This window comes from Thunnus maccoyii, chromosome 11 (genome assembly GCF_910596095.1).
Source record: "Thunnus maccoyii chromosome 11, fThuMac1.1, whole genome shotgun sequence".
NCBI classification, from domain to species: domain Eukaryota; kingdom Metazoa; phylum Chordata; class Actinopteri; order Scombriformes; family Scombridae; genus Thunnus; species Thunnus maccoyii.
This window is the reverse complement of record NC_056543.1, coordinates 25,840,303-26,080,637: the sequence shown is the minus strand read 5'-3', so window position 1 is coordinate 26,080,637 and position 240,335 is coordinate 25,840,303. Positions and strand designations below refer to the sequence as shown.

Sequence of the window (240,335 nt, the reverse complement as noted above, 5' to 3'; positions counted from 1 at the left end):
GTCCCACAGTAGGGCAGAGGTTAGAGAGAGGGTAACAATGCTTTCGTTGGGTACAGAGTATGTGATGATAACCCGACCTGCACTACCAACTAAGACCAGGGTCCAAATAGATGTGATCACTTCAGTAAAAAGGGCACAAAGCAGAGATTAATACCTAAACTCTAAAAGGAAATTTGGCTAATACAACAGCACCACATACTGTATTTTGTAAGAATAAATGGCAGGCGCAGGTTAGACACTGTCACTGGAATCATGTTTTTAAGTTTCAGTCACATGTTTTGTATAAAGAGGATGTGTAAGAGAATGTGAAAAATGACTGCAGACAGATGTACTAAACGTACTGTATATTATCAGGAATACACGCACCGTTCAAAAGGTGCTGAGCTTTTATTTTTCTCTATTTCTCTATAAGGGATGTTGTCTGTTTTTATTTCTTCTGAATGTTACATACACTATGCTCCCGTCATTATTATGGGAGCGATGCTGGACAAAAGAGTAGCTAAATTATACAGCGGAGTTTTCTTAAGTGTGCAATATCAGCAGTATAAGTGTTATTTTTAAATGCAGCTAAGCAAGTAACTATACCCACCATCAATATAAGGGCCCAGCTGGCTCGGCAGAGGACAGGTCACACACCTTGACCCTGTCCTGTCAGTCAGGATGCTGTTTCAGCGAGGTATCTGCCACCCTGAAACCATCACAATTCCAACTGTCAAAGCCACAACACTCACACAGTGCCTCTCTGCCAACTGGCTACATATTTATCATTATTTTTAAGCATTATACTCATTTTATCATATTTATTACTTAGTTTAAGAACAAGTGTAAATATCACACAAGAAAGACCTATCTATATACGTCGCTTTTAAAGAAATGAAAATGTGTTTGTATGTTTGATGGGATGGGGGAAAGTTTGTTTGTTTTTTTGTGTAAATGTTTGTGTTGAATAATTTCAGAAAAGATGTACTGACTGCATGATTTATAAACTATTTTTTCAAAAAAATAAAAAAAAGCCTTTTTTGTTTTATTCATTAACGCTGGTTCATGGCCCCTTGGCTGGACAGAAATATGGTCATCATGTGAGCGGTAAGAATAGATCTGCTGGTATGAAGCATGGCTGCATTTGAACAGGCAGTCATGAGGTCTAGAAATGTTACTGGTGGCAAAGGGCAAAGTTTAATTTGAACTCTTAAGGTTTTTCTTGTTGAAGAAAAGTCAAATATAATAATAGTTTGGGGGATGTCCACAGAGAAATGGGTCACTGGGGCATTTCTAAAATAACATGGTATTAATAGTAAATTTTGTGTTAAATCATATTTGACCTGTCATGCAAACACATAAGAGCCATCTTTAATAGATTTCCAGATGTTGTGAAAGACGACATGTCCAGAAGATGTACAGAAACCATGAATGAAGCAGGACAGGTGTAACTGTCAGTCAGCTGAACATACAGCACAAGCTCTTGGCCTTCATTACACCTATTGAATAGTTGAGCAACCAATCACACCACAAGGTCCATTTAGTAGTTTTTCAGGAGCTGACATAATCTTCATCAGCAGTTGGAGTGTACATTTTTCACTTGCTCATGAGGATTATGTGATGTGATTAAAAGCTCCAGTGAGATTTTTTTTTCAACCAGTTTCCAAGTTCAAGAATGAACTTTGAACCTGAAGCTTTTATGCCAACATGGAAAATGGAAAAGTGGAAATTTGAACATCTGCAATTCCCCTGACAGCTCATGTGAAGATCATGTGATATGAAAGCCCCAGAGCAGCTAGTAAACGGCCTTAATGAACTTTGAACCTCAGCTAATGAAAAATGTTTGGAAAAAAACATCCACTCCTGTACTATTTCAATGGTTATGTGACAGACTGATGATCACATACTAATACTCACTGAGCAACACAGTGGAAAAAAGTTGTTTACAAAGAACTCGAGTAACCAACACAGAACAATTTGTTTATTAAATAAAAGAAATCACAATTAATCAATGTCTACATTGTACAAAACAGAAGTCGAATGATCACTGCTATGTTATTTTGCAAAGGAATAATATATTGAAAACAAAACACCACCTGCGTTTTATGTATGTAGTTTTTTTTGTACTTGCTTACTTAAAGCAGAGCGTATGGAGACGTGTAAGCTGCGTCACACAAGGTCAATGTTTAACTGCACAAGGGCACCATGTTGTCATATTTAGACTTCGTAACTGCTCTGTAACTTGAGTCCCATCTTGCTCCCCTGTCAGACTGCCCCCCCCTCTCACACTATACTGTGAAATCAGTGTTCAGCTGATCCTATGACCATCATTACTGTGAAGGATGACAGTCAATCAGATGAAAAACTCAAAATGCTGCATACATTATAGTCTCCCAGTACCAGAGCAGCAGACATCAGTAAACATTATTTAAAAATTTCACATTGTTTTCACCAGGCCCCTGGTGACACTTTAGGCACTCTTCATCCAATCATGGTCAGGTACAAGGTAGGAGAAGTAACAGGGAACTCAAAGGGATCTTTTTTTCACCCATCACCAGGTAAATATAATCAAACGTCACTTCAGAGACAAAGTCACAGAAAATGCTCAAGTTCTGTAAGAAAATTGTTTTAATTAAATCAAATGACAGGCTTTAACCCACTATATTAGCTGGGCAAAACCAAGACAGATATATAAAAAACCAAAACATGAATTAACAAAATACTACAACAAAAATAAAGGACAGTGACACATTCCTGCCTAGGCATCTTCTCTCGTTCAAGGTCTGCTCTCTTTGCAGTAATATAGATTATAATCATGTCTACTATGTTAGTTTCTGTGAAGTTTCTTCATTGACCATTTTTAATCACTTAACTACCTCTTACAGAGATCAAAATGGCATCACCTGTATAAGCACTTTTCTTTCTGTTGAGCACTTTTTACATTATGAACTATGAGCTTTGTGCGCATGTCAATGTTTCATTGAACAGAGTCATGGGAGTAAAATAGAGCTGTGTAGAGGGTTCTCATGTAGTAACTGGGCTTGTTTGGGCTCACATCCCCAGTTTCTGGGCAGACTGGATGAATGGGACAGAAGCACAGAGTCAGGTGATGCTGGCTCCTCCGGGACAATGAAGCAGGAGGCAGAATCATGTGAAGTAGTGGGGCTCCAACATACTCATGGTCAGTCAGTCAGTGTGGGCAGATTTTTGGTGGAAGTGGGTGCAGGTTCTTGGAGGGTTCTTTTGTTCCACAGCCACCCCCAGCACCACTCTGCTGATTAGTCTGTACAGCAAGTCAGGAAGCTTGGCTTAGAAACCCATGCCGCCTCCCATGCCACCCATACCGCCCATGCCTCCCATGCCTCCCATGCCGCCTCCTGGCATATCCTTCTCCTCCTTGGGTATCTCTGTGACGACAGCCTCGGCAGTGGAGAGCAGGGAGGCTACTCCTGCTGCGTCCAGCAGTGCTGTCCTCACCACCTGGAGAAGCAACAGGAGGTTACAACATATCCATGTTCTGCATGGCGACTCACTCAACACAATACCATGTGACTATACTATGTTTAGTAAATGGTATGTCATTCTAAGTGTGCCTCATCTGACTCAGATCATCTTGCACTGATTGTGGTGACTAATTAAAGCATATGCTCAGAGCAACACTTACACACACACACACACACACACACACACACACTTGCACATGTAGTCAGGCTGCAGTCAGGTTTGCATATGATTAGGGCTGCAAGTGATATATTGTCCTCATCAATTAATTTTTTTTTTTTTAGATCAAATAAATTCATCTTTTGGTCTGTAAAATAGTGAAACATAACCAACACAAGTTCTCAGAGCCCAAGGTGACATGTTCATATTGTTTGTTTTGTCTGACCAGAAGTCCAAAACTGAAAGATATTCAATTTACAGTTATATGAAGTCACATCTGAAAAGCTGCTACCAGTGATTGACAATCAAATGAATTAACTCACCGTTTTGGTTTTACATATGTACCTACACTGCATGACCAAATCCATGCAGATTTGAATAAAATTGAAATAATCTATTTTCTTTTATATATACACACACATATATTAATATATTGTGTTCTTTCTTTAACAGCATAATCCTCAGCGCTACATTGTCTAATACTATTTGAACATGATTTCCTCTTCCTAATAATATCACAGGCCAACTGCCAGTTATTCTTTAATTGTTGCAAGTACATATTTGCATGTATTGTCCCTAATCGAAAAATGATGTATGCTACAATGGAAAGAAAACTAATATTACTTTCCATGTTAAAATCATTTTTCACCACAGAGTGGCAGTATTGACCGGGTTCAGGTTTTTAAATTAAGATGCATATTAAGAATCAGTATGCCAGTGGACAGTCTGTAGAATACAGGTAACACTTTCTAAGTCTGCCTCTTATGTCTTCTGTGTCTTTCTTATGTCTTGTGAAGCCATGTGGTTTACCGTATGAATAATCAAGGTTTTGTTCAGCAACACTACACATTGACAATGAATGAGCACTGTACCTTGGTGGGGTCAATGATGCCCCTCTCCACCATGTTGACGTACTCTCCCTGCATGGCATCGTAGCCGACCTCGGCTGGTCCCTGCAGGATCTTCTCCACTACTAGCGAACCTTCCACACCTGCGTTCTTAGCGATGGTCATGGAGGGGATACGGAGTGCCCGTCTGATGATTTCCACACCTGTTGGGAGCGAGGAGGAGATGAGAGGAAATTAGATGTACAATAATGAATCTGTTCCTCTCTACACAAATCCTGAAATGTCACAAATATGGCTGCTTGTTTAAATCTGTAAAAACACAGTCAGCCATCAGTTGTGGTGGCTTAATGCTTTTCATTGTGTGAAAAAGGTCAAACATGGAGTGAGATAAGTTGTTTCAAATGCACTGGCTGGTTCAAAGAGACTACTGCTAATGCAACAAGTCTTTTTGCCATTTTGCAGGTGCAAGCTGACAAACCAGTCAACATTTCTCTATAGTTGGATCTTCAGCCACAGTAAACTATTCAGGTCTTGTGTGTCAGAGATGTTTTTAAAAAGGTAAAACTATCATTAAGTAATACAGTTTCAGTACATCTGAGCCTTTTTGTTTTACTAACCCATCTTCTGGTCGGCATTGGCAGGTTTGATGGTATCCAAGGAGGGGATGCAGCGCAGCAGAGCACAGCCTCCACCGGGTACGATGCCCTCCTCCACAGCTGCCCGTGTGGCATTCAGAGCATCTGTCACACGGTCCTTCTTCTCGTTCACCTCCACATCACTTGTTCCTCCAATCTGAAACAGAGCATGGGTGTAAAATTTTATTTTTCTGGAGGAAAACTGTAACTTATCAGTACTGTCTTCAAAACAGATATGTCTGCGCTTGTATTTGAGACACACACCTTGAGCACAGCCACTCCGTCAGACAGCTTGGCCAGCCTCTCGTTGAGTTTCTCTTTCTCATAGTCACTGGTGGTGTTCTCCAGCTGCTCGACAATCTCTGCTGCCCGTTTCTCCAGGTCAGCTGGGTTGCCGCCTCCTTTCAGCAGCAAGGTGTCATCTTTAGTTATCTGTGCCTCACCAACCTTGCCGAAGTCGTGTGCCTGGATGTCTTCAAGAGCAATGCCCAAAGCCTCATCTCCAAACACCTGGAAAACAGAAAAAGAAAAAGAGTCTGCATGTCTTCTTTTATATTCAAACTTAGTGGTTCATACAATTTAGCATAGCAACTGTCAGCTACTTGAGAATGAAGAGTGAACTTACAGTGCCTCCGGTGGCGATGGCCATATCCTTCAGCTGATTCTTCCTGTTGTCTCCAAAGCCTGGAGCTTTGACTGCTACCACCTGCAGTCCAACCTTGAGCCTGTGAATGAAGTCATTGAATATTCACAACCTTTCAACTCATTCAAGTACATTTTCCTATGTAAACAATTCACTCATTTGGTTAATCTTTTCAGACTAACAGCTATTTGTTTAGAGCTAACAACAAACAAACAAAGTACCTGTTGAGAACCAAGGTGCTGAGGGCCTCTCCATCCACATCCTCAGCCACAATGACCAGTGGTTTGCGGTGCTGGTTGGCAATCTCCAGGGCTGGCACAATGCTCTGCACACTGGAGATCTTCTTCTCACTCAGTAGCAGGTAGGCATCCTGGAATTCACATTTCTGGCCTAGTAGAAACAAAGATAACGGAGAGAATACATTTATACAGTATTTCTTTGTAGTCAAGAATGAGGAGGGCAGGGGGTGTTGAATAGACACGCTCAACTTCATCTCTAGTGTAGCAAATTGTAAAGCACAGCTTAAGTTACCCAAGAGGCCAATATGACTCTTACCCTTGGCGGTGTTGATGAAGTATGGGGAGATGTAACCACGGTCAAACTTCATACCCTCAATGATCTCCAGCTCATCGTGCAGAGTCTTTCCGTCCTGAAACAAAAAGCATGACAAATTACGTCACATTACAGAACAACATATTTACAGGTTTTACCTGATTAAGCAATCATTAGAGCAGTGCAGATGTCTTTTTATACATGAATGAAACGTTGAAACTAACCTTGACAGTGATGACTCCCTTGCGACCAACTTTCTTCATGGCATTGGAAATGATGTTACCAATCTCCTCATCTCCATTGGCTGAGATTGTAGCAACCTGAAATATAAACCACACTATTAAAGTCTTGCTTTTTGTTTATATACATTACAGATTTAAGATGTTACACAACTACGTATCATTTTTAAGAATGTTTACCTGTGCGATTTCCTCAGGGGTTGTGACTGGCTTGGAGAGCTTTTTCAGCTCATTGATAACAGTTTCTACGGCCATCATGACACCACGGCGGATCTCCACAGGATTAGCACCTTTACTGATGGTGTCAAAGCCCTCCTTGGCGATGGCACGAGCCAGCACCGTGGCAGTGGTGGTGCCGTCACCAGCCTCCTCGTTGGTGTTGTTGGCCACATCCTGCACCAGCTTGGCCCCGATGTTCTTGTACTTGTCCTTCAGGTCGATGCTCTTGGCCACCGTCACGCCGTCCTTGGTGACCTTAGGGCTTCCCCAGCTCTGCTCGATGATAACAGTGCGACCCTGGAATAGAGATAGACATTGTTGAGATAAAGGGGTTTATATCAGTGTGGCCACTGAGGTCCAAATTACATATTTGATAAACCCCAAATAAGAAACTATGAGTAAAAATCCAGCCAGAGGATTCACAACAAACCCTCTCATTACCTTTGGGCCCATGGTGACAGCCACAGTGTCAGCCAGCAGATCCACTCCCTGCAGCATGAGGGCACGAGCATCAGGTCCAAACTTCACATCTTTAGCGTAGGCTCGTGTGAGGTGAGGAGCCAGTGCCCTGCAAACAGGCCTCACCTGCTTCATGACTGTTGGTAAACGAAACATCTCTACAGGAGGAAAAGACAAAGGGTGTAATTAAGGCAACATATCTGAGACCACATCCCACCCTATTAATGATCACTGAGATGTACCGGAGCTCTTTGAAAGGGCTGGAAGTTCATGTCACATGATATTTATGTGCACTGAAAATAGATGTGTTTGACATGCGATGAATGCAACCAAAGTACACCTGAATAATTATTCTCCATGTCCATTCATCACCCCACACCACCCCAGGAGGACAGATGATGTGTTACAAAGGTTAACTCTGCCCCTAGTGGTCACTGGTGGTATGCAGCACCACCAGTCAATGAATGAACTACTTATCAGCTAGTAAAACATTCTCAGGATTATCTGACTGACATACACCAACATAAAAAAAGTGCTCTTAAACCGGGAAAACATGTCACAGCAGACCTTCAATTTGCATCTGATTCAAGGGATAGATATGCTTCCAAACCACCATAATAGATTAATATTAATATATAACTTAACTTTGGTTTTGAATGCTACTTTCTAATTTGGTTGACCACAACTATCCAAGTATATTCAATCCCATTGGGCCAGCAACTACCTTCTTTATGTATTTGTCCATCATCTTTTCAATCATAGGATTAATTCTGATCAATAAATTGTCAGAAAATGCCCATCATAATTTATTAGAACCGAAGGAGACATCTTCAAACTGCTTGTTTTGTCCATTCGACAGTTCAAACACAAAGACAATGATGTAAAAACAGAGAAAATCAGCAGATTCTTGCATTTGAGAGGCTGCAACTAGTAAATGTTTTTGTTGGCATTTTTGCTTAATAAATGTCTTAAAATGTTTAATTGATCATAGAAATTGTTTGAGTAATCGCTCCAGCAATTACTTCCACATATTGATATTAAACGTTTGAATGCCTGTGTCCATGTCCCAATTAACCCCCTGAAGAAAAACGACCACTGCGTCTAGCTACCCGCCCACTGTTCTATTCATTGAATTCATAATGAAGAACCAGATTCATATTTACATTAAAATTGATCGTGACTGGGTTATAAAATATATCTCAAAAGCTGTTCCTGTTAAACCCACGTGTCCTCTTCAGGTCGTGCGTCACAAGGTCAAATTGTGAAAAGCATGTGCAGGAACTGCCTCCCCATCACACTGTGAGCCACCCTCTGACCAAGAACTGCTCGACACTAGTGTAATTTAAGGCGCACCGTGATTAATAAAGACTCTTCCTGAATCATCATTTAAGTTGTTCGCAGCACTCCAGTAGAACAGGACTTCAATATAGAAATTTAAGATTTCACCAGTCAGACCCGAGACACGACACCCCTGAATGAATAAAATTCAGTGTCCGTCTAAATTAAGAACATTTAGGCCGCTGCAAAGATAGTTGGCCAGCTAATTAAAGTCCGTTGTAACATTTCAGCATGCATGCCCTTGCAGTTGAGAAGTACAATCACGCTAGAAGCACTTTGAAGCTAGCGTTCCCTGAAAAATGTCACCTCTTGGCTAACACACCGTTACACGTAAAAAGGCCAGCGTTGGTCAAAAGTATACAGCCTGTAATATTTGCTACGTAGCTTTAAACACATTAGAAATTGTCAGCACTTACTTGTGAGGTAAGAGGGCTTGTAGTTTCTACAAGGTGCACGTCTGCGAGACGGAATGATATAACGACTGGAGGAGAGGACAGCAGTATGGTGCAATTGAGCAGAAGAGAGGGGACTGCACATGGCCAATCACATCCGGGTAATTTACCGGCACGCCCCGGACTATGAATAACGTTAAAACTAGTGTAGATAATGGGTTTTATATTCATATTTTTAATGAAAACAACTCATGTGTTACTCAGAATTATAATTATTAATATAACAGAGTGGTACAGTGAGTGTACAAGTCATCGTGTTTGAGACATTTATTCATAAAATGAGTCGACGCTCGTTCCCGGGCTGACGATTCCAGAATTTTCGCCTGTGCCATTGGAGGAAAAAAATAAAGGTCAAAGTTGACGTTGTGCAATATTGCTCTATGTGGAAATGTTTCTAAAATGAGACAAACCACTAAATTAAAATTAGAATTCTGAAAAAACACAAAGTAGTGTTTTTGCTCTTCGCGTCGGGCGTTCTAGAACGTTCTATTAGTTAAAAGAATCGCCCAGCAAGTTTTGGGACATGTAATGCGCATGCGCACTTGCGCAAGAGGGTTCTGGATATTTCCTCACGTGGAGAGATTCCCCTTCAAGTGTGTCACATCCACGCTCACGAAGAAACCGGGGTGCAGCTCCAAGCCGTCTCTCAGACCTCCTCACACATTACGAAATGGTAAGAGACTTTGTCCCAAAAAAAGGCATTTGTAGAGAAAATGATGGAGGATCTTCCGAATGATTTATCAAGCTACATATGGCTGGTTAGCATCTGACCTGGCTAAGTTATCGGTAGCAGCTAATGTAATGTTAGCTGCCTTTACATTCACAAGGTCACACAGTTTAGAGGCCAGGTGAGAAGGAAACATTTAGGCATATTTATCTAGACAAATGAATGATGAGTGTAGTGATTAATGAGCTTTAGCAGCATTAACGTTAACCCTGCAGGTGCAGTTACGAACCCACTGTCAGCTCACAGATGTATGTCTGGCTTCTACTAATGAATGAGTATAAATTGTTTTTTTCTATTCTGAAACGGACATCAGAGATCCGTCAGATCAACTGAGAATCAGCTAACCGATCCTGACATTCATCACTGCAGCTGCAGCGTGTGCATGACTGAAGTCAGGCATCTCATAGGCAGACTCGTGATCCCGTGTTACAGTTTTAAATGTTACCTGTTGGTCAGATTCATCTGCTATATTGCACTAGTCACGCCCTTGGTCAATGGAAAAAGATGAATTACTTGTTCGTTTTAGTCATTTGCGGCTTCCGTAACGTAGACTCTGACCTTATGACCTATCCATGCTATCCATGCCCAGCATGTCAGGTCAGAGCAAAACTCATTTTACATAGCAGCAGAAGTGCAGTCTTTTGTGCCAGTTATCTATACTATGACTCTATGTTCGTTCATTCATTCATTCATTCATTCATTCATTCATTCACAGTGATACTACTAGAAGTACTACTAGAATACAGAGAGTATTAATTACACCCCAGAGTGGCCAATTTATTAGGTTACACTTAGTAAAACTACCGCACATGTTCAGTTTTTGTTGAAACTGATTTAACTTTATGGTCATTCTGGAGGCTGTTGAGCTGTATTGCATCATACTGAGAGGTGTTAACCTTCATTGATCTGAATGGGGTGGACAAAATATTAGAAACACTGCAGTATAACGTTAACAGTTCATTCATATGACATTGTTACATGGTCTGAACAGTCATTAAAGGTGAGGTTAATCATAACCATCTTATGCAGCTTCTCCTACCACCTCATAAAGTAGTAACCAGTCAGAGACCCCTCTGGAACACTGGACAAACTGGCTGGAATGTTATCTTGTAACGTTTCATCGCCAGTCAAAGCTGTTATCACAGCATAGTGTTTGTTTGTGATCAGATTTTGCAACTCTGACTGAAATTCCCTCAAATTCCAAGATGCCTTTATGTTATCATCAATGTATTTTATCAGTGAGGTGTCCTTCCCAGCCTCAAGGTAAACAGTCACAATGAAAAAGTGCAGTAACCCCACCTCCTCTGGCCAGTTAACAAACTGGGATCTATCCTTCTCCCCGCCCTCCTTCCACTTCCACCACCTCTTTCCCAGACAACCTTCACTCAAGGTCACTTGAATCATCTGCCGTTATCAGACTGTCAGCAGCTGGTGTTTGAAATCTTACAAAGCTACTTCATTCATGTGCAGTTTGTAACTTAAGACATTTCCTGAAATTTTGGACATAATTAAGAAAAGTTGACTTTCATTACACTCAGCAGAGCAATAATTGACTTCACAAAGGCCGTCTCTGTGAAGGAGCTGCTCATTTATTCTTTGGACGCTGTCTCTACTTAAGCCAAATGTAGCCTTGCCTCCCTCCTATTCCTGTGTGCTCTCCTCCTCCTCTCCCTGCAGAGCAGCACAAGTGTCAATTAATCATTCCTGTATTTTAACCAGAAGATTTTTAAATTTAATGACATTTTAACTAAACCCTGAGCTCATGCATTTTTAACTGTAGTTGAACAAGATAAGAGTTTACTTGGTGATATCGTGCTGCACCAAGTTATATAGAGATTATTTGGTATCAGTGTGTGATTGCAGATGTTGCAAAACCTACAATAAAGTCAGTGGGGGTTGGGGTCTTTACTTTTTGTGTAACACATGCTCTATCTATGACTTGAGACAGCCCCCTAGTGGCCATGAAGGGGGCTGTTATAGCAAATATCAAGGCTTTATTCAGTTGTGTTTCACAAGTCAAATGTTATTTGATAGTGATGTTATGGGCTCATTTTCTCTCTTTGTGGTCACTCACAGGCCTTCAGAAAATTCCTGCCACTGTTTGACCGGGTGCTGGTGGAGCGCCTTACAGCAGAGACGGTAACGAAAGGTGGCATCATGCTGCCAGAGAAGTCTCAAGGCAAGGTGCTGCAGGCCACAGTAGTGGCAGTAGGACCTGGCTCTGTCAATCAGGTAATTACCCAACTGTGAGGGCGGAGATACCACAAGGAATGTGGTGTTTTTATAGTTGCAATTTGGCTCTCAGGGTGGTTGAGTAACTCTTTGCCTGACGTTTTTTTTTTTTTCCCAGAAAGGAAATGTACAGCCACTCAGTGTGAAGGTTGGAGAGAAGGTCCTCTTACCAGAGTACGGTGGAACTAAAGTCATTCTGGACGATAAGGTGCGGTACAGTGTAATTTTTAAAGGGATCTTTCAAGGATGTTTCCTGTCATACTGGGTCAATTTCATGTTTTCTTATTCTGTCCTCCAGGACTATTTCCTGTTCCGTGACGGAGATATCCTTGGAAAATACGTCGAATGAGCCGTCTTTCTTTGTTGTTATAAAACTGAAGTCCTTGTCATACCCAGAGAGAAGAAATTAAGTTGCGTCATTCATGTCTGTTTTTCTTTTTTCTATGTTGTTGCAATTGTAAATAATTCTAATCACATTTTGTTATAATAATAAAGGCGAGCTGTTGACTTTATGTCTCATGAAATACTGTCCTTGAAAGCAGTTAACTTTTTTTCTGTTAAAGTACACTAAAATCAAGGTTCACTTACCAGATTTTTCCAGAGCTTTCGTCCTTATCTTAGGTTGCTAAGCAGGGGAGTTGGACATTTCGGTTTCTTGGTGTCTTGAGTTCTGGACAGTGGCCTGCTTTGCCCCATTGTTAATCCAGCCTTGGCTATTAGTAGTAGTTTAATATAAAATACCTTATCATGTTTTATAATTTTATGAATTATGTTTTGTTCATAAAGCTTTTATCTGCCATTTGACCAGTAACTATAATTATACAGTATGTTGTGGAGTAAAAAGTACAAATATTTCTCTGTACTGACCAAAATCAATTAAGTCAGATGAGTTGAAAAACTATAATTACATCAATAAATAACACAATTACTTATGTGTATAGTAGCTTTAAAGGATAGGTTCATAATTTTTCAAGTATGTCTTAAAACAATATTCAGTTGCCCAAACAGGTGAACATTGTAACAGTTCCTTAAATATGCTTATAAAGTGATGGAGGACAAAATCCAAAGCCCTCAAAATGTGCAAAAATTTATTCAAGTTTATTTTATGTTAATATGAAGCTTCAGCCATCCAAAATAGTTAATTTAAGTCAATATCTTTCAAAGTTAGTCTTTTTAATGCCAAAGTCCCTCTTTTGGCAACACAAAGAGGGAATGTGATGCTAAAAAGACTGTAAATGTGGCAGATATCCACTTGATATGACTAACTCAGACTGCTGAAGCCTCATATAAGCTTTACAACTTTAAAATGCATTTTTGCTACTATGTGGACACATTGTGGATTTTGTCCCCCATCACTTACATTGAAAACACATTTGATGGGGATCTTTTATTAGCCAGTACGAACGGGAAGAATGATTACAGTGAGAAAAACTGTTTCAGTGTTCATTCGGGCACCTGACTGTTGTTTTGAGACAGACTTGAATTTTGAAAAATTGTGAACCCGTCCTCCAATGTAAATACCAAAGTAAAGTACAAGTAACTCAAAATGTTTAAATACAGTACTTGAGTGAATGTACTTAGTTACCTGTATGTAACTAATGGAACAACAATCAGATACTGTGTTTAAGTACAATTTGGAGGTACTTGTAATTTTTTACATGAATATTTACATTTTCTGCTACTTTATTCTACTGCAGTGCATTTCAAGGGCAAATATCGTACTTTTTACTCCACATCTGACAGATTAATATTTTGCATACAATATTTTTATATGATATATTTAGGCAGTGGTGGAAGAAGTATTCAAGTCCCTTTACTTAAGTAAAAGTACCAGTTCAGCAATGTAAAAATACTCCATTACAAGTAAAAGTCTTGCATGAAAAATTCTACTCAAGTAAAAGTACATAAGTATTAGCAGCAAAATGTACGTAAAATATTAAAGTAAAAGTAGTGGTTTGATCACTGTGACCGATATTATATTATATATGTGACATCATTAGAAAGCACTCTGCTGTCTGGAACATTACATATACAATCACCCATTTATTAATGACTGATGAGATATATGTGGATGCAAAATACATTTGTGGTTCAAAATTTGGTAAAGGGACTAACTACAAAGGGATATTGAGCCCGGTCATACTGCGGAGGGTCGTATGAACAGTATGTAAAGGTTAAACTTTGTTTGACGTTACGGATAAAAACAGAGGTAATTGAGTTTATGGCTTTATTTCGATCGTCCTCATTCAACTTAAGTGAGACTTTGAATGCAGTAGTTTTACATTGTGGTATACTTTTACTCAAGTACGTGATTTGAATAGGCAGCGCCTACGGATCATATCCGAGTCCGCTGCTACGTCACAGCTGCTGACGAACATCCGGGCATTCTGTCGCGATGGTCATGGCGGAGGGTACTGCAGTTCTCAGGAGGAATCGGCCTGGAACCAAGGCAAAGGTGGGTTTCCACCCGGCGGGAGTAGAACAATGTTATTGGAAATGAACACCCACGACTTCGCGACGCTGTTTCATTTGACCCATGTCGTTTTACTGCACGTCTTTTGATGATTAACTTGGCCGCAGACAACATATAGGAAGGGCCTGACCTGGAAATAGCCAGCTAGCTAAACGTTAGCTGCCGCCCCGTCTAGTTCCTGGAGTAGCGTTAACTTAAACGACCCCCAAGGGGTGTTGCTTCACGTCTCGGAACTTCGTGTGACAATAATTACTCCCCAAGTAATCTTATATAGACTATCTGGTGAATGGAGTTTGCATACGATTCTCAAACAAACAACCGTTGAATGTGTTGCAGGAAGCAGTCGCATCCCGTCTGACGTTATCTAACTAGCGAGTTTAGCTTCGAGGATTGAATAAGTTAATGTAACGTTAGACAGATAAAGAGTCGGAGGCACCAAATATCAAACCAAACTTCAGTTAGCAAACATTTAACAGTTATATAATGTTCCTCCATTCAAGTTAGTCATGAGTCGTATCATGGCTTGATTGATTCGTGTTAGTTGACGTCAGATGACAGCTATGCAACATTTGTCAAGTTATGTTACTGTGGCAGCTTTGTGGACTAAATGTGTCCTTCCTCCATGTGTAGGATTTCTACAACTGGCCGGATGAATCGTTTGAGGAGATGGACAGCACCCTGGCTGTCCAACAGGTGTGTTGTCATGGTCTGTGTGTGTGTGTGTATGTCAGTCAGTCAGTGTTCCCCACCCCTTTCAGCTGGTCAGAAGTGGCATGGTGGTGGAAACTGAACCGGGTTACTACTAACTGCATGCATCTCTGCGGGGAGTTAGAGTTGGGCAACATGGATGAAATGACATTGAATGAACAAATGAATGAACATTGAAATAGGTTTTAAACTATGGTCTTACGAAATCTTTTGTAATTTTTTCCAGATTCTGTTTTATTTTTTCCAAATTCTGTGTTTTCTGTTTTAATTTTCCTGAATTGTATTATACAATTTAAGTAGCCTACATTTTGTCACTAGTAAGAGTGTCCTAATCATGTGGTAGATTAATAAAATTTCAACAATTCAATAAGGAAGTGTTCAAAATTTAATCATACATTGAATGAAATGAATATATATCAATGAATTTGCAACACATTGTGCTATTTTTAATCAAAGAAAGTGCTTCAATACACATTACACTCAGACATCAGCATGAAGAAGTGAATGGCCTTAAATAATCTTTCACATTGAGTGATTGCACTGAGCCATAAAAAATAATAATCACAAAACAACATTGGTAAAATGAGGCTTATAGTTTGGTATTGCTCTGCTTTAATTTAGCTGTTAGCGTCGATTTCCTCAGTTTTTTGGATGACTTAGCCGTATCAGACGGCCTTACCGACATGACTGTGTGTGTGTTGTAGCGGGTTTGACACTAAATGAAGAGGGTTGTCAGTCAGCGTCACGTCTGACAAATAATAATTAAAAAATAGAGAGAAAATAGCTCTGTCATACATTTTTGCACTACATGACTGTGTGGACACACTGTGGATTTTGGCCCCCATCACTTACATTGAAAGTCATTTGAAGGGGATCTTTTAATAGCCAGTATGAACAGGAGGAATGATTACAGCGAGGGAAACCTCTTTCACTGTTCATATGGGCACCTGACTGTTGTTTTAAGACACACTTGAAAAACTGTGAACCCGTCCCTTAATCTAACAGAGTGGTTGTGGGTGATATGATGGAGTTACATTCAGACTATGCCGCAGTATTACAGTTTCACATTCAAAATCTCAGACATAGTGTCATAACACAGATCATAAAAACAACTCGTGCTGGTAGTGTGGCCCACATGCAATGGTGTTTTGAAACTTGATCTTTGCTGGTATCCTTATTTTAATGTCCCACACACAGTAGAAACTGTAAACTAGAATCAGTTACAGTTAATCATGGCCACATTAAGGTAATGGAGATGGTGTTGCTGTGGCTGTGTGAGCGCCTACTAAAAGTGCATGTGTGATGCTCTGTTACAGTACATACAGCAGAACATTCGGTCAGATTGCTCCAACATCGACAAAATCCTGGAACCTCCAGAGGGTCAGGATGAGGGGGTGTGGAAGTATGAGCACCTCAGGTATGTGTTAAAAAAAATAAATGTTTGATCATCTGGTTGCTCAAGTACAAATCATGGTTGAATCTGCCAAGATTACTCACTCATGCTCATGTCTTTTTTTTTAATTCTGACTGTGCTCCTGTTCTGTCTTATTTGTAGGCAATTCTGCCTGGAGCTCAATGGACTAGCAGTCAAACTGCAGGTAAGTGTGCTCTGCTCACAGACATACAGATCAAAAATGTTTTAAAACTTTGGATTTGATGTTGCTTTGATACAAGGACACAGTCTCAATCTCGTGTCTGTACCAAATGCAAAGATCTGGGATGGGCAGTTTCTAATATATCTAATGTTAGAGTCTAATGTTAGTTCAATGACAGAATTAAATTTCCTATTCAAGATATAGTCGTCAGATCTTTATTTCAAAACCAGATGAGCCAGCTATTATTGCTGCAGCTTCAAAATGATAATAGTTGTTCTGTTGTCTCATTCTGTAAATGGATTTTCATCTGGATCTTATGTAGCCACACATCAAAAGTTGTCCTAGATCCTGATGTTTCCTCCAGCTGTTTATAGCAAACAGGCTCCTTTAGTAGCACAGACAGCAGACGTAGATCTTGTCAGAACGTCACCACTAACGGATACTGTTTGAAGAGACAGATGTACAGATGGATCTGTCCTTGTTAGGAATGTTTACTTTGTATCAGCAATACTGATGCTGGTCTTTCTTCCCCCAGAGTGAGTGCCATCCAGACACTTGCACCCAGATGACAGCCACAGAGCAGTGGATCTTTTTATGTGCTGCCCACAAGACACCCAAAGAGGTGAGTCAAGACTGGTTTTCACAGTATTGATTATTACCTGTATGGACAACTTTCATATATATGAATCCCTGAGCTTCATGCGAGGCAAAACATAATTCTAATCTATGTGTCTTCTTTGTTTATCTTTTGTTGCTGCTTCATCTGTAGTGCCCTGCCATTGATTATACCAGGCACACGCTGGACGGAGCTGCCTGTCTTCTCAATAGCAACAAATACTTCCCCAGCAGGTCAGTCATCAGCCACTGGGCATTTAAACAACTTTGGCTTTACATTGAATAGGAATGGTCTAGCAGCAGGATCTAACGGTGTCTGATTTCTGTTTCCAGGGTGAGCATCAAGGAGTCATCAGTGGCCAAACTGGGTTCTGTCTGTCGTCGCATCTATAGGATATTCTCTCATGCCTACTTCCATCACCGCCAGATATTTGATAAGTATGAGGTGGGTGTCTGTGGAAAAACGCAGAATAGAGACCTAAAATCCTACAATTTCACCTCCAAATACAAAACTTATCAAGTTTATTACTTTACCAACTATAATATATATGCTTATGAACAATAGTCCCACATAACTTCTACAGCCAGTGTTAGTAATGACTTGTGAGTTACATTTTCTTGTGAGTTTTTCACCTCAGTGACAATGAAATAACGGCAAAGTTTGACACACTGAGTGCTGTTAAAAAAGTAATGACAGGACTGCAGAATGGTGAAGAAACAGGATGCAGATTTTCATTGTTTTGGTCATGTCGTGTGTGTATGTACAGAATGAAACGTTCCTGTGTCACCGATTCACACGCTTCGTAATGAAGTACAACCTGATGTCCAAGGACAACCTGATCGTGCCCATTCTGGAGGAGGAAGTGCAGAACACCTCATCAGCCGGAGAGAGCGAGGCCTAAGATGCAGCTGCTGCCATAAGGGAGACACGCGTGAACACACAATTTACACATTACAGAGGAGACGCATTCACACACCTGCACATACAAGACATTCAAACATACACACGCACACACACACACACACTACTGTACAGTGTATTAAGGCTCCTGTCTAGTAACACTGTCCATGTCCCTCCTCCCTTGTCACCTGTGTCTATCTGAAAGGAAGTAAGGGTAAAGATTACTGAGAGCAGAGTTCAGCCATGCCTGCAGGACAAAGATGACATTTTCTATCCTATTTACATCCTCTCTGTCCGTTCAGATTCACACAGCCTCAGAAGTGTGTTTCTGGACACAGCCGTGCTCTCACACTACTCCTTTAGGGAACCTTTTTTCTTTTATCTTTGGAGCAGCTGGATTTGCAAAAACCCCTATGTACTCATGGTGACCTGTATTGTTGACAAAGGCACACACTGACAGCCACCCCCCCCCCCCTCTGTAAATAACCCCCACTCCCCACCCCCCCCTCTCTCTATCTCTCTTTTAATTCACTATCATGTTCTCTGATGGTGCTTCACTTTTTTTGTGTCTGCTTCTGTTCTCTATTTGCTTGTGTTGCCTACCAGTCTGTTTTTTGGGGGGTGTCCCATGATATGGATCACTAAATTAGCCTGCTGACTTAATAATGCTATTAAAACACAATGTAGGTGTGGCTTGTGTGGTAGTGAACAAAGAAAAACTTAATCTCTAGCTTTAGTGTACTCGCAGTCAGATATTCTTTCTCTTCGGCCTCTGAAATGATGTCTCAGAGTATTTAGGAAGGCTTGTTGGCTAACTCTGATCCTGCTTTGTGACATGCCCCCATTTTAATACTGTGTAAAATGTGTCCGATATTCCACTTCCTTGACATTATAGTAACTAAAAAGCATGATTTAATGGGCAGAAACTGCGTTGCTGAAAGCCAGATTTTACTGCTTTAATCATTCGGTGAGTAAATTAGGCACAGAAAGATGGAATATTGGTTACATTTACTTATCGGAGCACAACCTCCCTCCTTTTACCCTCTCCCTCATTAAGTTATTATGTGGGAGGAGTCTTGTCAATCCAACCCACTTTTTTTTTTTTTAAATGGACTAAAAAATTTTGTTACTGTTGACATTTTCATGATGTCTGTTAATAAAAAAGACCTATTATTCAGGTGCTCGTGTGTTCATATTAGTGATGTGGCAGCATTTCACACAAACACTTGCAATGAGTCATACCGGTAACGAACTCTGTAGAAGACACTGTTAATGACTCAGAAACCGATGGGAAATAAGTGTTTAATACGATAAAAAACACCAATGAGAAAGGAATCCAATTGTACAACTCTCCAAAAAGGAAAGATTGGAATATTAATACTGACATTTAGTAAACCCTGATGGGGGCGTCTGTGGAGCTAAATACATACATTTAAAACATGTAGGACTCAGAAACACTGGAATACCTAAATTATATTTGCGGTACATTCGATTTTCCCCCAAAAGCAGAATGTTTACATGCATAACAAATAGTTGAAACCCAGCTTTACAATTCCAAATACTACCATCTAAAAACAAACAGCACTGTTTCCCTTTCTTTGCATTATAAAATACTGTCGTCATCTTTTCAATAAAACAATGTATCCATCACAGGCGGGTTGCCAGTACCATATAAGCAATGAAACACTGAGCAGCAATTTTGCAGTTTTGACATGTACACTCATACAATGACTGATCAAATATTAAATACTGTCAAACATGTGCATGATAAGCCATAATCATTTCCAGAATGATCACCATATGGCGCCAATCAGACTAAATATTAGGAGGCTTGAACTCAGTTGCATTAATATGTTTTAAAACGATAAATGAAAATGACACATCTTCAGTTTACAGCACCGTGCTGCGATTCCAGAGAACTCTAAAACATCCTCCACACAGAGGATTAACGTATCTGTACAAATGTACTCTTCAGGGCAGCCAGCACCTTCACTCAGGCCAGCGGGGTTAACACACTGTATCAGATGTCAACCTGCGTATTGTCAGTACCAATGTACACAGGATAACGGTGACAGTCTCCCTGATAAATATTCACGTCCTACCTCGGTCTACAGACGAGAGGAAGATCTGCGAGGACAAAGCACCGACTGAAGGTGATCAAAAATGTGTAGGAACATCTTTGAGGGTCAAAGAAAAGGCTTGAGATATGAGGGTAACTTTTCTTATGACAAAAAAAAGAAATGTGTAAAGCTGTGAGTAAATCTAAATTTTAGCATGGGTGATTCAAATATAATTATATCACCAGTGTTGTTCCCATAATGTGCAGAAATGTGTGCTTGTGCTTTATATTGCTGTAACAATTTCCCATTAGCACCTGTACTGATGAAAAGTTGGCAATCACCTAAAAATGGATTTAAATATGTGTAAAGTGTCCGCCGTGGACTTGTTTCTCTCCCCAACACATCTATATAAAAGTTTGAACACATATCTGCTTGTAAATAATACCTCATTCTCGTTATGGCTTCATTAAAAACATGAAAAAGTGCTGAGTTCTTCTACATTAAAGTCTCTGTTAAAAAAAAAGAAAGAGGTCGTGAACATGATGGCGAATGATAAAGTCTGCGGTCCCGCTGAGACGAGTGACACACGGGGCAGCGATACTCTCCCCAGTATTCTAACAATGTTTACATCCTGAACTTCAGTCCTGAGAGAAAGCTGCATCCGTCCGTATTCCTGCTTACATACAGGTGACCTCAGCCTTCCCCTCTTCCTGCTCGAAGCCACCTTCTTCCAGGTGGGACAGGGCGCTGGGGTACCCCCCTCCGAACACTGGGAAGCCTCCGATGCCTCCGGCAGCGGGAGAGAGCTCCTCTGGAGGGACGGGGCTGCTGACCGCACGACTTACAGAGCGACTGGATACGTCACTGTGCACAGACAGAGCCTAGAGACGAGGAGGGATACAGGAGTGAGATCCAAATCACATCACGACTGCAGTAAAGGCTTTTATTTATCCCAAACAGGATCAGACCTTGAAATAGGTTTCCATGGTTCCAGTGATGTTTTTTTATGTTTTCTTTTTTGCGTTTACATTGAGAGTGAAGTGCAGTTTCAACTTTGTACACCAGGGTGCAGCATAGACACATCAAATACTGTAAACAGCTTTTCCCTGACTAAATCTGAGGTATAACTGCTCTCCTGTATAAAACATCAGTCTGTTACCCACATCTCATCTCATCTCACCTGGTTCCTCGGTTGAGCCGCTGCCTGACCTCTGACAGGCCTCTGGAGAAACACAACCTGCTTGGTGGCCAGGTTACCATCACTACTCACACAAAAACACACACACACACACACACACACACACACACACATAGAAGGTTGGTTAGGTCATAGATTGTACATAAAAACCAGCCACATAAATGTTTGCATCATGTATACGGAGTGTGTGGTGCCCACCTGTCGTGTCGGATGATGGGCGTGGGCAGCACACACGTGAGCAGCCATCCAAACTCAGCCAGAGTGTGAAGGAGGGGCCCGTAGTCTGTTTTTACATTGGAGCCCTGGATATACACACATTATATGCAAAGACATACATAAGAGTCACAAAAAACATGACTAGTTATAAATCTAGATGAAGTAAATCAATTGCAGTTTTTTGAACTATCCTGCCTAGATTTTTTTTATATAAAAGTTTTGGTGTCTGGCCTGTATTTTAGGGGTTAGTTCTCCCAAAACAAGCACCAAAACTGTTTCCCTCAGTTACCTCTGCAGGTATCAAGTCAAGCAGTTGGAGGTTTTTAGATTTTCACAGAGAAGACTTCTGTCTGCAGTGAAAGTTGATATTGGTGCAGCATGGGTCTTGAAATGTCTTCACATAAAACTTAAACTACGGTACTTGCACGACTGCGTGGCTATATACACTATTAAGGGTAATAAAGATGTTTCTATGTTTGGGTGATCTGACCCTTTAAGTAAAGAAAGGATTTATCATTTCCAGAAAACTGGAGCTGTCAAGTCCTCCAGCTATGGAAAAACATATGTCTCCATTTCTACTTTCCCTTTGTAAAGAAAAAAAGTCATCTCCAAATGACAAAAACACACTCTCACTTATCCCTTGAGATGTCAGAGCATCAAACCAAAATATCTGCACCTATGGATAAGTGAAAACACACATTATTCTTTTGGTAATTTGACTGAACTAGCCCTTTACTGTACAACAAGACATCCCTGCGCAAATCATCCTGCCTGCTCAATTAGGCACTTTTATTTTGGTAAGAATGAGGTCATGCGCGACCGCTGTGAGGGAGAATCTCCGACTGACCTCGATGACGGTCCACTGCTCTACCACGATGGTGTCGTTGGCAGGAGGAGAGGTGCTTCTCTCTTCATACACAAACAATCCCTCCAGCGACCTGGGCACCGGCTCGCCTGAAACACACAAAGACAAAGTCACTGTAGCATGTGTGAAATCATATTTTCATCATTATATAGTTCACAGAAAGGAATAGAGAATAATTACTCACACTGAGGTAGTAACTGAGGAATCTTTATAAGGGGCATGTGAATGAGCTAATGGCCTAGTTATTAGAAATAGGTTAGGCTCTGCATGTGTGTGTGTGTGTGTGTTCATTTTATTTCCAGGCCTCAGAGGTCTACAGATGATCTAGCAGAGGAACAGGAAGTGAGGTCGCCAAGGTCAGGAAGACAGTTCCAAATATAGACACAGTGGAAGAGAGGAGGGAGGGGCCGCAGCCAAAACAGGAAGCAACTGATTTTTTTTTATGTGTGAATCACTGTTTTATGATAAAAGATAAAAATAATGCAAAGAGTAAAAGAGGAAGGATGATGAATAACATCAGTTGCCCTTAAAACTCAGATTTCTTACAAACACTCTCTGAAGCCGGGCTCAGATTACAAGATATTCTAGATAATTGACCTCTGATGTGCAAGATCCTCCAGACAGGATCGGAGCCACTTTGATAATTTCAAAGCTGCTGGATATTTTGTGAGAATCTGCGTTGAACATCGCAACCGTACGAGCTGAGCAGAGCGGATTCCCAGATAAGAAATAATTCATAACAAATCAAAGGAACAAGATGTTAGAACTGCAAGTTTAGTGTAGCCTGTGGGTTTGAAGGAGAGCTGAAAGGGAAAGACTGGTGGCCAATGAGAGAGAGAGTATGTATGTGAATGAGAGAAAGAGTGAGAGACAGGTGAATTGTAATAATCCTGTAGTCTGTAATGTACTGCTATAATCTAATCTTGACGTTTGAGAGTGTGTTCTCGATGAAATTAGATTTTAAAATTGTTCAGTAGTCTGAGTTATACGCTTCTTACATCCACACTGATAACTGCTGTCAGACACTCAGTCCTATAACAAACCAACCTCTAGGAGTGTCCCAGTACACAAAGGAGTCCACCAGCGACCAGCCTTTGCGGTAGTAGGCGGCAGTCAGCTCCAGCCAGTCGGCCTCCAGGGCACTGACCACCTGACCCTTCCTGGAGACACGCATGGAGAGCGCCCCCTGATGGTACTGACAGGCCAACGAGTCCAGAGGAGCGCAGCCCGGAGCCCAGGAGTGGAAGAAGACCAGCAACCTCAGGTCTGCATGGAGGGAGAGAGAGGTTTGACAGACAGGGTCTACATTACATTATGAAGTGGTAAAGTGCAAGGGCATGAATTCAACTTAGTTTGCACCAAATTGCCTGTCAGAGAAGGCTTTTAATCTCAGGGTAGAAAATGGAATATTTTTGATAAAAAATTAATCCTTTGTGAGCAGGTTAAGTGACAGCAGGCTGACTGCAGCCTAAAATCTGAGGTATTAACACAAAATTCAGCATGAAGTTTCTCCTCATCAGAACCAAAGGTCAAAAGATAGATGGTGTTGTATGTATTACAGATTGTAAAGTGCTTTAAGTGATATACAGATGAATAAAATTGACTTGACTACCACAGAACATGGACTTGATACAGCATAGAAGCAAATGAGAAGGAAAAAATGCTTCTTCTCAGATTTTCCCACAACATTTAACTGTGTGGCACATGATGTAAAACGCAGTGGTTGCTAACCTTTATGGCAAATGTTTGTTTACTGTAATTACACTAACATCTCATGATCAAAATGGCAATGACTCACTGCTGGTTAAAAGTAGTGTGTCATGCACTAACAAACCAAAGAGTTGTTTTTTTTTATAGAAAGTTTGACATCTTCTGGTTTGCTCAGAATCCGGATGTCAGAAAATAAACAAGATGATGTCAAACTCAACCCAGGTTTCATTTGTGAGATATCACTTTATCAAGACATTGACAGTGGAATGTTTTCCTGCTGTGCCCCTCCCTCTGTCATTACACAACACAAAATAGAACTGAAATATGCTAGAAGTCACTGGAGAGTTCAAATTAAAAGGGTGTGATGAGAAAGGCAGAGAGTTTTTCTCACCGGGGCTGTAGGTGTTCTCCTCCAGCTCTCTGTCTCCAGGTGGGGTGCGGGGAGGGGTTTGTGGAGGGGAGCGACAGCCCCTCTTCGGACTGTGCACCCTGCCATTGGTGATCCCACTCACCTGCTGGAGGACCGAGCCAACGAATCGAACGCCCCCACGGGCGCTGCTGTTCACCTGCCAGACACACAAAACCCACAGTCAGCCACACTGTGACCGTCTACTGTAGCTCAGCATCACAAAACAAACATGCTCAAGACGTTAGTACTTTTTAACTTCCACTACGTTTGTGTTTGTTATGCACAAGAAACACTTTGATGAAAGTAGAAAAAGTGTGAAATTCTGTGTTTCCAGTCAAAGTTTCAGTCAAAGAGACACACTTCTCCATTTCTCAGAGAACAAAGATCATCTCCAGCTGCAGTGAATATGCTGGTTTATGTGTTTAACAATATTCCACCACACAGGTGGGATTTATATAAGATTAATTAACTAAAAAACATCACAGATATCAGCTTTAAAACTATGTAATACATAAAGTCACCATGTTTGGAGTGCCCTGGTGGTCGCCAACCATGAACCACAATGTCCCCAGTCTGAATACTGCTGAGGACCTTAGCTGCATGTCACTCCCCATCTCTATCTGTTTTCAGTTTTTGTATTAAGTTGCTGAATGTTATTATGTTCCAATACAATAAATTGCTCAATAATTAACAGTTGTATCATTTCCTTTCTTGGAAATTATGAAAAAACTACTGGACCTGTAAAATAAAGTATTACCAAACTTTCATTTTATGGCTGTAAATGTCATCCCTTTACCAAACTACTGTCAGACTTACAGTAATACTCTTGGAAGCAGTTTAGAAGTTTCTGTTCAGTTTTAATAGGCTGTAAACATCTGATAGCATTTTGTCACTAACACTTTGAACTAGAGAAACATTTTAGGATTCATTCATTCATGTATTTGTTGGGCTGCTTCTGTAGGTTGCAGTAAATGTGTGTGTGTGTGTGTGACTGACCCTGTCGATGAGCGCTCTGACAGTGTCACCAGTCAGTGACTCTCCAGGTAACGGCCACTCCTCCACCCTCAACATCGGCACACTGTGACACATGGACGCCGTCTGCTTACTGAAAACACACACACACACACACAAAAACATCTATTAAACGTGAAGACCAGCAAGATCTGTTTAACAGTAACAGTGTTTTTTTTTTTTTTTAGGCTCCTCTGTTCAGATCGGTGGGGAGTTTTTGGGTGAGTGGCACCAAACCTATTGACCTTGTCCAGCTGCAGGGTTCATAGTTCACTATTAATTGTCACAGAGCTGCAGACACAAACACATAAATCATTCATAGGCTCAGCAGGAGATGGCTACCAGCAACTGTCGAAGCAATTAAAAAAAGGGTAAACAGCAATTTAGGCAGTTTAAATGAAGACAGATCACATCATCATGCTGCCAGCCTTTTCAATATGAAAGTATGAAGAGTTTTTTCAAAAGAGCGCCATCAGGAATGTGTAAATAAAATCATTAACGTTACTAAATCACCTCTACTGCTGCTACATTTATCTTATAAATTAAAAAAAATACTATCATAGTTATTGTATCCCACCTTATTAAACCTTAGAGATGAGAGATACTTCATCTCCATTGGCTGCTGGAGGACCCCTGTTGTCGGGTGGATTTCTAGCCAATAGAAATCCTGGTATTACCCTTAGACACAAGGACCGAATGAAACCAAAACACAGTCTACAAGAGTCAGCCGCCCCCTCCTCCTCCTACTCCTCCTCCTCCTCCTACAGGCACGCCAGTCTGACCTCACTACCAGAGCTTTGCATTAAATATGCAGCTGACTTCATCCATCATTCATCTATTTACTAGACAGTATGATGGTGAACGTGTGGTCGCAGTGGGAATGCATGTGTGGCAGAGACAGGGAAGCCCCAGACAGCTTGTATATACATAATACACATCATTTTAAAAGAGGATTAGGATTCATTTACCTGGGTCTGGGACGGGCCAGGATGGCGCGGTAGAGCAGGCTGAAGGGCAGTGAGCGGGTTCGTCCCACAGAGAGGATGATGGGATGCAGGGCTGCCAGGACGTAGCCTTGTGTGTAGTAGGGCTGCAGGGCTTGGGGCAGCTCGGACAGTGAAGCCACATACTGCACTGTGGGACGGCTACCTGCATGGAGGGATGATAGTGAATGAAGTGTCATCTAGCAGTTGTTGTAAACGTTAAAGCCACATGTGTTTTAGCCCATGTGCACCCCCTTTCCCAATGTGGATGAGTTTGAACGTGCCCTCATGTTTAAGTTTCACATCATTTTCTAAAAGCAACCCCCCGTCCACACTGACACACCACAATGCTACATATCTTCTTTTACATCTTAAAAGATCCCCTCCAGACACGTTCTTTAGATGTGTAAAAATACTGCTTGGAATAATAATTTGTGTCTGGTATGGTTTTTCCACAAAAAAGTCCAAAATTTTCCATTTTAGTGAGCAGTTTCAGCAGATGAATGTGAGAACAGCCTTCTAGTGTCAAACTGCACATACATCATTCTGCACAGTGAAACTCCAACATCCAACTGAAGGAACAAGAAGAGAAACATATTTTTGAGTGGAAGGGGACTTTAAGGTTGGAACAAACCACACTGCCATCATCTGATGAGTGCAGTTGTTGTTATAGACATATTAATTACATGAAAACAGAGGCAGTGCTTACTTCTTCCATTTATTTACTTTTAATCAAATAATCATTTTAACGTGTCATCTGTCTGAAGATAAGCGTACGATTCAACATATATGAAGAATAGAGTTTCCAATAATAATTTGTGAATGAATTAATATTTACTTGGGTTTATAAATGAAGCAGTTTGTTCAAGAAAAGTCATAATTCCTGTAAAATTTGCATCAAGAATCTCAGATACTGTGAGTGCAGTTGAATGAGGACCCTAATGAAAATCTACAGGCTCTTGTTGATAGAAAATCATGCACACAGTCTGGGAAAGTTTCCTTTTCCTTCCTGTATAATGACTTTAACATCACCGTGTGTGTGTGTGTGTGTGTGTGTCAGAAATGCACAGGGTCAGCCAGATAGGAATGCTGATGATGATGACGGAACGTACCAATTATTTTACTTTCAGCTGGGAAAATGTCATTACAGCGTCAGAGAAAGTGCTATTTTTAGAGAAACGTCACTTAAGGAACTATTTATTTGAAACACCCACACACTTCCACACGCATTGTATGGTCATTACGAATCCATTGGTGTGTGAAATTGACATGTCGCCACCGACTCCATGACATCAAGCCTCTTACAATATGAATGTCCGAGTCACTTTAACTGTACCGCTCATCTGGAGACTGAAATTCCCTGCTGCTTAGTCTGAGTTTGCTAATTTCTCGTGTCCAACTGTGTTTCCGAAGCCTCGTCTGATGGCCTCAAATGCTGATGTAAGGTCTGTCTGTGCTGTGTAAGCCATAAAAACAACCACCAACCCAGGCATGTTGAGGGAAACACCACATCACCACACTCTTACGTAAAGGTTATATATACACACACACAAACTATATGTGTATTTTTACTGCTGCTCCTCCAGCTGCGGTGTGTGATGTGGTGAGATCGCTACTCTGCTTTGCGAAAGGTGCAGCACTGAGACTGGCATCGTTTTCATTATGGATTCATCTTTTTGATCAATAGTTAAGTCTACAAAATGTCAGAAAATGGTGAAAAATGCCTGCAGTTTCCCGGAGTGACGTCTTCAAATGACTTGTTTTGTCTGATTCAACAGTTCAAAACCCCAAAACATTTAATTTAGTGTCATAAAACAGAGAAAAGAAACACGTTTTTTGGTATTTTTGCTTTATAATTGAGTCGAACAATTAATCAATTATCAAAAAGGTTTCAAATAAATTTCTGTCTATTGACTATTTGATTAATCGTAATTATTTCCGCTGCCAAGGAGACTATTTGCTAGTTAGCATGACATCTTTTTGGCAGTGGGCTAAAGCATGAATAAGTGCCACCATGTTGTCATTTCTAACTTCTCATAATCCTGGACCGTGAGGCATACGAGCATATAAACAAAAGTCACATTTTTATCTGGAATTCTGAAGTTTAACACAAATCTGTCAAAGACATCTAGATTTTCCGCCGTGTAGTAGACAGTTTTGTCAACACTCAACATATACATATTTAATCCAATCTCCACCATATAGTGCAATTGCAACCACATTTAGATGACATATGCTTATGTTAACTCCAAGTGCTAAATTAAAATGGCCATAACTTGGTAATCGTGAGTGTGACTCACTTGAAATTATGCACAATTCATTACAGCTTTTGGACAAAGTTGTGATATTTTTTGATGGGATTTAGGTATTCTCAAAAAACTGTGCATCACTAAGGCTGCAACTAATGATTAGTGTCATTATAATTAACTAGTGCAGTGCCTGTTCAAAATGTGCCTGTTCAGAATGGGCCGATTGCCTGTTATTTCTTGAGAACCGCATATATATGTATCAACTGACAAAAGTATCAATAAAAACTATACGGAATTGATAAATTAAATGGTTTTAATGCAGACAGAAACTTCACCAGTGATACTACACTGAGGTTGGGTTCTCAGCAATAAATGTGCTGAGTGTGAAGTTGATCGGATGAACTGTTGTCGAGATATGCGAAGGACACACATACATACAGACAGACAGACAGACAGACAGACAGATAGAGATTCCTTCCATCCCAAGTTAATGTCTTTAAATTGTCATGTGTTATAGAGGAACAAAAAAAACTTCACATGTAAGTAAAATTATTGTATTTTTGCTTGAGAAATTGCTTAAACAATGAATTGAGTATTAAACAATCACCTTTAGAGGACTTTGCAGGCTTGAAGGAAATATACATTCTCCAGTGCTTTCTTGTGAGTTGAAAATTGTAGTGATCTTGTTTCTGTTTACATGCAGTGTGTTGGTGAGTTAACTTTTACACCAGTTAAGGAGTTGCTTGTGTGCTGGAGTCTTGTGCTGTTTTTCTAATAACCCTGGCTGGAAATCCCTGTGACCATCACCATACTTCCTGTGTCCACAAAGAGTGGCTGTTCACAGAGGGGCCTGGCTACACACACACACACACACACACACACGCATACACAGTACATTTGACGCATTTCAAGTTTTAAACACACTAAATTGTGCACTTTGGATGCAGCACTATTAACAGAAAGAAAATTGGGAGCGAGACAGGGAAAGAGAGAAAGTGTGTGAGTGTGTGTGTGTGTGTGTGTGTGAGAGAGAGAGAGCATTCCTTCTACAACCCCCCATATTCTCACGGACAAACACCCCAGCCATCAGGGAGACCAGTACACAGCTGAGATCACTGCAGCCTGTGAATGGACTGTCTGGCTGGCTCCATTATCAGACTAAAGACCACCAGAAACCACTAAAGCAGGGGCCGGGCAAACACAACTACAGTTTACTGGCATTCCTGCTGGCCTGAACCCCACTCACTTGAGGTGAATTTAAATTTAACACCGGCTTACATGTTGGGCGTAAAAAAAAAAACCCAAAAAACAAAAAAAACCCAGCAAAGTTGATGCTCACCATGGTGGAAACAGAAACAGCTCTCTCTCTACAGCCTATGTGCAACTTTAAAGATGACTCCCCTTCCATTAGAGCACAAAACGGGGCCAGTCAGGTTAAACGTGGATCACTAGCAGTGTCACACCACAAAAACAGGCAACCATGCTGCAGCTAATGGCTCCCAGGAGGACCATGATGTCATACACACACACACACACCCACACACACACACACACACACACCTCTAACCCAGGCTTTTGTTGCAGCCTTTTTGCTCTTCTCCTTCCCTGCTTTCAGTCCTCACACCCCCTCCCATCCTGCTGCCACTCGCCTCGTCAACCAGCACACTGAGGCCTCTGTTCAGTGCTGTGTGGGAGAAAAAAAAGAGGAGGAGGAGGAGGAGAGGAAGAAGGGAGGACTAGCAAAGGGGATAAAAAAAAGGAGGGAAAAGAAGTAGAGGAGTATCAAGAGGTGGGAACTGGCAGGGTGAGGGGGGGGGGGGGGGTGGTTTGGGGGATCAAGAGGGGGTTGAGCAACAACTGAGGGCACAGAGAGGGGCGACAGAGCTGAGAAACTGGGAGGCGAGGGAGGGAGGAGGTGGGTTTAGAGCCAAACAAGGGTTACGAGATGGATTTTATGAGCCCATATGTGAATGGTAGAGCTTGAGAAGGTGTGAAAAAGGAGAAAGCTGCCCAGCAACAAGGAGTAAAAGGAAACAAGAGTGACAGTAAAAGGAAAAAAAAACAACGCGACGCTATGATTCATTTTTCTAACATACCACTCCAAATACACAACACCAGCTAATGGCTAATTTAAGCTATTTAAATGATGTGACTACAAGGCCAGCAGTAGTGGTGACCATGTGTGAACACTCCCAAGTAGGAATAACAGGAGGTGTTCCCGTTCTTCCCATTCTGTCGACATTTTGTGAATTATATTTGTACCAAATATCATGGAAATCCATCCGAATTTTCCCTAAAATCCCAAAAATGCCACCCTCATAGTGACACTAGAGGAAAAGTCGGGGGATCACCAACGTCAATAGGATTCATCCCAAAATCTGTACAAAATTGTTCAGAAATCTTCAAATTTTCATTCAAACGTTGAGATATTTCAGTCTGAACCAAAGCGATGGACTGACCAACAATCCCATCCGTAGAGTAATGACTCTAGTATGGCTTTAGAAAAAGATGGAATGAAGCTTGAGGTGATAGAAAATAAAGCTACAAAAATGCCTGAAAAGAAACACAAAGTCAAACAGAACAAGAAGAAAAACTAATCCTAATATGATTAGTGCAGGCGTTTAACCCACTAATGTGGCCATCTCAAATCATTATATTACATTAGACACATTATGCCAATCAAGACTCCTCTGAAGTCAGACACTGACCGAGATCAGCTCCAAGGAAACTGATAACTGAGTGTGAGTCGCCAGGTCTGCACTGTCCTTCTCCCCTCTCTCTCTCCTCCAAATTTAATAATCAAAATACTGACTTTAATCTGAAATAATCCAGCATGGGCCATTAGATTCCCAGATTAGATAGAGATTACAGAAAATTGCACTCATCCCTGGAAATAAAAAGAGTACAGACAGACGGATAGATATCCTTTTACAATTGGAACAGAGGTCTTGTTAGGTCAAACAATCTTAGAACAAATCAATCACCATCTCTTAGTGGATTGGGAGATGGTTGCAATTCATCCCACTATTTCTTCAACTGATGTTTCATTCGTTCCCCCCTCAGTTCATCCAACCAGTGTTGAATACACGTCACTTCAGGTTAAGCCTTCTCTCCACCCGCAAATCCCTTTGTATCCGCCCATCTATTCATCTAGTCATGACCTGCCATCACTGTGCACCCTGCACATCATCATTTCATCCGTGATTCCCGTCATAGGCCACTTCCAGGCTTTGACTGACACTGAAATACAGGTCAAGGCAATTTTTTCTGTCAGGATGACCTCTCGCATTAGACTAGGTTAATACAGAAAGTCTTTGTCTTGTGCTATATTTTCATCAGGGAAACTTCACTTGTATGCAATAAAATGCTGAACAATTGGAAAACAACTGGACTGGATGATGACGCTCATCATCGGGACAAAATTTCAACTTTCCCAATACTTTGGTTTATGACCAAATACCTAAAAAACTACACAAATTCCCATCAGCCTCAGCTGTACTTTGGGTTTAGTGCAATTGGCAAATGTTGAACATTATACCTGCTAAACATCACCATGTCAGCTTTATCTCTGTGAGTATGTTAGCATAACATCTGCATTTGGTTTAAAGCACCACTGTGTCAAAGTTCAGTCTCACAAAGCCTCTGACAGCCGGAGACTCGTAGAGCCTTGTTCAGTTAATGTTGTCAGGCAACTACATGAGTGGGTCAGAGAAAATTGTGTGCTGCTTAGCCTGAGACCAAATCACTATTTTATGATCTCAAAGTTATCTGACAACAAATAAAAAAACGGAATAGTGTGGATGTACTACAACAAATACAGTGGCTGTTTACTGGAGTGAGCTTTAAAAATAAGGAACACAATGAGCAGTTTGCAATTAAAAGATCAATACCAATTTAGAGTCTGCATGCTTTCTCACTCTGACAGAAATACACACACACACACACTCATATATACACATACACAGCTAGCAGTAATCAGCTCGGGGGAAGTATTAGCCAATAGGTACTTTGATGTGCTTGCTTTCCTTGGCTCCAGGCTCCAAGTCCAGTTTCCTCTCAGTCGGAGCAAAACGAGGCCAAGCTGACAGGGAGCATTGCTGCTGCTACTGGGCACAGCGCTGGGAAAAGCAGGGGGGCCGGGGTGTGTGTTTCCACATTCAAGTGAATGAGAGGAAGAAGAGAGGCGGATGAAAGTGAGAGTGAAGTAAGTGACAGTCACTCTGTGTGTCCTAGAAATGCTACATTTCAAGGAGATGCAAGGCCAGATCAGGGTGGAGTGGGGTTGGGTGGGGATGATCTCTCAGATCAGTGTTAGGGCTCATTATTTTCTTTTTCTTTTAACTGCTATGATTAGTGTCCTTGCAGTGATATAAAATCTGTGCCAAAATCAGCTCCTTTGAATAAATTTGGGCTCCAAGTTTGACAATTACCAGATTGTCATTGGTAATCTCCAACGACAATCTGTTAAAAACCAAAAATGATAACCTTTATCTGCAGTATCATGCAATAGTGACATTATCTATAGTAATCCACCTGATCCAAATCAGTGTGCATTGACAAGAAGAAGCCAAACCAACTAAATCAACAAATTATACTAACTGGTCTACTGTCCAAAGTTAGACAAATTTTCACCAACAATTTTCATTTATCAACCTGAGGGGTCTAAAATACCACTAATGTAACATACATCCTTAAGAACCACTCACTCTTGTTTTTTTATAATGGGCTGCTCAAGTGGCCCACAGAGTGAACGGCCCACCTGTATTTCTCCCAGTGCTCCCAATGGCCAGTCTGACTCTGCTTACAACTACATTCACACGAGTTGTAGAAATTGTGTACTAGAGAAAACGAGACACATTCTGTATCTGCAATTTAGGAGCTGATAGCAAATTCTCCAGTGTAACGTTAATGTGTGAACTCGGCAGCATCAACACACAACACTCTCTCAAGCAGTTAACGTCGCCATGACAACAATATCAACGATAGGGAAATAAGCCAAATTAAAACCACATTCATCTGGGCACAGGATCGCTATGGATGATCTCCAGTTACACTGTTTATTCAACGTCACTAAAAATTTATTGATCAATAAAAAATTTATTTCAAAACAGAAAACGTTCATAACATACTGTATTCATACCACAACGTATGAGCTGGGTCTGGGACAAAAAGACCTGAGGATCACCAATGTTATTACAAATCATACAGAGGACAAGAATGTGTGTGCAAAATTTCCTGGCAAACCATCCAATATTGGTAGAGACATTTCACTCTGAACTTAAAATGTCAACTTGATGGTGGCGCTGCCGTAAAAGTCAAGCTGTCACCAAAAGTCAGTAGGACTCATCCTCTGGGGACCATGAATGAATGAAGGCAATTGAGCCAGTAGTTGTTGAGATATTTCAGTCTGGACCAAAGAGGTGGATGGATCAACTAACAGACAGACATTACCAACCCTAGAGCAATGGCATCAGCATAGTTAAATATAGCTCATTTAAGCTTGATTTTCATTTATTGGGTTTGACTACCAGGCTAAAAGTGAGGGTCACTATCTTGTGTGAACGCTCTCAAGTCAGAATAATGTAGGGTTTTCAGCCCTGCTCTACCAACAATGGCATAAATGTAGTAGAGCTGCAACCATTAGTCGATTCAAGAAAATTAATCAGCAACTGTTTTGATAATTTCATAATTGTTTTGGTCCCTTTTTAAGGAAAAATGCCAAAAATCTGCTGGTTGCAACTTCACAAGTTTTTTTGTGTTATACATACATAAACTGAATGATCTTTGGATTTGGGACTGTTGATTGGACTAAACAAAACATCTGAAGATGTCAACTTGGGCTCTGAGAAATTATAAGACTCTATTTTCTGACATTTTATAGACAAAGCGATTGATCAAGAAAAAAAAAGGTCAGATTAATTGATAATGAAAATAATTGTTAGTTACAGCCTTGAAATGTAGCATGAGAAGTATTGAGTGAGTTTGTAGAACAAAGATGTGTGCAGGTGGTGGAACTTGCCTAAACCAAACCACAGCAGACAGTTCAACAAAGTATGCAACAAGATATACAGACGTCTCTGAACTGTAAGGCATCTGCCGGCCAGGTGCTTGTCAGGAATGCAATATATGTCGTGTACTGACGCATGTGGTTATTAACACTCAAAAACATACAAGCCCTAAATCTGACGACTACTGACTCCTTGCTCATCCTCCTCCTTTAACAGACTGGATCCGCCAATCAGGAAGGCATCACAGCGAATGTCTTTAATAAAGATTAAACAGATGCCACGGTAATTAAGACATACCGGTCCAGTCATGCCTAGAAATTTCATCACACTTTTCACTTGAGGCAAGCGTTTTAAAAAATCCTGCAAGGAAAACTACCAGTACTTGCTTTTTAATGTGTTTTGCTTAGATTTCTTTACTATTAAATCAATTCCAGGAAACTTCAGCACCTTTCTTGTTTGGTTCACCCTTGTGTACGATCACTTCGGGGCTTTTATTTCCTCAGCCAGGCTCTGTCTGGGAGGTGAGCAAACCTTGAGTGAATTTGGGAGCACATCAAATATCCTCTTCATCATGGAAGTGGTTTCAAACTGGAAAGAAACCCTGTAGAGTCTCTTTTGAAATGAGAATACAGTCTGGCTTAAATCTGATTAACAGCCAAGGAAACACATTTAGTGGCACAGATTGGCTTTTTGTGAGAGTTTATCTTCCATTTAGACTGTCTAAACCTGTACATAGATTCCAACTACTTCTTGACCAAATTATAAAATGAGGTGATTGATTAACGCAGGCCTCACTGAAGTAAACAAGTTATAGTCTTGTAAAATAAAAACAGAAACGCTTCTGAGAATGCCAGCCATCACCAGACTGCACATGACTACTAGAGATTGGAATCACTGCGGTTGTGTGTCTTAAGCTGTGCCAACCATTATTCACACTTAAGAGACTTGCACATTTGCACACTCAAAGTCAGTGACGATCACACAAATCCAAGAAGACAGAAAGGCTGCACGTTAAACCAGCATTTTTACCGTCCAACTCACATAGTAAAAATGAATTTACTGTGTTGGATTTCTCTTCTCCTTAAAATGTCTGATCCAATCACACATGTACAAATGTATACTGAGAATGTATCAGTGTCTTATGGCTCTAGCAACATCTGGAGTTGGTCAAAGATGCAAGTGATCAAATTTAGGCCAGTGAATGCTGTTTTTTGGTTATTTGCAGGTGAAAAGTCTCAAATTTGTAGTGCATGTCTAGCACAAAGGACAAATCTCCCAAACACAGCTGGACACAGACAATCTGCCAAACAATTTGTGTATAGTGTATAATAGTGTATAATCTTCTTCCTCAGCTGTTCAGCAGCACTCACAGTTTCCCACAGATAAAAATCTAGCATGACCATGAAAGCAACACAAGTAGAGGCATTTGAGATATATAGTGATTACTAGTGCTAACCACAGTTTGTGTAAGGTGGATCCAGACACAATCTAGACACTGGGTCTGAGCAGGGACTATGACTCAAATACACCCTGTTTGAAGTACTATATTTATAAGCCTGTCTGAGAGCAGAACCCATGACTCCCTGCTGATGACAGGCGCAAGAATCAGAGCACTTCAGACAAACTTTCCAGTATAAAACCGCATGCTGCAGAGAAGCATTACTGTCGTGGGTCATGAACTTGTTGCTGGTAGGAGACAGAGAAATCTGCTGTCATTCATAAAGAAAGCTTTCTGTGTTGACAGTAAACGCGCAAAATTCAAGCCCAATGTGTCACATCCCGTGTGTCAAACTCACTGTTGTTCACTGATGTGCACTCTAACAGGGTTCACAGGACAGGTTTGATAACCGATTTTATTAAATGGATTGGGCTAGATGTGATTAATCCACATTACATACAGTTTCTTTGTCAATTTCATTATAAAATTCAGAGTTTGGGCTGTCAATTACATCCATTTATTCATGACGGGCAGTCAATTCAGTTTTTAGTGGTGCAGCAATTTCTGGCCTCATGTTACATAAAAATTATATTAGTATTTAGATCTTAACTTTGCAGAAAAGAGAGCACCAGGATGAGGTATCGGGGACAGAAACAGTCAGATCAGTGCATCTCTAGAGTGGACTGGACAGAGCAGCATGCTGGGAAATACCTGCACATTTATCATGACAGAAGGTGGAGTACATTTTGTTGGCAGAGACAGTAAAAGAGACAACAAACAGCTGAGCTGAACAGCTCCTCTATTCAGAAAAAAGTCTGACAGTTTCACAAGATGTTTTTGGTGATTTTTTGCCAAGATAGCTGTATTACACAGTCCTCTTAAAGACACATGCCTATGTGTTTCAAAACAAAACTCCAAGGAACTGGTAAGATTACCTCATCTCTGAGGGCAAATTTCATATGCAGGATGGGAAATCGGGCAAAAAAATGTTCGGTTCTGGTGACCGTTCATTACACAATCTGAGAACACATAATCTGTTCCCAAGTGTAAAGAATGAACCACCATTGCTGAACATTCAAAACTTCATTATGATATTTTATCATTTTCCATGACTATTTTGTCAGTTTCCTGGACAGTTGTATTTAAGGTATTACATTTTTTCCATGGTTCACACAGTACACAAAGGGACCCAGTTAAAGTGTTTTGCTTAAATTGTATTCTTATGGTCATACTGTAGAATATTATGGGATACCAGCCGGCTTGTAAATATGATTCCTATTTTTCAGACAGAGGACATGTCACAGTAATCAGACTGACAATGGGGTTAAAGAGATACTGTGCATCAAGCATATGAAATAGACATCCTGTATCTCCATCACAGGCAAACTAACCTCATTGTCTACGTGATGGGACTGGGTACAGGACTGGCTTCATGCTGTAAGCTGGACGGTCCTAAAGTCATTAGGAGGCGGGATCTGTACTTTACTTCCCTTACCCTCCTAATTTGGAAAGCAGCACTTTCCCTCCATGATTCATTATTGTGTAGGCCTGCTGTTTACATGCTGGGCTCTCATTCAGAACTTAATCACCATTTCCTTCCAAATAGGTCACAGTCAAAACAGCCAGTCGGAGGACCAGATGAAGGGATTATCCTTGAAAAATGGCAACCCTCGGCCATCTGAGATTATCACACATGTTCAAATTAGATTCTATAACACAGCAGGTGGGTTTCTCTCTGGAAGCGTACTGCATTTTGCTGCATGCCTCTCACATGGGAAGGTGTGTGTGTGTATGCGTGTGTGTGTGTCCATGTGTGTGCCAAGGGTAGAAAGGCTACTAGCGGAGACAGGAAAAAAAAACCTTCTGTGACCTATTTCTAGATAGGCTGAAAGAACGACCCTGTTGCTAGGAAAAGTCTGGAGGTAGATGCTGTAATGTCACACACATGTAGTGAGTAACAATCTGAAAGAGCAATTTAACTGAATTTAAATACACATTACCATTAACAGTGTGATGTGGATACTACTGTAACTGCACCCTGTCTGGCAACACGGTCGGTTTTATTGCACTTTACAAGCATCACAGGAAGATACAGCCCCTGTGAGAATAATAAAGGGATACAAGGTGGAAATAAAAACTACCATAAACAGGGTGTTTGCTATTTAGGACTGTTTTAAAGCTAAATATAAAGAAATTTCAGACAGCTTTTAAGGAAGGTTTACAGGAAGGTTTTAGTCAACAGAAGGACACAAAAGGATTCTTTACAGTGGAAAGCAGCAAATATAATATTTGTTGAGAGGAGTCAACCAAATGGCTAACAGCTTTATTAGCATTTTACTCATTTTGCTCCATAAAGATTAGCCTATATATGTGACCAGAGCTGCAATGATTAGTCGAGCAACAGAAAATTAATTAAAATTCCTGGTTCAAGCTTCTTAAATGTGAGTGTTTTCTGGTTTCTTTACTCTTCTATGATAGTAAACTGAATATCTTTGGGTTGTGGACTCTTGGACAGGATAAAACAAGACATTTAAGGTTGCATCTTGGGGTTTGGAAATCAGTGATCGACATTTTTCACCATTTTCTCACATTTTATAGACCAAACGACTAATCGATTGAAGAAGAAAATAATCATCATTTGCAGCCATATTAGTGACAGTAGTTTCCTTTAAGACAAATGGCAAGGTAAGTGATAGAGTGATGAATGCAAACCAGTTCTGCGACTAATAACTATAATCATTATTAATCGTTTGATCTATAACATGCCAGAAAATAGGGGGAACAAGTTCCCAGAGCCAAAGGTGACATCTGTGAAGTGCAACTGACAAATCATCAATCAATTAATCATTTTGCCAAATGTAGGAGATTAGTGAAAATGCCTATAGTAATTTCACACAGCCCCAAAGACTTATGTTATCCAACCAACAGTCTAAAACCCAAAGATATTAAATAAAAACATCACATTTAAGAACCTGGAACCAGAAAATGGCATTTCTCCTTCAAAATTAAACGATTGATTAGTTATCAAAGTTTCCAATTAATTGTCGATTGCTCCACTAATCGACTGTTCAGCGCTGCTTTAAATGTACTTTTTTTACCTGGTCTGCGGGTCCATTCTGGGATTGGTTTGGTAAATATAATAAGTATAAGTATAAAGGGAGTTAATAACTAGGCTATATTACAGTTAATATTGGTAGCACAGTGTCATCACAGCCTACCTTCCAAACTGAAGTCGAGCAGCACATACTCGTACACAGTTTCTGTTTTGGTCTCCACTTGTGGTCTCTTCAAGGTGGAGTAGATCTTCCCGGGGCTGCTATCCTCCGGGTCTTCCAGTTTCCGCAAGCCGCAGCCCATGGCCTCAGAGGCGGGGACAGCCGCTCGCTCAGCGCGGTAAGAGCACCGGAGGAGCCGCTCTGCCCGCAGACAGACAGACAGACAGACACACTCAGCTTGTCGTAATTTCAACTTTAACGGGACGGCTCCATCCCTCCTCTGTCCACGCTGTTAATCCTCCTGAGTGCTCCCAGATAATCAGCCCAAAGCTGGAACAACGAGAGCCGAACTCTTAGTGAAGAAAAAGTGAGGCGGAGGATTAGTTCATGAGGCGGCTGCTTCTTGAAAAAGTATCCCGCCGGAGAGGCTGCAGGTCTGCAGCGTGGAGAGGAGGAGCGCTCTCTGGAGAAAAGTTTCCCCACAGTGAAGCTAGACGGAATAATTCAGCTTCCTGTCCACGTTTCTCAATAAAATGCTGAAATACAATCTGAGTACCACCCATTTTACCGCCGAATACTCACCCTATATTTAAAGAAATTATCAAACTGCTTTGTATAGTTTTAAAATGTTTTGATGTTTTAATTTATTTTCACAGCCTCAGTATTGATCTCATCAGCACTGTCTGTGACCTGAAGTCTGTCTGGGTTAATGGGGGCAATTGAGTTGATCTAATCAGACAGAAAATTGAACTGATAACTGAAAGCCTAATCCACTGGTTCTCTTAACGTCAAGGACCTAAACGGACACAAATTAGACCACAGACCCCCATTTGATAAGATTTTTGCTTTTAGATGTTTTATGACAGAAAGTGTAAAATAAACAGTCATACACAAAATAGTCATACACTCTGTCATTGTATTACTTATGGATGAAATTAAAGTGAAAATAAATTATTTCCCTTTTAGCTGGGGACTCCCTGGAACCCCCGTAAGGACCCTTGGGGGTCCCAGACCCCACTTTGAGAGCCGTTGGCCTGATTGATTAGATTTACGTTGATGTCTTTTTTTTAAAAAAAAAAAAAAAAAAAAAAAAGGCAAACATTTTAAGGGATCCAGCTGTGAATTTGTTGCTTTTCTTAGTGTTCTAAGCAAATTGAGTATCTTTTTATTGTGGACTGTTGGTCAGACAAAACTCATTACAATATGTCAGCTTGGGTTTTAGGAGATTATAAATTTTGAATTTCACTATTTTCTGATATTTTATAGACCAAGCCATTTAACAATCAATTGAGAAAATAATTATCTGGTTAATCAGTAATGAAAAAAATAAAAAATCCTCAGACTGGGAAACTGGACCAGCTCATGTTGGGTATTTTCACTTGATGAATGACTTAAACGATTAATCAGGTAGGAAGGTTACACCCGCTGATTAACACACTAATCTTAACAGCTGTACTTCACACCGCTCACTCTAATCTTTCTCTATTGAGTTACATTTTTGTTTTAAATCACATATGTGAGTAACAGATACTTGATGTTGTGAAGTTTAGGAAAAGAAATGCTAAAGGAGACAATACAGTTGTTGAACTCCTAATGTTATGGTATTTTCTAATACAGTGGTTCTCAAAGTGGGGTCTAGGGACCCTCAGGGGTCTTTGAGGGGCTTCCAGGGGGTCCCTAGAAAAATGGGGAATATATTTATTTCATTGACTAGAAATTAGCCCAATGAGAGAATGTATAAGTATGACTATTCTGTTCATAGGTTTCACACTTTTCACTCTTATCTGCCACCTACAGTGTAACACATTTACAACAGTAATTAAACTTAAACTAAAAAAACAACTTTACCTGCAGAATTTAAAATCTGGCGAAAACATGTGGGTCAGGCAGGTGATGGCAGGAGGAGGAACATCAACATGGTCATTTGAAAGCCTGCTGCTGCATAACTCTGTGATGTAATATTAATTCGATCATTTTTTAAGTGACTATTGAGTCTTTGGTATTGACAACTGACCGAACATTTGATTTAGCTCTGGAGTTTAAATTGGTGTTATTTGCTCAAATCATTTTTTACAGAGAACCACTGATAACCATTTCAAAAGCATAAGCTATCATTTTTTTATCTACAGTTTAAGATTCAGGTGATTTAAATGACACAGTTAGGTCTATTGTCGCTTCTGACAACAGGCTGTGCCACACAATGTGAGTTAAAACCAGTCAAACTTCACAGTATGTGTCCAGTACTGCATGCAAGGATGGATTAACACCACAAATGAGCTTTGGGCAGCTACTAACCCCTGGTTCATCCCGCTCTCTGTGCGTTGTTGTCTTTTAAACATCCATCAGACACAGTGTACACTGCACACTACACATAGCAGCTTTGTTATATATCGCCCAGAGGCCCAGACCCCAACCTACCCCGTAATATTATCCTGCCTCAGGATTGTGTGTCCGTTTGTGGTAACTTGATTAAACATAAATGTGATTAAGATATATGTATCATGTGCTAATATCAACTGAAATAATGAAGGCTTTAAACTGAGATTTTACCACATTGCCCCTCTACAAGACAGGGCTTCAAGATTGGATAAAAATGTAGTCTGAACACTCACTGAGGACAAAGTGATGAACTTCAGTCTCAGAATAGGCCTTTACTCTTCTCCATGCCCTCTCCCCTGTTTTGCTATCAGCCATCTGCCCCCTCTGTGCTCCACTGACATAATTACCAGCAAGTAATTCAATCAGTGACCATTCATCAGGGTGGACATGCCAGACCGTAAGGATTTACTTTCTTGATTTGTGTTTTTTGTAACTCAAACTCTTAACTGCTGGCTCTTAATGTTCTCATGTTATCTAATGAACCTGTAACAACACCCGGAGCAGTGCTGAGGGGTAACAGAACATGTGGCATCAAACAGTGAGGTTGGGCCTGCGACCCTGCACATGCACCTTCATACTATTGACCTCTGACCTCTGTCACTCACTGACTTCTACCTGAGACCATTAAGAGTTGAACACAGCAGGCTGCCGAGTACATGCTCCATCTGTAGTCCTTCATTAGTGATGGAAAGATGTACATAAAATTGTTCTGCTCATTAAATTTTTGCTTCCCTTTGATGTGTTTGACAGCTAAAGACAGATCACAAGTCTTTCCCGCCAGAAATTTCTCTCTGGTGTCACACCAGGTTTTGTTTTCATCAACACAGGAACTTGTTACTGAATCCTACAAGTTAGCGTAGAGTTACTGACATGTTAGTTGTGGTAAAAATGACAAATTATAAACCCAAAAAGTTTTAAGTCAGATTTATTGTATTTTTATTTGACCCAAAATCACAAATTGGTCTCAAAGGGTTTTACAATCTGAACAACATATGACACCATCCAGACCTTTAATTCAGATTATAAAAAAATCCACATAACAGGACAGACAGATATATAATAGACTGTGTATCAAATTTGAAAATTGAAATTATTGATTGAACAGTTAAAAAGATGTGAAAGATGAAAACTAACGTCTGTTTCTGCAATTAAATGTTTGCAGTGTTACAAAACCTTCTAATAAGTCATCAAGTCTGCAGTTATAAATGTTAGTCAGTCATTAATTAAAGGTAGATGGTTTCTCAATTTGTAATAAGGCATCAAGAAAAACTAAACTAGAGTTAAAAGAGTTAAAAAGATGGAACAATCTCACTAGAGGAGGATTCACTGCAGCCCAATGGACGTTTATAGTCTTCCAAGGTTTCCTATGATGCCTTATTATGGATCTGTACAACATGAATCATTCATGTTAATAAATCAGCTATGAGATAATAAACTACAAATTATTAGTGATATTAAAAAGGCTAAAATACTTACCAGTACTGATTTGTACTTATTGGCAGTGGAGAGTAGGAAATTCTAACTTTCCCTCTATTTTGAACTGAAATCCTGTTGCCAATAATGTATTCTAGACTTGAACAAAGTTTCTGCAGGCAGTTTTATTTATGCAGCACATTCAATTACAGGTGAACTCTTTAAATTCAAGTGAATACAGCAGCCAGTGACATGAGATTATATAGTATAAAAAACATGAACATGCAAGATTGGCAGCATCCCTCCATAACACACCACACAACTACCCAAACACATGTTTGTCTTTCTATACTTGTGAGGACTCTTGTTGACATAATGCATTTCCTAGCACTTATCCTTACCTACAACTAAATGTCTAACCTTTACCCCAATTCTAACCTTACAGCTAAAACTAAGTCTTAACCTCCAAACTGCCCTTTGACGTAGTGATGAGACTCACGGTCCTCACAGAGACAGCAAAACAAGCACTCACACACACACACACACACAAATAAAAAAAGTGGTACAGGAACCAAAGTCAGAGTGGCAGCTGAAGCTCTTAGCCAGTAACACCAGCTGCATATCCTCATGCAAAAACCACTGCCAGGTGCTGCCTGTCACACACACGCACACACACACAAAATTGGATCCATTTCAGCTCTCCACTAACTGCTCATCTGATCTCATTGTTGAGGCCTTCAGGAAGATAATTGGTCTTGAACCGTTACTTTCACTGTTTCAGAGAACGTGACACAGACCCGAACACCACATGATGTTATTTTTATGTCCAGGACATTAATTCATGTAGATATGCATAATGATAAAATTAGATTGGAAGGCTTAATAACAAATAAACCTATCACCCCTATGGCATTATTCAGTTGTGATTGATTTCAGTCACACATCATACATTGGGATTGCGGTGCGTGTTTTTCTGTCTGCTGGTGTGCAGGCCGTTATCAGCCATTTTAACCAGTCTTTTGTCTTAACAAATAAAAGGAAGGAGAGGAAGGAAGGATGCAGCTGGCTGGATGAGGGGCATTATTAGTGCAAAGGAAGAAAGCAGTGGAAATCCCTAAAAATATTTATATCTCTTTGTTGCATATACTATGTCCACCCACTGCAGCCAGCTGTTCACTATAAACACCTGTAGCTCTTTTATACTGTATTTTGACATCTGCAATTAAAAATCAAAACAACAAATAACTTACAAATGGCTCCATCTTCATGTACAATAACACACAGTGAGAAGTTGAGGAACTGAATATCAGTTTCTGCACCAGACAGACAGCCAGCATGCAGCCTGAAATACATCCAGCACAGACAGACACATGCTGGCCATGCACACAGCGCTTGCTTGAGATGAAAGAATGCTTCAAAAATAACTTGAAATGGTTTAACTTGACTGAGCCTCCAACAGGAAACCACTATCATTCAGGAGCTCCACCCGGCTAAGACGCGCTGGGAAGGAAACCCGGGGCCCTCCTTCACTGTACACAGACCAGTATGGGAAGGAACTGAACAGTTTATACAGCAGTACATTAAACACTCATGATGAGCTCTAACTATGAAATGTGTTCCTCTCAGCCTGAATTAATTATATCAAGACTTGATCAGATTAGATTCTCAGTGTTTTTTCATTTCTTTTTATTGTGTTCACGTATTGCATTTAATTTATGATATATTTATGTTAATTTTGTAAATTATTTTATAAATATCTATATTTTAATCATATAGTGTTCATCAGTGGTAGGCAAATAGTGGCCAATCGGCCAAATTTGACCCTCCAGCAAAAATATTTGACCACCTGATGAAAGTTTGACTTTCATAATTTACATCAAAACTTTTACTTAGTTTTTCATAAATCTACTGTAGATAACAAAGTAAATACAAGGCTTATGTAAATTCCAATGAATATAACCATGTTACATCTAATACAGTACTGCCCCCACAGGAGAGACATTAAAACCATGAAAAAGCATAATAAAACTGGCCCATGGTTGAACTTAATGGCAGAACCCTGCATTTTTGTATTTAAAAAGCTAGTAAGTGGACCATGAGTGAAAACTTCATGTCAAATTACTGCTGCACAAGTCAATAATGAACTTTCACAATCATCTTATATTGTCATGATTATTGCATTAATCTTTAGCACTACTTAATGGGCTTTGTTTGTTTTTGATTGTTTCTCATCAGTAGCTCTGATTAACTCTCTAAAGTGTAGGTTATTAAATATAATACAGCTATACTTTATATATACATCATACATGCCTGAGTTGGCTGTGTTGATTTGTTTGTTGATGGCGCCATCTAGTGTTGACTAATATTATTGTTGAGTAAGGAGGAAGTCATGGCTGAACAGGCGTGAGACTGACTTTGCTCAGTTTTACAGTGGGTCTGTTTGTGCTGTGTTGTTGTGTTCTACAGGTGTTAACATATGTTTATATTGACACATCAGTGGTGGAATGTGCATGTACACAAATACTGTAGTCACATAGAAAATGTAGGTACTTGTACTTCATTTGAGTATTTCCATTTCTCGTTACTTTATACTTCTCTTTACACCGCTACATTTATTTGACAGCTATAGTTACCTGTTAATTTACCAAGAATTTTCATACAAAACATGACTATAACTATAAGGTAATTAAAGTTAGCTCCATTACAACAGCAAATTGCTATTTTACACATGAATGCATCATCAATAAAGATTGAATAATATATAATAGTATAACATGTATGGTGGCTATTTTCTGTATTTAGTAGCCCTACTTTTAGTTTTAATATTTTAAACACATTTAGCTGATAATACTTCCCTCTTCTTCAGTGTCATTTTCAATGTGGGGATTTACTTTGGGATATGTATACAATCACTTTGTATAAGTACTTGTATTTTCTCTGACCTTGTATATTTTTATTGTTATGCACCACAACACTAAGACAAATTTCTTGAATGTGCAAACCTACTTGCCAATAAACCTGTTCTGATTCTGTAATGAGGTATTTTTACAGTGTGTTATCTCTACTTTTACCAAGTAAAGAATCTGAATACTTCATCCACCACTGAGACACATTTCAATTAACTTAATATAAACTAAATTCAAATACAATTGACATCTAAATGATAAATGCTCTGTGGATGTTCTTTGGTCTTTAAACCTTTGACATTGATGTGTTACGCTGGTAGTTTGCATTGACTTTGAGGTCCTTTTATCTCTTATCATATATAATGGTACGCAATGGATCCTGTTATCATGTATATTAAAATATAAATTGATGGAAGCCATCAGTACGCCTTTGGGTGAGTGACACGTCACCTCTGCATTGATTGTAATCAGCTTGCTGCATTATACAATCTGATTCTGATATTTTTCTTCGAAGTAAAGCAAAATGCATACAACATGTTAGATATATCAACATGTCTGTAAGAATTTGGTGTCATCACAACCTTAAAATCAACAGGAAATATCATTAGCCCTGGACAAAACAATGAAGGATTTGTGTTTCATTCTTTGTGTTGTTGAAAAGACCAGTCTAGTGAACAAGGAGTGCTTTAGAGTGCAGGTGTGAGATGCTGCTGTCACTTTGACCCAAGAGGGAGGGAGATTTACAAAACACTTTGGGATATGTATACGATCGGCGCACAACGCCTCTTTTTTACATGCAAATATTCCCCATGGACCATACTGTTGACACATAGAGTAGCTAGTCCTACATACACCTGGCACATGCAGTACACACGGTATGCATGCATATACACACACACACAGCCATATTGTGTGTGTGGGGGGAGTGTGATGATCCGCGTAAAGACATCTGTAAACACTGAGGAAAATAACCCAATCTGGAGAGACATTTGCTGCAAACTTCAGATGAAACCGACACAAGGATTTGCGCTGAAGAAACAAAAGTGTTAACATTGTTGACAATCACTAGCATGCTGATTTATAACCATAACAATGTAATGATTGCTTGGCTTATCGTTCACTTAACTTGTGCAAATGTATGTGAAACAAAGGAATAAAAGTTGATTGGCCACCCAGGTAGTGGATTACTGAAACCTGTTTTACAACTTAATGTTTTTATACCTGTCAACATGAGTAATGGAAGAGTAAACAAAGGGAAAGTAGCTAACCTAAATGTGTTTAATATAGTCCAATAAAAGTACAAAAGTAAACTGAAGTGCAGGGAGGATATAAATGTATCTTTAGACAATGTTTACATGAAGCAGAGAAAGAGTTTGCAGAATAGGATGACCTGTTCTTGTGCATTAGGGTCTTTTTTTTCTCAAGGTCCTGAGGAGACTAGCAGACGAACCCAACTGAGAACAGCATGCACCTGTCTACTGACCACACTGAACATTTTACACATTTGCACACAAACACACACACACTATTGGACCTCCAAAAGGCCTTTGCTCTGACTTTCTCACACCATGGTGGCAGCGTAGCATGAAGGCACGAGTTTCAGCAGAGGGACATTTGGAAACTGAGTCACATTCCTTTTTCACCCTTTGCTGACTTTTAGCCAGAGATAAAAACGCCATTCAAATTTTTTTGTCCAAGCTCTTTTGTTTAACTGTCACCTCATCACGAAACCTTTTGTCATTTCGCAGCAAGGCCAAGTCACCTGGCATTTAAATGTCAATTAAACAAGGAATAAATCTCACATTCTTTAAGAAATGAACTGGGGAGGCTGAATGAATCTCCATCATGAATTAATGTTAAGATTTTTTTATTATCATTTCTCAGCGCTCAAACATTGAAATGAAATTTATCCTCTGCCTCAGGATTTGACCCATCCTTTACAATAGGAGCAGCGGGCAGCTGCACTGCAGCGCCTGGGGACCAACTCCAGTTATTTCTGGCCATGCCAAAGTAGTATTAATCCTAACATACATGTCTTTGAATCGTCTTTGAACTGGACAAACTACTGTATACTATCTGTGTAATGCATAAGTGGTAAAAAACTGTTCTGTTCTTGGTTTTTCAATCATTATGAGAAAAGACAAACAATTTTTTTCATTTCGCGAATGTACGCTGGTTCCACAAATACTAACATTGAGGTGCGACTGGTGAGCTTCATGCGCTAATAGGCCTCACCAGCTGACCACATTCCACAGCTGTGTGGCTCAAGGTCCAACACACACACACACACACACACACACACATACACACACACACACACACACACACACACACACACACACACACACACACACACACACACACGCATGCACACACACACACACACACACACACACACACACACACACACACACACACACACACACACACTCATATCTGCTCAGTCTGGAACACCTTCAGAAAATAATTCAGGGGATTCAGGGCAGTCTGTGAGCTAAAGCCGAGTCTCAACTACCTTCAAAGTAATTCTCCTGTATGAATAGGGTGCTCAAAGTTCATCTGGATTCAGGTCATTATGCATTTTTGGACATGTGCTTGCCTTCATCCTGGCCTTGTAGCATAAAAGTCTATTATTTCAAATGGGGAATAAGTATGAAGAAGTTCAGTCTTTCTGTAGGACTGTGATGTTACATCACGGTATGTGCTCAGATGTTTTGCATGATGGGGCATTAGAGCAGTGGTGACCAACCTTATCTCCACAGCCCTGTCAGATGAGCTCAACCACTTCATTTCAATTTTGGTTTTAAACTGTCTGTTACTTATTAATTCAACTTTTTAGTATTTGTGATGGCAATGTTGGTCAGTCCACCACTTTGGTCCAGACTGACAAACTGTATCTCTACAACTATTAGATGGATTGCCTTGACATTTGGTTCTCAACTACTACTGGGTACTGGACCCCCTGCATATTTTGAGTGGTCCTGAGCCCCCCCCCTCCCAAAACAATTTGATAGAAACAGAAATTACAATAGGCTAATTGAAAACCTAAGTTGCTTTATTGTAATACAACTGCATAAAACAGCATATGTATGCACACTCAACATGAACATGATGTAATCTTCTTTATATTGCCTCTTTGCTCTCTGTCTTGGTTTTCTTCTCCTGTGGACCTGAATCTGAATCTGAAAAGGACGGTTGTTTGTTTAGTTTTAGCCATTTCTCTATATTGCTAAAACAGTTCTTCTTCTTTTTGTTTTTTTCCAAACTCTTTTTATTGGTGTTTCCCCACATTGTAAACCGTAGTTTCACAAATTGTTTCAACATGTTTTTTTCAACATTCATACAAAAATAATGGTGTATAAACATTATGTGTATGGAAAAACAGCAATTACAAAACTAACAAGCACAGAACAGTCTTCATGGTAAATTGCAAAATAATCACTGTTAGTGCAGTACAGATTAGTATTGAGTAATCAAAGGAGCAAGATTAAAAGGGAAAATAATAAAAAACAACCCACAGCCAGCTTTACAAAGGAACCCTCTGGAACTGCAATGTCTCTATGTGGTCAAAGAGGGGTTGCCATATTTTGAAAAATGTAACCATGGACCCACGCAGTGTGAATATAATCTTTTACTAATTTACTAAAATGAAGACCATCTCTGATCCAAGCCTCATGGGATGGAGGAGAGGATGACTAACAACAAAGTAATGTCAGTTGCTAGCCAATAGGGTCAAGAAGGCCACAGGGTCTGCTTTAATTTTTGGCAGGACCAGTGTATCCAGTATTACCCCACCGAGTGCCATTAATACAACTGGGTCAAAGGGCGCCTGAAGTACCCCTGGTAGTGTTTCAAAGATATTGGATCAATAATTATGAAGAGATGGGCAAGACTAAAACATACAGTATTAATCAGTGAGGCAGGAGCTTGTCGAGGCCTTCTTCCTCTTCTTTGTGTTTGTGTGTTTGTTTGTTTGTAGCTACATTTCATGTGCCATATGTCAAACCTTGCAGGTCAATGGGTTTTCCACATGTCCCTGCAAATGTTTCACAATAAACGCCTTGTTAGGAAATGAAGGGTTTTTGTCCACTGAAATGCCGAAGGGCTTTTAATTTGAAACAGATGCAGGAAGTGTTGAGTTGGGATTGCAGATCAGAACAAGGTTTCTTACTAAAATATGACCAATTATACTTATCCAACAGAGGGAATTAGAAGTGAAGGCCTGTCTCTAATAAGGCCTGGTACCTTCTGTAGTCAAGGTAAATAAAGGCCCTACTCACTGTTAGAGGAAATATGGTATGTCTATATAGGCCGTAGGGTGTTTTTAAAACATATATGTATTTAATATTTCATGGACCCCTTGCCTATACACTATGTACCCCTAGGGGTCTGTGGACCCCCGGTTGAGAAACAATGCCCTAGGGGATGAATCCTAATGACTTCAGTGATCTTCTGACATTTCTGCTAGCACCACCATGAGGTTGACATTTGTGGTTCTCAGTGAAATATCTCAACATTCTTTACCATTAGGATGAATTGTAATAACTTTGGTTATTACTTAATTTTTCATCTAGGTCAAAATTTTAATTTGTCAAGACCAAATGCCTTCAAAACAAATGATATTCAGCCTCAGCTGTGCTTTGTGTTTAGTGCTAATTAGCAAACATTAGCATGCTAACAAGCGAAACTAAGATGATAAACTTTATCATGTTTGCATGTTAATGTTAGCATATAGCTCAAACCACTGCTGGGCTAAAGTACAGTCTCACAAAGCTTCTAGCATGGCTGTAGACTCTTGGTTTTCTTAAAACATTGACAACGTTTAGGCTTAATCTTGTTTTTCTTTTTTTTTTCAGTAGGTTTGATTATGTTGGCGTTCCTATGACTAAAAGTGGACATTTCTACAATTTTCTTATTATCTTTAGCTTCTTTTTAGCTTTTTTATTTCACTGCTCATGCGCTAACTTGTTTTTTTAAACTCTCAGTTGATAACCCTAGATTTGCAAAACGCTTGTGAGATTTGAATATTTTGTTCCTTCCTTGTGCGTGCTGTTTGTCACTGTACAAAATAATGATGTTTTATGATGTGAAAGTGCTGTGGTTGAGGTTTGGTTAGGTTTAGGCACAAAAAACACTTGGTTAGGGTTAGGAACAGATCATGGTTTGGGTTAAAATGATCCCTCTTGTGAGATCTTTTACAAATCCAGGGTTACCATCTAGACAATGACCCCCAATTGCAGCAAGGACTGTTGGTTGTTACACTTGACTCTGAGGCATGTCCTTTGTAGATAAACTAATAAATCACCATTGTAGCTGGTTATTGCTGGATATGTTTAACTAAAATATAATTTCTATATTTTTAAATTTAGTTAAGCTGGAAACTACGGAAGCACTCCCTGAGGTACAAGTGTCCCTGACTGGGAGTCACTGTATTAGAAAGCCTGTACATTATCCAGACAACAACATGTGTGTGTAAGAATCCATCCTGCTGATGTGTCCTTGAGCAAGACACTAAATCCCCACCAGCTTCAGGGGTGCTGCTGTCTCCCTGACCCTGATCTCTGACCTCCCTGGAAGGGGCCCAAGAGAGAAATGGCAATTTTGCCACAGCAATGAATAATATATCACACTTTTATTATACCTCTACACAGCCTACCAATCTTTACTGGTCGGCCTGCACTGTGAACCAGCTCCAACTGGACAATAATTACAGGTCAGGGGTCAGGTGTGCACCTCAGACATCTGAATTCACATGGATCCTATGGATATAAAGACAGTCTTTTGACTTTGTGGTATATCTTTAAGGCCACATGTTTCAGATATGTGTTTGAAAAGTTTGATGCTTATGGTAACTCTCAAAATCTTTGCATTTTGAATGAATTGCAAATAAAAGTTGCTTAAAGTGACAAAATGGAGAAAAAATAGTTCCTGTGTTGAATTTATTCAGGAAAACATGTATGGTGTTTTGTTTGTTTACTCATGAGATATGGTTTTAAAGTAACTAAAAAAATTCTACACATCTAAATGTATTTTTCCCTTATTTGCTTTGTTCCAGTCTTTTGACAGTAGAGTGTTTTATTGATTAGTTTTTTAAGGAGAAAATGCTGTGTTTATCTAATCACCTGGATATCGTTGTATGTGTTTTCTCAAGTATCATCAGTGAACAAGACAATGTGGAGAGTTTTGTCACTTTAATTTCAAATATGGCCTTTACACACAGGCCTATGCTATGCTTGGCTATTTTGCCTCATACCATCTAATTAGGCTAATGATAAAACAGAAAAAAAACCTGTTGTGTATCTGCCCTTCACCACCCTCAGCCCTCAATGCCTGGTTTGTGGTTCTTAAAAAGTCCTAATGAGCCTGTGTCGCTCCCTGGGACTCGCCTCTCCACCAATCAGGAGCTCTGACTGCTTCCAAATCTCCGAATCGGCAGCTCATTGGCCGCTCGGCGCGTCACTCATGATGTGGGCCAGCCTGTAGGAGGAGCTGTGTGAAGGGATGAAGGGAGGGGTGGCGCGACTGTCAATTGTGTTCCCTATTCTCGTCAAAAGTCGTCTGTTGTTGCCCTGAGTACAAGCAAGACGACCGCAGCGGCTGTGTTCAGTACGAGCTATGCGCCCCGCAGCGCCAGATGAGCGCTCCTTCTCTCCAGCTGACGCCAACTGCAGCGCAAGTTCGCTCCTCTTTGCACTTTGACATCGATGTGTTTTGGGGAGAAAGGAGTAGGTTTCGGTCAGCCTGGTAGCCAACGCTGGATTGTTTTCTAACCTTTTTCTTACTAACACCACCTCGTTTTCATCATTTCTCGTCATGCACTGAGGCTTTAAACGTTTTTCTTTTGATGCACAAACTGTGTCTTGAAGCTCTCGAAGAAAAACAAGACTGTGGAGGGTGAAGACTTGTTGCGCGTCTCCGGGGAGCACACCAGTCCAGCTTTTTATCCAAGTCTGTGCTGTACCTGCGTGTGATGCTTTGATTTCCACAGTGAGGCGTTTCAGTGACTCGGGGAATGGACTGTGTAGACCAGCTCAGACAAACAGCCTGAAGTCAACACGGCTTGGTTCACTGACTCTGAGCATTTGTTCATAATTTAGGAAATTGGGGGGATTAGTTTTTCCTCCAGAGACCGCCGGTGAAGTGCTGAGCGGCTGAAGCGCGAATCCATTTCTCCTTTTAAATGGCATCCATGCACAGCCAAGTCAAACTTTATTCGGGTCAGATACGACGAGTTGATTAATTTTCCTTCACCTGTGTTTCAAAATCGACCCTTGATCTTTCTCATCGACATGTCTGAGCGTGATGGATTTGGAGACGGGCTGTGCAGCGACGGAGCGCCGGACTTCATCCCGCCGAGAGCGTCCCGCGGCCGGCGGAGCGGTGTCATCCTCCCCGGCGGCGGTGGCGGCGGCCAGGACACCGACACCATCCTCCTGGAGTCGGTGAAAGCAGCACCTCGCCGGAGCAGCATCATTAAGGTAAATGATTGTGATCACTGTGATGTTTTGACCGGATGTTCTGGCCTCATTTGACCTGTGAATTCTTCCACTAAGGGAAGCATGTAGTGAAAATAGCAAAACATTGGACCTATTATTTGTTCAATAAGTAATTGTGTAAAATCATACACAAGGAGCTGTGAGACCAAGTGCAAAAGACATAATATGCCTGGTAATGGAATAAAATGCTTCAACAAGTGAAAAAATGTCTTGAAGAAATGAGCACTGGAATAAACAAATTGAGATATATCTAGAAATGTCCACTTGTCTGCACTGAAAAGTAACAGGTTTCATTTTCAAAGCCAGTCTACAACCTCTCCTGCGTCCTCAGGGGCTAGACGGGTTTTGATGCGCACATGACAGGCGGAGAGGATCTTGTGGCACACGTCTACTGGCGCGTCAAACGTTTCAACTTCCACAATCTCCGTCTTTGACCTTTTAAACTGGCTTTCAAAGTAGCCATACCACATTCTCAGATGATAGGATAGCTGCTGAAGGTGAAAACAACATTTGACTTCTGAGTCATTGCCTCTGTGTTACACTGAAATTCGTAGCAATCAAAAGCTTCTTAAGGATTAGTTTACCTTCATAAGAATGCGCCTTACTTACCTTGTAATATAGTTTTTGAGGATTAAATACCATGGAAAGAAAGGAGTACTACGGTGAGTCTACTGCAGAGAAGCACACACACACTGTAGGGGAAGTTCATTATCATTGGTTTATAGGCCAATGTGACCCCTCACCTATGAACCCACCAATGTCATGGTGACATCATGCTTTTCCACCCTCACCTGTGCTCAGGTTGCAGGTCACCGGACCTCACGAAAGAGCGGGGGCGGAGAGGTGAGGATCATGTTTGGGCATCATCATCTTTCATGTCTAACATGTCCACTCAATAGAAGCCTGAGGTGATGCATCACCTGTCTGTGTGAGATCATTTAGCCCCGAACAAAAATAAGGCACGAGGAGGATTTCAAGCTCCATATTTCATGTCAGCGGTCGGTCAGTCATGGATGGGTGGGGTGGAGGTGGAGGGGTGGGGGGGTGATGATTCTGGCCAGGCTCTTGTGCTTACAGTTTATGGGCCGTCCTTGCATATGAGCCCCAGCGAGCCCCATCTGGAAGATCCAGCTGAACAGAGCGTTCTTTGACTGCTGCTGGGGGAGGAAGGAGATGAAAGGATGGGCAGATGACAGGAGTGATGTCAGTGACAGGCACGGTCAGCTGTGACAGCAAGGGCCTGTCATTGAACCTTTCATTATCCACTGAAAGGTGTTAGAATATCACTTAACTGTCAACAAAAGTCTTTCTCAGTCTCAGGTATTAAAGTAAGTTGATGTATACTGGATGGGAGGATGAGGAGGAGCAAGGATTTAGACAATTTATCTGACTTTATACAACTTTTTTTTAATTTTCCACATATGCAATTACACTCCCCAAGACCTGTAAACAGACTTTGATGTGTAAAATCAGTGGAGTTCCCCTTTAAGGGAAATCTATTGAGGAGAGCAGTTGAAACGGAGGGAAAGGGCGAGGCTGGCTTCGCATTACTACCACAACACATACTCACATGTGTGTCTGAGATGCCCACACATACCATGTTACCTTCTATAGACATGCACGCACACACCCCTGTTTGTTCAGCTCTCCTTCATCAAAACACACACACATGCAGGCAATTAAGGCAGTGCTTGTTCAGTCCGCGAGCTCAAAACTGTTACATGGATGCAGTAATTGCATGTTCAGCTAAAGAGCCTGTATGTAGCTAATGGTTTAGATAATTCTCCTCATCATCATCATCATCATCAGCCGCAGATGCAGCAGACTCGTGCTTGTTCTGGTTTGTGCCATTTAACATTTAGTTTTCCCTTTTTTGTTTCACCCGAAGTAACTTTGAAGTTGTTAAAATCATCTTATTCTGTTCTGTATCATCATGTTTCAGACATTCATGGTCATCCTAACAGTATCATATATATTCTGTATCAGCTTGTTCCAGTTTCACAGTGAAGCTATATGATGTTTACACCCCATGAAGTATTCAAACCCAAGATTTTCATGTTTTTTATTGCTGCATCATTCAATCAAGTGGAGATATTCTGGATGTCTGGTGCACAATTTTAAATACATTTCCCCCAAATTGCTCCTGACATATTCTGTATCTTTGGAAATGCTGTTTCTGTGGGTTTGAACAATGTTTGCCTCGTGAGGCACTTACGAAATTGGATGTGGAACAGTTTCAACATTTATCGATGATGTGGTCAAATAGCTAAAGTTCATAAATCAATGCACTCGAGATCCTGTGTCAGCACGCGCATGCATATACAGAGCTAGACATACACACACTAGAAGATGTGTCATTGTCAGTGTGTTCCCATCATGTTTAAAGCAGTGTGTGAATGTGGAAAGTACCCGTTGGCTCAACTGTGTGAAGTGGATGAAACTGCTGGTTCCAGATGTGTTTTCCCTGACTGTAAATGAGCATTTGAGAGTTTTTTTTTTCAACGTCACTATCCAATGAAAACCATGCATGTCCAAAGTTGGTGATTTTTAATATTTCAGTGGGATTGAAGGATCAAGCGTTTCTACTCCTTTTGAGGCTAAATAAATCATTAAAAAAACCCAGTTGGATTATCTGAAAAAAAAAAAGGCTGTTTTTCTTTGCTCATGGAAAATTGATGTTTTGGAGATACATGGTTTTCACGGGACATTTTTCCTGAACACAGGAGTCTCCTGGATGTTTTAACAATACTGTCGAGTTATGTCGTGTTGATAAAATATAAATATGTCACCTCTGGTTTCGGAGAGTTGATGCTTTTTCTGTCAGTTTGATATGGTGAATAAACACTCCAGTACCCATGGAGCAGAGTGGCAACTGCTGCGGGGAAGAAGCCAGTCAGAGGGGAGAATGTGAGTTGTAGCTAAAGCTTTGTTGATGCAGGAACAAAACCCTGCAACATGGTTACTAAATTCATTCAAAACTGACGCCGGATCTGACCTGATTTGCACTGCTGAATATATTAACACGTCTTTTAAGCGTAGTGATTGGGTGTTTCTTACCACCACGCTCCTTGACAGTTGTGATTGGCTTCATTGTATCTTTTGACTATTGGATTTTTTCAAATGCAGTTGCTCTTTTTTTTTTTTTTTTTTACACGGATGATTCATCCGTGAGAGCTTCAAATCCATTCAAGCCCTAGAGGTGCTCCAACAACAAGTCACCTCTTGACCCTTGATGCCAGAAATAACTCTTCCCACTTCTCTACTTTAATAAGAAAATAATTACGTGCTTAAAGCCCTCTGTGACTCCTTAAGGATGTAGGACTACATGGAGGAGTTGAGTAAGTCTGGGGTAAAGCAGAATGGTGCACATTGAAATGCAAGGACCGTCTTATCATATGTTTCTGTTCAAACTTTCATTTCCTCTGTAGCTAATTACAAATGAAGCTGTGAAACCCAGATGGTCGTTCTAATAGAGTGGTGTAGATGCTGTTGTATTCATATGAGTGTGTTTGACAGCGAGACAGAAAGACTAAGGGCCCTGATCAGTCAGAGCACTTTTTTAGCAGCCTGGGGCGGTTTTTTGTAATTGTTTTCGATGAGAGTAAAGCTTTTTGCTCTCTGCTTTTACATCGCTGAGTCCCTCGTGTTTTCGCAAAAAGCACCCTGAACGCCTTGAGTTGAAAAAAACTTCAACTCAGAGTGGAAAAGTGCCTCATGTCATTTGCGTTTTTTCCTATCGTCCAATCGGATGAGTAGAGCGGTGAGCTTTTCATGGTGGTGACAACAACAAGTGGAGATAACAATCACGGAGGACAAACTAGTGGTGGCTGTTGCTGGATACCTGGAGCTATATGACCTCACCAGCTGTAGTTACCATGATCTGAACAGAAAATGGCTCTTTTTTTAACTGTAGGCTTCAACAAAAAAGGCAGTGCGGTGCTCCTCATGTTTTGCAACCTGCAAAAAGAGGCCTTAGACAGTCTTTCCATTTTAATGCAATAACATTTCACCCAGAATTACCCCATAACTAAATTAAAAATCTAACTAAATTGACTGTCCCTCCCTCATCACTCAAGCTCATCTTCACTTATTCATGCATTGTTATTCAGCCCATAGTCATCCCCCGTAAGGATGAGCTGGAACGGCTGCCAGAGCGCTGCTTTATCACATATTAAGAGTGAGTTAAAGGGACGTTAATCTCAATCAAGTTAAACACATTAGGCTCAGGCTGTTATATCAATTTTCTCCAGCAAACCATCAGTAATTAGCTTACAGCATTACTGTGTAACAGGCCAGAAGGCAAACACAGCGCGTGGTGGTAGACATGCCAGTCAGGCCTGGGAGAGTTGTGTGGGATTAACAGTCGAGCTGCATGCACACAAGTGAATGAAACACACACACACATACACAAACACACACATGCAGGTTTTCCAGGATGCGGCTCGGGGGAAGGCATGGTTGGATGTCTCCCTGACAGGCTGGTGTGTTGCCTGACTGCTCGCTGTTACAGTGCTGAAGGACACTGTCTCTCACCATCTCTCTTGTGCTTTTGTTTGCAGTGTAGAGCCTTAATGTCTCAGAGTTTGACCGCCAGACTGTGCTTAGTATTACAGCAGGGTTTCCAGTGGTCATTTTGTTTGTTGAATATGGATTATGGATTTTTGAGAAGTGAAATGGGAATCAATACGTTATCTTGGGATATCTAAATCCTTGTTATTAGTCACTTGATAGGAATATAGTAACAAGACGAAGACTGCGTTCAGACCCGCTTCAGCCTTGCGTGAAAAAACACAGTCCATCGTGGGTGCTAACTTACGGAGCTCCAGCAAAAGAACGCAGGGTCGTCCGGCAAAAAATTTAATCAGGCGCGACTTTTGCTGTCGTGATGTCACCTTACAAGGCCAAGAACATTCCTGGAATACAGCTTTCACTTTGTAAAGTGAAAGCAGTTGTAAAATCCTGTCCTGTGAGTATTATTAACCGTTGTTTGGTGTTTTACCGTCAAATGAGCCTTTAAATACATAAATCTGTAACTCCAACTTGACTTCCTGGATTGCATTTCATTGTCTCACTGGTACCTGAAACAACACGCCCCCACCAACATGGCTCCCTGCTGTGTTTTAACACAGGGCTGTTTTCAAGTTAAGAGTCCACTGCCACATTAGTGGCTATGAGAGGCTGTACTTATGGCTAATAGCTTCTGTGTCTGCATAGCGCATGGATCTGTGTGACGTAATGTCCGTGAGGGTCTGTGTGGACCCCTATACGAACATCAACATGCAGGCCTGTGGACTGTCTGCACTATGGGTGCCCCAACCACGCATGTGCTAGAAAAACAAACCCGAGGCTTGTTTCATGCAATGTATGTATGTTGTATGTACTGTATTTTCCATTATTCGTTCTTTTCTCATTAAATGTTCACACATGCCATTTGTTGCAAGAGGAAAGTTCAGGGAATCACCAAAGTCAGTATGCTTCATCCTTTGAGGACAATGAATATCTATACAAAATTACATGGCAATCCATCTAAATGTTGTTGAGATATTTCAGTCTGGATCAACTGACAGGACATAACTGTGGCTAAAAAGTATTTTGGAGCTGTCAGTGGTTTTCTTGTTGTATTGTAAAGCAGGCCCTTTATAAGTTGTCTGAGCTGAGAAACAACCATAAATGACAAAATGTAAGCGCACAGATGTGCCTCCATTCCATAAGGGAAAGTCATGGAAAAGTCATGGAATTTCATATCAAGGCCACAGTGGGAGCTCTGCTCATGTTTGATATGAGTAGCTGAGTTTATTTTTGTCCCTTCTCAGACAAAGTACCATGTGCGCTTCTTATCCCACTCTCCCTCCTTCTCCTCTCCCGTCTGCACTTCCCTTTCCCTGTCTGAAACTCTTCATTCTGTCTTCATGTGTCTCTCTCTTTTCCAATCTCAGTCCTTCCTCACATTTTCATTCAGCATCACTTGAATTGTTTTCTGTTGTCTTTCTTGGCATAATTATTCTCACTGTGGTCCATTCGCTCTAATTTTCTGTTCCCCTCCTGCTGTGCGGAGAAGTGAACAATGATTTGTTTACAACGTGCCCCTGGAAACCGATCAAGAGTAATGACAATGTATCCCCTGTGATTTTGTGTGTGTGTGTGTGTGTGCGCGTGTGTGTGCGTTTGTGTGTGTGTGTGTGCATGCAAAGCAAGTAGGGTCACTGAGGACCTTCTGTCTCCCAGTATCATTCTGCTACTGGTGCCACATCTCTCCGGGAACACACACCACCTCATCACAGCTGCTGGTCAGGAGTTTGTGGGTGTGAGAGCATGAGAGTCAAAGCATGTGTTGCTCTGCACAAACACACACACACTTGTTGGTTTTTTTTTGTTTTTTTTTTTACCATTTTTCAACATGTTAGTCACTTGTCCTTGAATAGCTCCACAAACGAAAGACAAGTAAAATGATACAAAATTAAACTCTTCGCTACATAACAATCCAGGACAAAAAGAGCAGAAAAACGCCGCCTCAACACATTGACACCTTTGAACTCTGTCTCAACCACATTACAACACAGGGAGCTTTACAAGGGCAGCATTCATTTAGAGCTGTGTATCGGATCGCGGCAGATGTAATGTTTGCCTGCTGCCTCCCCTTTAGTGTCAGCAGCACACAAAGTAAGACCCTTTCAGAGGAGAACGTCATTACATAAATGTGTTGGCAATTTCTCATGTCAGTGTCATGTTTGAGTCATTTTTCCGTCCAAGCTGCCATCAAGGCGATCTGGCTGCTTTAGACTCAGTATCACTTCTGTAACTTCTTCTTGTAGCATCCTAAACTTGGTAAAGAGTGTAAACCTTGAGATGACACATTTCTTATCCTGCCCCTGGCTCAAAGCAAGAAAGGGTTTATAAATCAACTTCCCCTTCTACAAAATAATGTAACACAGTCAGAAAAACTGTGTGACTTTACTCTGTGCCTGCCAGCAACCAACTACCTTGTGATTGTGATTTTAACGTATTTCTGAGCACACAAAATGTAATTGTAATCAAAATAATATTTGAAGGAAAGATGCTAATATGATGAAATATTATAAATATATAAATATAATAAATAATAACGAATATTCATCAGTAAAATAGGGATGTGGAAGTTTGAATAGAGCCATAACAGATTGCAGAATAGGTAAGAGAGAACTGTTGTTAGTTTGAATGCCAAAAAGCCTTTACAATAACAGATACAGAAAAAGACTGCAGACGGAGTCATGCTAGAGTCATGTTAGGTCCTTATAAGGGAAAACAGAGGCCTTTCATTTTGTCATATTGCCATTATATTAATGGGTATGTCGGAGTGTGTTAAAACACAGACAGATGATGCATTTACTGTTGTCTGAGCTGTTGCGTTGAGATGTTTATGGGTTTACTGGGTCACAAGCATCCTGTTTGATGATGATGATAACAAGATGATACTTTGATGTTCATCTCACTTGGATGATTTATGGTGTTTTCGCTGCAGAACAATGAGGTGAAACAACTTCATGAAAGCATCGCTGCAATTTTGAGTTTTGTCGTAATTCGGCTGAAGATTTGGGCATCCTCCAGCAGAAATGTTTTCAAAATGATACACGTTCATCATTAGAGTTAAGGTTCATTAAAAACCAAGAAAATGTCCAAACAGGCACAAGTGCAAAAACAACTGGCGTTCGCCTGATGGGAAATTATGTAAGTGTTTCAGCCTCTGCTGGCTGTGCACCTGCACGAAAACAGAGCCCAACGTGTGAAACGTTTGTGCGCTTTGATTGACTGATTACACATATCAGCTGGCTTTCATGTTCAAGAACAAATCAAGCGCTGTAAGAAAGCTTATCATCACCTCATTATTTATTGATTCTGGCTGGACTTCACATGAGGAAAAAAGAACTGTGTTGAACTTTGAGGCAGATTTCTCTGATCTGCACACAGAATTCATGATACCAGTAATTTTGTGTAATTATTATTATTTTTTTTCAAGGTTACCATGGATGTACAATGGACGTTGCGGTTATGTGGTGTGTGTCTTAACCGTTAGACCACCAGAGTGCCTCGACTTAGTGTAAATTTGACCAATTTCCGAATAAAGCCACACATTGGATTTGTAATAGGCCTATTTCGAGCACCATTTCTCATTTTCTCACTTCTGAGCTAATAACGCCCGCCAACATGCAGTTGGCAGTTGGTGGTGTGAATATTAGTGTTAGCACGGAGCACTGGAGCAAAGATTTGTCAAGAAATGCAGCAAATGCTCCAGCAAAGGCAGTGAAGAAGAAGACTGTAAGCTAGTAAACATGGGTGTAAACAATGCAGGATTTTCAAATATTTTTTAAAATCTGCTTTGCAAATGTTCTATTGGGAAGAAAAAGCATTCAACACATTTGTTAGACCTCAAGGATACAGGAGTTTGTGAGTAACAGTCAATGCAAACATAACTTTTATCTGTTTATAATGAAACTCAACAGGGTCACCCCTTTTTTGCCATAAAAAATGTTTTGGTTTTTTTTTTTGAAAGGAAGGAAAAAAACACACTTGGAGATGTGTTACATCAGAACTTCTCTTTGTACGTGTGTGATTGAAAGGTGTTTGTTTGCAGTGCTTTTGAAGAATAGAGACCACACCACTAAGCATCTGAACTGACCAATGTTAACCTCTGCAGCTTGGTTTCTAAGGTGTTCAATGTGCACAGATAAAAGGTTATGAAACCTAGAAAATAACATAAATTTCACCCTTTTCAGTACTGTTTTTTTTGTCTCTCAGAGGAGTAAAGGGTATTTAATTTCAAAAGCAGGCCTGAGGGTTGTGGTGGAACAATAAAAGTAAACATTTTTAAACGATTTAATTTTAGGTGGACTTAAACAGCTTTACCAGATGGCAAACAGGCCATCTGTATTACTGGGAGTGTGTATGTGGGAAATAAGGATGAGTGATAGAATGAGAGAGAGACACTCGCTTAATACGTGTGAGAGAATGTTCATGTCTGTTATTAGAGTTAATGCGAATTATGTGGGATTTTATAAAACGACCTTCATTCCACACTGCAAGGTTTCCAGTGCTTAAAAAACCGAAGCGTAAAGAGGATTTTGAATAACTGAAAACACAAACTAGTTTAAAGTTGAGGGACTGCCAGAGTGACTGTGGCAAGGACAGAAGAGAGAGAGAGAGAGAGAGAGACTGAGAGAGAGGAGTGCAAGCCGTTTATATCTACAAGTCACTTCCTGTTAAAACCCCTCTCCCTCCCTCCCTCTCGCTTTGCGTACACAACCATAAACACATCTCTCAGTCGCACAGCTGGCTTTCTTTTTTGCTAATATCAGTCTTTCAAAGTTTTCACTTTTTGGAAGCAGGGAGGGGACATCTCCAGTACTGAGTATGTGTAGAAAATGAAAAGAACAGGTCTAAATGTGAGAGGAAATATTGAAAAAGGAGGAGAGGGGAAAGAAAAAAGGGAGTTTACAGGGAGGCACATGCAGTTTGCTGTGTGTGTGTGTGTGTGTGTGTGTGTATGTGTGTGTGTGTGAGGGTGTGTGTGTAGTGTGTGTAGCGTTAACCTCAGGGTGGATAGATCGGAAAAAACTCTAGAGACTGCATGTCAGGTTGTTTTGCTGTTTTGGGCTTCAGCCTAGAGGGCAACACACACACACACACACACACACACAGATCCTGGGTGATGTAACAGAGGCTGGTTTCTGGCTGGGTTTGCTAGTTTGAATCCCCCATTACAGCGAAAGTCTCCTTTCATGTCTTTACTAATGTTAGTAATGAAACCACGTTGGTGTCCGTACACCGCAGTCACCAACTCACAACAGAAAGTGACACGGTGAAGTTTAACCACGTGGCCTTGTGACAACCAGGCAATTATATGGGATTAAATTTGCGTCATAATAACTGAACAAAATCTCTCTCTTGAAAAAAAATGTGGCCACACATAAAAGAGAAATCCTGATCAGTGTTCAAATGTTTCACTCTTTTATAGTTTTATTGTGAGTATTTTGCCTTTGAGGTCATTTTTTTGTTTCAGTGTGTTTTCATTCACCTTCTATTTAATATTTTTTGTTTGGTTCTTTGGCAGATTAAATTATTATGACACAAATTTAATCCCATACAATACGAGAGTTTGACGATGTAAGTCTAGTTGGTGAGCTACTATAGCTCTTTCAGTATCGTATGTCTTTTCATTCAATAAAGGTTTATTTATTTCATTAATAAGGTTTAACTCGGTACTGTATCATGCTAACTGTCAGTTAGGAAGCTCGTTAGTTTGGTCATTGAACAGGACAAAAAGCTCATGCTGTTTTTTTCAAAAGATGTATTTGTACCATGGAATCTTTGTCGTTTCTCTAATGTGGAGCAGTTTATACGTTTAACAGAGGATGTTAAATACATGTGGATGGTGCAACACGGCTAATAACCTATAATAGCATCCTCTGGTTTGGCTCTTCAAAGGTCAGCACTGTCAAGATGGTTAACGGCGTTCACCGAGGTTGAACTCGACATTAAAGATTCGCGCAAACCTCCCTGGCCCGACCGAATCCAGTGGATGCGGCGATTCTATTGAAACGAACCGATTTTGAAGCTGAATTTTGCCATTTTCAGCCAATGCTGGTGTGACTTGTTTTTTTTTTTACATGGGTGCGGCCAGGTGAGCACAGCCACCTGCATGGGCCATGAAGAAACCCCCCCAAAAAACTCTCCAAAAAACGGTGTCGTCTATGATCCCATTGGAGAGAAAATGTTGTGTAGTATCAGCGAGGTATTTTATCTCTCTTGTTTTCTTTTGCCAGCAGTGCAGGAATGTCACTCATGATGTTATCATGATGTGCAGGCATGAATTTTCTTCCCATCAACCACAGCTCAACTGGAACTGATCTCAGACCAGCCCGATCAGGTGGACTCGTTTAAGGTTGCTTGGAAAAAAAACGTTCAAATGAGCAAACTTTTAGGTAAACCACAGACCAAGCCTCCAGTTTGAATCAGCTTTAGTTGCTCTTAAAGCTTCTCTCTGCTCTTCTCTAACATTTTCTGCGGCAGTGCTACATCATCACACTGTTATGAGTGTGTCCACTTCAGCTGACTTGTGGGTTTTAAAGCCAATGGGTGTGTCCTGATTTACCAGAAAGTTGAGCTGAGCAATGTGTGTTTGTGTGAGTGTGTGTGTGTGTGTGTGTGTGTGTGTGTCTGTGTTCATGTACTTGATGAATGTTTGTTGTTAGCTATTGAAATTAAACAAACTTAAGGTAGTTTTAAACTTGTGTGTGTGTTTGAGTTTGAGTGGGTTTCTTCGTGGTCAGTGAGTCATTAAACATGTGCATGCGTGTTTCTGAGTGTGTGTGTGTGTGTGTGGAGGGCTTGTTTCAGCTTTTTTAGAGTAGAGGAATGCTGTGTGGCTGCCAGAGTCTGCTGCTGTGACATCACTGGGACCAGCGGAGATCCCTGGCACCACACTCACCTGCTGCCATGGCAACTACAGGACCCATGACAAAAACCCATAATCCCAACACAACTCCCTCCCTTCCACACCCCAAAACTGTTTGTGTGTGTGTGTGTGTATGTCTGTGTGCTTGAACATCCCTCTGTACCTTTTTGAACTGCTTGTCAAATTTGTGCATTGGTGACTTTAAAGATCCTGAACATATTATTCCCATGTGATTGTGTGTGTGTGTGTGTGTGTGTGTGTGTGTGTGTGTGTGTGTGCTAGCATGTGTGTGTGTCTACAAGTTCCAGTGTAAATCCAGAGGAGTGTGTCGTCTATTCAGGACTGTAACTAATGTTCAGTATGTGATATTTTTTCCATCATTTCTGGTTCTTAAACCTGCATTAATTGATTTCTCAGCCACCTGGGGGCAGCACAAACAAACTGTAAACACAACACTGACATATTATCAACTCTTGAGTTAATATGGAGAACATATTATTGAACAGTTGTGTATTTACACGTCTGACAGATGTGTCAGCATTTATGTAGCTGGGCATAGAGGTTGACCTAAAGTGTCTCTCCTTCAAAAATCTAATTTATCCTCCTGTGTCTGTCGTGCCCTTTCGCCCGCCTATTGCTACAGCTAAAGAGTATGTTACACTTCATCATCTCAAGACTTTAAAATATGCCACAGGCTTGGACTGTTACATTTAAACATCAGAGGCCTGCTCCCAAAAATGGACTACATCCACTTCTTGATAAATGAAACCTCCCCTGATGTCCTTGATCTGACTAAAACATGGCTTTCCCCTAAGATCCCAAATAATGACATTACTATAGATGGATACAACATTTTTAGATGAGATCGAAGATGTAAGGGAGGAGGAGTCCTGATCTATGTAAAAGACTGCCTCACTGTCCACGAAATCCCCTTGTGCTCAGAGCTCAAGAAATATGAATGTATTGTGTTGGACCTCTGTTTTGGTAGGGACATGCACGTGACCATTGTTGGTATGTACTGCCCCCTGCCAGCACATTTTGAAGCTTTGGAGGACATTGCAAAACTCTGGTCACTGTATGTGTCCTCTGAGTTAATAATAATGGGGGAGCTTAACCCGGACTAGCTCTCTGACAGCTCTAACAAATTAAAAGAACAGTGCCTGGAACTCTGGAACTTAATCTTTTTCATCGCATAGACAAACCCACCAGAACAAATTTCAAAAAACCGCTTAAAGGGAAACTTCAGTATTTTTCAACCTGGAACCTATTTTCTCATCTTTTTGTGTCTAAGTGATTAATGGGGACACCGATTTTTAAAATTGGTCCAGTATTGAGCAAGAGCATTTCAGCTGGCAGCCGCTAAACGGGCTGCAATGTAATCCTATGGAGCAATGGTGTCCGGGCAATGTACGTCCACTAAAAGTGCTTGTTTTTACCACTGACAAGCTCAGATTGTTATTATAAGTGTATGACAACATTATGGAAAGGACCATACAGAGAAATAAAATGATTTTCTTTACCTTTCGCTTGATCCGGTGTGTTTGTTAATGTGTCTAACCAAATCTTGCTCAAGGAGAAGTATCGTTCTGAAATCTCACGAGAGTTGTTGTTGTTGAAATCAGCTAAATATTTAGCCAGTGCAGATGTTCACAAAGCTCTGCTTAGGTTAAAAGCATGCAAAAACACTGGTGCAGATAATCTTGACCCATATCATCTTTATCTAAGTGCCGTAAGCCCCCTTAATCTGTCCACATTTAGCACATATTTTTAACCAAACCTTTTTAACAGGCATGATTCCAGCTTTGTGGAAAAGCACCTTAGTAGCACCCTTACACAAAAGTGGTGATGTCTCCGATCTCAACAACTACCGTCCAATATCTAAAGTTCCTTTCTTAGCAAAAATCCTAGAATCACTGGTCACTTTACAACTATGCACCTTTATTGATCCACTAAACTTACTACAGCCACAAGAGTCTGGTTTTCGCCCGAGTCACAGTAAAATTACAGCTGCAGTTTCAGTCATTGATAACATCGTCTCCTCCCTGGATAAAAAACTGTTTTGTGCCGCTTTCTTCATTGACCTCTCAAAAGCATTTGATACCGTTGATCATAAAATCCTACTCTACAAACTACAGTCCATAGGTTTAGATGAAATCACGCTTAATTGGTTCCACTCTTACCTTACTGGGAGAACTTAGACTGTTGTTGCTGTCAAGCCAGTCAAGCCATCTTACCATCAGAAATGGGGTTCCACAGGGGTCTATCCTTGGTCCACTGCTGGTTACTTTGTACATAAATAACATAATTCTTCCTAATCAACACCTCAATGTCCTTTTCTTTTTTCCGATGATACAATTTTATATGCCCCGGGCTGCACCCCAGCACAAGCTCTGACTCATCTTCAGTCTGTCTTTAATGCATCCCAATTATCACTCCTAAATCACAGACTAGTTTTAAATGGAGAAAAGACCAAGTTCATGGTACTCTCCACCTCCACCAGTGACTCTGAATATCCTGCCATTAAAACTTTAAATGGCTTGCTGAGTCATACTAATACTTAGGAATTTGGCTTGCCAGCAGACTATTATTCAAGATTCATATTCAACATTTGACTCAAAGATTAAAAATCAGCTAGACTTCTTGTATAGAATCAAAGGACGTCTGTCTTCCTTCAACTGAAAACTATTGTGCAGTCAACCTTCATGTCTCTCCTTCACTATGGAGATATTCCGTATTGTCATTATTGTCTGTAATTGCATTATGCTTTATCACAAATGACAAATTTCATATTCATCATTGTTCTCTCCATCACAAGGTTGGATGGACTTCCTTACAGTCAAGAAGAAATTAGCCATCTCATGTTATTCATCAATAAAGCTCTACTGCTGAAGCTTCCAATCTACCTCACATCTCTCATTTAAATTGCACACGACCAGTAACTTCTTAACCTTAGATATCCCTCATTTTCACACTAATGTTGGTAGAACTGGTTTCAAGTAATCTGCACCTTTTAAATGGAATGAACAACAAACTACCCTCAGACTTGAGTCTTACATTCCTCCTGGAGATTTTAAAGCTTTATTATCTGATGTTTTTTATGACTTTTGTAACTATTTTTATTAATTCTTTTTTTTATTAAATCTTTTATTAGTTCTTGTGTTATGACTGTTTTTTGTTCTCAGGTCTCTCTTGGAAAAGAGATCTTAATCTCAATGAGACTGCCTGATTTAATAAAGATTACATAAAAAATAAATATACAAGTTTAACAATTTTAACATGACTGCTCTCACCAAATGTAATCATTAGAAACATGCAAGTAAAATGGCTAAAAAGTGACTGTTCCAGTGTAAATTAACTGTTTGCAATATAATTATTTGAGTCAACCCTATCAGCCTGAGGCTTCATGCTTAATAAACACTGGGTGTGTTGAAATTCAAAGGCTGTAATTTGATGTTTGAAGATATCTTCTTAATAAAGAACTTCCAAAATACAGTTCATAGGACATGAGGACAACACACATGTTTTAACCTCTTTTCACTTTCTGATTTATGAAAGGAAAATCTCCACTTTCAAGTACCGATGCACACATGTGTTACCATGGTTACCAAGTGATCACACATCATTATATAGACTGCTTGAGAGATTGCCTCCTTGACAGCAGCACAATCAGCACATGATTGTGGAAATTTAATAGTAGTAGTGGTACTAGCAGTAGTAGTACTAGTAATAGCTACTGAAATCACATATCTGCTATTAGACAATCCTGCATTTGGTCCAGTTTGTGTTTGCACGTCCTTTGTTTGCCAAACAATGAGAGTCTCCATAAGATCTGACGTCCCAATTAATCTCGTATCCAGAAAAGTAAAAATGAAAGTCATGACCACAGGAATCTACATCATGAACATTTTCACTACATACACACACACGCGCACACACACAGAGAGCGAGGTGAGAAGTGTGAGCTTTGGTTGTTGTTCTTGGAAGCAGTAATCAGTGGTCGCTAACAGGATTACTGCACTAATCATCTCTCTCTTTGTCCATAAGGGGCAAACCACTTTTAGATCCATCCAACATCTGCTTCTCTTCTGTGTGTTTTTGTCTCTTAGACACAGGGATGTTGGCTGGACTGTTAACCATCAGGGCCTGAGCCCAGATTCTTCTCCATCAAAAAACTTTTAAAAACGTACTTGTTAATAGACTGTTTCCATGCATTTTTTTTGCATGTGAGGGCTACACATTGCTTAAAAAATGTGAAAATTGGAGAAGGAAGGAACAGTTTGGATTTGATTTACCATATAATCTGCACATGAATATTCCAGCGACTTGAATGATCATCATATCAGATACCTAAAACCATTATTACTAGGCCTACATGATGGAAAATCCTCAAAACCCATAATACAGTGGCAATTTCATGAAAGAGGGTTGAAAATGACTAACTACTTAGAGTGAGTGAGTAAACTTTCATAATTTGGTTGCAAAATCATTGCTGATGGACCTACTTGATATGATTCACAATTCCCACCTCAGTGGTACAGGTAGTAAAACATGAGGAAATATCGTTACCGGTGGAAAAATGAAGACAACGACTGAATTCGGTCGTTTCCGTCTTAAAATTATATTGTGTGCTTAAATTTTGCCTACTTCAGTATTGTTACGACCCAACTTGTCCAGGCTGCAATATAAGAAGGGAAACAGACATAAGGTTAAGATTAAATGAAATGACTGAATTTGCAATTAGAAAGAAAGGAAGAAATAGAGCTGTGTTCTCTGAAGCTAATAAACAGTGCTTACAAGGAAATGAGAAGAACAGTCTTTAAATCTATGAATGATTAATATTACTTAGTAAGTTTGCCAGTGAAACAAACACATTTTTATAATTATAATCACTACAGAATGTTTTATAGTCACGTCAAAGACCCTTTAAATGCCCATTATCAAACTTACTGCCAACCATTTCTTTTCCATCAAGCTTTGGTTCAACTAAGCCTTTATGGCCTTGACTTTACATTCCATTTGTGTTGACAATCACTTCTCACAAAAAGCTCCTGAGCATTATCAGTATACATTTACACAATAGACTGTGACATGAATAAGTCAAAACTAAAAAAACTGGTTTCAATTAAGAAGAAAAAAAATTTCAGGAAACACTTCAGAATGACAAAGGTGCTCTCTACCAAAAAAAAAAATTACAAAAAATATTTTCTGACTCATTCTGACATAGGTTGGTTTTCTCTGAGTGTAAACATAGACTAGTTCAAAGGGTGTAAATGTACTCACCAAGTAGTTTGACTTCCGTCTTGTCAATCTTTGGGTGTAACTCTACGTGTGTGGGCATGAGGGAGAAAGGAAGGAAGGGTTATGACATTATGAAACTGAATCTTTGAATCTCTTTACTGTCTGCACTTCTCTACCAGACTGATAAAATATAAAACTTTTTGGCTATCTAACACAAGACTAGGCTAGTTTGGTGTCGCTAGACAAGGGGAGGCTGGCTTCAGTGCAATGCAAAGTACGTTAGCTGTATATGACTTATGCTCTGCTCATATCATGTTCACATAACTAAAAACTCATCCAATATTTACACGGCTTGTTTTGCTGACCCTTCGTATATCCATTTTTTCCTCGTTCTGACTAACTGTGAGCTAGCGTTTGGCATAGTAACTCCATCAACTGAAGAACTGAGACCTGTCAGCCAATAAGAAATGAGTATTTCCAAGTATATATAGGTATATAGCCTATCATCAAGTAGTTACTCCTAAAACAACTGTAGGACTTATAAATACATTTTTACAGAAGACATTTTTAATTGTCACATTAGCAAAAGAACAGGTGTAAATAATAAACTTAATGATGGCTAAATTCCAGCCATCATTAAGTTTCAGGGTCCTGGTATTATACATGGCTCATTGTCTCAGGCTCACTGGGACACTTGTTATTAGTAACAGCTATACTTTTTTGACTATGACAAGTCAAAATCTGCTGTCTGCTGTGAAAAAGGCCTATTATGCTAAACTAGAAACAGTACATGAAGACCAAATTCATTTTTTTGCTCATAATGATAAGGCTTCCACGTTCCCCTTGTCTTAAAATAAATGGGTTTTTTTTTTTTCTAGATTAAGGTGGCTCTGTCCTCGAGAGAACACCGTGAAATCATGCTGTAACTGCATCTCTTCTCATTTCCCACTTGCAATCAAATTTTAACATTCATATGCAATTTTTCCAAAAATAATCTTATACAGCTTTTTTCGGTTCTTAAGTATTTTATAGGAATCATATATACAGTAAGTGCACTCTGAAGATTACATTTAATAATTAATCCAAGAATGTCAGTGTTTTAAAGATGACGCACAAATAGTCCCTTTGCTTTGACGTAACACTTATGGCTACTTACAGCATATTAAAATACCTTGTTTAGTTTAAAAAAATTGCAATTACTCAAATTTAGCCACATCCCAATGAAGAAAGAAAACCACAGTGCCACCTAAATACATACTGAGATATTTCATGTTCATTCATGTCCATGACAGGTTTAATATGAGCTTCACAGCTCATAGTAAACCTGAATAAACATTGCAAGTAAGATGTTTTTCTACTAATTTTCTGCTTACATCCAACATTAGTCATTTCATTATTCGGATAGCCCTGTGGAAGAAATCTTCTCTGAAATTATTACATTTATAACATGAGTGCTCTCTCTCTCTCTCTCCATTTTATCCTTGCGGCTAGTCTCTCCTTCACCAGCTTTATTCATCCTTGCAGAACGAATTGTGGGAGAGCGAGAGAAGAGAGGGAAATGATAATGACATGGAGGGTGGTGGATTCAGTGTGTTTGAGGCACAAGTGGAGAAGGACAGTCGGCTGCTTTTGAACGCACACATTTCTGTGAGTCATCATGTGGAGGTTGCAAATTTAAAAAAAAAAGGCAAGAGCGGAAGAGAAAGACAGAAAAGGTAGACTGGAAATAGACTAACAGAAGAAGCCATTCAGGACCTGTGCACCCTCCCACAGCAATATTGACACTATATTGCAATATTCCAATATAATATTCTTCTCATGTTGAAAGGCTGGTGTTGAAGGGCTTCTCTCTCTCTCTCTCTCTCTCTACCCTCCACTATATAAACTTCTCGTCCCTCTGTGATATTCTGGTTTCAAGCTGCTTGCAAAATCATTCTGTTTGCTACCTGGCACACCATATTTACTTTCCACCATTTTATGTGTCCAATTTCTCAGTGTGAAATCGAGGCACTATGAACTGTCCTCAAAAACAGCAGACAAAACAGTTATGTGACCATACACCTGTAAGCAGCAGACAATTATCATGATTAATGTTGGAAATCTCATCTCACTGCTCGCTATAGCGTAAACTATTGAGTGTTTATTATGTAGAAAATAGTGGATGAAAGAAAGACGGAGAGAACACAACATCAGTTGGACTGCGCTCAGTCTCTTAAAGGATAATACTGGAAATATTCTATATTTTTTTTATTGTCAACAAAGCCATTAAAAGATGAAAACTAACAGTGAATTTATCCTCCAACAAGTAGCCGAAACCTGTTACAGCTTATTCCTCTGTGCTGTAAACCTCCAGTGTTGTTCAAATAATATTGCGAACACATCAATCAGACTCACTGTTGCACTGAGCGACATGTTCCTTTATTACCATGAACACTGGCACTGTAGTTTATTTTCAGTCAGTCCACCACAAGTGTATTAATCTGCAGCTGCAAATGCACTGTTTACTCTTGTTTGATGGAAAGTGTGTTTCAATATTGCAACAGCATGAACAGATTTTAGATGACATATATAGAATAATAAAGTATTTTGCATGCATTTGATCCAGTTTGTTGTAGATTTAATAGATAATATGTGATAAAAGTAATGATGTGAACTGGAGTCTTCAGCCAGATTAGGCAGTGTACAAGAATTCCCCATTTCCACCCAAGTTTATGTTGCATGATTTATCATTTCTATATCAAGGAAAAACCTCAACTGAATTGCTTATAAAACCTTTCCGCATGGTATGCAGCAGGGTGACATTATATGCAGTATGTGGAAAGTTCACACGCAGCCGAGCTCTGCTTTCTTGTGTGAATAAGACAAGCAGAGCGCGCTACAAAGAGAGTTGCAACAGGGAGGTGGCAGCGTGAGTGTGAAGAGGTTACAGGAGCTGCTGCATGCACTTCACAAACAAGACCAAAACCCTTTTTACACATTCGGTTTTTACCCAGAATGCTTCTGAGTTGGGGGTCGTGTGAACAGAAGCAGTGCCGTACTCGCTGTTTTGGCAAAGTTGATCTGAGGTTTCTCCCCTCATGACCTAATGAAATTCCTGAGAGTCTTCCTTTGTGAGAGTATAAACAAAATCAGTAAGAGTTAGCTGACCAAACAGTCACACACTGCGGAGGACCAATTCATTTAGCAACTGAGTTATAGCAACCGTGCATATAGAATGAGACAGATGAATGTTGGAAAAGGGAAGGTAATGGATGTTTTCTTTTTGTTATTACTCACTGAGGAGTGAGTGAGCAGGACTGAGGAGAAAAGCGAGCAAATGTCCATCCCGCTGAAGGATGAGATGAATGAATATGTTAAAAATAGTTGAGAAAACACAACCTCACCTGCTTCATGTCTTAAACAACAACATTATGTGCCATAAATTCTACATTAGATACCGCATCAGCTATGTAGGAGCATGATTTTGGATCAGTGTTAACAATGAGAGCTGGGTCAGAGGTCCTTTAAATCAATCAGTTGTGAGGTTATTCACATTGGTGTCTATTTATAGATAGATAGATAGATATACTTTATTGATCAGGTGAAGGAAATTATTGCGTTACAGCAGCGTAGTCAACTATAGTCAAGAAAAAATGATAACATATGACAACAACTGACAATAAATTAAAAGGCAGTATTGAGTAGTTACAGTATGTGTAATATTTACATCAAAAACAGTAATAGTTAATAGTTATTTACTTTATAAAGCAAAATTAATAAATGAAGCAGTTTGAGTGCTTAATGTTCATTTACACTTTAAAAGGAAGGCAAGTTAAGTTTATTTATATAGTATAGCATCATTCATACACTTGCTTAACATCTATTTTAAAAAAACAAAACAAAAACTTGAATCCAAAGGAGAGTATATAAGAAAGTATAACCATATGTACAAAATGAAAGTTAATTATGGAGAAGATAAAGGCAATAAATGCAACATTAGAAGGCAGCAGATAGTAAAAAGGTGTTAAGGAATTGACAGAAAACTTCAAACGAGTGAATAAAAAAACAACATGCACGTGTACAAATTCAGAAACAATCCTGACATTAAAAAAAAAAGATGTGAAAACCAAATAGAAGCAACCTTAAAGGCAGCAGAGAATAATGGGGTTTTAAGCCTGCTTTTAAAGGTCAGAGTTTGGGCACGCTCTGCCTTACAGATATATATTTCTCCTTCTAATGTTTTGAGTTATCTGCGCCCTCAGCTACTACCTCAGTTGACAGCAATGTCCCGGTTACTCGGGACAATCCACCAACCTCGCTTTGAAGACTTTTAATTGGCTCTACCTCTTTGGTAGAAAATAGTTTTAATGATTATGATCCACAGTGAGGTAACCAGGAGATTGTTTGTGAAAAGGGAACTTTGCTGTTTTCATTCTTTGAGCCTCAGAAGCCACACATTTCCAAAGACCTTTGTTAAACTGCAACTAACTAATATTTTCTGGATTCATTGATTTAATTGTCCACGAAATTAAAAACAAGTTCAAAACGTCCATCCCTGTTTCTCAGAGTCCAAGGTGACGTCAATGTCTCAGATATTCAGTTTATAATGATATAAAACAGAGAATAACAGCGAATAATCACACTGGAGAAGCCAGAAGAAGTAAAAGTTTGACATTTTCGATTGATAAATTACTATTAATCTATCATCTAAATAATTGCTGATTAATTTTTTGTCAATAATCGTCAGCTCTAGATATTCGCTGCAGGCGGCAGATGATTCAGTGACAGATATCACAAATTCTCAGCACATAAAATGGGAAGTGCACATAAGATGCAACAAGGGATTAGGTGTGTTTTTTGTGAATTGATCATTTACGGCTGAGTCGAGTCTGACCTAGATCTAGACGAGGTTTAAAAAGACACATTAGGGTGCTTTGTCTGAACAGTATGACTAGTTCAGTTCAGTTCCAGCGTATGAGCCACTTTACTCACTGCTGTACTTATTGTCCTGGGAATTTAGATGGTGAGATCATTGTGCTCCCAGACATGCCGAGTGGCCTGGACACATCTCGCATAAACCATAAAAACCTCTTCATTAAGGCCATTCAGACACTCCTCTTTGTGTCTGTCACACTCTGTTGTATCACTTGAGCTTAAATGGTAAAGTCCAATCTCTCTCCATCAGCTTCTCTCTTCTCTAGCAGCCATTCCCTGTACGTCACCCGTGACCTATAACCTTGAATGAGGACATCTTTGGTTGGTTTCCTTGGCTACCAAGAGGGGAAAAAATACTGGCTTCTCCATCTGGCGCTCTTTTTCATACACACACACACACCCTTTTTTTTTTCTCTCAGCAGATTTTTTGGAGGGCCTCAGCTGTGTATACAGCTCTTGAAGTTGAAACTGTTGGATGGGAGGAGGCTGAGAGTTGCGATGGGGACAGTACAAGCCAAAACTGATGATCCATAACTACAAAGAGGAGCTCATGGCTCCTGTTATTCTCCAGATATTATTTTCTTACCTTTTATCGCTGGGATTTGCTTGTGGCATTTTTGCAGTGATGGACAGAGAAGCTGATAAGCTGGCATGTTTGTTAATGAGCAGGTAGGGAGATAGGGAGCCCGGCTGGTACACAGACAGCCAGGCGTAAACAGAAATTTGCAAAGCAGTGATTCCACTTGAGGATTGTAAGACACATGGGGCACATCCATAGCTGGCACACACTGATAGGCATATACACACACACACACACACACACACACACACACACACACATACACACAAATTTGAGGAGCCCATGTCTGTGCTGCAAACCACAGCTTTGGGCTTCTATTCAGATTTAAACAAGGGCTAATTAAAATAATTACCTCTTTTCTAGCATGAAGATATGTTCTCTCCCCTCTTTTCCCCCCTCTGCTTTTTTTGTTTTTGTAGCAGGCATCATTAGGAGTCTATTCGCTCCCAGAATAGTCTTCTCCTCTCTGTATGAACATGTCTTCCCTCTCTCTCTCTCTTTCTCTCTCTTGCTACTCTCACAGCTTTTCATGTCTCCCATTCAGTCATAATTGCTAACAGTGCCTTTGTGGTCATTTCTTTTGTCATACAAATTGTCTGTCATTATTTTTGAGGTGTCAAAACTAAAATTAAAGACTTGATTTTTTTTTGTTCTTGAGGTGGTCATTGAGCTCAACAAAAAGCTTCATTTAAATAAATTACATTAGTCATGTAACCACATTGACAACCTGAATCATCACAGCTCTGTCAACTACATTTCTGATGTTGCAGAAACAAATTGTTTTGAAAGGGAAATGGTCTGTGTGTAATGTTAGCCTCTTGACCAGTTAGCCTTGACCTGTCTTTGGAGAGATAAACTTTAATTGAGGATGTCTACGGACAATTCTTGCTGCTCTGTGAATTCACTCAGCCAGTTGAGCTGAATGCTAACATCTGCTAACATTTGTACAATGACGTGTCGCTAAGGTGGCTAATAGAAATAACCTTCAGATTAATTGATAAGGAAAATAATTGCTAATTACAACCCTATTTAAGTTTTTCTTCTCAAAAACACAGCTATTTAATAAGATAAGGGCTCATGTGACTTTATCAGTGAACTCATAAAGTGCCTCAGACTGAGAACATTTCATTTTACATTATATTATATGTGACAGCGTGGCCACCACAGTCCAGGACCGCTTGTGGTTGTCTCACACACAAACACACACACACACACACATACACACACACACACACACACACACACACACACACACACACACACCTGCAGCTTCCAGGCTTCATACCAGGCAGCAGATCCAGGATGTTTGACAGTGTACAGAATGTATTTCCTGTGTATGTTGTTCATATCAGCTGGTTATTGATGACTGTGAGATGTCACCTGGAGCGACAATGCTCAAAAAGATGGAACACCTCTTTTGTCGCTCTTTTGTGGTGTGTGTGTATGTGTGTGTGTGTGTGTGTGTGTGTGTGTGTGTGTGTGTATGCTGCTGTGACAGATTGATAGACATAAGCATGTATCCACCATCCTACATTAAACCAGACAGAATTGGAGATATTGCTTTGAGAATCTGGGAACATGAGAACATGAAAAGATTTCAGATGCAAATAGGTACACACTGCTTCATTGTAAGAGGCTCTGTCATAAGTCCTTCTATATTAGTGAACAGTCCTACTATGTTGGTCTTTCTGTTTGACAGTAAGCTCAACAAAGCAGCAGTCTGGGACTTTTCAATCCTCTTAGTCTCCTTTCCCCTATTGAAACTTTGACCTCAGGAGTAGTAAGCACATTATTGATGATTTGTCATGCTATTGCTGCTGCTGCTAACTTTGACAGGATTATTGGAGACAGGGTTAAGTCGTCCGTTCATTCAATTTGTATACCTGATTATTCAGGGAGTCATTCCTGTTCTGGAAATGCATGCCTGGGGAAAGAGGTCCCTAGTCTATCAGGCAGCTGACACATGCTTGTCATTTTTAGATTGGGACTGTTTACAGAATAATATCCAGATTTTTCAAAAAGCAAGATAAAGTGTAGATTTTTAACATGCAAACGTTTCTGCTGCAAGGTCAATGCAGGTTAGAGGTCACAAGCACAGCTCCTAAAATGCTTCTGGTAATAGAAAGTGAAGAGATAAATGGAGAGAAACCGCCAAATAAGCTGTTGATGAGTCCTTCAAAGTAATTGAGTATTTGACTGAAGACAACCCACATCTACAGTACAATTGGTTTCCCAGTTAAGGTTGCTCAAAGTACGGTATGGTACAGCATGGTCCTTTTGCCTTTCTGCTCTTACCTTCTTTTGATTCTTTGATAACTTGCTATATTGACTGATTGGGAACATTAATAATAATAATGAATACATTTAATTTGTATCGCATTTTTCATTCATAGTGAAACTCAAAGTGCTACAGTATTAATAACATAGAACACACAACACAAAGAAAATAGTAATAAGAGCTAAGATGAAAAAGCTTTCCTGGATAGAAAGGTTTTTAGGTCCTTTTTTTAAAAGAGTCTGTGCTGCCCTCAGAAGGCTGGTCCACAAGCGTGGTGCAGCAGAGCAGAAGGCTCTGTTCCCCATGTGTGGAGCTTAGTACTGGGTGCCGGGAGGGGCAAGCTGCTGGCAGATCTGAGAGTACGGGTGGAAGTGTGTGGTATGATCAGTTCCTGTAGGTAGGGAGGCGCATGTCCGTTGATGGATTTGTATGTGAGTAGCAGGACTTTCTAGTCAATCCTGACGGAGACAGGGAGCCAGTGCAATGAAAACAGAATTGGTGTTATATATTTGTGTTTTCACACTCTCATCAGGATCCTGGCAACGCTGCTCTGAATGTACTGGAGCTTCTTGATGCTCCTGCCAGGGATCCCTGTGAAGAGTGCATTGCAGTAGTCCAGTCTTGAGGAGATAAAGGCATGGTCAAGTTTCTCTGCATCTGACAGGGTTGGAGAGGGGCGGACTTAAGAGATATTTTTGAGATGGTAGAAAGAGGTTTTGCATAGATATCTTATATAGTCATCAAAAGTCAGCTGAGGGTCAAACCTTAAACCCAGATTAGTGACTAAGGAGGAAAGGGTGATATCCTGACCGTCAAAATGAAATTGAGGTCAGGGGTTGACTGAATCTGGTGTTGAGTGCGTTCAGTTTTGCTGCTGTTTAACTGGAGAAAATTTGTGCTCATCCAGTCCTTTATCTACTCAAGACAGGTGCTGAGGTGTGACATGGCTGCAGGAGGGCTTGGGGCAGTTTTGACGAACAGTTGAATATCATCAGCAAAGCAATGAAAAGACATCCCATATCTACTGATGACACATCCAAAGGGGAGCATGTAGAGGGTAAACGGGATAGGGCCGAGAAGCGATCCTTGCGGAATACCACAGGTGACTGGGAGCAATATAGACTTGCATCCTTCCAGTGAGACATACTTTGAAACCACTTGAGTGTAGAGTCTGACAGTCCAATGGTGGTGTGTAGAGGCACTCTAAGAGGATAGTGTGATCCGCAGTGTCATATGCAGCGCTCAGGTCAAGGAGAATCATTAGACAATAACTGAGATAAATTTAAACAGGGATGACACACAGAGTAAGTAAGGTCACTAGGCAAAGATTAAACACAACTGTTTGTGGCATACTGTCATCTATTAGTAGTAATTAGCTGGCTCGTGTGTTATAGTTCCACCTTCACACTTGAGGGCAACACATTCATGCTGCATCACATTATGTCATTGACACTCATATAGTTGCATACACCCGACACCATACAGACAGAAGAAGTGGTCAAGATATGGTAGATGGGATTAGCCAATCGTAGGAGTGGATGTTAACATGCTTTACTGGAGTGCAGGTGTGTCAACGTGTCAATACATCCATGGTCAATGCTGGGAAATAAGGGCAAAATGGCTACTCATTAAGCCCTGCCTCCTATAGTCACTATAGCTATGCCTGTCGAGTTTTTCATAATTCAATTCATGGTAATTTTTCAAACAATGGGTCCTTGAAATTAGACAGAGGTAGACAAAAGCAGGCTTCTCTCTTCTAGCTGGCAACCTTTGATTTCACCAGCTGAAATGACTGTCACTGGCAGATTTGATCAGCTAACGCTAACTAGATGATTAAGCTAACATTGGCTGTATGAGGTGGTTGCAAACGCTGTCTCTAACTGACTCCGACTCATTTCAAAATTAGAACCTGGTAAGAGTGGCCTTTAATTTGCACTTGATATATGATATAATGTTAAAAGACTGACGCTAAAGCTGCATGTCTCAGGCAAAAAGTCAGCATCCTCACCGGCTGATGATCCATGTAGAGGGCTAGAAGTCATGGAAATAAAGAAACAGTATTGTTCTTATTGCAGTGTAGAACTATAGTCTGATCTTACATTTTTCCTCATAACAGTTATAATACTTCAACTATTATTTAATTATAACATATCTAGCTGCTTAGCTTACATACTTGTTCATGTTTTCGGACAATACGTTTCTTTTAATGTTACAAGAGAAAAGACTTTTAGATTGAGGATTAATCAGTGTGTTTGCCAAATGTAACGTTACCTTGAGCAACATTGTGGTTGCTGGAGTGTAAATGTCCACAAATCCAATACAGAGCAGGACAGAGCCGCTAACGTTACCTTAAAATCTGATAGCACCCAGGACCAGCTTCCACGCAGTGGGGAAATACTTCACAGTGGATATGCTCAAGTTGAATAAAGCTCTTTTAATATAATTTGTAACCCCTCAAACTAATGAAATGCTCCTTGGTCTTGGAAGTAACGCTCTTTTAGGTATTAAACTAGTTAGCTGGACATGCTAATGATAACAGCTTATGCTAGAACAAATAAACACACAGTTTAATCAATTCCTTACACTTGTACACTTGTGTTCTTGGTTTTAAGGCTAAAATAAATGGCTTTCAGTGCCAAGTATGGCTGATATCACAGGTTGACATTTTAACGCTGCCAGTGTGTGGGTTTACAGTTTATGAAAAATAATAGGTGTGGGTGATTTAACTAGTGCCTTTTAGTCACACAAGCACTTAACTGAGACTGCTGCACCTATTTAAGATCCACCTACACCCTATTCTTTTTCTTATTCTTTCTCTCTGTCTGTCTCTCAGATGACAGGCAGGCGGGCTTCCCCTCGCTCTCTCCCTCTATCTCTCTCTTGCCCCGTCTGTCTCTCCATTATGCTGGTGTATCGTAAACATTTCAGTCACACTTAGTTGCAGCGCTGGCTGATTTATTTAGCGCTGCTCCATGTCTGCCTGTGCACAAAGCTGTCCTCTCCATCTCTGTCTCCGCCTGTCACTTCTGCTCGTTTAAAGCGCCTTCCACCAGCACACATGTACATGCACACACATACACACACACACACACACACACACACACACACACATATACACACACTTCCCTGTCTGTTCCCTTCCATCTTCACTTCATCTCTCTTCCTGTTACCATTGTGTCCCACCTCCCTCTTATAGCCACAGTCCTTTATCTTATCAGTGGCCTCTGTTTAATTCCACCTCTCTTTCTTTCTCCTGTGTTCCTCTGTCCATCATACTTTCTTCTCAGCTATTAAATCCCAGAATGATGGATGGTTTGCTCTTTCCAGTGTATTTGATATTCACATGTTGATATCAAGAACTGGTTCTGAATTCAAACTGGTTCCAAATTTATGAGAAATGAGGATTAGTCAAGAAAGTTTTGAGCTGCTTTTTGATTCTTGAAAGTGAAATTTGAACCTACAATTTACTTCTACCCTGCAAATTATTTTTCAGTAGTGTTTGCAACAGAGTAATAAAGTGAGATCAGTGTCAGCACCATTACTTTTCTTTGAAGGCTTGGATTTGGCATGAAACTCTACCAGTTGAGTACAGAAGATAACCAACTGCATCAGATAATATCTGGTTCTTTGATTAAAAAAAACAAAACAACTCAACAGTACAAGCTTAAAAAATATTACAGTTCTGTTACTTTTACCACTAATGGTGAGCAGAAGCTACTACGCTATGCAAAGCTATTACACTTTGCAGAAAACGGATAAAACATTCAGCAGTTTTGTTACTTTAGGACTCATTCTGGACAAATTCAGACATTATGGCGTGGCATTTTGTTCCTATTTGCAGCTGCAAAGGATTCTGAATTTAGTACAGTTTTAATTTGCATTTCTGGCATCTTCTTCACAGAAATGTTGGCTGACACCTTGTCAAGCTGTTATTGTAGTTATACACATAATCAAAAGAAAATAGACTTTACTGGAAAAAAAACAGCATAAACTCATTAAAATCATGGCTTTCCATACGGCAGAATTGATAAAAACTGTTGCTTACCTCGGTGACATGAAGGTTTGATGTTGCTAACACTGCAATAAGTTCATCCCACCTGGTCCTCTTTGTCTAACAAGCTCAGAGTGGCTGCTACTATTATAACCTGCAATAGCACTACATGTTAGCAGTCATAAATGCTGGTGAGAAATAAGCTGCAGCTGCTTCACAATGAAAACTTTATAATGGTTGTGAAGCCGTGACAGGGTTTGTTATGTTTGTATCCGTAGATTCAAGCAGATTTATGTAGAATTAATGAAAAAATTGTGAGTATTGTACTTGTCGTAATGTCGCCTGATTGTTCATGAAGGTCAATAGCAAGGGAGACATTGAAGAATCACATAATCACAATAAACGAACAAGAATCGCACAATGTCTCATCAAATGATTGTTTCCGTGAACAATGTTCTTCTAATGATAAAGATGGTGTTTGCTTTTAACATATTTTGTATATTGGATTTTTTTCACATAAATAATATGCAAAGATTTGAGCACAAACATAGGTAAGAATGAGGAGGAATCATAATCACAGCTAATAAAGTCTAAGCAATACTTAACCCTCTCTTCCTTATTGCTCTGTTCTCCTGTTTAACACTGTCCCTGCTCACTCCTGTCTCACTGCCTCCATATTTCCTCCCTTTCTTGCTTGAGGATGTCTTGTCTAGACGTCTTATTAAAGTGAATAACATGGAGCGACCAGGAGAGACCGTCCAACAGAGATGGCTTGAGGTGACTTCTCCCCCTTTTACATCACTGCGCCTTGTGTCTGTGTGCATGCAAATGTATGAATATGTGAGCTGTCGTGTAGTTATGCATTTATTTATGAAGAAGTGTGTGCCTGAATACGTGTGTAATTTGTTTTGAGAAATTACCTTCTATTGAGAGAAGTCAGGTCTTATCGGAGTGTTGTATTTGAGAGCTGCTTTTGTCAGTGAAGCATGAAACTGGGGTGAACACACTTATTGCACACCTGAGAGCCACATGAGGCAGATAGAGTGTGTCAGCCGATGTACAGTAATTGAAATTCGGAACGGCATGACCCACAACATTGTCGTACTAAACCATTAGCTGTGCAGTAGCGTGCATCAGCCTCATTTTCTCTTCCCTGACTGCAGACTGCCAAATAGAAATTTCAACTTTCAATAAACTGCAACAACAGGTCTTTCTGTCCATCTTTTTCCATTTCTTCTCCTCAAAATTAGCTCTCACCCCCAGTCTTCATACCTGTTGAACCTCTCACAGGTAATTTCAGGGTCACTTTTCCAATTGACAGGTCCTTTGAACCATTGTCTGCTGTCGTAGAGTATGTATATGGTTACAGCAGATCGGTATTTTTGTTCTGTCCCATCCCCCAGCCCTGGATTTTTGGGTTCCTTGGTCTCAGCAAGGTCACGTTTGCCTGAAGAAGCCATAGATGTTTTTACATCTCTCTTAGTCTGGAAGTTGTGGACATATTCCGAGCACATCCAACTGGGAGGAGATCCTGGGGCAGGCCCAGAACATATCGGAGGGATTATAAATCCCATCTGGCCCAGGAATACCTCGGGATCCCCCAGGAGGAGCTAGAGGGTGTGGCCAGGGAGAACAACATCTGGGCTACCTAACTCAGCTTGCTGCTGCCGTAACCTTAAGTGTTGGACAGTGAATGAGTGGATGGATCATATCCTTCATGTTGAAAGTGGGATAGCAATATTAATTGTTCTGCCTCTGTTTCTGTTGTTTATTCCATGCAGCTGATAGAGTTTGATGATCAATAGCCACTGAGTGAGCTAGTAGGGTAGTGGCTCAGTGGTGTTTGCTGTTGCCATATTCAATCTTGTTGTTTCCTTAATTTCTTTCTCTGGTTTTTCATCGGTCTAACTAGGGCTGCATCTTATGATTATTTTCATCATCAATTAATCTGCAGATTACTTATTCGATTAATCGTTTGGTCTACAAAACATCTGAAAACAGTGTGAAAATGGCCATCACATTATCCTAGAGCACAAGGTGATGTCATTAAATGTCTTGTTTTGTCTGACCAAAAGTCCAAAACCTCCAAATATGAAATTTACTACAATGTAAGACCAAAAAGAAAAAAAAAGAAACAAACTCTCATATTGGACTTATTATTGATTATCAAAATAGTTGCTGACTAATTGATTAACCAACTAATCCTTGCAGCTCTAATATTAGGTATGTCACACCATTAAATTTTACCAGAGTAAGATGCTCTTGAAGAGACATGGTTTGCTGTCATTTGTGTGGCAGGAGCAGATGGTACAAATATGTCTCTTGGGTAAACTGTGGTAAATTGTTTGGTGAGCCACCTTGCTAAGTTATGAGAGCTCACCAGTAGTTTGCAAACTAGGTCTACTTCCATCATAAAAATCACACAAATTAATTTTTCTTTGCCATTTTATTGTGTTACCATGTATTTTGCCTTACTGTATGTATCCTGTAGCCCACTTGTCAGTGTGTGAGCTGTGTTGTACACTACTATACTGGATTATGCTATATATAATGTGTTATTTTTACATATAGAACTTAAGTGCTTGTCATCTTGTACATGATGTGTATGTTTTTGTCACTCAATCATATCTGCGTGTTGGTTGGAAGGTATTGTTTGCCATTTAGTCTCCACTCCCCAGAGCTGCTGCTGTGGAGTAGTGTGGCAACAAACTGTAAAGTAAAGTGGAGTAAAAATCTTTCAGAATGAATGCATTTGGTGTCTGAGGAGTCGAGAGCACCACATCCGTGTGTGTCTCTGTGACACCATAGTGGTACTTATTTCCATGGTTACAGTGATCCAGGATGGCCTCTGAAAGCGTGCCTCCTGCAGACATCGTTGCGTGCTCTCATTACTGCCCTGTATGTGTCCTATCCAGCTGTGAGAAGGGGGAAAAGAGGGACAGAGAGAGTGAGCCTACAATGCGGAGCTTGTGGGAGAAAAGATGCATGTACAGGAGTAAAAATACAGCGAAAAGTGGAGCACAAGGGAATGAATAAATGGAAAGCAGTTGGTAGACTGCTCAAGGGCCTCCCATGAGAGACACTCAACAAGACAACGGAGCCACACCGATGAAACGGCAGCAGAGGAGCAGATTGATGCTGAGAGATGAAGGAAGGCAAATAACAGAAGACCGCTTAGCTGTGATAGGGAGAGTAGATATGGGAATAGACGCAGAACATGCAAGACAATACTAAATAGATTTTTTTTAAATGTGGGTTTTAAGCGCATTAAAGCATTTGATTTTATTCATTTATTTTTTTAAATTTTACATTTCATATGATAAAATGTTACCATTTGTGTCAGGAATGCGTTGCTGTCTTTGTAACAAAACACCTGCACGTTTCTCTGCTTAATCTGGGAGTGTTTCAGTCAAACAGTGACTTTGATCAATACCACTTACAGTAGCTTAACTGCTACTTGTTTCATATTGCAGTGCACTAAAAACAGGACTAAATCCTCCCTGTTGTCACTGCTCAGCACACTGTAGTAACAGCTTGAAAATAACGCTACTAAAAGCTGTTCCTGTCAAGCTCCCAGGAGATTATTTAATCCTAAATGAACCCAGACCATTGCTTTCATTGAATATCGGTCTGGTTGAATAAATTTTTCCTCTTTAGTGTCATCAAAATTAGCAGCCGCACATGCCTGCACTGTGTGCTTATGGCTCAGAGTCCTGTTTTTTTGTTCCTCGTCATGATTTATTCAGGGAGGATAAACCAAAACTATTTGAGATTTTTGTGAATTTGCTGGATTGATTCAGATTTGTATAAATAGATATTTTTAATATTTTTCAAATATGTTTTTCCCTCTTAGGCAGTCTATTGGTAGGTGAAGCAACAGGTCTCGGGTTGAAGAGTCTTGTAATTTTAAAATGATTACTTTCCAGGAATATATTACTCTTTCTGTGTCCTGTCCTCAGGATTTCTCACCAGGAATAAAGTTTGATTTTGAAAACCAAACTGTATATGATTAATCATAAAATGATGTTTATCCGCTTTTTTTTTTTTGAGATAACCACGCAGAAACTATTTGTATGGATCTTCTGTTGTTCAGCAACCTCTCAGCAGTTGAATGTCAGAGTGATTATACAGAACAGGAATGTATGACCACCTTCATAGAGGTTGTGATTTCCATTTCATGCAGCCATCTCAGGAAGTTATGTCAGTGTTTATAGGAGCTAAATCATTGTTTCGGATATTTAGTTGTATCATTAAAACAATCTTCTGTACTCACTGCTCCACCTGTTGAATGCCGTGCTGCAACTGGCCCTACTGCTCTGATAAATCACTCGTTGAACCATTTACATATTTAACATGTAGGCCTACAGATTTGTTCACTTAATGTAAAAAATACTGCTGCAGGTGACAGTTTGGTGGAAGTGTTAGTTTGAATAATGCATCTTACAATATTCTTCAATATTCTTCAATACCTACATACAATATTCTTCAGTATGCAAACACACTGGCACACTCAGACACACAAGCACATGCATGCTAAAAATCCTGGGATCCCACGGATATTCATTTGGGAACTGGAACAGATTTTGCAGTCAATTCTTGGGAAATGGAAATACCGGTACCTCAAATCCCAAACAGATTGATTGATTGATAAAACAAGTCAGTAAAAACAATTACATTCAGTCAAAAATACTGACTCCGGAGTCATTACGTCGATACAAAACTGTCAAATAGAGACTCGTGGTCTCCATGGAGACTGTTATGTGAACACTTCCGTCCCCCTGATAGACTCACTGTACGCTTAGAGATGCATGCTGTTAGATAATGACACCTGGCAGTGATGCTGGGCTACGATCCTGACATTAAATCAGCTTATTATGGAGGCCATTTATCTAAATCATGTTTGTGTGTGTGTGTGTGTGTGTGTGTGTGTGTGTGTGTGTGTGTATACAAACCTAATTTCAACACAATATGAGTGTGTGGGAGACGGAGGGAGATGGAGAGGGCCATATAGGACTTCCTGTGAGACTGGGCTTTGTTAAGACATTGTGGTCTATGTATAGCATTATGATCTATATATAGCATTATCTGTGCGGGGGTGCATACATGTGTGTATGTTCTGTATGTGAGAGATAGCCGATGCGAATGTCAGTACATAAATAAACAAAGTATGTGTTGGATATGGATAGAAATGTATGTGTGTGTGTGTGTGTGTGTGTGAGGAAAAAAAATGCATCATATGCAGCTAATGAGTTTAAGGCTGTTAGGAGGTCGTCGTAGTGACAAATAGCACTGATGTGTGAGCGGCTCATATGTAGGACACTGTGAAAAGTGGTCTGCTTCTTAGACTAATGTCAAGTTCCTGGATGTGTGCGTGTGTAGCTGCATGTTTGTGTTGTGTTACTGAACTATTATCAGCTGTAATAGCACCATGGGTTGTGAGAACAGGAAGCTTTAACTTGTCTCAGAGTTTAGATTGTGTTGCCTCTATCTGTGTGTAGAGCGGTATTGTGGTGTTTTTGTTTGTGTGAGTTTTTTTTGGTTTTTCTGTGCAAGCTGATCGGAAATGGTTAAACGCTGCAAGGTGTGAATTAAGATTTGGGTGGTGACATTTGTGGTTTTAACAGTTCCTGAAGGATGGTGTCACTAGATTCGAGCAATCGTCAGGGCTCTCTTCGCCTGCTGTTAACAGAATTGTAAGTTCTGTGTATTTGGCGGTTTGTATCCCTTTCACACGAACTGGAACTAACTCAAATGGATTTGACGCATGATCCTTTTACTTCCCAGTGTGGTCATTTGGCTTTCTCATTTGTTTGTTGGCATGATTGTAAAATGGAGAGCCAAAGCCAAAGTTTATTTAACCCTGTGGGTTTTCTCAATGAGTGTTTCTTTTATTAGAAAAGCTGAAACGCCTTCCAATGACTGACAGTAAAGTTTGAGCACCACATTTATCACATATAAAACAATTATTAGAATTATTTTTTAAAAAAACCTTGGTTTTGGAAAATGCAAAATAGAGTAGATGTTTTGTCATAAACAATATGGTTTAGTGGACTTTTAGTAAAGACGTAATTTTGGCTCATTGCATATAATTGAAGTGCTTTTTTTGTATGTTTGGTTGTTTGTGGTTTGGGGTGGGAGGAATGATGAAATGTGTGGACTGCATTGCTTATATTATCTACAGTTTGATAAAATATAAAAAATATATTTTAAAAAACCCTGGTTAAAATAAAAAGGTGTAGCTGTGTCCATTTAGCTTCGAATACTGACAGAACATCATTTCTTGCAGCGGTATGTCCTTATAATAATAACTGAACACATTGTATTTATTGGGACAATGTACAGTTTTAAACATAAATGTTAACATTTGATGCACTGCACCAGAGTTAGCTTTAAAGCTAATTTTCATCTGCTGTCCCTTACAAATAAAACATACAACAGCACAATAACAAACAGTACAAAGCAAAAAACACACAGGACACATTATACAAAATACAAAGCTACACACAACAGCACACTAGCTACTTAACTACATCCATGAAAAATGGTGTCAGAAAAATGGCAACAAGTGTTTTTGTAAGTAGACTTACTTTCTAAAACCAACCAACCAAGTAGTACACTTACGCCAACAACTTGACTGGTGTTGCGCAATATACTGTGGTGAATTGTGGGATACACTTGGTTCTGAATATCACTTTGAAGCAGTATTAGGAGAAGTCTGCGTCCAGTGTGGGTTAAGTGTAGTGTGTGTTGGCATTTTTCAGATGTAGGACACACTTGCCTACTAACCTGGGTTAGGTGTAGGGTTACCTCACAGGGGGCAACAGTGAACTGATTCCAGCTTTGTGCACCAGAGTGAGGCAAAGAAGAAGCTGTGCTAGAACACATACTTGGACAAGCCACACAACAGTGAGATTTATGCTTTATTGATCTGAAACTGTGTTTTCCAACAGCATGTTTCACTTTTACCATAGAAAAGAGTTCAAAGATCAATAATAACTGACTAGTTTAGTGAGTGTATTCCGGGTTAAACTCTCCACTTCCAATGAGGAGCAGTGCACAGTCACTTCCCGAAGCTTTCGTGACTGTCTTCCATGCAGTGGATAAGACCGTCCCAAAGGGACTTAGTGGACCAGAGGCTAGATAGAGGTGTGGTTGTGATTTTGGCTCTTTATACTGTAAATATGATGCTTTTGATGTACCCTCTAACAAACTGCAAATTGCACTGAACATGTCAAGATTTACTCTCAAAAAGTGTTTCATATTTCTGAATCTGGTGATGATTAGTTGATTGATTACTTTTATGCTCACAGAATTAATTAACTCCCACAGTTTTTGTGTGGGAATTAGACTAACTAAACAACGTTCCCATGTTGCTGTCCAAAGCACACACACACAGACATCCGGTAGGGTCACAGCACTGTGTGTGCGTGCAGGCCTGTTGCTTATTGTGTAAATTACATAAATGAATGAATAAAGTCAATGTTTAGAAAGCACATTTGTGCTGCACATAACAGAGCAGCTGTTTATTTTTAATGCTCCTGATTTTTGCTCCGTATTTACGTGTTAGTGTGTTTGTGTGTATACATCTGTTTTACATGGAACTGACCTTTGTATCCTGCATTTGTCTCTCGTGTGTATTTTGCCTTAGCAATTGCGCGTCTGTGTGTGTGAGCGTACGTGTAGTGACTTCTGTTTGTTACATAAGGAGATTATATTATGTAACGTTTTGTTTTTTCAAGGAGACCAAACAAACAGTAGTGTTTTATAGTGTGTTGGTGAATGTGTCTATGTGCATATATGAGTGTAATGCGTGTGTGTGTTTGTTAGCATAGCATTAGCATAGACTCTGTAGCTGGCAACCCGCGGCATCCACCCACAATCCCTGGGTGTTTTCCTTTGCCTCTGTATCCCAGTTTACACCCAAGTGCACACAGTCATACCTACACACACACACATACACACACCAGCCTGGAGTTGGCACATGCTGGGAGCAGGGTGAGGCACTCGCAGCTGGAAACTACTTCTGTCTTTTTCTGCTCTTTCCACTCTTAAGTTCTCTCTATTTTTATCACACACACACACACATCCACACACACACACTTTGAATCCCAATCAGCATGCATAGTTCCTCTTTTCGATCATATTTGCATCACTGCTCAATCAAGGTGAAACAGCCACAGATGGGCTGGTATGTTCTTTCAGTCAGTAGCGTAGGCAGAAATCACAGTGTGTGTGGGCAGAGAAAATCAGGTGGGTCTAGCCTGTCCAAGACCAATCATACTTAATAGGTTCTAAAACGCATATTTTAACCAAAATAGGCCATTACAACTATACTTGCCTGAATGCACCACAGTTTAATCATACAAGCCTTATACATCATCAGAGGCAATGTTACAGGCACCGAGATGAACATTTAGACGAACATTAACAGCATTGGATCGCCCGCATCGCATCGCATAGTCGATATGTGGCACAGCGGCCACGTATTGACACACACACAGCTGACAGATGCAGCAGCATCATTAATCAAGCCTATGGATAGAGGTACACCGGCACCAACATGCTCAATAACGTTAAAAATGATACCTGAATATAGCCTGGCATGGCAACCACACACACACACACACACACACACAGATGGCAGACACAGCAACATTAGCATAAAATCCAATTGTACACCCAACAGAAACTATACCCAATAAACAATAATATTGAAATGGGCGATAGGCTGCTGCAGTCCAAAATGTTAAATTAGCTTACTTTTGATGATTACAGCAGGAGACAACGGGGCTTATTGGTGTTGAACACAGAAATTATTTCATTATAGTCCAATGATTCAGTCCATTCTCTTTCAAAGGAGAGCAGGGACAAAGAGTTCGGTCTATATGTCATCACTGATGCCCTGATGCCAGTTTTTATCCGACTGACAGTTGAAAAGACTCTTTCAACAGTACAGCTGGTTGCTTCTGAATTAACACGTACGTGTTGTTACTACTTGGCACTTGTTGAGGAGAAACTGGTGCAGGAGGAGGTGTCTGGGTTGAGAATGATGGCTGAACTTGAGCTGAATTCTCTTCATCCTGCTGTTCATGACGTCTTTTTGTGACTGCTTTGTTTCGCCATGGTCGTCATCATCATCATCATCATCATCATCATATGGTAAACAAGAAGCAAGAATTGTTTTATTTTTATTGGTTGCGTAGTCAGATAATTGAAACAGTATTCATTGACTTCTATTCACTTGATGATCCAGCAGAAAAGGAAGCCTTCTGATTGGGTGGGCCTGAGTGCCAAGTGGGTGGGCCCAGGCCCACCTGTCCCATCCACAGCTACACGCCTGCTTTCAGTGAGCAGATAGTCTTCGTTAAGATGGAACAAGTCAATTTTTTCTTTCAACAAACTTTTGATCAGTGGTTTATAGATCCAGTTTCACCGATTTTAAATCAGCCAGAATGATGCACATGCATTCAACGCTGCAAGCACAAACACATTAACAAACATATAACTTCACTCTGCAGCTTCACCTGCCTGAAATTACTGTCTTTAAATAAAGATTATTTACATGTATGCCCTGACACTCATAGTGATTGCACTGAAGATGATAATATTAGTGCTGCAATTTAATGATAACTGCATTTATTTATTGCTTATGTTTTAAATAAAAAAACAAAAATGACAAATGTCCCTTATGCTTGTGAGCATATTTAAAATGTGTCTCTCCAGCTCTCAAAAGCTATTAGTTAAAAAAAATCAAGAAAAACAGCAAATCATCACAGTTTTGAAGCTGTAATTAGTGAGCATTTTGTATTTTTAATCAGTTATCAGTTAATTAAAATTGCCATTGTTAGTGCTGGTGTTGTTTTTTAATTTAAATGAACAACACAGCTTGCTGCAACACTGTTGCTTCATGTAAAAAAGATTGAGTTTCTTTGGTTATATGTTTGGCTTGAAGATTAGACAGTCATATTTTTCTCCACTGGTCGAGCTGGAAAATGTTTTAGTATTGGACAGAAAAACCTGACTCCTTTTCATTTGGAACAAACTCAGAATATATTAGCATTTTATTAAACCAAGTCACCCCAGACTTCTACTTCAGTTTTAGTCGACTGGATACAATCTGAATCTGTGCACCTTATATTAATCCTCATATTACATGGTTTTAGCTGTTAGTATAAAAGAAACAAATGACCGTTTTCTAATGACAAGAAAGATAAGATGTGCACAAAAGGATGTCAGTGACTTTGGAAAGCCACTGCTTTCAGAGGAAAAACAAAGTGAAAGCTAAAACTTTGTACAAATATTTTATCATTTCCATTTTCCAAGATATTTATGGAGTCTTTTCACCCACGCTCAAAACTACATTTATTTTTTCCAGCTGTGAGTAGCTCCTCAGTTTCCTGCTCTCACTGTGTTGTGGTGCAATAGTGTCCATCTAAAACACACACACACAAAAAAAATCAAGCTAATTAAGTAGGCATCCTTCAGGAAACATGATTTCGTCAGTTTCCCAGTGTGAAGTCATTACATACTCAAAACCCTGTTAGAATTAGTATGGGTGAAGAGTTGTGACTGCTATCTAATACGAGAGGAGATGAACTAGATCTTTTATAAAGCTCCAACACGTATTCAAAGGTTACAAACACATATAAATTCATCATCTGTAACAAAAAAAGCCACCAGACATACAAGAATATTATCTAATGGAATGTGTAATGTAACATAAATGTCTGAAAATACTCTCGAGCATACCAGACGGCCTGTTTAACTTCTTACAGCCAATTTAAGATGATTATATTTTACATCGCAATTTTTGTTAACTCTAATTTAGTGATGATGAAAAAACTCCTGACACGGAGCGAGCAGATTATAAAGCTTTCCAATGTTCTCAGTGGAGGCTGCTTTGTTTTCTGTAATAACCTGTCAAAATTGATGTAATATAGTATGTAGTTATGAGTCGTTGACATAAAAATCCTTCGTGTAGCCTCTACAGCAGAGCAGTAATGAAGCCATTTTGTGCGAGCCAGCAGACAACCTGCTGAGGCGACACAACATGCTGTGACCACCGCTGACCAGGCTGTCTGTGTCACTCAGGGACCACAGCAGTGTGTGTTTGTGTGTCTCTGTGTTTGCCGAGTGTGTCTTTCAGTATTTAATGACACACTTCTGAACTTAGCACTCTACTAACCTCCAGCCCACTGCCTCTCCTCGTAGTCTTTCTCTCTCTGTCTCGCCCTCCTCCTCCTCCTCCTCCTCCCTCCTTTGCTGTCCTAAATTCTATTCAGGCAATAATAGAATGACATTTATCATAATCTGTTTGTTGCTCGCTGCACCGCTCCCTCCCGCTCTCTCGTCTCCGTCTAGCCACCCATCTATTCTCCGCCGTCATTTTGTCCATCGCCACCTTCTCCCTCGCCTCCCCTCTCCTCCTTTCTCATCACTCCATCCATCACTCCATCACTGGATCCATCCCTCCACGCGGCATTTTGACTCTTCACTTGTCAGACGTTGCGGTAGATTGAGGTGAAGATCCCTGCGGCTTTCATCCAGGGAGATTAACTGAAAAGATGATTAACTTAGATCTGCTTGATTAGCATTGCCTCTCTTTAATGAAATCCAGTCTAGCACAAATTGCACTGTCATGCTCCAAATCCTGAATGGAAAGGCCTACATAACTTAAAACAAACCAAAACTTCCTGGACCACTTATCAATTAACACCACAGTTTTACGTGTTATTGCCATTTGAGACAGCTCCTGTCCCAGTAACCACAGGTGGAAAACTAATTTCCTCAAGTACTTAAGTATTTAAGACTTCTACTCTTACTTGAGTACATTTCCAGAGTTTCTCCCTGGAAATTGTTTAGCTGAGGTTGGCAACCCAGATCTTGACGGTTGTCTCATTTAGCCAGTAAAAGATGGCCTAAACAATCCACACTCATTAGATATATGGCATTTCTTGTGTGATATACCGCCTCTGCTCTTTTCTTTGTTTCTAAGATTTATTATATAAGTGTATTAATGTTTATGATTAGTGAAGGCAGTGTTGTGGCTCAACTCTGGAGCTAAGGTACCTGTCAGTTTGTACTGTCCCCTAGTGGACAAAATAATTTGCTCTAATATACAGCTTGACATAACACAATTTAACTTTAATAAATATGTTTTATTTTAATGTTTTAAGTTTAACCTAAGTAATATTTTTTTTTTTTACTTAAACCAGCTATAATTGGTATTAATATGTCAAATGACAATGTGTAATGTAAGAGATGTCACTCTTAGTGATGTACCTACAGAGAATTATTACCCGACTCTACATCTCTGCTCGGCTTTACAGCAGGTTTCAGCTCATTGTTTAGCTGTCTGGCTGCAACGTTACTGTTTTGGTTGACTCTCAGTGCTCTCATAGCGTCGTTTTTGGCCGCAGCAGGCAGCTTTTTCCAGAGAAAAACCTCTGCTGTACACCACCAAAGAGCTAACAGACACAGTTAGCAACTAGCATGTGAACACAGTGGAGCATTTAGTAGCTAAAGAGCCAGATATTTCCCACAAGAGTTGGTGGAGACCAAAAGAGAGCTAATAGAGAGTGAATATTGGACTTACATTCACCAAGTGGACAGAAACACAACTCAAAATGAATGATAATGTTGTTCCGTAACTGCTGGATGTGGAAATAAGCAACTGTTTGCTAACAAGGAGAGAGCTAACAAAGATTTCAGTACTTTTCCCACTATTTCTTGTAACTTTAGCTTTAGATTTACTTGCCTGTTGTGTTTGTGTGGGGAAGGTTTAATGTTTCTTTCTCTGCTAGTCGTACTGGTGAAAACCTCTAATACAAGTGAATATGAACATTGGTCCAAGCAGCAATTTTTCCTGTGGTTCATTATGTTCTGTTGGCTTTCCAAGCACGACACAGTATTATTAGATATCAGCATCTGCCTTCTTGTACCCATAAAAAGGGTCATGTCCTTTAGTTAGTTGGTTTGGATTACATTCTTTCTTGCCATTAGCCTCAGCACACTTTTCTTTCTACAAGACCAACATCACAGTTCTACAGGCATCTCTGTGTGGTTATAAGGTGCCACCTGGCAATGACCTCTCCTCTGCAACATGAATCAAATTAATGGAGAAAATGGTGGGTTCTGTGAGTTCCAGTAAACTGCTGCAAACATGCTTAGTGTCAGGGTGCTCTTACGGTTCATCAACAGAAAAACCCAAGCAGAAAGATGTCTCAGCCAATGCACCGTTTGATCTGAGGTTAATGGAATGGAAAAAACACAGCACACAAGGACAGCTTTGTATAGATATGTATGAAATCAAAAGGAAGACTTTTAATCTGTGTGTTATGTCCTTTTAAAAACGACCATAGTCCCTTTTATTCTGTGCTTGTGTTGCTTCTTCTTGGAATTGACAATATTATTTTAGAAACTGGGTTTCTTTGTGAACTTATATATATTATATATTTCTTTGAGCCAGGTGCTAAAAGTGTAGGCGTGTGAATGGCAGCAGGAGTGTGATTTTCAGATTCATGATAGCTTTTGTTGACAGCTGGTACATGACTGAATAAATTAATATCAAATTAAAGTGTCATTTCAAATGTTGTAAGAGCTTAAGGGCCTCTTACTATAAGGTTTAGACAGACGCAGTGTCCCATAAAAAGAGTAAAAGTACTGGTACTGTCTGGGGTATCAGCTCTCACTTTCAAACTTTGATGTTACTTTGTGTCCTCCTCCGGCCTTAATCCCAGTCTTACTCTTATTATACTCTTGTTTATCAGTCCAGCTGCTCCCTGTTTCTCCTTCTTTTTTTCCCTTGTTATCTCTGCTATCTCTCTACTATCCCTCCTCCCTTATTATGCTCATTTCCAGCTCTATATTTTTATTGTGGCTCCACTAGAGTAGCTTTGCATGATTCACAGTTAAAAAAAAAAAAATCCTTATTTATCTTATATGCAACCCCTCAGTTCAGCCTCTGTCTCACCCTCCTGCACCTTTTCTGTTCATGGTCTTTTGATATGTAAACTCTGTTATGTTCCTAGAAACTGGGCTTTGGGAATGTTTCAATAATAATAATAATTTAAAAATGTATCTTCTCTGTCTGTCTTCTCCTTACAGTTGGTTTGATATATGGCTGTATAAGACAGTGTTTATACAGTGCCGCTACCCTTTATTTCTGGTGACTCTTAATGTCTCAAATGTTTTTAAATCCTCTCTCTCTCCATCTGTCACACTTGACTCCCATATTCTTTGTTTTAAACCATTTGATATAAAGAATAAAAACAGTACAGCGACTATTTCACCATTGTTTCTTCTTCAAAAACGTGACACTCTGGATGTATGAAGACTTACCTGATGATCAATCCTTAAATGAATTTGTAAACATTGTTTATCTTGTCAGTATATTTAAAAGAATCAAAAGAACTGTTATTGTTGAGACAGTTTTAGTTGGTTTACATCAGATACTGAAGGATGAAACTGCATCTGTTCAGAGGGCAGCTGGCTTGGTGTTTGACCTTGTGTTTTTTTTTTTTTTTTTTTCACTGGTTTCACGTGACCATAAATCCCTGAGCTGTTTGTGTCAGTGCCCTGGTGAACTGCACACTGCACACCTGGCACCATGATTATTATAGCTCTGCTTTTTAAATTAGATGTTGTTTGGTTCAATTCAGATTTTCAGACAGTTGTTTTTCTGTTTCCCCCCAGAAGCGTTTCACATTTAGTATTTAAAGTAGAACTATTTGCATCACTAAACATGGATCTTATACAGAGATAAGTTGTTGCTAAGTGTTTACACCTACTCACCGCTAGGCGTAGCTGTTTTTTTAGGTTAGACTACATCTACATAAGTTTTGGGGCAAAAATGACAGCTCATTTCTATTTCAGCTCATTTCTGCGAATACCTCTGTTCACATTTAAACGGCAAAACGGGCAATTCTCCTCCTTCTGATATGGGCACATGTTATGACATTCTAATGTTAGCATGACTGGATAGTGCAAATTAAAAGTAGTAACCCACATTATTTGTACAAAACTAATGTAACTCACCCTCTATTTTGGAAAACTTGTAAATGTGCACTCAGAGCATTGGCTGAGACGGTCACGGAGCTCGCCAAAGTGTGCACTGCTACGTCCTGCAAAACCACGCCCATCTGGGTGAAATACCATGTTTTTAGGGTGAAAACCAGCGAAGAAGAAATGGTATACTATTTCTGTTTCCGCTGCAGCTTCCTGACATTTAGTGTATTATAAGCAAATTACAACAATTTCAGCAAGAGAAAGGTGGTAGATAGCTAAGTTTAACTCTAAACAAGCTATCAAAATAGATAATAAAGAGAACAATGCTTGCATGAACCTCTCCGCCATTGTAATTGTCGTTGTGTTTCTTCTTCCTCTTCCAATGAAAAACAATGAAATGCTGCACTACTGCCACCATCTGTTTTGTCAGTGATATGACAGCATTTCTACAAAGCTGTTTTCCCTGCACACTCTACAACACCAAGACAGTGTTTTCAGAATTACATACTCTAGAGGCCGTTTTGGAAATGCATTTATGAATTTAGCCAGCTTAGTGTGGTCTTAGCTAACAGGCAATGCTAACGTTAGCTTGTGAATAAATGACTCGTTTAGAGTGAAAGAAATATAGAATATCGTTGACATATCTGACCTGACACTTAGCTAGGAAGATTATAAATCATATTTCAAAAAAATAACATACCTCAAATTATGGTGAATAATGTGCTGGTAATGTTGAGATAAATTACGTAATAACGTCTGTTATGTTAGCATAATCAGATCTTTCACACTCATTCAACTGCATGAATACTACTACTAAAACATGTAATTCTCCATGTTTGCAGATATAAATAAAACAAAGTAATACCTACATTTACAAAGGATAAGTAGTGAAGTTTAATATATTGTTTGCTCTCCTATAACTGTAGTTTTTGGAAATTATGCAATAGCTTGAAGCTATAGTTATTTCCTGTTTACATGGTTGATTCTTTTGATTAGACAGTGCTACAGATGTTTCCTATCAACTAATTTTCACATTACTTAAGGTTTAACTAGCTAATATAGTTTTATTGGTGCCAGTTTGAAACTAGCAAGTATATATTAGAACTTGTGAAATCCAGTTAAGAAATGTAATTCACCAATATTGTTTTTGAAAAACTATGTTAGAAGTATATAGTATAACACAGTGAACAAGTGTAATTTGTTTCTAGATAGCAAGTCTGAAACCATAACTGAATATTTGCATTTAACAGCCTGCGGCAATGTATATGCTTTATTTTAACATTTTTCAATCCATTTCTGTTTTACCTTCAGTCAGTGTGCTAATTGCATGTACTGTGTATTGACATTGCTTGTAGGAACACATAGCTGAGCTCTAATGCAATGTACTTGTGTCCAAAGCCCCACACACATTTCATACAAAAATCCAAACTAGACACATTTAATGTTCAGGAATGAACAGGACAGGTTTACAATGTGCAATGATTTCTACAGAGTTTAATAGCTCAAGGGAATATTTAATCAGATCATCTATTTCTTTTAAATGAAATGCACACACAGCTGCATGAAGATATAACATTCCAACTCTGGGAATCCATTTAAGGACGACGCAAAAAAAAAGATCAGACAGAGCAGTTGTGAAGAAGAGATCGGGTGTTAAGTAGCTATATAGAGTGATTGTACAGTAACTATCATTTCAATATCAAAGTACTGATTACTTTTGCACAAATTAGCAGAGTTCAAATACACATGTTTGTTTGCGGAAATCATTTCAGTCTCAGGCGCTCACACAGGAAATGGGTGTGACGCTGGATGGTACAGTTGAGAAATACAAACACATGCACACACTCAGAGTTACGCACACATGCACACACACACACACAAACTCTCGTGCCACATAATTAAGTTCTCTTGTTCTGTCTCTCCTCTCCTCTCCTCTCCTCTCCTCTCCTCCTTTGTTTTTCCAGGGTTAAAAAAAACAAAGATTGAGACTATTACATTTTCATTATCCCATCTAGTGTCCTTCACCTGGAGTTGCTAGGCAGCGCCTGAAATCATATTGAAAATGGGAGTGTAAAAGCAACAATATGCAAATAGAGTGATTGCCTGTGTGTGTGTATGCACGTTTTTGTAACCTGACTGGGACCTTTCTGGTATAAACACCGACCTTGTCGGGACCAGTAATCCTCTTGGGGAACAAAGCCTGATCCTAATGAGGCAAAACATAATTTCCAAGGTCCTGGTTATGGTAAGGGGTAAGGTGTGATTTAAGGTTAGGTTAAGGTTAGGGTTAGGCATGAATTGGTTTAGGTAAGGGTTCCAGTTTGGGTTAGGCTGTCCACGATGAATGGAAGTCAGTGCAATGTCCTAACAAGGATAGCTGCAAAAACTTGTGTGTGTGTGTGTGTGTGTGCGTGTTTGTGTGCACAGGCCACACACTGCTCTGACATGTCTCTGTGGGTACGTTGGTTTTTGGAGGGGGGGTTATGTAACTGCTGTCTTGGCCAATACTGGGCTTGTCTGACAGGCCCACCGTTTGACAGGCTGCTCCAGAGCCACTCACACAGCTACACGTTTCTCCATTCATCATACGTGGCCTACATGCACACATGTATTGTTCAAATTTCTTATGTATCAGGATAAACCACCTGAGTACTATCTCAGCTCAATTGCCTTATAGTCAATTATTCAGAATGATCTCTTTCCTCTCCTCCTCCTCCTCCTCCTCCTCGTTCTCATCCTGTTCTTCATTCTTCTCCTCCTACTCCTGCTGCTTTCTTTCTCTTCCCCCCTCTCTCTCTCTCCTTCCACTTCTCTGAAAGATTCATCAAGCCATTTACTAAACATCTCCTTTTCAGAAGCGTACAGGGCTGCCATCCAACTGTCTCCTCTCCTCTCCCCTCCTCTCCCTCCCTCTCCTCATCTTTGTTTTCATGTCTCCTTCCCACAGTGAGAGCAGGAATAGCACTCAAATGTCAGCCTGCTCTTTTTTTTTTCCTTGTGGAAGCTGATTGGTTCACTGTGTTTTTGAGATACCTACCTGACCTCCTCTCTACTCTTGCTCATCTCCCTCCTTCTTTTTCTTTCACTTTTCTTCCCCCCATTCATTTATTTTTCCCCTATAAGGCTCAACTCAGGCTTCTCCTCCAATTTTCTTTACCAGCTTTCTTTCTTTATTGCTCTTCACTCATCTCTCCCCTTCTCCTCTCCCACCATCTTTCCTCTTTTCCTCATATATCGCTGCCTTCTCCCTTCTTAATCTGTCACTTTGTCCCCCTCCCCTTTTCTTTTTCCTTCTGTCACTTCTCTCGCTTTCTCTCCCCTTGATCTCAGTTCCAGCTTAATCTTCTCTCCCTCCTCTCTCTCTCTCTCTCTCTCTCTCTCTCTCTCTTTTCTTCCATGAGTGTGTGTTTGTCTGTTTGTGTTTATCCGCGCGCGTGTGCACATTTGTAGATATCAGCCGAGTCAGAGGCCCACCAGAGAAGTCGGGAAGCTTTAAGCTGTTACATAACAAATGTCCTCTTGACTTGGAAGTGTGTCATTGCTTTGGATAAGGGCCCCTTGTGGCCACTGCCTAAAGACCCCTCAAGGCCTCCCTTGATAGAACTAATGCTCTGATGGAGGGATGGAGGAAGAGAAAAGGAGGGAGGAGATAAAGGGCAAGGAAAAGAGAGGGATAGGAGAAAGGGAAAAGGGCAATGAAGAGGGACAGAGAGGGAAAAAAAAGAGAGGTGATCAACAGGGAGAGGCAGATAAGTCAGACAAGAGGCAGAAGAAGGGAGGTGCACCATTTACTGTAGAGGGTCAGGGGGGACAATCACTGGTGGGACTCAGGAGGACTGGATGGAGCAATGCAATGGAGTAACATAGACAGAAAGAGAGAAAAGGCAGACGCAGAATAAGGTAGATAAAGAGATGAAACTGGGAAATTGTCTAGACATGAATGAAGGTTGCTGTCCTGTCTGCCTGGCTATGTTTGGTATGTCCTCTGGCATCACAATAGGTTTAATCTATGTGCAGTATGTTACAGATGGCAGTGGGCATTACTGGCTGCCATAGAGACGGCAAAATGTGTCGGCACAGGCTACAGGATTGTTGGGGAAACAGTTATGCATATACATGTGTTCATGCTCAGACTAATTTCAGGCATCCGAGAATCTCGCATCTTATTGTAACCATTGTTTTTTAGTTGTGTGTGTGTGTGTGTGTGTATAAGAGCTTGTTTGTATGTGTACAGGGAATTAGCCAAGGTGAAGCAGAAAGCCTCGTCAAAATCCATCAGAGATTCTCTTCATTATATGAGGACAGATGGGCAGAGAGCCAGAGCCTGAGCCTGTAAACTGTGTGTGTGTGTGTATGTGTGTGTATGTGCACGTGCAAGCCTGTAGTGCAAAGGGCTTTGATTGAAAAGTCCCCAACAACTCTGCTGTCCTTCACAATCATCTACACAGTGTGAGGCCAAAGCTTCACCGGTACTCAAGACACACAAGAATACAGTTTGCTGTAATCAGATTTCTCCCCTAGCCCATGAATTTATGTTTTTGCACAGGTGAAAAGATGCTGGTACAGTCACAAAATAATCTCTACTCATAAGGTCCACATCCGAGCCCTTTTGGGGCTTTCAACCGTGCAGTATCTCCTGGCGTGTGAGATGTGGTTGAAAAGCTCCAAAAAAGCTGGTAAGTGGGCCTCGAGTTCAGAATATTTTGTCGTACTGCTGGATGATATTTTCATAGCTTCAGCCATTGTTTCTGTCAGTTATGATAACATTATACTCACCAAAACAATTGCTGAGGTCTCTGAATGGCTATTATTGTGCATGAACACAAGAGAAACATGGAAATCCCAAAGACACTGTGACCCCCCCCCCCCCCCACCCAGTGTTCCCCCAGGTCACTGCAGAGATGTGAAGCTTTTGCCTCACAGTTTTGGTTTATTGTACTTGTTTTGATTCTAATTGGATTGAGATAATTGTAGAGCATTTATAATGATTAGAATTGAGCTGACTGTGTTGTTAACAGCGGTTTGCTCTCCAGTACAGATCCCACACTGCGCAGGAAGCAACAACAATACCTCACAGAGGTGCTATAGGGATCAGAGTTATTAATGGCACTTTTTATTGGATGACTCACCCAAATACAATTAGTAGGCATGTACTGAAATATCTGCACACATACAGCCACCCACAGACTCATACAATGACATTTCTGGTCACGAATATCAATTAATCATTCTGGTTTTGCACAACTCCCTCAATGTGTTTATCAGATTTTTATCCTCCACCAATCTTTCTGCTCCCTCACACTGACTCCATTTGTTCCTCAGCACACTCTGCCCATCTCATCTCTCAATAAGCTCCATCAGTGCACAGTGTCTGTGTGTAATTTGGCATAAGAAAAGGCAAATCAAGCTTAAAGAGCCATACTGTATGAGCTTAGGGCAAAAGGGCTGCAGCATCTTCCAACTGTTTTGACAGGCTCACTTTTTTCAGCTCTGACACTGAAGTCACTGTTGTTGGTCTCTTTTCATCTTCATCCTTAAATATAGAATAAATCCATGACAACACCTGTGTTGTATTTGATCAACTATATTAAAGTATATATTGAGTAATCACAGAGAGTTGTGGGCAGTAGAAAGGTAACTTCTTAACTTTTCTGCTACTTATTACCGAGCAGCAACTGTACAGCTTGAGGCTGTGTGGAAGTACCTGAAAGTGCAATGCCACCGACGGCTGCTAGATGCTGGCTCTAAAAAATCTCTGGCTCCAATTGACTCCCATTCAAAAAGTGTCAACTTCTCTCTAGAAATACTAAGTCAATTAATTTTTCAATGAGTCATTATGGTCTCAATCGCTAAATTTTGGGCCCTCTGATAAATGTGCTGGTGGTCATTTTATAAATTATTGCTCCGTTAATAAGATTTGAAGATGTATAGGAGCTTTGATGTCTGCTGTGTGGGAGTTGATTGACAGCTGTGATTGACAGTTCGCACACCTGCTGCTCTTCCCGAGTTCGAGTTGGACTATTGTCACAATTTTTTGGTAAGTTTAATGTTACTTGATTAGGATATCTGCCTGCACTCATGTTCTGAGTAAGCTAGCATTCGCTCTGGTCTGAGGTAGTGGGGTGTGTTTCCAGAGCAATGATCATGATTCATCATTGAAGGAAATGTACAATCCTGATGAAATGGCAGGGTGGAATAAACGGCACAGCACAGAGAAAATAGATAGACGTTGGGATAGCTATTGTGACCAGTTAACTAACAGGTTAGCTGTTAACTTGCCAGCTACAGTAGGCCACTAACTGGCCCTGCGGGGAGTCACTATGTCACCAAGCCTCTAGCATCATCTATTTTGCAAAGACACACGCATAAATTTTATTATTTTAATTTCTGGTGTGACAGGGCCATAACAAGATTGGGACTTAAGAAATTCTCAAGAGAGGGATTTGCAGAATCAGATGGACTCCTCGTGGCCTGGTAGTAAATGTTCTGAGGCCCAGTACTGGTTCGTGGCCCGAGAGTTGGGAATCCCTGTACTAGAGGAAAAGCCAAGGGATCATCAGAGTCATTAAGATTCTTGTTTTCTGTATTCATGTCTGTACAAAATTCCATGACAATCCATTCATTAGTTGTTGAGATATTTCAGTCTGCACAAACAGACTGACCATGCCATCCCTAGAGCCATGGCACTAGCATGGCTAAAAATGGCTGTATTCCATTTAGCTGTGCCATTTCCAGGGCACTGGTTATGTTTATGTTGGCTCACAGGCATGGCTTATGGGACCCTTTGATGCAACAGAACCATTGTTAATGTTATTATTTCCACCTGTGCTTTTCATTTTCGCTACAGCACGACAAAAGCAAAAATATCTGGTGTGAAAAAAGTATTTTCCATTTCAACCTTCTGCGGCCTTTCTGCCATTAGTATGTAACAACCCCAGATCGCTTCTGTTTGTGTGTGTGTGTGTGTGTGTGTGTGTGTGTGTGTGTGTGTGTGTGTGTGTGTGTGTGTGTGTGGTCTGCCCAGTTCTAGGACTGTGATGCACACTGGCCCGTCCTTTGCTGTGGATTAGTGGCTGTAAGGCTGTAGATGCCTGCAGCAGGACAGTAATCTATTGTGGTAATCTACTGCCAATGTGCTGAGGGATCATTAGCCAGATCATGAGATCAGATTGGAACTGGATTTATGCAACTGCCAGGTGTTGGGCGGGGGTGTCAGCAATGTGTGTTTGTGTGTGTGCGTGTGTGTGTGTGAATTATGCACAAGGTTAACAAGTTGGGTCAATGGATGGAAATATTTTGGCACGGTACAGCCACAGTATAGAGGTTGATGAATGACCATGTGTGTGTGTACAGTACATGCGTGTGAGCTTTGTCACAGTTGTAAAATGGATTTTCACATTAATGTTCCATTGCCTCTTTCAGTTTATTTAATTAACGTGTGTCTGGTGAAGGTTACTGTGTTGGACGGGGTGATAGAATACAAGTTGCTGTCTGTTTTATTCGTTTGTAGCTCTTATAGCTTATGCTCACATGAAAGTGATGACCTGCAGGGACAAACTGCTCAGTTTACTCACTGCTCACTGATATCCTCAGGAAGTATTGTGGGATTAGTTGGCCAGTAAGTAGTTGAAAACTGCATCATTTTTTGTGGTGGGCACCATACAGATGCCCATGACCATTTTACATTGGTGCACTTTTGGTCGCAGCCGCTTTTCATGCTTTGGTCCTTGGGCTCCAATTAGGGGACATCCTAATGCTACAGCATAAAATGATATTTTAGACACCAGTGTGCTTCCAACTTTGTGGCCACAGCTTGGGGAAGTACCTTTCCTGTTTCAGCATGACAATACTGAGTGCAGCCCAGTGCACAAAGCCAGGTTCATAAAAAAATAGTTTTCCCAGTTGGGCTTTTGGAAGAACTTGACTGGCCTGCGCAGAGGCCTGACCTCAAACCCGCCCAACACCCTTGGGATGAACTGTAATGCTGTAACTGTAACCAGCATCAGTGGTTGATCTTGTGGCTGAATTGGAGCTAATTCCTGCAGCAGGGTCCAAAACCTTGTGGAAAGCCTTCCAGATGAGTGGAGGCTGTTATAGCTGCATATTAATGTCCATAGTGGAATGCCATGTTGAAATTATTCATATCAAGCCTGAAGTGCTTCATGAAGGCTTAATCAAGCCTTAATCAAGGCTCTTAGGTTTGTTTTCAAGTCCAAGGCCACCAAGTTCGACCAGAGACAACAGAGGGAAATAGAGATAAAGTCTGCCTAGTTATAGGCCTACATCCACATTTTAATAATGCTATTTATTACCTGTGCTTAGATTAAGCCTATTACAGAAGACAGTCCGGGAAATTTCTTTCTATCTCTTCTCAGTTGTTGAATTGTTTGCCATCTAAAAAGTCAACTTCCATAGCCTTTTCAAATGCCTCCCACACCTGGGCTTTTGTTTTTCCAACTCAAACAGCTGCAGTCTGTTGAGCCTAAGACGGCTGAGTCTGAAGTTGTGTTGTGACAACCAGTCTCTGAACCACCACTTCTTCTTCAGCTTGACAGCCCCCGTTACTGCTGGTGTTTGTGGGCTCCTGGGTTGCTATGATGACCAGCACTGACTAAATGTCTGCCCACAAAATCTCTTCGACCATAAAGGTTTTGAAAAGGGTGTTGGTAGATGACTCTGCTATGATGCCTCACTGCTCTTGTGGGTCTAGTTTAACCATGTTTTTTTAATACTCTGTCTTTCTCTGTGGTTATATATGACAATGATATTCAGCTGTATAGCGTGGCTCTGTTTAGGTCTGTGTGACATGTGGAATGGTTTGTACCGAGCGAAGAGCCGGCTGCTGTAACCTCTTCATCTGCTGTCCATGCCTGTTCAATAATTAAGATTAAGAGATTAAGAGATTAAGATCCTCTTTATTGTCATTTCTCAGCACTGACATACATGGAAACAAAACTTATCTACATTGACCCATCCTATACACTAGGAGCAGTAGGCAGCTGCGGTGCAGTGTCCAGGGACCAACTCCAGTTATTTTTGCCAGTGGTCAGGGGTCAGTGACAGGAGTATTAACCCTAACATACATGTCTTTGATGGTGAGAGGAAACCAGACCAGCTGGCGGAAAACCACGCAAACATGGAAAGAACATGCAAACTCCGCACAGAAATGACAAGGGACGACTAGGGTTTGAACCAGGGTTTGAACCTCTTGCTGTGAGGCAACAGTGCTAACCACTGAGCCACCCCACCATGCCACAGAACAATGACCTATTGTTCTCTATCCATTTATTCTACCTCTGCTCCTTTCTCCTCTCTTGTCTCTGTGTGCCCACTTGTTGCATCTGCAACCTCTTTTCATCTCCCTCATTCTTTTATTCAATTTGCTCCTCCTCATTGTTTTTTTTTCTGTCTCTGTGTGCGCAATTGTCAAGCCATTTGCTCTGGTTTGTTCTCTTCCCTTTCTCTTTCCCCCTCCTAACAATTTTCTTCCATCTCCACTTAAGGACATCCTTTCATTTTAACCCATTCTCTTAATTTGTCTTGTCTGATCTTTCTTTCTTTTCCCTGCAGCTTTTGGTCCCATTTCTCTTCACCATTTCTCCATCTGTGCTGAGATTTTTCCCCTGGCAGCAAATCAGTGACGGAGAGAATGATCAAATCTGAGCTAAAAAGAGCATAGAAGTAAAACAAACTGGAGAGAGGGAGATGGAGCTTAATGCAGGCTGTGGATTATAACCGATAGATGCCCTTTTAGGCCAAACAGAGCGCTGCATTAAAGGCTTTACGAGGACGTGGCCATAGTTTCCTGGACGGCACAGAGTGTCATGCACCGAGATGTCAAAGTGACAGTGGAAACATGCACATACGTAACACACGCATGCACATACTGGATTAGTAACAACTGCCACAACGTCAATGATCTCAAACGTCCATGCCCCAAAGCATCACATTGAGAGAGACACATGAGTCTATGGCTGCCCTCGTCCTGCTCTGTCCACCTAAATACCCGCTGACCTGCTTTCACTAAGCTCGTCTGTCCAGCTTCCTCACTGACCAACTTAATAAAAAAGACATTTTGTGGGATGGTTGCATGAATAAAGACAAACAAGCAAACAGCCTTTATTGGAAACTCTGACCTCGCCGTCTCTCTGTGTCTATCTGTGTGCTGGGAGGTGTGGGAATATTGGAATTGGAAATCAATACGTGTTTGTGTAGTGAATGGGACAAGGCAATGATTTCAGCTTTCTGTCCCCCCCACCCCACCTCCGTCCCTCGGAGGTAATCACTATTGTGACTGTCCTGTTTTCATCCGTGTGTTGTGTATTTTTGGTTTTCACAGTGTCTTTTCAAAAAAGATAAAGTGAAAAAAAACCACTTATTTTCACCTGCTTGACATGAGGTCCAACTTGTTTGTTTTCTGAAGCTTCTCAACCACATCCCGTGGTCTTCCTCAGTAGATGACTTCCAAGGTCAAGAATTAACTTCCAATCAACTTCCTCCAGCTCATTTTCTGGATTTTAATGTCTCCACACAACCAAAATTTTTTGTGTTTTTTGCTTCAAGTAACACTATTCATTAAATAGCTACTAAATTGACCTCTTGATGAGACTGTGTTTGAAACTGGTGGCCGTGAATGGTGGCTCACCTCCACCTGCTTCCCTGTACCTGCAGAGCCCACCCAAATGCGGCTGCTGTCCTCTTTTTCCGCTCCATTGAAGCGGACGACCCCCCCCACACACCCACCCCATTTATCCTGAACCAGAGCTCATTCAGATGCTCCACACGCAATCTGTTTGGAGGAAGTAATCTAGGAGTCTGAATGAGACTTTGTATCTGTGTCGACCCTCTGCGGTTTCCTCCGCAGTGGATGACTGCCTAAGGTGCCTGATGAACTTCTTCCACTCTGCTCATGTGTAACAGTAAGAGCTCTGTGGGAGATGTGCGTGCTGCATTGTTGTTCTAACACATTTCATGCATGTGTGTTTCTGGTGGTTATTTAAGCATTTTGTTTAGAGTCTCCCTCCACTCAAATATGAGTTTTGCTTATTGTTACTCCAGTTGGTAGAGTGATGTATGTGCAGAGTTTTACACTAGAAGGCTGTTTTCACGTTCATCTGCTAAAGGAGGGAAGTTTCTCTGTGTTCACTGAAAATCTGAGTTTAAAACGTGTACTGTACCTACGAGCACACCGAGAATGGACTTTTCAGTGAAACCTGTGAAATGAAAAATACTTGAATAACCATGGATTCTGGATTTTTCAATGAGGAAGAAGGGGGAAATGTAATTTTAAGGATTTGAATGAAGTAATTGTACTTTTTTTGTGGAAAAATGGTCCAATTGCTGCAATATACTTCATTTAAGCCCAGTTTCAATTAATAACAGTTTTCTTTTTTATATGCCCAAGTTGGTTTTTCGGTCTGATCTGGAGTGAAATATCTCAACTATTTTATGTAAACTATTTGACAGATTCTCATAAAATTGGCTTAGGGTTTAAGTCTTGACCATGATCCGCAACATCCTTTGTTCAAATCCGGCTAAGGACCTTTGTTGCATCACTCCCTCCCTCGTTTCCCGTCATCTCTCTACTAAAGCTGTCTAATCAAGGCATTAAACGCCCCAAAAAATGTTTCCAATTTATTGGAGCTGTCAACTGACAGCTCCACTTTTTGCTATCACAGTTCAGCAGATCCCTGCACTGTCAACTTTTAACAAAACCCAGGGATATCTTTTTTAGTAATGTCAATCCATACCCTCGATTTTTCTTTGCAAAGGAAAAAGTAAACACTCTTGAAGAGATCATTCCTGCTTCACTTCATATCTGTGTCCGCTGAATATATTTCTCCTGCGTCTCCAAACCTACCAGAGCCTCCTGGAGTGTATTAGCTGCCCCTGCCTGTTCCTCAAAGTCTCACCTACAACCAGATCCTGCTCCCCTCCAGCCTGATCTGTTGGAGCCCGGGAGGCAGGAAGCAGAACGCAGGCCTGTGAGGGCTCACACCCACTCTGCATGTTTAAGGCACTTTGTGACGACATTCCAGGCCTGAAATTCAGCTCCCTCATGATCAGTTAATCATTGGACCTTATGTCACAACAACGCAAATTGCAGCAGAAACACTGTACGCCATGGTTCAGGAGAGTTTTTAAAGGAGGGGAAAAAGAGTCACGAATAACATGCATGTGCAGGCCCACAGGATGTGCAACAGGTTGGATGTTGTTTTATGAGTGAACTACATTTCTGTGAATTACTAAACGTGTGTGGGTGTGTATGAAGTTGTCAGGTTTATGCGCAGCACGGCGTGCACTTTGTTTATTCATATTCTGTGGACAATAGATCAGCTGTAAGCAACAGGGGGTTTTCACACAGATTTTCTAGGAGCCAGCAGCCTGCCACAGCTTGTTAAACTATAAATCAGTGGTGTGTTTGCCTGAGTCATAAAAATGATATCAACAGTAGATTAAATGTGAGATGAATGACTACAGTTTGCTGGTTTTGAAGCCGAATGAGGCACTGAGACAGATGCTCCGGGAGTCTGTAAACCAGGTTTTCCAGCCCAAGTTCAGTTTGCCCTCGATGGCTTCATGTTCACTATTGATGATGACGATGATGTCAGGTTACTGGAATGTCTGTTTGTGACACAGCTCTTCACACACTCAAAAGATTCAGTCACACAAACATGCAATATTTAGTTTCACATGAGCTCACGCATTCTCTCCCCGATTTGACTGCAATTTGTATCTTTTGGACCAGTTTTGTTGCCAACAGAAGAAATAGTTTACAGTCAGATTTTCAACAGCCTCTGTTTACTGAAGGCGTATAGTATAATCGAGGTATAGGAGAAGCATGTCAGTTTACATAAATGAGCACAATATGAGATTAAAACGAGTGCTGTGTTTTGAGCGTTTTACCGTCATTCAAAAATGACGTGTTTTTTTCTTTTTTTTTTTTTTTTTTTTACTATGCTCCACCATAAAGTGTTCTGGGTATTAGGACACAAAGCTGAAAAAACACATGTTCAAAAATCTGGACTCATTTTCATCACATCTGTGATTGGTAGTGGAGATTTAGCACGGGTTGATCCTCTGTGTACTTCAGAGGACGTGGATGGCTCTGAAAGCTATTAACACAGGCTAGCGGGAGAAGAATAGAATAAAATAGAATAGAATGGAGTTGAATTTCTGTATTTTTTCACCTTCATCAAATGTGCAAGACCAGTTTGTGGCAAAAAGAAGGGTTTTTTAATAAGGTCAGAAGGGATGAAGAGAAATATTTGAAGGAAAGTTAGTTGATTTTGCAATTATTGGTGTTATTTTAAACATACAGCATTGTGATCTGTGTGACTCCAAACAATGAGGAAGTAAAGCCAATGTCAACAAAACACGAGGACTGAATTAGCAGATTAGAAAGAGCAGAGGATTAACATTCTGTTTTATTCCAGCACTCATAACACATATGAAAAGAAAAGAAACTGTTTGGATTTCTGTGGTTGGTTGGTATGCTGTGTTATTTAGATGTTTTGGGTTTTTTTTTCACCCCCGCAAGCATCCCAGTTTATCTCCAGTGTTTTTTCTTTCACGTTCAAGGTCATTTAGCCATTTCAGATATCGAAGGAAAACAGCCATTGCCGCAAATGCACCTATGTCTATCAGTACAGTATATCTGTGTAAACCAAGGACTGCTGGCTAATCTAAGTAGAGGGGGGAAAGGAGTGTTCACAGTTGGCTCTCTGCTCTCAGCAGCACATGTAATTACCGCTGTCATTTCTTCTAAGAGCGTTTGCAGCTCATTATGAATCAGTACAGAGCTACTATCGGGGCCGTCAGTGAAAATTCCATGCTGGAGCGCTAATGAAATTTAGCTTAACATTGACATTTGCTCACCGATTAGAGATGAAGCTGCCAATCAGTCTTGGTAGAGATAACCAGAGGCGGGAAAACCTTAGGAGATCTTAGCAGCGTTGCTCAATAGTTGTATGTGTGTGCACTGTAAGGAAGGACCAGCCTTTACAGAGAAAGAACAGCGCTGATTTTCTGTACAAAACAGCTTAAATGACCCGTGTTTATGTCCAAAAGTGAAGAGATGTGTAATGGTCTTTTAGCTCACTGAAAAATTATAAGAAGGTCAGGGTTGATGGACCTTTGACCTTTGACACTGACCATGGTTTGTGTCCCGTCTCCTACCAACAGTCAGTGTTCATCTCTTTTTAACATGAAGGCAGTCTTTCCTAGTCTAACCAGAGAGATAATCCAAAAGGGATATTACCAGTAATTCTTTAAAATATTCTGTAAGATAAAGAGAGAAGAGATTTACAGCCTATTTTTATATAAAGATGAGTTATTGCAAGAGTGTGACAGCGCTGCAGACATAGGGACTAAAATCATTCATATGTTTTCATGAAAGGTTGACACTCGTTTCCTCTTTTAATGTGTGATTAACATTTCATAACATTCTTAAGTACTGAAATTTGCAGGCCTTAGCTTCACACTGTGCAGTTTTGGGAAAGTAAAAATTCTTTATCAACATGTCACCAAAAAAGTTCCTGGCCTCCGTTCTGCTTAAGCCTCCTCTTCAAGCTACGGATATATAAACACAGACCTCCCAGCTCACCGGGCTAAATAAGGATGTGATGACCAGGAAGACTTAGAAAAAATAAAAGAGATTTTGCCCAAATTTAGAGAAGGGGATACACAGTAGACTGGCTCCTCTGTGCAGAAACCAAATTGAAAAAAACCGCTGTGAAACACCTGCAAGCTCCAAATATATATATATTGATGGGGCTCTTTCACAGTGTAATTAATGATTTTATATTCCAGCAGTTTGATTGGTCTTAAACAACATGATCATACACCCATAGGCACCTGGTTATGTTTTAAAATGGGGGACCAAACTTGGAAAGATATATAATTGTCAGGGGGGTCTGGGCTTCCTCCCCAGTAATTTAAAACAAATTTCCTGCATTTCTAGAGTCAAGAAACAGCCACCTGCACTAGTCTAGATTAGTTAGATTGAGAGTGCTATGAAAACCAAGAATGCATCAAGAACAGTATCTCACATTATGAATTTGTTTTTCATTGGTTGAGAAAATGGACGTGTGGTGTGACAGCATGTGAAAAGTGTCAATTACGTGACTCTGATTTGGCCCATCTCCACAGCCGAATCCTGTCTGATCAACAAGCTAACGTTAGGTGGGCGGGCTGGCAAAGTTAGCTAATGTTGACTCGCAAATCGGTTTGGCGTTTCGCTGACAGTACAATCCTTCTTTTAGCTAATTTAAAGTTTGTCTGGAGTCAGTGGGCCAAACAGGTTCATTCAACATACGCTAGCCTATCTTTTCCTGTGTTCTATTTTCAGTCAATGATCGCAGTTAAGCTAAATGGCATATTTCTCACCTTTGTTAACAGTCAGACTCTTATGTGGATTGACAGATTGTGATTGACAGCCAAAGCATGCTGTGGCAAACGATCAGCGACAGGTTTGACTGAACTAATTTAAAGGGTGGTCCAAAAATGTGTGATTTTTTTTTGCTGAAAATAGTAAAGTAATCATTGATATAGGCTGCTTAAATATAATCACCTGATTGTGGAGACTGTATGGTATAAGTTTATTTTTAAAAAGACAAAAAGTGGGGTAGCAAAACCATAACTTTGCTCCCCCTAATTGAATAAAAGGATGCATTTGCTCCACTTGCTCCATTGCTCAGGCTCATGCATACACCAAACTCCAAAATACCAATATTTTCCTACATGGTTACAAATTAACTATGCCTGCATCTCTGCCTTTTTAAATATGGAAATATTTAGACTACAAGTTTCCTTAGAGCTTGCACAATACCTACAGTGATCAAGAGCTGCTGAGTAACATTTGTAGATTTAGATCTGATTTTATTGCGGTTCCTCCTATCACGTAGAAACACTTCTTCTTATTTTAACCTTCTGGCCATCTGTCTTTTCACAGGATCCCTCAGTGCAGAAGGTGGGCGGAGGCAGAAAGAAGACTGTGTCCTTCAGCAGCATGCCCTCAGAAAAGAAGGTAGATTAGTGTATCTTGGAAATAAAACTTTGTTATACTTTCACAATTGCACATAAAGATGATAAAGTTCCTATTGATTTTCTACTCCAGGTAAGCAGTGCAGCAGACTGCTTGGCATTCATGCAAGGCGGATGTGAACTGAAGAAGATCCGGCCCAACTCCAGGGTCTACTGTCGTTTCTATACCCTGGAGCATGACCTGAGCTGCTTACGCTGGGAGCCGTCTAAGAAGGATGGGGACCGGGCTCGACTGGATGTGTCCAGCATTCGGGAGGTCCGCACTGGGAAGAGCACAGAGACCTTCCTCCATAACGGCCCCCTCTCTGAACACTTGGCCGAGGAGGCAGCCTTCTCTATCATACACGGGGATGACTACCAGGTAAGAAGGGAAAAGAAGAAATGAATGGATTTAATAAAGTTACATTTATAGATGATTGTAAAAAAAATCACTACTCCCAATCCAGTAATCTTTACGGTCTATCCCACCCTACAGACTCTGGACTTGGTTGCCTTGTCGGCAGACGTGGCCAACATTTGGGTGACAGGCCTTCGATACCTGCTGGCTCACCCCTCAGTCATTGGAGGGGCTGGGGGAGGTTGTGGGGGAGGAGGAGGGCCTGGTGAAGGAGGGGGTGTGTCGGTAGAGGGCAGCCTGGGAAGTAAGATGAGGAGTGAGTGGCTGGCAGCGGAGTTCGCCCAGGTGGATGAAGACGGCTACGGCATTGTGTCAGAGGATGTGGCAGTCGCCACCATCTGTAAACTGTGCCCCGGCATCAAGGAAGCCAAGGTGAGGGGGAGCAGGCCTGGATTATCTGAATAAGTATAAGATAATTTAAAATCTTACACTTACATTCATATGCTTAATGCAGACATGAATGCTGCACATGGGCAAAATTATGGAGTTATGATGGTGGTTGCATTTGAGTATCATGCTGGTGGTTGAGTATTACCAATTGGGCAATGATTTGCCAGTTTTCCATGATATATTTACCTTTAAAGATATCTAAAAGGCATTAAAAGGCAACATCATGTAAATGTAAGATGGCAAAATGTAATGGATCGGTAAATACAAAATACAAGCGTCAAATCAAAACAAAATGACATGGTGAAAAATCTCTTCTCACTTGGTTTGAAAGTTTTAATGCTGCGTATGTCCTCACACAATGAGCATTTGACATATTTAAGGCCCATTATTTATTGGTTTTACCAATTTTTACATTTTCATCTTGATATTATTCCTCAATGGACACAAAAATTGAAGGGATTCTTGCTGCAACAAAACATTGACCACTGTAGTTTATAGTAGATGAAGCCTTCCTCTAACCTGACGTGCCAGATGGTTTGTTACACAGAGCCATCTGAGAAGTCGTCCTTGGAAAATGTTTTGAAAAGGGCAGGCACTTTCAAAAAAAATACTTGGCAGGTGATTGGATGAACTATCTGTTCATCACCGTCGTACCTTGCAAGGCAGCTGGATGTGTGAAATCGCGAGATCACAAGATCACGCGAGAATCCTCATAGGTCGCTGATCGGTCCGAACCACCGGCGGTTTAGACACAAGTGCATATCTTGAAGATGGATGGAAGGTGGACAAGATGGATTCTCATGTGATCTCATGATGTCATGATCTCGCTGCCTTTCAAGGTAACCCTCCTCTGACACAGCCCAGAAATGTTTCTAGCCATAGGACGTGAAGAGAAAATGTAAAATGTAATGAGCTGCCTATTTTGAACAATAATCCTTGAAAGGAAGTTACACTAAAGTGTTTTTGCTGTCCATGGTATTTTTTCTATGGTATTAGAACATTTAATCCATCATGACAAGGGATTTTTCTTCATTTGTTGGTTTTCATTATTAGTTTGTAGTCACACATAGGTAGGTTACTTCTCCCACTAGAATATCCTATATCATCTGCTGTCTGAATAGCAGACAGACCTAAGGAGACAGAATTACCCTGAAAACAAGGAGAGCACAGAAAACTCTATTGCTTCAGACAGGTGAGATGACTGCTGACAACTGGCAAGAACTCAGACACATTTGACCAAGATGATATCAGAGAGAGGAACTTTTTTCAAACGTGGGATGATGACAGAATAGATAAAATGTTAGAGAGAAGTGGAAGCTGACCAAAAGAAATAGATGAAATAAAGAGAAGGAGAGAAGACGGAGAATGAATAAGAGGGAATACATTATCGCTATATTGTGCTGTATGATGTGGGTCACTTTAATATCCTCATTGAAACAAGATAACCAAAGTTTAATCAATTTTGCCAGCTTCCCTTAATGAACAAGGTACAATGTTGGCTAGCTAATTACTTACTTCATTTCATCTCTTGCTTGGAAAACTGTCCACCTTTCTTCCGACCTAACTCTCTTCTCTTCAATTCAATTTCTCTTTCAACAGGTACGTCTGCGTTTCAAGGAGATTCAGCGCAGCAAGGAGAAGCTGACCTCCCATGTGACATGTGAAGAGTTCCAGGAGGCGTACTGTGAGCTTTGCACCCGGCCTGATGTGTACTTCTTATTGGTACAACTGTCGAAGGACCGGGAGTGTCTAGACCCTCAGGACCTTCGTCTCTTCTTGGAGACAGAGCAGGGTTTGTCTCTGGCTACAACTGAGGGCTGCTGGGAGCTCCTGAGGCGCTATGAGCCCTCGGCCCATGGCAGGGAGAGGGGGCTGCTGGGTCTGGATGGATTTGCCCGTTACCTGCAGTCCCCTGAGTGCCAGCTACTCGACCCTGAGCACCTGGGGGTTTGCCAGGACATGAACATGCCTCTGTCCCACTATTACATCAGGTGCGTTTGGCATCACAGTCTAACTGATGATTCACTATGTGTCTCCCCTGAGTCTAACATGGGACTGGGTGGTTTTAACATTTTTGTCTTGCATGAGATGTACCTTTAATTGTTGTCATTAGACAGTTGTTTATCATTACATGTTTGGAATCAGTTGTAATTTTTGGCCTCTTACCCGACATTCTGTGAAAGATAAATAGAATAAAGATCATTTAGAGGACGGACATTTTTTGTTGTACTGAATCTTATAAATCTACTACTAGATGAATCTAATGTAGTGTGAATCTACTATGAATCTAATGAATCTTATCTCCTCAGCACCTCGTACCGGTCCTACTTGCTGGATGACCAGGTCCATGGCAGAGCAGACATAGGAGGGCTGATCAAGGCCCTGCAGTCCGGCTGCCGATGCCTTGAGCTGGGAGTGACTGATGGCCCAGAAGGGGAGCCTCTCCTTGGGGTCGACTATGGTCCAGACATCCCTCGCCACCATCATCACCACCACCACCACCATCATGCACCTGTCACTATCCGCTCTGCTTTGGAGGTGGTCAATAAGTATGCCTTCCTGACCTCTCAGTACCCACTCTTGGTGTACTTATGCCAGCGTTGCTCCCCTGCCCAGCAGCACACTATGGCACAACACCTAAAGAAGGTTTTTGGCTCCCGTCTTTACACTCCAGAAGCCCTACCTGTCAGCTTGGGAGGGCGAGCCACAACCTTACCCTCCCCTGAGCAGCTGAAGGGACGCGTCCTAATAGTGGGGAAGAAGCTCCCTCCAGAGGTAGAAGACTCTGATGGGGAGGTATCTGAGGAAGATGAGGAAATTGGAGGAGGAGGGCCTTTGGCAGGTCGACGAATGACCATCCCTGGTGAGGAGGAACTGGGTGTGGTCTTGGTGGTGCCTCCACCCTCCCAACCCAGGAAGCTCCGCCTCCACAAAGAGCTGTCAGACCTGGTGGCAATTGCTCGGACGGGCAGCCGCAGCTTCTATGCCCAAAGAGCGAGTCACAAACAGGCTCAGCAGCAGTCACCACCCAGCAGTCCCTCCTCTCCCAGCACGCCCATGCCTCCCGAGCTGCCCTATTGGACACTGTGCTCTCTGGGTGAGGGAGAAGCTGGGCGGCTGACAAGTGAGAGCCCAGAGGACCTTGTTATGTTCACCAAGCGCACCCTAACCAGGGTGCGGCCCAGCTCAGTGCGCCTGGACTCCAGTAACCCCAACCCACAAGGTTACTGGAAAGGAGGGGTCCAGCTCGTGGCCTTAAACCAGCAGACCCCTGGTGCCATGCTGGACCTTCACAGAGGTCGCTTCTCACAGAATGGAGGGTGTGGTTATGTTCTCCGACCTGCTGTTATGAGGGATGAGGTGTCATATTTCAGTGCCCACACACAGGGTTGCGTGCCAGGTGTGCCACCTCAGACTCTACGGATTAAGGTTGGTTCAGTTTTCAGTCTTTTATTTAGGTTAACCGGAATTTCCCTGCAATGTGAGGAGAGAAGTTCTGATTTTTGATTGAAATATCAAATAACACCTGTTTGTTCAACTGTACAGGTTATCAGTGCCCATAACCTGCCCAAGCCTCAGGGATCGGGGGCTAAGGGAGAGGTCATTGACCCATATGTGGTTCTGGAGCTGCATGGTGTACCAGCTGACTGTGCTGAGCAGCGGACGCGCACTGCTGCACAAAATCAAGATGACCCACTGTTCGATGAGACCTTCGAGTTTCAAGTAAGGCATTTTAACACCGTATACACTTGAGTTCCTGTTCAGTGGAATGTGTGGCGGAATGTATAGAACAAATATACAGCTCCTCCAAATTTTAATATATACTACATAACAAAAAATATGAGAGTATAGCACTCCAAATGAACTTATAAGAGCAGATAATGCCCTCTTTTAACTAAGTTAATATTTTGTAAAACACTGAATTCCTTTTTTCCATAAAATCAAATCTTTGCAGGTAGGTCAAGTGTTTAAAAGGTTGCATTCAGTTATATTTGGGTATGTTTACATGTGCACAATAATGTCCATAGAGCAACCACTGAGAAAACAAATAGCCTGTTTAAGCCATTTACATAACTGCATGACAGCTCCTTATAATAATCCTGTTTGCATGACAGAAAAATATTTTAATTTTCTGAAGGAAATTGTTTGTTTGGCATTTTCCTTTAAAAAAAAAAAAAAGAAAACAAGACCCAAGAGCTTTGATGAAGCTCAGGATGCCTTCTTAGATCTTCGCCAATACCTCTGATTTCACTAAAAAAGAGTAGTAGCAGTTAATGCAGTTTGCTACAGCTTGGTGACGTCTTTGAAGCTTATTGTGGATGACGTTATTGTTAAGAATCATCCATTAATCTAACCCAGTGCAGATTCTGCCTTTATTGCAACATTTATATGAGCGTGAAAGAGGAAAATGTCAACTACATAAAAGAGGTTTTTGTGATTTTTGGAAAGTACTAAAATAAAGGGGGGTTAAGACCATCAAGATTTGAATTAGGTGCTCCCGTGAATACACTTATATAGGCAGCGAATTCATTATATGAGACGGGATTTGATGACTGCAGTGCTGATTTGGCTTTTTTATCCCTCACTGACAGAGTCCTGTATTAGTGTAGCTGAGCTATAATGACAAGCTGTCACAACTGATATGGCATGTACTCTGTGGCCGTGTCGTGTGTGTGTGTGTGTTCAGCGTCTTGCTTTTGAGCAGACATAATGTACCTCCACAAACACTGCAAAGGGCATGCGTAATACCAGCAATTCAAAAGAATATGACTGCAATTACTTTAGCTCTTTGACAGGAGACAGACATAAAGTACAGCTGGAGTGCATGTAATCACAAGTCCATTTAAGTATTCAATTTAAACAGCTTGTTGTGTTCACGCCTGTATTTTAATCCTACTTGTCCAGACCAAAGAAGAAAAGTGAACCAGTACAAGTACTAATCCATTTTAGGTTCACTCTGACATACAAACAGCTGACTTTAACAAAGCAAGATTCAAGATTCAGTTTGTCATTGTCTTGTGTACTTACATAAACAAAAAAAGTAAATGCTGTTCGTCCCAACCCACAGAAGTGCAACAACAACAAAAAGGATAAAGATATATATCTGTAAATTCCTTTAAACAATGATAAAACCATAGAAATCCCAAGAGAGAAAAAAAAGAACAAACAGATAGCAACACAGTGCATTAAAGTCAATTTAGAGAGGAAGTGCATGTCTCAGTTCCATGTTGACAGCTGGTGCATGTTGACGAGTCACCAGCACTAATGGTCACCCGTATGTAAATCCTAAGAGAAAAATGACAAACAAAACATAAACATAACACGCAAAGTCAAACATAAAGTTACATGGACTGTCAGGTAACTCATTCATTGGACACTTTCACTGAATTGTCATCGGTACACGTACTTCGACATGTGGGGGAAAATCCGAGCAAAGTTCATTCTGTTGACTGACAGGATATCATTCACCCACTACTCCTAATGGCTTTATTTATCATCAGTGGTGCTCACAAAGACCTTATGAATAAATAGTTGGTATGCCAAGATTTATCAAGGCTGCTGCTTGACCTCATCTGTCATAAACATTGACAGACAGCCAAACAGAGGACATAAACAAGGGATTCTACCGTATATGATGGAGAAAACGTTACAGTGAAATAGCCATAGAAAATATAAAAAATTACATAAAAAAACATTCAGGTTGCAGCTTCTTGTTTTGTCTTATAAAGTTTGTCAGTTATCTGGTTAATGTGCTCTGTGCAGCTGGTGTCTGTATTCAGCCAAATATTGAAGTGGACTGTGTGTTTTTGTAGTTCAACAGGGACCAACAGAGCGTCAACTCTTCTCTAGAGTAATGATCTAAGCTAGTTTATCACGTCACGTCACTTGAAGAATATCCCAGTTAAACTTTGATTCATATCAGCATCTTAATCTGATCAGCTTCGTAGTTGCGAATCAGGACCTTCAGTGTTTGATGCAAGTAGCTCCTGACGTACAGCAGGCTACAGCTGTTAATTAAATGTATCTGATACATTTAATTAACATTTCGTTATCCTGCTCATCTCATTTTCACCTTGTAGGTACAGGTTATGAGCATTAATTAGGCTGCCACCATAAATATAACATTTTAGTGATTATAAATGTTGAAATGTAAACCTGATAAGTTTTGATAAGGGGTTTGGATTTGATAAAGTGCTGTTGAACTCCATCCCTACTTTTGATTAAGGAACTGCCAAAATACACAGAGCGAATGCAGCACAAAATATTTTTGATTGAACCCTTCTTTACTTGATCTGTATCGGGGAAGATTACCAGCAATCATGTACTGACATACTTATGTGTCACCATGGTTACCAATTGATTATAGATAACTAGAGACTGCTGAGAGTTTCTATGCACAGAAGTGTCACATCCATTATCGCATAGTTCTGAGATCAGTCTGCTTAGCATCAAATATCACAATCAAACTGCCCCAGAGTTTACTTGGAGATGGACTGACTCATCCTCTGAAGTGGTCTAAGTGTGGTTGTTTGGATCACACCAGCCTGGACAAACCAAACCAAATGTAACAGTTAAACACAAGGTTTGCTCAAAATAAACCAGACTGGCTTGGTGTGAAAGCACCTTTATGAACAAGCTGGACTAGTGTGATGATGATAACCTCTTTTGAATAAAACCTTCTTGCATTATGTTTTATTTGAGGATGAAGCAGAGGAATATGAGGAGGAGAAGCAGGAGAGCTCTGCTTGTATCAATAGCCTTCTGGATTGTAACCCAAGGCCGGATGGGGGACTGGAGGGCAGCGCGCCATGACTCATACACACGTAACACAGACAAGAAAAGACACACACAAACAAACGTATTAACACACATTCGAGGTCTTGCAACCTTGTAACAGCCTCTTGAAGCTCGCTCTCTTATATATCTTCATCCTTTGTCCTGCAGGCTCTGACACCGTGCAGCCACATAAGCACACACTTCCGTAACGTAACACTTAGACACACTCACAGTGCAAACTAACACCAGTTATTTTCCTAAGCCCCATTGAGAAACAGTGTGTCAGCTATCTGCACTCATAAGACACATATTACGTCTACACGGTATGGGTGTGACAGTGTATTATGGTGCAGTATTTTGTGATATGAAACTGTGATGAAATGCATCATGGAAGTGAATTGTTATGGGTGAACTATTTCTTATCAATTATGTCTCCCAATGAGCAACACTTGTTTTGGTTTATACATAGTGCATTTAATGAGAGGTGCACTGAAATTACAATACATTAACATTTTGAACTTAAAAATTGGGTTCTGTGGCCAACTGAGGTGAAATGAAACCTAGTTCAGACATTTGCTCTTCATCTTAATTTGGACATTCTCATCTAGATGTTTGCTCCTCAAGCTTATATTATGTAAATAAGGATCCACTTGCAAAAAGCTGTTTTTTTTCCATTTAAGAGACTTTTCTATTTGCATTTGCATAAAACTCTACTAGGAAAAACTATTTGGTTAAGTTTGAAAACATAGTTTTAGGATGAGGAGGATTTCAATAAGGAAATGTCCACAGCCATTTTGTGAGTAAATGAAATTGAGTACACTCCAGACAACCAACAACTCCAGATGTAAGGATAAAGTAAGAATAGAGATTCAGCCTGAGATACTGTCTAGCGTCTCAGATTGTCTGTCCTTACAGAAGAGCATTTGGTTATTGAATAGCATTTGGTGATTGAATTAACTGTCACAGAGCTTCTCTGCTCAGCCATGGGCTTGTTGCTGAAAAATTGAAAACGAGAGAAGAGAACAGGATTGGAGTCATCTTTGGGTACACACACACACACACACACACACACACACACACACACACACACACACACACACAGAGGGTGTATATTCTTTACAACAGTGCAGTCAAAGCCTAAGGGGCAGCCCGGTCCTCGTTCAGTCAGTGTGACATGTTTTCTGCTCCTCCATCCATCACCAGCCTCTCCCTCTTACTACAAGAGACTCAGACATTTGTGAAACATGTCAAACGTTAACACGGCCCTACATGTCAGTTTATGTGTGTATGTGAGTGTATGTCAAAGTTTCACATTATTCTAGATTTTTTAAATTTATTTTTATTACAAAATCATGTGAGAAGACATTGGGTTAGTTTGTCTCTTACTCTCTGACGTCTCTACCCTGTTTGTGGCATTGAGCCCCCGAGCCCATTCATTCCTATTGCAGGTGTCAATCGAATATGTAGTTTCATTACTAAAACAGTTTTTAGTAAATGTTACTCAAAGAGGAGTGAATAGTGCATTTGTTGGGGACAACTTTCAGCTGTGCATTAATACACATTTGGTGCACTTAGTATGAATACATACGGCAGCAGTGACAGTGTATGTGGGAACCATTCAGAATACACTAGTGCCCATGTTCATGGAAGTGCAATGTGTGTGGCTCATATGTGTTTCTAACAGTTTTTGTATAACAATGGAGCTCTATGGCCCAGATGAATAAGATGTATCAGGCTTTTGCCACACAGACAGTACTTGTTAATAGGACTGATATATTGTTGTTTTTGGTGTTTTCATGGGATTTGTCATAAGAAAAATATTAAATAACACCAGATTTATGCTTTGATGCATCTGTACAGTATGATGGTAGTGCATGTGGACAGGGTTGGGTACATTTCTGTGTCTGTGTGATTTTGTTTCCTTTTCATGAAATGACATATACTGTACCTGAGTGTCTGTCCCTCTGTCCCTCTGGCTGTGTCCCAGTTCAGGAGCTGCCTCCTTTGAAGTTTGCGTTTCAAGACCAAATACATTATTATAGTTTGACAAGGCCTGTCCAACAACGTTTTCCCAAAATACATAGAGTCATCGGTCTGGATTTCTGATGATGCATCCAGTGTATCCAGTTTGCAGTGCTGGTCATTCGTTAAGTGGTGCATTCAAGTGTTCCTTTTCATCACCTTAAATCAAGAAATGTGACCATGTCGTATTTAGCATGTGTTTGCTTTTAGGTTGTCATTGGTTACTAGTAAACACATGACAAACTGGACCAATAAAAAAGGACACAGGAGGGCAGAGCTGTTTTTAAGTCTTTTGGTCCAAATCCAAGTCAAGTATCAAGTCTCCAGTTCTGCTGGTGGGTGTAAATAATAGAAGCCAAGGATAAACTCTACTGTTTTTTCTTGTTAGCAGCTATTTCAGTTATATTCAGTCTAATCTGATCTGGAAAGGCTCCCTTTGCATCACAGCGAGTCTCGAGGCAACACCTTTGAAGGCCGCTTCTCTCGTAGGTGGTGGCCCCTGAATGAAGTGACAGCCACTCAGGTTCAGGGATATAAATATTTAACCAAATGAATAACTGTTCAATTTTTGTTTTGGGGTTCAACAAGTGAGTTTTTATCAAAGAGCAGAACAAATGGAGTGTTTTTACTGCTGCACTCGTCTTGTGGCCTCCAGAACATTTATAACATCATAACATAAATTTAAACAGATTTGACAGAACATACACACAGACACAATGTCAGACACATGCAAACTCATCTCAATATTTGTGAAGGAATCAGTGTCTCAACTGTGCTGCCTGAGTTCATTTCCTTCTAAGCCTGAAGACTTCATATGGTTTTATTGTTGTGGATGCAATGCACACACACACACACATACACACACACACACACACACACACACACACACACACACACACACACACACTCTAGCTTGGGGCAAGTTCATCTTCATTCTCTGTAGGAAATGATAGATTGATGTTGCTTTCTGCTATAAACATCCGGTTTGTGTGTGTGTGTGTGAGATTGTATCAGGTTTTGTAAAGAGAAAAACAGAGACATTAGCTGATAACGTTTTATTGTGAAATTTGTTCACGCTCTGTTCCTCCACACGAATTAATATGCAGAGACACACTCCCAGCATCATTTGTCCTCCCACTAACACTAGCGTGTGTGTGACTGTCTGTGCTTACATGTGCGGGTGTTCGTAGCCTTATTTGCCGCGAGGAAGGTAAAGTCCTCTGAAGATGTGAACTGAAATGTAATATTTCAACCAGTATTCCCACTGCAGTACGGCAGGATGCTCCTTTTATTGTACCGTGTAATTAACATTAACACTGTGCCTCAACAGCTTCATGAGTGACACTTCATAACAGGATATGGTGTTTGAACTTCTCTGCTGAATACTGTGACTAATTGATCACCCTTCACTGCTGTAAACATTTAATGAAGTGCGTCTTTTTGCTCTTAATAAGAGCGGACTTGATGATCCTAAATCAAAGACAGATGAATAATGTACAGATACATTTAAATGTTGTGTACGTGTCTGCACCTTCTCAGATGACAGACATTAAACTTTTAAAAGCCTAGATGATCAAACAAATGAGGTTGCTCATCGTAGAGAATGCAATTTAGCACTGTGCAATCTGAGATGTAAATAACAGGTTTGATTTTTCCTAGTACTTAGTAATTAGGAAGGAAAGCAGGTTGTTTCAGTAGCACTGAATCTTTCCAGCTCTTAAATGTATTGTGCTGCTGAGCTGCAAACAGATGCATTTATTTTTGTACAGTGTTGAACTGATAAAAAAGAAAGAATTTAAAGCTGCACTAATCAATTTTTTATATAAGAAATGGAAAAAATGACTGTGAATGGTCCACGCCTTTACTGTTTACTGGTTTGACTCATTCTAACAGCTCTGATGCACCCTGTTTCCAGCAACAGCAGGCAGCTGTTTTCTGTGGAAAAACTCTGATAAATGACTTTACACTACCTGCCTACCACCAGACAAGTGCCAGACAAGGAAATAGTGGCAAATGTAGTGGAACATTTAACGTCTAAAGAGCCAGAAATTTACCACAGGAGTTGGTGCAATAAAACAGTAAAAGGGAGACTGAATAGTGGACTTAAATTTGTCAGGTGGACAGAAACTTGACTTCAAGTGAATACCAAAGCTAAGGTTGTATGTGTAAGTAGGCAACTTTTTGCTAACACATTTGCTAGAACAACTTTCAATATGTCAGTGTTGTGTTTACAGCTTGTTACACTGCCACCAAGTGGCCAAAAATTAATTAATGTAGACTTTAAGTCGAGACCTTGATTTAAAGGTGCATGTGCTTGTTAGATGTTTGGGTATCAGGAACCTGTTTAAATTTATAAGAAACTACTTTTTGATTCCGCCTATTGATTCCTGAAAGTGAAGGTTGAACGTTTTTGTTGGTTTTGTTTCCTGTTTTGTCTCTTAACCTCCAGTTGCTATTACTGGCTATAGTTAAATAAAAAGTTGTGGTCCTGATTGGTTCACATAGCATGCTATTCATTTCTCAAAGATGGGAACACTTGTGCACATTTCTCATATGATTTGACACAACCACGGATATCAGATTAAAAAGACGATCTGTAGCACAAAGTTATGTTCCGCATTACTACTAGCTCAAGTACTGTAGCTTACTTTGTTTTGCAGCAGTAGCTTGATGTTTCTGTGGTCAAAATTTCAAGAGCTTTGAACTTGTCAGTATGATGATGCAGGTTATTAAGTTATTAACATTATTTACATTCTTCAAAAATGACTGACAGACAGATTTTATTGTCCAGGGAAACACAGATATCCACATAGCCACACAAACGATCACTCAACCAGTCATTAAGATTATTATAACAGTAATATGAGCAGCTGATCTCGCCGCTGTGCAGGAAAACTCATCTAATTAGCACTGCTATGTAAATAAAAGTTGACATTTGTCAGACAGCTGTAGAGTAAAGTCTCTCATTTTCTTCCAGCTATGTCAGTCCTTCACACTCTACGCTCTATTGTGAAACTGGTGAGATATTTGCTTAAATGCAGGCACAAGGTGATCACAAGCAGCAAGAGTCAATCTACATAATGCAATACATTCCCTCTCCAGGAAGTTAAAAGACAAAACAACAGAGACTGAGATTCTCCTTGATGCTGAAACACATATGGTCCACTATTGTGGTTAATGGGAGCTGGTGCTCAAAAGTGCAGCCAAGCTTTACTAATGACAGTAGTGATACAGCAAAAAAAAATATATAAATGTGCAATAATAAGTTCATACAGGGGAGGGGAGTATTTACATCGGAGTGGTACAAGAATACTATGTGTTTGATGTGGTTCAAAGTTTATTCTTGACTTTGGTTGGCAAAACAATCTCAACTGGGAAATCTCACTCACTCTTCTGGGGCTTTTGATCATATAACATAGTCTTCATCAGTGAATAGTTTGCCCAGCTTTCTTTGAATTGTAAATGAGGTTCAAAATCTCAACTTTTAACATGAATGAGAAGTGCTCAGAAAAATCTGCAAGTCCATGACAACAAGGCAAACTCCATCCTCTGATGATCTGAAGATCTTGTGATATGATTGAAAGCTCCAAAACAGCTGCTAAATGGACTTTGAGGTCAGATTGTTTTGTGAAATATATACATGTTTGTATATTTTATTTTACCTTCAAATAAAAAAGTACCTCAGATTTTATGGCAACATAAATCTTCTGAAAAACACATTTTGGTTTCTTTTCTTACTCAGATGATATGACCAAAGCAAGAACCAGGTTTCAATAAGAACCACAAAGTTATTCAAAGTTTTCATACAATTTTCAATGAAAAGGTTTCAGAATGCAAAAGTGTATTCTTCAGAAGCAGCCGAGGTAGGCAGTGACAGTCTAGGTCAGAACATTGAAATTATGTTTTGTTGACCATGGTTTTATTTTTATACTGAGCACAGCAGCATGAATGGATTTCAACTTCTTTATCCATTTCTTGTCTCCAGGTGAACATGCCGGAGCTGGCCTTGCTGCGCTTTGTGGTATTGGATGATGATTACATCGGAGATGATTTCATTGGCCAGTACAGCGTGGCCTTTGAGTGCCTTCAGCCTGGCTACCGCAATGTTCCCCTGCTGGGCATGGCAGGAGACCCCTTACCCCACACCAGCCTGTTTGTCCACGTGGCGATCACCAACCGGCGAGGTGGCGGGAAGGCCCAGCGTCGAGGTCTGTCGGTGAGGAGGGTGGGGCGGCGGGGGAGAGAGTATGTCACGCTGAGGAACACAGGCATCAAAGTGGTGGACGAGACTTTCAAACAGGCTAGTGCCCCGCTCAAGGAGGTGACGGACCTGCGGGAGGAAGCTCAGGTGAGAAAATGGGTTGGAACTATGAAGACAATGATAAAGACAATGTTTACTCACTACTCACCTTTTGTGGTATTTTGCCATGCAGATAGTTTTGGTTTTATGTGTGGAGGTTTCAAGATATTCACCTTTAAATCTTATGCCGCCAACCTGATAAATTTGAGGTGAAAGGAATTTTGTCCGTATGGTTTTTCCTCTGAATCAAACAATTTCATTTGAATAACTCAGCAGTAGTGTCAAATAACGTCCCGTCTGTGCTGGATCATCCACAGACCACCCTATAACAGTTTTCATTTGGACTGTTGGTAAATATTAAATGAAAATGAAATTAAATGGATTATGCAGAGTAATCAGGACACTGGTTGCTGCTGAGTTTTTCAATGCTGTTTGCACCAACAAAATCAAATTTTTGCGATGAAAACCTGGGCACATGTGACAAAATCTATCTGTATTTTGGTTAACTGACCCTTAAAGAGTTAACAAAGCAAAAACAAACACTTTTTCTGGCACTTTGTGGTTTTTTGGCTTATGTGGCAAACACCAGCCAGGCAGGTTAAAGGAAATGCAAACAGCTGAGTCACCACAGATCAGGTGTCACTCAGCTTTGTATTTTTAGGCTCTGTTCATAAGATGTCTGGTTATGAGTGTGAACTGGAGAAGCTTATATGACTGTGCTGAAATCAGACCCTACCTGAGACTTCTCTGTAGGGTGAATAAGAGGGAGAGAGAGGAGGAGGAGGAGAGCTAGTGACAAAAGAAGAGCCAGTAAGAAGAGTGGAGGAGGATTATGAAGCATTTATAAATAACAGTAAAAATAGAACCTGGTCGCACAACACTTGGTACTTGGCCTGCACAGAGCCCTGACCTCCACCCAATTCAACCCCTTTTGGATGAATCGGAACGCCCACTGCGAGCCAGACCTCATCACCCCACATCAGTGGTCGACCTCACTAATGCTGTTGTGGCTGAATGGGAGCAAAATCCTGCAGCCAGATTGGAAAATTGAAGAGTACTCCTTTCCACTTCCTTGCTGAAAGTTAGATGAGAAGATCCTATATCTGTGTGTTAAGTATTGAGCTTGAGTCAGGACCTGGTAAGCTTAGCTTAGCATAAAGACTGGAAGCAGGGGGAAACAGCTAGCCTGACTTTTTCTGGTTCAAGTTCAAAAGTACACCAACCAGCACCTTTGAAGCTCACTAATTAACATGTCATATCTCATATCTCTTTGAACAGTTTGTGGTTTCCTGCCATAACAGTTTCTTGACAAACAGTTTATCCATCTACCCAGGATATCTGTTTAGTATCTCTGCTGGTGGCCTGGAAACCTCATGCTTTCGGTTGTTGTTCGTCAAGAAATAGTCAACTGCACGTAACATCAAAAGGAATATTTTTTCTATTTGTGTATTCATTAAACAAACAAGATATAACAAGTTAAGTAGTAGATCTTTAGAGGTGTTGTTAGGCATATTTTTGCATTTTCCCAGTGCTGCCAGTTTTTATGCTAAGCTAAGCTAATCAGCTACTGGCTCTAGCTCTATACTTACTTGTATTGGTCATCTAACCTGTGTCAAGAGTAAATAAAAGTATTTCCCTAAATGTCAAACTATTCCTTTAATACTAATGGTTTTGTAATAAGATGTTCAGCAATTATAGTAGTTGCAATGTTCAGGTGTCCACGTATTTTTGCCCATGTTGTATAAATTTATGGATCAAATAACCAAAATGAAACGTCATTATTGGTTCATTTAGTTACCTGAACAATCAAAGTAATTCAACACATCAATGGAAAAATCCTGTAAATCCAATATTGCCATAAAGCAGTCCTGCTCATTGATTTGCAATATTGAACACAATCACTAAATAGCTTCCTCAGTGTAAATGGTATAATCAAACCAATACCTAGATAAATCCCTATGGTCTCACATATCACCCAACCCTAAAACAATAGCCTGGCCAGTCAGTTGGACACCCTCCCACTCAAACCCCGCTTATGCACACACACACACACACACACACACACACACACACACACACACACACACACACACACACACACACACACTCAGTCTTACACAGAAACACAATTTGTTCATTCACAAACAGCTTTTAATCTGCCTGTTTCAGTATCACTGTCCTTACCCTATGACATGAACTCTCCTTCCCTCTGTCTCTTTCTCCCTGCCATGAGTACAGCTGTGGGCTCATCTGCCACAGTCTGTTATTATTCATCATGCCTCTATCGCTCTATGTCTGTCACAGCAGTCATGCTCACACTCCCACACAGGTGGGGCGTGATAATCGCTAGTCCAGTTGGGGCTCTGCCAGGTGGCAAATGGTGTTGACGTAGACAGCAGAGGTTCCTATTCTAGTTCTTGCATGTTCAAAAATAAATCTTTTGCCTTCATTATGAAGTGACCCATAATGGAATTTCAACAGATAAGCATATGACGGTTATTTTTTTGTCCCCGTCAGATCTGGTAACTGACCCAGTTTTGCACCCTGACACACCTACAGCAGTTGAAAAACACTCAAAATGCTATGATTTTCTGTTCCACATTTATGCCATATTGTCTTCTCTATTGCCAAATGCGCTTAAGCTAAGGCTGATTTCAGTGGATTAAAAGGGGCAATGACTGCCATATTGATTTAATTCACAAGAGAGACAGCAGATGACAGGGGAAAGGAGGGGAAGTGTGTCACCCTTTCTGACCTTTCCCTGCTTAGTTTTACAGCCGGAACTGTACATCTGATCTAATACTATTTTCCCTCTCCTCTTCTTCCTGCTCGTCTCTCTCTTGTCTTTTGCTCTCACACTGTTTCCAGAGCACCACCGCCAGTTTCAAAGAGCAGTGTGGGCTCCCCACGGTGGCCAAACTGAAGCAGTGCATCCAGAGCCTTGCCACAAGGCTGCAGAGCCCTGAGGGCACCATGGGTGCCACCATGGTGCTGAAGGAGGGCTACCCATGTCTGGAGCCCCTGGTCAACCTTTCAGAGCTGACACGCAAACTGCTTGCTGCCTACGACACGGTAAGGAAGGGGAAGGAGGACAATGAATTCACAGTGTGCAGAGTAGTGGAGGGTAAACCTACTACAGCTTCTGCTTTCACAACTTTTTATTTGCATGACCTGTCCACCTATTTAAGGTGGTAATTTAAATAAAGTGCCTTGCTGTGTTAAGAAAATACATAATCATTTTAAACATTAAGCTTTATATTTGTAACCCATTTTTGAGACAAGATTCATGTCTTCATAAGGAACAAATGAGCTTGGCGTTGAAAGCCACAGACAGAGTAGGAAGGTTGTGAGGCATCGAAAGACGGACTAATGTATTGTTGGTTTTGGTCTTTTCATGAGGTTAATTGACAAGACTTAAAGGGGATAAAAATGCTTTTTGTAATTTTCTGTCATTTATTTGTATACCGTAAATATAATGTCGGATGTCTATGTTGTGTCAAAAATTCAAAACTTGAAGTGAACGTATGTAAAAATGCCACCTTCAGGTCAAAAGCCCAGGCTTCAGCTTTGTTTGTCAAGTTACTTCTCCTTCCCATTGAAATGACGTCAGATTGTTCGCACATGCCTACAAACGGCCGTCTGTTCCATAGTCTTTGTTGCTGAGGTTGTTCCATGGGTTGTTTACATTGTCCACTTGCATATTTCGGATCTGATTTGGGCTCGAATGTGTATGGATGCATTAGAGAAGTTTACATTTCTAGTAAAGAACAATAGAAAGAAGCGGAATCCAGCTTTCAGAGCTGGATAAAAATATAGACCTGGAAATGTGCATGACATGACCCCTTTGAGAGCATACAGCTAGTGGTTTTGTGAAGCTGTGTGCAGTGGGTTGTGGACTGTTGGTCGGACAAAAAATGACATTTTAGGTTGCATCTTGGGGTTTTGAGAAACAGTGATTGACATTTTTCACCATTTTCTGACATTCAATAGACCAAACAACTAATCGCTTAATCCAGAAAATAATTGACAGATTAATCAATAATGAAAATAATTGTTAGTTGCAACCCTAGTTTGAAATTGGCCAACATGTATTCAGTCAGAAAGTTTTAGTCAGAAAGAAGTTTAAAAATGTGTTTTCTGATACCTAACACTGCATCACTGAGTGCACACTCACAACACATACCCACATGCAATTACACAGTCCTGTGGCATTAAATATGCAGAAAGACACTCTGAGGTGACATGCATGAAACAGTCATCCACACTCCTCCACAAGTACACACACACATACACACACACACAACTTGACTGCCAGCTGCGTCTCCTCCCACTCTATCTCCTCTTGCATTAGATCAGGACGAATATCTCCCACCTGTTTCAGCACTCGGCTATTACACCTACACACACACACACACACACACACACCTTAGTGCAGAGAAGGTGCTTTTCTTCTAACCGTCACGTTGTGTTTATGCATGTCAGCGGAGTTGATGATCTTTGAGCGAACCCAGCAAATGTGAGCCCAGCAGGTCAGCATCATGAAGCCGCAGTTGGTGCGCTCTCCAGTCGAACATCACACCTCTTCAGCCTTCCTGGGCAAACACACAAACACTCAAGGCTTAGTCATCACGCGTTCATCCTCCTCTCTCCCTCTCTCTCTATCTCTCTCTCTCTCACTGCTAGCCTGAAGCCAGTCTTCCGTCCTTTGATTCTTTCCCTTCATCTCTTTCTACAGACTCTTTTACTTAAAACAAAAACTGAGTATATCACTTTCAACTCAGAGTGGTCAAATCAATCCCGCTTGTCCTCTTGCATTTGACTTCAAGGATTATTCTGGTTTGGTACTACTTGGCTTTATTATTTAGATTTGACCATCACTCGAATGGGTAATGATGACATTGTACTCACCCAGTTAATTGCTGAAACCTGACAATGTGTATAACACTCAGAAACGTATAATTCTTATGGTGAGTAAACTTATCAGAAGGAACATGCCATGTATTTTATGGATGCACTGCTACATCAAAAAGTAATCATAAATACATTTCCCTAAAATTAAGCCTTATATATTTGTTATATTAACACCTTCAAGTGCCTGACTGCCCGACATTGAGTTCACAATGAGCTGAAAAGGTTAAACTCAAACTTTTCTTCCAGATGATTGCTGCCCAGAAACAGCTGATTGAGAACGCCGATGCTGTTCAGGAGAGGATCGCGCAGGTGCAGAGAGAAGGTAAAAATCACAGACCGGTGAGACATGTGATAAATGGCTGCTCAGGCTGAAATGAGGTGATAATGAACTGAGTGAAAATAGTTTTGATGAGTGCTCACAAATAAAACGATTGCAGTACAAGATATTCGCAAATCCTAAAAATTCACCAAATGAGCAAGTCTGACTTGAACATCAAACAGCTGAACTTAATGAGGGCAACTCCTCAGAGAACGAGTCTGTCAGTAAACAACACTACAAGTGGAAATAAAGCACATGTGGTGATTTTGATACTCCCAAAAGTTTGTCAGTATGGACTTCTAATTAAGAAATAAAACAGTGGCCATCTCATCTGCACTTTTTGAAATGAGGATCCGTGGAAACACATATTTTCAAGACAATTCTCCAGCAAGTATCTGTGCTTGAAATGCTGTTTACAATAAATCTGCACATGAAAGCACTTGTCCTACATTAATCTTTTGGATTTTCTCAGGTGTACCGCACCAGTATGACAGCAGTGCAGTGAGCATTTCCAGTGAAAAGATAGTACACAGTCAAACCAGTATATTTTTAGATCCTCTCACAGCATTAGATAACTCCTGACCTTTAACTGCCAATGTAAATGTCATGAGGGATGGCACTTTGCTTTTGCGTAAATATGTAAATCCGGTATCTGACATCAAACCTATCAAATCAGGTTGTTGACACTTTCCCCTTGACATTTTATATTAGTCACAAAGATAAACTGAGCAAATCACCTCACACTTACATCTCACCTGAATTTGAATTGTTGATGTCCACCCACGCCTCTGTGATGATGCAGAGCTCCTGTTCTTTTACTCTTGTGTTTTGCAGGCATGGACTTCCATGAGGAGCTTCCTCGGCTTGGGGAGAAGGAGGGACTGAAAGGACGCAAGTTAAGCAAAGCCGTCGAGAGTTTCACCTGGAACATCACTGTGTTGAAGGTACTGGAAAACAAAAAAAAAATGTATATCAAAACTCTGGACCCCTTTTCATATGGTACAAGTACTGCTTTTTTGTTTTTCATCCTTTTCATTTTTAATTACCACATGTCTGAGACTGATTTGCGATGATGAAGCTGAAATGTTCAGTCACTCGCAGATTTCCTCACTCTACTGTAGCTGTCCATACAAAGTTGAATGCAATAAAGAGGAACTCACTTCATTCAAGGCCACAAAGCACTCAATGGTTCAGCCAACCCCAACCGCAGTCAGTCATGGTGAATACAAAATGATTAGTTATTGTAATTCCTCATCACTGCAATAAAACGCCCCACTAACTTTTAAACTGACCACTTCAGTTTGACCCTACAGACCTCTGTATGTATGACCATGTCAGCTTTGGCTGAGGTGGATTTTCTGCATTGAATCAAAACTGTAGGATTGTTCCCTCATTAACAGCATTACAGTCAAAATGGAGCTGTGGATCTGATATAAAGAAAAGGACAGATGAGTGTGCAACCAGTGTACTTATTGAGGGTTAAATTCTCTCAGCACTGAAAAAATTTGGATCTGTTATATGACTCATGATATGAGCATTTTAGAATACTGCACAAGCTGATAAGGCAACTTAGAGAGACAACTTATTCAACTTTGTACAAAACGTTAAATCTGCTATAGGCAATGTTTTAATGTTAACAATGGATGAAATGACTTTGTGTAATGTGTGTAAAACCACAGAGAATTATCACCCGACACTGCAGTTCCCCTCAGCTCTCTGACTTTCGTAGCCTCTTTTAGCTATTTGTTTTGGTTTTCTGGCTGACAAACTCTGCTCTCATCAACCGAGTCTCCAGCCGGCTGTTTTTAGTACTGTGAACTGCCTGCCCAGCACCAAATGGCAGGAAGACAAAGTTAGTGACCAGCTGTTGAACATAGTTGAGTATTTACCAGCTACAAATCTGGATATTTCCCTTAGGAGTTGGTGGAATCCAAAAGAGAGCCAAAGGAGAGTGAATTTTAGACTTGTGTTTGTCAGTGAGCCCCCTAGTGGCAAAAAAAAAATCCATCAATGCAGCTTTAAATCAATTTCTAATGACTTCTGCAGCTGTTAAGCTTAGTTACATGCCAATCACATTGCAGGGGCACCTCAGCTAACAACAGCCTGTAAAAGTCAATAAACACTGGATTCACAGTCATTAAGTCAAAGCATTAAATTTCCACCTTCTTCTTCACTTGGAGTTTGTTGTAATGCGTCTGTGAATCTGACTCATGTGTCTGCCTCTGTGCTGCAGGGTCAGAGTGATCTGTTGCGAGGAGCCAAGATGGATTCCCTGGATGCTCTGAGGCAGCTAGCTCTGGCCTGTGAAGCCTCTGGACTTACTTCCCCCTCCTCTTCCTCCAACTCCTCATCCTCCATCTTCTCCACGGCCGAGCTGCACTACTCCTCCCACCCTCTGGCTGCCCGCCGAAGCAGCACACATGGCAACGGACGCATCTGACAGCCCCCTGGGTCCACCACGCTGCAAAAGATTAAAAGGGAGTGGACAGAGTAATTACAGAGGATAACAGAGACGAGGAGATATGAGAGCGAGAAAGACAGAAAAAAAAGGAAAAAAGCTGGGCTGGGTGTAAAAAGCCCCAGAGGAGACAGAGGATTTTCTTTCTGGCAGAGTGTATCCCTTTATTCAGTGCAGTAAGCGTCTAGACTAGCCTAGACCAGAGCAGTATATCTGTTAAAGCCTTACAGTGAGTTCATCAATTTGTCACTGAAGGTCCAGCCTGCAGAGAGGCTTTTCGTGAATGTCGTAACTCCGTGGTGGGAAGGCAAAGAAAGACGCTCTACACGGGTCCTTGAACTTTTGATGATTTTTCCGAGAGAACATGCGTGACTCAACATTGTAACTCAGTGGGTTTCCCTCATTAGAGAGGAAATCTTTGACACCTGAATAATTTGTGACAACGGGGCTGTCGTGAAGCTGATGTTCACAGCCCGGCTGGAGTTTCCCTTTAGAAGTACAGCAGAATGGAGGGAATGTGTAGAATTGATGGGACAAAGCGGCATTTCAGCTCGTCTCTTGAGAAGGCAACAAGACCGCCTGTGTGCGTGTGTGTGTGTGTTTACAGTGTTGCAAATGGAGAAATAAGAGATTGATTGAAGGATGTTACTCACAAGAAAACACACAGGTGGAGAGTAACTAATACCAGTAGCCTCAAATTTTAGTGTACTACTTTTTTAAAACTCATAAAAGTTTTAAGGTTCTCATACTTTTGTTTTTACATGTAACTGCAGTAGCTTAATGTAGAAAACCCACAGTCCTCCTCCAGCTAAAGGTTTTAATCACCTTATCAAGTGTGGTTTTGGATAGTCAAGGATGACTTCAGACAGACACATAGTAAGCTCTATGGATTACAGTTCTCTCCTTCACTCAGACATCGACATGATCCCCTCACTAGGCTGTCTTTGTCTTTGCTTCTGGTTTTCACACTGGGAAAAAATGGTCACTCTGGTTCTGGTGACGTCAATTTTCTCCAAAACCATCCACCAAAATTAGTTTCTGAATGAATTTTAGGAGAGAAACAGAACTTATCTACAATATCAAAGATTGTTAATGAGGTTTGGGAGTTTGGAGAGGTGGAAAGTCACATTCATCTAAGCATTTCATATCTCCAGACTTCAATCTCATAGCAAAGACTGACCTCTGGATCTCTTTTCTGGCAGTATGAGGCCTGGACCCAGAAATTACTTGACAGATTAGTTGATACATGGTAAAAATAAAAAATCTCGTAAGGACCCATCAGATATAAATTCTTATTCTGAATTTTAACTGGAGTAGTACTGACATTACTTAGATTATACAGATCCCCTTGCAACTCTGAACACACACACATTCTCTCACCCAACTGCTATACTCTTATTCATTGTGTCAAATAACAAGCAGAAGCACGTAACCACAGGTTCTTGTTATCTCCTCCCTGATGGCCTTCGAGGCTGTCATGTTAACTTGGAGAAGGGGACGGCTGAAACACGAGGAATGAGGTGACGAGGACGAGAGACACAGTAATTGGAGAGGTTGTGTGTGATGTTTGTGATACTGTAGGACTACAGGTCTGCTGTAGTACATGTGTGGATCACATAACCTCCTCACTGTACTAACATTTGGGGTAATGGATGCTTAGAATCTGTACATGTGTGTGTTTGTGTGTAGGAAGAGCAACGTTAACCAGTTGATGAAGTACACTGTATTGATGTAGCAATAATAACAATAGTGGTATGTTATAAGAAAGTCCATAAGGCTGTATAACTCAATGTGTGCTGACTGAAGGATTGAAAACAATATAATTAACTTTATAACTCAGTGATGCTTCTAAATGTGTATGAAAACAACTACAAAAATGGTGTACAGCAGGTGCTACTGATCATAGTTTTGCTTACCTGTCAGTGATGGCGTTCTTCTCGGCCTTTGAGTGTAAACGTGTGTTTCTTCTTAACGCAGGAAAACACCTGATACTTGTTCTTTTAAGCTTTTGTACTCGTATTCTTGTATCTTGTAATGCTGCGTCTCAACCAAACTTGACAGAAGTGATGCTACAGTAGCTAACACACAAGATTAAGCTAACTTGATTAGAAATACCTCCTTGAATGTCACACACATCTGAAAACTTTGGATAATGCCAAAAAAATGCATCATCATCCAGCTGAAACAAAGGTATTTTCATAGTTCCCACAAGATAACATTTTGGAGATACAAGGGTTTCATCTGACAAAGTTGACATTGTCATTTAAAATGAACAAGTAAGGCAGGTGTGTTTGAAAAGGTTCACTTGGATTCACCTGCAGAACCTTTTAACATTTCTTTTAAACAGATTTATTCCTACAGAAATCTGCTGCAGCCGACAATGAAAAGTATGCGAGGCTAACAGGCAACTTATTGAAAAGAAGACATTTTGAATGTTTATTTGACGGAGGCAGGAAGGCGGTCCGATGAGAGATGAGGACCACAGCTAAACATTGTAACAGCTCACGCCTGGGTGACATTTTGCAGCAGACAGGGCTGAGCTGAACAAAAAACATAATGAGAAACACTGAAACATGATGATGACAGTGAGGTTTACTAACCTGTTTAGCCCCTCTGTAGTGCTTGTGCAGGACTACTGTACGTTCTGAATGACATCCCATATTGCCGTGCACTGTTTTGTTGCCTTTCATTGATCAACACATTCCTTTTCTTTTTTTAATACCATTAACCTTCACTTTTTTCCATCCTCTTGTCCCTGCTGCCCTTCTGGTGGCTCCAGGTGGGGAGTGACAGAGCTGGTACACTGAGTCACAGCTACAGGAGGAGGTTGACCTAATAACATTTCCATGTGAGTGTGTGTGTGTGTGTCTGAGAGAAGGCATACACCTCTAAAAGTAGAAGACGTATATTGGAGAGAGAGCAAAGGTGAAGGGGTAGAAAGAAAAAGGGACTGATATTGGATTAACTGTTGGTTGCATGTGTGGTTGGTCGGGCACACCTGCAGAGCATCATAATTGGCTGTGAGCAATAGACAGAGTGACAACACCTGCTGTTGTGGTCTATTAATAACACTCACTGGAGGCCTCAGGTGTGTGTATTATATGTTGGTGTGCTTATGACTGTCATGATATCATCGGTGCCCTAATTCTTGGCCTGATGATGCAAACTGGTTCTTCTACATACTCAGTCATTGCCAAACCATTCACCATATTTCCTGTCAAATGCATTGAAGCAGACAGCAGCTTCAGGAACTGTTCAGAGGATCACCACCGACCCTGAGAGGCATGCTCATGTATCTGAAAACTACACATTTTAAAAGATCATAGGAGCGTCCTCTGGCAGAGATCTGCTTACTGTACCTGCGAGGAAGATGCCTCTGCATTAATGATACATCAGCTCCAGTAAAACAAACCACAGTATTAGCTTTCTGTGTTCCGGTTTACATGCCTGCTGACACGGGGAATACAAGTGGGTCAAAGAGTAAGCAGGCAATGGGATTTCCTTTACCTGCGGAGACACGGAAAAGTTGGAGGTCACAGGGTTTGGGGGTTGCTGGGTCGGGTTTCAGTAATCAGGTCTCTTCTGGTTAAGTTAAACCTCATCCTCAGAATAATTCATTAGGTATGTACTTAATTTACAAAGAAGATCTTGACAGTGATGACCGTGCTGCAGCTTACAACAAAGGCAACATGCAATAACAGGAAAATGGCAGCTTGTTATTTCAGTGGAGACAGATCATCGCAGTGTGTCAGGATCATATAACATCTGAGCTGTGTGATCCAAGATGGCCATATCTGTGTTTTTGCATGTTGTAGCCTGCTTACAGTACTTCAAATCATCTACTGTATACAGTACTTGCAATAGCAAAACCCATGCCAGTATTTAAGATTTGTGCTTTTATAGCTTCCAGGCATATATTGATTTCAGTTTTGTCTGTATGATGTGAAAATGAGCTTGCAGAGACTTGCTCAAGGTAAATCCATTTCAGTGAACATCCTGCCTGGGTTTATTTTTGTCAGGAAGTTACAGTATCATATTGTGGTGATGCAAATGAAAATGCATGGATCTGCAACTGAATCTTTGTGATAAACACTGAAAAACAGTTCCCTTTTTATTTAGTGTTTTAATGCCAGAAGCAAACAACTTGACATTATCCCTCTAACAAAGTACAGTTTTGCTTCGTGCTTGTTGAATTTCTGACAACGGAGTTCATTAATGTAAAGCTGTGCAGCAGCCAACTTTTAAGGGTTGGATGTCTGAACTTCTCAGCAGCACATGGTTGCACCACAGCAGCAGATTTTTCAAATTAGATCAATGCTTTCTGTTGCATCAGCTCACCATCATAATGTAAGTTTTACATTAAATGAAACCGAGCGTTACGTTCACTGTGATGCATCACTTATCTCAAGCAAGTTTCAAGTTCCTGCAGGTTGTTTTGCAAGTTTTGGAAAGCAGACAGCAGTAAGGCAAAGCAGACAGGATTTTTTTTGTAAAAATCACACATGAAACTGCATCAACATGATCCTTTAAACATACAGAAGTGTGGATTTACGTACATAGCGTTTTCCTGGCCTCTCCATACCGCTCACACACACTCAACTGCTTCATGTGTCACTGCACTTTGGTTTTTCACAACACTTTACCCGACATGTTCATTTTGCAGTATTGAAAAATGAGTGTTTACCTCTTCAAAAGGCACTGCAGTCAGCCACTCACTACAGTGCTTTACTATGATGTATATTGTATCTCATCTGTAACCCAACGTTGCACCCTGATCCCTGAAGTGTGGCCCTATTATCCTGCGTACCCCTAACAGAGGAACAGGTTTATGTAAAGTTCAGTCTCTCATTGTCATTCGATTTGAGTTTCCAGGATGAGAGTTGCAGACAGATCCAGGAGCAGGGTGCTGCATTGGGGTTGCTCTGTATCTCTGTTACCCATGTGTCTTAACCTACAGCTAGCGCTCTCTGTGCTCTTCAGTGTGTAATGCTATCTATCTTTGCAGATCTGTGGTCAAATAGCGCTTACTAACATTCATTTGAATAATTGGAGAGTTGTTTATACCTGCCATGGTGATGTGGACAAAGTTGTGTAAAACACTTGGAAATATGTGAAGGTATTTTAGGTTCTATGTTACAGCATCTGCAGTGTCTGTGTTGGCCTGTGTCTACTTCGCTGACCTTTAATCCAGTATTGTTCCCTCAACTGTTCTTACAGTCACTGTATGTTTTTTTGTAAAATAGAAAAGAAGACCAAAAGAAGAAAAATATTTATTGAAGTGTGTTTTAAAAACCATAATTAATTAAATGGACATTGCTTTTATTTTGAAAAGCTACTGTGTTTTCTATCTGACAAGTAATCAAATATAACAAGAGTATGTATCCCAGAATAAATAAAGTTATCTTTTCCTGACCAAATCCTCTTGTTGCCTCCACTTTATCGTATACTGGCTCTCTGTCCCAATGCTGCGGGAAAAGTAAAGGTGTTATTAACAACATTAATGATGGCTCCATCTTATTCAAGTGTGACAGCGAAGCAGCATACACAAACCACAGGGCCCTTAAACTGAAGTAGCTAAATAGCATTTAGCCATCATTAAAGGATAGGTTCACAATTTTTCAAGTCTGTCTTAAAACAACAGTCTAGTGCCCATGTGAACACTGAAAGAGGTTTTCCTTGCTGTAATCATCCCTCCTGTTCATACTGGCTATTAAAAGATCTCCTTCAAATGTGCTTTCAATGTAAGTGATGGGGGCCAAAATCCACACTGTGTCCACACAGTCATTTTGTGCAAAAATGCATTTAAAAGTTTATCTGCAGCTTATATGAGGCTTCAGCAGTCTGAGTCATCAAGTGGATATCTGCCGCATTAACAGTCTTAACAGCTGTCTCTAGACAGCTGAAGCTTCATATTAGCTTTCGATAAACTTTTAATAAATTTTTGCACAGAAGGAGGCTTGTGGATTTTGGCCCCCATCACTTACATTGAAAGCACATTTGAAGGGGTATCTTTTAATAGCCAGTATGAACAGGAGGAATGATTACAGCCAGAAAAACCTATTTCATTATACACCTCACTATTGTTTTAAGACAGACTTGTGAAATTGTGAACCTGTCCTTTAACTTTATCATTTACATCTGTGCTTTTCCTGTTGTATGTTCTTCACTGCCAGTGAAAAGTGCACTGACTTACCTGCTAACCAGGAATATAGCACAGGAACAAATCTTTGAGAGTGACAGGTGAATGTGAGTTTTTTTCTTTTTTTTTCTATTCCTCAGTATCATTGTGTGACAAACAATGAAGTGCTTTGTTTCACCATTATATAAACTTGAGGCTAACTAAAAGCAGTGTCACAATCATGAGCTGCTACCACTCAGAAACAAGGTGGTGAACAAGACCCATTCACAATAAATATCCAATGGTCACATAATCTAGAGAACATTTAAAAAGATATTGACTAGTACTGTCTTAGTATGTTAGAAGCTCTGTGATTGGATGGGCCTTGCATGTTAGCCTATAGGTGATATAATCTACTGCCAGTGTCATTTTATCAAAAACCGCAATGGTCAACACCATATGAAAATGAAAAGACTGCTACCTAAATGTTTAGTACATTGTTTTTTTAACTAAGAAAAGTGAGGAGAGATAAAAAGATTCAAGAAAAGATTTGTTAGCATCAGAGATGAACAAATCCAGGTATTTCACTGATGTAATAATGTGGTAGTGACAGCCAAACAACAGTTGGAAGATACAAATTTTAAACAAACACCCAGCTTAGTGGAAGAGTAAACAAGGGCGAATATGGTAAAAATCACTACACAAACTGTCCATTGTAAATGTTCATTATACTTCAATTTACAAGCAGACTTCTTGGTTCAACTTGCCATAGTTGTACACAGAAATAATTTCTTTGTGTAATGAGACACTATAACCAACATTTCAGGTGAACTGTTTTACTTCCACATGAAGTGGTTTAGTTAATCTGGTTAAAACATTGGCTTGTTTACAACCTCTTGGACTTATAGTTTCTTGCCCTGTTTGGGCTCCCACATCAGCAGTTTCTCTGGTGAGTACAGGATTATCATAACTGATAGAAATGCTGGCCAAAACTAGGATAACAGGACCCTAAATTGTATTAAACAACACTTTTCCTTTAAGCAGTCAGTGCTATGCTACTCTTTTGCTCTGCAAGGCTGCACTGGTCATCCAGAGACTCTTCTAAAGCTGCTGCTGCTTCGACGTATACTGCAAAATGTTTCAAATCTGATAAGGAGGATTTTGGTGATTGATCTTGTTTGTACCACCTTCCCTGCTGCTGCTTCTTCCATTATTCTGGTATCTCTGACCTCTGTTGTTTGTCATATCAGCTGTAGGCCTGTGGTTGCAGCTTGGCACAACATGAACCCTTCCTATTGGATTTACTTTCCCCTGAGATGCTGGGGATAACTGTTCTGTAGCCTACATCATTGGGATGTGCAGAGAGCCCAGTATTTGTATTTGTATCTGTAGTTGTTGAGGCAGAAAAATTATTTGTATGTATTTGCATTCAAATAGAAGTGGAAAGAGGCTTAAAAAGCCTGTTTTTGTTTTTCCCACGCTTTTAATGTTAGAAAATTAAAGTGTACAATAAGTGTTCATGAATAAAATACCTTACAAAGGAGGTCACACTGCGTCTTGAACTTGAGTCTCCCAGGTCATAAAGAGCTAGAATTTTACTCATCACCTCATTGCAGACAGACCTCTACCTATTTATACACCCATAACACAGAGACAGAACAGCATTTAACATGTAGCGAAGAACTTAAAAGGTGATTATTGCTTTGCACTTTTCATTTACTGCTTACTTTTTACAACCTAACTTTGTGGAAAGAAGAAGGGGAACAACAGGTCATGGAGAGTCCCTTGGGAGCACTTGGCGTGTGTCAGTAGCTCAGCTTTATCTCTGAGGAAGACCCCCAACTCTGGGAGTGATGTCCAAATAAGGACATGTGCATCATGTAGCAGGTGGATGTGACTCCCCTTGTTGAAACCTGCTAATAGACGTAACAGCGGAGCCGAGGAGAGAGACTTAGATAGTGATGTAACCGACGTGCACGCTGGTATTTGACATGTTTTTTTTTTCTTCCCGAAAACAAATAATTTAAAAAATATATGTACAAAATAAATTTTCGTAAAAAACCCACTATTTGTGCTTTGCTGAAAAATGTATTTGTATTCGGGCAAACACCCCTACTACATCAATCACTTCAGTCAGTGTTTATGTGCTTGGTAATATCAGTTAAGTGTTGTGACAAACCAACGTAGTTGTCTGCTTGTTTATATTTCTGCCTTCTAACTCCAGCTCTTATACTGTTGCCAGCTTCCTACAGTATGTGCTATATTTTTATTGTTATAAATTGTGAATTTCCTTCTTGTGACTGACTGAACTGAACTGATTTTGCACAAATAGGTTGTTTCCATTGTTTTGTGGATTTCCCGTTGACCCACTGTAACCAAGTAGATGGTACTGTTGTACCATCTACTTGCTTTACAGATGTAAACTTGACTGTTATCCTGCACAGCCCATTCAAATAAATATTTTTCTGCAATATTGGCTTCATAGGAAACTTCACATTTTGACTCACATTGAATAGTCACATTCACATTTCCCTTTCATGCATCAAAGTGCTGCAGAAATAATGGGTTTACTTGACTTGACTTTACTTGAGTTTGCTATTGTTCATATCATATTTACAGCCAAACTGAGCTCCTTTTTAACAGTTAATGCTGCATTTACACTCAGCAGCACTCATAATTACCTTTAAAGTATGTCCATGTACTGATGGCCGTGTGCTGCCCATAAATGCTACATCATATTTAATAGATTGCATGCTCCAAGCCTCAAAATATATGACTTTAATATGGCTTAGTAGATATGTGCTGCATATTCATGTCTTAGCACACTGTTGCATATCAGGTGGATTGATGGGTTTAGATTAAGCCATCTCAGATTGCGAGATACTAGAGCTCAAGACGTCAGCTGATATTATCTTATCACAGATACATCAGTATTGGCTTATATGCATGTTGGCAGATAAGTAACAAGAAACGACAGTACAGAAATGCAAAAGAGATGTTTGAAGTAATTGAGAACCGGTGTTGCTATTCCTCACATTACATCATTTTTCCACCAAAGAGCACTGCCAAATTTATTTTTCCAATGTAAAATGTTGAACTCAGTGTATATCTATATATATAACTCCAATAACCAAATGTGAGGGATCCTAATAAAAAATTATGTGTCTCATGGACAATGTATTCTGTAAACTTTGTTTGATATTATCTTCCCTGTGTAAGTCCAAAAGAATGAGTGTACAGGGTCTAAACAACATTCAGAAAAGTTGGACATGAAGTGCATAAATAAAATAATGATACACCACTCAGTAAATGGCTCCATATTTGGCCAGTTTGCAGTGGTTATGATGAGTTGTTCCCACAGCCATGAGACATGACTCCTCTTACATCTGTTTTCAGCTGGCAGGTCTGAGATGGTTCGTTTACAGAACATAATGTTATTCATTTCTGCCAGCAGGTGGAGCCAAACATCAAGTTATTATTAATTTTCTGTTCAGGGTCAATTTCAAGCGCATCTGATAAGGACGAAAGTCAGAGCAAATAATCTATTTGTTTCAAAATGTTTGATGATTTATTCTATAAGAATATATTCTGTATACAGTCTATGTCCATATTACATATTTATTTTTGAAATTACTTCAAAACTTGACCTGAAAAAATGAGAATGCTTTTCCTATGTTTTTTTTTGTTGTTTTCTTTTTTGATATTTAGTTTTAACAATGATGTGTGGTATCATGAATGAATCGCCTCAGTCAAAGTCTTGTTCTTAAGAGGAGGACCACACCAACAGGAAGTTGAATGTCTTGCAGTTTGTTTGATTGCCTGTGAGTTGAAAGCATAAGATTTAGATGGCATGTTGTTTTACAGTCAATCTTCTTCTTCTGAATCTCTAACCTAACCACAGATGTAGAGTATCTGTGCTGGATTATGGGATGTGGACATGTTTGAGGGCTGTCTGCCTGTAGATGGAGATATTCCATTTCAAATGGTTTGTCATGTATGTTTACATGTATCCTGCAGTTCACATGTCATCAAATGAAAGCTTTCCAAGCCTGGTCAGCTATGACATATCTATTAATCTGGTGATGTATTGTCTCTTATCTGGGATGAAGGACAGTAACATTTCTTAGTAGCTGTATCTGCCCTCATCATTCTCTCCCTCAGGAGGTGTTGGGCAGCAGATGGGAGGTGATGGAACTGTGTGGTAGTGTAGGCGGTGACATGACAGGCTGTCAGGCCCTAATGCAGGCTAACATCTGGAGGTTGTTGGCCACGTCACTTCTTGCCTGCCGGCAGGGTCCTCTAGCCTGGGGCCAGAAGCCACCCTGAGGGACATACACCCAGGGCTAAACCTGGGCCCCTGAGACAGGAAGCAGCAGCAGTAATGGTGTATGTACGGCAGGAGTCACTTTACTTTCTGTGGTAAAGTGAAAATAAAAAATCAAGCATAGCGTCCGTGTAGAAACTGGTCACCAGAAACTGTAAAGTGGGTCATCAATGTTCATGCACAGGGCTCAAAACTAGCAGGAAAATGAAATTACTTTGAAAATAACTACATGGCTCTGCAGTTTTGGAAGGCATCATGAACCATCTTTCTCAGTGTATTTATCAAAGTAAACAGCTGTGACAAACTACAAGTAGACAGTCATAAGACATCCTCTGTGAGTGGGTGGTGTAGACAAGACTACATGCACAGCAGGAAAATACAGGGCCAGTTAAAACTGTTAGTGCCATTGAGGCACTGTGCTATTAGCGCTTCATGCTCGCCTTGAGCATCCAAGAAGCAAGTGCCTCTTCTATTTTAATGACAGCCCTCACCCAGAGGTAATTTCACTGTGATTAAGGCAAGAAAAAAAAAACATCTCTTAAAAGTCTCTAAATTGCATCTTATTTATCCACCTTTTAACTAACTACAAAAGACAGACAGACAATGGCACTGCATGTTTCTACCTCTTTTGGTGAACAATTATACTTAAGACATTATCTGGTCCATCGTTACATAGGTATTAAATATGGCACCCAGGAGATGACAGAGGGAAGCTTTGATGGAAAAGTTTAAATGAAAGAAATTAGTTTTCTTCTTTCAATTTATTATTTTTTTTTCACAGACCACCTTTAACCTGCCTGATGCAAGTGGGCCTTTTGGTTGAGTTTTAATGCCTTGTCTCTGGCTGGAGCATTTTCTCAGTTCAAATTTTTGCACATACTTTCTATCAGATGCAGGCCCTTCCGCCATTGTCAGCCTTAAATATGGATTCCTTCCTTTGCTTTCAGCCACGTCAGTTGGTCCACCACTTTGGTGTGAACGGAGATATCTCAACAATTATTGGATGGATCGCCATGAAATTTTGTCCTGGTGTCCTGAGTATACACTAGTAACTAATAAATACATGACATATACAATTATTTGTACAAAAATACACTAAGTCAACATTAACATGCAACAATATTTTATTAGGATAAACAAAACAGAAAAATATGATCATCAAAAACAGATAATAATAGATAATCTAAAAATTTGAATTCTTAACCCTTTAACTCAAGCTGATGCAATTTGCTCCTGTTTCCACTGCGACGCCACAGGATGCTAATACCAATGCTAACTCCAGGATGTCAGTCTTAAATAGAGAAAAATAGAGACTCTAAATCACAGAGCATTTCATTAACAGGAGCCTTAATCGAAGAAACACACTGAGATAAAAGCAAACTCTAGGAGCAAAGTTACCTAAAAATCACAAAAAATCATTTTCATGGACCTGGGACGTGAGGAATGAGGTCCCATCAAGGTGGCTTGTCTCTATCAAATCACACTCTATTGTGTGAAGTGGAGAGAAGTATACGTGGGTAATTACACTCATCAGAATGACTGTTGCACCTTTCTGAGCTCTTGGGTTCCTGTGGGCCTGAGAAGTCCCACCCCCCTACCTGAGCAATCACACACCATCTTCAGACACATTGTATTATAATCACAGTCATTCACAACTTGCTGAAGTTCAAATTTATCCTTCTGAATCATCCACACTACTCTGTCTTTTCATTTATTTTCTCACTTGATTGCACGCTCATGCGCTCAGTGAGTTAGTCACAAAGTCAGTCCGTGAGTCAGACTCACTTAAGGTGCTGAAGACACTGCTTTGCAAATGATTGAAACATTTGTATAGTGAATTGTAGTGCCTCCTCTTTCCACACACACACACACACATACACACACAAAAACACACAGGCACACACACATACCTCCTCTACCTAATGTTGCTGATGTTAATAGCCTGTGCTGCTTTAATTGGTTCCTAAATGCTGTAAGCAGGGTTCCCACTGTGTGTTTAATGAACAGGTAGCACTCCATGATTATAGCAATCTCAACCCACCACCCCGCTGCTACAGACTCCCTTCACACACACATGAGCAGACACCACACACACTGTCCCCAGCCTTGTACGCAAATGGACAAAGGCAATTTGAGAGGCTCCTGCGCACTGCAGGATGCTGGGTAAATTAGAGATGAGGACGAGAGAGAGAGAGGGACCAGGCAAGGGAGACAACAAAAGAAAATGAGGGGAGATGAGCGCAAAAAAAATGATTACTGGTTTATGAAGGGAAGAAGAGGTGGAATCATTTCATAGCACATGGCCGTGTGTGAACAGTAGGTGATTTGCTCCTGTGCGAGCTTGAATGTGTGTGTGTGGAGAAGAAGCTTTGCTGATTATAAAATATGTCTTTGTCTCGTTTTGTTGTAATTGTATTTGGCATCCATAGAACATCCTCGTGTTCTACTTATTATTTTTTTTTAACCGTAAATTTTCACTGTGTTTCATCAGATTATTCAAACAGTTCTCAAGAGTCACTTGAGAGACAAACTTGTCTTGGCCTCCATTCCAATGCTGGCTTCTCCTCTCCTCTTGTGTTCTCTCCTCTCCTTTCCTCTCCTCTCTTCTCCTCCATCTGTTAGTCCTTGTCTATCCTGAGGCACAGAGTCAGAAGCTCCTCTGATGATGATGCGAGCTGACAGCCACCTCTCTCTTTTTTTGACAGACCCGCTCACGCTGAGTGAGTAGAAACAGAGGTGGGTCTCGTTGGAGGCCTGTATATATGTACGGCTGGGTGGCAAACCTCATGTTGTATACATATTTGTTCAAACATGTGCAAGTTGCTCAGTAATCCTCCCCACTCCGTTCCCCCTCCCACACATGTATATAAACAGGCAGGCTTTTGCCCATCTCAGCTACCATGGGGGAGATGCTATGGGTGAGGTTAGTGAGAAGGGGGATGGTGAGGGAAGGGTACATGCGCAGCCTCTGCCAGATGCCCTCTGTAAATAAGCAGGGAGCCCTTAGAGGGGCGCCGTCGGGCGTCTTGACTCACCCGTCCCGACGGACGCAATCAGGGTGTCCCCCCCCCCCCCATCTTGAGTAAAGGGTGAGGCGGAGTGAGGAAAGGAGAGGGTCTGGTCTGTATGTGCCTGGTGCTGACATGGAGGAGCTGTGGGTCTAATTCATTAAACCAGCCTTCTAATATAAACAGCCATTCATTTCACTGCCTGACACCGGGCCGTCTGGACAATGTGAAGAGCCCCAATAGAACTGCCATACACTGCTGTTTGTGTGTGTGTGTGTGTGTGTGTGTGTATGAGAAAGAGAAGGAGAGAGTGGTGGAGCCTGGCTGTTTGTGTGCATGAAGTCTCAGAGACCCTGTTGGTCCCCAGCAGGTACAGTGAAGCTAACCAGAGGCTCTCATGAGTCTCCACACGGTTCAGAGAAACTGAAATGCAAATATGATGTTTTCAAAATTCCAGATAAATGCAAAATGCAGTCAAATAATGTGGTCTGTGCAGATTTTATAATAAAGGGAAGACATTAAAATGTTGCTGAATATGTCAGTTGAACCACTGTGGTGGTGATTTGCAACGGGCAACTCCTGTAATGTGATACGAGTAAATACTTACATGTAAGGACAAACTTCTGAAAATTTAGAGCACAGACAGCCTCACAAAAAGTTAGAAATGGAAGAATGCACATAAAGGATTTGAAAAGAAATTAAACGTGAGTAAATAAAATAAAGACAAGCAAGAGTTTAAATATAAAACCACAGAACAAATCAGAGCAAGAGTGAGCATCAATAAAATACCTTAAAGAAACAGTAGATCTTAAGATATATTTAAAAAGTGTAAGAGAGTTAAGTGATCTAAAGCTCGGTGTCAGTATGCTTTAACAGAGATTACCTTCACAGGTGAAAGAAAAATGATGATGCACTGGCTGCATGTTCAGATTTCATAGATATTGTAATCAAAATGAGCTGATCAGGAGGTGAAAGTAATCAAATTAATTACTGCACTTAAGTAAAAGAAGCAGTTAGGTTGAATTCATAACTTTTAAAACATCCTTTGCAAACTTACGACATAAGACGAAGAAAAAAAGCTTTTTTTTTTCATCATCTATTTTTTTTTTTTATCTCTGGTTAACTTACGAATAAAAATGAATGTATACACACACAAAGCGCTGAGCACACACGCACACACACACACACACACACACACACACACACACACACACACACACACACAGCTTTCCAGTCTCCTGCAGCGCCAAATTGGCCAGATCAGACCCCCCGTTGCATACACTTAGGTCCATGTCTTCTCTTGTGCTTTTCCTATAAAGTGAAGTGTTCTCCTTTGTTAATCTGAGAGAAAAGAATAGTAGAAAAAGACTCAAAAGTCACATAGTGCTGAAAGCAACGAGACGCTCGTCAAAAAACAGGACGGTGGATGATATATTTCAGGGTAATGATGAGTGATCATAAAAAAGAAGGTGCTTTTTCTTCTGGATTTTATAATGTTTGAAAAGTGAGGTAAGTGGTGGGTTTTTGACAGGATTCTGATGCAAAGTATTTCTGAATTTAAAATCACTCAAACCATCACAGTCACACTAAAACGGGGTATGACAGTTTTAAAGGAATAACATTTTGCAAAAGGAAAAAAAAAAACAACCACCAACAGAAAATCAATGTGTGATATAATTTTGACCACATTATGTTTTATCTTTAGGTGGCAGATAGATTTCCACTGACCAAGAGTCTGGTCAGCTGTTATTTAAGGACACGTTGACAGTAGACACTGTCGTCGACAACAGACAGACAGACTGTACACACCCACTGACACTGATACTGAATGTGGAATGTGGGTTTTATGGGCTTACAAATACAAACACACACACAAACACACACACACACACACACACACGCACGCTATGTGTACATGTAAGTGCATGACACAGACACACAGACACACAGACACACACACACATACACATGCATACACGCCCATCCGTCCAAGCATGCAAGCATCCACCCACCCACACATGCAAACACACACAAACACACACGCACCTAGGTATCTGTGACCACTAATTGTGTCTGGCCAGTGCCCGTCAGGACAGGGTAGCCATTGCGGTAGCCTCTTAAACATAGCTTATCCTGAGGCCTGTTATTACCCTGAGAAACTATCATCTTTTTTTCCTCAAAACCGTCCTGCTCAGTCAATTTAATGAAGCAGGCATTCCAGCAGAGGGAAATGAGCAACAACTCCCACAGTCCCACGCAGCACCAGCAATTAATGGTTCTAGACAACAACCTCCGGGAAGGAGACTGGGATTTTCTTACTGCAAATGGCTTCACAATGTTATTATCAGTTTGCTTTGTGTTGTTTGTCTTTGTTCGGACTTTGTTGGCCTTTTCAGTTCATGCTCAGGTAAAAGCTGAATTTTGGCTATGATCTGCACTGACTGACTACGCCGTCAGTTTAAAGCTACAATGAAAAAGATTTTTGCTTTCCTGTAGCACTGCCAGAGGTTGATATGTGACAATGACTTAATGTCTTGGCACTGAGGATCAGTGTCTTGCCTCAAACAATCAGCTTTTTTCTGGTTTTACAAATTACAATTTCACATTTTCTACCGCAAGACATTTAATTGTGAAGGCAAAGCAACCAACAACAGACACGTAACAGTGTGCTGATAAGAGATTTTTTAGGGTGATGCAGATATGAAAGAAAAAAGAACTGATATAGATATATCAGCTAATATTTCTGGCTATGAACTCTCAAATCTGGTTATTAAATGGTTGTGACAAATATATGTACTGAGGCAGGATATTTAGTGGCTGAACAAAACTTTAACAATTGACACTAGCAGCAACTGTAACAGTAAACTTAAGACAAATCTTTAAAACCAAGATACAACAAAAGATTCCCCCCTGAGGATCATATAGGTGATTCATATTGAAATATTTTAACTTATAAAAAAGGGTAAAAATTAGATCAAAGCTGCAGCCTATAAAACACTTACATACAGCAAGTATGTATTTGTATACTGCATGTTGACATTGATTTGTCTGTGGTAAAATCATATAGACCAGTATCGGCCCGCTGATGCAGTGCTCGACACAGCTTTAATACAGCACTATCACAGGTTTCTGTGTCGTGCAATAGTGATACTTTACCAGACTTTGTGAGTCCTGCTCCGGTGTGAAAATGTGTGTGTTCTGCAAGGTTTACAAAACTACCTGTAAATGTACCTGACAATACAGTACACAGGATCCCAACACAGGCAGACTGCTGCTCCTTTAAAAGAAGAATCATGTGACCTTGTTTTTTCTTTAAATAATTATGTGATTCTAGAAATATGGAGAATTCAGAAACTATTAACATACAAACATCAGCAGCCATTCGTCATGCTCCCACAGAAAACGATGGCTTCTCTGGTCCCGTTGTCCTGTTGGAATTAATTTCCTGTTTCACTTTCAGCATGATATCAGTTGTTTAAAGAAGGCAGAGCTGCTAGCTGAGTGACAGGATACCTTTTAACTTTTCTTCTCCTCCCAAGGACTCCCCTTCAACTGTTGAGTTGAATTAGTCTCCTGCTGCCTTTATTAGCAGCAGCGGTGGAATCAGAGAAGGCTGTCTGCGTGAATCGTGGAGGAAGGAAGGAGGAGGGAGGGCGACCGCTAAGTGCTTCACTTCTGATCTCTGATGGGGGTCATGAGGTCGCCGCTCAGCCTCACCCTGATGACTTCTGACACTGCATGAGCAACCAAAACCACACGTGAGCACGCACGCACACGCACACACACACACACACACACACAAACACACAAAGCCACATCCTTAGGGACTGTTGGGGCACTGATACAATTAACTCAAGCACAACTACTCTTACACAAGTATCGCTCAAATATTTATTCACATTCAAATAAAAGAGCAGCGTCTAAACAAAGCGCTTATGTACTGACTTCATGTACTCCCATTAAGAACACAACTCTGAATGCTATATCTACGAGAATGTTTTAAAAAATACAAAATATGAACTGATAACCTATTTTTGAGTAGCTGTTGCAAAACAGTTAATGGGTTGACATCAGACAGATGTTTACGAGAGGGTTGCTCTCTAATCATATCACCAAATTAGCAGTAATTTAAGGTTCTGAATGAGACTAGTCTCATTTTACTCACTAGTTTAGTCTAAACGTACCAGCCTCAGACAAGTTGTAATTAAAAAAGAAATGTAATCATGTATAATACATGCTTTTAACATTACTCCAGACCTTTTGAAAGTGTGATACAAAACATAGTGGCAAGCAAAATAGTTGTTATAACTTCAGGGAATATTGGAAAGATTGAGAAAAGACGCTCAACTCACAATATTAAATGCTTTCAGAAGAGTAGCAATAGAGAACTTTTAGCTGCAAAAACTAAAGTATTTTAAAAGCTTTGAGGCTGAGAAACATTAAAACTGTATCTGCAGCTACAAATCACTACACAACTTAAGATCCAGCTTTCTCTTTTATTTCCCCTTTATAACAAAGGTTAGATTCATCTTATTCCACACTCATGGTATCATATATATATTCTGCTTAGTCCAACTCTTCAGTGAAGCTTAATGTCTTTTATGTTAAATAAAATATTCAAACCGAACTCAGACTAAATCAGACTGCATGTTTTTTATGGCTTCACCAGTCTATCAAATACTGGTGAATAATACTGCAAATATTCTCAATGTCTTGTGCATCATTTTATACTACTTTTCCCAAAATTTAACATGACATTTTTTATATTTGGGATCTCCATTAAAAATAAAACTCTGTGGGTTTGAATAATGTTTGGCTGCTCATGAGTTTGAGCTAATTAATATGTGGTTGTTCACCAAAGATAGGACCAAAAGTCAACCTGGCTGCATCAGCTATAATAAGTGAATTATAATTTTTTTAAGCTGCATTAAGTGATTTTTGGCCACTAGGGGGCAGTGGATCGCGCTGTAAACACCTCACAAAGTTGTTATGGCAGACATGTTAGCAAACAGTTCAGATACAGAGCAACATTATCATCATTCATTTTGAGTCATGTTTCTGGCCATCTGACGAACGTAAATCCAACATTCACTCTCCTTTTAGCGGTGTTTTGGTCTCCACCACCTCCTGAGGGAAATATCTGTCTCTTTGACCACTAAACACTATGTTCACCAGCTAGTCGCTAACTTTGTCTGTCTGTCGTTTGGTGCTGGGCAGGTAGTGTACAGTGGGTTTATCACAGTGGCCTGCCGCTGCTGGAAATAATGAGAGCAGTGGAGGGGCGGGACATAAAACCGAAAGAATGAAAGACGCTAAAATGTTATGTAGAGCTGAGGGGAACGGCAGAGTCCGGTGATTATTCTCTATGGCAACATCACTTTGAGTGACATGAAAACCATTTGAGCCAGTTTAATTAAAAAATAGTGATTAGTGCAGCTTTAAATTCATAAATCATTTTGGCAGGTGATAAAACACACTGAGCCATTTGAATCAATGAGTGTTTATATGTCCATCACCTATTACTCAACATAGACACATTTGTATAAATGATTCGGGGATTTAGGATCTACTTTTTCATCAACAGCAAGCTGAAAACAATCTTCCGAACTCTTAACCTTCACACCTTTTTTCTCTCCTCTCCTCACTACTGCTTATTTATTGCTGGAACAAAGTGGAGGATAAAAGCTCAAATCCCCTCTCTCCTTCCCACCTCCCTTTCTCCTTCCCTCCCTCCTTCTGCCCAGACTGTCTCCTGTGTGTTTATCTTCTCATCAGGGCTCTTTATTGGTAAATAAGGGTGGCCCGCCCAGCCTGGCCCCTTCTTTCTCTCCTTTTTCTCTCACTCCTTATGCTCTTACATCTCTCCTTTACTCCGTCTATCCATCCCTTCTCCCCCTCCTCGGTAGTGCCTCCCTCCTTGTCTCTGTGTGTGGAGTCTAAGTGCTGCTGATATGTGTGTGTGTGTGTGTGAGTGTAACTATAGCGGCCAGTGTTTAGGCTATTAGAGCCGTCTATTTACAATCTGGAGTTTCCTATTGATTATGTCTGCCTTCTCTCTCTGTTTACATGGGGGAAATAAATAACATATGTCGCCGACTCGCTCTGACTCGACATCTTCTTTCTCCTCCAGCTCTGTCTCTCTCCTTCTCTTTCTTTCTTTCTGGACCTCTCTCTCTCTCTCTCTCTCTCTTGTCCTCCCTCCTCTCTTTTCTTTTTTTAAACTGTCAACTGCTTCTTTCTTCCCCTTTGATGGTTTTCTCACAACTTCCCGCTGTTAATGTGGCTTTGAGTTCAAATGCAGATTTTAGTACAGTCTACGCAATTTGTAACTGGAGATACAAAAAAGCAAGTGACACACAAACGGGGGACCTACATTCTTGGACACCCATAGGCTAAAATATATCAATCAAAAAGCCAGAGTCAAGAGACACACACGTTATATATATGTGAATCCACATACGATGCATGCAAGCAGGCACTCACAGTGTCAGCCACAAACCAGAAAGAGACACAGACGAGGACTCCAGTGAAATGACGGAGAGAGACCCCAACGAGAGACGGAACCAGTGTGCGAAATAAATGCTGTCTCAGGGGGTGTGGGGCCCCTTAACTGACAGCTTGGACCCCCTGAAAATCTCAAAATGAAATTTTAGGGGGGTCTCAACAATGGGCCTAAATATTTTCTATTTATCTACACGGTAAGATTTATTTTCATATAAATATTGACATCTTTGATCGTTTTTATAATAACGCATTAAGAATACTGTATGTTGCACTCAAAGTATTGATGGCATTGAAATCCTTTTTTTATCTTCAAGAAAAAACTTACAAGTCCTTGAACAGTCCTTCTGTCACAAAACAAATAAATAAATAGACCAATAAAAAATGCAACCGCACTTGTTCTTGTATAGCCACTTGGATCTAGTGGCTGATGTATGCCTATTCTGTTTTGGAGGTACTGCCCATGGTGCCGGGACCCCCTGATTATCACAGGGTATTTCACACACTGGGGAGAACCCTGCTAACTGTGCAGAGCGAGATCCTTCACAAACCTGCGGCACACGTACATACAAAGGCCGACAACTTGTACTCCCATTTTCCCGCCTGCCAGCACCATTGTGCTTTCTCTTCATGCCTCTCTCATTGGTAACAGGAGCTGGGTGTCTGGGCTTCAGACCAGGCAGTGTGTCATACCTTCCACCCCCGCCTCCCCGCCTCTTCTCCTGGGCACGCAGCGCTCAGATAGCCCCTCTGATAAGACTGGAGCTCCTTATGAACAACAGGCAGGAGTGAAATCACACTCTGGAGTCGACTATGACTGCTGGTGCGAGATGTATACAAATCCTTTTAAACTTACTGTAGGTAAATGTAGAAATATCACTAGAAATATACCACAGTACAGGTGTACTCAAAATTATAAATAAAAGTCATTTATTCAAGTGAGGTAACAGTAAGACACACGTGAATCAAAAGTGAAAGTAGAATGTAGGATGGTGTCTTTCAGGGGTTAAAACTACGATATATTCCATGCTGTCATTGAGATGGAGCTGGTATTAACATTTGGTGGGTAGTTTAATATATAACAGGCATTATATTTGATAAAATAATCATATGTTTTGTGTGTAAAATCTTACTCTGCAAAATAACTAATTATAAGTGGATTGAAGGTTCGGCCCCTTCAACAAGGGCCCTCCACAAATTGTCCTTGGGCCTACTTAGAAAATCATAAAACATATACTCCTTCTTCTTCCTCATTGAAAAATCCAGAATCTGAATCATGAATATGTAAATATTTTTCATTTCAAATGTTTAACTGCTAGTTCATGTACCAGAGACTTCAAGTTTCCACATCACACTTGTGTAAGTTGTATACTGGACCACAATTGGCTCCAAACTAGTTGTGATGTCACAAATCATTCTTGTAAGTAGACGTTGTAAACTCAGATTTTCAGTGAGCACAGAGAAACTTTCCACTCTCAGCAGAACGCGAAAACAGCTTTCTACTGTCAAACTTGGCACATATATCATTCTGCACAGATGTCACAATAAGCAAAACACATTTTTGACTGGAGGGAGACTTTAAGTAAATGTAGCAATACCACAGTATTACTATTTCACAAGTCTTTTAATTACTACATTACAAATCTTTTATTCAGTCATTAAAAAAATGTCTTTTTGACCGAAATGTACTTTAAGTATAAGAAGTAAGAACTCATTCTGCAGAACAGCTCCTGTATGTATTATTTCATATATTGTTGGATTATTATTACTGATGATTTATAAGCAGTGTTTTAATGTTGTGGCTGGTCCACCAGGAGCTAATTTGATCAGCTGTATGTACAGTCTGGCAGTTTAATCTATAACAGTACATCATATTTTATAAACAGATCATATGTGTTGCACGTAAAATCATTAATGGGGAAAAAAACTTGTTATTAAATAAAAATAAAGGTGTAAAAAGGGCAACATTTCCTTCTAAAATGTAGTGTAGTAGCAGTATAAAGTAAATGCTCAAGTGAAGTACAGGTACCTTGAAAGTGTATTTACTGTAAGTACAGTGTGTGAGTATTTACTTGTGTGCGTAGTTGGTTCAAACCACTGACTGTGGTGGGATTGATACGCATGTTGGAAAAAATATCTTTCTTAAATGAAATCTTCGGTTTTCTTTTCTTCAAGCATGTTTATAAAGATGATCTCATTTGTTTCCACTTGGAATCAAATGTCATTTTCCTGATACTGCTGCAAATAATCTGCCTATAATATCTAGATAAAGACTCTTATCCTCATGTTATTTTTTTGTTCTTGTAAAAGAACTGAATTTAACCCAACCCATCACTTTTTTGTAACTTATTTTAAGAAAAAATAGATATTACTTTAAAACTGTGAGACTAAATAGCTTGTTAAAATGCTGTAAACCCACATGAGCACATAGATACACTCACACACATTCATTAAGGGAAAAAAAAACCCTTTATAAATCTTCCTTTGGTCAGCATCTTGTGTACAACGCATGCTTGTGTCCTTATGTCTTCTGCTTATATTTGTACTGGACATGATTGCATGGTTGCGAGTGTATATATTTGTGTACTTCTCCTTACAAACTGACTATCACTGTGTGTGTGAGTGTGTGTGTGTGTGTGTGTGTGTGTGTGTGTGTGTGTGTGTGTGTTGGGGTGGGGTGGTGGTGGTGGGGGGGAATATTCACTCAAGAGCACCTCTCCACAACAATCAGAAGGAGGATGAGATGAAAGAGAGCAAAGCCGGAGAGACGCAGCGTGTTTATGGGAGAGAAGCTTGAATAACAGGTTGCGGCGGTCAGTGGCTGTAACTCTAGCTGCCTGTGTGGATGCATATGGAGTGTTATGCTGTTCTCTGTAATGCAGGAGGGTTACAGGCTTTGTTATCCCATAGTGACACCACATAGTTTGACCAGCAATCAAATAAACTCCTTCTTGGGTTTTTGGGGGTCCTTTGAAGCAAAAGCGCTGCAGGTTTTTGAGTTAAAGGGCATTTGACTTAGCAATACGCATGAGTACTGTACATAAGAGCATAAACACTTAGAAAACCCTCCCAGCCCATACAGAGCGTACACAGAGACGACACGACTGGATGATGTGAGGTGAGAGGTTTCCTCTGTGACCAACAGAGAGCAGTAGAGGCCTGATAAAGCTTGTGGCTCAAACGGCATGAGTCCAGCTGTTCTCCTTCAGTGTTGACCCAGCGCTCCACATAAAACTCTCTTCTCACCTCTACTGGCCTCTACATTTGGCCCCGACTCTCACCCTGCCTACCCAGCAACATCCAATCAGGCTGATGTATGTGTGCGTGTGTGTGTGTGTGTGTGTGTGTGTGTGTGTGTGTTGAGAGAAAGAAAAGGCTGCTGTGAAATTTCTCTCAACAAGACCGCATATACAGCTCCGGATCTGAGCGAACGTGTGTATGTGTGACAGAGAGAGAGTAAGTGAGTGACAGTGAGCATATCTGAAGTTCTGCATGCATGTTGTTTTTCAGTTGTTGTTGTTTTTTTTGTTGTTTTCCATGTGAACTGTATCTGGTGGCCTTGTGGCCGCCGCAGACATCCCTCCAAATGACAGTCTAATCAGAATACATGTCCATGTAAGACGGCACCAGTCATTACTCTGCTAAGTATAGGATCGCCGCTCTCCTCCGCCAAATGTTTTATGATAACCAGTCTATGTTAAAATATGTGTCCTGTGAGAATTTATCTGCTGAGGAGTGAGCGTGAGTGTATGTCACAATGGATGGCTCGGAGTGCCAAAGTTTCAGAGACAATCCTGATTGTTTTTTTTTTTTTTTATTTCAAGTATTTAAAGCTTTTTGTAATAATCATCTATATTAGCAACAGTTTCAATTTACAGCTACATATCAGTGACATATTCCACAATTTCTGTACGCTTGAGATTATTTAATATGATCAATATTCGATGGAATTATATTGTAATGGTTATTTGTGTTGCACCTATTCATTAATCAATCGATTGATTGATATTGATTGACAATAGTTTTGACAACTAATCATTTCAGTCAGTTATCAAGAAAAAATGTGAATTTCTAGTATCTCATTTTCTGTTTTATATCATTGTAAATTAAATATATTTGAATCCGACTGTTTGTCAGACAAAACAAGCGATTTAAGGACCTGTTTCATTTTTTTTTTACATGTTATAGATTAAATTAATAGATGAATGAAAACAATGAAAATAATAATGATCATAATATAGTATTTTATAAAATCTGTTGTTGTTGCTGTATGTTTCCAAGTAAAGTGTCATTAAAAATAACAAATAAAAATAGCTTAAGTTTTTGTTTTTGTTTTGTTTTGAACCTGTGTGAAGAGTTAAGAGTTAATTACACTTATTCCATCACTATTTGTTGTGATTTTGCACATATTTGCCATGTGATGGTGTATATTTACATCAGTTAAATATTCCTATTTCAATCATGTTGCACAGCTCAAGTGTGTGGGTGCAATGATGTTTTCTGACACTGTGTGTGGTGCTGTTGGGATGGGCCGGCTGCCAGTTGAAGTAGGAAGTTTATGCTCCAGAGAAACACTGTCTGTGTACCTTTACGCTGACTGAAAACAAGGTTGACATGCTCATGTCTCACTGCCTTCACCTTTCACTTGTTGTTCTTTACCTGCTAAATAAAAAGTCTACATACTCCAGACGCTTCTCACGCCATCCTGTCCTGCTGGCTGTTACCTCATCATGCTCTCTGTCGACGCAGTGACCAGCTGAGTTTTGTTCCCAAGCTTTAGCCCGACAGGCTCTGGTCACTGTGTCCTGCGGCTGAGGCCAGGCTGGCCTGGGCAGGGCTTGAGGCTGTGGTCAAGACGATGAAGGGGAGGCAGGAACCAGAGCTGACCCACATAGGCGCCTTTACTCCGAGCCAGCCGAGGGCCTTTTCTGGCCCGCTGCAGCCCACGGACTGTAAACACACTGGACAACAGAGAGGGAGAGGGGGGCTAACCGCAGCTCTGCTTGGCATCTGCTCACACCCAGACAGAAACGAGCTGCGAGCTGTCCTACTACTCAAGAACACACGAATCACCAATGTGCCGTGAAAACCTCACATGTCCATCCTTGATCATTTTCATATTTTAACCTCAGCTTTAGCATCATGTGCTCCTCTCTGGCCTGAGAAAAAACTTCCCAACCACTTGGGCTCTCAGATCCGGTAGGAAAAACTCTTAAACACACAGCGGTCACGTTTTATTTTTAGAACCTCAAAAGTTGACACTTACACAGTTTTCACTGGAAGCAATGATGTGTTCAAACACACATAATAATTATTGCTATTATTTAATCACATGACAGTAATTCCTCTTGCTAAATAGCCTTTATAACATTAAAAGTCAGCGCTCACTGTAAGTCCCCTTCGCTGAGACCAAGTCATAAAACTTTATGGGCTCAAACCTACATTTTACAGACATATCAGGTCATTGCTACCACTTCAACCCTGAATATTAAAACACATCTCTGATCTGTGTTAAAGACCTTGGGTTGTCTGGGACTGATGCTTTCGTCACTGTTCTGAGGGTTAAAACAAAACATGCAAACAAGCAGTTTTACGTTTTGATGCACCAAATATCCAAAGCAAACGTCTAGAGGATCTGTAGTTTGCTCCAACCCTAAATTCTTTTAACTTCTGTTTAAAGTTAAGTCAGGTCAGTTATGAAGCTCCGCTGATTTCCATCCATCCATCTCTCATTTCTAATGAATACTGTAACTGTCGATCAGATTTTTTAAAAAAACAGCTAATGATAGACATTCATAATCATCTATTGGTTTTCTACATTTTAAATGAGTATGAATTAAATAATAGTGATTAATGCATTCCCTTTGAATTTGACTTTTGATCGTTGATGCTTGTCATTAATTCATGCAGAGTCAGAGCCACTTATTTATACGGTTATTTAAATACTGTATGTTCTTTGTAAAATATACATACAGGCATTAATAGAGGCATTAGGGGCTCCTTCATTCCTTTGAAATTGCTCGCCCAGCCACTGGAGTTATTGACATGCTCATTTCTCACTGGTACAATAGCAAACATCAAAAGGGAACTCATTTCCAGCAATAGATACCTGTATAATGGACAGTACGGCTCTAATGTGGCAAATACAGTTTGCATGCTGTCCACATTCAGATCAAAGATCTCAGTGAACTTTATCCAAACCCCTGTTTATAAAAATTAATAGATGCCTCAAAAATACCTAAAAACCTGACTTGACAGTATTATTCCATCAAAATTGAAATAGTAGAATCAGTGGGGGATTAATTAAGATATTGATCAAGAGGCCAACAACCAAAGAGACTTGACTTTGCAACGAGTTAAAAGTTTGTCCTCAGTTTCAATCAATGAAACAAATTTAAACTCGGTTTCTGGCCCCCCAGGTTGCATCAGGTCAGGACATAGCGTGAGAATCAGCCCGTTTTTTTTATATCTGTACCCAACGGATTCTCCATAAAGAGGACCCCCATAAAATCTCCATAAAATACCTCTTCATCTCTATCATTACCCACTGCCTGAAAACAATAACGCTGTAAAAGATTTTTATTTTTACTGGAGTTGTAAAAAAGTACCTGCTGAACATGTATTTCATTTTAATGGAGATGCTGCTTTATAGAGGGTGGTCATATGAGAGCCATCAATAGGATGAGACGAGAGTTCACAGGGAATGTATGTGCAAACACACACACACACACGTGCGCGCACACACACACACACACACACACTCTCACACACAACCTGCACATCATTGAGGATTGATGGGGGCCAGTACACACAGAGAACAGACCTCTGTGTTTGGAACATGACCCAATAGATTCGTATTGCCTTGCTTGCTACTTAACCTGCTGCAATTAGCAGACAGGAAAAGGTCTGGTCACTGAAAATGTAATTACGAAATTAGCTGCGTGATACATCAACTGAACATACGTCTATTAAGTTCAGGTTATGGATACAGCATTTGTTCATATCAACGTTGAGGATGGCAGATAATTGGGCACACTAATCCGGTAATGCTTACAAATGGTCAAATTACATTGAGCAACGTTGATTAAGGCACAGTGTCGAACATTATGGGCACAGTGATGCACGCAGTCTGTTATTCATGCATGCTTACACACGCACATACACACACACATACACACACGCATGAGCACACACACACACACAATTTCACATTTAACATTTGTTTGACACCATCAGGGGTCAAAGTGTGGGTTTGGCTGTACACTGCATTGACAAGTGACACCACTCATAAAACAGCGCTGTCATTAACTACAACGTCGTTTGCCAATACATCACACTCAACTGTCATAAAAACATGGAAAACACATTGCTGAAGTGGTTATTATGCACTTTAAACCTTGACCAGCCTATAAAAATGGATGAAATTACAAGAACAGAATCAGCCCAGTAATTGTTTATGAGATTTTTTTTTGCCAGCCTTCACTAATAAAATTGAGAATCTATTCTCTACTAACCACATATTCTGCAAAACATGTCGAGTCAATTATACATTTTATAATCACACATGGACATCTCAAGGATAACTGCTTCACTGTAAAGATCAGAGATAAAGATAGATGAGAAGAGAAAAAATACAAATTGCTTTTAAAAGGCCTGAAAAGGTTCACAATGAAATTATCATTAGATAAATAATGTGATAAAATGAAAGCAAAAAAAAAAAAAAAAAACACATCTCCAAATGCATTTATTGTAAAAATGCCTCTACTACCTGCTGCACTGCATTAACCACACTGTGCTTTTAATAAGTATCCCACACAGCCACTGCAACACACCAATCTAATAAAACATGGCAGATCAATTTATGACTGAATACGAAATGTCTCATGCACATGACCTTATGGCTGCCTATTTAACCTAATATAACTAATATGAGCACCATATATCACTTATTACTGATATGGAATCAATACTGGATTCAATTAGCTAATGATGCTGAAAGGTACTTCCTGGATCCATTCAGATCACGGAGCTTCGTTGGAGGACGCACCTTTGATTGAATGTGGCTTTGAATGTTTTATATTTGAATCCCATTTATTTTTTTTCTTCATCTTATTTACTTTTTCCTGGAGACAGTTTGATGCTGCCTGGCCAAACAAAACTGGAACATTTTTTCCTTTTCAAATAATATTTTCTTTATATGTATGTTAGTGATGATGCACGCGACAGTGTCCCAGTATAAGACAATAATAGAGAACATAACATTTCCTCTACTGCACACTAGAACGGTGGTTGAACTGAAGATCATAACTATATCTGAGATGTTCCGATATATGAATTGAATGAAGTATAAGACTGTATTCTATAATTTTGTTATTGTCAGCAAATCTCATGAATAGATGAAAACCAGCAATGTGTGTGTCTGTCTCTTGATACTTCTTGACTTTCCTTCCCTGTCTGTGGCATTCAACCCCAAACCGATTTGTCACTACTCAAGATGCAAATCTTGAATTGAAAAAACGGATCACAAATATCTACCTGGTCATTTAGAGGTCAATTAACACTAGACTAGTATCCACTGTAGCACACAGCACAGCTAATTTACATGGTGTTTGCAGAGCTGAGGCTTTTTTTGACTAAAACCTCTCAGACATGCAAGGTCGCCTTAACATTACTTTAGGTCCTGGGGCTACACATGCACAAATAATTGTGTCATAAAGATAAAAAATAAAGACAGACTGAATAATTAACAAGATGCATGACAGTTCAGATGAAAAAAAAAAACCCTAAATCAAATCATTCTATGAAACTGAAAAAGAATGTCATTCCACATAATACAAAGAAAGGCTTCATCTATTTTCTTGTTAAGTACCGTGACTTTCTCCCAAGAAGTTGTTTCTACAAACAAAAACAAAAAGCTCTGTCACTTATGTAACTAGGCTGTCAAGTGCATTTAATTCACAAGCTTGCCACAAGTTTCACGTGCACGCCTCCCTTCGTGATATGTCACGGCAACATTAATTCAGCACCCTGCGTCAATGGACAGTGACAAATAATAAATCAGGTGCCCTACTTATCAGTAAACAGAGTATGAAACTCACTGAAATAAGATAATATGTCAACAGTAAGTCAATACAAAGCAAGGTTATCAGCCAAGTAGGCCTGCGTGCACAGATGAGCCTTTTCAAATAAAAACCCTCAAACATCACAAGCAAAGAATCAGTATAAAAAGATCGTATCGTCTTACCTTCAGAAGTGCTTTTTTCTAGTCTTCTTTTCTGCAAACTCCTTGATTGTGTTTAAAATCCACAGACTGAAGAATGTCAGCCTACTTTTAACAAAGGAAAGTTTAGTGAAAAATTGCTCCCTGCTTGTGTTGGTGACTGGAATGGTAAGGAAAAGGTGTAGAGTTATGTCTGTATTAGGGCGCATGGTCTGCAGTTTTCTTTGCCTCAAGAGTTTGAGCAGTTCAATGGCCGATGTGTTCACCTCATTATGCACTAATCTCTACAAACAGCTATCTGCATATGAATGTAGAATCCATAATCAAGGGACAAGATTTTGGGATTGGAGGCATTCTGGTTTCCATTCCTGTTCCGGCGATTTCTACAGGAACAAGCTTTGGTTGCATGCAAGTAAACAGTCCATGTGGGGAGCGAAATAGGTGGAACACATTGGTGGAAATGTCATCTGGACCTACAAAAAGTATTGATGTTTGTTTGGTTTTAAACTGTTAACTGAGTGTAAACTGGTTACGTATGAAACAATCCGGTCATAGACGTCGTCGCTCAACTCCAACTCTTTTCCGGCGCCTCAAGTTGCTAATCGGACTGTAAACGATGACCTCTGCACGAAAGAGGAAGTCTTGGCCCAGATATCTGCTGGCTTCACCGGAAGCCCTGAAACATTGGCCGTTGCCCCCAGAGGCTAAATCGTCGTCAGGTGGGTTCTGAGATTCATTGCACACAAACTCCTGAAATTGAATCACTTTTGCCACAAAGTCCTCCTCCAAGTCCATGTGATATTTTTATTGTCCTTTTCAATGTCTTTACTTTGACAAGCAAACGCAGCTAACCATCGAGCTGGATGAAAACTTTTGCTGCTGCTTGGTACGACGCCGCCACGTTCAAACGCGACGTGTTTGAACGTGGCGGCTACATCATGTTTACCATGTTTTTTTGTTTTGTTTTTTTGTTTTTTTTTAGGCTCATGTCTCGTGAGGCCCCTGGTCCTCGGTCGGAGGCCCGGGGCTTAAGCCTGTGCATTAAGGCGCCATTGCAGACATGAGCATTAGAAGCAGTTGGTGGAAGGTTTTCATTCGATCGTGGCCAAACGTCTGGATATCATCAGGCCTGCTACATGTTCTGTAAACAGATTGGGCATTGAATACATTAGTCCCTGCATCGATTTGAACCTTTCCTTCCAAACACCACCTCTCCACACTGCTCTCCTCTCCTTAGCTCTGTTGCTCAGTTTAACTTCCCCTTTCCTCCTTTTCCCTTTTTCATCTTTTCTTCCAAGTGTCAATCATTTTTGCTCATTTCACTTCTCCTCTTTAAGTATTTGAAGTACTGCATATGATCTAGGAGCAATGGTGCTTACCCCATGACTTTAACTACAGTTGATGGGAAGCAAATTACTGTAAATTTAATCTAAATGGTGGTAAGTGTGATGTGCTGACCTTCATATGAGAAGAAGATCCCATCTGGGGGTCCTAGTTGTGTGAAGGTGACCACATAAACCACACTTAAGACATATATATTCATCCTACAAAAAGACTATATGATGAAAGCATCTACAGGCCTAATGACAATCGGGTGACAGTCACCCTGTAGATAGTCTTCTTTTTCTTCTCTTTTCTTTTTTTTCTTCTCTTATCTTCAGCTCAAAATGCCACAAAATAGAAATAATAAAACAAAGACCAGAAAAGAAATAATAACAACGTACATAAATGGATAAAGCGACACTGTTCTCTAAGTCCAAGATGTTCGGTGTTGTGAATTCCCTCCTGAAGTGAGCGAGGGAAAAGATTTCTGATTCACACACACACACACACACACACACACACACACACACACACACACGCCTAACCCTAACGCTTACCCTAACCTTAACATAACCCTTAACTAACCTTAACTTTAAACCAAGTCTTCACCCTAAAATTAATGATTTACATTAAGGGGACTTGCTTTTTGTCTGAATAAGGGAGGCAAGTCCCCACAACAAAACTGTGTAAACAGACTTACGTCCCCACAACATGAGGAATACCTGGACCACAGACACACACACACACACACACACAGTCTGACTTGAGATGTTACATTATTTGGTCCTTATGAAATCGGTGTGTCTTTGTTCTTAGTTTATTGAAGAAAATGTCCTCTGGTCTCCACCCAACTATTATCTCCAGACGTGGAGCCAGCAGTTTGAGGAGAGTCATGTAACTTGAAACAAAAACCAAGACAGACTGGAGGTCTGTTCATTTATTTATGTATTACTGCGAAGCTGTGTTGATTTGTTACTTGGACTGAGCTTGTGGGCTGTGTGTGTGTTTCATATTTATCCATATGTGAGGGTCTGTCAATTTATGTGACAATTTAAGTGCCTGTATCCTCATGCATTTGAAAAATAGGTGTGTGCGTGTGTGTGTGTGTGTGTGTGTGTGTGTGTGTGTGTGTGTGTGGGGAGAGAGAGAGAGAGAGAAAGAGGGGGGTTGGGCAGGGCCAGGCCAGTGGTTGTTGTTTGGCAGGCTGTCCTGTCGCCTCAGCTCTGGTCTGATCAGTACCAACAGACCCGGTTAACGCTGAGCTGAGAGTGCAAAAGCATGTCAAGCAACACACAGCTGTTTACACACCAGGCCACAAATACTCCACACTGACACGCCTTGCTCCTGATGAATAATACACACACCACCATACGGCCAATGCCGCTGCATGCATCTATGTGTGTGTGTGTTCATAATGGTGGTTTTGACAGGAAGTATAAGACACCGGACATTTTATTGTTATTCATGTGATTGTGGATGTTTGATTGATAATGTGCTTTTAAGTTATTGTGATGAAGGAGCAGAATAAGTGAAAAGTGTTTAACAGTGCCCTAGATCAGAGTTTAACATCACTGGGCGTCAGGACCTCTAAAGCATCGGAAAATAAATCAGCTTTGGTTTAAGGGGCTGTAAGAAACACGAGTGGGAATCACTGATATAGATTTTATATGATCAGCAATACGTTTACAATATGCTAATTTGCTAGCCACATTTTTTTTTCCAGTTTTCAATTTCTGCTTCTTTTTTCTTTAAAAAAAAAATTAAACCCTAAAACTATTGCAATTAAGTGTGCAAGTCTACATTCAAGTCTACTTACAAAATGTTGACTCCTTCAGTTTGACACTTGGCCTGTGATGAAACCAACCAGCCGAGCAGAGGCATCTGGACAAGGGCAGCGCTGCAGCATGGAAGGAGTTAAAATGCACCGAGGGGGAAGAAAGGGTCTGCTCAGGAGAGAAAAAAAAATGCTGCGATCTCCTTTATTGTTGAGTTTAATTAAATTTTCAGCTCTAATTACAATTAAGCCACTTAGTATGTATAATAATGTTTGCATCACAGAGCAGCACAGATGCAGTCCATCAGCGCAATTAAATATTAAAATGGCTGTGGCTGTATTAATAGCAATGTGGTGTGCTAGTCACTCTGTGCGTGCGTGTGTGTGTGTGTATACACAGAAGCCACGCCACTGCAGAAGGGACTCCCTTGGTACTGGCGCTGTCGCCTGGAGACCTGCAGCGTCAACCTTAGTGTCACCAGTGAGCCCACTGCATATATGACCTATATTCACTGTGCCGCTCTCTGTGCCAGAAAAACAGCACTAAATGGGAAAAAAACACACGGTGGTGGATAGAAAAATCCCCACGAGTGTATGAATATTCCTGAGCTGCCGAATCAGTGTACTGTAAGTCTAATGCAAAATTAGTGTTTTGGTGCAAAATTATTCATGACTGCACATAATGAGTGCATTTTTAAGTCAAAGTGATGATTTGCTTGATTCACCTCTGCTCTCAGCCCTCCCTTTTCCATCTTCTCAGTTTTTCTCATTTTCTTAGTTTGTCTTCCTGTTGCTGTGTGCGCACACATGCAGAGCTGGGACTGGATGCACACACACACACACACACACACACACACACACACACGCACACACAAACAAACATGTGCACACCCACACGTGAAGAGAAACTCGCCTTTATCCAAATGCAGAAAAAAAGCATCCATGTGCACAGATACAGACACACACATCGTCATTCCCCCACTTCCCTCCTATCCTGCATTATTTAGGGAATCAGCGCCTGCAAACATGGTAAACAAGAGTGTGTTGGGTTGTGTGAGGCGATAATGGGCAGGACAATGAACCCATGCAGTAACACAGGCGCTCTTTAGCAACCAAAACTGCACTGAAGTATCTTCTTCCTCAACTGTCATGAGATCACACATCACCTTGATAACTTACCAAAGTTTTCTGGTTTAACACACATGTACAGTACATGCGACTGCAGACTGATTTGTTGTGTTCACCGTTTATCTCAAACACACACATGCAAAAACACAAACGGTGGTGGAAGAATTTAAATCTATCAAAGTAAAAATAACACCATGTAAAATTCTTCCTTAAGCGAGGCAAGTAAAACACAGAAGTATTAGCAGTAACAAATACTTATCTGATTTCAGTCAATCATCTTCGATTCTCATCCTTTTAGGTATTTTCATTTGTAACATACATCACACAATCAGAGATCATTCTCATCTGTTTTGTATGTAAAATCCTAATTGGCAAAGTATCTGGTGACTACAACTGTTTAAAAATGCAGTTACTTGAGTAAAGTGCTTCAAAGTTGTACATTATTTAAGTAAAATGCTTGACTAAAGGTATGAATAGATGTTACTTTCCACATATGTCACAAAACACACTGATTTGTGGGAATGGTCGGCCGGTTTTAGATGTGTATCGTGATAGCTGTAGGAATGTGTGGGGAAAGCTCAGCAGTAAAGTTGAACGACTGGGCCTGCGTCTGGCCCCGGCTATGCATGCGCTGATAAATATAGCTGCCGCTGAGGCAGTCTAAATACAAGGCTCTTCTTTGCTGTAATAGATGGGTGTCGCTAACCTATGGTGCAATCACGCTAAATTCCACAGAAATATTTCTGCACAGTGGCAAACAAACAAAGCAAAAAACAAAAGCATGGAGCAGGCAATGCTAATCATGAGGCATGGCTAGGCGTCTGTGGCCAGGGCGGTGGACATGGTGTGTGTGCGTGTGTGTTTGTGTGCAGCAAAGATTATGACAACCACCACTGACCCTTATGGACCACAGGACCTCTCCACAGTAGGACAAAAACCAATGCCTGTGAGAGTGTGTGTCTGTGTGTGTAGCTCGTGCATGGATGTGTGTACGTGCAGAATGAATAGGGTGATATTTATGACCAGGGATTATCCTGAGGACACTGCAGAGTCCAAAGGTCGCTGTGCTGTCTGTTTCTCTGTGTTTCTGGGCGCATCATTAACCAACATTTAACTGCTGGCTTATGAGTACAATTTAACAACCTGGGCTGTCCTCTTTTGTATAAGTCACACCACACACCCATCCAATACTGTCGCTTCCCTCCAATATCCGGACTGTTAAACCTCTATTTATCAACCAATGAAATGGCAATAATTCTGCGATAAAAGTGCACTTAGTCACCTTTGTCAAGTAACACTCACATGTCTCACATGAATCCATATACCTTTGTAAAAATGTGGATGTGCTTATGGAGGTTTTCTCTCTTTCTCTGTGTCACACAACCATACACACACACACACACACACACAGTCATCAGCTGCCACAGCCTGTGGTGATTTGCAGGGCAGCTGTTGTAATAGAGTGGGTTGATGTGAAACAGTTTACACACACAATTACTATTAATACCAAAGACACATGCGCCTCCGCTATTTATCCACCTCACACTGTGCCATCTTTTGGATGTGAAGCGCGACTGATTAGGCTGCTCAGAGTGTGTGTGTGCGTGTGTGTGCGTGCACATGTTTGAGGGAGAAAGACAGAGCTAAGAGACAAGAGGCAGTCTAGCGTGAGGGACACACCTGTTAGGGACACAGACAAGCGTAGGCATAGACACGAACACAGAGTGTCTCACAGGCAAAGGTTATCACACAATACAAGGCTTTAGTGACCCTGTAAGTTGAGTGTGAGTGGGTAGTGATGATAAGGATGATTAAAGGGTTTGTCTTGGTTTGGTTTAGTCTCTGTGTGAAAAGACAAACCCATCTAACGAGTCTGTTGTCAAAGTTGTCAAGTCTGTTTTGGATTTGTCAAATTTATTGTTCTATATATGAAAAAGCTGATACTTTTTTGTAAACTTTGTTGTCGATGAGCTCTGTAGTGGAAGATTAACAGCCAGTTAAGCAGCTTTATGGTTTGAAAAATAATCTTATCCTACACTGTCTGACCAAAGACATTGTGATTTTAATGTCTGACGCTATCCATCAAATAATCTTAATGTTTTGTGCATCTTATGAATAATTCCCCAAAATTCTTAGTTTTACTCTTAATACACCAAAAAAGGTGCATGTCATAGCAATGACACTTTAAAAAAAAAAAAATCTACATATAATGTGTGTTTCAAACACACTTCAAACGTCATTTAAATGTCACCAGCTTGATGGACTGAGGCAGTTCAAGTCGCAACAGCTACTGTATGAGAAGGGACAAGTTAATCTGTGTGGTTCAGACACGGCTGTTATACTGTCATAGTGGGGTTCTGGTATTGTGTGTGCTGGCTCACTGTCATACTGTCATGACTTACTGGGACACTTGAATATAATGGATCCATTGTTAATGTTATTAGTAACACCTGTGCTTTTCGTACTGTGATAAGTCAAAATGTCTGTTATTGTAGAATTCTTTGAAACTGTCATTAATAGTTTTGGGATGTGTGGAAGTCACACCAGGTGCCACACAGAACTCTGGAATAATATGCTAGTTGCCGCTTGTTTAAGTTGGTGGGATAGCAGACTACCGGTTTTGTCGCCATGTTCATAAAATGTCTGTATTGATTTAAATGAAAGCTGTTCAGCATGTCTAATTGACAAGTTGTCAAATTCAGTTTGCAGCAGTAGCCGTTCCTTATATAATTCAGGTTTAGGGTAAGAGATCATTTGTCCTCTAAGGTAGGCTTTGAGGGATTCGCAGATTATAGTGTACGACATACCTGGGATGGAGTTAATGTATAGGTAAGAGTCAACTTGATCATTTATAAACTTGATCAATATATTACTCGACAGCAACAAAGGGTCTAGTTGCCAAGTGTGCTGCGGTGCTGAACTATTGGGAAATGCATATCTAACTGAACTGGGCTATGGTCAGAGATAACAATGCTATGATACTGGAAGTTTGTGACTAATGGGAGAGATCCATTATCTAGCAGGAAAAAACTGATGTGAATATGAGCAGTGAATTGGTGAGAAGAACAAGTATTGTTTAGCTGTAAGGTTTACATCTCTCCATGGGTTTGTAAGTTTGTATAAAACAATAAATGACAGAGGATAGGAAATTGCACAATCAGGTCTAGGTCTGGACTTGTCCAGGCCTGGGTGAAGTATGCAGTTGGAGTCACTTTCCAAAACCGGATGGTGTGTGTAGAGATCTGGTAGTTTGTCCATAAAGTGGGAGAAAAACTTTGGGTTGTATCAGTTTGGACCATAGACATTATCTAAAACAATTTGTGAATCAAAAAGTTTACCAGCAACAATTGCCATTATCTGCAATTATTATCTGCAATTACTGAAGTTGGGATGAAAGGAATTCCCTTTTTGATCAGTATGGTTGTGCCTCTGGATCTGTCCTCATATTTGGAACAAAATATCTGTCCAGTCCAACCTCTCTCAAGCTTGGTGCATTCATTAGTGTGGAGGTGGGACCCTTGTAGAAAAATAATTTCTGAGTCCTGAAATTTTAGGTGTGCAAACACACGGCTGTGTTTAATTGGATGGTGGACTCCTTTAATGTTCCAGCTGAAAGCCGAAGCCAAATAGAGCCTAAAGTACCGGAACTAGGTGATGCTATAATATAACAAAAGCTGTGCCATGGGATCAAGTGGTTTGGGTCTGGATAATTTATCTAGGTTGAATGCTTCCTACGACAGGTCTGCAACCGAAGTTGAGGAGCAACTATTGGGGCCCTCTGGTACCCCCAAGATCCTAACGTTATTGCCCCTGGATCTTGACTCTAGATCTTCACATTTAATTTGTAATGAGTCAGGCAGGACTCTGAAATGGGAGGTTTTATCTCCCATTTCAGAGCCTCAACGTCCTCAGAAGAGGCAGTCAGGCTCAGTCAGGCTCAGTTCTGTGCCATGATATTGTGCAATGTGGTTAATTCCATGTTCATGGCTGTTTTAAAGTCCTCAAACCTCGCTCTAAACGCATGAACATCTGTTCTAATTGTTCCTGTTTCACTCTCTAAGACCGCTCTGAGCTCCGTTTTCATCATGGCAACAAAGTCTGCACACAAGGAGGAAAGCAGCCTATGTTTTAAGTCTTCTGCGTTGGGAGCTCTACCACACCGCGGTCTCCTTTTTCACTTGAGGTTGAAGATGCAGCAAGTGAACTAGGCCTTGTGCAGTGGTGATCTGACATCCTTTAATGGTCTTGTGTGCCATGATTCAGCATAGATGTTAATCTAATATATTAATAATACTGTGTCACTGGATAAACTTTGAGTAAAATGCCTTTAAATTAGTAATTTAATTGGTTGTTCTGCAGGGCAAAATGATACATGCTACACCATAGCTTACTCCACAGCGTCCCCCTCTTTTTTTCCCCTAAATATATATTTATCCCATTTCTCCCAGTTTAAATGTCCAATTCCCTATGCACTTCTGTCCCTGTCACTGCCAATGTTGCTATGGGAGACGAAGGAACCTTTGATACATTTAATATTATCATTGACTATTTCATGTCAGTGCTGCAGTACTTTTGTGTACTACACCTTATTTTTCACACTAATGTACAGACCTTCATACAATATCTGTTTCAGTCCACGTGCAACCATAAGATCTCATAAAACTGATAAGTCAAATCACAATTATAAATGTAAACACATATTGATGTGTTCCCGTTGAGCCACCGGATTTTCAGTCTCTGGTGAACTTGTTCACTTTGTATCCTGTTAAAATACAGGATACTGCTTTTCCAAATCACCCTCGTGTTTCCCTCTTGTAATGCCGTTTCCTCTCACTTTTGTCCTTCGACTCTCTAATTTTCTCCCTCTCCGTCTGTGTCTCCCTTCTTCCCTTCTATTCCCTTGTTCCCTGGATGCAAAAGCGGACCAGATGCCATTTCAAGGGACCCTCAAATCCCCCCATTGCTCCACACACACACACACACACACACACACACGCACACACACACACACACACACACATACACACACACACACAGACATACACACACACACATACACACACAGTAACATATTGGTTCATAATTAATCAAATTAGCAGGTTTATCTGCTATGAAGAGCCCTGCGTCTGTCTCTGGCTGACTGGAGAGAGACAGATAGGTTGGGGAGGCGGGGTTGAAACAGTAAGAAGGAGCTGGAAGGAGGCAGAGATTGATGGGAAAGACACAACTGATTAAGAGGAGTGGCAGTAATGAGTAGAGAGAGTTGAGAGGAAGTGCGTACATACTGTATGATGGTACAACTAGTTTAAAGAAAGAAAATGATTAAGGAAAAGTTAGTGAAGGTAAAAACTGCAATACTGTGAGAAACAGTTTTTTCGATCAATATTAAAACACAAAATGCTGCAATCAACATGCATTTCAATTAGCTGTTTTAATAGTCTGACTTTACGGTTGTGTTAGCGGTCTGTTAATTACAAGTATTGAAAAGCACCGATCGATGACTTATACGGTGCAAAAGCAATTGCACGCGGTCTCAGCGGCTGTTAGTGAGAGCAGGATTGCCAGATATTTGATTAACCCCCATTAGTGTGGACAGTGTTTGCCCCCAGAGGAGCCTTTGTGTTGACAGCGAGAGCCTGATGGGTGACTATCACTTCACTCCTGCATGTTCCCGTCTTAACTCTTTCTCACATACTCTTATCAGACCATTCAGGAAACAAGGTTAGCAGATATTGGCTGAGTACGTAGTATTAATCTCTATTTTCAACTCACCGAGGAATATTTACACCAACTGCTCTGCTACCAGTCCTCTGGGTCTCTTTAGTCAGCCTGCGTGGTTCCTGTCCCACCCAGCCTCTCTGTTAACACACACAGAGATCAGAATACACACACATACGCGCATATCGACTGCGGTTTAGACTAGGTGAGTAAATTGTTTTTTATTCTTGAGGTATTTATCAACCATGGTGCCACCCATCGGACCAATGGCTTCCGTAATGGATCTGATTAATGGCAGTTTATTAACAAAAGCTCTGTTGTTGAGGCCCTGAGGGCTCTGTGTAATTCTAGAGCTCAGAGCTGATATAATGGCCTATTTTAGGAGCTCCGTGATTAAGCACCATTAAGCGGCAAGCGAAGCCAGGCTTTGGACAACTTCAATGGCAGTAAACGTAAACGCAACTATGTCCCCAGAGTCCCTCCATCCCTCTCTGTCTGTCTCACTCCGTCTCTCTCTCTGTCTGTCTGCCTCTGTTATTGAAATAGAGAGCTGTATTTATATTGAGTTTGGAGAAGGATTCTCAGGGGGGTAAAATTTATCTGAATTTTGTTCAAACAGTAAAGATGTATCACGTCACCAGCCATTGGCAAAATGGTAAATCCATGTAGCTGAGGGAGTATTGGAAAGCCTGCTCCCACTCTCTCAAATTATGAGGCCGAATTAATCTGTCCATGCAAATGTGTTTTTGTGCGCTGTGTGTCATTACGTACAGTACATGTTAGCGTGAGGGAGGGGAGTTAGGAGCCAGTCTGGCACAATGCCAAACTGCATCCCCAGACAGAGACGGCAATAACTGAGGTCCCTGCCATCAGCATGCTAATGGCTAACCTGGTTCCATTTTCTTCCTACCTGCATGCTAATCTGGTTAGCCAGAGTTCAGACCGCACAGTCAGCCGATAACACAGTAACCTCCAACAGAGAGGTCTTTTGTCAATGGAACAGCAACAGCTCTTCCAAGGGCTGTAGATTTTAGAGTCCAAATTCCCCCAAACACCTAAATGTATGAACAAGCCACCAACCAAAGTCTGTCAAATTTCCTGAGTATAAAAGTAAAAAAGTAAAAAAATCACAAAGTTCCATAATTAAATAATTAATTTAACTGTTAATTTATGTTTTCTGTAAAATATATTTGCCCTTCATTATTGACTAAATGTTGACTCAAATCCCTCTCTACAATGCTGGGCATGTAACTCTGCTGGAGAATACCCTTTTATTTCAATTAACTTATTTTGTTGTCTAAAAACAATCACATTTTAAGTTATTTAGTCTTAGTTTTATTTGATCTGTTTTAAAAACCCAACACATGTAACATTTGACTTTACACTCTTCTATTGTCATTAAACCCTCTAAATGTGCAGAAATATTACAGAGAACATCCTCAACGGTAGCTAACTTTTCTTCTTTACTCTGCCTCTTCTTTGTTACCCTCATCCATACTTTCACTTTAAAGCTAAAATGCTAAAAACATGGCAAACCTGCATCATAAAACCCATTCATGTCCATAAGGAAACGATTGTTAATGTGGATCTTTGTTTCACTTGCATATAGAAGGTGTCATTATGGTGTATCTGCTGAATAAAGTTTTGTCACAGAAGTGCGAGAAACCCAAATCTTTCAAACTGTTAGAGACAGTGTTGTGTCTCTTATGAAGCTGCTCTTCACGTTCATTCTTCCACTGTTTTCCTCTTGGTCCATTTGTCTTTCTCAACAGGAAGACTCTTCATCCTTCCTGCTGTTTTCACTGTCCGAACCCCCCCTCCTACCATCCCCCCCCCCCCCCCCCCCCCCGCCCTCTCTATCCCACCCTTCATCTCTCCCCAGACCCTGACGTTCTCCCCTGGCTCCTCTGGGGAGGCCAGTAATAATTATTATGTAAATAAATACGCCTGCTGTAATCACATTCGTGCCACTGATCCAATTAGAGAGCTGATAGCAGGCGGCTGATTGCGTGGACTGGCGGCTGATGGTCAGGGCCTGTGTGTCTGCCTGACTGGCCGGCCAAGGTAGCTGGGGGAACACACATTAGCGGGCTAGCAGACTGGTGTAATGAAAGCCGTTTGGTGCCGCGCTGCATGCAGTCATGTTCTCTAAATAATGCTCTTTGACCAGGACCCTGCACGTCTGCCAGCCTTGCAGTCTGCTCGCTGGGTTGTCTGTCACTGAAGTATACAATGTGTGTGTGCGTTACTATCATGATCCCTGGCTCTGGATCACTTTCACCATGCATCAGCTTATCACCAATTACTGCCTTGTTGTGATTCTCATCAGCTTAATGATGCTCCACTGAGACCATCATCATCAGAGCTCTATCAGCCTCACCCCTCGCCCTCCATCTACGCTGCACTCGCTCAGCTTGTCTGCTCAGGACTTTCTTAGAGAGTGCATGAAATGCTTTTAATGACCTCTTTTTGTCTTTCTTTTGTTTATGATAAGTGTAATGAGTGGGCTATAAGAACCAGTGTTCTTTGTTTGGGTTGGAGCCTTCAGTTTCAATTGCGGTGTATGGTTTACTCCAAACAATATGCCGCATACAAGATAACATTTTCTGATTTGACAGCTCTTCATATTTCTAATTTTGGATTGGTTTCAAGAGTCATTGCTTCAAGGTTTTTCTTTTTTGGGGGTGGGGGTTGGGGGTTGGGGGGTAAAGGCAGGAACGTTTGCCTGGTTGCAACGTTTTCAGCGCAGAGGAAAAGTTGAATCTGGGCAGGAAAAATGGCCAAGTGGTCTGAATATGATAACTCTTTACATTCATGGATACCACAATCCGGGAGCGTCTATGTGAAACATGTCAGTTTTGTGGCAGTATCATCGCGCTGCCAACCGTAGCCCATACTTTCCAAGGGTGTGGGCACAGGCAAGTGGTTAAAGGAGGGGGGCATTAGTTCTAACCTCACCATTTGCCCAGGGGCTATACTCCCACCACCATGTGTCGGCTGAGTAGACTACTGTTAATGTTGGGAAGTAATGTATGGGTCCCAGTGCTAACTCCCTGCCTTTTACATCTCAATCAGGTCACTCTAGTTTATTTATATATTGTCAGGGGGCAGGGGGGAGTGAGCATGGGGGCTAAGAGATGAATGTGGCAGTTTTTTTTCTCTCCCCCTCTCTCTTATTTAGTTAGCAAAAAGCTTTTATAATGAATTTGAAAGGCGGCACAGATCCAAGCGTTTGAAATTCCCAGAGCACTGCTAAGTGAAACACGGGGTTGGGGTTTGGGAGGTGGGGAGTGGGGGGCACAGAGAGAAAGACAGAGGCCCAAAAAATAAAATGCATTAACTCGCAAAATGTGGAATGGATTAAAAAAATCTAAATTAATACATCTTCATTTTTTCCCATGCTGTTTTCTTTCCTCATTTCTTCATTAGTATTTTCCTTTTCTGCGTCTTTCTCTCCTCCCTCCTCCTGCTGCCTGCTACATTTTGCTCTTACCCAGTTGGTCGCACGCTATTAAACAAACAGTCCTAATATTTTGAGCTGGCTGGCAGTTTGAATTTCATCTCGCCGACGCATCTTGTTTCTCTCAAGCCCTGACTGTTTTGACATGCGCCCCGATTAAATTATAAACAAGCAGGCCTCCTGATGGTGATGCTGGAGCCACTAATTTCCCTAATTGTTTGCAGTTGTCTGGGAGGCGAGGCTAGGAGGCCCGGGCCTGATCCCACTGACTGGCACGGCCTAGTTAAAGGAAAGAGAGGGAGGGAAGGAGGGAGGAGTGAGGGAAGGAGAAAAGCAGGGGGAGAGGAAAAGAATGAAAGGTAAAGTGAGAATGTCCTCCCAAGAAAAATGACAGCATGAGTCGTTTCAGCCCAGTAATGACATATGTTTACATTCGAGTGACCAAGCCATCTAGCGGCCATATAGAAATTATGACTCTTCTACGTTGGTAGCAAAAGAGGAAATAGTGTGATGTTGTTATAGAGCTACAAAAGTACACAGAGGGAGGAGATTGGGGTGGTTGGATGGGTCAATGGAGCATCAGACTTTGACGTGGGGGACCGCAGTTTGCTTCCCGTTCTCTATCAAGCTTAACCAAATAGTTATTATTTTAATCATGATGACAAAGGTCCCATAACCTGAACGAAGTAGTTTTTTTTAACTCAAACCATAAGCTTTCAGAAGCTGCCCCTCGGCAGACTTTCGGCGGTTCGGGAGGCTACGTAAACAAACAATAGTAGCATGATTTCACTTGTTTTTCTCGTTCTTTATTCGAAATGGAAACTTCTCAAATACATCCGTACATGTTCAAGCCAGAATCTGACCTGAAATATGCGAGTGGACAACATGTACAACACATGAAACAACCTTAGCAACAAAGACTACCAAACAGACGGCCGTTTGTGGGCATGCAAGAACAATTGGACGTCATCACGAGGAGAAAGTAGAGATAACATTGCAAATGAGGAGTTCAGTGCAGGCTGAAGCCCTGGCTTTTGACATGCAGGGAGCATTTTTTCATTCGTTAACCTCAAGTTTTAGACCTTTGCCCATGTTTAACACAGACATCCGACATCATAAAACAAAAGAAAATCACAAAAAGTATATGTCCCCTTTAACCATAGCTGTGTCAGATTAAAAAAAACCCAACAAAAAATATTTGTATTATTTGCAACAGTGATTTGCAGCTGTTTTGGAAGGCACTGACAGAAGCTGTCATCCTGCCTGTAGTGGCGTCAGATCCGAAAATACTTCAACTGCCAATACCGCCTTATGTCAATATTACAAAATATAATTTGTCGTTTAATTTGGAGGACTTGTTGGGTACAGCAGAGGGGGAGTCAGAGAAAAGAAAAAAGGAAGGAAAGAAATAAGAGTGGAGGTGTATTTAGGACTTCTTCAGTTGGCTTAAACACAACCAGTAGTGACCAAAACGACTGACCTGCAGTGGTCTGGTGAGGTGGTGACGGATGATGAAGTGAGGACATTTAGGGGAAATAATAAAACATACTAGTTCTCTGTTTCTCTTCCTCAGTCCTCATTTCTGCCTTTCGTTGCCCTTCTCACCTTTAGCTCATATCCAATGTCACATGTGACCGAGTTCCAGCAGTCACCGATCACAACACGTCACTCCAGCCCATGATATCATCTGGCCTTCCAGAGGCTGTTTTTTTCCAGATCTCTGGTGGGGCAGCCCACTCAAACAAGCCTGTTATGTGACACGATGACTCACTCACACGCTGCAAAAAGAAAAAAAAAAAGTTTAAAAGAGGATTTATTTCAAATATGTAACCTTCAGAAGCTTCTCTTTGTGAAACTACATTGGTATGCTCGTTATAATTTCATTTCTGAGCCTGTATCATCCCAGCCATCCCCGTGAAATTAGATAAAGGTTAACCGCTCCAACATTGCATCGGAAAACAAAACACACAAACAAAGTGAGAGGAAATCTGTGGATTGTATGTGAGTGTGTGTTTGTATGTGTCTTGTTCCAGATGGGAGTGGATGAAAGACTTCGGAGCGGAGCTGTGAATGTTATCCACACTGGCATCAACAGACAGGCGTCGTTACCTAGCAGACAGGGGTGTAGGCATATCTCCGCCGCCATCACCCAATCACTGGTATCGTCTGTGTATGTGTGTGTGTGTGTGTGTGTACGTGCCCAATGAAGGCTAATTTAGCGTGACAGTGGAGATGGCTGGTATTGTTGTTGAGCAGGTGAACTAATACACCATTTTTTTATGTATAGGTGAGACCTGAGCTAGAACACGTACACAAAGCCAAACTTCTCCGGCTCCTACTGTGATGGGAAGTAAAGAAGAAATTGGACTGTGGAACAAATGTGGCTAATGCCAGGTTTTGGGTCAGTGACATAAAATCAGATCTATTGGATGTATTTTTAATAAGGACACGCTTCTTCTCTTCACTTCTCTTGTATCTTGGTCACTTCTCATTTAGTCATTTTCACCATTGCAGAGGAATTGCTTATCAGTGTGTGTGTGTGTGTCCGTGTGTGTGTGTGTGTGTGTGTACTGCTCTGTCAGCTGTTTAACTATTTTCAACGGAAGGAGCCCATTATGTGACAGCTTGTGGTGATGAATATTGAATACACTGTGTGCCCTTGTTAATGTCTGAAAATGTGTGCGTGTGTGTTTGTATGAGTGTGTGTGTGTGTGTGTGTGTGTGTGTGTTTGTGTGAGTGTGTGTGTGTGTGTGTGTGTGTGTTTGTGTGAGTGTGTGTGTGTGTGTGTGTGTGTTTGTATGTGTGGGTGTGTGCGTGTGTTTTGTATCTGTAAAATATGTGATAAGATCTGAATGATGATGATTTGTCTGTGAGGGAAATGCATGCAATGTAGAAGCAGCATTCTCATCTTGATTTCAGTTTATTAGTGCTCACACACACACATACACACACACACACACACACATACACACAAACACTCAAGACTTATTTTCACAGTAGTAAATATTTGAATGAGTCTTGTTTATCTTTGTTCCAAATGAATAGCTGGAAACTAGAGGTGGCAGGACACTGACGCTCTGCCAATCTACAGAATGATCGTTTGGATGTATTAAGATAAACAGACACAGAGAATAAGTGACAGATGTCCATTCAAGCAGGACATGCTGCTCAATAGGCTACTGATGCAGTTAATGCCTAATGAGAATTCACACCAACATTCACACATGCTGAAGTGAGTAGTTACTGACTGGCAGGATGCTGCTGCTCGTCACGTTTTGGCTACTTAACGTAAAGACATGAAATTAGAAGGCAACGTGTGAGATGTTTCTAGGATGTTTTCCAAAAATCTGGAACAAGATCTTTAAAGGAAAGTTCAACAAGTATAAATCTGAGTCAGGGCCTAGACATACAGGAAGAAAAGAAAAATGCCAGAATGCATTAATCATATTCACTTCACCTACTAATGGGCATTTTTCACTGAATACAGTTTGACATGTCACAGTAGGAAAAGCACAGGTGTAAATAATAAAATGAATGATGGCTGGATTCTGTTTAGCTGCTCCAGTTTCAAGGTCCTTGTATTGTGCATACAGGCTAACTGGCACACTGTCATGGTTTACTGGGACATGAATAGACCAGAGTCATTGTTAATGTTATTAGTAACACCTGTGTTTTTCCTACTATGATAAGTCATAATGTGCACTGTGAGAAAAGCCTTTTACATTAAATGACAGGGTTTGTAATAGATCCTTTTCAAGGCACACATTTTGACTTGAACAAACTTGACACACAGTCAACAGGAACTCTCATATAGTACAGTGACATGCACACATTTATCCTCTGATATTTGTTTTCATGATCAATTTATCATATATATAGTTTATTGTCAATAATGAGTTAAGTAAGTAAATTGGTGTATCCAGACTATCCTTTTCTAGTTTAATTTGTTTATTGGTTTTAGTAAAGAAACGGGGTGGGGATAAGCAAGGCAAAATAGATAAAATATATTTACCAAAATATAACTACTTATTTGACAAAATTATCTTAACTCAAGACTAAGTCTCAACTTAAGTCTTCTAGTTTTGATTTTTTTTCAGCCGGGCAGCAGGAACAAGCTGTAGACACAGCATTGACATATTACCATTTATTACATATCACCTTTTAAGTTGATATGGTGAAGTTGTTAGCAAACATCTGCCTATTGCACATCCAGCATGAGTAGCAACATTTGCATTCATTCAACCAAAACAGATGTGTGTTTCCTTCCAAATACACACAGTAATTTGATCTATCATTGATATGAAATATTGATTATAACAGCTTTAGTTCAGCTTACTGCGTACTGGCTGCAAGCAGCTGTAGTAGCACAACTACACACACATCTGCAAACCAGTAAGTGAACTTGAGTTAGAATTATTTATTCAAACCAGTGTTTCCAAGATCAAGAATGAACTTTCACGGTTGATTATTCTACCATTTCTAATACTTTTTGTGTTGGTTTTAACACAAATTTACTGTATTTCTTTGAGACTGCACATACAATTGCCACAAAATCGTGTTTGCTACTCTATGCACAAATTGCTGTCTAGATGTTTACATTGATGTTACTTTGAGTTTGTTCATTAGCAACAGTCGCTGGTCACCAGGTTTGCTTTGCTGCCTCATACCAGCAGTAGTTACAGCTTCACTGTCAGGAAGCATCAGTGCAGGATTTGGTGGAGGCCGGCACCAAGGGACGGCCTGAGGCTGCACTGTCCTACACACACCTGCCTCTGCTCACCCACCATCACAGCCTGAGGGAGACTGGCCTGTGCTTGAAGTTGTTACGTCGGGGTGGAGCGGATGAACCCAAGTGCAGACATTCAGAGGCGAGAAGACAGGGACACAGTTGGACAAGGCATTTATTGCAAAGAGCGGGGGGAAATGGGATGCAGGCCTGGGGAAGCTTGGAATGGTAACTGGGAAAATGGGGCTCAGGCTGGTAGCTGGCAACCTAGGGCTGAGACAGAATAGGGCAAGGGGATCAGGTCCGGAGTGGAATCCAAGGAAGCTGGGTAGGGCGGGGATTCAAGGGAGGGAAGCAGGACTGACGAGACAAGGGACAGGAGACAGGGACCGGAGACAGAGCAGACGAGACTGCAGGGAACAGGAGAAAACATGAGAAAATGATGCAGGTAACAACAAAATCACTAAAGTGAAGTCAGGAGAGAAAAAGGCTTGAAGCGCAGACTGACGAGGGTTGAGTATAAGTAGAGGTCTTGATTATGGAAGGGGTTGCAGCTGGTGTTGCTCTGCTCTGACTCCGGCACACCTGTCTCCACTCACACAATCACACACACAAGGAGAGAGAGGGAGACAGACACTGGGAAAGTGGCAACAGGTAGGGAGACACAGGACTGAGGCAGGCAGGAATCATGACAGGGAGAGGTGATGGGTGATGTGGAACTGAAAGCTAATCTTATGGCCCTGACGTTCCCTGCCTGATCATCTGCCTGTGCAGTACAGTCAGTTCTGTCCACTTCTGTTGGTTGACGTGTCCCATCATCCTCACGTTTCGCTGTCCAAGAATGATGCAGACACCCCATGACCAATCAGCAACAAGATGCTTTGTTCTTGCAAGTTTCATCAAAAACAGACCACTGGTATGTTATGACCTTTTAATGGTGGATTTAAAAAAAAAACTTGAACTAGATCATCCTCATTAGGGCAGAACATGGTGCTCGGTTACAACATTCCTTTAAGCTCCATTTGACCAACACAGCTCAACCCATAGCCGATCTGTTTCAGGGTCTTTCATAAGAAAATGTTTCGGAAACCATGAAGTTTGAAAGATAGTTTCCTCTTGTGGTTTAACGAATTAATACATGTAGTTTAACTAGCGTCATCATAAAGACTGATCCACATAAATAGGCTTATTTATGCTGGTGAAGACCTGACAAACACCAAGTGACTTCTATCTCAGGTGAATCCTTAAACTAATGTTATCTTCATTATTGCTGGGATGTTGCTGTGGTGGAACAATCATCTCTCTCTCAGTGTGGATCCAAGACTTTGGTTTAAAGTGTTTAAGTAAATCCTTTGATGGATGAAATCATTACATTTGCCCTCATGCATCATTCATGTCCCAGTCCAGATTAGTTATTCCAGGGTTTAGAGAAATGCTGAGTGCGATTTATTTTTAATCACAGCAGCTGTTTGCTTTCTCGTATTGAAGATCTCGCCTGACAAAGACTCAGATAGGATGAGACAAATCTGACGCCATGCGACCCATGCCATTTTTAATTCACACAGCATTCAACATTTTACAGATGAAACGGCCATGTTTTAGTTTTCAGCAGACTCAGTCTGTGCTTCATACCAAATTAATTCGCTCTCTCAAACACACATGTCCAATCAAACAAACACAACTGCGGTTTCCAGTCGTACTTGCTCAGTCTCCCAAAGCAACATCTGAAAGTATTCTGATCAACTTGAAATGTCACAAGCCATATTTGCAGACGATCCGATGAAAGGCTCAGTCCTGACAAGCAGTTGTTAATCTTGCCGTAACATTTGCCTAATTGAATGTCTGCTGTTGTTTACTATTTGTTTCCATGTTGCCCCTCAAGTGACTACCACAGCTGCCTTCTGTTTCTTCGGTGCATTAGCGCTGATGTACAGCGTTGCCATGCCGCAAGCCCACCAGCTGTCCTGCAGCTCTGCGGCTCCATGGCAGAGCTCCCATGGGAGATCGCTTCATGAAAAGTCACGCCCTCTGCTCGCTACATATCTGTACTTCCTGCCTCCATCACTTGTTCCAGCTAACAGGGCATCCTTGGGTTGTAGGAGGTGACTCAGACATGGATCGAGAGTATGAAGACAAAACCGTTATAAAATGTGTATTGATACATGCCTGGGTTCATGTGTTAATGTCAGGTAATATCTACAGTACCAGTCAAAAGTTTGGACACACACACACACACTGGTACTGTATGTTCTTGATAAATCTATCGTGACCACAGCAGGAGGCCACAGGTGTGTGAGCCCACTCTGCAGAGAGCTTCCCCTCTGATGCTGCATTGTGGGTAATAATAGTTAGCAGCAACAGCTGTGCCGCCTCTCCCCCCTTCACCTCTAATGTTCTCTAATCATCCCTCTATCAGGCCTAATACCCTGCAGTGGTGCCCTCACAGCTGTCTGTGGGGCCCTGGGTATCGAGACACCTGTCAATCTCTCTCCCTCTCTCTCTCTCTCTCTCACACACACACACACACACACACACACATGTACGCACAATCAAGAGCACAGGCCAAAAATTTTGGAAATCTATTTTATTCTATCACAATTTTGTTGCATTTTAAGAAAAGTGCAAAATGATCAAGTTTGATGCCAAATGACCATTTGCTAAGCCCTTAAGGGTTAGGGTTAAGAGGCTAAGCCTGTCAAGCTTTCTATTCTCAGACAGCAGTTTACAATGTTTACAGTGATAACAGTGGCACAAAATTCACAATATTTTTTCTAACAATGGTTCTTGATTTCAGACAGCGGTAGACAAAATCAATCATGGATTTTGTGGCTGAAATGACAACTGTGGCTTGAAGTTTATATCAGCTTTAGCTGGCTAATTAAGCTAATGTTCCAAAGTTGGTTGAACATTGTCTCCAACGGACTTTTTAAGGTTTCTGGTTGATTCGTGTTTAAGTTGAAACATTTTTAAGACGTAACACTATACTACTACTGTAGAGTGCTAACTAAATGAGCACAGATAAAAACACTTTTAATACATTCCTCATACTTTTGTTCTTCAGATACATCAGCCCACAATCTCTTAACTAGAGGACAATGTACCACAACAGGTGCACCAGTGTACCTTCCACATCACAACCACACCAGCTTCAGTTGGATACCGTACAATCAATTTTCTTCAATATACACAATATATATGTGTATTATTTGAATTTTCAAAACTTAATATCTGTTGAGGAGATGAATAGATCCCTGTATATTCCCACTGTATTTCTGTTTTAGAGTTGCAGTCCAGACACAACACTGCTGAAACCGTACATCTGCTGACAGCAGCTTGGCTCAGATTTTCCTCAAAGTCTTTTTTTTTTTTCTATTTTTTTTATATCTAGGCCCACAAGACCTAGGAATTTTGTCCTGTTTTGTTCAGTTGATGAATTGTCCTTACTAGTGTTATATGTACTGTATGATGTTTTGTTTGAGTCAGTGGATGCTTTTAAATTTCAGTTTATTTTATTCATTTTTATTTATATTGTTGTTTGACACTTTAAACTGTAAATTAAAACAAAAAGTCTATATCACTTCACCAAAATATGCAAGCTCTATTTCACCAAAACCAAATTGTGGTGTTTTTTTCTCCACTAACTGCCTCATCCTGTCCTACTCAATACTACTTCTTGTGATCTACATGTGATCTAGAAAATGCAGACTATCATAATGACTGTTGTCACTTCTGCCAGATTTGACAACACAATCCTATGAGCTTAACTTGTCTTCAAAACAACAACAAAAAAAATCCTTTCAAAGGGAGGTCAAATTAGCGTATCCCCCAAAGACTTCCCAGAAGCCATCACCCAGGCGGATGCTCAGCTCACATTAGCCAAGCGCACACTGAGTGCAGCTAGCATCTCTGAGAACCACAGACCTCTGGGTGGTCTTGCTGTGCGCATTACTGTCTGTCTGTCGGCATGTCTGTCCCAACCAAGCAGACCTGACTCCCATCCAACTTCTGACGGACCCGCTGTTTAACACTGGGAGGCTGATATGAATTTAACTGCAGCGACACCCCGCAGGCTCTTCAGGCAGTTTATGACACTGCATATGTGTGTGTGAGAGACTTTGGGCCTGCTACCCCCTTTTCCGCTCCGTCACAAATCCTGTCTGCTAATGACTACCAGCTCTATAGGACCTGAGGCAGGAGGGGTTAAAGCCCACCAATTGAGCGAATAATGAGTTGAATTAGGAGATTTAGGGATGAGGTGGAAGGAGAAGAGAACGGGTGGTACTGAATGAAAACCAGAGGTGCTTACCGCAAAGCTGCGGCGCAGAGAGGCTGTGTGTTGGAGTGTAATGGGGGACACAGCAAGCAAGGCAGTGGTGAGAAAGCAGCGTGAAAGGGGGAGCGCCAAAAGAGAAAACACTCTGATATTCCTGTAATGCTTTCACAAACACATTTATAGATGTAATATGCGTTTGAGTTGTGAAGTAGTCCAGAGAAAAGAAGCAGTGACAGGCCCTCAGATATTATTACTGGAACAAATGTCATCACTGAGAGGAAATAACTTCTTAATGAGAATATTCAGTTCTCTTTCTTGCAAAAGATGATGCTGGTGAGAATAGCATTTCCATTCAGATTAAGTTGCTGTCCCTTTAAAAAGCCATATTTTGCATAATATTTGTTGGACTGATGAGTTTGGACCATTAAAGGGAAAATGTGCATCTCAGTGTTTATCCGTTTTGAGGAGGCCAGGCGACGGTTTGATGAGGTTTATTTTTTAATTTCCTGGAACCTCCATAGAGGCCTCCTTAATAATAAAATTTTCATTCCAGTTTGCTTTCAGAAAAATTGGCAGGTGTGAATAACATTTCCATTCAGATTGAGTTGTTGGCCACTTATTAGCTTTATCTTGCATAATATTCTCCTTTACTTTGTTATATGCTGATTGGTTTAGGCAGTTAAAATGAAAATTTCTCAGTAGATTGAACTGTTTCGAGTTGGAAGACAATGCCTTGACAAAGTTTATTTTTTAATTTCTTGGACCATCCATAGTGCCCTTCTTTAGTAATGGCACTTTTAAAATTGTTTTTTTTTTTTTTTTTTAAATATATAAACACAGGAAGCTGCATTGTCATCCACAATTTCCAGTAAATTCCACCCAAAATAGCCTCTTGGGTAGTATTTTTTCCATCTCTGGTTTTCTTTGATTGCATACATGTACAAATGAAGCAATATTTGGTTCCTGCGGCCACGTAGTTGACTCGGCCCAGCCTGCCCCCCCCTCCTCTCTCAAGCCAAGCCCTATTCAAGTTTATACACAATGCATAACATTGTTCAAAAGACAAGGCGTTCTGAAGTACTCTGGAAGTCTTTGAACATCTTGAAACAAGTCATTAACTTGGTTAACTTGGACGGCTTAACATAAACGCTCAGAGAAGACTGATTCATGCTGAAATGAAGGAATAGATGACAGGTTTCTATTCACTACTGTAGCTAATGAAAATATCAACTGCACTAGTGAAAATAAAAAAGAGTGGTAAAAAGAACTCTGCTCCATTTCAACAAGTATCAGTAAATTCTTTTCATTCTTATTTCATTCTTCTTGTAGCTTGGTCAGCTTAGTTTCAGACATGTTAGTGGGGATTCAGACAAAAAACAGCCCTGCGTTAAAACAACGGAGGGGGCCATGTTGGTGGGGGCGTGAAATACGACCCAAGAAGTTGGAGTAAGAGATTTATGCATTCAAAAGCTTATCAGACACTTAAACAGGTCAGGATTTTACAACTCTGGAAAGTTATCGCTTTCTGCAAGAAACACGTTGTTCACATTTCAAATGAATCCACCAGGAATGTGCACTTGCATGTATGTGATTGGCCGACGCAGCATCTTGTTAGATATTGTCACGTTGCGTTGCAGCAAAAGTTCAGCCTAGTTAGATTTTTTCGTCGGAGCCCCCTGTGTTGGCACCCCTGCTGCTTCGATGCACTGCCCCCATTCAAATGAATAAGAGGGGGACTGTGTTTTTTTACCCCTTCCCCTCCAGAGTTATATAGCAGGAAGGCAGGCAGACAGGCTATTTTGAGGGAAGACATGGAGAGACATCGGTGTATCTCAGCAGGTATAATTATCCCACAGTGGAAGAGTCACAGCATGAGCTGATTGTCTTCAGTCAGAGAAGACAAGCTGCGAGGAAAACGCTTCTGTGGGAAGACCTCGACCCTCCAGCTCATCACCAACACTTATGCTCTATTGTTTATTGAGGGAGTCCAATTGACAGACACGTGCGCACACATACGCACACACACACACACACACACACACACACACACACACACACACACACACTGCTTGACCCAACCCCTAGTGGCAGGTTAAACACCAAGATTGTTCTGCCCTGCCACACCTCATCAGAGTTGAACCTCACTAGAGAATCATTGGAAGTAAGTGTGTGTGTGTGTATGTGTGTGTGTGTGTGTGCTTTGTGTGCCTTCTTGTGTAGTTGATTGTCCTAAGGTAGCCTGTCAGATGAGCTATTTTATTTTACTCATTTACACAAAAGTTGATTTTAGATCTGCCAAATGGTTCTTGATTGACGCACTATCTCAGATCCACTTTCTCTCTTATTTAAAGCACAATTGAATCTTGATTCTGTTGTGTCTAGGTAGTTTCTTACAATCGCTAAATTTAAGAAAAACATCTTTTACTCAACAGTTGCAACCGCTAAACCACAGACTCCCGTGGAGCCAAAGTTACTCTATCTCGACTGGTTTAATGAGAGAGGCCAGTCTCAGAGACAAGGTCATACAAATATACTTGCTTATTCAGCGCCTAAAATTATACAAATCCCTAAGCTATCGTAGAACTAAGGGCTGTGTTTGTGTAATAGAGATGAATAACAGGGCAAACATAACAAACAAAAATATAAAAAACAGCTATTTCTACACTCATTACTGAATTTTCCGTTTAAAATATCAATGCAACCATTGAAGTTTTCCACACGTTTTGTGTTGAAACTGTGAGCAGCTTACATCAGTTTTTGGTTGGCAATGTTTATCAGTATGAAAGAGTCTTCATTTACCCAGAATACACAGCAAATCAGTTTGTCCTTATGCAACCACACTGTGACTGGTTGCACAAAACCCAATATGTTCAGCCACTCTTACTTCCATTTGACTGTGCAAGTTAGCCTAAAAGTTAGCCAGGCTATCTTTGTTTTCCTGTTTTACTCATGTGGAGCATTGCGGTAGTTCAGGCAGACATAAAAGTCATTTTCTAGTCACGTGTTCTCTTTACAGTTCAATCGTTCATGTCGATGACCTATCCCACTCATTTAGACAGGCTATATAATCATACTTTTCACTCAAATGCTCACACTACTCCATGCTCTGTTTTACTTGCTTGTCAACTGCCTCCGTCCCCCCCCCAGTCTATTCCAGCATTTGCATTAGGTGGGTTGTGAGCTGTGAGTCTATGTCTCAGATTTGTCCCACTGCCAAACAAAATGCATATCATGTTGAAATAAAGCGCCCTGACTTAAATACAGTCAATGTCACAACATAGAGGAAAAAGAGCCATGAGAAGGCAAAGAGTTGTTGCAGGACTTGAGAAAGCCAGTGGATTATTTTTCTTTTCCCCTATTTCTTTCACTCATCACATTTATCTTGTAAACACATTATATGATAGCTGACACTGTGGGGGAGTGAGAGGGGAGGGGTATGTCATGAAAAAGAGGTCAGAATCGAACTGCAGACGCTGCAGTTAAGTGGTTTTCACCTTAACCGCAAGGTGACCATTAAGCCCCATAAGTAGCCTAATTCAAAACATAAAGTGTATGTGTGTACGTGTACATACACATAGACATATAGTAGATAATTCCACTGCTTACTTTTGGGCTGTTTTTTTACAATGCATTTCTATATATTGCCATTTGAAACTGAAACTGAAAAAAGTCAACATTAGGGACAGTGGGACTCATTCTCGGTGCAGACTCTTTGTTTTCAGTGTCTGCTGGCTAAAGAAGGACTCTGCAGCTTCCAGTAGCTCTAATCTTGTGGGACAGGAGAGAGAGCCACTCTGAGAGAGCTGGCTGAGTTTCTGTGTGAATTACTGTCACTCCCCACGCACTTATTAGAAACCCCAGCCCCTGTGGCTTTACACAGACCTTTAATTAATTGGCTCGGAGGACAGCTTGGCCCAGATACAATATTTGTGTCTTTGTGTGTCTCTGTGTGTGTGTGTGTGTTAGTAGTGAGGTGAAGAAATGCTTTTGAAATAAAAACAGTCCATTTTTGAATTCACAAATTTTTAATTCACTTCAACACTGAATGAACTGAGATTTCATTGGAACTGCGTTTGAGTCTAACCCTGATTCCTGTCATACAGAAAAGCACAATAATATCATACGGAGTGATCGACGTAATAATTAAAAGGCAGGTCATCTGGTTGAGTGTAGCAGCCAATCAAGACGGTCAAACAAGAGACTATCAGCTCTCAGATATTGTTTTGAACACATATTTTTACACAACTGCACCAGACATTGAACAAAAAAAAAACAAAAAACAGTTTGAATTCTTTTTAAATACTCTTGTGATTGGATTTGCCTGGCACAATGAAATGAACTGATTTCACTGAGTTGTCCAAAAAGACACAAAACAAAATACAAACAACCAAAAAAAAAAAAAAAAAAAAAAGACAGCACTCTTCTGGCACTCCAAACTGGCTCAAACACCTAAAGTCACTCAGCAAAATAAAAAATAGATGTATATCAATAACAATTTATCCCATTTTGGGTATTTACAGACATTAAAAGTGAAGAATAGAGTCAAACTTGCCACATTTCTGTAATGGCTCAAAAAAGTAGATTGTCATCAACTGCAGCAAAAAAGCACAGTTTCGCTTTCTTATTTTACTATTTCTCTTTTCACCAAATCTCATTTACTACTTTTGGGAAACCAAACTATAAAAATAATACAACATGACAGGACTTTTCTTTAACCCAATAACACTCAGTAACTGCTTCTTTTCATTTTCTTTCACTCCTTGTCTTCCCCTTCTTTTAGGGCAGAGCGCTCTTAATGTCTCTTGTTATCCAAATAACCGCCCTGTTCCGAAAACCAATATTTAAAACCATGGAAATAAAAACTAAAAATAGCACGCAATGACTGCAATTCTAACCATAATAACAACAATAATAACAATAATGATAATAATAATCATGGATAAAGATAGCAATAAATAGGGTTGGTGAAGTTTAAGTGCGGGTAGGTGTGGTGAAACACAAGACTGTGGGCACCAATTAGAGAGAGGAAAAGGGGGAGAGTGAGATGGAGAGGGAGAGTGGAAGGGATGGACTACCGCACATAAAGTGACTGATTGTTTGGTTGCTGAATCTCTGCTCTGTCCTTCCTTTCTTGACATTTTTCTCGCCACACAGACGCGGGTGGAGCCAGAAAGGGTTCAGAGTCGTGGGTACACAGGCCCGAGTGTCCCTCCACGCCACATCCTCTTGATGTCGGTCCTCTTGCAAAACTGTCCGCTGCTCCTCTCATGAGTCATTTTTCAACCCTCACCGTTTTTTTGTGAGCCATCGAGAGGAGGTACGGAGCGGCGGGAGGCAAGAGTACAACACATCCACAAAATATCTTTGTGAACAATAAGTGCTTCATAGGACTGGTAGTGATTCTGGAGTGTGATGGTGAGGCGAGGGCAGCATCTGGGGGGTGGTCATTTCTTTTATCCCCGCAAATTAAACGAAGGTGAACAGCGACCGCCGTCCATCCGAGTTCTCAGGCAGGCGACAGCATTAGCAACATCAGTGTGTGTCCTGAGGATTTATAGGATTGTAGAGGTCTCAGAAGGCCCCAGGATCCAGTCCATAAATGTCACTCAGCGGGGTGAATTCAACCCAGCATGTAGGGAGTATGTCCTATGTGACTGTGCTCAGACTTTAGAGACAGAGGAGGAGAACAGTTCTTCTGGAGTGCCTTTTGCTGGAGATTGGCTGATTAGGAGAGAGTCCTGCGCTAATTTTGGTTGTAAAGATTTTTGTGTCTATTTGTGTGTTGAAGGCATGAGCAGCAACCTTTTTAATGAGAGTTTGTGACTGACTTATTTAAATGTTCCTGCTGGAAAAAACCATTAACATATACACAATCACTGCCGTGTCACAGCACACTGCAAACCTGCTGTCTTCTGCTGAGGTAAATTACAGCTGTCACTCTAAAAAACAGGTTTTCACAGATGTTTGTCTGAGATTTATGAGACTGTCATGATAAAGAGTGTGTGGTCAGTTCAGCGATGGACAGTATTTCAGCCCATTGTTTTCTTGATTAATGTGTGCCTACGTAGACATTTATCTCTCACAGTTTCTATACAGCCGCACTCCATTTATCAATTCATTATCAGTTCCTCATTTCATTATCATAGACTCTTTCTTTATCTTGTTTCCTCTCCCTCTCTCTTCTTCTCCATCCTCTCCTCTCTGTCAGTCTCTACCTCTGGTAGTCAGCCTGCTCTCTGGGACTGGATGAGGAGCTCCCTGGAGCCAGGGGGCCACCAGGCCGGCCGTGCCCCTTGTCCTTGCCCTCCTCCTGAGCCATGTTGGTCCCCGAGGACAACTGGTTGGAGTTGGAGCTGGATGAGGCTGGGGGCTGGTTCCCACCACTCCCCTCTGTGGACTGGTAGATCTCCTCAGCTCCGTCCTCACTGGACTCTGGGTCCTCTGAGCCCGAAAGCAACTCCTCTTCCCGGTATTCACTGACATCCACACCTCCGCTGGCTGCAGCTCCCTCACTCAGCTCCTTGAGGCGGCCGTGGTGCTTGACATGGTAGCGCTGGTTCTGGAAGAACTTGATGATGGTGTGCTTGGGCAGGTCAAGCTGTGCCGACAAGGTGTGGATGGCCTCCTGGTCTGGATACAGGCCGACATCTTGGATGAAGCTCTGCAGGATACCCAAGGCCTCCAGGGAAATCTAAAATGCACAAAGCCAAGATTCAGGAAGGTTAGATGGAGAATGTTTGGTAAAGCCAAGAGACACAATAAAGAATGATCACTTTATAGGTCCTGAGAGAGAAATCGTCCTGAACTGTACCTTAGTGCGTGATCGTGGCTTCTTGTTACTCCCGGCACTGCCAACATTGCCTGGCTGACATCCACCTGCAGCCCCTGCCCCCACATTCTGTGACCCCTCCTCATTCACCGGGGCAGGTAATGGCTCCTCACGCATTGGAGACAGGCGGTGCTCCTTCATCGGAGCTGGGGGTGGTCTGTGGAGTGCCTGCCGAGAAAGACAAAAGAGCTGATTAATGGGGCACAGTGACCCCTGATCAAGACTGCAGCCAGAAATTGTTTTAAAGTAAACACATGAAATAATGATAACCATGTTACCACCCAAAGCTACACAATGTGTCTTTTATCTTTTCTTTTTTTATCTGTCTTCTGTTCATTTATCTATGCATTATTATGCTCATAACAAGAATAACACGATATGTCCGAAGTATATTCTGTACCTTACAGGACCCTTGTATGATGCAACACATCCTTATAAAACAACCAGTAACCTGTTCCCTCCTCCAGCACACAGTAGCCAGGGCTGCAGGGTGAAGCGAGGGTGAGAACAAGTGTTTCACAGCTCACAGAGTGTCACGGTCTATTAACCAGCTCTGAGGCTGGCATTCAAACTGCTATGTGCCCAGTGTACCTTTGACCTAATGTGTGTAAGATTAGCTCTAGTAAAACGCCAACCACCTGTCTGCCGGGAAGTCTCTCATTTACAAACTTATGACACCCGTTCACTATTTAACTAGCTCATTCAAAAACTCAGAGGGACAGATTGCAGAAGGAGAGAGAGGACAAAGAAATGTAATCATCTTCTATCAGTAATTAGATTAGGCCCGTAACAACTGCAGTGGTTGTACTTTGATAGTGGGAGGAAGAATGTTAAATATGAGATACACTAGTTGATAAAACTATTTATATAAATTTACTAAATAAAAACTGTTGCAATACTGAAGGTTTAGTAAGACGTCACACAAATTAGACAAGGCAAGTTATTTATACACCACCTTTCAAGTGAAAAAGTAAAACATCTACAAAATAATGAAAAGGTAAAATATGCATAGTAATAAAAATAATATAATACAGCCCCAAATTTAATTATGTAAAATCAGTGGTAGAAACATTTTCAGCTTCGATTCCAAAGAGTTTAGAGTCTGGGTAGTGCTCAGATCTGATTATTCCAGATATGTAATACATAGGAACAAAAATCTGCTTTGTGGTGCTTATTTTTAACTTTAAGAACAGTAAACAAACCATCAGTCACTTACAGTCTGGAACAACCTCATATAAACCAATCAGTGATTTATGAGAAAATAATATAATTTAAAAATCAGTGCCGTGATCTGAGAATGACCAAAAACCACAAATGTGTTATGTTTAACTGTATACACTTTTAGTACATTCAATCACTTTTACCAAACATCCACTACTAGGTTCATAGAAACCCAAACAGAGTTACAGACGGACAGAACTTTACTTTTGTGTCACGCAACTTTTGTTCTTCGGATAACAGAGAGTGAAATATACAGATCTGACACGCAAATGGATTAAGAATGCAGGAGCAAGACCTCTTTCCTGGCATATTCTTTTAAACCTAGTACACTATGCTCCTGCTAGAGAGATAAAATGTTACTGATTGGTTAATGTCCATACACAGGGCAGACTAATTGGCCTAATTCTTAGGCAGCGTTGCTAGGAAAATACCTGACTGTTTGCATTACCTCATCGTTCCATGGAAACCTCCTTGCTTAATTTTTGTCCAATTATCATTAATTTCATTATTATTAATTTCCGAGAACTGCAAAGCCAGTAAGACAAGATACATCATGACCTTGGTGATAAAAGGAATGGTTATCAGGTTCCAGACTACTGGACATTACCACACACTTTCCCTTAAGAAAGTGCTGCAATCACTCTCAGCATTTACAACATAGATGATGCTCAATCATCTGCTTTCTCCTACAACGGTGTCGCTACTCTCTTCTGTCTTCAGCCTGTCTTCAGATGATAATCTCTCTTTTTTTAACACTCCGTGCACAATATGATTTCATGAACAATTGCTGTCTGACTATAAGTAATATATTTTATTGATTTTCTATCAGGTACTGTATTGGTTATGTAGATAACATAGTTTCCTTCAACAGTGTATATTGAGCCATTGGGAACAAGAATGAGTAGAAGAGGCTCAAGAATCAATCTTTGGGGAACTCAACTTATCATTTTTGTTTGCTCAGCCATGTAGTTACTACACAAAGTAGTTTCTTTTTTGTAATGATAGAAACTAGCATTCAAAAACCTAAATCAAGTTGACCAACTATCCATTGTTTTATCAAAAACACTGTGTTTGTCCTTCACTGACTTATATTAACTCCTTCTGATTGATTTTCACAATATTTTAGGTGAATTTTATAAACTGTCAGCTGAAAATCCAATTAAAGCCTTGTTTAAAATAATCAAATTACCACCACCCACCACTTTGATCCAGACTGAAATTCTCAGTAGTGGATGGATGAACTCTAGTGACTTTGGTCAACCCTTGACTTCTCCTCTATAGCGCTACCATGGGGCTCATTGTTAAAAATTATATGTTTCACGTCATCCTGAGTGGAAATTATTTTCTTTTTTTGCGGAAAAACCAAAGATAGAAGACCGAGTGAGAAAATTGAGCAAACGGGATTCGAAGCTGTAGAAAGAGGCGTAGGAGAAAATGATTATAAATAGAGACAATGAGGGTGGGTGTGGAAATGTGTTTATTATTCTGATGGGTGGAACTCTGACTGACAGAGAGGGATCCTCTGACAGCCAGTGTGAGGGCTATTTGACAGCAGTGTGGAGGGCAGGATGAAGTGTTGGGAGGGAAAGTGATGACTTTGGTTGTTTGTCAGAAGGTAGTGGCTGTTGTGAGAGCGTTGTGGTCGTGTCCCGCCCGCTCGCTTTAAGAGCAGGGAGGGGCCTCCCCACTGGAATGCCCAGCTATAAATCTGTGGCGCATTAAAATTAAAGGACCCACATAAAGATAATAGTCATTCGCTTTTCTCTCCCTCTCTTCAATAATAACAGGGTATTACTTAAATAATATTGAGGGCAGGCCAGACCATGAAATTGCTCCAATTTCATTCGCAGGGGCTTTATTTCCAGGGGGGGAATGACCAATTTACAGGAATTCAGTAGGTTTTTAGGTTTTCCTTTTTTGTCATTTTTCTCCCTCCCTCCCCCGTCCTCTCTTTCTTTCACGCAAAGTGACGGTTTTAGATATTGAGAAAAGCCTGTAAGAATGCTGGAAAACCAACAACAGAGAGACTGAGAGACATAGGCCAGAAAAAAAAAATATATCTATTCCTGCCCTAATGAGGACCACACAGCCACAAACATTCCCCTTACAAACTTACTGAGACACTTAATAACTAAATTGAGGGTAAATCATGGAGAGGATTGTGAAACCTACCCTCCCTACCCCACCCCACCCTCCCCCATCCACAGACCTTCATCATTTCTGAGCTTATTTGGGCTGACAGCAAGGACTCTTGGATCAATCGCCACACACACATGCATACACTGATGGCGGGGCCTGGTCTCCCTCATGCACTAATGATGATGTTAGAGAGCAGAGCCAAACACAGGGCTGGTTGGCTCCTTCAAAGTTCATCTCGCAGGACTTCTTGTCCCTCTTCCTTCAACTCTCTCTTCTTCTCACACTCCTCTTTCATACCTTCCATTTTTCCCCGTCTAGTGTCTTTTCCTGCTCTTCTCTACTACCCTAATATACTTTCTCTTTCCTCCACCTCCCTCTCTCCTCAGGTCTAATGCATCAGGACACTAATGAAGTGGGTCTCTGCCAAGCCAACATGACTCCGCGTCCAAATCAGCCCAAAACTGGTGGATGCCAGGAGTCCCCCACCTCCTCTCTGTGTCCTCCTCCACCTCTACCATTCCATTCTTATTTCCCTCACTCCTCCTTCATGCTGTCCCTCCCATTGTAGCTCCCCATTTTTTACAACCCGGGGCCATCTGTTCCAAAATATATACAAAAATATGGACTGCTGCATAAATCTGTAATAATTTGTTTCAATAACAATCGTGCAAAAACTGTGACTCTGGCACATAACCAGCAACTCTCAATTTGTCGCGTCACTGTCTTTTACTGGAAGCTTTTTCTGAGCTCTGAGCAGAATGACTTTAGATGTAATCAGCATCTTCTTACAGGAGGCAACTCAACAACTTTTGATGTGCAGGCACATAATATCCAGGTGAAAACCATTAAACTAATCTGCCTCTTTTTGTAAATATCGGTAAAAACTGTAATTAGTCATGGACTGATCATGATTACCATCTCTGGGACAGCTGCCCTTGGGACAGAGATGCGGGTAAAGAGGGTGCAGGGTGTCACTGGAAACTGCACATATCAATGTCCAACAAATCGCGTCAAAGTACACGACACAATAGGTTGTTTGTCAATGTTTGCCAACATTACCCATATCACCATCTTTTGATCCTGCGCACCCAGAGTGACATCATTTTGTTGGTGCTTCTCAAAATGCATGTGAAAATTATGAAAGTGATTCATATGGCTGCTTTTTAATCTTCCACCCCTATGGTTAAGGGTTGGTTAGCTTTAAAACTACTTGGTTAAGGTTAGGGAAAGATGGTGGTTTGGGTTGAAAAAGCACTTGGTAAAATCATAGGTCTGACCTTAACCAAGGTCAGACAAAGATCACAGTTAAAAGAAGAACTACTTGCTTAAGATCAGGGAAAGGTCGTAGTCGCGGTTAAAATAAAACAATGCTGACTGTTTGTATGAAACAGAATAGTGGCATTTCAAAGTCACTGGCTTTGTTGAGCCCTCTATCTTTTGCTATAATGATGTCATGCATCTTCCTCCTTTGTTTTCATAATCACACGACCACCTAGTCAGGTAAACATAATGAGCAATGCCGTCATTTCTCTGGTGGGGACAGTCTCCACTGGATGCTTACCCGTGTTGTATAAAATGAGTAATGTGCAAAAGATTGTAACACATGTTGTTATTCCTACTTCTACTCCCTCACAGTCTTGAGTGTAATTTGTTTCTGAACAAATTAAAACCTCGTCGCTGATTCCTGAATCTCACAGTTTATTTTTAACTTGTATCCCTCTATGTCATCCGAAGCTTTCACCTTCATCCCTCCCTCCCCTCCTCGTTACTCCTCCCACTCCTGACCGTTACACTTTGGAAGAAACTGCATGTCACTTCAGCGCAACACAATACAGCCCTGCTCTCCCCAAACCACAAGCGCTGGAGCCCCGCGGCCAGACCAGCTCTTCTCATGTCGTGATTCAATATTCCTGAAAAACGTCTCTTTTTTCCCCTCTTCTCTCCGTCTCAGTCTTTCCCTTTCTCTCCTCTTTTTGCTCTCTCTCCTGGCAACGTTGTGAGTGCACTGCAGTAAAATGAAAAAGTTTTCTTTTAAACGTAAATCAAGGCAAATTACGGTGCAGGACTATGAAAGAATTATAGAACATAAAATATTCATCTTCTCCTTAATGAGCTCTGGTCCTCCAGGGCCCCTGACTCTCTCTCTCTCTTTTCCTGTGTGTGTTGGTGTGTGTGTTTTGGGTGGGGGTGCAGTGTGTGACCACCAGAGACACCATTAACACTGAGATAAATATGTAATGTAGGAAAAATCACTTTTCTGTTAGTTTTGTGCATGACTTCACCTTTCCTGTTAATCAGTGTGTATTTTTTCTCTTTCTCTCTGCTTCTTTCTGTCTGTCTGTCTGTCTCTTTCACTCACTCTTGTCTCTTACATTTGAATAAGTGTGTGTGGTTTATTTCATGAGGACTGGAACCAGGCTAAAGGAGTAGATGAGTCACTGCAGTTTCCTTTTTTTGTAAAATAATGCTTCTTTGATGAAAAACTGTATACACGTAATGTTATTGAGGCTAGCTGGGAGTGCAGCTTAGTGTGTGTGTGTGTGTGTGTGTGTGTGTGTGTGCATGTGCGCGTGCACGTTCGTCCGTGTGTTTGTCTGTGTGGTCATACACGTATGTGTATGTGCATGCACACGCTTGCTTTGGTGCATATTTTCTTCATTCAAACTGTGTGTGGTATTCATTCCATTTATCTGCAATTAAACAATTAAGTTAATTGTGGTTTGCCAAAAAGCCCAAACTCCACCCTGCAACAGTGAATAAGAGGCCACCAGGATGCCATGAAGACTGGAGAGACAGAGAGGAGAAAGAAAGTACTTCCTCACAAAGTGAATGAATGAAGACTGCATATGATGTGACCTTCTATAAATGTGTCTATTGGAAATTAATAATATGGTAAAAACCACTTAAACCATGAGTTCAAGTTCTGTGTTTTTACATGGAGAGTTTTCTGTTTGGTGAGCTTATATTGACATTTTGGATCACATTTTTAAGGAAATTACCTATAAAGTGTTAGTGAATATTGATGAAAATTCTATATTTTTCTTATTGTCAACAAACCCCACTAAAGGCCAAAACCAACAATGTGTTAGTCCATCTCAATAATTTGTGACTCCCCCAGACTTTCTTTCGGTTTCAGCCACAAGTCCATTTGGCTCCTACTGAAGATGTAAATTTGGTCACAAATGCAAAAAAAAAAGCAAAATGATCCCCTTAAACAGCTGGGCACTGTAATTTTTATTAAATGTTACTCGCAAATGTTAAAGAGTGCACTTATTTGAGACTATTTTCAGCAGCGAATTTGTGAGTAAGTAAGTATTTATGGCTGTAGGATGGTGAGTGGTATGGTGGATGTGGATGATATGTGGGATAGACTCAAAATAAACAGTGCCCATGTTGTAATGTAATGAAGGAACATGTGACATAGTGAATAGTGTGGCTCATTGATGTTTTGCCTGATGAACTATATCAGGCTTTGGATCTTGTTATATCCTGCATATTTACCTTATTGCTGACTACAATAAATTTGCATTTCATATTTAAAGTGGAATTTAAATTGATGTTAGATATATATTTATATACACATTACCAGTCTAAAGGTGTGTCCAAACTTTTGACTAGTGGAAGGGTGAAACCTATGTTGTTACACTGATTTAGCACTTTTGTCCAAAGTGACTTTTTTTTTTTTTTCCTCCACATACGTTTGGAGCAATTTTAAGTTCAAAATCACAATAAATGGACAACCTGCTCCACAACATGAGCTACAGCTGCCTCCCACACCCTTCAACAGCAATCAACAAAGCCAACAGGCCTTTGTCATGACGTTGACTTGTCACAGTGGTGAAAGCACAGGTGTTACTAATAACATTAACAATGGCTTTGCTCTATTCAAGTGCCCCAGTAAGCCATGGCAGTGTGACAACGAGCCAGCATTCACAATAAAAGGACCCTGAAACTGAAGCAGCTAAATGGAATCCAGCCATCATCAATTTTATTATTTACACCTGTGCTTTTCCTACTGTGATGTGTCAAGATATCCTCAGTGAAAAAGGCCTACTAAAGGTACAGCACTGCTAATGTTCGATTGATGACAATGATTTGTCTCCAAGAGATGAAGGGTATAACAACCTATAGAGAACAATGTTATCTTTTAAAGAGGCACTCCCTGGTATTACACATCAAGATCTGTTTACTCTTCGTTGGAAGTACTACAGATGGTGAAGGCAATATTGTGGCTTTGGAAGGAGCTCTCCAAAAGTTTTTTTTACAACACATTTTTAACAGAGGGCCTGTGTTATAAACTGGGGGCGTGGGCATTTACTGGGCAGTGAGGATCTAATGAACATAGCTGGAAAACATCTGTAACTCAAATGCACATCTGATAATCACCTAAAAAGACAGATGTGAGTTTTTCATTGTCTTGACAAGAGGAATTTGTTTTTGGTTTGGCAATAAGCACCTTTGTATGTGATGTCAGTGAAGTGCCTTTGGATTAAAGTGAGACACATAGAGGAGGAAGGGCACAGTAGTTGTTACTCCTTGTTCTAGTCCACCACTCCTGGGGTCTCAGCCACCGTGAGTGGTCATACACATGCACATAAACACCCCCAGACTTGCAGCAGAAATCAATTTAGCAAAAACAATAAAGAAATTATTTATAAGGGCAGACTCTGCCAAATTAGCTGTGGGACGCACTTAACTGCAAAAGCCGTATGAATAAGAGCTGTGGAGCGAGCACCAGGACCGTGTCAGTCATGAAGAAATGTGACGCTGCTGGGGTTACTTACACACGCACACACACACACACACACACACACACACCTGCAGACTTAATAGACACACTGTAACACAGTTGGAGAGTCGGAGAGCTCCCTACATGCAGAAATGGCTCACGCTACTGTACATACAGTCCAGTCCAAACACACACACGCACACACACACATCACTGGGTGGATTTACTGTACAGCCTCAGAGGGCAGCGCAACATTCATATTTCATATGTATTTTGTGGTTGGTTGTTACAGTTTTAGAGACCCTCTTATTGTCCATACACAAAAGAGTGCTCACATTACCAACTATCAGTGTGAGATTTTGTGTACTGTACGTGCATGTGTGGCAGATGGGACACATGTGTGGTCTGTGGTGGCAGGCTGACTGGAGCCTGAGGTTGGACAGCCTGGGGGGGGGGGGGGGGGGTCTGAAGACAGACAACATGAATACACACATACAGTACACACACACACACACCTCATCTCCCATTAATAAATCACCAGTGTTTCACCACAGTTCATCGCTCTGTGTCTCTGAGGGTGGTTGAGGAGTGGCGAGGTTACAACATGGGCGTTATGAGGGTAAACTTTATTTTTAGTCTTAGCTGAGAGTGTGAGAGGAGCAGAGGAATGTGTTAATGGTGCCACCACAGCTTCCTCCCCATCTTCCCATCGGCCTTTAATACAGAGCTCAGAATGGGAAGAGAGAAAAATCACTTGGTGGTAGACTGGAGGTGGGTGGAGCCGCAGAACAACCCATATGATTCGTGTCGAGATACTAAATGGGAAGTTTCAGCATTTGCCTGGTTTTGATTTATGGCATATGGTATATACTGTATGTGGTATATAATAGCTTTGCATTGGGGGACAGGGTGGGGGCTAGTGGTTAGAGAGACTATCTTTCAACCAGAGGACAAGGGCTCAAGCTTATTTGAGCAAGCACTGAATTCAGTTTGCGTGATGACACTGACCTTTGACCTTTTTACAGTGCAGTCAGTAAGTAGAAGGACAGTGACATAGTTTCTGTTGTTTTGGCTCTGGACTCCAACAGATTGGATATAAAATAAAACTGTGTGGTTGCCCTAACTTTCATTGTTAAAGATGTTTGTGGGTGTTTTATGTTAAGTGAAAAGTGTTGTGCTTTTAGCTCTTTTTATACATTGTCAAATCTCAGTTTTAGGACAATGCATGAGGGCAATGAGCCTCGCAGACATCAAGACAAGGCAACCAAGGAGGTTTTCATGGCCAAATTGATGATTGTTTTTAACTGGCCAAGTCAGTCACCTGACCTCAATCCAAATGAGAAGGTATTTTATACTTGCTAAAGACCAGACTGAGGGCAAAATGCCCCAAAAGAAAGCAAGAAGTAAAGATGGTACTAGCAGAGTATCATTAGGTAAAAGACAGAGTATCTGCTGATGTTTGTTCATCGTAGATTTCAGCCTGTGACTGCAACGGGTTTATTAACTATGATGACTTGAGTATATTTTAATGTTTGCAACTCATTTTTATCTGTAAAATTGGGGGACTATGTTCATTTTTGTTTTATTAAGTCCAATGTTCAGAGCTAACAAAGCAAAAACTGCATTTGTAAAGGCAAGGGAAGAAGAAAACATGTATTGTTGTGTTTATTTTCACCCTTCTTTTTTGTGGTATCTGCCACTTTAAATCAATAGCAGATAAGGTATTATCTCTACAGCCTAAGAATAATAAAAAGACAGTGAGAAACAGACAGATAGACAGGCAGGCTGAGTTCAGAGGATATCATTGTAACAGACAGTGGGACGGCTAATGAAAGCATGTCAGTGTGTTTCCTGCATTGATCTCCCCTCTCCCTCGGCACCTCCTACAGCCTCAGCCTCCCTCCTCAAAAACTAATGGGGCATTTCCTCCAGTGCCACACCACCCAGAAACACTGTTTACTCTTCAATGCACTGGGGCACGCACACAAACACTCGTGCACACATACAGTACATACAGTACAGTGCAAACTTAAAGGAACAAAAATAATGAGCAAATAATAAATAAATAATAAAGGCATGCATGGCTGCAGAGGGTGGAGAAATACAGTTTTGTATTTCTTCAGTCAGTGGATTTACAGTACAAATGAGTGATTGCTTGTGTGTCTGAACAGTATATGCAATGTTTATGCTATATGCTATATGCTATTAGTGGGTATTTGCAGGACAAGGTGTTTACAGTCAATTTCAACAGATGTAAATATTATGGGACGAGATGCCGTTGCCAGAAATCTGTTTTCAATGTGTTTGCCAGAGATGCCAGGTGCTAATAAAACCCATTTAGGATACATATATCTCATATGGACATGGAGATACGTGATGCACGTCAATGTCAGCTTTCATGTCTGGTTTTTACCTGTGTGTCCTGTGGCAGGTGGAGGACGGTGTGCAGTCTCTCTGTGTGATGGTGTCTGGACTCCTCCTCGTACGCCAGGTCTCTGTCAGCCTGCGGCAGCGTCAGAAACCTCCGGATGGTGCACAGGTTTTCCCACAGAGTGCGGTTCTCTGGGCTGGGGTTCTCTTTCCACCGGAGCAACTCGCACAGCCAACCCTGGAGAAGAGACACGGATGGACATGGAGAAAGAAGGTGGGGGTTAAAGAGTGAGGTGGAGTCAGGCAGATGTCAAAGAAATGGTTTGAGCTTTGGGGAAATATGCTTATATGCTTAGTTTAAAAATGATATGTTGACAAGAAATACTGTTGCATGTAAAAGCACAACTTCTTGTTTTTATACTTCAGTTTTTATACAGACTAAGCAAAAGAGATAAAGTGTGTTAGTTAGTGAGCTTTAGCACTGTTGGTAGGCAGACTTTTTTTTTTTTTTTACCTTTGGACTGACCCAGGCTAACTGTTTCCCCCTTGTTTCCAGTCTTTATGCTAAGCTAAGCTAACGGGCTGCTGGATGTAGCTTCATATTTACTCTACAGACGCAAGGATGGTACCGATCTTCTCATCAAACTCTCAGCAAGAAAGTAAATCCCAAGATGTTTGACTACTAAATAGAGTTTGGAAGGACGGGAAATCTGTTCCCCCAAAATACTGTGGGCTAGTATTTTCTATTTCATGAACCTTTTACATGGGCTCTCTCCTGCTGTGGTGCCTAGAATGGTTCAACCAACCAATGACACCATTTGAAGAAGGATAATAAGAATCAAGAAAGAAAAAAGGAAAACTTGAAGTGTGGACTGCAGGACAAAAAAAGACAGACAAGAAAAACATCAAACACGGGGAGACGAAAGAAGTATTATATTTTGTGAAAAAAGTTGAAAAAGTTGTGAATGTGCAGGGCGTGTAAAGTAAATGTGGGAAAGGAAGATGGGGGAAGGAGAGACAGAGAAGATTCAATTATATCTGCTAGACTGGTTCAGTTTGTGACACCAGCTGTTGTGTTCAACCAGCCACCTCGGGCAGCATGCACCGCTAATAGCCTGATCATCTCTCTCTTCCTCTCTCTCTGTCCTTGTGGCCAGCTGCAGCAGATGGGTGCACTGAGCCGTGACCCTCAGCCACCCCCAGACCCACCAACCTGCATGGGGGACCTCGCTAACCACAAATACACAAGCATGCGCATATACTGTATACAAAATGCACACACCGCGCATATTGCTGTGCCCACACTTACACCTGGTATCTCACATGCTGCTGCCCTGAAACACAACCCACTGGTTGAATAAATTTGTCCCTTAAATAGAATTATTTAGCTCCTCCACCGTCTCTGTCTACCAATAAATCATTTGTGTTTTGTTCCTCTCGTGTTTTAGAGGAATGAGTACAGCCAGCAAAAACTGTGAACTTATCCTTTAAGATATTTTCAAATGTATACTTTTTTTCTCTATATTTTCTCTCTAATTTAATATTCGGTCCCTTACTCAGCCAGCCTCTCTAGTGGTCTGGGGAGGGAAACAAGCACGTGTCTCCTCTGGCATACTTGTACCAGTCACTGCAAATAGTTGTTCTGTCTCTCATTAATCTCTATCTAACGCTTGTGTGATGCACAAATTTGAGAATGTTTTTCCGCTTTCAGTGTGAGCTCTGGCAGGTCTAGCAGATTTATCAAATCTAGCAAACCTCTCCATTGCCTGGCAAAATGTTGAGAGAGGGTGGGTTTGGCATGCGCTTCAGGAAATGTTAAGTGTTCATATACAACAGCAGAGGACTGAATGAGGAAGTAATCAATCAATCAATCAACTAGTCCCACAGCTGATGTGATTAAACAAGAAAGAGAAAACTGATAAATGGAGAAAACATGGTGTAATATATTTGAACAATGAGAATGTGACACATTTGATATTGATTTCCCTGCCTTTTATCTAAGACTTGACATTTTGTGGCTCCCATGTTTCCACTCACTCCCTCACCTGGCTCTTGTTGGCGGCCACCTTTGCGAACAGAGCTTGGGACACCTTGGCTCTCTTCATCTCCTGCTGAATTTCGTCATAGATGCCTGACGTAATGTTGACCAGTGATTCCAGCTTCAGCGGGAGGTCCTGGGCCGGGCCAGAAGGCTTTGGCTGGGAGAGAGAAGTGACACATGATGGAATACACAGGAAGTACAAATTAAAGGGATTTTGTATGATTAATCTTTTAAGAGGAAAGCTTGGATAAAAAATAAATATCATAAAGGCATCCCATCTATTAGTTTTGAAATTCTAAAGAACTTATTTAAACCTACTCAGAGATTTATCCACAAAACCACATCTTGTGTATACATATGAGGAAACGTTATCAGCTGATGATCAGGCTGAGAGTAAGTTGCTCCAAGAACAGACACGCAGCGTTCCCTGCGAGCACATCTGCAGCACACGTCTCCACATGACATTTGTTTACAGATCAAAGTCATTAAGTCCCTCTCTTTTGTCTTTCTTTGTTGTTTCTGTTTGAATGAACATGTATTGGCTTTCAGAAAGCTTGTATACACAGTGTTTGAAGTTGTCCACAAGACATGTACAGACCAGCTAGCTTACATTCCCGCAGTGTAAACGATGCTGAGATAATTTTACATAGACATAATAAGAATAGCACACAAATTCACCCAGAGCCATGAATGGGCATTTGCCCTGACATCAGAGAGAGAGCGTCTTATCACTGACGTTGCTAAATTGTTATGTGCAGATGGAAAGAAATTTCTAAATACTGTATAATGTCCTTTATGTTTACAATATGCTCCTATGATAGCTTTGAAGTTGTTGTCCCATTATAAATGGAATTTAAGATTAAAAAAAAAGAAACTAGCTCTAAAAAAACTGAGAGTGCTTCATGTGCTGTAACCTACTTTGTGAGGGCAAGTTAAAGATTGTAGATAACTCACTGAGTTGGAGATCTTAGTCTTGTTCTTCCAGATGGAGGCCCAGGTATCAGGGGTTATCTGGTCATCCAAGCTCCTCTCCCACACTTTCTATGCACACACACGGGAAACATGGCATGTTAAAAATTAAGCACGTACATCACTGTGATTACATTTGCAGCTATTATACAAATCCCACAGTTTTTTTTTTTTTTGGGTGCCACATGGCAGTTGCAGATGCAAAGTGTGAGAAGACACTGCAGGTAAAACTTACTACATGGTCGCCTGTGCAGCACTGGGTACCTGAAGCTAACCAACCAGACTACCTGTAGGCTGGTTTTACCTGTGAGAGGCGTGGAGCACCGGGGTTTGAGGAGTTGGAGGCAGGAAGGCCGACTGAAGGGTTCATGGTGCGCTCTCTCTCCTCCTGGTAGATTCGGTCTCTCTCGCTCTCCGGCAGATTGAGGAAGTTCTGCATTGCTTTTAGATTCACCAGCAGGGATTGCGAGGCGGTGCGAGGGTCCTCCTCCTTCCTCAGGATCTCTGACAGCAGGCCCTGATCAATGCAAACACACACACACCAACCCCTTAACTTTGCAAGAAGGACATGTTAATGCCTCATTTCAATGTTTCCTTAATCACCAATGTCAAACCTCTATCCCTAATCTACAAACTAATGAGCAGTGAAGTGGATTATCCCAATGCTTCTTCTCCTTCTAAATGTGGGATGATTGAGCATTTGCTGTAGCAGATGCTTGGCACTGGAGATATATGATATATAGAAGGGGGCCCATTGTTTTCAGTTCTTATGGTGACTGTTACAAATTTGGTGAAATTTGGAAAAAAAATCTGTACAGTTTGTGGTGCAAACATGCAGGGAAGAAAACATACCTTTGGGTGCATTAGGACTTAAAATCTAGGTGAATTTCAGAGTTTATATCTATACTTTAAAAAAATGGTTACTTTTTTGGTGGGAATTGGACAAAACTGAAAAGAGTAAGCCTTAGACGTACAGTTTTGACAAATGTATTGGACACACACATACATGTCTGCACCACACATATGGATTCATACAAACACATTCACATACACACAAAACTTACTAAAACACACCTGGCCTCTACTCTATACTAGTAGGTCTATGAGCCATCTCCCATTACATTGATCTAATGGGGCGTGTAGTAACCAGTTTAGCACAGCCTGAATGCATCAGGTGTTTGTGCTGCTGCGAGGGCGGGAAAGCAGACTCAATGACCCAGCAAGCTACCCTGCCACGCTTCCATTAATCCTACTGAAAATACCACAAGGTGGGTGACCACAAAATTAGCCAAACCTGGTGTGAAAAATTATAAGTCTATCAGTGACGTCAATCGCCATTTATTTCTATCAAATTCGGCAATTATCTCTTCTCACCTGATATGTTGACATGAACGTGATCTATGATCAGATTAGTCTGAGAAAATGTAGCTCAGTAAGCAGCAGGGGGATATTTTGCTCTTGCCACAAAGCCAACGCGGGATGCAATATATTCATTTTCAGATTTTCTCAAAGTCCCTCTCCATCCTCTCTTTCTTATTTAAACTATCTGAGGCTACACTTTCCCCTGCTTGATGCATCTCCTTGCCCTTCAACTCCCTCTGCGAATTTCACCACCACAGTTTCCCAATTTCTCCTAACCTTCTTGACCACAGTCTGTCCTGTTTTCCTACCTGTGTGCGGTTGAAAGCCACACGGGCGAACACGGCCTGGGAGACACTAGCTCTCTTCAGCTCATCTCTGACCTGCTGGTAGATTTCAGAGGAGACCTCAGCGGCCGAGGGGTTGCTCCCAGGATGGTCGCCGCCAGCTTTGGATGAACCCCGAGGGATGGGCGGGTGGTTGAGGAACTGCTGGTTGAGGGCCTGGGGATGCTGGTGGGCCAGCAGGCGGCTAACAGCTAGCTGTTGGTTGATGAGGTGGGCCATGGCGAGCTGTTGACGTACCAGCTGCGGGGAGAGCTGAGGGGAGAGCAGCCCACCTGGTCCCAGCAGGGGCTGAAGGGCACCAGGCGGGGGTGGAGGGGGCGGAGGAGGCACCTGGCCCGTACGGAGAGGAGGGCTGTGGTGGAGGGGGCCGTGGGGTGAAGGCTGTTGCTGGGGAAGAGGAGGCTGCTGAGGTGGCTGGGAGGGCGCCTGGGGGTCTCCAGATCCTGCCTTTAGGAGGGGACTGCTGGCTCCCAGGTGACTGAGCTGGGCCAGGCCTGTCAAGTGAGGAGGAGGTCTCTGGCCCAGCACACAGAAGTCCGCCATGTTGTCTCTCTCTACTGGAAAGGAGAGGATACAGTGCAGTGAAACAAACAGCTTTACATTAACACAATGTCAGAAAAACTGAAAAGATTCCTTACTTTTTATGTCAGCAGGATCTCGTCCAGACCACATCTTCTCCAGATAATCTACTGCTCAACAAAACAAATACAGAAAGTCAGTCAGAAGGGAATGTCCTGGTGTTGTATTCATGCCGATGTACATAAATGACTGAGACAATGTAACCTCTAAGTCCATTTAATCAACAGAGTGAACTTTGAGGCTCAACTTCTAACCCGACGTGAGACAGAAATCCTTGTGGTGCTCAGAAATAATGGAAACTTAAAACATCTCCAATTCCTGGACAACTGGGCAAACTCCATCTACTGATGCAGATCATGACATATGACTGTAAGGACAAATGGCCCAGAGCAGTCCTCATCTATCCTATCATTATACCTTAAAAAGTTACCTATACTAGCTTTGACTGTCATAACAGTCAATTAGACAGCAGTGACCTCTGGATGTGACATCTGGAGCAGAGCAGTGTGTGTTACCCACTGCCAGCTGAGGAGCAGAACTAGTAGTGGAAATGCCAAGTATAACGTAACCTAACGCTCCTTCCTCTGTCAGCCCGCAGGCTCCACTATTACCCCATGCTCTTTCACTTTCTCTATCTCTATCCCTCTCTCTGTTCAGGTTCATGTGATGATTATAGTGTATCTTCCTAGGAGGTAATGGTGGAGTGTGACAAGCTAATGTGGTTGATGGGATGATCCTGACAAGTTAGTGGGAAGAAGAGTTTTTACAGTTGATTTGTTTGAGAAAAGTCAAAGGACTAAGTTGCAGAATTTCTCTGCAGCAGTGGTTCCTAACCTTTTACACAAAGTCATTTTAACTTCTACCCCTCATCACAAGTTGCACAAACCACTACATGTTGACACAAGAGGAGGCTGAGGAGGTGGAGGGAGTTCAGTGTCTGAAAGCAGGCCACAGTATAGCAGCGAGGATACAGAGCTCAGAGTTGTTGTTATATGGAAGAATGGAACATGTGAATACCATCAGGATCCATAGGTTATGATTTATAGTTCAGTGTTGGATTTCACCCGTTGAAAGTACCACGGCAGCACTAGATGGATGTATCGCACTTGTTCAGGTTTGAATTATATTCCTCACAGTTAACTGTGTTTACATGCTTTCATTTACTCTATGATGAGAGCGACGTCACATCTCTTTACTGAACAGAACGGTTGTGCAATTGCTGTGTTTACGTTCATCCATTCACTGTGAGAGAGTGGTGATCATGTGATGTCTTCATTAGATGTGTGTTTGTTAGATGTGTGTTACTGAAAAACAGAAGACTTTCAATTTCCTCATGTTGTTTTCAATCTCAACAATCTCCACTGGCATCAGAAACAATTGAACAGTGATTTTCCCTTCTCACATTGTTTAATTTGGATAGTTTTTAGAGTGCCATAGATGTACCAAAAAAGGCAAACGTTATAGAGAGGTCCAAAAAGGAGACTGAATTTTAAGTAGTAGAGATTTGTTTTTTATTATTTTTTACCTCAGTAATCTTCTTGCAACCCTTTATTTGGGTCCCAACCCCCAGGATGGGAACCACCCTCTACTATTCAGCTCACCTTTGATTTTCTTGTACTTCTTGTACCAGCGACCAAACTCCTGGCACTTGGCAGTGGAGACGTTGGCATAGTAGGAACTATTCACAATGGAGGAAATCATACTCTGCAAGAGCAAGAGAAGGGAATGATAATTAATAACCAACATAATATGAAATGCTTACAGTCACGCAACAACCACATGGCAGGCACACATAAACACACACACACACACACGTATACAGAACACACACATACACAATAGAAATAGACAAACATTAATCATGATTGGAAGCCACCCATGGAAACTCGAGCCAGTACAGTGCAGAAAGGGAATCTCCAGCCACACACACATATGCTTGCAATTGATGCTGCGATCAACACCCCCACCAGAACTCCATTTAAACACAATACGCACACGTACACACACACACACACACGTACACACAAACACACATACACATAAATCTCACACACCAGTCATTATGAGACATGGATAGAGGACTAAACGTGCAGCTGGGGAGTTTAACAAGTTGTGGAGATGGTGCTGAATCTTGTAGGGTGGAGTTTGATTAACATGTAGTGATAATCAATACAATGTATGACGAATTTGTTTCTAAATTTATAATTGCCCAAATGCGTCTCATGGGGGCTGATTTAAGTCTTTAATCAGGTCATGTGATGTCAGACCTGCTGCTGACAGCTGGCAGTGTAAAAGTGGATGTAAAGAACATCTTGAGGGGCAGATATCAGAAGGGATTATTGAACTGATAAGCAATTTTCTGATGACGACTGTCATGATTTTGAGGTGCAGATGAAGTTGAAGTTGCTGTGTGTTGGTGTGCCGCCAATTTTTACCTGTGACAGTGGACACTCTTTGGCCAGAGTGCTTTGGTTCATTTCCTTCAGCAGCTCTTTGAGAGCATTCCTGACAGTTGCATGGTTCCACTGTTCACAGGGCAGGTCCTCCAGCTTTGAAAAACTACAACATCCAAAACCACATCAGGCCAAAGAAGTCAGTTACACCATCTTCCATCAGGTTAATAAGTTAAGACACAAAAGGATTAGTCATAAAAAACAACAACTTCAAAACTGTTTTACAATATTATACATGATGTTTTACATAATCACTGCACAATATTCATTATATTGTTAAAAGAATATTTCAACATTTTGGTAAATACACTTGTTGAATGTTAGATGAGGAGTTTGATATTGCTGTTGTCAGTACAGTAAATATGTTAGCTTAGCTTAGCTTAGCATAAAGACTTGAAAGAGTACGAATTAAACAAATGAGAGAAAATGTGTTAATTAGTGAGCTTTGGAGGTACTGGTAGGTGGATTTTGTTACTTTTGGACGGGCTAGCTGTCTCCCCCTGTTTCCAGTTTTTATGCTGAGCTAAGCTAACTGGCTGCTGGCACCAGCTTCATATTTACCAAGTGGTATCGATCTTCACATCTAACTCTCTGCAAGAAAGTGAATAAATGTATTTTCCAAAATGTCCAACTATTCCTAAATAAACCCCAAACCCCATCAACCCATCATGCTTCCCGTCTTAACCTCAACCCCAAACCACTACTTCCACGTATCTTTCTGGACTCTTCCTACTTTTATTTTATTTTAACCTCAAATAAATCATTACAACACTGAGCACAAAGTGTGCAAAACTTCTGCCATCACCATGGATACATACTTAAACATGTAAACAAACCTGGTTGGTATGTGCCAAGACGATAACAATAATAACCCTCTCATCTGGAGTTTATCTGTTTTTATCTGTCCATCAAGACCCTGCTTCACTTATTCTAGGGAAGAAGGAGTTCCTGGCACACAGACTCTCCCTGACGGAGACAGATAATAGATAAATCCCCACTGGATTTTTTAACTGGAGCTTTAGTGTTTCAATATTGCTGCTTTCACATTTGATAAATTTGGTAGATTCTTGAACTGTAATCAACGGCAATGACATCAGCCACCCAGTGAACCGAGTCTGATTCAATGCAACCGCACACTGTGTATGGATTGAAAGCCTCACTGTGTCCATGAAATATGGTCATGCATTCTTTCCTGTTTTGTTTTCATATTGAAGAGAGCAGTACTGGTGACTGCCACACAGTCTCTCAGGAAATCTAATAAATGGATTTAGACCTGAATACTGGAAAACTGTAACCTGTGACATCTGACTTTTAAAACTGAATCTGACCTTTGTAGTTGGATGCGTAGTGTGACCATGTGGTAGACCTCCATCAGCATGTCAGCCACTGTTGCTTCTGGAGCGTCAGTCAGGAAGTGGATGGGCAGAGGGTTCCACCTTCCCACCTTGATGATGCCTGGACAGAGACAGGGAAGGAGTCATCAAAGGACCGCACTGCTGGCTTTACTGGTTCTTAGGTCATCAACTGATTGTACCTCATTTGTACAAAGCATCTGCCAAATGAATAACTGAGCATACTTAACATGATTTCAAACCATTTTCCAGAGCACACCATATGTTTTTAGATTTAAGTCGTCTTCCAAGGAACCTCTAATTCAAATAGTAAGACAAGAATCAACTTTCAGATACTTTAATCTACTTGATACACGTAATATATCACAGTGAACCATTGACTACCATTATTTCTTTGTCAAAGTAATTTTAACCTGAATAAGTGTTTCCTAAGCAGTCAGATGAATTATTACTGTGGAGCTGTTTTATTAAATGTATGCATTTGTGAGCTCACTTATTTCGCTGTAAAACACATTCACTGTGCCTCAGGACTGTTGATGTTGCCAATAGAAGTTGTTGGCCACTTAAAGACACATTATATAACTATATTTTACTGTGCCACAGTTGTAGAGGAAGAATCCATCATTTTTCATAGTGAAGCAGCAAGAGCTACAGCTAGCATTTTAACATTATCTGTCAGAAGTTTTATAGCCCTGGTGGGATCTACAGTAGCCATCCATCTGTGGAAGTTTTGTCACCACCCAAATATAATGGAGGTAAATGGAACTGCAAATGTGCTGGTCAAAGCATTGAACTATTACATTGTAGAATCATAACAGCATCTTTCTTTTCCTTTTCTAAAACAATGTCCTGGTTACTTACAATAACTGTTTCATGAGTGTATACACACAAACAGGGAATGGACACAATGTCATGAGTCACTCTGCAAATGGCCCTGCTAAAAATGCTACCTTTGGATTGGGTTAACTTGTATTTCAAGCTGTAACTAATAGGGATCTGGGTCAATGCAAAAGCCACCCATAATCATCCAAAATTGCACACAGAAAAGAGCAGCTTTGTGTGTATGAGTGTGTGTCTGTGTGTTTACGAATTAGTAGGTGTTTGTGTTTCTGCAGTCTAATGATATGCTGGTGACCTGTAAATATCTCATTTAAGCCTCTTGATTTGAACAATCTAGTTGAATGTCTTTAACACACATATAAACACACACACACACAAGTACACTTCACCTAGGTCATCCACCACACACTGACATACACACACATATGCACACTGGTTTTTCATGGGGACTGGAGCTGTGAAAACTAAACAAAGCTAATCACATTACTATCCTCTAAATGAGATCCAGATGGGTCCTGAGAAGTCTCTCTCTCTCTCTTACTGTCCCCTTGTTCCTCACTCCCCCCCCCCCCCCACCCCTCCTTCTCCCCCCATGTCTTCCTCTCTTATTTTCTTCCTCCTTTCTTCTGCTTTCTCTTCTCCTCCAACCCCCCTCTGATCTTTCTAGCCTCCTTTCTTCCTTTCATTGTGTTTATAGCTCAGTTATATCTTTGATTCCAGCCAGGCCAGACTGTGTTCTTCATTATCTGGTCATACAGAGGGAACATCATTTAATACACTATGAACAGAATGGACTGAACCGCTCAAAGTGGAAAAACCCCCAGATGAACCTAAAAACACCAAGACAGCATTTAACAATCCAAACAGAACCGGATATTATAGCATGTCAGTTTTAGTTGTTTTTTTTTTTTTTTGTTCTTTTTATGATATGAAAGTTTTCTGTTAGATGCTGTCAAAACCTTCATTAAATAAAGACCATAAGAAAACGTGCACATGGGAATTTCTCACAACACATTTCATGACATGGGCAAAAGTGATTTTCAGATATTTCACATATTAAGTTAAAGTCACTGCATATGAAAACATCAATTTCATCTACAATATCACGTGAAAATGAGTTGTGTTTGTGTACTTTTTGTAGAGAAAAGCTGTCATAAAATACACTTTAAAGAGATGGAATAAAATACTGCGATTATGTGACAGAATAGGAGAGAATTGAGCCCATCTTCGGCTATGTCTACCTTTTTGATTTCTGTTTTTTTTGTCTCTCTTTCTTTGACACACGCAGCCAAAGAAATTGTTTCTTCTGGCTATCTTTTTCTTTATTGGATAGCGGTCAGTGAAGAGGCAGACAGGTAACAAGGGGAGAGGGAGATGGGTATGACATGCAACAAATGCCCCTGGCTGGAATCAAGTTAGGGACGTTGCGGTTATGTGGCATGCACAGTAACCATTCAGGTACGGGGATGCTTCTTCTGGCTATCTTGAGCAGGCAGCATCCACACATCTGAAAATAAGCCCTGACAATTTCTCTAATGCCATGCTGGGTGGAAGCAAATGCGTGAATAAGCAGACAGACACAAACTCACAGAGGACTCATGACATCACACAGGGAAGTGGACATGTACATGTACCAGCTTGCATGCAAGCACACACTCACCCACGCACACACTCACACGCTCACAGTGTGATGGTAAACACATTAATAATTGATCCATCATTTTTGGTCTGCTGTTCAATGGGCTCTGCTTCTTGTCCACATTTAAAAGTAGAAATCATTGTTCCCATTTCCACATTAAAATTCCACCTCCCAGAGACATGCTTTTATGTGGCCGGCTAGTGGCTTGGCTCATGTCTGAGTGTGCCCATCCGCACAAACGCAAATCCATACACAAACACACACTCATGTCTCTGACTCCTCTTGTCAATGTTCGCACAGGCCTGCACGCATGGCTGCCTGCATGCAAACACACACTCACATGTACACGTGCACACAGAGTAATCCCATTGTCCCATGCTAGAATAAGTCTTAATGGTCGCAGCAGCCTGTACAGGCATGCAGGGCTTCTTCCAAACTCGTTCCAGGTCCCACCCGTGGCGCACACACAGGGAAACCCCATACGTCTGACTCACCATCACTCACTCATCATCCACCATTCCACCCTGAGGAACTCCTCTTGATAAACATCATGCTGTCATTTCAGAGAGCGCTCCACTCTGCTGAAACGCTTCTGAAACACTTCTGAAATGCCTCTGAAACGCTCATTTGTAAAATAGTGGGCAAGAGGTCAAGCCCTCTGCTAAGGAAACGCCATCTTGGGCTTGCAACAAGTTATACCTTCTACTGAAGCATACTTCATGAAGGGTTTGTAAATTTAGCTTTATTAATTTTAATTAATCATTTTAATGCTTTACTGACCTGAAAATAACTCTCTGACCCATTAATAATGATGTACACACTTTCTAATAAAGGCTAGAACATTTATGTATTTCTTCTTTTCTGTTTTCTAACCTGCCTCCTGATAGGAGTTGTCTTGCTTGACACTCAGGTCTGCACAATGCTCTGTCGAGGTGTCAGAGTTATGTGCGTCAGCTCCTTGTGCAAACACCTGTCACCTACAGTTACCCATAACACTCTCTGTAGACCCACATAGACATTTACATGTATCTTCAGAGAACTGCATTCCCAGCCTGACCCATCAAGTCTTAATAAGTAAAGTCTAATTATATGTTACTAAGTCAAGAATTGAGAATTAATTCATGACTTTTTGTAGCTTTGGCCATCATTTCTATACGTTATGAAAACATTGTACTTACCAAAGTAACTGCTGACATAGGGGAACAGGCAACATTTCTACAATAAGTCTGATGAAGCAAGAAAGATGCAATAGCATTCAGTCACCACTCATCACACAGAAAAACCATGTGCGCACTACTGCAAGCACACAGTAGGTTGAATCTGAACCAGGAGGCTGATCTGTAAACTGTGATGAATGTTTACAATTGATAGTTTGTGTAATATGTTTAAAAACTTGCTTCTTTTTTATATGATTGTCTTTTTTGCCCCTCCAGACTTCTTGTTAGCGATGTTGCTGCTTTCACCGATCATGGCAAATAAGTAAGATTGTTCTTATCAATGTTTGGTACTGATTTTTAAAGCATTAATGAATCATTTATTAACAATTAATAAATAAAATACGGTTTAAGTAAAGAAGAATGCTCTGTAAGAAAGTGGTACTCAAATGTGACAGGACCAAGACTACAATTCACAAAAGGTCTAAACTCAGATGTCCAGTAAATTGCTGACATGGTCTGCAGCAGTGACCCTTTGTGGCCTTTTAGACGTGGCACTGCAACAATGCTCTCTCCCTCTCTCTCTCACTCTCTCACTGACCACTGTTAACTGTTCACTGACTAAAGCCGTAAAGTACAGGTCTGCGCCCATCCATTCTATAAAAGCCTTCAGACCCTTATAATTGAAATAAACAATATCTCCCAGTTAATTACTGGGCTAAGCTAATTAAAGAAAGGCCATGGTCCTCAGCTGGGACTTTAAATACACCGCTGGGACACAAGAATGCAGGACACAATTCAAACAGGGAGAAAATAGCTGGGACTCTGTGTAATTTTGGTCATGGACCGCAGGGGAAAAAATGTATAATTTAAGCCAAAAATTATTCATTTAACATAAACGCTTGTTTTAAAAAACAAAAAGTATTCATTTGAGAGAAGCTGGGGGAAGTGTGTGTGTGTGTGTGTGTGTGTGTGTGTGTGTGTGTGTGTGTGTGTGTGTGTTTTGTCTGTGATACTGCATGACTACATTGTATTCTACACCAAGTGTATGTAAATTTTAGTGTGAGCGTGTGCAAAGGCATCCGTGCATGGGTTAAATAAAGTTTACAAGTGTGTGTGTGTACACTGTAAGTGAACAGAGCTTAAGTCAACTCTCGGAGCTTTGTTTGTGTCGAGTTGTGATGTCCCGTTTAGTCTAGCCTTTGAAGCCCCTGGTGTGGTGTTTTTAGAGAGGAGCGCATTGATGTGGACAGGGGACCAATGTGGCTCGCTGTTTTCCATACACACTGATGAGACAGACAGAGAGAGACCTCCCCTGATACTTGGCAAAAACATTGAGGCTAAAAGTGCTACTAATGGCATTCATCTGCAAACCATAACACTCGCTGTACAATTTAGTGGCCTATTTTAGGCCATCACTGTAGAATAATGTGCATCTGTGCACTGTTTATTTTTTGAAATCGCTTTAACAGGCTGTCAATTGCAGTTCTGAATTTTACAACAAAAAACACACAACAAAGGATCTCCAACATAATCAGCTGACAAGAATGAGTTAATAATTTTTTTTTATACTGGACGGACAGAGGACATATCAAAAGGACATTTGCATGTCTGAGATGATCAGATAGACTATGCAAAAAAATAAAAGCCGCCAAACAGCTTAATTGATACAGTTGCACTAGAAAACATGAGCAGCGTGCATGTCTAATTACAAGATATTTTCAAAATTATTATCCTTTAAAGGTGCAGTGTGTAGAATTTAGTGGCATCTAGCTGAACGGGCTTGGCAGAGATGGAATATAATATTCATAAGTATGTTTTCATTAGTGTATAATCACCTGAAAACAAGAATTGTTGTGTTGTCGTTACCTTAGAATGAGCCCTTTATATCTACATAGAGAGCGGGTCCTCTTCCACAGAGGCTGCCATGTTGCGCCGCCATGTTTCTACAGTAGCCCAGAACGGACAAACCAAACACTGGCTCTAGAGAGGACCTTTCACATTTTTTGTGGGTGTCACGGCCACCATAGGTTCTCCTATATGCTTGGAAGGGGAGGGGGGAGCGGTATTCAATTGGATGCAATCTGCAACCTCACTGCTAGAAGCCACTAAATCCTACATGCTGTACCTTTAAAATAGCTTTCGGGTGGCATTTAATATTCTTGATTTTAGGGTTTTTTTTATGTGATTCCCTCATAATCCTTCCATCCCATTTACCGGAAATGGATGAGAAATATTTTGCTAACAGCAGTGGTGCTAAGGCATCTGAAATAATTGGAAAATATTGACTTTTAATGCAATCAAAGGCAATCCCTTAAAGAAAACAATCCATTCTGGTTTTGTATGAATTGAGTGTAATTTTTGTTGTACTGACCATCATTCCTACTCATCAAAGAAATTGTGGAGATCTGGGAAAACAGCAACATCTATACAACTAAGTTTGGCAAGAGAAGCAAACTGTTTAGCTTGATAATTTAAACTACTTTACTACTGAAGTAAACCGGGCAATAACCCACTACAGCAAGTACAGTAGATCAAAGTTGTCCAAACCAGGAAGTCAGTCTGTAACCTCTGATGGTTGTTTAAACCATTTAGACAGTTTTGGCAATAATTTCGTCATTCACCTTAGTTTTCTTTTCCAAATGAGTTTGGCTTACATGGCGATTTGTTTAACACATGCATGATTGTCTGACTGCTCATATTTTTATGTCTCATCTGACTACAGAAACAGAAACAGAACAAACTACAGAATGTGCTCAAGATTTGGAGAAAGACATTGCTAACAAGCTAGGACTATCAGACATCTCTACTGTTCATTTGTCATAAGCGCTTTCACCAAAGTATCACTATTACTTTGGAAGTGATCACAGTCCACACACTCCCCGGATATCTGAAAGTCTGTGATGCTAATGTGGGAAAGAACCGGGAAATGAAAAACAGATGACTAAACTGTCCTGGAAAACAGTGAGTGTGCAACAACATTATATGCATGATGTATTATCAAGTCACCAAATATTAATATCTGTTCCTGAAACATCTGACTGTTCTTCTCAGTGGGTGAGAAAAGTTTGGAAAGATATGAAATCACACGCTACCTTTGAAAGTTTTTTTTTCTGTGTTCAATTATTAATTTCAGTCCGATGTTTCAGTTAATCTATTGATTTATCAGTCAGTTTATACAAATAACAACATAGGTTTGTAAAAGTTGAATAGTTGATGTGAGTGTTTCGTGACGTTAGGGCAGATCATCTGCTTAATCAGTGATTGTGAAAACAGGTGCACATCATTAGGTACTCTAAGCAGTGAGTGAGTGTCAAGTTGAGTCAAGAAAGGTAAAACTGCTCTGTAGTAAATGACATTCTGTTAACCTTTGTGCACTCATAGCTGTGTGTGTGTGTGTCCATAGATAAATTGTGATTGTTATCAGTAAAACATACATCCTGTATTAATGTTTGTTTGTTTTGCTCTGTATGGTTTGGAAGCATTGTATTCAGCTCACCCTGTGGTAACCTGAACAGATGGTACGTTCCAGTCAAGTGAGGCTGAGAAGGTAAAAGGCGAGGAGAGTAGGTGGCAGCTTTCTATCTATCTATCTATTTGTTGCATTCCCGGGGTCAATTTTTGCCTTTGTTTCATTCATTTTTCAGTTAATAAATGCCACTTTTTTTGCATGTACTTCTGGCTACCACCCTGCATCTTCAACAACCTCTTTCAAGTTTTCCAGTGCCAAACAACAACTTCTACCCTTCGTATGAGGTAGTGGCACTACAGCTGTGTACAGTTCAGATAATCAGTCCATTATCAGAGATTGTTTGAACTTAATTTCTAAAAATAAATTTGGCTATTTATGTTCAAAGCTCTACATGTAGCAGACTGAACATCAGACTTGTTTGAGATGTGATTTATGTCGAGCAGTTGAGCAGCTGGACGTGTGTTGGAGCTCGTAAGGTGGAGGCAGAGAGTACATGGTCCTCTGCAGGTGGGCAAGGGGGCCTGATAAGAGCTGTTGGCCTTGAGGTAGTAAAGGGATTACCTGTGGCAGTGTGTTTATCAGATGAGGAGAACACACATTCACACATGCATGCAATCTCCTGCACATTAGAACCACGTCTGCCTATACACGGATCCGCAGACTTAAATCTAACAAGACTTGCTGGTGATGACACACACACACACAAACACTCAAGTGAGATTTCAAACAGATGGGGATCTCCCACCATTTTCTGTCTATTGCAATAGCCATGTTGCTCACTGTCGCTCTGTTGTTACCAGTTTATATTGATGTGAGGCAATTTCCCCAGATGGAATATTCTGCATACTTGAGAAAAGACAGCAGTAAATGACACTGTCCTGTTGCAATGACTACCATGTGTGCAACAATAAATTACAGAGTTTTTCTTTTCCTCTGCTTCATAAACATTCTCACACATACTGTACACACACACACACACACACACACACACACACACACACAATGTATTTTTGTCTTGTGGAGACATTCCTGTCCAGCTCTTTGTTGTGTCTTTAATGAGTTTTACAGGCTCTGTCTGTGTCTTAGTTGTGTTTTTGAAACATTCTTGTGCTTATTGCCATTGTAACAGTACAGTGTCGGCTCTAAATAGACAACCTCACATCCAGTTTGCCTCTCAGGCCGCTGATTAGAGGGAGAGTCTCCTTTCAAAGATCGTTCTCGTCTTGACCCGTAAGCTGCACAGTATTTAATTCTGAGTCAGTAGTACCGTAGTTTAAACAGTGAGAGACACTGGTGGTTGGAAAATCATGACTATTAATAATGGTCTTAACCTAACTCTCCTCACACGAAATAAAGGAGGCAGCATGCCCTGAAAACTGTTTCTCAGTATTCCTCTGCCTAGTCGTGTGTGGTTTAAGTTAAGCAATCTGCAACGGTTATTGATTTTGGCAGCATTTTTCTTTTTTGGTAAGTGCTCATTGCTGTGGTATCACTTGTCAAATAAACAGTTGTGTCCACTACTTCAACATCCTTTGCCTTGAATTTTCTGTCAATGAAGTGGGTGTGGGTGGTGACTCCTGCTAGCTATCTTCGTCAAACGTATCACTTCAGAGCAGCAGACGTTTTTTTTTTTTTGTCCCCTCCAGGAAAGACTAACCAGACAAAGGCATTCATCTGCTTTCATGAAGTGTGTTTATGCTAAAACAGTTTATTGACGACAAAGTTAATGAGGAAGCACAAAAATAAACTCAGTCTGAAAGTCAAGATTTCAGTGCATTTAAGGGCAGATTTAAGAGAACTAAAAAAGTTTTCGGCACTCAATCCCGAGCTTGAGAACTCACTTCTCATTATAAAAAGATGCATCTTAGAGGACTGTGAGCCCATTAAGACCTATAGCTCACTATAATTTTGGAACATTTTAGGTTTAATCCGTTCATCATACTCACAGTTCTCCTCATGGGTGCTCTCAAAACTTTGCGCTTGCATCTCTGTCTCTATCACGTGTTCTATAATTTTGCTTCACTGTTGTTTTGTGCTCCTTCAGTAATTTTGATGTCAATAGATGGGGTGTTTTACATTGTAAACATATATTTGTTTGAAAAGATGGTTATTTTCCAGTAGATAAATGATCAGTACTTTACACATAATTAACTTCAAAGAGTTTTGAATTATAATTCAGAGAGCTTTGCTTGCGAAATAGCTACCAGTTTATTTTAAAAATACGATGATTCATTTTCTTTCAGAAACAAATAGAGAGATGTGACAGAACTGATGTGATTATGATTGTAGGCGTCTTTCTGACTGACCATGGGCTTGTGCAGCTGAGCTGTGGGAGTATCCGAGGGCCAGCAGAGCCGTCTCCACCAGCTGAGAGAAGAGAATATCCTTCCTGACCAGCACAAACTCTGCATGCTCCTCTCTCCCCTCACATCCCTCCGTCTGAATCCCTCCATCTGACTGCTCCACCACACAGAAGACTGGAATCATCAGACCTGTCGAGCAGGATGAGGGGAAAGAAAAAAGAAAAAGGAAAAAAGAGGAAGATTCTTTCAGTGTCTGGTTTTATTGTCTGTGATAAAAAATATGGTTTATCCCTCATAGAAAGCAAACCTGTGCATTGTATTCATTATGGGTCAAGCTTGTAATCACTTTATGCTTTTAGATTTTCCAATGTTGAATTTAGCAACACCTGAAATTATTAATAAGATTCATTTGGAAGTAAAATAAATGATATACAGTCCTAACAGTGCTGTACACTGCCTACAAGACATTTACAGACATTTTATCTAACGGCTTAATAGATAGGGAAGCCATTATTATGACTGGCAAACACATATGCAAAGACAATATACAAAAGACCTACACTGATAACAGCTGCTGCTCTCATTACAGCAACAGTGAAAAAAATAACAATTTAACTGCCAAGAAAACCATAGGGTTTATAGCAATAGTGATTCTATATATTAAAATCTTACAACATTATACAGTTAATACATACAATTATAAAATGTTAATACTGAGGTGTAAGGTCAAAACAAAATTTCCTGAATATACATGATACAATCAGTCTTCATTATGCAAATTCAGGCCAGGTGAGAGCCAAACCAGATTCTCCTGTTCAACAGTTTGAAGAAGCAAACTGGAGCTAAAATCCACAACAAATGTGGAAGAGAGGGCCTTCTGGTGGAAGTCTGGGTTTTGGGACAATTATATTAATTATTAACTGACACAAAGATTAGTAGGTCATAGACATGCTGTTCATCACTATGCTTCAGCCACCTGGGACTCGCCGATTTCAACACGTCTTTCAATGTAATTGACAAAATACTGTATGTCGTTTGTCATTGTCTTTCAAAACAACCCATACAAGTCTTTTCTCATCAGGTGCCTATTTTGTCCGGATGATATCGTTTGCCAGGGCGTAACAAATGCTGTTAGACAACACTGTCACAAAAATAATCTTTCTGATCTGCCAACTCCACATTTGCAGTTTGTTTAGACAGAAGCTATTTCACTGATGTTAGAGGAAGATGGTGGTCATAGTTAAAAGAAACATGGACTGTTGGTGACAGATGGGATGCAAATAAATAGTGTCAAACTCACACGCTTTATCAGTCAAACCACACTAACATCGTCCCTAAGAGATTTTGTGGTCCATGATGACATCACATTACTTCCACCTTTTCAGTGTTTTCAGTGTTTGAACAACTGACTCATGCTATATTCACGTTCTAGTATTTATTGTACAATGGGCAGGGAAGATACTCACTTTTGATTGGTTGGCATTGGTTGGCAACCCATTTGTCATTTATCGGAACACTACAATCATACTTCCAGCCAATATTTTAATTAGTGTTGTAAATCAGTGCCCAGGTCATACTAAGGCTTAAATGTGTAACTTTGTTTAGTTTAAAAATCCTGATTTTAAATCATCTACATGGTGAAATGTTTTTAAAAAGTCAGTTGGACTACACCATGCGGCTAGGAGCATTTGCTAAAATGTAGCTGACATCAGAAGCACTCCGCCATCATTAAAGGCAGCAATGTGAGGAAATGAACAGATTTCATTTCTACAATGCTTCGCACTATGTTACTAGTTAAAGGAATAGTCTGACATTTTGGGAAATACGCTCATTTGCTTTCTTGCCAAGACTTAGATGAGAAAATTGGCTCTTATATCTGTCTGATCAATATGAGGCTACAGCCAGCCGCGAGTTAGCTTAGCTTAGCACAAAGAGTGGAAACAGGGGGAAACCCTTTAAAGCTCAGTAATTAATTAATTAATCTGTACAAAAACTGAAGTGGAAAAATGACATGTTCTGTCCCAGTTTTCCCAATATGTTGAAATACTCTTTTAACCCACAAGTGACTAAACTTAACCACGAGTTAAACTGACGAAACACATAAAAAAACACTTTTCATATAAGGGCTATGTTTTAGCACATGTATAATAATGCTCTAGGTATCACAGTATTGAAAATGATGAGCTCAGTGGGGGAAATACCCTGCTCTGCTTCACATCGTAGCATATGTGTAAAAGAATAGTCAGGCGCTCAAATGAACACTGATATAGGTTTTTCTTGCCATAATCGTTCCTCCTGTTCATTATGAGAATCCCTTCATAATGCACTTGCAATATAAGTGATGGGGGCCGAAATCCACAAGCTTCCTTCTGTGCAAAAACGTATTTAAAACTGTATCTATCCATTAGGGAAAGATAATGGTTACGGTTCATAAAAAGGTGGATGTTAATCATAGATCTGTGACAGGACGCAACCTTCAGTGTCTGGCATGAAAGTTGGATATAATCATCTACAACCCCGACCTCCACACCTTTCATTTCCGACATTAAGGGCATACTACTTCCTGCACTGGAACTGAACACTGGCAAAAATTGGAAGTAATTCCTCGGATACTTGCATTCTTCAGCTCCACCTCATCTATTACTTTATTATATATGGATACCTTGTTGTGTATTATTTCTTACTTTTTTATCATAAACCCCATTCCCACAATGTTATTAATAGGACTATTTCACATTGAAATGGAGAAAAGCACTTGTTCCTCTCTGGTTACATTAAGTATTCAGTTCCAATATTCCCATCCGGCACCAGTGTCCTTTTGGCTCCCTGCACTAACATCATTCCTTCTTCTCCAATATCAGCTTTTCCCCTAAAAGGCTTTTGGTTTTGGGCCACCTGTCAACTGTCAATTAATTAAAGCTCTCTGAAGAAATGATGGACTGAGAGCATTAGGCAGTGTCCCAGCACTAATAATACAGGGTATGGCAATGTGTTTCACCGCATGGATTCCACACAATACCAAACACATACACATGTGCCTCCTTTTCCCTGTGCACACACACAAACTTGCTCCTCCATACAAACACATGAGGTGCATGCAGCATTAGCTCCCCCTCCCCTGAACCATCCCACCCGTTGTTTTAATCAGTCAATTCCTATATTTCTATTTCCTCCCCATTAATCACTCTGCTCCCAGTCCTCCAGGCTCTCATGGAGTGAATTACACACTGGAGCGCCGTGCCAATTCAAGTAAGTGAATTTCCCCCAACAGGGAAATATAACTGTCAACACAGAGCAGCTCCCTCCGACCAGCAATCCTCTCTCTCTCTTTCTCTCTCTCTCTTTCTCTCCTGTTCTCTCTCACCCTCTCTCTCTCTCTCTCTTTCTCTGGCTCTATCTCACTCTATCCTCCGTCTCCACCTCAGTCTGTCTTCTCTTATATCCAGTGTCCTGTGATTTGCCCGCTGACTCTGTGATCTGGTTTGGATGATGTGATGTTGCCTCAAACCTCTAATCCCTCTAATATGTATGGGGATGAGTGAACGGGGATATTAAAATAAGATATGTGTGCTGTGTGCTGTGTGTGTGTGTGTGTGTGTGTGTGTGTGTGTGTGTGTGTGTTTTGGCAGCATTGCTTGGGTGTGAGTGTCGGAGCATATGTGTTTGTGAGTGAGTGCGTGTGACTATGTAAATGTGTGTGTTTGTGTTTGCACGCTCTGTGTATGTGTTTGTGTATGTGTGTGTGTGTGTGTGTGTGTGTGTGTGTGTTTGTGTGTGGCCCCCTCCTCGTGGCAGCAGTGTGGTTTGGAGGAGACACGTCGAGTTTCCTGTCTTCAAAGACAACCCGTCATTATTACAGGCCAACCAGCCCGTTCAGTACAGGAAACCCCTTCCTCTTTCCTCTCTCTGTCCCTCCTTCAGTCCCTCGTCATTTTTCTCACACAGAGACGTGTTCTCCCTCTTTACATGCTAACATTCATTCATACGCTCTCCCTCTCTTCTGACTGTGGTCAAATCTGAGCCCCTTGTCGCTTTGTTAACCTCCTCAGCTTCTCTAAAACCACGGATGGTTCCATCTTTACAAACTCCTGTTATGCAGCCAAGCACACCATATGCAGGAATATTCAAGAATGAATTTGGAGGGGGGGTTGAATGTGTCCAACATGGTGTTAAAATCATCGTGTCTTGACTTCTAATTTTTCAGTCATTGTAAACTATAAAAATGATAATGATTTAGCTTCAGTAAGTTTAAAAAGTGAAAGGAAAATGTAAGGGGAAAGCAAGAGTTTAAGAGATTAAAGGGAGGCATTCCTGCAAACATATGGCAACACCCAGACAGAGGGACAAGTGCATACACACATTATGCACACACATAAACAAGAAACAACTTTCACAATGAATGCAGGGATCGATAAGCCAGAGTGAGTTGTATAAATCTTGTTTATATGGAGCAATCTCCTTTATTTGGTAAGCCTGTATTATACAGTTCCCCCCAGACTTATAGATTAACAGTGTAGAAACAGCTCTGGTTCTCCCAGCAGTGCTGCCACACTACAACACTGTGCACTGAGCCAAACTCGACTCATGGCCAGGATGTGGCTCAGTGCAGAGCCAAATGCTGTCTTTGAATTGGGTACATAAGAGCTAGAAAACCTCTGAAACCTGGGTGAAATGTCACCATCTAGTTTTCTCTTTTTCAACTTATTGCAACAATCTGATAATGTGTAAAGTTTCAAGGTTTTTTTTTTTAGAAGCCACATTTAAAAAATAGATATCTCGTCTTTAAACCTATCTCTTCAAACAGTGAATCATCCACAAGTATGTTTTGCTCTTTATTCAGTCCTCATGTTGGCATCTTTTTGTCAACTTATTGCTTACCTCCTAGGGGTCTCAGTGGGGCTCCATTGTGGCGTATGCGGGGCCCGGTGGGGCTCCCATTGAGCTCCAACCGGCCCTTCTTCCCCGGTGGTGGGAGGCCGCTCAGATCCGGGCTGCCTCCCCTCCGCTCGGGGCTATCCTGGGTGATGGGACTCTCCCCTCCTCGCTCCATCCTCCTCCAGGCCCCCAGAGGAGCTCCAGCCAGAGAAAAAGAGTCTGGAAAGAATGAAGGGGAATAAAGAGGAGACGGGAATACAAGTTGTCATTACGGGTGAAAAATTATTGAAAGAGGATGGTATGTTTCGCAGGAAGAAAATGGGAATTGATGGCTACTGCTGCTAGTGCACCAAATGTGTATTCATCTGTGTCTGAAAAGTGTCCCCCACAAACGCACTATTTACTCTTGCTTTATAAATATTTGCTAAAAACTACAGTGCCCAGCCATTTTAGGACATTACTTTGCCTATTTAAAAAAAATGAAACAATATATTTGTGACTCACTTTTAAAGATTTACAGTATATCTTCAGTAACACGACCTGCACATTTCTGTTTTTAGTCTTTTCATGAGCTTTCTATGTCAGTAAGAACAATATAGAATAATAACAGCCTTATTCTTTAAGTGACAAAAAGTGAACCAGAGGCATAGAGAGACAGTCCCTTATCAGCGTTTGCTGAGACTGTACATTATGTAGTGTCAGTATCGGATCATAAGCGCATACACATGTGTTGACACAACCCCCAACATTGACACACACTTACATGAGAGTGTGCAGCCTCGTGGGTTGGTGTCCCTTGATAAGGGAGCGTCAGCCAAACGTCTAATACAGGGTAATGCCATTAGAAACACTGCCAGGCCAGACAGGGGACATACGCCAAAGTATCAAAGAGCAGCCAGCTTGCTCAGGCCAAATGGACTGCTTTTATTTACATACGAGCCCCTGGACAATATCTGCCAGCATGTGTGACCCTCAATGAAGAGAGAGAGGGAGAGAGAGAGAGAGATAAGAAACTGCAGTGGAAAAAATGGCGCGAGAGAGAGAAGAGAGCAAGCATGGGAGGTTTTTCTATTAGAGTATGGAAATCAAGTTAGTGACCAGATTTGGAAGTGGAAAAACACAGAGGGTCTCTGTGCTGAGTGATATTGGCCAGCAATTCACCAGAACAAATGAGGGAGAATCCATGGTTATTGTTTGAGTGTGGCATATTCCACAGTGCTTGATTAGAAACTGCACCCCCGCCCCTCACTTTTTAATATTTCTGCAGCGTTTACTGCTCCAGCTGTTGTAACCCTGAACAAAAGACAATGTTCTCAAACTGTGGTGTCTCTCTGTTCTCCTCCTCCTCCCCCTCCTCCTCCTCCTCTTCCTTTCATTCTCGCCTTCTCTCTACCTTCTATACTGACTCTCATTCTTTCACAACAACACAGCTGAAAAACACCATTCACCACAAAAAGAAAAAAAAAAAAAACCCCAAAACTTCAATCTGAGAAGTATTAAGAGCTCGGGCAAAAAATCAAAATGAATAATAAATTAAAAACATTAGCTTTGGCGTGATTAAAAAGTGTGTGAGGCAAAGAGCAAAACTGCAAGTGGCAGAGTTTAATAAAAGTGGCTTAAAAAAAAGAGAAAACAAGTTCAAAGAGTTACACTGAGTGGAAAGCAATGAGTTTAAATGTGAGTACAGTGGTAGCTATAATTCACAATGTGAGGCTTGCTGAGAAAAAAGGGAGGCTTTGCAAATAAATCTAACCACTAGCAATGTTGTAGCTACAATAAAGATCACCTCAATATAATACAACATTGAGAGAAATTCACTGGCTGCTGTCAGCTGCAATTTACAGTCAGCGCTGCTCTTTAGTGTAACTCTACCTGCCCTGTTAGTGAGACTGCAAGAAGAGGTCAAATCTGAGACTATTTCATTTTGAATTTTTCACCTCCTGTTCAAAAATAATCCTCCGGAGAATCTGTCTTTATCACCTTCAGGTCCTAACCTGTCGTAGCTGCCCCGCTACTGACGATCCCTATCAAGACCTGGCCCTGCCGACATCTCACCATCTAACCTGGGACACACACACACACACACACATACACACACACACACACAAACATGCACGCACAATAACAGAAACACACAGTTTCCCAGCATCATCTAATCTCCCAACACATCCTGCTTCAATTACGTTTCATTTGGTATTTGACCTAAGAGATAAAAAAAGATTATCACGCTGTGCATTTTTTGTCAACCCTCACTCACTCACTCAGTGCCATCCCAGAGATAAGATGTCCCACCTCAACAATGGAAAATATTACCAGGTCAGATGACTACCAGGGAACATAAAATCAGATGAAACTTTTTTTTTTTTAATTGTGCAAAGTGGGAATGTATTTCAGTTTCAACTTTTAAAAAGTTTTAGGAACTGTAGAAAAATTATTAGTGGGGAAAATGGGGTCAGAGAAGAGGAGGTGGGGTGTTGTAATTCTTATTTTGGCTAAATATAGTTGGGTAAACCTTTTTTTTTAGGAGAGCAGGGGTCAGAGAGAGTCATTTATTTCTTTTCTTCTCGTCCATTTTTTTTATTTCAGCCTTTCTTTGTAGTTAATAGTTACATAAATAGTTTAATCAAAAAGATAACTTTCATGTGCGCCATGGTTCATAATTCATAATTTGCCATATGTAGAAGACAACAGTTCTGTCTCTGTATCAGGTTTTTATTACTGTGTACATTAGGCGTTTTAAAGATATCGAGTTGGTTGTACCAGTTTGGCAGTGTTATATTATTTTGACATGTTATGGGGAGGGTGTTGCAGTTTTTGGAAGGACCAAGCTTTTTTTCTTACAAAGTGAAGCAAGGTTCAGACGCCCTCACTACCCCAATCATTTTCATACAGTCCCTTATTGTGCCGGTGCTTTAATCTCTATTATTCAGTTTGTGCTAAAAGACGCGTTATTGGTTTAAGGATCAAAAAATAAAATATAACTTACGACTGACATGAAAGTTTTTAGTAGTTCTTACAACAGGCGTCTGATTTCAGCAGTTTAGAAGTGTGCATAATATATTGAGGGTAAGTATGCAACTGATGAAATATTAAGATGTGACTGTGACAATGTGTAGAAGCAGCCTGTAGAGAGTCCTCAGATTTGTATGATCACTGTCTATATACAAATAGAGAGGAATAATTGATTCATTTACCGAGACACACTTTCTTTCTTGCATCCTTGCTTTCTTTTATTCAGCTTTTTAAATAATCTTTCTTTCATTTTAAACACCTTAAAACAACACTGGCACACATGTAAATAATGACCTGGGTGTGGACTTACATCAATATAAACACATCCGCGGTCACAGACTGACAAAATGCAAATGTATTTTATGCAGTTATTATGGATGTGTTGAGCAACAACCTTTTGTTCTAAAGATCATCTTTAGTCAAATGTGGGCACGACTTGATAACTGTATGACTACATACAGTACATCACATGTTAATGACTGCCACTAAAATCCTGGATTTAACAACATGGATATCAGGCTTCAAACACTACGACTGTTATCGACCATATACTTAATCCATCTGCATTGCATTGTTGAATAAGGCGTGTGATACTTAAAGCAGTTAATAAAGTGATAAGAGGAGCTGTTGCATGTCTGCTATGGAGACGGGTAACAAATGTAATGTCTTATTTGATAAGGAAAGGTTCATGACACATTTCCCAGTTTATTGCTTTTCTGAGCAACTGTCATGCCCCTCAGAGAAACAGTGCAATAAATTATTAAGGATTTTCTTCTAAATGCGCAGTTGATTAAATTATCAATACAGGTTAAAAAGCTTCTATATTCTAATAATAAAAATGTAATAACAACTTTAAATATTTCTGCTATCAGACATAAAGAAAAAAACCCCACTCTGCTCTGTTTGTCCCGCATTATGTTTGATACTGGGACGTCCTCATGTTTTGATGATAAGCCACTATCAAATTCCACATTATTACATGTTCTAGACATAACAAATACATACTGAGGGCCAAAGACAAGATTGCAGAGCAAAAATGCAGACACACCCTAAGAAATAGAAGAGTAGGACACAACAACAAACACACCTATAAACAATATGTCCAGCTCAAAGACGTAAACACACACAAACAGAGGCTAACATGTAATTCAAAGCCAGTCTAAACTCTACAAATCAGACGGCTGACAAACACTGATTGGTAGTCCCATCCATTTGAAAGACATATGGTATAATGAAGAAAAGAAGTGTAAAGTGGGAGCCACAGCAGAGGAACTTACAACAGTCTGTGAAAACTGCTCTGCACTTTTTTAATTCCTTCTGTCACTATTTAATTTGAGTTTCTTTCCGTCTCTACCACTCTCCCTCTGTGCCATTATTCTTTATCCCACATGATTAATGTCTGAAAAAACACTTAAAGTTGCATCCAGCTGTTTTAATGCGAGGCCTCTGTTGAAGCGAGATGCAAACAAAATGTGCAACTTTAGAGGTAACAACAGGTAGAATAAAGGTGATGTAACAGTCTATTTTCAAAACGCACTGAAGAAGAATATTTTTATGTCACCTCCTGCCTCCCAAATCCACTCCCCGACAGCTTCACACACCCACACACACTACTTCATTGTAATCCTAGTGTGATAAGTTGTAGGTGTACAGGAAACAGAGTAACACAGTAAACACTCAGAAACTCACACACACGCACACACTTATGCTCCGAGATTTGAAACACAAGAAAAAAAGAAAAACACGGATAATTGTGGGTGAAAAGTTAACGCAATCAGCCAGACAGCAGGATAAGATGTTAAATCTGCACATGTATGAAACCAATGGATCTGAAAATGTTAGTAAGAAATACAACTAACCTCTGAACGCCGCAGAATTGAAGAGAGATGACGCTTAAAGAGGAGAAGCCAAACTTACATTGAGTCTTTCCTTCTCTAACTGCCTGTCTGGTATCTCTTTCACCGTTATGATACGTGTCTGCTAATGAGAGGTTATGCCTTTAGCATGCAAACCAGACAGAGAGAGAGAGAGAGAGAGAGAGACCTGTGAGGGCATTATTAGCACTGATAGCAGTGGAGCATGGGAGAGGCTTCACCTATAGGAAAATATCCAGAGATACGACTGTTCTTGCACTTTTATAGCAGGGTTATCAAGCTATTGGTTAATGCTTGGCTCTGCAACACAGATAAAAGAAGGCGAAAGGAGGGGAAGTGATATTAAAAACCCTGCTGTCAGATGCACTGAATGTACACATAGAGTATATGTATGCACAGGGAGGGACAGACATGCTGATAAAGTGTAGCTGGGGTTTGCTTAAAACGCTTCCCTGCAAGTCTACCGCACACACTTCCATCACAATCAACGTGCAACAAAATGTGCAAAAAAAAAACCCCACTAAAGAGGACGTGCAAAAAACTTATGATTGTCAGAATCTGTTTTTTAAAGTCTGAAAACAAAATGTCGAACATCATGAAACTTTATTTGGCTGTTTATGAGAAATGATCGCTGTTAGGGAAGATTACATTATTGTGGAATTTGCCGTTTATGGCCATCAGATGTGTTACTGGGATAGTGTTGTGATGTGGGGAGAGTTGGTGTGAGGGGAAGAGAGACCTTTGTGGCAAACGCACACTCAGACACAACTTTCTTTTGTAGCTCTGGAGAGGGTCCACAGGCTGAGACACACACACACACACACACACACACACACACAAACACACACTGAGGAAAATAACCGGGGTGAGGGGGCGAGACGAAGGCCTTCTGGCAAACATGTTTGGCTCTCTCGTAAACATCTCATTTGATAATACGGGTTAACAGTGAGCATTTATAGCCTCGCCCTTCCAGCTAGAAGATGCACATGCGCGCTTGAACACACTCATCCGTACACACACATACACACAGAGTCACACACAGACAGACACTAAGCCACACAAACCACAACCAGCACGCTACACAGACTCTCTGCTTTAACACTTCCAGGGACCACACACTGATTCTGAATGCAGTCGCACACAGAGGGGACGAGTAAGAGTACGAGGAGCAAACACACATGCATGCGCAGCTCAAAATAATAGTGTTACAGTAGTACAGTGATGCAACCTTTCTGACACTTGTGACAGGGCGGTGTCAACTCAAACTGCCTTACATCATTAGGTGATTTGGTTATTTTGTTGAACCCTATACTGTCCATGCAAACATTGCACAGAGCAGCCTCTAAGACATTTAGAAAGCTGGTGCTGCTTAAAGAAAATGGCCACAACATCCCATCAACTTACACACACTTCCACTCATGCACACACAGATTGCCAAACCCATCCACCACAGCTCACACCAGTCTCACCAGAGTGGGAATAACTGTGGGGGGAGAAGAACAAGCCGGAAAAACAGAGAGGGCAAGTCTCAGCGTCCACTACATTAGGGCTTTAAAGAACATGAATTTATCATCAACAACCATCGTGAGCCGCAGGGCGTCAGATGAAATATGCACAAGACTAGAATCAGGGATATTATAGTGATCTGTGCGGGACAGTGTACACAGACAGCAGCAATGACACCCAGGCACAGCTGGAATGGGGAGCATCATTAGTGAAGCTCCTATCTGCCCACAGAGCTTCACTATCTAATCTACAGTTTAATAGCGCAGACACACCCTTATTACGTGTGAACTGATAGCTGTAGTTCACACAGAAAGACAGCGAGAACTGGGAGTTCCTGAAATACTGAAATGGAGGAGTTGTGGTTTGATTTTTAATATCTTAATCTTAATTAATTGTGGCTGAAATCAGACTTTAAAGTGACACCGACCTTTAAAAAAAAGTTAGAATAAATGAGAAATTAACTAGTAGTGAAATAAAAGATCATTTCAGCTACTGAAAAATGACAAAGTCAAGCTAAAAATGGTTAAAGGGGGGTCTTCATAATGTGCATGAAATTGCAGACCACCAACTAACGCATCACCATCAGTGTCTGTAATCTTCTCCTCACACACTTGGCGGCAGAATGAAAAAAAAAAGCCTCACACATTTTAAGGCTGTGCAGCTCTGTGAAAGCCAAAAGAAAAATAAGCAGTTCCAACTATTTTGATACGCAAACTCTTTACACATTAACCCCTCATTCACGTCAACTTCTTTTTTTTTTTTTTCAACATCTGAGCAAACTTTAAGCAGACAGGCCAGAAACCTGGAGCGGGTGCAGATGGTCTCCCATCACAGCAACTGAAACGAATTCATTTTTCCTCGCGGTTGGCCCAAAAAAATGTTTTTATATGTGTGTGTGTGTGTGTGTGTGTGTGTGTGTGTGTGTGTGTGTGTGTGTGTGTGTGTGTGTGTGTGTGTGTGTGTGTGTGTTTGGGAGTGGGGGGGTGTATGATGGGCGCCTTGTGGGAAACCGAGAATGGTTGACACTGACGCGTCACGGTGCTGTCATTACTTTTTGACGTATTATTTTAATTATACCAGTATCATTACAATTACCGAAGTGCGTTCAATCGTTACTTTTATGATTTAAATATGAATCTGAGGCCAGATTATCTAAATTCTCCATCCATAAATTACAGAAAAAAAGTGTCATCTCTGTGAACGGAAGCTGGAATCTCACATGTGTGTAAATTTTTTGAGAAAAACACTGTAAACATGAACGCTGTTTGGATTCCTGGTGGTTTGGAAAAGAGGAGCGCACTGAGTCAGCCTGCTGTTTTTTTAAAGGTCAGAGAGGACGAAAGACTTCGGTTTGGGGCTGAAAGTGGCTGCTGTCGGTGCAACGAGGCTCTGCTTTCATGCAGAAAGCATCAAAAAAAGGAGTAAGTGTCACATTTAAAAATGAGAAGTGAATTAAATTTAAGGCGATCTAAGTTTTTCTGACGCCTTGTGCGCACCAGAGTTTGACCTGTGTGTGTTTAAAACTTTTATTCAAAACTGAGTATTAATTCAAAATTAACTTGAGGGTTGCAGGCAAACAAAAAAAAAGAAGCTTTTCTGTTTAGTGCAGGACAAAATATTGCTCTTGACATGACGGTCTGCAGGAGGACTGTTTCTCATTTGTAGCCAAACGCATTTGGCTTCGGTTTCTTGTGCGCAGAGCAGACTGGAGGCCTTTTTGTCCCAAACTTCCTCACAGTCCCCCAGATTTGTCATCTCAGTCCTCTTCACATTTGTGAATTAACTGAACATTTTCATCCATTCTGAGAACGGCTTTGCTTCAGTGCTGCTGTTAACTTTGTGTTTACTGTCCCATGTGTTGCAGAGGTTAAAAGGCCCTCGAAGCTGCAACACTTCTCTGTTCTCTAAAGATGTTTTATTCATCATCTGTTCCGTTTACTGGTGAAGATGCAGTTTAAAAAGCTATTATTTAAACTCTGCTGGTGTTAATTAGTAACATAAGTAACACATCTGAACGTAATTGGTCATTAATTATTTCTAAAAAAAAAAAAAAAAAAGTTACAAAGCGGACAGAATTATTGTTGAAGTGATATCGTGACGCGTTTTACGACGTTTTCTTGTTTTCTGAAAATAATATTTACTCTGAACTTATTCGTGTTTTATTCTACACACACACACACACACACACACACACACACACACACACACACACACACACACACACACACACGCATCCACTACCACCAACACTACAAACACACACACACACAGGCTACACACACTGCAGTGATGAAGTTTTGGTGTAAATTATTCTGAACGTGTGTGCGGTAAATCCTATAAGGCCATAAAACACTGCACTATTTTAAGCTGCAACGTATTTGCCAACTTGCTCGAAAAAAAAAAAAATGGAGCAAAACATAATTTCACTCACAACCATTTGTAGACTGGTTGAGATTTTAAATAACTTATGTGCGATTTCAATGACGGATCCACACATTGTGCAATATTTAAAATACTCCAATTATTAAAAATACTAGTATTAACCTAATGGAAATATATTTTACTCCAAGACACAGTACAGTGCCAAGAAACTGAATTTCATCATGCAGGAATAAAATAAGAACCTAAATATGAGAAATAATAACTTTCACAAAATTAATTGCATGCATTATTACTGAAAAATAAGATGCATGCTAATTTAATATTATTATTATTAATAATAATAATAGTAATACTACTACTACTAATAATAATTAGAGTGGTAGTAATATGTGCGTGTGTTACATATTATAATTAGACTACTGATCTGCAGCCACATTAATAATAATAATTTATCCTTAATTCAATCAAATATATTGACCGAAGATACAATAAGTTTGACTCAAATTCAAAGTTTGCTATTAGTTGGATACTGGGTCAATATCACTAATACTGGATCAATGTATTATTTAGGCCTATATTTCTTTGATCACGTATCATTTATATTCACTTTATGTTGATTTACAGCCGGTTAAAATCATTTCATGCGGGCAGATGGTCATGCAGCCTCCAGTGTGTGTGTCTGTAAACTACTCACTGTTTACGGCGTGTCTGTAGCGCTGCTGGCCGCTGAGGAGGCTCTGTCCATTGATCAGGAGTATTGAATCCAGGGCTGGGCTGTGGTTCGACTCCCGGATACACGGATCACGCTGGTACTGAATCTGGACTCGGGAACCGGACCGGAGATCCACAAAGGATTAAAAAAAAAGTTTGTTAGTGGCGGTGGACGTAGGGAGGGAGGGAGGGGGAGGGAGGGTGCTGCGACGATAGCGCGTAAAGCAGCGGACTGCACTGAGTGGAGAGGTGGACGGAGGATGCGCGTCTGTGGGGAAGTGCTGGCAGGCGAGAGAGAGAGAGAGAGAGAGAGAGAGAGAAAGAGGGAGAGAGAGAGAGAGAGAGAGAGAGAGAGAGAGAGACTTTGTCAACAGCAGCACTTGTCCTGGAGCTGTGGATCCTTTTCTCGGAGCGGAGTGCAAACACAAACTTGATATTTCAGATGCGGTCTGGACTTTTTTTTTTCGTCCTCCCTTTACGTTTTTGTCTGCATTTTTTTTTTTAGCTCAAAACACGTCTGTGTGGCGTAAGTCTGCCCTCCTCTGAACTCATGGCTTCATCATCGGGAGAGAGAAAAGCGCAAAAATAACGCCACACCACCGGAAAAACGCTCGTGCGTAAACAAAACAGACAACCCGGGAGAAAAAAAAAACACAAGACCGAAACCTGACCGAAAAGCAAACACCGGCGTCTGAGTTACAGTAATAGCGGCATTTATCGGCGCAAAGGACCGCTTTCTAATCAGAGTGTGTCACTTTCAATCTTTCCTGTGCCAACGGGCGCACTGACTGATAGAGGGAGGAGAGAAGGGAGGAGAGACAAAGAGAGAGGGAAGGGAGGGAGGAGAGGGGGCGTCAAAATACTAATCTGACCCATGAAAGCATTTCGTGGGCCGGATCTCGCTTATAGGACACATAAAATGACACAGAAGTGTCCAACAAAACTTTTTTTTTTTCGTGTTTGGGCATTTTGGGCGATCCTTGACACATCCAGATCAGGAGTGCTGCACCCACGCAGTATTTCAGGGCCCGTGGGATCCGGGATTAAATGAAATCATTAAAATGTTTTTTTTTTTTTTTAGGTTTAAACATAAACAGTTTTGTTTAATGATGTCTGATTAAAATATTCCTCTCGGGGCCATAATGTGTAACTATCAGAGAGACCTTGACATGGGAAAGAAAAAGAGATAAAGAGCTCCTTTGTTACGTTTCTGTGATTACTGTGTTTCTGCTTCACGCAGCAGTAACTTATCGCGCTGCTATCAGCGCCGCAGCTTCCCTTAATAGTTCCACATATGTCAGTATCATCCTGCAGCTAATCCGCCCGAGCTGAAGTCCACATTATAATCAGTAGCCTAATAATAAGTCAAGGATGAGCTGTCTCTCTCTCACTGTCGTATTAGATGCCCTGCAGGGTCAATGCAACAGCACAGCTCACTGTTGTTAATGATAAACCTGACTTGACCTACGCTGTGTCTAATAGATAAGGAAGCCGCTGAGGGTCAAATGACGCTAAAGACCGATATATGAGCTGTTTTCTGGAGGCAAAATAACCTTTGTATTGAAAATAATAGTTTTATAAAGACATGCAAGAAGTGTTATAGCGTGTGTGGTGTTTCTGAACTGTGGAAAACATGAAGGTGGGAATGAGATCATTTCATTGTCATTTTTGATAAGTGGTTGCTTGTTTAAACCACTGGAAAAAAAGATTAATTGCACTGAAGGTCAGTGGACATAAATATTAACTTATTATAATAGAGTGATCAAAAATGTTATTATTGGCTTAATAAAAATGTTGCAGTATATTAATACATGATTAATTATTCCACGTTGATCAATATATTTAAATACTTTGATGCAACTTAATTCATGTTTCTAGTTCCCCTCTTGTCTCAGCTGCATTAACCTGGCTCAGATTTGCATGCACCACTGTGTCTACAGCCTTACGGTAAAGTGCAACAAGGGTGTCTTTCATGCACATTTTAACAAGAGCATGCGCAACTGAAGCGGGCAAAATAAATGAAGCCACAGGTTTGCAACATCTGCATCACCGTGGCTGCGCGTAAAATGCGCCCAAGCAAGTTGGCTTCATGGAACATTGTGTTGGTGTGAGCGGAACCGCAGCGGGTACCCATGAGAAGGGGGGGGCTGGTGGATTACTGCTCACTTCTGGCCTCTGGGTGCTCAAAACGTGGATTGGGAACTAGCAGGGTCCACTAAGCGCGCGAGAGCGTGTGTGCATCTGTGCGTCCACAGCCGAGCGCGTGGCTTTCCTGGAAAGAGGGTCGAGCACAGAAGAGCTGCAATTCCAGGATGCATGAGCCTGTTTATTTTTAGTTTTGTGCTCCTGGTCAATAACAGGTAGAATTTTGCATATTTCCTGAAAATGAATGCAAATAAATAATCATAAAGCAGCTTTTACAGAATCTATATGAGCCGAATAAGCTCATCACGTCAGGAAGCTGTTTATTCTTGATCAAAACCTGCTTCGGAGGGAGACACACTGAGCCTGAGCTTGTCAAGATTTATGAAGGCTGTCTCTTTACCACTTCACATTTATAGTCAGATTTAAGTCATTAGACTCGCACAGTACACGAGGAGCTTCAGTTGACCACACTGTGCCAAGAATCTTAAAAACAGTCACCACCAGACTCCTCATCTCTTACTCACCTTTTTAATGAAGCTTTGCTGTGCACTAAGACACCTGGCAGCTCTGCTGCTCCCTGAGATGCAAAGTAAGAATTAAAAACAGACCGTGGCTGACAGCCAGTCCGCTTCTGGCTGCTCATTCGTCAATATTATTAAATATGATGATGATGATGATGATGATGATGATGCGACACGCGCTGGAGAGACTGTGGGCAGGAGTCGGGTAGAGATGTCTGCTTTAGAGGCCTAATGGCAATAATATGGCAAAGAGAGAGAGAGAGTGTGTGTGTGTGTGCATGAGAGAGCTTTTCTATTTTTTTTTCCTTTTTAAAGAAACTTTAGTCTAAATGTCTGATAAAATGACCATTTACCATTTTTATCTTGCAGATTGGTTTAAGTCGCTGTTGAATTCTTGCAGTTATTTTAATTTAATCGTAAAAGGGTCATTAAAGGTTGAAAATAAGCGCGTTAAAATCCATTTAAAGTTTTATTTCTCACCAGAAGAGCTGTTAAACCCAGAGTGTCTGCGGTTGTTGGATCAGGCGATATTAAACTCCAAAGTTTTCCCTTTTTTTTCGAGAGGAGGAGCAGAGTCTTTGATTGACAATGAACATTCTCCTGTGTTACATCTGTAGCTAAATTGATTAATTATTGATATTTACTTCAAATTAAATGTTGGACTGTAGGCAACTTCATAAACTTCTTGTCACTTCCGGTGGTTTAGTGTTGTAGTTGCTTTTGTCAACTTTTACACGGCACGAGGACCATCATGTAATTATTTTAAAATTAATTTATACTGAATCCTGCGTATTCAACGAAAAGTTGTTTTTGAGTAAATATTTAATCATTGCAGTCATAATGCACACAAATTAACCACTAGACTATAAATTAAAAAAATCTGAACCAATAGTGTCATTTTCTTTCTCTACCGCTTTATTAAATTGCCATTTTTTCAGAGAGTATATTTCCCTCAAATCAGAAGAAAAAAAAGGAATATTTAATTTTTGACAAGTTAAATTTTGTCTTTTTGAAAGGAAAAAAAGAAACGTCATGAACATCATGCTTTGTATTTA

The 240,335-nt window shown here is 40.7% G+C and overlaps 5 protein-coding genes and 2 long non-coding RNA genes across 11 annotated transcripts; 3 read left to right on the top strand and 4 right to left on the bottom strand.

Moving 5' to 3' along the window:
* Window positions 1–1,933: 1,933 nt before the first annotated feature.
* Window positions 1,934–9,115, bottom strand: hspd1 (heat shock 60 protein 1). Its single transcript, XM_042425724.1, has 11 exons — window positions 8,989–9,115; window positions 7,217–7,392; window positions 6,737–7,072; window positions 6,542–6,637; window positions 6,321–6,414; window positions 5,987–6,155; window positions 5,748–5,847; window positions 5,387–5,632; window positions 5,105–5,279; window positions 4,512–4,690; window positions 1,934–3,459 (listed from the first exon to the last, which is right to left on the bottom strand). Exons 1-11 carry the CDS (start codon window positions 9,107–9,109, stop codon window positions 3,289–3,291), a joined length of 1,863 nt encoding a protein of 620 aa, XP_042281658.1. The 5' UTR covers window positions 9,110–9,115; the 3' UTR covers window positions 1,934–3,288.
* A 317-nt stretch (window positions 9,116–9,432) lies between these two features.
* Window positions 9,433–19,452, top strand: LOC121906711 (MOB-like protein phocein). 3 transcript variants are annotated; one of them, XM_042425728.1, is made up of 9 exons: window positions 9,433–9,697; window positions 11,828–11,983; window positions 15,087–15,149; window positions 16,481–16,581; window positions 16,720–16,762; window positions 17,295–17,381; window positions 17,529–17,608; window positions 17,708–17,819; window positions 18,142–19,452. In XM_042425728.1, exons 1-9 carry the CDS (start codon window positions 9,695–9,697, stop codon window positions 18,274–18,276), a joined length of 780 nt encoding a protein of 259 aa, XP_042281662.1. In that variant the 5' UTR covers window positions 9,433–9,694; the 3' UTR covers window positions 18,277–19,452. The 3 variants fall into 3 exon arrangements, with proteins under 3 accessions (XP_042281662.1, XP_042281661.1, XP_042281660.1); XM_042425726.1 differs by lacking the exons at window positions 9,433–9,697; window positions 11,828–11,983 and adding an exon at window positions 14,333–14,438; XM_042425727.1 differs by lacking the exons at window positions 15,087–15,149; window positions 16,481–16,581; window positions 16,720–16,762; ... (2 more) ...; window positions 17,708–17,819; window positions 18,142–19,452 and adding exons at window positions 12,102–12,191; window positions 12,282–12,495 and having other exon boundaries at window positions 9,556–9,697.
* On the bottom strand, window positions 18,471–40,136 carry rftn2 (raftlin family member 2). The gene is made up of 9 exons (XM_042425725.1): window positions 39,641–40,136; window positions 26,713–26,893; window positions 25,730–25,838; window positions 24,716–24,890; window positions 23,662–23,880; window positions 22,597–22,703; window positions 21,732–21,835; window positions 21,516–21,597; window positions 18,471–21,216 (listed from the first exon to the last, which is right to left on the bottom strand). The coding sequence occupies exons 1-9, from the start codon at window positions 39,777–39,779 to the stop codon at window positions 21,013–21,015; spliced, it is 1,320 nt and encodes a 439-aa protein (XP_042281659.1). The 5' UTR covers window positions 39,780–40,136; the 3' UTR covers window positions 18,471–21,012.
* Window positions 40,137–52,672: 12,536 nt separating this feature from the next.
* plcl1 (phospholipase C like 1) lies at window positions 52,673–140,147 on the top strand. 2 transcript variants are annotated; one of them, XM_042425709.1, is made up of 12 exons: window positions 52,673–53,813; window positions 113,219–113,293; window positions 113,384–113,671; window positions 113,786–114,079; window positions 115,697–116,088; window positions 116,407–117,526; window positions 117,644–117,820; window positions 126,882–127,244; window positions 130,065–130,268; window positions 132,354–132,429; window positions 133,261–133,370; window positions 134,660–140,147. In XM_042425709.1, the coding sequence occupies exons 1-12, from the start codon at window positions 53,625–53,627 to the stop codon at window positions 134,864–134,866; spliced, it is 3,495 nt and encodes a 1,164-aa protein (XP_042281643.1). In that variant the 5' UTR covers window positions 52,673–53,624; the 3' UTR covers window positions 134,867–140,147. The 2 variants fall into 2 exon arrangements, with proteins under 2 accessions (XP_042281643.1, XP_042281645.1); XM_042425711.1 differs by lacking the exon at window positions 52,673–53,813 and adding an exon at window positions 103,256–103,303.
* LOC121906698 lies at window positions 127,142–132,347 on the bottom strand. Of its 2 annotated transcripts, none has more exons than XR_006098713.1 (3): window positions 132,105–132,347; window positions 131,622–131,788; window positions 127,142–127,226 (listed from the first exon to the last, which is right to left on the bottom strand). It is a non-coding gene; the product is annotated as an uncharacterized LOC121906698 (long non-coding RNA). The 2 variants fall into 2 exon arrangements; XR_006098712.1 differs by having other exon boundaries at window positions 131,622–131,784.
* A 50,361-nt stretch (window positions 140,148–190,508) lies between the features above and the next one.
* satb2 (SATB homeobox 2) lies at window positions 190,509–236,675 on the bottom strand. Its single transcript, XM_042427227.1, has 14 exons — window positions 236,598–236,675; window positions 227,133–227,348; window positions 222,258–222,443; window positions 212,823–212,949; window positions 211,477–211,600; window positions 210,643–210,745; window positions 209,101–209,151; window positions 208,427–209,019; window positions 207,061–207,273; window positions 206,742–206,828; window positions 205,792–205,944; window positions 203,790–203,984; window positions 193,270–193,455; window positions 190,509–193,149 (listed from the first exon to the last, which is right to left on the bottom strand). The coding sequence occupies exons 2-14, from the start codon at window positions 227,302–227,304 to the stop codon at window positions 192,670–192,672; spliced, it is 2,670 nt and encodes an 889-aa protein (XP_042283161.1). The 5' UTR covers window positions 227,305–227,348; window positions 236,598–236,675; the 3' UTR covers window positions 190,509–192,669.
* Window positions 219,720–222,556, top strand: LOC121907583. The gene is made up of 3 exons (XR_006098905.1): window positions 219,720–219,811; window positions 219,962–220,029; window positions 222,241–222,556. It is a non-coding gene; the product is annotated as an uncharacterized LOC121907583 (long non-coding RNA).
* Window positions 236,676–240,335: the final 3,660 nt, after the last annotated feature.

Coding starts and splice junctions, on each gene's coding strand:
- hspd1 (XM_042425724.1), bottom strand. CDS start 9,109: ATGTGCAGTCCCCTCTCTTCTGCTCAATTGCACCATACTGCTGTCCTC. Junction 5,848..5,986: donor AGCACCTTGGTTCTCAACAG/GTACTTTGTTTG, acceptor CTTCATTCACAG/GCTCAAGGTTGGACTGCAGG. Junction 3,460..4,511: donor GCATCATTGACCCCACCAAG/GTACAGTGCTCA, acceptor TTGCTTCTCCAG/GTGGTGAGGACAGCACTGCT.
- LOC121906711 (XM_042425728.1), top strand. Junction 15,150..16,480: donor GCACCCTGGCTGTCCAACAG/GTGTGTTGTCAT, acceptor GCTCTGTTACAG/TACATACAGCAGAACATTCG. Junction 16,582..16,719: donor TGGAAGTATGAGCACCTCAG/GTATGTGTTAAA, acceptor TCTTATTTGTAG/GCAATTCTGCCTGGAGCTCA.
- rftn2 (XM_042425725.1), bottom strand. CDS start 39,779: ATGGGCTGCGGCTTGCGGAAACTGGAAGACCCGGAGGATAGCAGCCCC. Junction 26,894..39,640: donor GCTCGACTTCAGTTTGGAAG/GTAGGCTGTGAT, acceptor CCCTCCATGCAG/GTAGCCGTCCCACAGTGCAG. Junction 21,217..21,515: donor CGGCTCAACCGAGGAACCAG/GTGAGATGAGAT, acceptor CCTCGTCTCTAG/GCTCTGTCTGTGCACAGTGA.
- plcl1 (XM_042425709.1), top strand. CDS start 53,625: ATGTCTGAGCGTGATGGATTTGGAGACGGGCTGTGCAGCGACGGAGCG. Junction 130,269..132,353: donor TGCTTGCTGCCTACGACACG/GTAAGGAAGGGG, acceptor CTTTTCTTCCAG/ATGATTGCTGCCCAGAAACA. Junction 132,430..133,260: donor CGCGCAGGTGCAGAGAGAAG/GTAAAAATCACA, acceptor TGTGTTTTGCAG/GCATGGACTTCCATGAGGAG.
- satb2 (XM_042427227.1), bottom strand. CDS start 227,304: ATGGAGCGAGGAGGGGAGAGTCCCATCACCCAGGATAGCCCCGAGCGG. Junction 206,829..207,060: donor GTGCTCCACGCCTCTCACAG/GTAAAACCAGCC, acceptor GTGTGTGCATAG/AAAGTGTGGGAGAGGAGCTT. Junction 193,150..193,269: donor AGCCACGATCACGCACTAAG/GTACAGTTCAGG, acceptor TGTGCATTTTAG/ATTTCCCTGGAGGCCTTGGG.